General features: G+C 34.6%; 24 protein-coding genes across 35 annotated transcripts; 16 read left to right on the top strand and 8 right to left on the bottom strand.

Moving 5' to 3' along the window:
- Positions 1-6,214: 6,214 nt before the first annotated feature.
- Positions 6,215-46,812, top strand: LOC120771741. Its single transcript, XM_040099913.1, has 2 exons — positions 6,215-9,136; positions 46,601-46,812. Exons 1-2 carry the CDS (start codon positions 6,230-6,232, stop codon positions 46,802-46,804), a joined length of 3,111 nt encoding a protein of 1,036 aa, XP_039955847.1. The 5' UTR covers positions 6,215-6,229; the 3' UTR covers positions 46,805-46,812.
- A 2,466-nt stretch (positions 46,813-49,278) lies between these two features.
- LOC120773089 lies at positions 49,279-50,434 on the top strand. Its single transcript, XM_040102058.1, has 3 exons — positions 49,279-49,370; positions 49,432-49,910; positions 49,985-50,434. Exons 2-3 carry the CDS (start codon positions 49,441-49,443, stop codon positions 50,139-50,141), a joined length of 627 nt encoding a protein of 208 aa, XP_039957992.1. The 5' UTR covers positions 49,279-49,370; positions 49,432-49,440; the 3' UTR covers positions 50,142-50,434.
- A 386-nt stretch (positions 50,435-50,820) lies between these two features.
- LOC120773087 (cullin homolog 1) lies at positions 50,821-55,112 on the top strand. 4 transcript variants are annotated; one of them, XM_040102053.1, is made up of 4 exons: positions 50,821-51,011; positions 52,230-53,231; positions 53,305-54,339; positions 54,404-55,112. In XM_040102053.1, the coding sequence occupies exons 2-4, from the start codon at positions 52,377-52,379 to the stop codon at positions 54,803-54,805; spliced, it is 2,292 nt and encodes a 763-aa protein (XP_039957987.1). In that variant the 5' UTR covers positions 50,821-51,011; positions 52,230-52,376; the 3' UTR covers positions 54,806-55,112. The 4 variants fall into 4 exon arrangements, with proteins under 4 accessions (XP_039957987.1, XP_039957989.1, XP_039957986.1 ...); XM_040102055.1 differs by lacking the exon at positions 50,821-51,011 and adding an exon at positions 51,153-51,245; XM_040102052.1 differs by lacking the exon at positions 50,821-51,011 and adding an exon at positions 51,814-51,895.
- Positions 55,113-56,320: 1,208 nt separating this feature from the next.
- LOC120773088 (probable lysine-specific demethylase 4A) lies at positions 56,321-59,066 on the bottom strand. 2 transcript variants are annotated; one of them, XM_040102057.1, is made up of 4 exons: positions 58,589-59,066; positions 57,661-58,522; positions 57,346-57,596; positions 56,321-57,186 (listed from the first exon to the last, which is right to left on the bottom strand). In XM_040102057.1, the coding sequence occupies exons 1-4, from the start codon at positions 58,833-58,835 to the stop codon at positions 57,140-57,142; spliced, it is 1,407 nt and encodes a 468-aa protein (XP_039957991.1). In that variant the 5' UTR covers positions 58,836-59,066; the 3' UTR covers positions 56,321-57,139. The 2 variants fall into 2 exon arrangements, with proteins under 2 accessions (XP_039957991.1, XP_039957990.1); XM_040102056.1 differs by having other exon boundaries at positions 56,321-57,596; positions 58,589-59,065.
- A 2,423-nt stretch (positions 59,067-61,489) lies between these two features.
- Positions 61,490-75,890, top strand: LOC120772425 (putative inorganic phosphate cotransporter). The gene is made up of 4 exons (XM_040101036.1): positions 61,490-61,822; positions 71,234-71,904; positions 75,088-75,615; positions 75,693-75,890. Exons 1-4 carry the CDS (start codon positions 61,768-61,770, stop codon positions 75,888-75,890), a joined length of 1,452 nt encoding a protein of 483 aa, XP_039956970.1. The 5' UTR covers positions 61,490-61,767.
- Positions 75,891-78,120: 2,230 nt separating this feature from the next.
- LOC120772316 lies at positions 78,121-79,388 on the bottom strand. Its single transcript, XM_040100833.1, has 4 exons — positions 79,184-79,388; positions 78,995-79,127; positions 78,780-78,931; positions 78,121-78,719 (listed from the first exon to the last, which is right to left on the bottom strand). The coding sequence occupies exons 1-4, from the start codon at positions 79,303-79,305 to the stop codon at positions 78,299-78,301; spliced, it is 828 nt and encodes a 275-aa protein (XP_039956767.1). The 5' UTR covers positions 79,306-79,388; the 3' UTR covers positions 78,121-78,298.
- A 255-nt stretch (positions 79,389-79,643) lies between these two features.
- LOC120772314 (ribonuclease H1) lies at positions 79,644-89,800 on the bottom strand. Of its 2 annotated transcripts, none has more exons than XM_040100832.1 (5): positions 89,653-89,800; positions 80,499-80,691; positions 80,176-80,435; positions 79,843-80,113; positions 79,644-79,777 (listed from the first exon to the last, which is right to left on the bottom strand). In XM_040100832.1, exons 1-5 carry the CDS (start codon positions 89,691-89,693, stop codon positions 79,673-79,675), a joined length of 870 nt encoding a protein of 289 aa, XP_039956766.1. In that variant the 5' UTR covers positions 89,694-89,800; the 3' UTR covers positions 79,644-79,672. The 2 variants fall into 2 exon arrangements, with proteins under 2 accessions (XP_039956766.1, XP_039956765.1); XM_040100831.1 differs by lacking the exon at positions 89,653-89,800 and adding an exon at positions 80,752-80,923.
- LOC120772313 (ribonuclease H1-like) lies at positions 81,378-82,865 on the top strand. Its single transcript, XM_040100830.1, has 4 exons — positions 81,378-81,819; positions 81,878-82,119; positions 82,175-82,445; positions 82,510-82,865. The coding sequence occupies exons 1-4, from the start codon at positions 81,469-81,471 to the stop codon at positions 82,651-82,653; spliced, it is 1,008 nt and encodes a 335-aa protein (XP_039956764.1). The 5' UTR covers positions 81,378-81,468; the 3' UTR covers positions 82,654-82,865.
- Positions 89,801-89,861: 61 nt separating the features above from the next.
- On the top strand, positions 89,862-112,815 carry LOC120772312. 3 transcript variants are annotated; one of them, XM_040100828.1, is made up of 9 exons: positions 89,929-89,941; positions 90,297-90,777; positions 104,008-105,422; positions 105,498-107,016; positions 107,091-107,229; positions 108,354-108,811; positions 108,899-108,995; positions 109,664-111,309; positions 111,377-112,815. In XM_040100828.1, exons 2-9 carry the CDS (start codon positions 90,739-90,741, stop codon positions 112,295-112,297), a joined length of 6,234 nt encoding a protein of 2,077 aa, XP_039956762.1. In that variant the 5' UTR covers positions 89,929-89,941; positions 90,297-90,738; the 3' UTR covers positions 112,298-112,815. The 3 variants fall into 3 exon arrangements, with proteins under 3 accessions (XP_039956763.1, XP_039956761.1, XP_039956762.1); XM_040100829.1 differs by having other exon boundaries at positions 89,862-90,777; positions 107,091-107,223; XM_040100827.1 differs by having other exon boundaries at positions 89,862-90,777.
- Positions 112,816-116,782: 3,967 nt separating this feature from the next.
- Positions 116,783-118,981, top strand: LOC120772828 (transketolase-like protein 2). The gene is made up of 3 exons (XM_040101634.1): positions 116,783-116,994; positions 117,059-117,394; positions 117,454-118,981. Exons 1-3 carry the CDS (start codon positions 116,834-116,836, stop codon positions 118,922-118,924), a joined length of 1,968 nt encoding a protein of 655 aa, XP_039957568.1. The 5' UTR covers positions 116,783-116,833; the 3' UTR covers positions 118,925-118,981.
- A 413-nt stretch (positions 118,982-119,394) lies between these two features.
- LOC120771114 (transmembrane protein 208) lies at positions 119,395-120,344 on the top strand. Its single transcript, XM_040098963.1, has 4 exons — positions 119,395-119,542; positions 119,621-119,776; positions 119,849-119,985; positions 120,052-120,344. The coding sequence occupies exons 1-4, from the start codon at positions 119,537-119,539 to the stop codon at positions 120,275-120,277; spliced, it is 525 nt and encodes a 174-aa protein (XP_039954897.1). The 5' UTR covers positions 119,395-119,536; the 3' UTR covers positions 120,278-120,344.
- A 533-nt stretch (positions 120,345-120,877) lies between these two features.
- On the bottom strand, positions 120,878-137,532 carry LOC120770158 (ATP-citrate synthase). 5 transcript variants are annotated; one of them, XM_040097356.1, is made up of 10 exons: positions 137,409-137,532; positions 136,014-136,092; positions 129,566-129,783; positions 126,912-127,097; positions 126,399-126,851; positions 125,746-126,334; positions 124,008-124,200; positions 122,709-123,942; positions 122,291-122,631; positions 120,878-122,133 (listed from the first exon to the last, which is right to left on the bottom strand). In XM_040097356.1, exons 3-10 carry the CDS (start codon positions 129,725-129,727, stop codon positions 121,965-121,967), a joined length of 3,327 nt encoding a protein of 1,108 aa, XP_039953290.1. In that variant the 5' UTR covers positions 129,728-129,783; positions 136,014-136,092; positions 137,409-137,532; the 3' UTR covers positions 120,878-121,964. The 5 variants fall into 5 exon arrangements, with proteins under 5 accessions (XP_039953290.1, XP_039953289.1, XP_039953288.1 ...); XM_040097355.1 differs by lacking the exon at positions 136,014-136,092; XM_040097354.1 differs by lacking the exons at positions 136,014-136,092; positions 137,409-137,532 and adding an exon at positions 130,625-130,784.
- Positions 137,533-137,863: 331 nt separating this feature from the next.
- On the top strand, positions 137,864-139,081 carry LOC120771251 (probable methylthioribulose-1-phosphate dehydratase). Its single transcript, XM_040099166.1, has 7 exons — positions 137,864-137,984; positions 138,040-138,092; positions 138,150-138,191; positions 138,247-138,360; positions 138,423-138,576; positions 138,633-138,835; positions 138,900-139,081. Exons 1-7 carry the CDS (start codon positions 137,958-137,960, stop codon positions 138,976-138,978), a joined length of 672 nt encoding a protein of 223 aa, XP_039955100.1. The 5' UTR covers positions 137,864-137,957; the 3' UTR covers positions 138,979-139,081.
- Positions 139,082-139,793: 712 nt separating this feature from the next.
- Positions 139,794-159,548, top strand: LOC120770037 (myotubularin-related protein 14). Its single transcript, XM_040097152.1, has 7 exons — positions 139,794-140,292; positions 153,286-154,079; positions 156,102-156,656; positions 157,981-158,058; positions 158,122-158,295; positions 158,367-158,816; positions 158,880-159,548. Exons 1-7 carry the CDS (start codon positions 140,173-140,175, stop codon positions 159,001-159,003), a joined length of 2,295 nt encoding a protein of 764 aa, XP_039953086.1. The 5' UTR covers positions 139,794-140,172; the 3' UTR covers positions 159,004-159,548.
- A 509-nt stretch (positions 159,549-160,057) lies between these two features.
- LOC120770038 lies at positions 160,058-161,321 on the bottom strand. Its single transcript, XM_040097154.1, has one exon. The coding sequence runs from the start codon at positions 161,200-161,202 to the stop codon at positions 160,177-160,179; it is 1,026 nt and encodes a 341-aa protein (XP_039953088.1). The 5' UTR covers positions 161,203-161,321; the 3' UTR covers positions 160,058-160,176.
- A 356-nt stretch (positions 161,322-161,677) lies between these two features.
- On the top strand, positions 161,678-162,965 carry LOC120770567 (tRNA N(3)-methylcytidine methyltransferase METTL6). The gene has a single exon (XM_040098146.1). It carries the CDS (start codon positions 161,727-161,729, stop codon positions 162,615-162,617), a length of 891 nt encoding a protein of 296 aa, XP_039954080.1. The 5' UTR covers positions 161,678-161,726; the 3' UTR covers positions 162,618-162,965.
- Positions 162,945-165,764, bottom strand: LOC120770565 (hyccin). Its single transcript, XM_040098143.1, has 2 exons — positions 164,916-165,764; positions 162,945-164,853 (listed from the first exon to the last, which is right to left on the bottom strand). Exons 1-2 carry the CDS (start codon positions 165,584-165,586, stop codon positions 163,809-163,811), a joined length of 1,716 nt encoding a protein of 571 aa, XP_039954077.1. The 5' UTR covers positions 165,587-165,764; the 3' UTR covers positions 162,945-163,808.
- A 241-nt stretch (positions 165,765-166,005) lies between these two features.
- Positions 166,006-167,320, top strand: LOC120770566 (transmembrane protein 183). The gene is made up of 2 exons (XM_040098144.1): positions 166,006-166,204; positions 166,269-167,320. Exons 1-2 carry the CDS (start codon positions 166,123-166,125, stop codon positions 167,213-167,215), a joined length of 1,029 nt encoding a protein of 342 aa, XP_039954078.1. The 5' UTR covers positions 166,006-166,122; the 3' UTR covers positions 167,216-167,320.
- A 218-nt stretch (positions 167,321-167,538) lies between these two features.
- LOC120772300 (CDK5RAP3-like protein) lies at positions 167,539-169,388 on the top strand. The gene is made up of 4 exons (XM_040100809.1): positions 167,539-167,590; positions 167,652-167,826; positions 167,901-168,752; positions 168,815-169,388. The coding sequence occupies exons 1-4, from the start codon at positions 167,585-167,587 to the stop codon at positions 169,318-169,320; spliced, it is 1,539 nt and encodes a 512-aa protein (XP_039956743.1). The 5' UTR covers positions 167,539-167,584; the 3' UTR covers positions 169,321-169,388.
- Positions 169,389-169,841: 453 nt separating this feature from the next.
- On the top strand, positions 169,842-174,646 carry LOC120771101 (serine-threonine kinase receptor-associated protein). The gene is made up of 3 exons (XM_040098942.1): positions 169,842-170,487; positions 173,302-173,967; positions 174,042-174,646. The coding sequence occupies exons 1-3, from the start codon at positions 170,370-170,372 to the stop codon at positions 174,239-174,241; spliced, it is 984 nt and encodes a 327-aa protein (XP_039954876.1). The 5' UTR covers positions 169,842-170,369; the 3' UTR covers positions 174,242-174,646.
- On the bottom strand, positions 174,527-175,536 carry LOC120771102 (eukaryotic translation elongation factor 1 epsilon-1). The gene is made up of 3 exons (XM_040098944.1): positions 175,367-175,536; positions 174,999-175,301; positions 174,527-174,885 (listed from the first exon to the last, which is right to left on the bottom strand). Exons 1-3 carry the CDS (start codon positions 175,445-175,447, stop codon positions 174,733-174,735), a joined length of 537 nt encoding a protein of 178 aa, XP_039954878.1. The 5' UTR covers positions 175,448-175,536; the 3' UTR covers positions 174,527-174,732.
- A 91-nt stretch (positions 175,537-175,627) lies between these two features.
- On the bottom strand, positions 175,628-177,962 carry LOC120773121 (putative gustatory receptor 59f). Its single transcript, XM_040102117.1, has 4 exons — positions 176,955-177,962; positions 176,059-176,121; positions 175,903-175,992; positions 175,628-175,821 (listed from the first exon to the last, which is right to left on the bottom strand). The coding sequence occupies exons 1-4, from the start codon at positions 177,960-177,962 to the stop codon at positions 175,726-175,728; spliced, it is 1,257 nt and encodes a 418-aa protein (XP_039958051.1). The 3' UTR covers positions 175,628-175,725.
- Positions 177,963-178,369: 407 nt separating this feature from the next.
- LOC120772928 lies at positions 178,370-193,345 on the top strand. The gene is made up of 12 exons (XM_040101828.1): positions 178,370-178,637; positions 186,353-187,436; positions 187,488-187,640; positions 189,256-189,410; positions 189,475-189,966; positions 190,028-190,124; positions 190,193-190,296; positions 190,349-190,427; positions 190,505-190,595; positions 191,844-191,982; positions 192,059-192,183; positions 192,247-193,345. Exons 1-12 carry the CDS (start codon positions 178,558-178,560, stop codon positions 192,585-192,587), a joined length of 2,940 nt encoding a protein of 979 aa, XP_039957762.1. The 5' UTR covers positions 178,370-178,557; the 3' UTR covers positions 192,588-193,345.
- A 515-nt stretch (positions 193,346-193,860) lies between these two features.
- On the top strand, positions 193,861-199,236 carry LOC120772690 (protein brown). Its single transcript, XM_040101429.1, has 8 exons — positions 193,861-194,823; positions 195,974-196,206; positions 196,359-196,511; positions 196,592-197,022; positions 197,120-197,314; positions 198,198-198,303; positions 198,368-198,926; positions 199,000-199,236. The coding sequence occupies exons 1-8, from the start codon at positions 194,691-194,693 to the stop codon at positions 199,185-199,187; spliced, it is 1,998 nt and encodes a 665-aa protein (XP_039957363.1). The 5' UTR covers positions 193,861-194,690; the 3' UTR covers positions 199,188-199,236.
- Positions 199,237-219,468: the final 20,232 nt, after the last annotated feature.

Genomic DNA, 219,468 nt, shown 5'->3' with positions numbered 1-219,468 from the left:
GTAATATTTTTTGATTAATTAATTTCTTCCATTACTTTCAATTGGGATTTAGTTTTATTGCTTTATGTTTTTTAAGAATAAAACATATTTCTAGATCATTTTTAATATTGCTTTGTCTCGGTAAAATATTTATATAAAAATGTTTCTTTATTTTATTTTTATTAAATTAATTATTTGATTTTACTTAATTTTGATATTTTAATTTTTTTATTAATTTTTCTTTTTAGTCGCATATTAAGAAGCTTTTAGTTTTACATAATTGTCATATTTGAAATTTTTTACTCATTTCTCTTGTCAAGTCGCCTATTTAAAGGCTTAAAATTTCATATAATTGAAAACGTAGCCTACATTTGGGCGCATCACTATAGTTTTCATATTTGGCATTTTTAGTCATTTCTCTCGTCAAAACATCTATTTGCAGACTTTATTTTTACATGTGAAATTGTATTTAATTGAAAAAGATGCCTACATTTAGGCGCATGAGTCAATTTAATATTTTATGTTATGATTTCAAATCTTAAGTATATTGCAACGACATACTTATTCCTTTCAAAAATAATACATTCCTAGGAAAATCTCTTTGGAAAGTACTCATTACCAGTACTAACTACTAATTAACTGAACCTATGGAAATACAGCAAAGTAGATTATTGTAAGCATTACGTTGTACTAAAGTAATGTTTTCAATTTTATTGTACAATATTTTTTTTTAATATTTTGTAAACAGGTGGCAACTTTAAATGAAAAAATTATTTTTAAAAATAACCGCATTTTATAATATGTTCATTTATTAGTTTTGCTTAAGTTAATTTTGAAACAGGTGGCAACTCTCAAAATATTATAACATAAGAAGTATTTTCAACTCTAAGCTTTACTTAAACCTCTTTGGAGACATTTTGAGATATTAGAATGCTAATGGCAAAAATAAAAATAAAAATATATTTTTTTTAATATTTTGGAACAGTTGGCAACTCTCAACATATCATAACATAAGAAATATTTTCAACTCTAAGCTTTACTTAAACTTCTTTGGAGACATTTTGAGATATTAGAATGCTAATGGCAAAATCAAACTCATCATTTATTTACATACATATCTATGAAATGATAATTCAAATATTCGAAAACGTTATTTTTTAAGTCTTTTACATAAAAGTCATGTGTTTCATATTAAAAAAGTTTCAAAATTTTTGTTAAGTATTTTTTAACATTTCTCTTCAATGTCATTATATCTTTCAAAATCCGCCTATTTGCTTTATAAATGCGCCAAAATGTAGGCAACGATTGCCTAATTTTTAACTATTTAAATAATTTTTAAGAATTAAAACATATTATAACAAATAAATTAATTTCTCAAGCTTTTGGGATAGGTTGTTTGGTCAATACGCCGTAATGTAGGCAACTGAACTCAAAGCAATCAAAATCCAAGCAATTATTGTATAAATGTGCCGAAATGTAGGCAATAGTTGCTTAATATTTAAATATTAAAAAAAATTTCAATATTAAAACACATTATAAAAGAAATGAATGTCACAAGCTTTTGGAACAGGTTATTTCGTCAATGCGCCAGAATATAGGCAACAGAACTCTTGAAAATTGTCTGTATGGTCATAATTTAACTTTTTGAAAGACGTTTAAGGTATCTACTATAATTGAATAAACATTTATATTAAAAAAGTATCTTTCGTTAACAGTTTTGGCACTTAATAAGAAATATCACCACAAAATCTTCAAATTTATTGCACGTAAGGTAGTTATCATTAGCACAACTAAGATTTCTCCATAATAATTTATTTGAAAATATTTCATTTAATAACTGACCGCCTTAGACGCGACCCTGAGTCATGCATACATGTCTATATGTACTTCCACAGAAATCGAGTTCAGTTAGCTCAACCTTGCCGCCAGCAAGCACATGCTAATTAGCTAATCTGCCAATGCAGAACACGGGGGTGCAAGGCAAATGCTGAAGAGCATAACGAAATAACGTCGAATAAGCCTATATTGGCGGTCGCTGGGGATGCGCTCGAATGCACACCTATGCCATTTCGACTAAATAACACCAGACTTTTGCATGCATGGGTAGTAAATAAAATTAGAAAACAACAACAAACGTAAATATCAGTTACAACATTTTTATTATTACTTTGTAATAATTTTATTGCTTCTATCAATGTTATTTGTGTTAGCAATTTGCGCAATGCTAATAGTCTTGCAACACAGCGTCACATGAGAGTTCACGCGCTTGCGCTACATGCAAAAGAAGCAACACAACCACCAACTCAATGACAAGGGAGGGGCGTGGTATGTATGACTTAAGTGGTGCTACTATACATTCATATAAAAGTGGACGGAAAACAAGAATTGCATAGAAGACCACATTTCCTCGGCAACAAACCATTCTGGCTGCATACTATATTTACACATGTGTATTCTACAGCTAGCCGGTGCTGCCGCACGGATGTGGCATGACAAAATGCCAAAGCCATAAGAAGGCATGTCAAACCACTTTCATTGCTGACAGCAAACGCTGCCTCCGCCACTGCTGACGTCGCTGCGTCGCAATTTGACGTGCCGCGCCGGTGCACGCGCTGTTTTTGTTGTTATTTTCGCATTAGATTTTCTTGACGCTCTTTTTTTGTATTTGAAGCAAACTTGCGCGGCCAACCGGGCACGCGGCAGCCTAACGCTGGCCGCTGGCCACTTAGCGCACAGACCAGTCAAGAGTCGTAGACTAATTGTGGCATTTGCCTCTTGACTTACTTACATACTTGTGCTAACTATGGCGCGCGGTTACTTAAGTTTTCATACCAAAAACCGTTATTTACGCCACAATCCTGTTTGACTTAGAACGAGTTTAGTGCGAATGTCGCAATCGAATGCAGTTAACTTCTGTTACTATTTTTTTGTATTTGCTTTATTAGCGCTTTTGGTTTTGGGACTATAAGTGTGTGTGTTTGTATGTGTTTCAACGATTAACGGAATTTTCTCAAAGGTTCCAAAACGCTCATTCGTTCGCGCATAAATCGTGCATGGCGCAGGCGCAGCCCCGCTATTTACTTGTTACTTTTTAAGTGCATATCCGAAATTCTCTGTTTTGAAATTTTCAATTTTTGTTGTTGTTGTTTGTTGTGGATGGCACGCTCTTGCCGCTACGGTCGACGCTTGCGCGCTTAAGATGATGCAAAAGCAAAAGCGAAAGTGAAACTTTGCTACGTTGTATGTCTCGAGGTTGTGTGTTGTGCAGAGTTTAAGCGTGTTTGAAAACGATTTTTCTTGAAAAAAAATTTAAAAACGATTTGGAATAAAAAAAACAGGTAACCTTTTGTTACTTAGTATTAAATATAATATTTAAAAACGTTTAATATTTTTTTTTTAATACTGATGTTTAATGTGAGACATTTTTAAGAGTTACCCAAAATCACCAGTTACCCAAAACCAATACTCACCAGACCAAAAAACCTAAGATTTGGTAATCATAACCCAACTTTGTTATTATCAAATTCTGGGAATTATATAACCACATCAATATCATCTTTCGTTTCTACTCGCTTGCTACGGCCAGCTTAAAATATATTAAGCATCCCAGTATCTGTTAATCAGACGCCAACTTTGTTGTTATCAAATTTTATTAGCTTGCCAATATACACTTCTTATTTCAAAAATTTTCAAGAGAGCCTTTTAAAACCCATAATCCTCTAATTATGATCTATGTCTAGTGTCTTGTGTTTAGTGTCTACGATGTGTCAGAAGAGCAATTGTAAACTGTTTATCTTCCCTTCTGGACACAAAAACCGTATGCCTTTCCATCAAAATGATATACCATATATGTATAAAAAAAAGACCTATACTTTTTGCAGTATACGATTCTTCAGACCTGAAAACATCGTTCCTTCTCAGTAGTCTAAATGAACAGTATTTTGTTTCTCTTTTCGACGATTTCTCATATTTTGAACGCTTCGAGTTCCTATAATTCTTATATATATTTTTCTTTATTCTTCTAAATGAAGCAGCATTTCGACACTTGACAAGTAATCTTACCGTTTTAGGTTAATCATATACGTAAGCGGTAAGCTCTGGCAGCTAGTGCTTCTTACTCTGTACATAAAGCAATAATTGTATTATTATTTTTCATTTAATAAATAAATAAATAAATAAAGTTAACCATACATATAAGACACTTTCTGAAAACAATTGACCCATCCAACATCAATTTCTAACCTAAAACTCCTACACTGAGGTAAAGTAGTTAGAAGGGAAGAGTGGCTGTCTGACGGCGCACCTTAGTCAGTGATACAATATTCCATCGCTCTTTTGTCTCCTCTCTGACCCACCCCACCCCAGTACGTAAAGCTTTATTTGTGCAACTTATGAAAAGGTATTCAGAAACCCTCAGGGACTGACTGCACCGGGATTCAGCAAAATGTATCATATTTATGTCGATTATGTATCTAAAAGTCTAATTGTAGGATTTTGCCTGCTTTGGCTAGTTCATCTGTTTCACAGTTACCGTGATATCCCAGGAAACCAATGCAGGTTTATCTTGAAAAAGGGTCAACTCAGTGATCAAGGCATTCTTTACTATCTTTAACAAAACTTTAAGAGACTTCAATGATCGTAAAATTGTATGTTAGATTCACTAAGGGATCGAGGCATTCTTTAACAAACTTTTACGAAACCCTAAGAAACTTCAAAGCTTTCAAAATTATTGGATATCCGTATATATAAATATATTCCTTGTTGTGAGCACACACCTTGTCATAACAATATGACTTTCTTTAATTGATCTCCGTCTGGAAGACACTGTAGTAACTGGTCTGGTAAGTTCAAATGTAGAACATTTTCTTTACAGACAAGGATTGCATGACACTTGGTTTCAAGCTCATTTTCTAAGCTATGTTTCACGAGTATAATAGTAGTGGGGAAGTTGCAAATTATTTCCTAGTACTTAATAACCTGTTAACGTTGCTTATAAAGTCTACCAATCTCGTAATGCTCCGAGTATATGGTTCTCATATAGTCAACAACAATTTTAAGTTAGAAGTGAAGACTTTTAGAGGTAATTGAAATTCATGGGAGGTAAAGTAGTATTCTTTCTTTACTTGGCCCCTAAGAAACAATGGCTGAGAGTTTAGATGACTCGTTTGTGGGGAGTACTATCATTTGCTGATTCTTCAGGCATTTCAAAATATTGCTTTAAAAAAGATATGACTAGTGGGCCTGTGGAAACTAAAGCCAAACCTAGCATCACTATATCAGCAGCAATAGGTGCAGATTGATGGAAAAATTACTCAAAATTACCTTAAGTGCAAAACAGCGTACGATCAAAAAAATCGAAATTTAGTTTTTAATTGCTTACGATTCACTACATCATATTATATATGTAATATCGTAAAATTTCAAGCTTCCACTCTTAGATATTATCAACATATAACCATTTTATAACCAAAATCAAAATTTTCTTTCAATATGAGTGCTTACATTATATCGTTTTTCTTCGCCTGTAAGTCTATGAAAAGTGATGTTACGTTATTTTGCATTTTAAGGGACGATATATTATAATACAACAACGATATGTAATTATTTTTTATTATTTTTCCCAAAGAATAATGACCAACCAGGGCATCCTTTGTGGCTATTACCTACATTAAATGCGCATGAAGACCACAGTGAAGGTGAAAATAAAATCAAAACCATATTTGTTGCAAACTTAATGAGCTCTCACTTGTGCCAAACGGTTTTTGCTGGCGCTAAAACTTATTTTCTCACAAAAAACTTATCAATCGCCAATGTTTTTTAGTCAATATTACAAATGACCAACACTAAATGCCTGTCACTTTCTATTTTTATCCAGTGGGCAAACGAGGCAGTTTCAATGGCAATGGAGCAGACGGCTAAATGCAGCCAGAATGTCCATTTGACAGCCTCGAAGACACATGTGGTTTGGCCCACTTTTCATGTTGCCACACAGCTATTGCCACATGCGGTGTGAATTTAGTAGCCAACTCGATAGCGTGTGTTTTTGAAAGCAGATAAAAAAAAATTGCAAGTGTGTGCGTGTGTGAATCGAAATTGAAAATAGTCAAGCGCACACACACAATTGTGAGCTACTAACTTGGCTAAAATAAATTTCCCTTTTCAACATTTTCACTTCATTTTACGTTTGTTTTTTTCTTGTTTTTCATTTATTTGTTGTTGTTTATTTTCCAGTGTTGGCAATGCGAATTCAATGCCATTGGCAGTCAACAGCAGTGGACGCGCGGACAAATTGCTGCAAAATGGCCATAACCACCAACAGCTGAGCGGCAACAACGAAAGCGGCTATAATAATAATAATAACAGCAACAACAACAACAACAACAGTGCCAACTACAATAAATACAATAATAGCAACAACAGCAGCAGCAGTAAGACAGTGATGATGACCACCAATGCCATTAGCAACAAACACAGTAACAGCAACAACAATAATAGTAACAACCACAGCAACAGCAGTAATAGTCTTTGCAGTAACAAAAGTAACGCTACTGCGAACATAGCCAGCGCCAAGCCGATAAATAACAGCAATAGCAAAAGCAACAACAACAACAACAACACCACCACCAATAGCCATATAGCTACTAAAAACGGACTAAACTATGCGAACAGCAATGATGGTTACGCCAGTTTACTAGTCGCCAGCGACGTTACTAGCACAGCGCCTTTCAGAGTGGTAACGGCCGCGAAGACGCCAACAGCTGCAACAGCAAAGGCTAAGCCGACAACAGCCGTGCCAAAAGCAACCGCCACGGCACCGGGTGCAGCCGTGCGCGTCAAGAAACAGTCTACCAGTTCAACAATTACAACAACAACAACCTCGTCCAGTATAAGCGCTACCGAACACAACGAAACGACCACGCCGGCGACGACTGCGACGGCAGCGGTGACGACGCCGACACGGGGCAACGGTAACGGCAAAGTCAGCCAAACGTCAAAAAGTGGCGATACCAAGTCGGCACAGAGTGGTAGCGTCGAGCGTCGCGGACGCACCAGTTCACATCAGTCGCACTATTCGACGGACAAAAGCGGCTCGTCCGGTTACTACAGTTCGAACGTTTGCTCTACATATTCACTAGACGAGCATATCTACTGCGAACCGGTTATAGATATCCTAGACGTGAGTCGCACGAATACTGGTGCTAACGGGGGCGCTGGTAAGGCTAGTAAAAGTGCACGCTCCGAGTGTACGAATACAAAAGCCAACGTCAATAGTGGTGATAATAGCAAAAGTAATCAAACAACAACAGAAATGAGCAGTAAAGGTGGTGGCGCAACAAAACGTTGTTACGGACGACGCAACGCGACAGCGGTGGCAAGTCGCAATGGCGAAAGTGGTATTGCGGGTTGTAGTGACCTGGACGGTGAGGATGATTGTGATGGCGATGCAGAGGATGAGTCTGCGGCGGCCGTGGTGGCGCGGCGTGGCAACAGCAAGGCTGGACGCAAGAATCAAGCAGTCGCAGAGACCGCCTTCGGCGCGGATAAAATACCCGCTAGCTTACAGTTCTTATTACAACGACAAACCTCCGATGAGTATGCCAACTCACAGCACTTCAGCGAGAATCTGCGCATACTTGAGACGAGCATAGAGAATCTCGATCGTCATTTAAAGAATTTTCCAAGTCTGAGTTCCCACGAACACATCGCTGCATTTGTACAGGCACATCATCATCACCATCATCATCATCTTGCGTACCTGCAAACGCCAACGTCCGTAGACACGGGCGAGAAGTTGGCTACGCGCGTGCCACCGCATGTGACGCAACATCAATTGCCCACCATTATGGAAGGTTACGATCCCGCCAATCAACCACGTCGTTCATGGCCCGATGACATGGTGGATGATTCGCTGCTCGACATTGACCTCGACTCATTTCTGCTAGTCAACGAACGTAAAGCCGGCGGTATTGGCAAGACGACACGTAAGTTGTCGCTGCATGCTGTTGGCGGCATCGATAATCCCACTTTTCTCACCGAGGAGCAGGAAGAGGAGAATAATTATAAGTGTGCGAAATACATCAATTCCTGCCCGGATGATGCGTATCATGTCGAAAGTGATATAGTTGCTGGTACTGGCACCGTCTCGGAGAAGTCCGTCTCGGTGGCCGACCACTATATGAAACGTTACGAGGATCAGCTGCACTTTCAGAGCACACGTGAACTGCTCGAAGATGTGCGCGATAAAATACGTTTACTCTCGCAGGCGAGCGGCAACACCAGCCGCAGTGGCAGCGCCAAAACGCATAGTCCTGAAATGTCATTGAGTGTGACCACACCCACCGAGCAATTGCCGCGCGAATTGGAGGGCATGATCAAGACGCTGAAAACCGAACTAGAAAACTATTTAGATCGCATGAATCAGCATAGTGAATTGGAGATACGTCAACTGTGTAGCGGTCTTGTGCGCAATCACAATATCGTCAAAATGACGAAGGCCTTCGAACGTCGTCGCTCAACGCACAGTCTCGGTACAATTGAATCGGATTACGGTTATGTCGGTGGTAACTACGAAGCAATTCGCGATGGCGTGCCATCAAGTATACGCGAACAAATCGTTTCCATACGCTGCGCGAGTGATCCGAATTTCAAAATGAAACGCAAATCGCTTACCGAAGTCTTTCCTGTCGCCGATTGTTATGCAGAGTCGGAAAAGTTGCAAACGCCCACGACTCAGATAGCACAACAGCAACTACGTCCTTCGTTACCGCGTCGCGATCGTGTGGAGCAACGACAACGCGAGCTCGATCAAAACGTGATCACTTTACATGTGCCTACCACACAATTGCAGCGTAATTTGTCCTTCCAACAGCCGGTACTGAACAAATTAGATGCGAAGTCATTGCAAACGCCGCCGACCGACGCCGAAATCAGCGGTAAGGGTGGCAACGCGAATGGCGCCGGTGCTGCGAGCGGTAACGGTAACGGTAGTGGCGCTGAATCCGGCGAATCGGGTGATAAGGACTCCATTCTGGAATGGCATCGAAAGAAGCCGAGTATTTGGGAAATGTACTACGGCACGAATCGCATGAATCAATCGTTGCTGGGCAAGCGCAACGGCATGGTCACAAACAACAACAATCAGGTTCCGATGTCCTATGTAAGTAATTGAATTATTGTTCACTTAATAATTTTATATTACCTTTGAATTCGTAGTAACTTGGAGACACGTTTTCATATATTTAAAATTGACAATTGTGGCAACCCTTGAACATTTTTTTATTATGGAAAGTAGCTTTTATCATGGAAATTACTTCGAAAAATTTTAAAAATTAAGTTTTTTTTAATTAAGTACGTTGTCATGAGACTGGTGGTAACCCTGTTCAAAAATATTTGGTATCTGAAATATGCACAAGGCTGATTTTTTCTTATGTAACATTTATCAGATATTTTGTTCTTAAAATAACTTAAAATGTTGAGTTATATGGCAACCATATTGCTGATAAAAGGTCAACTATGTTTATTTCCATGAAAAATCTTCATACCTATTTTTTCATCATACTTTCCAGATGTTACTTCTTTCCGATAGTTATTCTCAAAAAAATGTTTTCTTAACTTTTTCCATGTTCTGAGATTAAAAGCTTAAAATCTTTGTCTTTTGATACCAGAGGGAGGTCAAAAATATGTCTTAGGTTATAGACGAAATGATATGCTTGTATGTACTTGTTACATAGATAGGTGATATTATTTGAATGAATGCTGCCGAGTTGACAGTTCTTGACCGGAAAAAACCTGAGGCCATTCCGGTTAAGTAAGCCCGAATATTAAGGGAACGCACAAAACCAGTCAAGCGCTGAATTTGAAAAAGGTTTTGTTGCGAGGTCCGACCGGTGCTGCTATCACGGTGAGCAGTAAGCTTATTTGATTCGCGACTTTTATGATGGCTGTGGTTTAAACACGAATCCGATAAGAGCTGGAACTTATCTCAGTTAAACGGGGAGTCACACTGCAGCTGCTTGCTAGACCCAAAGCAAGACAAAGGTTTTATATAGGCATCGAACCCTTTCAGGGTGTAGAAGGTGTTCATTACAACTTAACAGTTCGTAGTAAACAAAGCTTTGCATTTTTTGGGACCATTATTCTAATCCGCTGGTATTCATGGTTCTGAGCACCGTTGGGTTAGGCTTCAATATAAAAATATGGTTCTGATCAATACTGTCTTACTTCAATCCGTTGCAACAGTTGACAGAAAGCTTTTGTAGCGTATTTTGGAAAGTTCAACGGGTTGTGAAAATCTACTGCAATTGAGGTATTCAAAATATTTCGGCAATTTCGAAGACTATTCGAAATCAATCACAACCCAAACCCACCAAAAATCAAAAACCAGTCATCCTATCTTCCGGGAATGAATTAAAGTCTTCCGCTAAATCTTAACTTGCTTGTAGTATACGCTTTCCTTTGTGTACTGTGACTAAACATTTAGTTGACGGATGCACGCATTGAGTGATCGCCTCATTATTCAAATATTAATTAATGTAAATCACCAAGGCTTGTCAAAATCACTGTCATAATAACAAAATTAAAAATATCTGCATTCTTAAATTCCACAAAAAATGCAAAAATTTCCTGTACTCAAAATCGTTTTCGCCGAAAAATGCCACGGCATTTGTAAAATGACAGCGTGCTTACAACAAAATCGCCCAGTTGCAACATAATATATTCTTAATTAATGACATTGCGTATATTGCGCTACACACGCGCATTTATCACTTCGCACTCGCAGAGTGTTATTTGTGTAAGTACTTAATATAATATAATAGAAGCAATTAATTCTTATGAATTTGTCAGCTGAATAATGCAAAAGCGCCTGAGGGGCAAAAAATGCGACTGACGCGTGGATTTACTAATTGAATGCTGTAGTAAATTAACTACAATGCAACAAATTTATATACGACTATATAATATTAAGGTGCGGTGATGCTATTCATATGAATTTTGTAAAAAAAAAATGTTTTTATTTGTTTTTATTAAACAATTTTTTTTTTACATTTTTTTTTATTATTTAAAAGTTTCAATAATTTAAAAAATTGAAAAAAATAATATTTTTCATTTATTCTTACATTAAAACCCTTTATTTTTAATATTTCTTATTTTTAAGTTTGAAAAAACTTTCTTATAATTTTGAATAGAATTTTAAATTTCCAAAAAACAACTTTTTTCAAAAAAAATTTAAAACAGCTATTTTTAAAATTATGAATTATTATTTTATTTTTTGTTGTTATTTATTTTTTTATCTTTATTTATTTATTTTTCTTTCCATTTCAAACAAAAATTTTCTTAATTATTTTTCATTTTTTAATAATTTTTAAATATAAAACTTTTTTCAAAAAAAAACTTGAAAACCACTATTTTTAAAAATTGTTTTTAATTAATTTTATTTTTTGTTCTGTTTTCTCAATTTTTTTATTTTGTTTATTTTTTTATTTCAATAAAAAATGTAAAGCAACTATCATTTTTTAATATTTTTTTCCAAACGAAATTGAGAATATTTTTCAAAAATTATTTTTATTATTTTTTTTCTTATGTTTTTAGATTTTTTTATTTCATTTATTTTTATTTATTTCTGTTTAATATAAAAAAGCTTTTTCAAAAAAAAACATTAATTACTTTTCATATTTTCTAATCATTTTTTAAATCAAAAAAAACAAAAACAAATAGAAAACCAAAATTTTTTAAAAATTATTTTCATCATTTTATTTTTTTGTTGTTTTTACAATTTTTTTTTTTTAATTTCAAAAAAATTTTAATTTTCAAAAAAATTTAAAAAATTATTTTCATCATTTTATTTTTTTGTTGTTTTTAAATTTTTTTTAAATTTTTTTTTTATTTCAAAAAAATTTTAATTTTCAAAAAAATTTAAAAAAACTATTTTTCATTTTTCAATATTTTTCAAATTTCAAAAAAAAAAGTTTCTTTCAAAAAAAAATTAAAACAACTATTTTTCAAAATTTATTTTTTTCTAAATATTTTTGTGCATTTTTATACCACTTACATTTTAATACTTTATAAATCATAAAAAAACTTTAACAACTCAATTTAGTTGTCACATTCAAGTATTTGCAGCATGTCAATAGTCTCATAAGCCAAGTCAATTTGCATAGTTTTAGTTTATATGCAATTTATTATGCCAAATGACTCACTTGCATTGCTTTTGTTGCAGTTTTAAATTTTCCGTTTTTTTTTATTTTTTTTGCATTCGACCCAAAGTCATACAAATAATTGTCAAATAGCAATATGTAATTACTTTAGGCATTTGTAATTTTTGTAATTGATATCTCAATTGGCAGGCCGCACTTACACACACTCATACACACGTGCATGTAGTAGATCATAAATACAGCAATTTGTTTGTTTGTATGTGTAACTTCAATGTTTGTCGCTGTTTTGTGGCCAGGTAATGACTTCAATTATTTTAATTCGTTTACAGTTAGTTGTTCTTAACAAGCAAACGATCACACACACATACACATGCAGACTCATAAATACTTACAATTACTTGCTGTGCAGTTTGAATTGGTCGGTTATTGCAGTAATTAAAATTTGAGTTAGAAAATTGCATTGGGTCAGGGGCGCCTATTTTCAACTCCACCCTCTTACCCGCGCACACATACAAACATACAGTAGTGGTAGACAGAGGTATACACATACATATATTTCTGCGGCTGCTTGGCAACCGATAATACAGTATATTGCTGTGCTGTACTTCAAAATATTGAATAATAATAATAAAATAACAACAACTACAACAACAATAAATTGAGCAGTACAGCAAACCAAAACTTACACTTTTACATATGCAATTCACTAATACACTCTTATATTTGCATTTGCCTACATTAACAACTGCATCGCGTGGGATTTCACCAAAAACCAAAATTACAACAAAAACTTAATAAAAGAAAAGAAAAAATAAAAACCGTTATCTTTGGCTGCTACGAAATTTTAATACCCTTCATAGACGCTTTTCTTTTAGCATAAAAGGGTATAAAAAGATATATCTTAATTTTTATCGGTCACTTTGTATGACAGCTATATGCTATAGTGTTTCGATCCAACACTTTCTGAAGAGATTGTGGTCCTGCCTCGGATAAAACCCAATGCCAGATTTCAGGAAGAATTCTTGTCAAACAAAAAAGTTTTTCATACGAGAACTTGCTTTATATCGGTCAGTTTGTATGCCAGCTACAAGCTGTAGTGATCCAATCCGAACAATTTCTGCAGAGTTTGCATTATTATCTCAAACAATAAAGTATACTAAATTTCGTGAAGATATCTTGTCAAATATAAAAGTTCTTCATACAAGGAAGTTATTTTGATCAATCACTTTATATGACAGTTTTATGGTGTAATAATCCGTGTAGACGGTTTCTACAAAAGAAACGCTTCTTAGAAAAAAAAGCACGTTTGAAAATGTCAGATCAATATCTCAAAATCTAAGAGACTTCAGGTATATATATTTATATAAGTATGTACATATTTTAAACAGTCTTCAAGGCAACCTTAATACACCTTGTTCAGGGCATAAACACATTCTAAACACTTAATTTTACCGTCTAAAAACCAAATATGTTGTGCTGTCTAAAAATATGGAAGTGCAAGCAAATTATTTTGAAGCCTATTATGAAAATATTTTAATTACAAGCAACTACAAGCTAACGTACACGCTCGCACTCAAACTGGTACCCACACCAACCGATAATATTCACTTATCTATTGTAGGCACGTCATTCGCAAATTGCTTGTTTGTGCTTTGGAGGTAAACGATTTTCCAAAATTTGCCAAACTTGTTTAAAATGAGCGAACAATTTTGTTCATTAAAATATCAACAAACGTAAAAGATCTCAAAAATGAAAAATTAATGCAAAATAATGTTGAAAATCTTTGCGAATTCATTAAAGGCGCCAGCTTTTGTAGAGCAAGTTTCTGGTGGCGATTTTTGGCTTGTACTTGTATAGATTGTATTAGATTGGTTTTAGATATATTTTATGTGAGTTTTCAAAGACCAGACATCATTACTTATTAATACTCTGAGGTGCAGAAATTTCCTTCTCATCTTTTCCTATGGTTTTACTGCTCTGTCTTCTCTGTAAACTCTATTAAGCGGACCTTCGAACGAAAATATTCCTCTTCCTTTTAAAACCAAGAATATTCCCTTTAACACCTTAATGAACAGGTCGATATCTTAATCTCGTTGGAGTAAATAAATAAATGAGGATTACACCGTGATTTAAGGTCTATTGTGCATTCTCCTAATTCACAACGCCTGATAAATTTCAATATACTGCTAGGTGCTATTGAGGCGATGTGATTCCTATTCGTCTTTTGATGCAGTGTGTGTTTGACTACCTGACCGATTACTAGGTGAAGAGGTGTGACTTCTAGCATGACTTAAAGTGCTGCCGTCGGGCTTGTACGCATGGCACCCGACACGCAGTTGCAGGCGAGTCGTTGTAGCTTCGATAGTTGAAGTCCTACCAAAGTCTGCGATGCTTTCGAGGCCCAAGTCAACGCAACATTTGTGATAATTATTCGCACGATCATGTACAACCATCTGACAATCCTTGACTTGCAGCACCAGGATTCAACAGCTAGTAGATTGCACAGGATTACTGCTTTAGTAGCTATAATAATGGTCAGGTCAACATACTACTTCCACCGCAGAGTGGAATCCAGCTTGAGACCAAGGTATTTGACCATATTAATCATCTCTATCTCCCTGCCCCAAGGGTTAGGTTCCTGGGGTCGGACAGGGACCTACGTCTCGTAAACGGCACGCTGGTCGTCTTCGAGGGTTGATGTTCAGTCCAATCCCAATGCACCATCGCCTAGCCAGGCCTAATCTCCTTTGAACGATATCGCAGAGAGTGTCCTCGAAATTTCCTCTAGCTATAATTAGAATAATACGAATGTCGTTCTTCTTTCTCCGAACAGCAGATGGTGACAATGTCAATCCATTTTCCCTCTCTACACAACCTAACTAAAACCTAGTTGCAATACCAGAACTAGCCCTCTACATTCATTTAAATTATGGGCTGTTTTAGGTTCTAGCATATGTTTAACATATTATAGTGGATTGGATCATTGTTTTCTATGTGAAATCTACCATCTGATCTACTTTATATAGATACAACAAGTTATTCCAATATCGACTCGTAAAAACTACCCAAAAGCATATATGGAGGAAATTTTTAAAGCAATTAATATACCCAATAACGACCTGAGAAGCCTTAAATCGGAAACTCACAAAGTTTAGTTCTGATTCCATTTTAGGGATTTACATCAAAATCTTATAAATATCAACAAATTTTTCATGAGAACGTAATATGAGGTTTTGGTGGATACACTATCACCTAAATTCAGTACAATTTGAGGTATTTTATACATAATATATGCATTTACTTATAAATAGGAATTTAACCAACTCAAATTTAAATTTTTTACACTGTATTCAACTTCAATTCTTTGACAGTGTAATAAATTCAAAACTGTTGGCATATTTTCAACTAAACTAACAACTTTATTGATGAGTCGAAATTTTGTCAGCTTAAGGCTAACAACCTTATTGGCGCCAACTTACTAATCACTAGAACTTTTAAAAACAAATAAATGCCCATAGCTGAAATATGATTTCACAAATACAATATATTTTTATATACATAAATGCCATGACAGCTTAGTTTAGTCATAAAAAATTGCTGGAAAATTATACCAATCACTATTCATTACTACCGCAGCTACTATTCAGCACCATGCCACTAAGCCGCTTGATAATGCACAAAAGCTAATCAGCAGCTATCTAATTAGCATAGATTAAATTCAACATCAAGTACAATATAAATATATCAACGGAGGCATATGACAAGTGTGGTGACCACTTCCGTTTTATGCTAATTGCCTAGCGTCTTTATGCCGAACCTGTTTTCAAACATTCTCGTTTCTTTGTTAACGTAATATTTTTAAATATGTATAATCATATAACACATTTAATAGGCGTTTAACTGCAGATAACCACATTGTTGACGTTAGTTGGTATGTAAGAGCTGACCTTGATGAGGGTAACAACCACTTAAGGTTGCTTTAGTGACACAGAATTTTTAGTGGAATTAAAGAATTTTTTTTTATTTATTTATTATTATTATTTTTTTTTTTGATAACTAAATTCCATACATTTGTAAATTTAGTATGCATTACATTTTAGAATATTTCTCTTCATAATTTATACAAAATTATAACCTTCATATACAACATATATATGTAGTTTAATATCTAGCTACATTTAAAAAAGTTTAATGAAAGCTTAAGTTTTGAGCTAAATTAATACAGTTGTACCATGAATAGGGTATATTAAGGCTTTAGCACGAATTTTATAGATCAGATACCTTATAAAGATATGAGACCCTATATGATATAGATGATCAGCGTGAGTCATTTTAGCCATATAAAGATGTCCATTTGTCTCTCAGTCTGTCTGTATACATGAGAACTAGTCCCTCAGTTTTGGGGTTTCAATCTGAAATTTCGTTAATTTCTTTTTCCCTACAAGAAACCGCTCTTTTTTCAGTACCGCCGATATCGGATTTCTACAATATAAACTGGCCAATCAAAATCTGGTTCTTGTATTGAAAGCTTCTTTATTTGACAATATATCGTCACAAAATTTTGCATAAATTATTGTCCAAAACAATGTGGACGATCTCCGAATAAATTGTTCTGATCTCACTACTATAACATATAGCTGTCAAACAGATTGATCTGTCAAATTCAAGATCCTTTATCAAAACTGTTTTGTTTGACAAGATATCTTCACCAAAGCTGTCACGGAGTATTGTCCAGGACAGGGTTACAATCCACGAACAAATTGTTTACTTCGGACCATATAACTGATATACAAACTGAGCGATCAAAATCAAATCTTTGTATGGAAAACTTTTTTATTTGACGATATATTTTTACCAAATTTGGCAAAGATTACGCTATGATATCCGATGCAATTGCTTAGATCGGGCAACTATAACACATATGTATGTAGCTGCCATACAAACTAGTCGATCGATCGATCAAAATCAAAATTTCAACTCAACACAAAGCTGTCATACAAACTATTTTATCGATCGATCAAAATCAAAATTTTTTATGGCAACTTTTTTATTCATGAAGGGTATTTTAGCTTCGAAGCAACCGAAGTAAATACTTTTTCTTTTTTTATGCTCTGGGAATACCAAATTTAACACAATAAAATCAGAACATTCTCATGACTCACGTATTATGTTTCATGAGTACTGTTATTTCTTTGTATAAGCTTTTATACGTGCATTAATGAAGTAAATTGACTGAAATGAATCACAATAGAACATAATAATGAAACAAAATAAAAATAAGGAAATACGAAAACAAAGCAAAAACTACAATAAGAAACGCACGATCTTGAAAGAATCAAGAATTAAATAATAGAAACTGAAAAAATAAAGAAGAGACTTACAAAAATCGCACAATGTCAGCTGAGCTTTAAAGTAAATCACACAAAACGATTCGTAATAAAATTGAAGTATGCATGTAGTAGTGTAGTAGTAACGAGTCTTGACTGTAAAGAACAGCGGCTTCGCATTGACAAAATCACAGTCAATGTCCGTCAAATGCAAATGTCGCAACACTAAAATGACAATGCTGCATGCATATATTATAAAATAGCAAAAACAATGTTTACGCATATATTTCAAAACATCTGGATCCAACACGAACAAAAACATACAAATGCGAAGTGCACTTAGCTGGCCAACTCGGTTGGTTGATTTGCTCATCAGTCAAGTGCAGTAGCGCAATAATAAATTATAAACGCCAATTACACACACACACATATGCAATTACAATTAAGCAGACAAAATGAAATGTAAAAAAATGCAAATACAACAAAAGCAGCGAGCAGTAAAAACAGGCTGTGCAAAATAATCATTGGCAATCGCCACTGCATACTAAATGTCTGTAAGGGGTCAAAATATAAAAAAATAAAAAAATATTAAAACCCATAAAAATACAAAAAATGGGGTACAAAACAATTAAAAAATACCGAAAAACTGCATTAAAAATTGCAACCGCATTTACACCATTACAACAATAAAAACATAAATTTATGCGCAAAAGTCGCAAGTTCCGACAATCAGTAACTGTGGCAGCACTCGGCATTGTTCGAGCGTATGCAAACGCTTGTATGCAAATACAAATGCGTATTTTTTTGCGAAACGCACACACACACACATATGTAAAATGTATGCAGTTATTTTATTTTGTTGAATTTGTTGCATTTGCGCACGCGCACAGCTGGTGGGTGGGTGTTAAAAACAACGTCAGAATGCCGCATGACGCCACACGTTGGGCTGCTCCTGCATGTATATGTATGTATTGATTGTAGTTCACTGTTTACAGTATTGCACAAAAGTGTGGGGACAATGATATAATTCAAAATTAAAACAATTTTTTCTTCATTTGTAATTTTTTTTGAGGTAATAAATTAGAGACTTTTTTAACTACACATGTCATAGAATGTAAAGCAAATGTTGACTTCGACTGCACCGCAGCTATAACACCATTCAACAAACTATAACATTATTATAACATAAAAGAACATAAAAAGCTCTTTACTTTGATTTCGATGGGTTGGTTTGTATGGCAGCTAAATGCTATAGTGATTCGATCTGAATAACTTCTCCAGAGATTGTGGTGCTGCCTTGAACAAAACGCTGTGCCGCACTTCAGGAGGATTTCTTGTAAATTAAAAAAGTTTTCCTTACAAGAGCTTGATTTTAAGTGGTCACTTTGTATGGCAGCATGATCTAATCTTAACTACATATGTATTCGAATATTGTAGAGTTGTTTCTAATAATAATCTGCGCCGTGCTTCTAGAAGATATTTTATAAAACAAAAAAGTTTTTTATACAAGAACTTATTTTTGACACTTCAGTTCATATTACAACTATGTGCTATTGTAGTCTAATATCCGCGATTTTCACAAAAAAGCAGCATCTTGGTAAAAAGAATACGTGTGCAAAAGCTGTATTTCAAAAACTGTAATAATTTCATCCAAAATTTAAAATATATTTTAATAAAAAAAAAACAAATTTCGTGTCCATAAATTTTTTCTACTCAAATTAATTCTTAAAAGGTAGGTGTACTCTTATAGGAGAAAGAGATCTTGATTTACGATTTCACGATAAATTAAATCTCTGTCTTAAGCGTTCTTTACTTTTGTGCAGCACTGTAGACTCATACATTTCCTATACAAAACATCTGCTTACGATTGCACTTATGTACATACATATGTATGTATACTATATATTTTGCAAATAAAACTACTACTCCATTGGTGACGACTAAAATCGTTCACAAACGCGGCCAAGGATGTCACACGATATTGAAATGCGCACACAAACCTATTTATATACTATTGACTTCCAATTTGCATGCACAATGAATCGGTCGAGTACGACACAGGCAATTACATTTACAACGCAAATTTTACTGCAAAAAATTAACAAAAAAACGATGTTAAAAATTTTAGTAAACAAAAGCAAGCGAAAATAAAAAAAAAAAAATAAGTAAGGAAGGGTTAAGTTAAGGTGCAACCGAACATATCATACTATTGTAAATTGCAAGAATCAAAGCCCGGGAAATACCTCAAAGTTCAAAACGTCAACCAGATCAAATCATACGATGTCGTGTGTAAATAAAAATTTAATGTCTCTGGCGTATTTAGTTGTGACTTATCGCGCTTTTGGTAGTTTTTAACCGTACCGTCATATGGAGAGATAATGAAAATAAATTAATTTTCAATCACACTTAATATTAAAATAATTTTTAAAACTGTTAGTCCCGAAAAATTTTCGGGATCGAACTTCAATTAAAATGAATAGATTTTTTAAACTAAAAATTTCAATCAAATTAATTTTTTTAAAATTTAAGTCCCGAAAAGTTTTCGGGATCCCGATATGGACATTTGAAAACCAATTCATTTTCATTCCATCTTTATATTAGAATAATTTTTTAAAACTGTCAGTACCGAAATTTTTTCGGGATTGGACTTTAATTAAAATAAATTGGTTTCTTTTTCAAATTTTCAATCAAGTTAATTTTTTTTAAATTTTAGTACCCAAAATTTTTCGGGATCCCGACCCTGACATTCGAAAATCCCGACATTTACAAAAATAACAAATCTTGATATTCATGGAATTATCGTTTATTGGGCTAACATACTTTTGTCACACAAATTTTGAAAATAAAATAAAGAATCTAAACTAAAGAGTTCAATTACCTGTTAACCCACCATTATTCAAGCATTATTGTGACTCAGTTCCTTAATTACTTCTCAAGTAACGAAATTGTCATTGCATGCAAAAGTATTGAACTTCAATTGGAGCACTAACCCAAAAAATCGTTCAACTCTATTTCCCTTGACTGATAATGGCGTCTGAATTTCAAAAGCAAAAACAAAAACTTTGTTTATTGTGGACAAAGAAAATTAGCGAAAAATTGTTGAACCGACGAAAAGTGCAAATGTTTTAATAATATTAGCAAAAATAATAAATAATGCGAACGAGTGGCTGGCAAACAAGTATTTCGATATTTTGCCTTTTCATTCGTTAATACTACAACAAAGTGCAAACGAAACTTCAAGCAAGCAAGCATACACTTATGAATATATGAGATATGCGCTTCTACGTAGGCGCTAGTGGGTGCATAACTTCCTTGACCGACTGCGGTCAGTCAACCATTTGACGCTGAGTTGACTGCGGCTACAAAAACAAATGCGAAAATCAAATAGAAAATAAAATAGAAACGAAAAGCAAACAAACGCAAAATAGCTGTACAGCAGCAGGTGCATGCATATTGTTGCTAAATGCTGTTAACTAACAGAGGTGACAACCTGTCAACATTTCACTTTTCCATAAAGTGACTTGTAATTAAGATGCGATCGTAGGGTGAAAAGTAAACGCTAAAGTTAACTGCAAAATGCAAAATTGTGTGTAACAGTTGTAAGTTGTGTGTATGTAAGTGCGTTAATCTTAAAAGCAAATAGTCAAAAAGTAAAAAAATAAAAAAATAAATAGAAATAGTAAAAAAGCGCCAAGCGAAATACTCATAAAAATAGCATAAGAGACAGCAGTGTTGTGCTTGCCTATTAGCGAATACACGATTAAGGCATGTACATATATAATAATATATTACAACTCATATATTACTTAACATCTGTTAATTAACTGCCTATTATGTTAAAAATGATGCGCACATTTTCTCTTTAACGAGCGTCAAACTTTAAAAGCAAAACAGACTTGCCTTTACAGCTTTCCACACATAAGCTGGCATATAGACAAAAGCTAACAATCAATATATGGGCCTACCGATGACACATGCATTTGTGTCGTGTACTTTGACTTTTTTTCTGAGTGTTATAAGTTTGAATCCAACTTCGAGTTGGTGATGGTCATAATAATGTGGCAGGAATATGCTGTGGGACTTGCCACTTCTTTTTCTTCTTTATTGCGTACAACAACCAATATTATTAGAAAATACTCTATTTTCATTAGTCTAGATTCGAATTTTTAGACATTAAAAATGAAATTCACTTATTTTTTCGATTATCATATTCTTGGAAATACATACACATGTTTGAATTAATGTAACTGTGTATAATAGATATTTCGCAGAAATATCTACATTGAAAATCGGTGTTGAACACGGTAATACATATTTTGAAATATTTCAATAATTTCTGCTGTTAAATTGTTTATTTCTTGAATTATATGAGATTATTTTTTTATAACAGATTGCAACGCTTTTTCAAAAATTTTCGCAATATTTCAATAATTTCACTACTTTAATTTTTTACTTTTTGAATTAAATTAAATTATTTTTTGTTATAACAGGTGGCAACGCTTTTTCAAAAATATTCCCAACTTTAATAATAAAACCTCTTTAGTTTACTTAAATTTAATTATTTTATTTTATTACGCGTTTCAAAATAATATTTTTATACACACGGCAGCTCTTTTCCAAAAATATAATGCCTTTTATTCTAATCTTTAATAATAAAACCTCTTTAGCTTACTTAATTTTTATAATTTTATTTTAATACACTTTTCAAAGTAATGTTTTTATACACATGGCAACTCTTTTCCAAAAATATTTTCAACAAAATTTTTTGGAAAATATTTCTCAGTTTACTGCCTATGCTGTAATACCTTTTATTTTTAATTATATTCATTAATTTCATAAGTTAAATTATTATTTCTATAACATGTGGCAACTCTTTTTCGAAATATATTTTCTCAACTTTATTATTAAATCTTCTTTAGTTTATTTAAATGTAACAATTTTATTTTAAAACACTTTTTTAAATAATGTTTCTACACAAATGGCCACTCTTTTCCAAAAATTTGTTCAGCTACACACATATATATTTTTTTAAATATTTCTCAGTTTAGTACCCATGCTGTAGTGCTTTTTATTTTTAATTTTATTGATTAATTTTATAATTAATTTTTTCGACTACAAATTTTGAAACAGCTGGCAACTCCCACAATTTTTTATAGTTTGATTTATGCCATTAAGTCCATCATTTTCTAAATTTCCTACTATGAAAAATATACATATATTCGTCAAAGTTGAAAATTTATGAACTAGTGAATATTCGACTACTTTTGGACTAGTAATTTTTTCACCTTTCGATATATTAAATGTAAAAGGTGTGTAAAAGGTTTTCCCAAAAACACTAGTTTGTCTGTTTGATATCAGCAAATATGCTTTCATAGTATTTTTATTGGTGGTACACCAAATTACTCGATCACGATTGGCCATTTAAAGATATTGCATGTAGTAGGCATGAACAATTTAGTGTCAGACAAAATTGATGGTAGGCAATCAATGAAATATACGCTAAACAAAACTAAATTCAATAAAATAAAAATGAAATAAGATGGAATAAAAAAAATATATTAAAATTAAATTAAAAATTACATGGAAGCTAATTAAATTAAATTAAATTAAATCAAATTAAATTACATTAAATTAAATTAAATTAAATTAAATTAAGTTAAAAAGTTAAAAAATAAAATATAATTCGTAAAAGTACTTGAAATTAAAAGATTAAATAAAATTATATTTAATAAAAAATGTTCCTGGGGGAAATGCAGGAAATGTTGATATTTAATAAAAGAAATTAAATAAAAATTAATTGGAAATAAATATTATTGGCTATGTAATCTTAAATCAATGAAACGAAAAACTAAATAAGAAAAAATGTTTGGCAATAAAATACAAAAACTTATTGCTTTAGACACTTCCAAAGCAATTACCATAAAATAGCTGTCCATTACGTATACGCCTCACCACACCTGGCCTTTAAATAGGCTTCAATCCCATTATAAATTTTCATATTTTCCACATGATTAGCGGTATCATAAACATTTAATTAATGGGCACTCCAAAAACTTTTCGAATACGAGCTTTTGTTTCCTTTTTGCAACATCACGTACCGGTACTCGGTTGCATAAATGTGCCAAATTGTTGACTTCCGCGACTTTTGGCACACAAGAAAACACTCGTAGGCATAGTTCACAGCTCACAACCCGCTTAAGCTTGCAACATGCAGGCATATGTATATGTACATATGTATATACTTGTACATCTCTATAGATGTGAGTAAGCGTGCTAATACACACTTGCGCCTGAGCAATGACGTAAATTTGCTTGATCGCATGTAGCTATTTATTGTAGAGTGCAAAAGTCTTGCGAAGATTTGCTCACAAAATTTTTGAAATTTTCACTTGATGCGGTAAAAAGTTATTGTGCAACTTTATTGCTTCGTTGGAGTGTTGTATAGTTTACAGTTAATACGAGTTCGACACGAATAAAATAAAAGGATTCACGGTAATGATACTTGCCGTTATCTGGCAATTTTTTATTGACTGAACAACGTTGTGCAGTTACATGCACATAAAACAAAAACAATGAAAAATGTAATGGTTTGGGTTTATTTTTATCTTAAATTCAAATAAAAAATATATAAAAATTTGTTTATGCTCTAAACATTTATTTTCTTTTAACTTATGCAATAAGTTATAATGTTAAAAACAAATTATTAGAAATAAATATTAAATGTATCTTAATAATTTTTCAACCCATTGTTATTTATTTGCATATAGTATTATATTTTATATTTATTTATTTTAGTTTTATTATTGGTTTAACAGAACATTTTTATTTTATTTTTTTTTATTTTTTTAATGTTAGACTTTCTGGAATATTATTTTGGCAGAACATACTTAAACTTTTTTATTTAATTTTTTTTGTTTTTTTTTTATTTAATTTAAAAGATAAAAAATTAATTTGTGAAAACATTTTATTTTATCATTTACTATACTTTCATTTAATATAAACTTAATCTTATTTTATATATATATATATTTTTTTTAATTAATAGATACATTACTTTTTTAGAAACATTATTAAAAATCTTCTTATTAATTTGCGACTTTATTTTAATTTATTTTTCTTTAATTACATGTTGTCATAATTTATTTATTTTAATTTATACATTTATTTTTTTAAATGCAAAATAAATTATTGTTTTAATTTTTTTATTTTATTTCAATAAACTTACTCTTATGTTAAATATTTAAATTTCGCAATAAATTTAACAGTTTAAAAAAACTATTAAATCCATTACTTTTTTTTTAATTATTAAAAATCTTCTTATTAATTTTGTTTCGTTATTTTAGTTTATTTTTCTCTAATTAAATTTTTTCATTTTTATTTATAACGCAATATTAATTTTTTTTTTAATTTTTTGTCGTTTTAAAAATTACACTTAATAATATAAATTCAATCTTAGATAAATTGGAACAAATGCCACTGTTAACTACTGTTGGTTTTATTACATTTTTTTTCTAAAAAAAAATTAATTTTTTTGTTTATTTCATATTTTATTTATTGTCTTCATTAAAATGAAATTTATTTTATTTTACTACATTATATTTTATTTTTCTATTTTTTTTATTTTATTTTACTTTGTTTTTTTTTTGTTTCATGTTATATTTATTTTACATTAAACTTTAATTTTCCAAAAATTTAATTTTAACGTTATTTTATTATTCAATTTATTTTTCAGATTTTCAATATTTTTGAAATATATTTTATTAAATATTTTATGAAAAAATTATTTTTTTATTTATTTCATATTTTATTTATTGTTTTATTTTATTTTATTTTATTTTTATTATTATTTTTTATTTTATTTTATTTTTTTTTTTTTTTTTATTTATTTTTTTTTTATTTATTTTTTTTATTTTATATTAAAATTTAATTTTCCAACATTGTTTTTTTGCCTTATTTCTGAATTTACCTTTTTTCCCAATTTTTCAATATTTTTTACTTGTATATTTTTTAATCTCAAAATTTTCGCCAATTTATATTTATTTTTTTTTATTCTACATATAAAAAAGTACATTAAACTTATTTAATTTTTTCCAAATCTTAAACTTTTTTAATTTAAAAAAAATATTTTTAAATCAAAAATTTTTTTCTACATTTAAATTTGTATTCGGACCACACAAATCCAGGCAAATGCTTTACTGCTTTCAAAAATTTATTTCACTGCATTGTTCTACCCGAAATTAGACTTTCCAGGTAAACCGCACCCAACTGCCTAACACTTTAAATGAACATTCTACAACTCCAATGCAAACTTATGCAATCCATTTGTCAGTTAAAGCACTAAGCTTTTTTTGTTGTTATTTTTTTATGATTTTTGGAAACGCTGGGCTCGCCTCAATTTAAAGCTGCCTAAAAATGTTTTTGTTTTTTTTGCAACAGCACAATTCATAAACATGCCAAAGCAACAAAAGGCCAGTCAAATACTCACACACATACAAACGTTCATACAATTGTTATTATAAATGTATTTCTGTGTGCATACAAAAATAGGCGTAGTGACCCACAATATGAATAATAGAAAAAATATGCGCAAAAATAATCGAAATGAAATATGAAAATCCGCTGTACGCGCCCGTGGCAGCAAAAATGCGCAAATCCATATGCATAAAATGCAGCGCAAATAAAATAAAATTTCAAAAAAATATAAAAAATTTGATTTTCTGATTACCACGTATAACTAACGGTTATTGGCCACTCTTTCAGCTATGATTGCACTAATATTTAATTGCCAATTTATTGACCCCTATTGACCAATTTATTTCTGGCAGCGCCTAACTGCAAGCACGACAATGAATATTTAACAAATCACCACCGCGGGCGGTGAAATACGCAGTTTTGTTGTAAACTTTGAAAGTTCTGCGAATTGTTGAATTTTATTAGACTAATTGGGTGCATATTTAGTGGCATAAATTAATTACAACAAAAGATGTGATAAAAATAATGGCATATACAAATGCAAAAAATATATGTATGTATATAAATGAAGTTAGAAACATCTTTAAAATTGCCTTTTTATAAATTACACTTAATAATTATATCATTTACTTACATATATACCAATTTTTTCGTTCTCAAATCGTCCCATCTGCGTCACGCTTCCATATTGGGCAACAACATCCGCCGGCACCGAAAATTATTTGTCTAAGTGGCCGATCTCGCTCCATAGAACGGCTTCTTCAATTTGCATGTCAGCACCTTAAAGCGTTTTTTATTATTTTTCTGTTTTCTGCTTTTTGTTACTTGTTTCTTCAAACAATATCCTAATCAAAATTCAATTATTAGCACGTTACCGTCATGCAAATGCTGTGTAACACCCGCCCGCCTGCCACATGCCACTTAGCGCCGCTACCGAAAACTGACTTGCGTAGCAAATGAAATGATTGTTACAAAGAGCCAACAACAACAACAACTGAAAAACAAAATGCTTGAAATGCGCGCGCTCGCCACTTTTTTGTAGCGATCGCCCCCGAATCGCGGCGCTAATCCGATTTTTGATCTCGATTGTTTGCGGTTAGACCGCCCGCGTTTCATTCTGGTACCGCCGAAAGCAAGCAACAAACCGTATAAAAAATTATGAGTTGTGTTTTTTTTTCTCTTTTTATTTTGACATATTCTGTATTAATCTTCGTTTATTCGGTTGTTGAAAACAACGTTGATATGATCAACGCAAGTTCTCGCCTTTAAATATTATTTTCTATTATGTCTTCATTTGTCACGCATGTTGTTTTTCGCGTTATTTTATAGTAGATTGCGTGAGAAATACAAATAGGTGTTATCAAAAGTGTGCCATTTACAATTTAATTTATATTTTCTATGAATATTATTTTTTTCGGCTCTCAAAAATATCGTATGTACAATAAGTTATGTTATGTAATAATGTTAACTGACCGTAAAACCTTAAGGAAATTATTAGACTTCGTGTTTCAAACTACCAAATTTTCAAATTTTACAAAGTAATAATGCTGTACAGTAAAGCAGGAGGTTCAATTTAATTTAAGCTGAAGTATTTGTCATATAAGAAGACTTTTTGCAAACCTTAAGAGCCATTTGATATCTTATTTTAAGTAACTTGAACTTTAAAGGACCTAGATTTCTATGAGGAAGAAGAGTTCTAGATAATGCTGAATAAAGGCATGGAAAGCATAGGTGGTGTTCAAGCGGCTTTCTGATGCCTACTTGCCTGCACTTTTTGCGTGCATCGTCGTTACTTATGCCCATTTGGCTCGCATATGATGCCAATAGGTTTTAACCTATCATTGGACTAACAACCGTGCTGCAGTCCTGCCGAGACCATGTGATTAGAAAACATGTGTGTTTTTCTTCGGAACTTTCTATATGGTCTTGGCGATTCTGCATGTCCTTAAGTCATTCTATCTTACCTTGTTCCATCTCTCAGATGACACTTTTGGCAATCTCATCAGCTATTTCTTTTCCCGGAATTCCTTTTTGGTCTGGAACCTACATGCAGCTGCGTTCCGGAAGCATGTACAATAGATTACGGCTCCCATTCCATTAGCCATTTTTTATCCGTTTGTAAAAATATTATAAGTACCACTGGCGAGTCGCATTCTCCTAGTTCTAGCAAGCAAAATTCATTATTTTTCCAAAACATGACTTTAGTAATCTATATCTCGCGTTGTAAAAAAAAAACTTGTAAGATCGTTTTGTGATTGATCAGCTAAGTATTAAAAAAATATGTTTCAAATATGGACACCAGAACAAAGAGAATAAGCCAAATTGTATATTTTTCTTCTAAAAACTTCTGAGAATGTGAAAAGTGTTTACGTGAATAGTCGCACAGAAGCGGCCAACTTTAGCCGATACTAAAGGTATTGCGTTCCATTAGAACACCACCAATCCACATACATCTATACTGCCTCACTTATATCCTGAGAGCTTAGTTGGTAGTTCTTACACTTTCTCCTTATATTCAAGACTTCGCATGAAGTAACTGCAGCTGCTCCAGTATACTGCGAATATTTTGTAATAATTTTCAGAAGAAGCTTAGGAAATGTCCCAAATTTTGCCAGTAAGGACAGGAGTTGCTATAAAAGTGGAATTACCTTCAAATTGCCAAGAATTTATCGATTAAAACGATACACATTTCATCTAAATCTGATCATTTTAACTAAGTTAAATAAAACCTTCAGTTAAATGCAAAAATAGTGGATTTCTTTTTATCATACCTTTTATACTAAAGGATGATCCATTTTGAGATTCTCTACTTTTTTAAAGAAGAAACACAAAAATTTCAAATTTATGGGGGAATGTTAATAATAATTCGAAAGAATATTCCTTGGCAATTATTTTTTGAAAATCATCTCTTTCAAATGTTGGTCGCGGCTACGTTTCAGATGATCCATCCATTGAGTCCAATTTTCGATGGATCGTTCGAGCATTTCGACCGGTAACTGGCGAATCACAAGCGTGATGTTTTGCTCCAAGGCCTGAATTGAAGTGGAATTGTCCGCATAGACTTTAGATTTTATATATCTTCACAGAAGAAAGTCTAACGGTGTGATATCAAACGAGCTTAGGGGCCAATCCACCGGCCCACAACGTGAAATTATCTGCTCACCGAAGTGTTCTCTCAATAATTCCATTGATTAATGCAATGTGTGGAAGTGACGCCGTCTTGTTGAAACCAAATATCACCGAGATCCCGAGCTTTAATTTTAGGCATCAAATAGTCAGTTATCATGGCTGGGTCGGCAACGGTCGCCCTTGACGGTTACGTTCTCACCGGCATCATTTTCGAAGAAATGTGGACCGGTAATTCCACTAGCCCACAAATCATACCAAACCATTGTTTTTTCTGGATGAAATGGCAGCTCTTTAAATCTCTTCAGGCTGCTCTTCGTTCAAAATGCGGCAAGTTTACTTGTTCACATACCCATTGAGCCAAAAATGGGCTCCATCGCTGAACAAAATTTGGCATGAAAAGGTCGGATCTTCTTGAACCTTTTCAAGTGCCCATAGAGCGAAACGATGTCGCTTGAGAATTCGAGCGACTACAGTTCTTGCACAAGCTCTATTTTGTACGCTTTCAATTTAAGATCTCGACGTGAAATGATCCTGAAAAAGTTCCACTACTTGGATCACCCGTTTTGGCATTACTGTTAATTTGCATTTCATTATCTTTGAAGTGTTCGCTTCTTCTCTCGTCAATAAAAACAAGAATAAGCTTCTGATTACGCTTAAATAAGTTAAAAAATAAATGAGTTTCTTTAACATTTTAATTTCTATGCTTGATTAGACGCATTGTACAGTTTTGAAATTGAATTTATTTCCTCTATTACTGAACGTTTTCGACTTAATACTAAGACTATTTTGGCTGCGAAGAGTTCTTTGGCTCTTTAATTTGCACAGACCAAATAGCAGATCTAATTAGAGTCACTAACTTTTAATGTGTTTTCATTTATTTATTGAGCTTGGTCAGTAACCTCCACTTAATGTCCAAGGAATTTGTTGTTGTGCTGGTGTTTTTATGACTTGCATAGCAGATGATCTTCCGCAATTAATTTTAAACGCTCACTAAACACTGAAGCGCAGCAGACACACACTCGCGTCCTCAGCCACAATTCGGAAACGTTGGCAGTTTATAACTAAGTTAGTGTTGGTTGCAATTGATATAAATAATTAGTAGTTTTTATTTTGTCCAATTTGTTGTTACTTTAGTCTAAAGCAAAAAAAAAACAACAAGAAATAATTACATAAGAAGACCTTGTTGGCGTGTCTTGGCGTAAGTTAATTGTAAACACTTTTAATGAGGCTTTAATTTTCCCAAACTACTTAATCACAGCATAAACCCTCAAACACACACACACACACATTTTTGTTAAGAAAATTCAGCGCCTACTTGTAATGAACGCTGGCGCTGTGACCTTCTTGCGTGTCAAGCGCAATTAATTTTCGAATGCACAGGTCATTTACGGGCATACACACACGCACGCGTACAAAGCTTTTTTTAGCGCAGGGTCAAGACTACATTACAAGCGTAGCAAATCAGGCGTCTAAACGTATTGACCGTAAGAAAGAGAGCATTTAAATTCAATTTCATTTCGAAAAAAAATGTAATGTGGAAAAGTGCCGCAGCGCAATTACAACTACATTTACTGGCCAACCTGTTTACAAGTGGACTGTCGGCTGCGCCTGCGCAATGCACGAATGCGTTGCACTTACACACAAATGTATGCCGTGTATTTATGTGTGAGTGTGTTACCGATAACAATCAGGTCAATCAGTTAGTTGGTCAATTGGTCAAAGACATAGCCTATTGCACGTTGTGCGTTGAACAATTGTACACCGGCGCAACAACAACAATGGTTACAAGCACCACTTAGTGGTGTTGTGCTTCTTAATTTGGTTGCAATTGTTTTTAGTTCGGTTCAGCAATTTTATTATTTAATTTTCATTGAATTTCATCAGCCGGTGGTAAGGCAATTTTCTGCGCTGATTGCAGCAAATGCAATTACAAGCTTGACAGCAGCGAAAATTTATGACACCTGCCCAAAAATTAGTTTTTGTCTCCAACTGTTGCGCGCTGTTGGTGTTGACCTACTCTTTGAAAACCTTTTCCAGCGCACAAAAAAATTAAAAAAATGAAGGCAAAGCAATTTTGACACCAAAACTCATAGAATTTAATTAAATTTTAATTAAAATTTGTGTATTACCGACAGAAGGTTGCATGTCTTTATGAAACTTATATAATTTTAATTTTTTTTTAGTTTTTTATGTATGTACATACATATGTATATTAATTTATTTTTATAATAAAAAAAAACTTTTAAAAGTTAGAATTATAAAAGTTTTAAGTGTAACAAATATTTTTCAACATTTGGCATAAAAAATTTCTAAAATAAGAAATTTCAAGAGAATACCTCTGTAAATTATTTTGAAATCATTTTAAAAATATTTTTTTATATTTATTAGAAACCGTACTGAAGACTCCCCGTGTTATAAATATTTTATTTAACAACAAGAGAAATAATATTGGGTAATTCCCATTTTCAATTAGTAGCATTTACTCATTCTTTACGATTATTACGTTATTTGAGTTAAATTTTTCACACTACATGTGGCAACCCTCTTCAATTATAACTCTGTGAAAATATTTTTAAAACCTGTGTAACTTGATAGCGGTATTGAAACAATTCGTTCATGCTGTCAATTTTATTGTAAAATATTTTTTTTAATGTTTTGTAAACAGGTGGCAACTCTTAATTGAAAAACAATTAAAAGCCTTCTTTTTAAATATATTTAGTTTCCTAATCGCATTTTTAATGAGTTAATTTATCAGTTTTGCTGAAATAAATTTTTAAACAGGTGGTTACTCTCAACATATTATAATATAAAAACTATTTTCAAGTGGATAATTTCAGATTTCAATTTGTTAGACATCAATAGAAATTACTCATTATTTACGATTATCACGTTTATTTGAGTTAAATTTTTCAAACATATGGCAGCCCTATTCAATTAATAATATTTTTAAAACCCGTGTAATTTGATAACGGTATTCAAATATTTCGTTCGTGTTGTCAATTTTATTGTACAATATATTTTTTCAATATTTTGTCAAGAGGTGGCGACTCTTAATGAAAAAAATAATTAAAAGCATTCTTCATAGATAGTTAGTTTCTTAATCGCATTTCTTAATGCATTCAATTCAATTATATTGATAAGATTGGTTAGTAATCCCGAAAAATATTATTGAAAACATATTTGTAGACGTTTTGAGATATTAAAATGCCAATGGCAAAATCATAAAAAACTTTTTCCTAATTGGGTTAGATCACGCTTTCGCGGTTATAGTAGAGTTGATAGAAGTGCGCCATTCGTTCTTTCTTTTCGCTGTTTGGCGCCAATTGAAGATTCCAAGTGTATCCAGCACTTTCTCCACCTGGTCTTTTTAACGGAGTGAAGTCTTCCTAAGTCGAAATTAGATGGAGCCATGTATAGAAGTTCATGCAAGTGAGGACAGTTCTCTGAGCGCCATTCACTTGGGAGTGGCAAAAACTTTTACATATGTCTCAAGCAGCTCACGACTTCTGGTCTTAGACCGAGTTTCCTCTAGGTAGGCAAAACATCCGTTTGAAGGCGATCTAAAGTGAGAAGGCGAATCATCTCTCCCCAGGTTTGTGCACCGGACTTGGGACCCGCCACGTAAAAAACACTCTTAATGAAAATACAAGAACGGCCTCACAATACACTTGAGCATGGCTAAATCCACTCAACTCATCATGGTCAACTTTTATATACATATATATTTTATAAGGCCACCGTCGTTTTCTTCTGGATGTTAGAAACTTTTTAAACCCTTTTATGATATAAGAGTTGCACCTGTGAAAGATATTCCAGCTTCAGTTAAGCCATTTTTTTTTTTTTTTTTTTTTTTTGATAGTTTTTAGATTTAACTATACTATATCACACTTCTCATACGCTAAACTTCAACCTTGAGATATAATATTACGTTATGTCCTGATTTTTGCGACGTTCTTATAATATCTATTCTTACAAAAAATTAAAAATTAGAAAAAGCACTTTTATTTCAAATTTCTATGCAGATATTAAAAGTAAAAGTATTTTAATTTTATAAAAAGTTGCATTTACATTTTAAAACAAATAACAGACTTCAAAATTTTTAATTTTCACCAAAATATTGCCGAACTAACTATTTGTAAAAACTTGTTGTTGTTTAATATTTCTTGTCATAAATTCTTGAGCTTATATTTCAACATCTTCTCAACACTCAACTTATCAAAAAGTATTTTTTCTTTCGAATTCTTTTAAGAATTGCAAGATTCTTTGATTTCTGCATAAAGCCGCCAATTAAAGAACAGCCTGACTCACGATTACTGCCACAATGAGCTGCCAACGTTCTAAAAAAAATATTTTGCAATGCAGCGCATTAAATTCTCTTTAATTAGTTACAGAGAACTTTCAAACTTAAACGCTAGGCAATCACCATAAATAACATTAACTGGAAAAGCGCACAAACGCAGCCACCAGCAAGCGCTTCAACTTGCCTACCCGCATATGAGCCGCAAAGATGAGACTTTGGCAATCATAAATGCATATTATACATACATACATACAAACATATATGCATACATAATTACTTATAAACCACATATAAGTTGCAACAATGGCACAAAGACTCCGTAGATTACCATATATAAATATGAAAGAAAAACGATACCAAAGCAGCTGAAATAATGTAAAGAACAAAGAATCTGTGAGCTTAATACCACTCTGCATTCTAGTACGCACACAGTGGCAGCCGCAGCAGTGCTTAAGGAAGCAAATAACGCCAAAACAAAGAATAAGAGGCAGAAATAAATGCGCTGAATTGGTTTGAGAAGCCAATCAAGATGTGGCGTAAAAGGAAGAGGTAAACAACACGTTGACCTTTAAATTCCGTTACCACAGTAAGTTAAGAAGAAACAAGTCGCACACACACACAACGGCACATATGCGAGCCTAGAATTATGTATGCGGTAACGAAAGCGAATCATAACTGCATTGCGGTGTGGAGCCAACACGAAAAAACGACAACAACAATAACAATAAAAAACGACAACAACAACAAAAATTACAAAAACAAATCAAACTGCAACAGCGCACGCAAGAATGCAACAAAACCATCAAAGCATCGCAGCAACCAGTTGTTGTGGTTGCTGCTGTTGGCAATCTGCACTTAATGCCTACACAACGAAGCTGCTACACCTTCTTCCTCAACTGCTGCTACTTGCACTCTTCAATCTTCTCCATGCTAAGCAATCACTATAATTTTTTCTTCACTTAAGAGTTGTTATTGTTGTTGTTATTTTATAAGACTTGCCTTCAAAGGAGGAACAACAATTTTGCTCTTTATGCTCGCTTTTGGCGTACCAGTGAATAGTGCAACTTGAAGAGTATCGCAAGAAAAAATTCAAAATATACAACAACAAAAATAATAATGCACTACAACAGCGTGTCTTTGCCCTTCTCAGTCAGCCCACGCTGCGTTGCACTTCGCGCGCTTTATGCCAAAATACCGTACAACAACAATAAAATAGCAACAAAATGCAGATGGTGTTGGCGATAAGAATGCAAAGTGCTGCCATCACGATGCGATTGTGCAGCGCCACTCACTGGCAGGCGGCAGCCACAGTGCAGCGGCATTTACAACAACAACAGAAGTGATTTATATATAATTTAATATTTTTTTTGTGCATACATATATATGCCATTTAGTCACACTGACTTGGGTAAATTCCATTCTTTTCCACACGCCAACAACAACAACGCGACTGTTGCAAGTAGCTCAGGCGCTTTATTGCAGCATAGTAAGCGCTTATGTAGTATGAAAACCGGTGTGACGTGCTGCGCCCACATACAAACATACATATACATATAGCCAGATATTGCCTGCCACACTCACAGCCCAGTTTGCTGTTGAAATGACCTTTAAGGACGTTCGATTACATTGCAAATATTTGTGCGTAAATTGTTGGCGAACTCGTTCATGTTGTGTGTAAAAGTAGGAGTCTAAGCAGCAGCACTGACGACCAGTGCAACCGCATTTTGGCCAACTTCATATGTTAATATCTACTTATATGCACACATATATAATTGCGTCTAAATACAAATATATATATATATATGTGTATATATAAATTGTTGCTCATCGGCGCATTCCGCACACATATGTAAGACTGTGTATGCGTGCCTCAAACAGGTCTTCCCAAAATATTAGCACTATAACTGCTATGGCAACGGGATAAATAATCGCCACATGAAAGTGCCACTGCAAAAGCACGCCAGTTTGAACGACCTTAACCAACGTGCCGCCGACTAGTTTCAAGTCGAACGCAACGAAAATGAAATTTCTCACCCATACTTGCGAGCATAGTGGTAAAAATATAGTAACCAGTAGGAAAAATTTTGGAACTACGCCGTTTTAAAATAACAATAAATTAAGTCTTAACAAAATGGGTCCCAAACCCAGCGCACAACTCTGGGGAGGGATAGTTTGCTTCCTCACTTTAGCTCGACTTCAAACGGATGTTCTTTGGCTACCCAGAGGATACTTGGTCTAGAACCGGAAGTCGTGAGCTGCTTGAGCCATATGTAAAAGAATCGTTTCTGGTCACTCTCAAGTGAATGGCAATCAGAGAACATTCCTCACTTGCGTGAACTTCTACACATGACTCCATCCTCTTTTAGTACTTAAAAAAAATAAAAAATAAGGGAGGGTATAACCAAACACTTTTCACTCTCGAAAATTTCGAAGCTCAAGGTCGTGGCCATACTTTGGGTTGTTTCGGTAGTCAACCGCAACTCTCTGAATTTCACTAATTTATACCACAGATTGAGCGACATTTTCAGTATAAAGTCAAACATAAGCACTGCGGTCCACATAATCTGTATATGAGGCATGAAAATTTTTTGGTCTGATTACGACTATTTCTGGATAAGAGATGGCATACATACGAGTACCTTGAAAGCAATTTTTAGTTCAAAGATTCGTTCCGATGTTTTCATAGGTGCTTGATTTATATATTGTAAAATGAAAGAAGTCAGATGAAATGAAAATTGTGGCATAGGTACTCATAAGTATGTAGACGTGTTTGATGGAATAGTTTCTGAGATTTTAAATGTAAACAAGAGTGGGTGATGCCAAGCCCATTGTCTAATTTTTAAACTGATGCTTATACCGACCTTTCATACAATCTTGGTTGTGAAATTATCTAATAATTAAATTATCTTCCCATTTCATCCAATTTCACAAAATATGAGGAAATTCTGGAAGAACTTGTTCCTAGCAACTTTGGCCAATTTAGTTTAAGTGGTTTGTGAGATATTTTAATATATATATATTTGTGTTCTGAACGTCATTTTCATCCTTTCATATCTGTGCAAAATATGCCTAAATGTAGGCAATACATATCACATAAAAACTGTTGCCTGCATTTAGGATCACTTTGAACTAGTTTAAAGCTAGAAGTACAAAAGGTTGGACTTTTAGTGCTTAAAATAAACTGCTAAGAATTTATATTCACTTTCAAATTATTTTTAAAATTCGAATAGAAAAGTCTAGACAGCTCTTGAACTCTTTAGGCAGTGAAAATGGTGATATTTTTCTCAAATCAGTACCTTATACCGTTTCACAGAATATGAGGAAATGCTGAAAGGACTTGTGCTGAGCAAATTTGGTCGATTGAGCTTAGTACAAAAGGTCAGACTTTTAGTGCTCCAATCTCAATAAAATGCTTGTAACATTGAATGAATAAACTACTGAGAATATATATATATTTTAAAATTCAAATTAATAAGTCCAGACAGCTCTTCAACTCTTTAGGCAGCAGAAATGGTTATGTTTTCTCACCTTTCTAAAATTATGCTGAATTGTTTTCTAACCACTACGCTATTAAGTTCTGCCTAAGGCAGTTTTAAATACATGTCTATGTATATGAGTATATTAATATATAATGATTTTAAAACAGAAGAAGCAAAGAACTTTCAAAAACAATTTTTTTTTAATATTTAAATTATATAGAGATTTCCCTATTAAGACGATGATACGAGAATGAAATGATATAACTTTATAATTTAATTTATATAATTAAAGAAGTTTAATAAGTACAAAAAAAATTTCATAAAATAATTATAAAGAATGAATTCAGTCAACTCAGCCAAAATAGATCTCACCTCGTTACCACTTTCCTGTTGGTTACATAGAAATATAAATATAAATTTATTTTAAGATATTACGTGCGTGTGCATTGGCACTTTGCAGTGATGCTTATTTTCAAATGTCAGCAGCATGCCAAAAAGAAGCAGAGCAGCCTGTGCCAATAGCAAATATTTGATTTTTGTGCATTTTTTTGCTCCAAACGTGGTTATCAGCTGCAACGATTGCTATAACTCGTTGTTTGCTTTGGTATTTCGCACTTGCCAAACACACTGACCGCTGTGCCGTAGTTGCCACTGTTCAGTTCACTTTGGCGCTGCTTCGTGCAAAATAAACTTCGATTTTGTGTAGTAAAAATAAATAGTTGGAATAAAATCAAAATCGATGAACAAAAATAGCTTATTAAATAATTAAACCGGTTCATTAGCCATATCATCGGGATACTTTTCAGTGTGACAATAAAAATAACTCTAATCAGAGTACAAAGGTTTATTAACTTTGAATTTAAACAAAACGGGAAAATTTACAAGAATCAGTAAAATAATACATAAATACATATTTTGTATTTGTTAGTTGGGTTTGGAGATGGGTGATGAACGTGATTTTGACCAAAGTTATCAAGTAATATGTCGTCACCAAAAATGCAAAATAACATCACTTTTCATAAGTTTACAGGCAAAGGAAAAACGATATTAAAAACTAATAATATTGAAACAAAATTTAAGTTTTGGTTATATATTGGTTATAATATACTCATAAATTGGTATTTCTTTTATTGATCGTTGTTTTGGATTTTCGGTGGCGATATACCCACTTTTTATACTCTGAACAGGATATGTTATGTTTACCATAAAGGAAACTTTGGAGACCCCATAGAATATGTATATATTAGTATATAGCCATGTTTTCCTATCCGCCTGTCTGTATATATAGTACGTGAACTAATCACTTTATAATTCAGATATCGATCTGAATTTTTGGATACGTCTTATCTCCCAAAGAAGCTGTTCATTTGTAGGGACCGACTATAGCATGTAGCTTCTAAAGAAACAGAACAATCAAAATCAATTCTTTGTACAGAAAACTTCTTTACTTGACGAGATATCTTCCTGAAATTTGGCACTGAATGTCCAAGTCAACGGAAGAATCTCTAAAGAAATAATTCAATTCGGACGAATATAGCATATAACTGCCATACAGACAGGCCAATCAAAATCAAGATAAAAATCTTTTTAAAGCCTTTTGTGCTATAAGAAATTCACCTATGTGAATGTCTGATTTTTATAATATCATATTACCTTTCTTCAGAAGTTCTTTCAACTACCCCTTAGTCCTCTGCCAACTACCAGTACACTTTTATGGTATTATAAAAATTCCACTTCAGTATCGAATTGCCAAAAATCAAAACTAGGTTGCATTGTGGCTAAGACCGTTACAGCTACATACATTTGTCTGGCCTAGCGTCTATGCGCACTGCTGTGCCGTTAGTTTAGCTTTAGTTGGCATTACTGCTATTTATGACGTGGCATTGCAACTCCAGCAGCCGCATTTATCGGTCAAAGCTTGCAATGCCGTGCAAAGCAGTGCAAATATTAGTAACCGCAGCTGCAGTGAATATATGTATATACAACCGTTTCACCATCAAATGATCATATTTAGTTGCTAAGCGAATACTGAAACCTACACAGCCGCACGTGTAAATGTGTGCTTGGAGGCATTGAGTCACATTATGAGTAGGACAAATAAAGGCAACTCATTCTTCGGCGCACTCGTATTGATTTATTTGTATATGCAAGTATGTGTGTGGGTGTGTAGATAAGTGCTACTGGAAAATTTCTTAGTTGCGATAACTAAAAGTGGCTTTGAGAACTTGCTGAAACTATTTGTCTTCTCTGCACTTGTGTTTGTATGTGTATGCGTTTGCATATGAAATTTGTTTTGAATTAATTTAGTTGCTTATAATTAAAACATAATTAGAATTAAGTAAAATTACCTTAATTGCCTCAAAGTAACTCGAAATTAATTAAATTTTAACTAGTATGTCACTAGTTATTTTCGGACTAGTTTAGAATTTTTTCGCGCAATCGGAATTTAAGTCAAGTTACCATAATAGCAACAAAGTAAACCAAAATTAATTAAATTTTAACTGGTATGTCATTAGTTATTTTCGGACTAGTTTCAAATTTTTTGCGCAATCGGAATTTAAGTCAAGTTACCTTAATAGCAACAAAGTAAACCAAAATTAATTAAAGTTTAACTATTATGTCACTAGTTATTTTCGGACTAGTTTCGAATTTTTGCATCTTTTCAAAACTAAACAAACATTATGTTTCACAAACTCTGATTTACCTTACAAAGATACCACAAATGTATCTATGTACGCATACGTTAGTGTGCTTATTAAGCTACCCGCTGGTTACACTGTTTCGCCGTAACGTTACGGTCGTAATTTGCAAATATTTGCCAAATGATCTTCAAGCTCGCTGCTGCTGATTACTAAGCTGTACAGTTTGGTGCTGACGCTCAATGCTTTGGCTTTCGGTCAGCCAATTTGCGTTGACAATCTACACTACGTACACTCATACATATGCATATATACAAAGCTATGGTTATGTAGAGCTTTGCCATAAGCAAAATATTGCAATTGCAGCTGCTGCAGTGTCTTACCACGGCAGCTTGTTCGCAATTCAGTGATGCATTACAAATCAGGCTTTGGGCTATCTGTGTCTTACAGCCCTCCTCCCTTGCTTCACTTGACGCTGGCAACATGGATTATTCATGCATTGCATTGGCGCATAACTTGATTTGTGTTCTACCCGAAATGGATATTTATAATATGGTAATTTAATACGTACTTCGGTTGGCATTTTCAACCGATTTGTAATAAAATGCGAACATTTTGGCCAAATATGGCATTTCCATAACGATCACACGAGTTAGTCATTTAGGCAAATGGGAAGTACGCATAAAATAATTTTGACTAAATAAACTATATATGTATGTATGTAGATATATTAAGCTGCAGGCGTGGGCTTAGACGACTATAGCGTTTAATGTATTTTTGAATAATTGCAATTTAAACTTTTAAGGGGTTACATGGATTTTCTCTGGTAAAGAACAGCCTTTTTCACATAAAAAATTAAATATCTCACTAGATTTTTTTATATTAATAAACATACATAAATTCTGAAATTTTACAAAAAATATTTTAAACTCAGCAATTGCGACGCCATTTCCGTTGACGTCTCGGAAAAAGATGCGCCCGCGTTGGCAGGATAACTCCTTTCAAGATGATCTAAAGTGAAACAAGAAAAAACGTTAACTTCGGCTGCACCGAAGCTAATATACCCTTCACAAGTGCATTTCTTTTAGTAACTATGTATTCAGTTTATATGGAAGCTATATGCTTTAGTAATCCGATCTGAACAATTTTTTCGGAGATTACATTATTACCTTAAGCAGTAATCCATGTAAAATTTCGTGAAGATACCACGTCAAATGTGAAAGTTTTCTATACAAGAACTTGATTCCGATCGTTCAGTTTATATGGCAGCCATATGTTATAGTGGTCCGATATTGGCAGTTCCGACAAATGATCAGATTTTTGAAGAGAAAATGACGTTTGCAAAATTTCAAAACGATATCTTAAAAACTGAGGGACTAGTTCGTATATATACAGACAGACAGACAGTCAGACGGACATGGCTAAATCGACTCAGCTCAACACACTGATCATTTATATACATACTTATAGTGTCTCCGACGCTTCCTTCTGGGTATTACAAACTTCGTGGCAAATTTAATATACCCTGTTCAGGGTATAATTAAAATTTTTCTAATTTAATTAAACCATAAACTTAGAACTTGGATGAAGGAAAAAAACTGATAGTTGGATTTTTGGCAGACATTTTTACAAAAAATTAAAATTTCAGTGAAAATTTCGCGATATTTTTTTTTCAAATCGTTGTAATCGAAGAAAAATTCTTTCGTATTTAAGAATTGTATCTCAAAAGCTTGTGTAAAATTTCATGAAGATCGGTTTGGTAGTTCTCGAGAAATCTTGGCAGCCGACTTCAAAAACACAATTTCGAAAAAACGCGTTTAAATACGGCGCACTTAGCCTGGCTAACCTCGAGCACACAAGTTCTCCAAGGTTGTATCTCCGAAAGTATTACTCGGATGAACTTGAAAATTTAGGACAATATTTTAGAATTTATTAAGACAATAAAAAAATCGATTTCTTGAAATCCGTAAACCCATGTAACCCCTATATTTCTGCATCTGGAAAAGTGATTAGATCAAAATTGACCCGGACTGAACAGATTTTAACGTATTTTAATACAAATCTTTACTCGACGCCCTTTTTGCAAAAGAATCAGTTTCTTTTGTCTATTTGAACATAAATATACCTTATTTTTAATTCAAATATTTTACCAATTGTTATAATTAATGTAATAATAATATGGTAATGATAATAATAATAATAGTATTTAAAACTGGTATCTCCTTATTACAAAAATATCAGATATGATTCAATATATATTACATAACACATTTATTTATGCCAACAAACTAATTGCCGACAACTTCTATATATGCCTACATACATTTGTGTATAACAAATTGCCGTAACAGGAAGCTAACCAAAATTACCCAGTAATTACCCGATTCTTAAGAATCAATTGAGACGTGCAAACGGAAGTTCCAGCGCAAAGCTAAGTACACGGCTTGTAGAAAACAGCACATATCTCTGCGTAACGCGCACAATTTGCTTTAAATTATTTAACACAGTACTGTAAGTAGGCGAAGGGCAATGTCATTGTCACAGGCAAATACTCACATGCATAAAAACCAACTTTTATTAGCATAGCTTCTAAATTAGTAATAATAACAACAAACACGCTAGTGAATGTGGGTAATACCTTACATTGTTGCTAAAAATATAAAAATATAAATATACACAACAACAAGCACATTCATAATTATGTGCTGACAGCCGGCCAGTCAGCCAAGCTCCTTGTAGCTCAACAATGTACGCGTGCGCGTCTTGCATACGAAAAAATCAGCGTCTGATGGCGTCATCGACAACAGCTAGCAACTAATAGCCAATAGCTACTGGTATTTCAGTGCTGATGACGCGCTGGAATTTCTACCAACTTACCAAGTGCCGCCGTGAGTGCTTATGTGTGGATGTACATATGTACTCATAGCAAGTAATCAAAATAATAAATAACAGAAAAAGTTGATGAAAAGCGATAAACATAAACATTTCAGTTAAACATCGACAGTGTGAACTTCAAATTTTAAACAATTTGATTATTTTATGGCTTAGCGCGATTGAAGACAATGTGAATTCGCCATAAAAATGCCAATGTCAGCTTTTGTACGATTATGCAAGAATGGCTAGCTGCCTGTTAGCGGTCATAGAAAATGTTTGTTGTTGTGCTGTCTTTCTATTTTTTTGTGTTAACATTTATTTTTGTCACATTTTTTTTGTTTTCATTTTTTTTTTAATTTTGATATTTTTTGTTTGCCTTCGCCAAACCGCATTGCTGCGAAAAGTGCGACGCCTGTCGAGACTGAGATGATTACTTGACTTCTACGCCTCTTAACACCTCCTTACAACATTTTTCAAATAAATTTTGCCACCAACAAACATCTTGAGAGCAAATAAATAAATGGCAATAGGAATATTTGTTTGTACACATGTATGTATGAGTATGTGTGTGTGTGGGACGGCTACCAAGCTTGTGCACTTGCACACAGTAGCTATTTTATGTTTGCACTTGCACGCCTACAAATACACAAACGTACATATACATATGTACATAATAATACATACATACATACATATGTACATAATAATACATGCATACATATATTTATATGCACATTTTTTCGCACATCCAATGAAGGTCAAAAATAGAGGTTGCTTGTCGTTGTTATCGGCCAGCGTTGGCTTTTACCCATACTCACATACATACTGGTCATATATCGCTATAAATAGTTATTTGCATTTAATTGGCCACTTTGTTGTTGCAGTTGCTGTCGTTGAACGCATGCTAATCGCTTTTAATTTCCATCAGTTAGCTAGCTATGTGGCTGCACTTGTCAATACGTGAGTGACCACAATAACCACAATGACGGCTGTTGAACTTTATTGCTATTTGTTGTTCTTAGTGTTGTTATGAATCTATTATCACAAGTACACCGCGCGAGAAAAATAAAAGCTAACATTTTTTTATATAATTTCTTTATTTTTGTTTAATATAAAAGCTTAGAGTTTTTTGTGAAAAAAGCTTAAATGTAGTGAAGTAGTTTTAGATTAGTTTTTTTTAGATTATTTCATATTACATATATTCCACTTAAATAGCTTTTAACGTTTATTTGGCTAAACCGGTTTTTTTTCTTCTTTGAAAATTATATGTTTTACTTCTGGTCTATTACTATTAAAAATCTTTTTACTTACATATACTTTTACTTTTAAATAAATATTGTACCTGATCTTAGCACCAGTTCAAATTAATATTAAAAAAACTAGTCCAAAATCAGTGTCAAAGTAAGTAGTTTAAAACCAGTTATAAATTTTTTAATTCAACATTTTTTAATTCAACAAGATAAATTAAAATTTATAAAAAAATAAAAGAAAAGTTACAAAAATTATTTTATTATTTTAAATTGAAAAAATATTTCCAAATTATGAATAGAAAAATTATTTCATAATTTAAAAAAAAATAAAAATATAGTTTATAAAATATTAAAACTTATTATTAAAAAAATAAAATAATATTAAAAATTATTCACAATAAATAATTATTTAAAAATATTAAAAATATATAAAAGATAATTTTATACAAAAATTTTAGAAATAATTTATATAAAAATTATTTTATTATTTGAAACATATAAAAATATAATTCATTACATATTTAAGACGTATTAATAAAAATTATTTCATGACTTAAAATATAAAATAATAAGAAAAAATTAAAATATTTAATAATATTCAAAAAAAATGATTTTACTATATACATACATATGTACACAAAATACTATATATCAGTTCATAAAATTATTTAAAAAAATTAAATTACAAATTGTTTTATTATAAAAATATCTAAACACAATTAAAAAAGGTTTCATAAATTTTTTGAATAATTATTTTATAAATTAAAATTGAAAAATATTTCAAAATTATTAATACAAAAACTATTTTATGTTTAAAATATATAAAATAAAAAAATATATATACTTAAAATATTCAAAAGTTATTAATAAAAGATTATTTCATCATTTAGAATATAAAATTGAAAAAATTAAATTCATAAAAATATTTCAAAATTTTAATAATAAATTGTTTTCATTATAAAAATATCTAAAAAATTAAAAATAGTTAATATAAAATTATTTAAATAAAAATTAATTACTATATAAAAAAATTAAAATAAAATTAATAAAAACATTTGAGAATTCTTTTTCCAGAATTATTTGAAATCCATATTATGAATTATAAAAAATTAACACTGACAAATCATGTTAGCAATCATTCCTACAGGGTTGGCTTATGTCGATATGTCACACACGGCGTATACGTAACAAATTTCCATTAAACTCTTAAACGGTCACTCTTTGTAGCATTTGTTAATTGCTTTTAATTGCAGTATTTAAGCAATTTGTTGTATATTATTGCTGCTACTTTGCATTATAAATTAATTAGTAGATATATATTTTTTTTTTGCATTTCCGTTTCTATGTTTATAACAGCGCACTGATAGTGTTAATTGTTTAAGTGGTTTTACTGATTTGTGCGATGACTTTTAATAGACAGGGTAACAATAACTAAAAAATTAATGAAAAAATTAAAATTTATTAAAAACGCAAGAAAAAACGTTCACAAATAAAGAAGTTTCCATACAAGAATTTCATTGTGATCGTTCAGTTTGTATGACAGCTAAATGCTAGAGTCGTTCGATATTGTCCATGTCGACAAATGAGTAGCTTCTTGAGGAAGAAACGATGTGTGCAAAATTTCATAATCAATTCGCATATATACATACATACAGATAGACGTCCACACGAACCGTTCCCACAACAGTCGGTTCTAATTAATACAAACGGACCCGTATTTTTATCCTGCAAAGGTCTGTCAACTCGGCACCATTTCCCGAAATTACTTCAGAAACGTTTTCTACCCCTACAACAACAGCAACAATCAATCGGAAATGGCTAAATCAACTCAGCTCATATATATTTTAGCATTAAGCTACATACATTATAGACTTTAGTCACAGAAACATCATTCAAATTGTTGAGATTTGAAAGAAATTGATAAAATCACTTTGCTACTCACATTAAACATACTTACATGTATGTAAATATATATGACAATTTCATAAAACAACCAAAAGTTAGTCTACCGGCGACTAATCAGCACAAAATCACTTCATTCAACGCGTGCGCGCGAACACAGTTAACCTTACGCAAGCGTCAGTCAATCAGCGCGGCTCCAAGCTCCAAGCCCACATTTACATATGTATGTACATACATATGTGTAACTATTTATGCATGCATACAAACATATATGCGAATATATGAGCAAAAGAGCGTGTCGTCCCAGTTTGCGAATATTTTTTTCTTTTTTTGTGGGTTTAATAATGTCTTGTGATCAAAGGGTGCGTATTAGGCGACATTTATTGCATGAAAACTGGTTTCATATAGGTTTAAGTATCAGCATATTACTCTTTTGATTTAATATGAATTAATAATCATATTTCTGACTTTTTTTGTAAATTTTGATTGTTTTTGTAATTCACTAAAATTTGCAACGTTTTTTGGTTATATTAAAATTCAAGTTGAAATGCGGAAAATCCAAAAAATAACACTAATGCTGCATCGCAAAACAAAATTATAACAAATATGTGCACAATTTTGTATTTGTTGTAATAAGTAAACAAACTATATTTCAGTTAATACGAAATTTATTATTAATCACTGTTACTGATACTGTCACTCCTACTGCTACTCTTGCTGTTGCTGTGGCTGTTACTGCTACACTTGCTGTTACTGTTGCTGTTACGGTTACTGTTACTGCTTCACTTGCTGTTGCTGTTGCTGTTACTGCTAGTGTTACTGTGACTGATACTGTCACTACTACTGTCACTCCTGCTGTAAATGTTTGTAAACAAACACTCGGCTTTATAACGGTTTTAGTAACAAATAATGATAAACAACATCAAAGCATTAGCATTTTTGGTTGAAAAAACTAGTAATTTTATTAATTAATTATCAATCCACTGAATTTAAACATTTTTGGGGGTTAGGGCCAGTACTGTGTCTCTTATTCCTTACACCCTAAGCACTGAACATTTTATTAATTTCAAATATTTCTTCTCACATCATTACAGCCATCATCACGTCCTGAGTCCGACTTCACTTTGGACCTGCCACGTGCCGAGCAGCTACGCATCAAAATGGAAAAGGAAAAGAAATTCCGCCAAAGATGTCGCTACATCACAACATTTCTGAGTCTGGTCTTCTTCTTGCTCACCGTTATGGTGGTCAGTTTGGTGTTGACGCGCGGCAAGCGCATGTTTGGCAGCATGATTTAAAGCAAAAGTGAAGAAAAATAAGAAATTACAGAAAAATACAAAATTTAGCTTATTGTAAGAAAAGGAATAGAAATAGAGAGAGCTAAATGGGAGACAAAATAAAAAGCGCGAAGTAAGCGAAACTGAAATAAAATTCAAAAATGCATAGACTTCAGCATAACATTATATAAAAGCAGTTTGCATATGACATTTGAGCATTTTTTATTAATTTTTGTTTTCGAAATTTTGTTTATGCGAACTTTTATTAGATCTGGTAATTATGGTACATGAGTTTCATTATTATTAGTTAGCATTTTTATTTGAAATTTTTATTGAAACCAGTTTCGATTTTGAGCTTGATTTCAAATTGTTTATTAGAAAAATATTTTTAATTAATTTTGGTTTTGGAATAGTTTTTTTTGTGTGTTTAAAAAAAATCGTTCTAAATATGAAAAGCACGCTGAAATTATATACGAAAGAGTCAAAGAACGCTGGAAATTGTGAAAAATATGTGTTTTGTAAGTCTGTTAACCTTGTAATAATTATGTAAATATTTGTAGCTTTCCTATTTAAATATTTCTATGCTTGACTTAATTTAATTTTTTTTTTGCATTCCTTGTTATTTCATATTTTTTTTGACTTTTCTTTTGCTATGTTCTTAATAATTTTTTTTTTTAATTTTTCTTTTGCTATATCCTTCATAAAAATTATATATAAACACGAAAATATGTTTAATACAAATAATTAAAAATCGAGAAAAATATTTTTAGTTAATTATATATAATGTAAGCAATTTAATGTAATGTTATGGAGTACAACGAAAGCTTAAAAATAATTAAATAAAAAACAAAAACATTAAATATAAAATATGAAATAATAATAAAATTATGCTTATGAAAAATATCGAATAAGTTAATTATATAGAAAACATAAAAAATAAATAAATAATAAAAAAAAAATATTTGTTATGTTTAATGGGCATTAACACAACGTCAGAAAAGAAAATATGCATATGTATATAATTTTTTGCAAAAACAGTTATACATATGTACATAAAGCCGAAATCCAGTTTAATAATATATGCATACATATGTACATAAATGAAAATCAACGATTTTTGAATTAATGTTTTAAACTAAAAAAAAAAATTAAAAATAAATGAAACAAAATTATTGCAAATATGCCAACGCATGTAAAAATCGTTTTTACATGCAGCTAAATCACAGATATTTTAATTTAGTGAAAAATATATTACGTATAATATAATATATATAAGTATGTACATATTATACAAATATATGTACATATATTCAATAGTTATGTTTTAGCATTAAAAACACACATACATACATGCATATATACCACAAATATGAAATTAATTAAAAATTGAAAATACAAATCGATCAAAATGTTAACAAACATACTTACATGAAACCTCTATATATGTTTGTAAATAAAATGTTATGAATTTTCGCTATTTTCTTAAACGAAATGCATGTATGGCAACAGTATTGTTAATAAATTATTCTCTATGTGATGCTAGTTGTTAGGCTGTACAATAGTCGCATTTTTGTTTGCTTTGTACGCTCTTAAGTAAACGTTTACACACGCGGTATACATATGTATGTGGTAAGCTCGTTTCAATAATAAAATATTTTTAATATAATTCCCACATGTACATAAATACATATACATACATGCATAAATATAAATAAATAACAATATATACATACATGTACATAAAAACTAATGAATATTCTTACGAATAATATTGCTATTATATACTAGTAAACAAGTGTATATGTACACACGTATGTATATTAGTTGTCGTTCTTTTGGCAAGTCGCAAGAGACATGCAAATATATAAATGTGCACGCATTATAAACATTTAATTTCCATATATGTATAATATTTAGTTAAAAAGTCTAGACCATACATAATTAAACAATATAAACTTTAATAATCTACAATTAAACACGGTGTTTTATTTCAAATAATGGTATTTTAAATTTGCTAAGGTGAGTTTGAGGACAATACGGAAAATTATTGGTATTTTTAAAGGCGCTCAGAAAATGCTTTACATAATATATTTCTTTTAAAATATATTTATTATTAAAAAATATTATCTTCAATTGAAATATTTGTTTCAACCTTTAAAAAAAATCCAACTAGAAGCACATATATTTTAAATAAAATCCACCACAGTGTAACTGGTAAATATATGCGTACTTCCAAAACAATTACCACAAAACAATTGCATACACTACGGCGCTAGTAAATGTAAACAAGAGTCAGCTGTTCGGTGTAGCCAGTCACTGCGATGAAAATAATTATGGAATATAACTCAAGTTAATAAACGCAAAAAAATACAAAATCTTTAAAAAATTAAGATGCATCAACAATTTTAAAAATAACAGAAAAAAACAGCTTAAGCTATAAAAAAAGGCAACTACATTGTATACTGTCAAGCTTGACAAATTCATCAAATGCACATAGGCATACGACATCTGGCCACACTGCTTTAGGCTTAAAAACATACAATTCACTACAGGCGAGTATGTTGTGTGAACTGTGCAATTTTGTTGGGTAAATAAACAATCAATTAAATATTTCTCAAATGAAGCAAATAAAACTCAACTTTTTACAGAAGCATAGAATGGCTAAACTGAAATTAATGGATTGCTTTACACTACTGATTATGTGCTTATATTTGCTAACTGTAAACGTCTCTGCCGGGAATCAAACATTGAAAAAAGATTTGCATGATGATAAGATACCTGTGGATGAAGTAATAAAACTTCCCGAGAATGAATTGCATCATGTTGTCCCCGATAAGAACGCTAAAGAAGAACCGGCAGCAGCACATGAACAAATAACAACAATTAAAAATGACCAACAAAGTTTCGCGGTAGAAAAACAACAAAAACTGTCACCTGTACCACAGGAACCTACGATATCACCTAAAGAGCGTTTTAGTCACGTAGTTGAAGAAACGAAATACAAAACCAAAGATGCAAATCTCGATTATGAAGATGATGATTTGCCCGGTTCGTATATAACCGGGTTCTATATATTTATTGGCCTTAGTATGTGCGCAATGCTCTTTATTGTTGTACGGGTTTATAGGTAAGTGCTTTTTTGCTTTATAACAAACCACCCGCCAGCACACGTGTGTGAAATTGTCTTTTATTCTACCGAAGATTGCGTTTGTCGAGAGCTGAACGCAGGTACGGTGTACAAGGTGATCGCAGTACGCATGAGCTGGTACCTCTACCCGTTTCTATTGAGGATGATAATAGTGAGGATGAAGATCATACTTTATTCGAAGTGAATCGCCAACAAATTCGAATATTATGAGTATGAATTGCATTGAAATATTACTTACATAATGGAACAGAAAAATCGTTTGGATACAATCCTATAACTTTCTATGTTCTGTTTTTGAATTGTATTTATTTATGTTTTTGAGATCCATTTATAATAAGTTAGATTTGGGGAGCATACAGTACTCTCCATTTTCCGTGGTATATTATAACTCTCTACTCGAAACAAATTTGTGATACTAATAAAATATTTATGAATGTACATATGTACTTGAAGAAGATCCAACTATAAGTGGGCTTAAATATAAATACGTTTTTAATTTAAAAGTTTCAAGCTTATATATATGTAGATATTTTTTATTTGTCTTCAATCATTATTGGAAGTATTAAGTTGTAAACAATATATAAATCTGATATTTTTTTTTGAAACAACAATAGTAACGGCTTTTTGACAACCAACGTTAAAAAATGTTAAATAATAAATATTAAATTTACCCATAACACCCTTTTTTTGACGAAACTCTTAAGATACAATATAATTAAGCAACATTGGTAACAACGTATAGTCTTGCCAAATCATATTTGATTATAAATATTTTATGAATAATCTGCATTTTTGGATAAATATTGTTTCTTTAAATTCTATTAAAATTTAAAATATATTTCAATTCTTGTGGATCATATGTTAAAACTAAATTATTTACTAATAACAACTTCAATTATTGCTACGAAAAGTAAAAGTATGGCAACTCACAAAAGCATTCCAGTGCTTGGAAGCAACTTGGTGCTGTCCCATCCAAGAAAAGCTAAACATTAAATAATGATAATTTCTATTAGTTAAAGTTGCTAGAAGTGAGCTGTTGTATTTTTAATAACATACACAATTTAACATTGTTTTGCAAGTGTAAGTGATTTATAGGAAGTAAATAAATGAGAAATAGCTATCATGTTGTTTCATGTAATGAATATGCCCTAAACAATAATTCACTGTATTTTGATTTCGATGATCGTGTGTCATCGTGTTTTGAGATAGTCATTTAATTTTTGTATACAAAGAGAATTATGCGTGAATTATTAACAATAGAAATTTTTAAAATATTGGAAATAAATTAACGAAACTAAATTAATAGTGTTAAAGGTAACAAATAAACACGGAAAACATAAATTAAAGAAATATATAATAAGCGTGCAATGTGAGATTACTACAGAAAAAAATTTTTTTGTTGGTGCCTGTTTGTGCATGTAAGCAGCTCGTGTGTATGTATGTACATACTTATCTGGCTTTGGCTCATGATTTTCAGTAAATTTCATTGGATTGGCATAAATCATGAAGTAAGCATAAGGTTTAGAGGAGAAAATGTGATATTGAGCAATGACGAAGCCAAGCAACTGCACCGAGGTCACAAAATTGTTGACCCCAGCAAAAGTTGCGAACCTTTTATAAATTAAATAGGAAAAAAATTAATACCAATTTGATGCGAAGAGTGCTGTTGAAAAATCATTTTGTTTCTCTTTCTTATCATATTACTTCCTCATTCCATACGGAGTTATTTGATATACATATGTGAGTGCAAGTGAGGAAACTATACTTGTATCAAGTAGCATTAATTGAATTGGAAAGTTGGAAGGCTGTTGCCATATGTTTTTGTGTACACCACAAAGAAGGAAAATCAATCTTTTTCTGCAATAATAAAACAGTTTCTAAATGTGTAATAACTTGTGGAGCTAGTAAATATAACAAAACATTAATTTAGTATCAATATTTCAAGACAACCCTAAAAAATAATGGTAACAGTTAGGAAGGTGTATTCCACGCATATATATTTAATTTTACGTGCTACGGTATTTTGTTTCAATACATTTTATTTATAAATGCCTGAAACAACACAATTGGTTGCATTTTGCGTTTAAAATGTTATCCCATTTCAGTTAGAACGGTTTAAGCTCACAAGTTTATCCTGGTTTCATGCACAAAAAACACACAAATTTAAACAAAGAATATTTAATTGGAAAAATTGGGAAAGCGACTTTTCAGTGACCTTAAAAAACGAACACTAGTTCAAATAAACTATTTTTTTTTTTATTTAATATTTAATTTTTTTTCATATATTTTATAATGCAGAGATTTTCCATCATAAATCCATTAAAAATAAAGCGTAATAGAGCCTCAAAAAGACAAGTGCACGAGCAGCAACTAGCAACGTTAACGTCTCAAACTGCGACTTCTCCACGCAACGCTTCTTGCGCATTTGCACCCGTAGCCAAGAAAATGCAGCGTCCCAATGCGGTAGTGAAGCCAACAAGTCTCGATGATATCTGGAATGAATTGGAAGATGGCATTAAACAAGTGTTTCAACCAGAAAAGTCTAATCTATCGACTGATCGTTATATGCACCTGTACACATTTGTATATAACTATTGTACAAGTGTGAATACTGTGCAACGTTCCATGGTCCGTGCAGGTGGCGCACAACTCGTTGGCAAAAAATTATATGACCGTCTAAAGGAGTTCCTTAAAAATTATTTAACTAGATTACAGAAAGCCTTTGAATATATTCAGGGTGAAGAAATTAGGCTGACGCACTACACCAAGCAATGGGAATCATATCAATTCTCAAGTAAAGTGCTCAACGGTATATGCAGTTATTTAAATCGGCATTGGGTGAAGCGAGAATGCGAGGAGGGTCAAAAGGGTATATATGACGTATATCGACTTGCATTGGTTACGTGGAAAGAAAATTTATTTGAAAATCTAAATGAATCCGTTACAAATGCAGTACTGCGCTCCATTGAAGAGGAACGTAATTCTCAAACTATAAATCGTCACCTCATTAAGAGTGTCATAAATTCTTATGTGGAATTAGGCTTTAATGAAGAAGATACAGATTCGGATAATTCCAAAAAATTATCTGTATATAGAGATCACTTTGAGAATAAGTTTATACTGAAAACTGCTGAGTTTTATAAAAAGGAATCGGAAGTATATCTGAATAACTCTTCAGTGTCTGATTATTTAAAGCACGTTGAAGATCGCCTTGACGAAGAAAGCAAACGAGTGAATCGTGACGAGTTTTCATATTTACATGAGAGTACACATAATATATTGATCAAGACGTGTGAACAGGTATTATTTAATCTATCATTATTTGTATTGTATTCATTAAAAACAAGCGAAATTTGTTTATATCTTCCTACAGGCTTTGATTGAGAAGCATTTAGTTAGATTGCGCGCTGAATTTCAGAAATTTCTTAATGATGATAAGAATGATGACTTGAAACGCATGTACAGTTTAGTAGCACGTAATCCCGAAAATTTAACCGATCTAAAGCTACTACTTGGCGAGCACATATTAGAGCAAGGTACTGAGGCCATAAAGAAAGCCGGCGCTGAAGCAGCAAACGATCCGAAATTGTATGTGCAAACCATATTAGAAGTACATAAGAAATATCATGGTCTCGTGGTCATGGCCTTCAACAATGATAACGGTTTTGTGGCTGCACTTGACAAAGCATGTGAGAAATTCATCAACTTGAATGAAGTGACACAGGTGAATAGCGCTAATAAGTCGCCAGAATTGCTTGCCAAATACTGCGATTTATTGCTGAAGAAATCTTCCAAGAATCCCGAAGATAAAGAGCTCGAGGACAATTTGAACCAAGTTATGGTTGTCTTTAAATATATTGAAGACAAGGACGTTTTCCAAAAGTTCTACTCAAAAATGCTTGCCAAACGTTTAGTGTATCATACATCGGCTTCAGATGATGCGGAGGCGATAATGATTTCGAAATTGAAGCAAACTTGTGGTTACGAATACACAATCAAATTGCAAAGGATGTTCCAAGATATTGGTCTTTCCAAGGATTTGAATGCTAGCTTCAAGCAGCACTTAGTGAACGCAAGAATACCACAAGAAATTGATTTTAGCATTGAAGTATTGTCATCCGGTTCATGGCCATTTAATCAGAGTACCACATTTTTGCTGCCCTCCGAATTGGAACGTTCCGTACAGCAGTTCAATGAATTCTATGCAAATCGGCATTCAGGCCGCAAACTGAATTGGTTATATAATCTGTGCAAAGGTGATTTGGTGACCAATTGTTTCCGCAATCGGTATACATTGCAAGCAAGCACGTTTCAAATGGCTGTGCTGCTGCAGTTCAACGATCAAACTAAGTTCACTTTACAACAATTGCAGGAAAATACGCAAATTAGCTTAGAAAATCTAAAACAGGTAATATTTTCATATTTCATTTATCCCAGACATCAAATTACAATATTTACATACTTTTAAACAGGTGCTGCAGATTTTGATGAAAGCCAAACTGCTTGTGTGTGCGGACGATGAGAATTCACTCAATCCCAATTCTGTGATGGAGCTATTCTTGGATTATAAAAACAAGAAACTTCGCATTAACATCAATCAACCGCTTAAGACTGAGCTCAAAGTGGAGCAAGAAGCCGTACATAAACATATTGAAGAGGATCGCAAACTGCTCATACAGGCCGCCATTGTGCGCATTATGAAGATGCGTAAGAAGCTCAATCACACCCAGCTTATTACCGAAGTACTCAATCAGTTGGCGTCTCGCTTCAAACCTAAGGTGCAAGTGATCAAAAAATGCATTGATATTCTAATCGAAAAGGAGTATCTAGAGCGTATGGAAGGACAAAAGGATACTTATAGTTATTTGGCTTAAATGTTTTACTCAAATCACTGAAATCAGTGCGTACACTCAATCAGCAGTTGCACATAAACAACTCGTGCAGGGGCGTTGAGAATTATTTCATATTTTTAATATTTTTTTTTTTTGTTAAATTAGCATTTTAACCAATTTCAAACTTCACGCAACGCATGTTACATTCAAAAATAAATACGAATAAGTTAACTAATTGAACGCATGACATTTGCAATTATTGGAAAACAATAATTCTATTTTGACTTTTCAATAATATTCCAAACAAACAAAAATCATGTCATTCAGTTTATTTCGAAGCATCATTTCTTTTGGGCTTACTATTTGTTTTTAATCATAAAATCCATTGGATATGTAATGCAAATAATAAAATATAAAAAATTAGCAATTTTACATTCATTTTTATTGTGTAGTAGGGTGCCCAGAATTTTCAATGACTTCGGTCGGCGTCGCTTTCGGTTTCCGCTGCTTTGTAATCCGAGTTCTGCACACCAGGCGAACATAAATGCAATGTAAGGGTCCGCATATGTACGTCTGGAAATTACTTCCAATGAATAGTTGAATTATTGTTGTTAAACGCCTGACTAGGGAATATTCGACACCTTCCTACTTTTCATGATCGCCTGTACGCAGTTGAGAGAACCACAAAGCAACGCAATCAATCAACTCGGCAGCGCCCGCTGTTTGTACGAGAAACGGTAGAAAAATGTATTCTGATTACCAGGCGAACATAAATGCACAGCGAGTAACGAAAAATTGCCCGATATGCACTTCCAGGAATTTATTTCCAACATGCGATCATGAGGCGAAGCAGAATAAGGATAAAAACAATGGGAATCAGTGTTGGTAAACGCTTAATCGATTCAGTTATATTAAAAAGCCATTAATCGAAACTGTTGATCAATTTCTCAAAATTTTAAATAAATTGTAATAAAATTGATTACGATTTCCAAATATTACCTGCGACAACATGAATATTATAATATACGTAGACATCAATTACAGCTCCAAGTCTGAGCACAGTATTTTATTTTATTTTATTTTTTTTTTTTTTTGTGTGTTTTTATTTTACAATATTATTTTATATATACTTATGTATATATATATAATACATATGTATTCTTCTCGAACCAAACACAAGTTTAGTTGTGAGTATTAATTTATTAGAAATACACAACCTAATGTCTTTTTTTGTATGCAAAATTTATATATAAAAATGTTTAAACTGAATAGTTAGGAGGATAACGACACTCTTCGTTTGAGCAAATCTCTTGCAATTTTTTTGGTGGGGAAAAAAACTCAGAGATGTAGAAGCCATAATCCATGGCGGCCGAGCACCTTGAATTTCTTTATCGGGCAGGATTCTATGCGTAGCCTTAGAACACCATCAATTCAGTACATACTTATGTGTACTACTCTTAATAGCTAAATAAACCAAACATATGGTTATGATACAATTTGACATTCCTTTTACTTCAATATAGGCTCATAAGAATAATTACAAAAAAAAATTGTCAATTGGTGTTTGTATGTTTTACTCAATCAATTAATGATTTGAGAAGGACCCTTAATAATATATGATTTTGTTTGACCAAATAGTCGTTCTAAGCTAGGTAAGAATTTTAAATGATAAGAAATATAATTTGTTTTGGCTTTCATTAAATAAACAAATGGTCACAAGAATTAAGTAACATTACATAAATTTTAAACATAGTCGTTATATACACACACATTTAGACGCACTGTATGTACATAATACTAATGTTCACATCTGGAACTGATTTTTTTTGTTTTGTTTTGTCACATCATGTGATTCCTGCTTGAAAGTCTTAAATTTAAATATACATTTGTTAAAACATATATATTTTTATTAAATCTAAATACAACTTTTAAACAATAACTCGTACAAAATTCACAGAGTCCAAAAAATCAAAAAAGTGTATGTTATTTAATATTAGAAAATATAAAATATTGCTCAAAATGGAAAATTTTGTATGGCCATCGATTGCGAAAAGTAATGCCAAGACTAGACTATGTGAACATCCTTTTAAAAATAAATTATATTTTGCCCGCAATTGCAGATTTGTTTAACAAATGGAATAAAATAAAAGAAAATTGACAATTACATATAAACGTAAAATTAATTAGTGTTAATTTTAGTGCTACAAATCTCTAACCATTATGGATAAATGTCAGCAGTTTCATATAGCATTACAAACAAACACAAAATATATTAATATTATATGAAGGAGCTCGATTAATGTAAAGGCTTTTGTAGTATTTACAGCATTTTTCACCGTTACAGATGCGGCTTTGTTAAAACTGCTGTCATTTTTACTAATCCAATCGAGGTGACGTCAGTCGAATGTCATAGCAAATCATTCCTTATGCATATAGGTATAAAAAAATAAATAATCAAAGTAATGTTAAATAAAATAAAAATCTAACTTGAGACTAGTCCTCATCATCTAGCTTTATAGTTTTCGTTTGAAAACGCATCCTTTTGGTATTTTTGATTATGCCATTGGTTAGCAGATTCTTACCTTCCTTTTCACATGGTATGTCATTCCAAAGTTTTTTGAGGCGCACCACTGCTATGGCATTAAAATCTAGATTTTTGCTGCTAGCACTATCTATTTTCGTTAATATAATTTTCGGCACTTTGGCAAAACACGCATTGGTGGCGGGGTCTTCTGGCACAGCAAGTGAGGTGCAACCACGCTTTTGTTTGGAATCCTTAGCTTTTGACGTTGAACTTTGTGACGCCACCGACTCCATTGATTCAGACTGTCTTCTGCATATAGTAAGAATAGGTTACATTTATTAAAATAAAAATATAAATTGCAAAAACTTCTTACCTCTTAGAATAATAATATTTATTGATTGTGGGTGGTGGTGCAGCGCAAATTTTTCCAGGTTCTTCTGGATGACAACCATAGTCGATACCTTTTAGCCAGTTTTCGTAACGTTCTGGCTGGAATCGCTGCACAAATGTTTCCATTGATATTTTCACCATATCCTTCCGACAATTACAAATGCTGGCACGCTTGCCATACTCAATCCATCGCTTAGAACCGAAATTAGTTGACTCTGCGCCATTAAAACCATGATTGAAACCAGCATGGTAGCCAAAAGGAAATGTTATCATAATTTCTCCAGCTTCTTGTGTTACTTTATTGAACGGTATTTTATTCTGTCGCAATACTTGTGGGCTTATCAGTGTCATTTTGTGACGCAGAAATGCGTTACAATTTTGATAGTTTTCATAGAAAAGTCTATTCGCCAACTTTTCTAATCTCCGACCATATGCGGGTGGTATTGCATACCAAGTCTTTGGTGCACCAAAATGGAGGTAGTTTATTGAATATAAATCCATATCTTCTGTATGCCAAGCAAAAGAGCTCTTCCACATACCAAAATACAGATAAGCCGTATTTACGCCGTCAATTTCAATACCGTAATCCTTGTTCACGTAATTCAGTATTGTGTCTAAACAATTTATATTCCAAATTCGCAAATCCGGATCACTTAAGGAACCTTTTACATCAGCCGCATAAAATGGTGCTATATATGTTACATTTTTCCAATATTTTCGTTCCAAATCATCGTAGTCAAAATGTCGTGGCGTTTGATAACGTTCCGACTCAGCCATTTCTTTAAATTGTCGCAAAGTCATAGAACGTTTCTGCACATTGATTTGCTGATATTCACCTTGTTTACCTGTAAAATTAAGGTATGCGAAAATGAAAAACAAAAGGTGCAAATTTGTGGTTGCATTTTGTTTACCTGATACTACTTGACAAATTGGTGCGGGTATTGTCATATTTATATTGTCTATATTATAACCGGATTTCCGTGGCACCCATTCTGGTGGTGGTATAATCTTTGCTAGTCCGGCTAAGTTTGCACCACGACTTTCCATGTATTCGACATAACTTGAGAAATTCTTGAATTCCTCGTAGCTGGGACGGAACGTCATGATCCTTGGTATCTTATTACGCTCATTTTCAGTGCAGCCCGAATTAAGGGACATTTTATGACAACACAATCAAATTTTCTTCTTTCAAATTTTATAATTATGATATTTGAAAAATTTTATTATTATGTACAACAAGTAATAGATGTATATTTATAGATGAGCTTAATGTTTTCACTAGTTTTTCTGAAAATTATCAATGCAGAATATGCAATGCCAGCTGTTATACACAGAGTCGCATTTAGTGTTGCTCAATAAACTTTGTGAAAATATACTATCTTTATAGCAAATTATTAATTACTTACTAATGGTTAAAATAAAGGCATTTATTTAGTTTTTGTTTTATAAATATAACTTACATTTGTTATAGGTCTTAAATTTAAATCTAAAATAGTAAAATAATTAAAAGTATCGCATTCATACCATGTATTATTGAAAAAAGTAACATCTCTGGTATAGCTTTATAACTCAATTTGAGTAAGATACTAATTTAGTCGACTCGACTGAGAAACTTTTAAGCCATCTTCGAACGTCTGAAAATTTTTCAACCCCCGAAATGGTAAAATTTTCTCGAATATTCTTTATTGAACTCCCATTATATCGTTCGTTTTGTTATAGCATCTACGAAAATTCCTCTTAATACGCTAATTTACAGTAATTTTGCGACTGTAATGTTAGAGGGATTTTCTTGCTAATTTTGGTTTACTAAATAATAATAAATATTAAAAAGATAGTATCCCACAGTCCTCTTGGCACATCAGTGGCAATTTTTTCCTTCATTTTTGTTGAGTAGTGTAATTATTTTTAAAAAGGAAGTCGGTATTTAATTAATTTTAAATTAATTGAGTAGAGAATAACTGTTATATGGAGAGTACAATATCCACACTTCTTCTATCGATTTCACCCATTTTCATATATACATACTTATACATATACATATGTATGTATGTTTATGGGGGTACACCAATATTTACTCCTTAGCAAGTTTATATGAATTGTGAGAAATGTACACTTTTTAAAATGTTTCAACTCGTAGATGTCATTCACTGATCATCGTTTGTACTAAATTACAGTGTTGTGACCTAATATGTATGTTGCTTAGTTATAGCCCATTTGAAATACCAACCTCTATTGGGTGGCAAGGAGCACGTAAACCTAGTTTCATCAAGATATCTCAATTTGTACTCAAGTTTATGCTTGTACGGATGGACGGACGGACATACAGACAGTCACCCGGATTTCAACTCGTCTCATCATTCTGATTATGTCGAAAATGGGCCATAGTTAAGCACTTATGAACTACTTGGTTCGTACAGACCTAGATGCAAAACCTTTTCTTTGACAAATTTTTACTTTCTTCAATATTTTTATCAGTAGAATATACGGACTGACTGTTTATCCCATTTGGCATTTTCAGCTTTATTATAAGACTTAATTTCATTTTAGTCGTTAAATTGAACGTAAAATAATTTGATCCAAACACAAGCAGAGCTGGCAAAATCTTTAGGATTCTCAGACACCCAAGTTGTCATTTTAAAACGTTGAAAAGCAGGCGAATATAATTGGGCGCCATATAAATTGAAGCCAAGAAGTGTTGAAAGATGATTTTGAAGACAGTGTACAACTATGAGTATCACCGAAGCTAATATACAGGTGCATTTCTCTTAGTAACTATGTGTTCAGTTTGTATGTAAGCTATATGCTATAGTAATCCGATCTGAACAATTTTTGTCGGAGATTATATTGTTGCCTTAGAAAATAATATATACCAAATTTGGTGAAGATACATTGTCAAATGTGAAAGTTTTCCATACAAGAACTTGATTCCGATCGTTCAGTTTGTATGGTAGCTATATGCTATAGTTGACCGATCTGATCAATTTCTTCGGAGATTACATTGTTGCCTTAGAAAATAATATATACCAAATTTGGTGAAGATACATTGTCAAATGTGAAAGTTTTCTATACAAAAACTTGATTCCGATCGTTCAGTTTGTATGGTAGCTATATGCTATAGTTGACCGATCTGATCAATTTCTTCGGAGATTACATTGTTGCCTTAGAAAATAACATATACCAAATTTCGTGAATATATCTTGTCAAATGTGAAAGTTGTCCATACAAGAACTTGTTTCCGAAAAATTAGCTCGATTCATTATTGGTCGTCAAAACGGTGGAAGAAATTCTTACATTGCTTGAAGGATTGAAAAATGTTGTAGTTTTAGAAGGACAATAATTTTCATGAAAACAGTTATGGATCCAATACATAGATATCATGACTTACATTGGAATGTTACACGAAATATTTTAAATTAGAATCCACATGCACCACGAAATTCAAAAAACACCTTACTTTTTGAACACACCTAGTAAGTTAAACCTCCGACCAAATTGAGCGTGAGGCGGCTTACATATACTAAAATTGATCTTCCATTTGGAAGAAGCAGGCCTCTAACCTTCTATGGGCAGAAGTGCCAATTATGTATTCATACATCATTTTTTTAGCTGAATATGCACATCCGAAATATGTGAGAGTCAACGCAATCTGGCTGTACTATGATTGCAACGATCCCCTTTAAAATATGACAAAGTTATAACTTAATCGCTATGTTTTGATATGCCTAAGATAAACAAACGAGTATAAGTACTAAATGCATGTACACATGTATGTACCGATCTAACTACAGACCTGTTATCGTTATAAATTAAGTCAAGTGCACGGTTAGGGTTTTAGTCGCTCAGTGACGCCCTCCAAAGATGTGGTGAGTTTGAAATTTGCTCCCGAAGTATTATACTCGTACATATAGTATATAAAGTGCGGTTGAATAACTGTGATCTCAACTGCCAGTCGCGTCGAAGTTTGTTTTAGCGTGAGATTGAAGTATTTAAAGCCACGGTGATAAAACACAATTAAGCAATAAAATTTTATATAGTGGCAAACATAGACAGTGTGTGTATTACCAGCATAAAAGAGACTAACGTGAAGATAATGGGCTTTAAAAAATCCATGAATGTGCAGGGATCCCTGGCTGAGAATGAAAAACGTAAGAATTTTACTTACACATCTACTAACATACCATACATACATATGTATATAATAATAAAAAAATACATACTAAATGCTTAGCAGATATACAAAGCCATAATTAAAAAATGTGCAAATACGAGTTTTTATGAGAATTTAAATATACCTTATATAAAGTGTTCATTAGAAAATTTTATGGAAATGCGTGATAGCCATTAAAATTCTTCAACTAGATAAAGTGGTTATTTTCTTTTAGAGAGCTTTTTATTGGCCACGGAGAGGGAGAAAACATTAAAAATATTAGAAGAATACAACAAATCTTTGCTAAGTAAAAGAAAACAAGAAAAAACGTTAACTTTAACTACAAAAAAATCCCTTCCAAGAACTTTTTTTATCTGTCTGTTTGTATAGCAGCTATATGCTATAGTGAATCGATGTGAAAATTTTTTTCCGGAAATTTCACCATTGTTTTAAGCAATAAAACATGCCAAAGATATCTCGTCAAATGAAAAAGTTTTCCATACAAGCGCTTGATTCCGATTGTTCAGTTTTTATAACAGCTATATGCTATAGTGTTTCGATATCGTCGGTTCCGACAAATGAGCAACTACTTGAGAGAAAGGAACACTTGGAAAATTTCAGATCGATATCTCAAAAGCTGTGTTTGTGTACAAGTATGTACAGACAGACGGTCATGGCTAAATCAACTCAGCTCGTCACTTTGGTCATTTATTTATAAAGGGCTTGTCAATAAAAGCGCTACAAACGTTTTTTTAATAAAACAAAAACGGCTTAGGACATCTATGAAGTTCTTTATTCTTGGGAAAGTACATTTGATGCCATTATATATGGAACTCGACTTCTTTTGCATGGCCATCACGGGAACGCTTACAGAAGTCCAGTCGCTGAACACAATTTTCAACAGTTTTCAAGCATAAATCGGCCGATACTACTGCTGCAATTTCACATTCGATAAGTACAAAGTTCGTCAATCGTTGCTGGCTTGTTGGCATAGACCATAGCCTTCACATAGCCCCACAGGAAATAGTCTAACGGCGTCAAATCGCACGACCGAGGCGGCCAATTGATTGGGCCATTTCGTGAGATAACACAAATTGTCAAAGTGCATTTATTCCAATTTGGGTCAAAAATATTCGGTTATCATTGAGCGGTAGCGATTCCGATTGCCAGTAACGCGCCGGTCTTGATCATCACAGAAGAAGTACACCCAATGACGCCGCCGGCCCATAAACCGCACCAAATCGTAATTTTATCGGGATGCAACGGTGACACATGGAGCATGTGTGGATTGCTGCCTGACCAATAACGCATATTTTGCTTGTTGATGAAGCCATTTAGCCAGAAATGAGCCTCATCGCTGAAGATAATTTTTCGATGAAAATCCTGATCATTTTCAGTCCAATTCACGAACATACGACGATTCTGGTAATCAAGCGGCTTAAGTTCTTGCGTCAGTTTGATCTTGTAAGGATGTAGGCCAGATTGTTTACACAAAACTCGCCACAACGTCATAGAGATGCCCAACGCTGGAGAATGACGTGTGAGAGAATGATTTGGGTTTTCCTCAATTGATGCGCTAGGGACAGCAATATTCTCGATACTACGGGCACTTCTTTGCCTCACTGGCATGGGAACATTTTGTACTGTGCCTGAGGATTCAAATTTTTCCACTAGACACTCAATTATTGATCTGACAGGACGCCCTTAAAGTTGAGGCCACTGACGCCGAATTTCGGTAGTAAATTTTTATAATTTCAACTCGTTGTTGGATCGTATATCTTTCCATGATAAAATGGCAAACCTTACAAAGAAAAATGTCAAAAGAGCGGGAAAAAATATAGCGTCGTTTGCTGTTCATATCGGTCTAATTTTGTAGCATCCCTATTGAAAAACTCGTGACCATATGTAGATTTGATCGATTTCTGGCGTTAACGAGGTGCCACTGAACCTAACATAACCTGCTTATCAGTCTCTTGAACGATATCAATTATCAATCATGAATTTACTCATAGATTTTGGTAAAGTATACAGTTGTAAAACTAAGTAGTAAGCAGTAGAAAAAAAAAGATCAATAAAATTCCGAAAAAACTATATAGATTTTTTTTCAAAACTATAGAACTTGTTTCGAGATAGAAAAATTCCGCATTAACTGCTTGTATTCGATTGAATACCCAGACAATAAACAAATAGTTTTAAGTGTATTATAAGTGCAATTTTAATATCTTAATTAGATAGAGAAGTAGTAAAAAGCGTGACATACTGATGCTATGACGACTAGCGCGTTCGATGATAATAGAAATAAGAATGAATTGTGTTTAATATTTATATTCTAAATCGATTATGCACAAGTACTCATTTACAAGTATGCAAATTAATTATATAAGTATGTGCGTTTTAATTTAATTTATTATATATGTATATAAGTGCATATAAGTATGTGAGAGCAAATATATTGGTCAACTAGATATTCTTATCTTATTCAACAAACAAATTTTGGTTTCAAGCGTGTACTTTGATTGCCACTTATTACCTTGATTATAGAAGTGTGAGTCCAATGAAAATTAATTGTTGTGCGTTCATAAAAAAATGTCTCTCTAAAGGTGCAGTGACTCGATATATTAATAGTGTGATAATAAAAAATAAATTTTTTTCAAAATTTTTCTTTAATTTCACAATATTTTATCAGAAGCTTAACAATCGTGGTAATGTCCTTTATTAACTTCAAAAAAATCAGAACTACCTAGTTATACTTTAAACCTTAACAATAAAATAAAAAGCATGACCGATTTGCATTTTGATAATTCTCATCAAAATATTCCCAACCTTATCGTTTGCGATAATAAAATTTAAAAATTCAGTTATACTGTTTACGCCGTTTTAAACGTTAGATAGTGCTGTACGTAATTGACTTTCAATTTATAATTTTATTTATATGTACTTCAATTTAGATTTGCTGCATATCATGCAGCAATGTTCGGCTTTTAATGAAGAGTTCATGAAAGGGCGGTTACTCATACGCCACGTAAGACTGCTGAAAAATTTTTACACGCGGTCAAATTGTTGTTGATAAATGTATAAATTTTTACCTATTACTTCCGGCAAAACATTAAATATTTCAGACAGGTAAATGGTTCCCCATACATTGGATGTGGGCAAGCATTACACACTTTAGCAATTTGTATAAGAATAGTTCACGGCATCTGCCAAACTCTGACCGATTTATTCATAAAATAACCAACGAAAGGCACAAAAAACAAAGTATTATTTAATATATAGTGTCTGCCAGAATAAGTGGAGCGATTTCATCCGCTTTAGGTATCAAATCAAAGTACTATCATCAATATATCTGGTAGTATAACCTAAAAGTACCTTATACATATATGTACCCTATAACATATATGTATATAGAGAAATGTTAACCAATAAATTTATTATATGAGATCTAGAGAAAGATATGTGCTATAGACATAGGGCTTTTCAATAGGTAGCGACAAAAGTAGACCGATAGGGAGAGCAAACGAAGCCATATTTTTCCCGCTCTTTTGACATTTCTCTTCAGTAAGTTTTCCATTTCATCATGGAAAGATATACGATCCAAGAACGAGTAGAAAATATTAAAAGTTACAACCGAAATTCGGAGTCAAGTGTCTTAACATTAAGAGCGTTACGTCCAATTTATGGTCGTCATAATCGTCCTGTCAGATCAACATTGAGCGTCTAGCGGAAAAATTTGAATCCACAGGCTCAATACAAAATGTTAACGTGCCAATGAGACAAAGAAGTGCCCGTATTGTCGAGAGTATTGCTGCCACTAGCGCATCAATTGAGGAGGACCCATATCAGTCTCCCACACGTCGTTCTCATGCGTGGGGCATCTCTGTGACGTCGTTGTGGTGAATTTTGCGAAAAGATCTTGGCCTACATCCATTGCATCCCGAAAAACTTACGGTTTGGTGCGGTTTATGCGTCGGTGGCGTCATTGGGCCCTGCTTCTTCCGTGCTAATCAAGACCGGCACGTTATTGTCAATGGGAATCGCTACCGCTCAATGATAACCGAATATTTTTGGCCCGAATTGGATGATCTAGATTTGGACAATATGTGGTTTCAACAGGACCAAGTTTCGTGAATGCGTTATCTCAATTCCCAGTCAATTGGTCGCAAAAGAAATTGAGTTCAATAGGAATAAAAACTGATGGCATTCAAAGCACAGTTATATTGGAAGTGGGCATGGTCGAGGTACGTTATTACCGGGTTTCGAACAATATCAAAAGTAACTGAAAGTGCTATAAGTTAGATAACGTGAAATATTAAAAACTTGTTCCCACTAATTCTTATTGACGCAGCTTTTGTGGTTTGTACGCTACTTTACATTTCACCTGTAAAAGGGTAAGGTAAGGCTGTACCTTACAAATTATACTATATATTGAATCTAGCATCTAAAATATGTCTCATCGTCTACTGAGATATCTAAATTAATGATATTGCTAATGGAGTGAATTAGATGATTATCAGGTCTTTAAAAATTTTGTTTAGAGTGTCTCAATGAGGTAGGTCAGGTACTTTTGTTTAAGTGAGCACTCTAATGGGTTTATATATGTATCTCATAAGCGATTAGAGTTTTGTAGCAATAATGAAGATAAGAAAAATGGAAGAATAATCACACCACATTCGCATAAACTAAAATTGCTTTAAACTATCGAAAGTGAAACTGTCTAAGTCAAAACGGCAGAAACGTAAAATTACCGTAAAGTTATGAAGATAATTTTCCAGTCATAAACATGGGAGCATTGTAATATGGCCGTCGTTAACTAGTTGAATTATTTAAAGTAAATTTAAAACATTACATTCCAACGATGCCTTCTTTATAGGGTTTGAAAATGGACAAAATAGAACTAGCAGCTCTCCACGCATAATTCCATTTTATGTCTTTAAAATGGTTAACACAAATTTTAGTAGGCGCAAAATGCGGCGTCTCTCTTTCAAAAATGCTATAAATCTAATAATACCTTTTCCTAGCTCCTTAACTGATTTTAGAGGGCCAGGAAGTCAAACTTTCTCACCTCAACTAACTCATTTTCATGAATAATTAAAATTATTAAAAGCCTTTCCTCATTACCGACCACAACTCCACCTCAAAAAGGTCTACGTTATTTGGGTTTGATTCCTGTTATTCACGGAACTGAACTATGGCGTTGATGACTCGAGCAAACATTGTCTCCAGACAAAGAATTTAATCAAAACTGTAACAATTATATAAAAGCATGAAAGAATAATTTCAGGTCCCTCAATATAGTATATGAATTGCCTTTGGTGAGTAGGCACACGTGTACGTTCACACACACAGATTTGTTAATTGACGTAATACTATACAATCATATATAGAAATGAGGAAATGTGCAATGAGTCTGCGATGAGTAAAGTTATAAAACTTACAAACACCTAGCGTGTCTGCTGAGCTGAAGCCACAGATGAGTGATGCACCAATGTCATTGACCTTGATAGTATTAAATAAAAAAAGAATTATGGCAGTTTCGAGTTTACACTTACTAATGAAGTAATCACTGTTATCAATTGAGACATAATTAAGGACATGTTACTTGGGTAATCTACAATCTCAGCTATAAAATACTGCACTAACAAATAGTATAAGCGTGCAGTTAAACAAACATAACAAAGATATGGACATATAGATTCACATTATATATAACAAGTAAGGAAGGGATATGTTCGGGTGCAACCAAACAAATTATACTCTTGCAACTTGCAAAACGCAAAGCCAGGGAATTACCTTAAGGTCAAAACGCACAATAAAATATGCCATGAGATTCATTAAGGTACCTCACATACCATCACCACTCATGTGGAGTAAAGTCACCCGGATGTTATATGGTGGCTAGGTCAAGTTTTCGCCCAATTTTATCCATTTTAGGCACAAAGATATACTGTTATCAGTAAAACACGCTATCTCATTTTCATTGAGATAACTCACATGTTGGCTGATATAATCACAATAAAGTCACCCAGAAGTTCGAGAATCTTTATATTGAGTATATAGCCCCCATGGAACTATTAACCCGATTCAACCTATTTTTGACTTACGGACTATCATTATAAGGGAAGGATTATCTCTGTATTTCTATTATATAATATATCTCGCACTTGGACCGATATTGTTCTACAACTATGTTCGGTACCTAGGGGCTTGATTCCATACTTTAAAGACCTTATTCGTATAAAGTTTTATTCCGCTGCATTAATTGCTTTTTGATTTCTGCACTGAAAAGGAAAGAGTCAGATGGAATTTAGGAACATTGTGACATAAGAATGTTACGTACCAATCTTGGTTGAAATCCGTCGGGTAGGTCTCGAGATATGTGATTTTACCTAAAAGTGCCACGCTCATCGTCCAATTTTTATACCGGCTCGTATAAAGCCTTCTCATACCATCTCTGGCGTATTTAGTTATCGTGCTTTTAGTAGAGTAGGCGAGGTTATCATCCGATTTTATCCACTCTCAGTAATAGTTCTTATAGGAAATATCCTAAACGAATTCGGCTATTGTAGCTTTGGTGGTCTAGGAGATGTGTACATTAAACCTATTAGAAGGCGGGGCGACGCCCACTTTTTCACGAACCGACAGACAGACAGACAGTCACGGATTTCAACTCGTTTCATCACCCTTATCATTTATAAATATATAACACCACATCTATTTCGCTTAGTTTTAGGTGATACATACTTGTACAATCGTTAGGTGAACAAAACTATCATACTCTGTAGCAGCATGTTCCAAGAGTATAAAAACACATACATATGTTGCAAGTAACTATATGAGTCAATTAGCGATAATTTAACAATTAATATTTTATTGTGCAGTGCAGTATATACCCACAGTATATGAACATATATTATATATACATATGTAGTACAGTGGTTGAAAACTCCTCTGATCCACTAGAGTTTCATGGGAGAGTTTAGCAATTAGCTAGAACAAACAACGAGCGCTACTTTGAAAGTTTAGATTCAGCCGGGTTTTCATGAAAACTATTTATTAAATTAGTGTAAAAGTATATTGGTATTCTTCATGTACTCAAATACCGCAAAGGATGAAAAATTCATATCGTTTCTAAGAGGAGGCTCCATTGAAGTGTGATGCGTACCTTGATATAGGAAATTTACCCGGACTATATTCTCTGGACTTGTACTTCACAACCTTCAGTGAATACTCTATTACACTCAAATAGTTGTGTTCATGACGCCCCAAAACAATACAGCAACATTTTCAACGATTTAATAGCCGTGAACATAAAAAGGTTGTACCAATCTTCGAAAACAAAACTTATCGGATCGGTTTGCACAGTTTAAATGGACCAGGCCAGAGTTAATAAGATGATACTTCTGATAAGATATCTACTACAAAACTTAAACCGCCTCCAAAATTCTGAAGTACTTGGAGACGACCGTCGTTGATAATTTTTTTTCTATTACGACATTCCGGGCAGTACAAAGCCAGTTAGCCTATAAAAAACAAAATTTTTGGCAAAATGCTCAAGATAGTTTCATTTCAGATTAATACACTATAATCTCTGATACACCACTTCTTTAACCCGTCTCAAAATTACGTTATAGGTTGCTTCTTAAGTAAGTACCTGGCCAAACCTAGAGAATATGGTAGAGTCGGCAACAACTCTTAGACTTCTTCTTCTTTATTGGCGTAGACACCGCGGTTATAGCCGAGTTTACAACAGCGCGCCAGTCATTCCTCCTTTTCGCTGCTTTTCGCCAATTGAAGACTCCAAGCGAGGCCAGGTCATTCTCTACTTGGTTTTTCCAAAGGAGTGGAGGTGGGAGAATGAAATCATGTGTAGAAGTGCACGCAAGTCAGGAAAGCCAGTAGCGATTCTTTTACATTTGGCTCAAGCAGCTCAACGACTTCCGGTCTTAGACCAAGTATGTTCTGTGTTAGAAGGCGAACCATCCCTCCCCAGGGTTGTGCGCTCGGTTTGGGACCCGGAAACAAAAGCCTCGAACAACTCCAACTTCAGCCAATTTGACCGTAGCGATATCGACGGTACAAGCTGGTACTTAGCTTGTAACAAGCTGGTGCTTAGTTATAGTGGAAAATCACTTTTTTTTGCCAAACACTGTTACTGGTTTCTATGATTCGGCGTTTATTCGGTTTAATAACTAGGCTTAGTAGTCCTGTGACCCTTCTCCAGGGCATGGGTACATGCTTTGAACCCCATATAACAGTGCCCATGATATGCGGTATAGAGTAGTTCATCGAAAACCGGCGTGATCGCTTTCAACGGCAAGAGTCACCGTAAATAGCATCCAATCCATCCTTGGCTTCACAGCGCAATTCTTCTTTCAAAAACAAGTAATTTACCGATATTATTTATTCTCCATTTTTCTAAGATTCGCTTCCCCAATCAGTCAATGAGTAAACGAGAACCGGATTTTGACTGTAATCGTAATACAGAAAGGAAAGTAAATTTTTTCTTGCGATAATGACGCTGAGGCTAAGTACTTATCGAGAAGTAATGCTATATTGTTTGGTAATCAAACAATGTCTTTCATTCTGGGGGACGATGCTATAACTCATCGGTTGTTTAACAAGTTTTCCTTGAAAAGGCTATCCATCATTATCGAAAAGTTGAAGCCTACATTAACCGCATGAGATGCTCTTTGCAATATTTATAACCTTTTGTGTATTACTGAAGGTGAAAACGATGGCGGGGTGGAAGAGTAAACATATTCTGGCAGGGATCAGATGGTAAAAAATGTTAATTTAATTATTATTGTCACAATTTTCATACTAACTTCGAGTAGAACTCAAATAGTGCCTCACTTAAGTTGAAACAACTGTTGCTATATGCATAGGTGCAGCGTGTACCCTACGGAATGTACTTAATCTTTAGTATTTTCAATTCCATGAAATTGAAAACAAACTATTTAGCACATAAACATATTAATTAACGCACATTATCTCTAATATATGTACGATTAATTCTGTAAAATTGAAAGTAGAAACCTTGTGACATCAATAAAAACTGAAAATGAATTTGAACAACGTCAGATCACAGACGGTAGCAGGATCGAGCTCAGCTGCGATCGTTAATAAATAGAAATTATTGTGCTTTTATACATCCAACAAACATACATATATACACAAACGATCTTGCGAATAAACAACCGAGTGTCATTGAATTTCATTTGCCGCGAGGACAATGGTTTATATCCTCGTCACGGAGCGCACACCGTTGCTACTCAAAAACGGTTTTGTGCGCTTAAAGGGGAATATAAAGCTTCGCCGAAAGAAAGATTGTTAGCAAATCGATATTTTAAGTTATTTCTTAAATTTAACGCTTAAAACTAAAAAAAAAAAAATATTTTTTTACTTGCAGCAAATGCATTCGGCGTTCGCCATGTACAGGCGTTCCTAATGTTCTTCGGCATGGCGTTCGGCTACTTTCTGCGTGTTAATATTTCTGCTGCCATTGTTCCAATGACGAAGCCTCAAATCACAGGCGACGATTACTATGACTGGGATTCCTCGACAAAATCGTTAATACTGAGCAGCTTTTTTTGGGGTTATGTGGTGGCACAAGTACCTGCTGGTTTACTGGCCAAACGTTTCGGTGGCAAACTAGTACTTGGCAGTGCCACTGTGCTGGCTTCGATTATAACAATGTTACACCCTTGGGCAGCATCTGGCGGCAGTTGGCAAGTAATATGCTTTCTGCGTGTATTAATTGGACTGACGCAAGGCGTTCTTTATCCATCGGTGCATACGTTGTTGGCCAAATGGGCGCCACGTACGGAGCGTAGCTTTTTGGCTACTTCGGTGTATTCGGGTGCACAATTTGGCACGGTGATTATTTTGGCTACAAGTGGTTTCATTTTCGACTCCAGCATGGGTTGGCCGGGTATTTTTTATATTTCCGGTGCTGTGGCGTTGGCTTGGTCGATTTTGTTTTTAGTTTTTGGTGCGGATTCGCCAAAGGACTCAAAGGTGATATCCAAACAGGAGCGTGAATATATTGAGCATCTTACAGGCAGCGGTTCGGAGAGTACGGTAAGTTAGAGAGTTTGATTGATTTCTAGTGTGCTAAGCCTTTTTGAGAGGTGGTTTTAATACAAGATATATTCTGAAAGATTACCTAACTCCGTTATGGAGTATTATGCATGTTGGTTTCTTCTCCAATAAAAAAATTAATATTGAACAAGTAAGGAAAGGCTAAGTTCGGATGCAACCGAACATTTTATATTCAACTTGCAAGAATCAAAACCTGGGAGACCTTAAGTTGTAAAACGTCAACCAGAGGATCAAAATCCAAGAAATTTTATACTATATACTATATATCTCATACATTGACCGACATATTCGACATAAGGTTTGTTAGAAAAACGAAAATGATACTACATATAATGGGAATTTGGGTAGTATTAAATACATAAAAAATTTTCCCTCGGTTTCATTAAGGGATCGTCTCAGTGTGATCGCCCGAAAAATCACTGATTTTCGCGATTTTTTTTTTATTGTTGAAATTAACTAATCGAACCGGTTTTTCTTTTTATAAATAAATACATTCATGACGAATACAAAATTATTTTTTTATGTTTATTTATAGGATATATAATAGTTAAATAAATTGTTGAAATGACACGTAAAAAAGAGGTTCTGTACGATGTCCACGATTGCGGCCGAAATTTTGATCTAAAACAAAAATTTCAAAAAGATTATTAATCTGTAGGAAAGTCGCTATCGCGCTATGGAAACTTTTTTGTTTTTTGAAATTTGACAAAATGGCGGCGGTTTAAACAAAAAGTATCAAATTTGACCATTTTCAATAGTTTTTCGTAGAGAAAAAATAGGAAGATTAAAAAAAAATAAAAGCTCCATAGCGCGAAAACGAATGACGCTAAAAATGTTCTCTCCAAATTGGAACTAGATATCTTCAAAACTGTTCCTTTGAGAGTAAACACCTTTTTGAAAAACATCATTCTGAGAAAAACGCGTTTAAAGATTGGAGTTGCTGCGTTCCCCACTGTGTTCCCTTTCTACAGGAAACGCTGTAGCGACCGTAATAATTTCAATTTCGATTTAAAAATTTGAGAAAATGTTTATTATATATATTTATTAGATAAAATCCGATAATGCAACAAAAATAAAATCGATTTTTCGAAAATTTCACACTGAGACGATGCCTCACATACAATCACTAATAATAGGGAGAGAAATCATCTGATTGTTCGATAATCTTTACATTTATTAGGTATATGGGGGCTCAGGGTTTTTGCTACGCAGAGTAACTATAGTCAGGAAAGGTTTCTCTCTGAATTTCAATTGTATAACCCATACATTGACCGATATTTCCAGTCAAAAGTCAACTGTAGGTATTAGGGTCTACTTTTATCCCGTTATATTAATTACTGCATTATTTGTGTACTGGAAAGTGAAGGAATCAAATGGAAATTAAAATTGTCCTAAATTTCCCATTTAACAATTTTCATACTGTGACATAGAAATATGAGAAGAGGACCACGAAAGTCGAAATTTTAGATAATGTGATTTCATCGTCCAACTTTTGCACCGGCTAGTATAAAGCCTTTTCATACCGGCTAGTATAAAGCCTTTCATACTATCATCAATATCAGTAGGAGTTCTTATAATATTTGTGCTGGCAAAATTTGGTTGTTGTATCTTTAGTGGTTTAGGAGCTACAAGTATATACATTAAACTTATTAGAGGACGGAGCCACGTCAACTTTCTTTTACCCACATGTATCTCTTGCCACTGCGTCCCTCTGTGGCAAATTAGAGTATTATATGTCATTTTAGTAGTCAGTTATAGCTAATGGCGTTCTGTGGGCGTGGCAGTGGTCCAATTACGCCCATCTATGAACTCGTATATTTTTTATACTAAGGAACTCGTATACCAAGTTTGATCAATACTCGGGTTTCAAACCGTCTCGTCATCCTGATCATTTATATCTACATATCTCGATTAGTATTAGGTGATACAAACAACCGTTAGGTGAACAACTAGTATACTCTGGAACAACATGTTGTAAAAGTATAAAAATAATGAAGGACTAAGATTAGCTACCTTGTAGTGCATTTTCGTAGATGACTACCACCACAATTTCAATCAAAACGGATTTTGCGCGTCTTAAAATGATAGTGTCTTCGCAGTGAAAAATAAGCAATACCAGTGGGAATTCGATATTGGTTTTGGAAGGTTTGGAAATAGTGCAGTGAAATCAAAGCCCGCTGGGATGCTGAATTTGGTGATATTTCTTCTTCAACAGTGACAATCAAAATTGATTTACATATTTTCAATCTGAACAAACGACGGTTTTTTATGACGCCCAGGTCTGAAAAGAAAACGAATAACACAAAGGATCGTATTGGCAAACTACCTATTGAAGCTGTGAAAGATAGCTATAACAGATATCATGAGAGATAGCGCTTGGGTCACATCTTGCGTGAGATATTAGAAATGAGAAAGCAAACAATGAGATGGTAGCTCCCATTTATCTAATTTTTTTTGGAGACTTGGGTAGTAGGGACGGGGCTAAGTCTGGAGAACATGGCAGCAGATCCTAGAGTAACTCGATCGTGGTGATGGTGGAGACGTGAGTCGGTTCTTTCATGATAAAAGAACACTTTTTTCTTCTTCACATGGGCCTAATATTTCTAAATTCGTCTGACCGTTTTGCCATCCGATGTAGATCTCACTTGCACAAACGTGATACTACGTTTAAACTTGTTAAGCCAACTTTCGTCGTCAAAGCAGCCGAAAACTGCTTTATCAGATGGAAAGGTTGTCTACATTGTCATAATGGAGGAGAGAAAAACGGTTAAAGTGCTGTACTACGTCGAATTATTGAACCCACTCGACGTCAAATTACTGAAGAAATTGTTTTTTTTTTTTTTAATTGACAATGCGCCGGTTCGCACCCTCCCGTTCCCACAGCTAAATCGGTCGACCCATCATATTCTCCAGATTTCGGCCCGTGTGACTTCTTTTTGTTTCCAAACATGAAAAAGTAACTTATCAGTCAGAACCTCCAGAAAACGCTTTTTACAGACGAGTTGAACTAATTGAAATATCGCTGAGCCCAGAGAATAGAGCAAAAAGCAATCAATGAGTCAAAATTTTTAAAACAAAAAATATATTTTTTTAAGCTAAGTACGTTTTTTGTAAATATATGTAAAATTTTTAATTGTCATCTTTTATTTTTCATTTGTCTAGTCTTTGCCCGTACCGTGGAAGTCCTTATTCACATCAGCTCCATTTTATGGTCTTATCGCAGCTCAAACGGGTTTCACTTGGGGCTTTTACACACTCCTCACCGAAATACCAACCTATATGGATTCGGTACTGAAGTTAAATGTCGCTTCGAATGCGCTTTTATCGGCTTTGCCATACTTCGTAATGTGGCTGTTATGCTTGATCGTTAGCCCGATATCCGATATGCTGATCAATAGAAATATACTGAGTACCACAGTTGGGAGAAAGCTATTCAACACCATTGGTCAATGGATACCTATGGCTTGCCTAATTGGTATGAGCTATATGACGAGTGAAGAGAGTGTAGCGGCTATAACGTTGCTTACGATCGGTGTGGGTTTCAATGCGGCTGCGTTTTGTGGATATTTAGTCAATCACATGGATCTTTCGCCGAATTTCGCTGGACCAATGATGTCCATTTCGAATGGTTTTGGCAATTTGTTGTCATTATTTGCGCCATTAGTTGTTGGCGCTGTCGTAGTAAATGAGGTTAGTATAGATAAGTATTCTCGGAGTCTTCTTTTTCTTTCTATTAATAATATTTTCTTTAAAATTTCTTGTCACAGGAGGAACCCAGCGAGTGGCGGATCGTTTTCTATATAACCGCTGGCGTTTATTTAGTGTGTAACGCTTTATTCATCATATTTGGTCAGGCAACAATACAACCATGGAATGATCCAACGAATTTGCCCACAAGCACAAAGCCGCAGTCAATTGAAAGGATAGGGGAAGTTACAGAGGCTACGGTTACTAAATTCGAGTAAATTGGGATTCGATAACTTTAAAGCAACATTATTAAGAACTGATAGCATATAAGAAATATATAATAAATAGATTACATAAATCCTATGGTATATATGTATGCCTTAATATCTCTAAAGAACAAGAAAAAACGTTAACTTCGGTTGCACCGAAGTTAAAATACCCTTCACAAATAAACAAGTTTCCATACAAAGTTTTGATTGGTCTAGAACCTAGGTGAGATCTACAACATAAACTCTCACAGACAACGAACTGGTTGCATCTCATAAATTGCTAAAAATGCTCGATAGCAACAAATCGGCATTAATGGTGTTGCGTCGGAGTCCCTTTTCCGTTTGTTTATACGCGAACTAGATCCTCACAAGCGCATATCACTGCAGCTGCCCCCTAAAGACTCTCAGTACTCAGTTCAAAGGTACGTAAGCTCTTCAAAGAATGGGACTTAAGAGGAGCGACCTAACTGCGTACAATAAGGAAATTAGGTCTGCAAAGCAGGTAAATTTTAGAAACTTCTATGAAAACGTCTCCACAATACCAGACGCAGCAAGACTGTACAGGACTTTGGCTAAGGGCAACACTGACACAGTACTAGCCATTAAAAGATGTGACGGAACTTATACGACCAGTGCGGAGAAGAGAGTTACGGCCCTCCTGCGTGCGCTTTTCGCGGAGATAATTAAGGATGACAAATAAGGGGACACCTGTCGACGAACATAAGCCATCTCGCCTAGATTGGGTAGCCGCAAGACAACTGTTTACTGCAGACTCAGTCAGGTGGGCTACAGCTTCGTTCTCAAAATTCAAGGACGGCATCTTCCCAGCACTTCTGCAAAAGGAAGAGCGACATTGTTATCATAGCCAGAGGAAAATTAGAGGACGCTCTCTGCGATGTCGTGCAAAAGGGGACTAAGCCCAGAACACCTCCTAATTGACTGCACATCAGTCTGTAGGCGCAGGATAAAGGCCCTGGATCTATGTTTCCAAATAGCGATTACTGCACTTCAATAGCACCTAGCAGTATATTGGAATTTATCAATTTGCTGGGGCTAGTTGAGTCATTGTGATTTAGGAGACGGAACAATAGACCCCAGGTAGCGGTGCAATCCTCATTTACTTATCTAATATAATCTATTAAAATAAAGTCCTTAAAAGGAAAACTTTTCAATTTAACAAAATATATTCGCGAAATCTGTAATACAAACTGACAGATAAAGATCTTTTTTCCTTATTAAGTAACCTTAAGGGGCTATACCAGTGTGACATTTTCAAAAAAAATTTTTTTTTTTTTTTGCTTTTTCGATAGCTTATATATTCAGAAATATCCTGTGAAATCGGCGAGGTCGTATCTTCAATAGTTTTTGAATAGCAGCGTTCTAAATAGCGACCGCTCAGAGGTGCAAACATATATAAGTGAAACTTTAAACGCGTTTTTCTCGAAACGACATTTTTCAAAATTGCTGACATCATAACTCAACGAGAAATTGGCCGATCGACTTCAAATTAAAACTGGATATAGTTGAATACATTTGTTATACAATAGACTACGATCTTTTTGATTGGTTGAAAATTGTCAATTTGGCATTAAAAAAACCACCATTTTTTTCGTAAAAAAACGATTTTTTTTTTTTCAAAATTACGCCATTTTCTTAATTTTTGATATTTTTCAAAGATCGTAGTTCATTGTATAGAAAGTATATTTAAGTTTAATAAACATTTTGCATTTTTTTGATTCAGCTACTCATTCGATCGAAATCATGCCAGCAGTTGAGGCACTTTTTTTTCGGCACCTCCGCAGACAGCACATAACTCCGTTATTTTTCAATATTCTTGTAAAAAACAATTTTTTTCATATAGCTAAAAATATACTTTATTACGTCCATACAACGTTGAAACATTCAATCTAGTACTTTCTTTTAAAAAAATTCACGAAAATCGCCTCATTTTTCATGCGTCACACTGGTATAGCCCCTTAATTCGACTTAAAGGTTGTTTATATCAAAACGTTTTGCGTTGAATCTAAACAGTTGGTCAGTTTTGTTTTCAGATTATATATTTAGTTCCTATTATAGAATCACTTGTTAAGCTTTAATGCAGCCGAAATAAACATTTTGTACAAGAGGTGCTTCTTTTGAAAAAGTAAATTAGAAAATTGAGAAGCAAAGTCTTGTCCCGACAACAACAGCCATATTCGGACTATGCATTGGACGGAGACATGATTCAGAAAAAAAATGATTTTGTGTTAATTAATATGTAATGGTTTATTGTTTATTACTATTAGTTATCTTTGACTTGTAGATAAACTTATTATTAAATATATGTAATTGAAAAGCTTTGGAAAATTTTTTCAGAATGCTGTGCTGAAATTTAAAATAGAATAATACTTAACATACATATAACTGGTATATCATTGTTACTTCATTTTGTTTTGCAAAATTCGTTGTTCTTCTAATTTATAGTTAATGCGTCGAGGTATAGCATGTGTGCGAAACACTGTATATAACGATATAATCCAACTTATAATTATTGTAGCATATAAAATAGGAGGAAAAGCCTTTTCATTTCCTATAGGTATGTCAGCTCGTAAATCCGTTTTAAGTTGGAAATGAACGTCAACTAAATACCAGTCACAATTTTCGTATACAGCAAGATTTGATTTTGGAGATGAATTACTATTATTTTCATTAATTTTGGTTTCAAAACTTATGCTACGTTCATTTAGGCAATAATTATATTTAGATGCTGTCTCCAAAAATTCTTCAATAGAGTTGTCTTCAAGCGTTTTGCACTGTATATACAATTTCGGAATGGGTATCTCAACAGTGGCGAATTTACTAAAAAATAGTACTACTTTTAAGATAAGAAATTAAAAATAAATACTTGCATTTTCGTACTTTTGTTTTTTACTCGGAGCGTGGTAGCGATAATGTATGGGCAATTTAATGGCATCCGTTGATTGTGGCACACCGTTTAACATGATAGTAAAAGATTTAGATTTCTCTGTTGGCGCTTCAATATCAACGAATTCCGGAAAAATACCATTTATCTATTGAATACAAATATGTTGAAAATAATATTAATACGGACTTTATTTCAATTTAATATTTACCTTCTGTAATCGTTTTAAATCACCAATTTGATCAACACTAATGTAGACACCAGCAGGAAGGAGCTGCTCAAGAATGTATTCACAGCTTTTGTCATATAACGCATTAGTAAACTGAACAGTGTATATAAGATCGCTATAATCGTAAATAATGAATGAAAAGTAAAATACAAGTGTAATTATCCTTATTACCGATGCATTCCAGTATCGCTTAATTGCAAACCCACAATAGGTTTGGTAGGCGATTGGCTGCAACTGTGACCTTTAGGCAACAGAAGCAGTAATGAGAAAGTGTATATCGCAACAGGTATCATATCTTTATATTAAATATATTTATATTTATAAAATTCGACAAAAACCACAATCTTTACATACCGGCAAAATAGACTTAAAATTAGAACTAATCAGCTGGTCCATTTTATGTTAGTCACAAAGTTATCGATAATTTTTCGATAGAATATTTCTTAATCCATGGTGAAATAAATAAAACAACTATTGGAAGATTTATTTTTTAATCCACATGTTAATTTAAATACATTATTTATCACGCAATATTTGAAACATCGTCATATAAAAAAAAACCCCATTGCCAAAGATGTTTTCTATGCAATCATTTAAAACATGAAATTTTATCATTATTCTTCAACCAAAATTTTAATTAGTTTACTAATTTACTAACAACTACTCCTTTCGGTTATTCATACGTTTGTACGTGTCAGATCCTTCCCTTGCCAATTTATCCGCCATTTCATTCCCAACAATACGATGATGTCCTTTTACATAGTTCTAAAAGAAAAAAATAAATAAATTTAGCAAACACATTTATATACTTATTATCAAGTTTTGCTCACCCATTTCACCTGAATACTGTTGTCAGCAAGCAACTTATCTAGTTCCTTAAAATCAATAGAATTTTTTACCGGTTCCCCGTTTTGCTTTCGCCAATTTTTTTGTTTCCAGCCTTTGATCCAAATTGTTATCGAATTAATAAGAAACTGAGAATCCGTACTAACGCAGAGTTTTTCGATACCAAATGATTTTGCTGTATTAATAGCATGAATAGCGGCTTGAATTTCTCCTACATTGTTAGTAACACGGCCCGTGACTGGCTTCGAGGCATTTCTAAAACAAAATTAAAATATTTATATATAAATAATGAAAAAAAAAACGATTAAAATATTTACAATGGATGGTTTTCTCCGAAATATACACCAAAGCCCGCACAGGCATCAGGGCCACCATTGTTTATACATGAGCCATCAGTGTAGACAATTATGTATCCCTCGGAATCAATTTCAAAGGAATGTTCCTTAAATATCATTTTACCGACTGGTTTCCAAAAGTTCGAAACATGCTCAGGGTATTTTTTCTTCTTTGTCCCAAGTTCATCAGGCGCATCTCTCTTTCTTTTATTACTAGATTCCAGAGCACTAGCAGCAGCAAGCTAAGTAAATTTTTTAAATTAATTTAGTTTATACCATCATTTCATTTGACATTTAAAAGTTACCAGCTCTGAATCTTCCAGTGAATTTAACTCAAAAGTTTCATCATCAGGCCAAAAGTCTTTCGGCGTAGGACTTGTTATATTTGTAGCAACCAACCCGTTCAAATTTTTAACAAAATCTTCCGCTTCAGATTTTGACTTGAATTTCTTATACTTGGCACCTTTAAAGCCTCTTACCTGCTCCTCACACTTCGCCCTGATAAAGGAAATATGCCACTTCTGTATTAATTTTTAAAACATATCTTTCAAGATATACCAGCTGTCATATATCCCTACATTGTGACCACGGGCCACGGCGTAAAAAGACATAAATATGCCTTTTCCTGAATTTTGTAAAGTTTTAACTAAAAATTGCATCTAACATTAAAAAAACTTCTTTTGTTTCAATGGCAGCAATTGTTTTGATTTCTTGAAGCAAAATTTTAAACTGAAACATCAGCTGCTTGCAGGTATTTTGGGCGTAGGGTTGTTTTTATGTGTATCATGTTACAAAATTATTATATTATACGATATAATACGGTATACTACAGAGAACGTTTAATATTAATATTAATTCAAGTATTAAACGTTAAATATTAATATTAAACGTTCTCTGTAAATACCCTTCTATAGTGGAAGAAGCTTTTATATGTTTAAAAGAGCTATATATATTAAGTACTCTAATAATCTGCATAAATAAAATATTTTCCTCCTTCCATGCTTCATTGCACTCGCACTTTAGAATTATAGATGTTGTACAATTAAAATTTAAATCAGATATTGCTACTTTCAATATTTTATAAAGTGCGCAGCAATCCTTTTTATTTTATGTATGTATGTTTCTTATTTTAATACATATCTGTATATACATTTATAGTTGTCATAAGCTCTTGAGCTGGGTAATTTTTTGACGTTCCTATTCAGAATGCCAAAATTTCACTTTCACTTAGCAATTAAAGCAAAACTTGGCGCGTGATTTAAAATTTTCATAATAATGCCCTTTTACGCAGTAGCCAAAGGACGAAAGGAGGGTATATACACTACCTGGGCAGAATGTGAACAGCAAGTAAAAAAATTTAGTGGAGCAATTTTCAAAAAATTTCCCTCACTCTCTGAAGCTACTGATTTTTTAATCAAACATGAAGCAAATAATTTGCGTAGTGAATTGGAAAATAAAACCTGTGGAAAAGGATTTCAGCAGCTTTGCGTTTTGCAAAATACTTTAGCAAACACTGTTAAGCAGGAAAATCCTGTTTCGTCAGAATCTCCAATAACGCAAAATATAAAAGAAGAACCATTTTCTGGAAGTTTGTTGTTTAATGATAATGATGGAGATAAGGAATTGGTAAGATCCTTATATTCATATACTCTTGCTATTTATTTTAAACAAATGGTTTCTTAAGTTAACAGTACTACGCCAATTGGAAGAAGGCCAAGATGTTAACACAAGGATTCGAAAAGCAGATACAAAAGTAATGAAATTGGGTCTAACTGCTAACACGAAGCCCCTTCAAATCGGACATTACACTTTTGATGCGAGTGACGACGGTTATATAAATGTATATATTGGTGGGCATAGTGAAAATATTGGTAATTGGAACTGTATGGCGGGTTATGGTATATATTTTGGAGAAGGTCATCCTCTGTAAAGTTAAAAATATTGAATTGTAATATTAGTTATATATTTACTAATTTTTTAGCAATGTGTCTGAAGCAGCAACTGGTCGCATGACACGAAATGTTGGTGACATTGAAGCGGCTATCGAAGCTATTGAAATTGCTGTACGGGTTGGTATACCCAAGTTATGCTTGCACACTAAATCTGAGTTCTTACTAAATGCCGTAGCGTTTTGGATGAATATTTGGAAGCGTCACGAATGGCATAATAAGGCTGGTAAAGTTGTGCAAAACCGAAAGCAATTTGAGAAATTGTACACTCTTATCAATGAGAGTAATATCCATATTAATTGGGTAAGGCTTATTAAAATCATATTTTATATTGTTCTATTTTCCATGTATTGAAAAATTAAAATAGGCTGATGGTCGTAATGATTCGGGTATTTCGAATTGGAAGCAAGTGGAAAAACTAGCTGAATTTGGAACGGAAGATTATCTTGACCGTCATCCCAGTAAGGAAGACAGCTCCTCGATGGAATACTTTGACGACTTTGCGTATTAAGTTTTGCTCGAATATTTTACACATACTTTGCCAATATTTATAAAAGAAATTCGCAATGTTTGACCATTTCCGTGTATGTTCGAAAGTATTTGCATACTTTTCAAATATTGGCTATGTAAACATTTTTTTAAAGCAACTGTTTTATCAGCGCAAAACCCGAAAAAACATTTCTTGAAAATAAATAAACAATTTTATGGTTATATAAAGACGAAGATTCGACGGTATTCATGTAGTCATTATCAAAATGAGGTTTTATCTAGTTTCATTTTGCCTTCTAATTGTTGGCGTATGCTTCGTTAAATACTCGAACGCTCAAAACACGACAACGTCACTTAGTAACTCAACATCTCCTACTAGTACTTCCTTAACCACACCTACACAAACTGGTAGCCGAAAGAGGGTACGCATATCTAATTTGAAGTTTACCGTTGTCCGCCACATAAGGCGCACTAAAAATAAGAATGGACGTAAAACCGTTAACAGCAGCCGTACAAATAGGCGAAGACGAAATGGAACAAATAATACGCGCAATAAGAACAGAAGACGCAATGGAAACACAAATCGTAATCGTGTTTCGGCAAATCGAAATAGACGCAGTAATCGAGTAAAAAATCGTAATCTCAGAAGGCGGGGATAATTTAATATAAAAAATTATAAATTTATATGTACATACATACATATATACTTCTTTGGTTTAACGAAATAATAATAATTATAATACAATGTTCTCTTTGACTTCAATTTTTCATAATTATAGCATGAAAACAATTGAAAAAATAAGGTTGGTTTTTATATCACTGTTGTTGTACCGGTTATGCAGACATTATTTGGGTAGCAAGGCGCAAGTTAATTGCCATCAAAATTGTTTAGCGGAATTCTGAGAAACCCTGCTGTTTCAACGGGGTCGGACACAGGGAAAAAGGTGTTGGATCACAGTCTGGTTAGAGTTATTCGCAGCTCATTACATGCAAAACGTAGATTTGGTATATTGTGGTCGATTTTGGTTAAGTTAGAGTTCAACTGCACTCAGCTAGATGATCCAGAAGGATATTGGGCAAGATTTACTCTAGATTCGCTAGATAACTCTAGCTCCTCTGCTATGGGTGGGTGTTTGAGTCTAAGTATCTAAGTAGAGCACAGTTACGACTCCTTGCAGAAAAGAAACGAGTAACGTTGGTGAGATAGTCGGTTCCCTTTATTCCTTTATCCGACGTCAATATCATCAGTGATGATGATTTCGAGATATTAAAATTAAACAGTATCATGTAGAGGACAGCCTTAGCGTTGCGTGGTTAAACGTATTAAAAGTTTTTGACTAGTTCAAAGTAGACGAACCCTCCCTCATAAAATGATGTTTAGTTATGCAATGAATTATCTAGGCCTTTATGATGTTAAAATCTTTGGTGGTGCTGTGCACTTTAAAGCAAGTGGAAAAACTGGCTGAATTTGGAACGGAGGATCATCTTGACCGCCATCTCAGTAAAGAAGACGGCTCCTCGGTGGAATATTTTGACCATTTTGCGTATTAAGTTTTAGGAGAATATTTTACACATACTTTGCAAATATTTATAAAAAAAATTCGCAATGTTTGCTCATTTCCTTATATGTATGTTCTGTTGCATACTTTGCAAATATTGGCTATGGAAACATTTTTTTAAAACAACTTTCATCAGGGCTAAACCCGTAAATTATTTCTTGAAAATAAGTAAACAATTTTATGGTTATACGAGTATAAAGGCGAAGATTCGACGGTATTCATGTAGTCATTATCAAAATGAGGTTTTATCTAGTTTCATTTTGCCTTCTAATTGTTGGCGTATGTGTCGTTAATTACTCGAACGCTCAAAACACAACCACATCAGCCAGTAACTCTACAACTCCTACTAGTACTTCCGTAACCACACCTGTGAGGCAAACTGGTAGCCGAAAGAGAGTACGCATATCTAATTTGAAGTTCTCCGTTGTCCGCCATATAAGGCGCACTAAAAATAAGAAAGGACGTAAAACCGTTAACAGCAGAGCTGGGACAAAATAATACCCGCAATTAGGACAGAAGACGTAATGGAAACACAAATCGTAATCGTGTTTTGGCAAATCGAAACAGGCGCAGTATTTGAGTAAGAAATCGTAATCTCAAAAGGCAGGGATATAATGTGCTGTTTAACTGCAATTTATCATAATAATAGCGTGAAAACAATTGAAAAATTAAGGTGTGTTTTTATATCGCTGTTGTTGTTGTAACGGTTATGCAGTCATTGTTTGGGTGGCAAGGTGCAAGTTAATTGCCATCAAAATTGTGTAATGGTATTCCCAAGAACGGGGTCGGACATATGGGAAAGGGTGTTAGATTAGGGTCTGGTTGGAGGTAGGTTACATACAAAACATAGATTTGGTATATTGTGGTGGATTCTGGATAAGTTGAAGTTCAACCTGTTTTAGGATCCAGAGGGACATTGGGCAAAATTTACTATATATTCGCTAGGCAACTCTAGCTGTCCTGCTATCAGTATGTTTGAATCTAAGGATCCAAGTAGAGCAGAATGTACGATTCCGTGCATAAAAGAAGCGAGTAACGTTGGCGAGATAGTCGGTTCCATTTCCATTATCCGACGTCAATATCATCAGCGTCATCAATTCCCTTCGATGGTTAGAGGAATTCCAAGATATTAAAACTAAACAGTATCATGTAGAGGACACCATCAGCGTTGCGTGGTTGACTGTATCAAAATTTTTTTGACAATTTTCAAATTTAGTTAATGCCACGAGTTATCTGGGTGTTTACAATGCTAAATTCTGTGCTCTTTTCTGAAGCCATGTTGATGGTCTGCTAAGCTCAGATGGCGAGGGAATAACAAAGCCTGAAGTGCCTTCAATACTAGGGAAAGGGTATAATCGGACGATAAGATAACCTTGGTAAGATATTTTACTTCCGTCGAACATAGGTGCTTTGACTTCAACATGTTTAAGCCGCCTTGCCTAATAGATTTGAACGATTTGAAAGTAAGTGCCGCGCACTTTTCTAGTATTTGCGCAATTGTCTGATAACATGTCTTTTAGCAGTGGTCACTGCACTCAATAGTGCTGGCATTGAGTCCAACTTCCGACCACAGCAGCTACCGGTCGCTTCATCCCGGCTGGAAGAATCGCGGAACTCCGAAAAAGACTGCGCACCACTTATTTTCATTGATGAGGAGGTTCAGAGTGTCATCAATAAGTCGAAATAGTTGGAATCAACATGCCTCTCCCCGCTATGATTTAACTCCCACAACCACCAGAGGAAGTTTCTAACACATCGTACCCTGATGATTGCATTTAATTGACGTTGAGCAATAGGATCGATGGCATGTGTTTAAAAGTAAACAAAGAAAGAAACGTTGTCTTCTTACAAGGCAATCGGCCGGTCGGTCCTTAACTACGCCGCCGCCATATGGTCGCCTGTATGCTCCAAACTTGTCAGAACATGATGTCTCATATTGAACACCTACATAGTGAGGCCCATACGTTCCCAGTTAAGGAGCATAAGGGACTCATCTCCAAGCAGTTCCTGCTGGTGTGCTTTCAGTGAATGGCGTACTTGGAGTCGAAACACCACCCATTCCAGACGAAGAGCTTGAGTTGCCGCGAGAAAGGAGAGTGACCCTTGCGCAGTTTCGTTCTGGATACTGTTGCAGGTTAAACTCCTATTTCTTCAGAATAGACCCCATCATATTCAGTATACATACATATGTCCTGCCTGCAATGAGTCTCTGGGACCCATCCCACTCATCTGACACCCCTTTGGTCCGAGCCCGCCGAAACATCACGTTTTTTGGGCCTACAGTTGGTTGACGCCGACAACTTAGCTAATCCTTACCATACAAGCGGGGATTAGGTACCCGTTACAACAACAGCAAAAACCTTCATCCCAGTAAAAAACACGGCTCCTCGGTGGAATATTTTGACGACTTTGCGTATTAAGTTTTGCTGGAGTATTTTACGCATATGTATTTACTTTGCGAATATTTATAAAAGAAATTCGCAATGTTTGATCATTTCCGTGTATGTACGAAAGTATTTGCATATTTTTCAAATATTGGCTATGTAAACATTTTTTTAAAGCAACTGTTTTATCAGCGCAAACCCCGAAAAACATTTCTTGAAAATAAGTAAACAATTTTTTGGTTATATAAAGGCGAAGATTCGACGGTATTCATGTAGTCATTATCAAAATGAGGTTTTATCTAGTTTCATTTTGCCTTCTAATTGTTGGCGTATGCTTCGTTAAATTCTCGAACGCTCAAAACACGACAACGTCACTTAGTAACTCAACATCTCCTACTAGTACTTCCTTAACCACACCTACACAAACTGGTAGCCGAAAGAGGGTACGCATATCTAATTTGAAGTTTACCGTTGTCCGCCACATAAGGCGCACTAAAAATAAGAATGGACGTAAAACCGTTAACAGCAGCCGTACAAATAGGCGAAGACTAAATGGAACAAATAATACCCGCAATAAGAACAGAAGACGCAATGGAAACACAAATCGTAATCGTGTTTCGGCAAATCGAAATAGACGCAGTAATCGAGTAAAAAATCGTAATCTCAAAAGGCGGGGATAACTTAATATAAAAAATTATAAATTTATATGTACATATATACTTCTTTGGTTTAACATAATAATAATAATAATATAATGTCTGTTTGACTTCAATTTATCATAATTATAGCATGAAAACAATAGAAACAAGAAAAAACGTTAACTTCGGCTGCACCGAAGCTAATATACCCTTCACAGGTGCATTTCTTTTAGTAACTACATATGTGTTCAGTTTGTATGGAAACTATATGCTATAGTAATCCGATCTGAACATTTTTGTCGGAGATTACATTGTTGCCTTAGAAAATAATCTATACCAAATTTGGTGAAGATACATTGTGAAATGTGAAAGTTTTCCATACAAGAACTTGATTCCGATCGTTCAGTTTGTACGGTAATTATATGGTATAGTTAACCGATCTGATCAATTTTTTCGCATATCATATTGTTGCCTTAGAAAATAATATATACCAAATTTGGTGAAGATACATTGTCAAATGTGAAAGTTTTCAATACAAGAATAGATTGATTCCGATCGTTCAGTTTATATGGCAGCCATATGTTATAGTGGTCTTGAAGAGAAAATGACGTTTGCAAAATTTCAAAAGGATATCTTAAAAACTGAGGGACTAGTTCGTATATATACAGACGGACGGACGGACAGACAGACAGGCGGACATGGTTAAATCGACTCAGCTCAACGTACTGATAGTTAATATATCTACTTTATAGGGTCTCCGACGCTTCTTTCATGGTGTTACAAACATCGTGACAAACTTAATATACCCTGTTCAGGGTATAAAAATAAGGTTCGTTTTTATATCACTTTTGTTGTTGTACCGGTTGTGCAGACATTATTTGGGTAGGACGGCGCAAGTTAATTGCCATCAAAATTGTTAAGCGGAATTCTGAGGAATCCTGCTGTTTCAACGGGGTCGGACAAAGGGAAAAGGGTGTTAGACCAGAGTTTGATTAGAGTTATTCGCAGCTCATTACCTGCAAAACATAGATTTGGTATATTGTGGTCGATTTTGGTTAAGTTAGAGTTCAACTGCACTCAGCTAAAGGATCCGGAAGGATATTGGGCAAGGGTGGTGTTTCGAGTCTAAGGATCTAAGTAAAGCAGAGTGTACGACTCCTTGCAGAAAAGAAACGATTAACGTTGGTGAGATAGTCGGTTCCATTTATTCCTTTTTCCGACGTCAATATCAGGGAGCGTCATCAGTTCCCTTCGGTGGGGAGAAATTTCGAGATATTAAAATTAAACAGTATCATGTAGAGGACACCACCCTCAGCGTTGCGTGGTTGAATGTAACAAAAGTTTTTGACTAGTTCAAAGCAGACGGATTCTCCCTCATAAAATGATTTTGAATTAATGCCATGAGTTATCTGGACTTTTATGACGTTAAAAGCTTTGGTAGTACTGTGCACTTTGCTAAAGCCATGTTGATGGCCTGCTAAGCTCAGATGGTGAGTGAGTAACAAAGCCTCAAGTGTCTTCAATACTGCGGAAAGAGTTTAATCGGACGATAAAAGAACCTTCTGGAGATATTTTACTTCCGTCGAACATAAATAGGTGCTTTGACTTCAACATGTCAAACTAGATCCGCCTTGCCCAATAGGTTTGAACGATTTGAAAGTACCGCAAATTCTTCTAGTATATGTGTAATCGTTTGATAATATGTCTTTTAGCCTTGTTTTTCGAAGAGTGCAAAGTGTATTGCCGACTAAAATAACACGCTCACTTCTACGCGTCCGAGGCGGCATGTTGATGTAACCCAGTTTGGATCAGTTGATATTATATAATCTATTGGTTGCCTCCTGTACCTCGTTTTTTAATTTGTCAGTTAGAAACAAGTCATATTTGATAGCTATAAATGTACATTATATGTCTAAATTAGCGAGCAAAATATTAACAGCCGGTTAAATTATATAGGCGTTGTAGGTTTGCTTAGAAAGCAGCCTTTAACTGCAAATTTAAGAAAATAATTATAACTGAGTTTGCTTTTCAAACGTACGGTGTGGGCTGATGAATGTATGAAAATGAAATGTTTCAGAATTAGGCTTTTATTACTGGTTTTGGTATCTGCGGAAGTTTCTTCTCGATTCAGTCTTCTTGTTTTACGTTCATTCTTCCGCCTAAGATAATTCTTGAGTAGATCCTCTCCCTTTTTATCCGGTCTGATGGGTTGCATGGAATACAAATATTTGAAAATTTAGTGGATACAAACAGCTTTTTTTTTAAATAAAACAATTAAATTTGCAACATATTATTGACACTTCTACAGAGTTTTTGAGAAAAATGTAGCATTGGGAAAACTTCCTTTATTGTACAATTATTATTAACAATACAATAGTTTTAGTGGCATCACTGCGTCATAAGTCATATTGCCAAGTTCACATAATTTTTAAATACCTACACACACAATCTTTTAACGCCAAACCTCACCAACACAATCATGTTAAAATCTCACACAGATGCACACATATGCTCTAACACTACTAAAAGTCACCACCACAGCTCACACATATAGTGTGCTGCGCACCATTTTCAATTTTCCACTGTCAAATTTACTACGGAACGAAAGAGAAACGACGACGACGATGAATACGATGTAGAAAAACGCAAGAAATTGAAATTGTGAAGCGCGTACGAGCGAAAATTTGTGAAAAAATTGTGGAAAAGACGTATTTTTACGGTTAAAAAATGTATAAAATTATAAGAGTTATTGTGAAGTTTTGATAAGTTATAATAATTTGTAGTTAGTGAGTTAATTTATAGCCACGATTAAAAAGTTTGATTTTTGTTCGCTGCCGTCGTCGATGTCGCAGTCGCTGTTGCGCTCGAAGCCGCAGCGAGGACGTCGCGCCCGTCATCAACGTTGCTATACCTAGTGCGACCCGAGACGAGAAGAAGCCGCCGCTGCTTCTATTTGTATTGTGTAGCCGACGTATTTGCGGCGCGAATGGACGAATGTTGTGTGAATGAGTGCGTGTGCCACAGAAGTGGCAGTGGCAAAACGCGCAGAAATATAAAAGAAATAAATTGATTAAATATACACAGGCAATTAATAGAATTGAATCGTAGTTCTGGTTCGATTTTGTAAATAATATCTAATTGAAATGTGCTCTAAAATTGATTTAAAGATGAATGTAGTGGAATTATACTGAAAATTTTTAGTGGATGTGGAAGGAGCAAAAGTAAAAAAAAGTGTAAAACAAAGATAAGAGGTTAAGCAGAAGAAGTAACATTTTTTCTGTTTCTATTGGGATATCAATGTCATGTGTGCGAAAGAGAGCAATACTGGATCTAGTTTGACAGCAACAAACCAATATAAATCATAAAAAAGGAAATGGTGTAATGAAGAAACGCGAACAAAGTGTATGATAAAAAGGAGATTCAAAAGAGGAGTGCAGTGAAGTGTGTGAGTGGGAGAAGTGGAACAAACGGAATTGGGAAAGAAAACATAAAAATAACTATTCCAAATGCAGGAAGCATCAACAAAATGGATAATAAAACAATACAATTGGATTTCAAATTACTGGTAATTAAGATTGTATTCAAAGAAACAATGAATTTAATTAAACGTCTATTTAATATAAAAGGGTATATTAATATGCACATAGTTAAACAATGTATGTACATATATATTATACACAGATCACTGTAGCGCGCTAGTAATAATTGAGAGCGAAATAATTAAGCTTTTATAAAAGACTTTTATGATATTTCTTTTAGGAAAGAATAGGATTAATGCATGTATATCAAGGCGAATATCTATATTATTTCTTTTTTGGGAAACAGTTAAAATCTCTCATTAACCTATGGTTCATTATCGTAGAACATTTAAAGAAAATTATCTTAAATTTTCATTGAGAAATATTAAAAAATACGGCAATGGCTGGGAAAAGTTGAATTGCGGTGTCCTTCATAACTTGAAGCTAAATCAAGTCAAATCAAAAATTTAAATTATGTCGTTATATAATCGCTTTTCCCAGGTAACGCTTGGGTGTTTTTATGGTGACACCGGCTTCAAAAATGTAAGTTGTGGAGAAAAACTATTCAAAGTTTGGAAATCTCATTAAAAATGTTCATGAAACTGATACAAAAATGTCAATTATTATTATCAACAATATTTACTTCAATAATAATTGCTATACTTCGACATCTTACACAAACCATAAAATCACTTTAATTTAATTTAAAATTATAAAATCTTGCATGAGCAGAACATTTTCGCCCCAATGCATCATTATAAGAGTATTGATGCTTCGCCTGTGCAATTGATATTATATTTTTGTAATAATTCAAAATATATAATAATTTGTATACATTTTATACCAAAAATTTCTGTTGTTTTACATTGTACTGGCATGGCAGGCACTGTTCCCTGTTAACTGCTCGGTGCAATGTCTGCTGACGTTATTTCCTTGTCTTTACTGCGCTATCGTCCCACTTTAACCCCATTCATTCATCCTGATTGCATTAAGCTCACAACTGCGTGCTGGCCGCCTCTGTTGTTGTTCTGTTATTTTTCGATAACGTGTACTTAAAAATATATACGAAGTTGTTTTAACTCTCATTATTAATGTTGGGGCTGACTAAGAGTGTGGCAGAATTCAAATTCTCAGATCGAACAGAATAACCAAATAAATTGGCATCCATATTAGATAGCAGTCTCCCTGATCGCCGCTTCGCTGGTCGCTCGTTATGTTGTCTATTTGCCCACTTCTCAACTAGTTTGCTATATTTTCAGAAAATGTGTATGTACATGTATATTTTTATAGCTGTATTTCGCCGATATTGTTTATCATTTCGCTGTTTTCACCTTCCTGTTATGATATTCAAATATACATACATACATATGTATATGAACCGACCTACCAACATACCTGTATTGTTTTAAAAAAATAAGAAAACAAACATTATTTCGAAATATAATTAGTATATACCATCCCTATTTACGATAATAGATAACCCTATATGTTTACAGTTTATTGCTCAACAGTATAGTATCTACATGATATGGATACATCATGTTAATATAATAGGCTTGTACTTTAATTTTTAGGGTACTCATAAAAAATAAAAATATGGTAAAGAACGTAAATAAAGCGTATTTAAAGAACGTTCGCATCAGAAAAATTTAAAATATTTTGAGATATTACGAATAACTTCGTTTTATCGAAATATTTTCCCAAGCTGTCAGATAACAGTATTTTGAAAATTAGTTTGTGTACCATCCATATTCCTTTAATTATGTAAAAACACAATTTTATTGTATATCGACAATACAACTAGAACTAGAATTGGCTTTATGATTACCGATTTTTCTTACAATATTTGTTGAAAACAAAAGACTCAAGCGACAAACTATTCTTTATGGTGAATTTTATATCGTAGTATCAAGTTTATTTATAAAAAATAATTGCCAAATAATTTTTTTATCCCATATACATACATACATACATATGTACATAGTTAGTTTTTTTCAGACCGATTTATATACAGTGTTGCGAATTATTTTATACTAAAATTTTGGATTAAAAATTAGATTTTTGTGTTTCGATTCTAATTTTGAGGCTTAAATTATATGTTCAATTTTTAATTCTGATTTTGGGATTTTTATTAGTAAATTGAAAGGTATTAAACAAATAAAAAAAATGTGTTTAAAATTAAAAACTGAAATAAAAGAGGATTTTAACGAGGTACGCAAGCGCGAAAATATGTACATAAATTCTAAAGCCATTTCTTTTTTTAATTTTTAATTGTAAGCTTAGGAGTTTTTTTTCAATCGAATATTTTAGATTAAAAGTTAAAAATATATTTTATATATTTAAATACGATTTTGAGACAACATTTTTTTTTATTTTTCATTCCGGTATTTGGGATTAAATTATTTTTTTAGTTTTCAATCTGGTAGCATTGTATTTTTTTGCCAGAGAAACAATTTTTGACAAAAGTATAATACATCAGGCCTTGAATCTTTCGGGAACTTTTTCTTTATCAACAGTGAGTTGCTTTCTACAAATACCAATAAAAGATCAGTCAAATATGTATGTATGTACATCAGCATCACCGTCAGCTATATAAACATACTTATATACATACACACATATGTAGAAAATAATACAAAATAATTTTTATCTTTTTCACAATAAAATTAAATTGCAAAAAAAAAGTTCCTCACATATTAAAATGTGGAGCTTTCTCCACTGGCATTACTTTTAATTCAATATTTACATTTATAGCAACCATAGACATATGTACATACATACGTACATATACATACGTATACGGTTACAAAAACTATTTTGTTAATATGTAAGCTTACAGTCTAAACTTGTATTTATATTTATTTTTAAGTGAAGGTGGCGTAAAGTATGTACATAAGTACATATATACAGATAAATGTTTATGTACTCAAATACATTCTACAAATTAAACACAAGCATAGTATGTACATATTTAAATTGCATATTTAGACTTGTAGATAGATGCCACAACTGCGGCTATTTCTCTCTAAAACAGCAATAAAAAGCATGAACAACTACATACAAAATCCAAAACAACCACGCGGCACGACAGCTGAGATGACGAGGCTGCTGCCAGCACCAACGATAGCGTCAGCGTTAACGTTGCAGTCAGCTTGAACGCAGCTTTAACGTTAGCGCCGATATGATATCGTCGTCTATTACGAAAATTCACCGAAGTGGTGAAGGAGGCAGAACAGAACTAAACTTTTGCTGCCGCTGCGCTGACAGTGGCAGTGGCAGCAATTCGACCAGGCTAGTGAACCAGCTACAAAATATACAAAATATTTACATACAAAATAAATATACATCTGTACATACATACATATGTATAAGTGGCGGAAGGTGGTAGCAGTGTAGTGGTGACGTTGACTTTAGCAGCGAGTGAATACAAATTTCAGAATGAGAATAGAGTAGAGCAAAGTAGTAGAAAGAATAAACCGAATATTCTTGCATACATAAATATGTATATATTTATATATAGCACACATAAATATATTTATATACTTTTGTTAATAAATATGTATGTACATTTGTATAAGCAAATGCTAAAACATTCATACTAAATTTCTGGTATCTACATATGTATGTACTACATATGTATGTGTATATGTGCAATACATTAAAAATAATAAGAGAAGAGAAACCGAAATAGCATAGAAGAGGATATGAATGGAGCAAAAAGTAGAGTGAGGTGGAGCACATAGCCTGAATCCATGTAAACATTTACATACTTATGTATGTGTATACATACATACATACAAACCAAACATATAGTGAATGCAATTAAAGTGTTGTTATTATTTTGTTGTTGTTATTCTTTTTTATACATGTTTCTTTAGCTTTTCTCCACGCCGTTTTTGTTTCTTCTTGACTTAATTAAATCCCCTTTTAAGTTTCACAATTTAAATTTTTATCACTTCTAATTGAATTTATGTGTTTCGGGGTAGGCAAGAGTCAGACGAAACGAAAATTCATATTTGAGCTTGGAAGCATGGATGAGAATTCGCAACTTAAATGAGAATTTATGTACATGCCGTCTAGATATGTATAAATGTTTGTAGAAATATTCATGATTCAGATTGAAAAGGGTTATTAGTTTTGTGTTTTTAAAAGTATTGATTATTATACCCAAATTACAACCTATCGTTACATATGTCTCGCTAAAAAGGACCCATCCATATGTTCAAGAGACATGTCAGGCAATATGGGCAAGATAATATCTTCCCGAACGGTCAGACGAAGGCTTTAACGAGTTAATTTACCTAGCGGGATAGCGAGAAAAATACCTTTGATTCGTAAGATTATAAAACGCGGAAAATCATGGTGAAATGTCCGGCCCAAGTGACGGGGAAAAACTGCCGCAAGCGATGAAACAAAAAGTAATTTGTTCGGGAATGATGCCAGACGCAATGTTTACCCACCGATAGTATAATCTAATATTTACCGATCCAATCGAGATTAGTTCTCCGAAAGTACAGCCCTTGGCCGTAACCGGCTGTTGTGAAAATTGAACATAAGACCATATGCCTACCAGACTTCGGACGCAACTAACTTTAGACATGCACTGAACGACCACCATTCACAGTGGGACCATAAACACCTTTACCAACTCCCTCTAACTGAATGCGTTTGAGTGCACCGCCCATTTTTTAATTATCTACAGAAATTCAAATTCCTATTTCAATTTTTGCTATCACTATCTTTATTTCTTTTATTTAAATGATAAAAAAATGAATGTAATAGTCTTTCCCTCCAAATATGAAAGTGAATTTATTAGTTTATACTCTTTCTCGAAAGCCACACGCGTGTTTGAACTTATTATTTTTATTATATGTGTATTTATATAAATGATCAGCCTGACGTGCTGAGATTATTTAGCCATGCCTGTCTGTATATACGCGAACGAGTTACTCGAGTTTTGAAATATCAGACTTTATAGGACATAGCTGCCGGTTAAACCGACCAAACAAACTAAAGTCTTTATATGGAAAACTTTTTTATTTGGCAAAGTATCTCCACAAAATTTGGCATAGATTATTATCGAATCTCCGTACTTATTGTTGCTTGATAAAATCAAGTCCTTGTTTGCCTGTATGTTGCTCTTTATCCTCCTGATCCCTGCTGGCATTGAGTCTAACCTAGGCCCGAAGCAATTTTTCTGCTATGTTGAATCAGAAATCTTCATCCAAATTTCACCTAGATGCATTGATGGAGCCACTTTAAGATTAATTGTTTTCATGCCAATCAGGTCTACGAAACCCGGATGGGGCGGGATTATTATCTAACCAAAAACTGTCAATTCGACAGAATTCGATTAATTTATGAAGCTTCTATAACATCATAACAGCCGGAACTACCTATGTATGTATGTATATAAATAGTACGGATATGAACTGTTAAGATGAATTGAATATAAAGTCACATCATAGCTTATGAGAAAGATTTTTGAGATGAACAATTATACTATTGAACCCTTCTTAAGTAATTTCGGTCGGTAACTGGTACAAATGGATGTGTAACCTTTTCAGAATTTAAGTATATGTATATACATGTGTACATATGTATGTATATTTTCTTCGAAATTACATATGTACATGCATACATTCATACGAATCGGGTCATTTTGTACGGATGTTTTGCTACTAATACTACAACAACACAATAATAACTTGTCATTTAAGTCTGTAATATTCTAGAGACATCTGTACCCCGTTATAAGTGTGTTAAATTAATTATTATCTCCATTACAAATAAAACTCATTAATTTTAACTTTTAAAAATTATACATATGTACAGAATGTTTGCAAGTACATATGCATGATTATTGGCATCACCGAAATGCTGTGTGCCAATTTAACGATGCACTTGTTAAAAATATCCTCATTTTTGTTATTTGTCGAAAAGACTTGCGAAACACTTGTTCATCTATGTATATTTCTACAACTGGCTTGCTATCTGTTAGTAAGTACATATGTAGTTGTTAGATTGGTTAGCGCGCTGCGTTAAAGTAGTATGACCGCTTCTAAAAATGCACTGCCCCACTTCCCACTCAAATGAATAATAAACGAATAAAGCGAGATAAAATAACAACAAGAAGCTAGAACTAGAATAAACGAAAATCTTCAACTGCACAAATGCCACAACAGCTATCAGTGCATTGCTACATACATATGTACACACATACACTTACATAAATATTTATTTAGAATGCACTCAGTGAGAATACATAAATAAATATGTATATGTATGTATGTATGTGCATATGTGATACCGGTTAATTACGTAGATATATCAATGTTTTTATTAGGTGACCGTTCTTAGAATTTAACTGCAGTTAAGTATATTATTACTCTTCTCTTGGGATGAGAATGCATCCATAAATTTTGTTATTAATTTCTGGATCATATTTATTTAATTTTTAACTTTTCTTCATTCAAATAATATGAAACAAATTTCGAACCAATAATAGTTCCAATTCGAAAAAATATTTTTTATACCATCTATATTTCCCTCCGTTTCTGTATATTTTGGACCAGTATACATATGTATACACTTTATAATATTTCTCATCAGTTTAAATATTTTCAGCCTAAACAATATTTTTTTTAAAGTGATTATACCCATTTCGAAAAAAAAAAATGATTTAATGCTATTAGACAGTTATTTTGACCCAAGCGCCAACTATCGAAATACATACATATGTATGTATGTGCGTGTTCGGATAATAAATATATTTACTCGACTACAGCCTAACTTATTAGTAGTTAACCCGTAACTGGTATCGTAGAGTCTAAATGGACCCCAACACCTAAAAATATTGCTCTCATATCAAGCCAAAGACTGAAAGTAAAAAATAAATATGGAATGAAGTATTTATAATTAAATGAATAAAAGTTTGATTTGTCAAAAGAATTTATCAAAAAAAACACTATTTAAGCGTTTTTTCTCAATTGGGGTCCAAATGGTCCCACAACATCAACAATATAATTTGAAATATCGATACCAATTAAGGATTAATAGTTTTTTGACAAAATATAAATTTTCCTCCTCCCACTGAAGTCGCGGGAATATTTCCGTTATGAAAAGTTTTTTAACATGCTTGTTAAATTGTCATACATACATACATACTTACATAAGTAGATAGATAAGAGGGCGGTTCGATATTATTTTCGCCTATCCACCCGTTACTACCGAAAGCGAAATTTACTGTCAGGTATAACATTCTCGTATACGATTACTGTCGTCGTGATGTTGTTTGGATCGCTTGCCGAAAAATCAAAAAATAATCGAAAAATCAAAAAATATCGATATCTTGTGTTTTTTAGAAGGGAAATTTCGCAGTGACATCAACAGCTTGGATACTAGTTAATAGTGAATTTTCTCTGGTATACACTACAAACCAAGAAAGAGTATATACAGTTGACATTACTCGGTCATAGCCTCATTTGGGAAGAAGAAAAAAAGTTCTACTACTACGCCTATTCAAACAGCGTTAGACCGCCGATCTACTCTTGACCATATAAAACCATGGTCAATTACAGTAATTAAGAATCGACTGTTGAGAAAATTGGAAAGAAAAGTGCTGTTGTTCTTGTTGTGGCGGTAGAATTTTGCTGACTTGACAGTCCTTGGACGGAAAATAAACGTTTCCCTTACGGTTACATAGACCCGACTGTCGTGGAAACCGAAAAAAGTGCTCTTCCACCATGACAACATGTCGGAACACACCTCCGCCGTTATCACGGCAAAATTGTTCGTACTATTATACATTGTATTCTCCCGATTTGTCTCCATACGACTGATTTTTGTTTCCTAACGTGCAAAGTCACTCAGCGGTGAGAAATTTGATTTGAATTAGGCAGTTATCGCTCCTATGCACTTTAAAGACTTTAAGAAAACGTATTTTTCAGATAGTGAAAACAAGGTTGGAGTATTGAACTAAAAAGGCACTACGCTGAGAAGATAAATATAGAGAAATATATTTGCAGTTTTCCAAAATTTTGGTGTTCTTTTGTAAGCTAAATAATTATTGGACCACCCTCAAATTTATGTTCATATGTACATATATGAAAGCTCGCTTCAAAATTTGTTGAATAAAAATACAAAACAAATACTAAATTATTCTTATATACATAGACATGTTCATACATACGTACATACATATATGCAAATTTGTATTTATACTATATATTGTATGCACTTGTATTTATTATTGCATCCATACATATGTTTATTTGTATTTGAGTGCATAGCTCGTAAATTCTTTACATAAGTACCATATTTAAATACGATTTCTTATGGCAACACATCATGTGAGAGCCGCTCGTAAAAATAAATACAATTTATATTTATGCATACAGTAGTATGCATACATACATATTTATTTATGTATGTACAAATGACTATTTACATGCTTAGTTATATATTTCTACTGCAAATAAAACCTGAGCTCAGACAAAAGTGCGTGCATACATGCATAATAAAATACACATACATACATGCGTTATTACTCATTCATTAATTTTATTATAAAAAAAATTGTCGTTATTATTTTTGGAAATTTTTAAAATATATGTAAATATGTAGGGTGTATACTTTAATCGCCAACAAAAATAAATATATGTTCTTCAGCATTAAATATTCAAATACTTAATTAAACAAATAAGGAAAGGCTACGTTCGGGTGCAACCGAACATTTTTTAACCTTGCAACTTGCAAAAATCATAGCCGAAGAAATACCTTAAGGTGTAAAATGTCAACCAGACATTTGGTACAAGTGCGACCAACATATGAACGAGAATCTTGCAAAATTCTTGCACATCTCGATTCTCATGATGAAATGGTTTGCAAAACAACAAGCAAAGAACTTACTTATCACGACTGATATGCTCAAGGTAAAGGCCAAATTTTTCCATGCAAAAATACAGGAAAAGCCAGGTGACTTTCGTGCTAGCAATGGGTGGATCACAAATTTCAAAAACAGATATGAAATACGATCACTGAAAGTATGTGGCAAAAAACTTTCGAATTATACTCATTCAGTTAACCTATTTTTGCAAAACTTAAACAAAAAAATTACTGTATTTTCTTTCTCTCTTTTGGAAGCTTTTGCCTGATAGACCTCTTGTGCGCTCAAAAGAAACCTCGGCTCCGGGACATAAAATCAGTAAAGAAAGAACAACTTTTCTTGTTTGTAAGAATGCGTCTGGTAATCATAGAGCAAAATAAATGGTTATTGGCAAAGCATTAAATCCACGATCACTTAAAAATTTTAGGGATTTGCGGTTGTCTACAAAGGAAATAAAAGTCCTTGGATGACCTTGCCTTTATTTGAAGAATTGTTTCACAAACATTTGTTGTGTGTAGATGTTTTGCTTTAAAAAATGTATCTTAACAATTTAAAATTTCTTAAAACTGCAGGTAAAAGAGCTTCTCCGTGGCGAAAATTTTCCCGAAAAGGCTAAATAATAATAGATAATGCTCCCTGTCACCCCAAAGAAGGAGAGTTAAAGAGTACTGATAGTCAAATATTGGTAATTCCTCCGAATCGTACTGCTGTTATACAGCCCATGGACCAGAATGTCATAAGATTTCGAAAATGAACTACAAAACAAGCCTTTTAGGTCACATCGTTCGACGAGGAAAATCAGTAGACGAAGCTCTGAAAAGCATCAGCTTGAAAGACGCAATATGTTTTTTATCTAATCCATGGAATGCTGTTAGTGTGTCTTCCTTTCGGTCATCTTTTCAAAAATTGTTTGACATAACAACCGCATGACATCCCTCTTTCAGAGTTACGTTTACATTTCAAGTTTGCTTCAAGAAGTAGAACCATTGCAGAAAATATCCAATTCTGAAATTGAGCAATGGATTGTTGAACATACTTTGGAGTCTTTCGTACAAAATGAAGTTCACTGTGCCGATGATGATAACTCTACTGAAGGTGAAGAAACTAACGACGTGATCCTCGATACAAAGAAAGTTACGTCGGCGGAGACAATATCAGCATTCAATATTTGCCTAGAATGGGCGCAGCAAAACAACGCTTCCTTTAACGATGCTACGAGTATAACGCTTCAAAGGCTCAGAAGCAACTTGGTACTGAACAAGCGAGCTTGTACCAAACAATTAAAAATTTAAAATATTTTTAATTCCACATGCATGCATGTACGCATGTATCTATATTTATGTAAATATACTAACATATTTAACTTAAAAATTTTTGAATTGAAATACATACATACATATAAAAAATATAAAATATATGTTTTAAACAAAAGCATATATGTAAGATTCGTTTATTTTATATTAAAAAAGATACTCTGTACTTGCAACATCCTCAATACTTACACCGAGGTCGGTGTAATACGTGCGAGAATCGAGGTGCTACTGTGAATGAAAGAATGTTCATTCGAATGATAAATAACATTTCCCATTAAATATGCAGTTTTTTCTTTAAAAAAAGGAGAGAACCTCGAAATGTATAACCCTTTAATATGTAGCGATAAATCTTACATTTAAAATAACAGCAGATTACATATTATATTAGAAGACTGAAAACAAGAAAAAACTGACATCGGCTGCACCGAAGCTATAATACCCGTCACAAATTCATTTCTTATAGCAACTACTTGTATTAGCAAACGCAACCGGCCAACGGCTTGCATTTAACAGAATTTGTTTAGGAATATGTTTATTTTTATTGACATGTGTCATGAACTGAAAAATTTCTTCGGAGATTGTACAGTTGCCTTGGACATTAATCTATGTCATATTCCGTGAAGATATCTCCTCAAAAAACAAAAAGTTTTCCATATAAGTACTTGATTGAGAAGGCTCAGTTTGTGTGGAAGCTATATCCTATAGTGATCCGACCTGAATTTCTGTGCAGATTGTAAAATTGCCTTGAACATTAATAACAAATTTCGTTAAGATATGTTTAAAAAAAGTTCTCTTGACTTGATTTTGATCGACCAGTTTGTACGATAGCTATTCCTGTAGTGCTCCAATATCGATCTGAAAATTTCGAATCCCAGTTTGTTCGCTAATTGGCCAAGCTGAGGTCCATTGAGGCACAAGCAAATCCGAATAATTGCATCACTCAATTTTCCACAGCTAACTAATGCATTTTAAAACCAAGTAAGATAACGGATATTTACTAAATAAATGAATAAAATATATGTATGTATGTATGTAATAAATTCTCCAGCGCATTTTATGCATTTTCTATGAACCGTGTGCACCATAGGTATCTATAAAAAAGTTAGGAAAAAACGTAAACATTTCATGAAGTAGGCGGATGGGTAGGTGGTGGTGGTAATATAATATGTATGTATGTATGTGTATAGGCAATACAGAGGAGGTAAGCGAGAAGGGTGGAAAACATGTTAGCTAGAAAGCTTTGCGCAAGTTATACCTATGTATGTATGTATACATATATGTTTAAAGCAGAAGTTGTAGACAAACTAACTACATACATATCTCCGGTATATGAGAGCTGCCGAAAGAGGCGCAGAGTAAATGCGGATAGAACTTGATTATCGTGCTTTTCATTCATTTACTCAACTTTAGTATTTACGTATGTATGTATATATGTATTTATATAAACATGCGCGGGTATGTACATATACTCTTATGTAGTAAATATATGTACGTGTATTTATATTTTAATTTCGTGATGGCGCTTTATTTACAACTTGGTCTGGCATTCACACACACTCGTACATTTGTTTGGATCGATGTATTTACGTAGCTCTTTATGTTCGCATAGTATCCAAGTATTTCGTATATACAAGCTCTTTTTATTTTGACTGTTTTTCGCATAATAAATTGATTACATTTGCAAAATTAATTTGTTTTAGCTAGCTGTACTCTCAAAATCGATTTAGGTACCATCAAATAATGGATTTTACTTTAGATTTAAATAAGTTTGTTGTCCTAAATTTGCGATATATTTACACTAAAGCATAAGTAGCTGTACCTGTAAAACATTATTTCCTCGGTTTCCTGGGTTTTTATTGCTGTATCTATTTCATTTGCCAATTACTATTATTGGTATGTTTCATGTTTAAAAGTTAGAACCATCAATGCCTTCCAAATACAAACCACACAGAACTATAATCTGCTTTTTCGAGATTGCTCGTACTCCCACTACAGAAATTTTGTCTATTTAGAAAACATCTAAGGCAGGAACATATCTTATCCGTGACTCTTTCGTACAAAATACAAGTTTAGTAATAAATTTCTAGTATTCTTAAATCTGGTTGTAGAGGATTCCAGGTCACAAGGGTATTCCGTGAAATGAAATTATCAAAAGTGACATCCGTCTGGCCACCGAACCAGTACAGGAAATATGTAAATCGCTAAAAACGATACCTAATGAAATCGGATGGTCTAATAGATGGCGTGAGATGGAATTCTTTGAGAACATGCAGGATCCTAAAGATCATGTGCCAGAGCCACGAAGAACATTAAGTCCATTTTTTGCTCACATTGCTTCGAAAAAACGGCAGCGCATTTTTTGGCCTAATGACAGGTCAAACACAGGCCACTGGCATCATATGCGAGTCAAATAGGTATTAGACGCCACATGCAGAAACTGCAGAGAAGTACACATGAGAGAGACGCTGGAATATCACCTCTGTTTCTGTTTAGTCTTATCTAACGATCATTATAGATAGTTCAAGGGACTAGATGAAGTATCAAAATTAGATATCAAGTCCTTCTTAAGCTTCCCAAAAAGTGTTGACGTCTTGCACGATGAATACTTCAACCAGAATTAAACTGAACTTAAGTCTGGCATTACCAAAGCATAGGAGGTCTATGTATGACGACAGGCCAATACGACTATAACCTAACCTAATTCTGGTTCCAGACATATGCTAGTTTCATAGCTAATTTTAGGAAGTTATGCATCTCCAAAAGTCTCATATATGTATATATATGTACATACATACATATGTGCCATATTTTGGATTAATTTTTAGTTGTTTCTACCATGGGAGGGCTAAACTTACAGGTAAATTCTAAGGAGGACTACCTCTTCTCCCAATAGCTCTCAAAGTAGTGAAGTCAATTTTAAAAAATTAATATTATATTTAGAAAGTTTTTTTTTGTCACTCTTCAGTATCCTTTTGGACTGGAATATTTGCAGCATGGTAGAGAGATTTTATCTATTTTTCGAACTTCTCAGCGTAATTATAATCTAATTTATTAATTTTATTTTTCTTCTATTACAGGTTGGGCAGTCGCTAAATCTGCTCGATAGTCTTGACGCTGTATCACAATGCGATGCGCTTCATTATCTGCTAAGAACGCTGAAATGTAAATATCCCGAAGCTTGTGAACGGGTGACAAGGGCTCTTTTCCCCCATATCACCGATGAGTTTGCTAGTTCCACAAAAACCGCAAACAAAAAACAATTGCAGCTTCAATTGTTGCTCACTGCCAAAAAGGAAGAGATTAAAACAGAAGATGAAGGCTCAACAGATCTTAATCAGAACTTTGAGAAGATCCTTTGCAAGGAGGAGATCATGTGTCTCGACGAGGACGACGACGACATGGTTGGTGGCATGGACCTGCATGCCAATGTAGAAAATTCTTCTTCCAATAATAGACACTTGCATTATAACAGCACACATGCTCTAAAACAAGATCCGCTCGATTTGATACCCTCGTCTATTATAAATACGAGACACCTGACAAAAGCGAATTCTAGTGCCACCTTTGAGCATGCAATTGTGGGTAATAGTGTTGGCGCCATTACACGTTTAGCTGGCGATGACAGTTATAACAGTTGGGCTGAACTGGCGTCTTGTGATCAGGAGAAAAACATGACACGTCATAACACCAAAAACAATAAACACAATAATTATCCTAGATTGCTTAGTGAAAAACTCGTGCTCAGTATTGATGAGCGATGTAATCCAACTACGAAAGCGAAAGATGACTATTACTTCTATCCAGATAATGAATGGACCATACACTATCATCACAGTACGGGCGAATTTAATGTCCGAGCCTACAAACAGCTATTTCGATTTCGTCTACAAAAAGCGTTAAGCGAAGAACATAAACCCTTCTTGAAAAAATTCTACAAGAATTTCATTCTATCTGGACAGCTATTGGGCACGCGACCGCCATTACATGTCCTTGAAAAAGTGCGGGAACAGCGTTTGGAAGAATGGCAACAGTTACGTCTGCGCAAATTGGCAGCAGTTGCAGCGGCTGCAGCGTATACGCAGCAACAGCAAATTTTACCTGCGATCACATTTGATTCGGAACTGGAGTCCGAATCTGAGTCGCAAATGTCTACGTCGGTAGCCGCACCTGAAATGTTGAAATTCGAGGAGATTACCGAAGAAGATGCGGGCGCTGGCCGTCTGGTACATGGCATGAAAATGGAGCCGGATATCGAAGACGTGTTAGGCGGTGGTAGTAGCGCAAGCGGTAGTGGCCATAGCAATAGTAGTAATGGCGGTGCCACTACAGATTTGCAAACATTGGTTGCCACGACGCCAGAAAGTGTGTCGACGATGACGACAACGGTAAACAATACTAACACTGCTTCATTAGCGGGAGGTGAGAGCACGACCAGCGGTAGTTTGAGCAGCAATAGCAAACCTTTACTACATAATCAGCAGCAACAACAAGGGTAATATATTTATGCAATACAACTATTGCTGTATATCTGAAAAATAATAATATTTATTTCTACTTAACATTACAGAAACAGCAACCTTGTGATAAATGGCCTTACAGCAAGCAATAATATAAATAATCTTAGCTACAATAATCAGCAATTACCAAATATTGTTGGTGATCTTCCAAGTGTAGCTCCCAAGGAGCAGAATCAGAATCCACAATCTCTGCAGGGCATTAGTACGCAAATCGAGCGACAAAATAGACTGTTGGAACAACGACAAACGAATTTCTCCAATCAATATCTACAAGAACGAAATGAACAGCCGTTGAATTCTTTACATTTTCCGACGCTAAACGATGTCGCGCGAGAGAATGTTTTAGACAGCGCTACGCTGGATAATGGCAGTAACAGCAATATCAATATTAATAAAATCGAATCGATGCTCTTGCCAGGACTGAATAATTGTAGTAATAGTAGTGGTAGCGGTAGTGCTAACGGTCCTGGTAGCGATTCTACGGCGATGAAAAAAATGCCTGAAAGTCTACATAACAATATGCTCAATGCAAACCAGTCACATTTTCTGGGACTTCAGCAGCAGCAGCAACAACAACAACAACAGCAGCAAGAGCAACAGAGGCTAATAAAACAAAATCAAAAACAAGATACCCCGCAACTGCTGCAACAGCACCGAAACGTTAATGCAAACCTGCAGCATCCACAAACGCACCCGCTAACATTATTGGGTGGCATGGCTGAAAGTGCGCAGCATCAATTGCAACAGCAACAGCAGGAACAACTTCAGCTGCAACAACAGCGCATGCAGCAACAGAGCACAAATACAGCTGCGTTCATCAACAGCATTGACAATATACTCAATAACGGTAGTTTGCCCGCTGTGATGCAACAGAAGCATCCACAACAGCATTTTAGTGCAGAGCTGTTGGCGCAATCGCCAACACTACAACAGCAAGGTGCGCAGCAATCCCCACTATCCGCACATGCGCAAATGCAGCAGCAGCAACAACCACAACAACAAATGCAACACACGATACCAATGTTGCATATGCATCAGCAACATGTGGACACGCTACAACAACAACAACAGCAGCATTTGCTTTTGCAGCAGCAGCAACAACAACTCGCTGGCACGTCTTCCGCTTCCACCGCACCAACATCAGGAGCTTCTTCGTCAATGTCAAGCGCACTCTCAACGACGCCTAGCAACATTTTGTCCGGCATTTCTGCATCAGCATCAACTTCCGGTTCGATTTCGTCAGCTTCGTTGAACGTATCGTTAGGACTGGATGATAATGATTTATCGCACGATGAGGATGATGACATGGATGAACATGATTTGGACGACATGGAACCGAAGCAACAGCTTATTGATGGCGGTAGCAGCAGTAGCACTTCACTGCAAGCACCGCCAGGTAGTACCGGAGCCCAAGGCGCAGCCGGCACTGGTACGAAGAAAGCAAAACCCAGTTATCAATGTTTGCAGTGTCCAAAGTCGTATCGAAAACGAAAATCATTATTGGATCACTATAAAATACATCCAGGTTTTTGTCATGATTGTGGGCAACCAAATGGAACATCTTTGGAGGTATATATAATGGAATTTAAATCGTTAGATCAGTTTTATTTTTATATTGAAATTGTATTTTTTTGTCCTTCTAGGAAATAATTCATCACAATCGAACAGTGCATGCCAAGGAGTTTCCATTCGTTTGTGACACGTGTGGCGAATCCTACTCGCGTCGTCAACAATTTCATGCCCATGTTGAATCTCACAGCAAGAAAGAATTCAAAAGTGAGTGTGAGTGCCTGAAAATTGTCGAAATACTAACACAAACATGAGTATAGAGTGTACCTTAAGCGTAAATGAAGTGTAAATTTCTATAATTCATGTATATTTATACCATGTGTACATGGTCATCGACCTTTTGTGGCTTTATTTAACTTCAAATCGGTTTTCACGCTGTATTTTTTATACACTGCACTTTGTTTTTTATATTTACTTTTGTTTTTTATACCTTGCACAGGGTATATTTAGTTTGCCACAAAGTTTTTAACGCTCAGAAGGAAACGTTGTAGGCAAATCGATTTAGCTATGTCCGTCTGTGCGTCCGTTTGTCTGTATATACGCAAACTAGTACTTTAGTTTTTAACATTGTAATCTGAAATTTCGCACACGTCTTTTTCTCTCCAAGAAGCTGCCGGAACATCCGATATCGGACCACTATAGCATATAGCTATCATACAAACTGATCGATCAAAATCAAGTCTTTATATGAAAAACTTGTTTATGTGACAAGATATTTTCACGAGATTTGTCATGGATAATTTCCTAAGACAATGTTTCTATCTGCGAAAATAATGATCAGATCGGACCACTATACCGTAAAGCTTCACTTGTATAGAAATTTTTTTTATTTGCTAATATATCTTTACGAAAATTAGCATATATTATTGGCACAGGACAACGCTACAACTTACAAACCAATTTTTCAGATCGGGCTACTATAGCATGTATTTGTCATCCGATCACAACTTAGTCCACGTATGGAAAACTTTTTTATTTGACAAGATATCTGCATGAATTAGCATAGATGATTGTCTAAGGCAACTTTACAATCTACGAACAAATTGTTTAGATCGAACACTATAGCTTATAACGGCCATTCCAACTAACCAATCTAATGAAGATAAAGATTTTCATAGAGTATCTTTTTTTCCTTATTAAGTAAACTGAATTCCAATCGCAGTTGGAAAGAACTAGCAAAACGCTTGCTGCAAGAAATTTACCTGTGAAGGGTATTATAGTTTCGGTGCATCCGAACTTAACGTTTTCCCTTGTTTTTATGCATTTTTTACTAATCAAACACAATTGCATATTTTTATTTGTTAAAATTTTAATTTGTTTCGTTTTCTTTTCCTTAGCTTATTCGTGTATAGAATGCGGGCAAAAGTTTCCACACAAGAAACTGCATCAACAGCACTTAGACACGACGGGTCACAAGGCTGACGGTGCTATTTGCGAGGTGTGCGGTGCAGATTTCCCCTCAAAAAATGCACTTTATCAGCACATCATTCGTGTCCACAAAAAAGACAACTTTTTCGAGTGCCACATTTGTCAGAATCGTTTTACTTTGAAAGCGAATTTGGAACGCCATGTACAGCTGCATACGGAAGTGAAGCGAACATATGTTTGTGATATTTGTGGTTCATCGTATTTTACATATCCGGCACTGAAGGATCATTATAGCAATGCGCATACTGATGCATCGGAATGTAAGTGCACTTTGTGTGGCAAGCGATTTGGCTCAGTAAAATCACTGCAACGGCATCTGCCATCACACTCGGAAGAGCGACCACATTGCTGCTGTTATTGTGATCAGGTAAGTTAAAAATTCTATTTTCAACTATGACAAACTCATCTTTTTCATTTATATTTTTATTTTGAATTATTTGTTTCATGTAATTAGACCTTCAAGTGGAAAACTCATATGGTACGTCACAAGCAAACCGTACACGGCAATCAGCCATCACCGAAGAAAGTCAAACGTTTTGCCAAGGATGAAGGTTAGTAGTAAAGTGAATGCAAATACAAGGTGCGTTCCAAAGTAAACAGGACTTAAAAAAACAGAACAAATGGTTTTTTTGGCAAAATCAATTTATTTTATTCAAAATAGTCTCCTTCTGCTTCAATACAGCTTTTTGCACGGTCCAAAAGCATGTCGAACGTGTGTTTTAGCTCGTTGGCCGGTATGGCCACCAGTATGCCGGTGCAAGCCTTTTGAATGGCCTCTACGTCTGCATAACGCTTTCCCTTCATGGGCAAATGTATTTTTCCGAAAAGGAAGAAGTCGCACAGTGCCATATCAGATGAAAACGGGGAGTGGTTAATGGTTAAAATGTGATTTTTTAGTCAAATAATCGGTTACAAGCGTCCCTTGAATGTTGGATTCTGAGTAATCATCGCCATAAACTTGTTTCATCAATTGAGACGTTTCGGTAAAAGCTGTACCAGTTTTAAAACAAAATTTAATGTTGGCTCTTTGTTCGAAGCTCATTTTCGCACCGATAACACAGACATACTGACGCTTAAAACGCAATAACTTCACTTCCAATCGATGAAATGTTGTGAAATTCCCACTGGACAATCGAAAGTCCTGTTTACTTCGGAAGGCACCTTGTATATATATATTTTCAGAAATAAATTTTGTATTTTGTGTATTTTTTACACCCAGAAATGGTTCCCACGCCAGATATGCCGGGCCCTCCTCCCGCGAAAGTTGCGAAGAAGTCCACTACGAGTAAACCAAAGCAGCAGGCGCAGCAACAGAATCCGCAACAACAGCAGCTGCAGAGAGGGGTGAGCAATGTATCTACACCACCGCCACTCTCCACCACACCCGGTACATCTCAGCAGGATCCTTTTAATGCATCAATGATTAGCAACAGCAGCTCCCAATCATCCACTGCGTCAGCATCGGCGTCACAGCATTCACTGTCAACCAATGAATCCCAACAGAATTCCATGTATACTCAGAGTTTTAATGCTGAAAAATTGATTGGTCATCAGGCACAACAGCAACCGCAGCCGCAGCAACAGCAACAGCAACAACAACCACAACAGCACCAGCAACAACCACAATCGCAACAACAAACAGTGGCACAAGTCCCGCCACAACATTGCAACCCGGCAGCGGTGGCATCGGTACATCACACACAACAACAACAACTTCAACAGCCACAATTACAGCAACAACGGCCAACACCGCCACCCGCACAACAGCAACAACATCGTCGAACACCCAACACTCCGGATGGCAGCGTGAACAGTGGCCCCGCTGTACTAGGCGTGGTTGGTGGTAATGCCAATGTATCGGGCAATAATCTTATGTCACGGCTAAATAATTTCGGTTCTTCTGCGACTGGAGGTGTCGCCAATATAACTGGTGTGTCAGAATTCCACTTCGACCCTAATCATGGTGCGTCTGCAGGACAAAGTAATGCCAGTGCATATCAGCAACATCAGTTAATCAATCAATACCAACAGCAGCACCATCAACAACAACAAGCTGCATCATCAGCGACCGTGGTACAACAGCAGCAACATCTGCGTAGCCATACACCGCAAAGTCCGCACCAACCACATCCTCAACAACAACAACAACCACAGCAACAACATTTCACTTCACCGCATCATATGCCTGCGACACAGCAACAATTACATCATCAGCAAATGCTGCATCATCACCAACAAATGCAGCAGCAGCACCAACAACAACAACAACAGCATCGTCACAATCAACAACGTTCACCGTTGCATCATGCTACACCCGCTCAACAGTTGCAGCAGCAACATCATCAGCCATCACACTCGCCTCAACGGGGACGTTTGCAGTCGCCACAACCACAGCAATCGCCGCTTCAGCACCAACAGCAACAGCAACAACAACAGCAGCAGCAGCAATTGCAACAACAACAACAGCAGTACGCGCTGCAGCAACAAGCAAATGAAGCGCCTTGGGCTAATATTGGATTTGGCGCCAGTGCGGTAAGTGGTGTTAGTGCTCAACAACCTCAACCCCAGCAGCAGCAACAACCGCCCACTCAGCAACAACAGCAACAGGGTGTCGTTTCTGCCAGTGGCGAGCTGAAAGACAATCCCGCCAAATTTTATATTGTTGACACGCCTGATTTTCTTGGGCTTCCCATGAATGTCGGTTCAAATGGTGTTCCTTCCGGCACAACCACACCGAATTCACATACTCAACAACAACAACACCAGCAGCAGCAGCAACAACAACAGTCGACAGTTGGTCCAAGTGGTAGTGTGAGTAACAAGCAGCAAGAACCACAGATTGGAGGCGAACTTATGAGTTTTCAAGTATGTTGTGGAAATTACTGTTAGTTTAGGTTAAAATTTTTAACTAATTTCCCTTTTTTCTATGCAGAGTATGTGGCCATCCGCTGGATCTGCTGCCTCGCAAATGATGTTCAGTGGAGGAGCACAGCAGCAACAGCAACAACAACAGCAACAGCAACAAGCACAACAACAAGCGCAAAGTAATGCACCAAGCGGACAAGCTGGTGCCGGAAATGTTGGCGCGGCTGACCCGCACAATTACAACAATATTGGCAGTATCCTAACGAATCTCATTGACACTGCTCCAACTTCAATGGAGTATAATTTTGACATAATGCAACCAGGTGGCGGGCAAATGGGCGTTTCACAATCTCAAGCGCAGGCGCAGCAACAGCATCCACAAAATTCACTTACTGCCCACCAGCAGCAACAGCAACAGCAGCAACAACAACAATCGCAACCACAACATCCGCACTCTGCTCACCACCACCAGCCGCATTCACTTCAACAACAACACCATAGCGCCGCTGCTGCAGCTATTGGGAACTACGGCACAGCCGGATTGATGCGTCACACCAGCTTATATGGCTCTCCGAGTGGAGCTTCGCTGTATGACACTAGCGCTGCGGCGGCTGCAGCTGCACACCACCACCATCATTTGCCTTCCCATCATCCCGGTTTAGGGGATTTAACGGAACAACAAAAGAACAGTTTTCAACCCTATCATCCACATGCGGCATCACATTCACTTGGTGGTCATCATCCACTTGCGCCAACCGCACATCATCCACTCGCACCACATCTATTGCCGCCACCACCGCATGCAAGTATCTACGATCGCAGCGTAGGCAGTGGTTATCCTACAATGCTAATGGGTGGCGGTGGCGATGAGCAGAAAACTGTGCTGCCGCCAATCAGTGATTACATGCATCACATACAACAACAGCAACTGCAGTCACAACACCCGCAACAATCGGACCTAGTCTACTATCCAGTGAAAAATGATTGACACCTAAAATAGGGCGGGGCGTTGGGTGGGAGAGCAATGACAGGTGAACAACAGTGTTTAAGCGGCAATAGTAGCGGCATAAGCACTTATGGTGCACCAAATCGGTTGATGGCAGAACAATTGAAAGTAAGCATGAATAATCACACGCAGCATCAACAGCTGCAAACATTCAGACATTATCACAATCATAAAGCCGGAGATGCACATGCGCATGCGCAACTACCACTACATCACCATCTTCAAAACTATGCTTCTGCACATCATCAGTCACCGCACGCATGGTGGCATACAATGACAGCGCTTGGCGCCACGCCGCCCGCAATAACCGCACAAGCTGCAACAGCCACAGTTGCTGCGGGCGGTGTAGAAGGTGTATTGGGAGACGATGTTAGTGCAGCAACAGCTATATATGCATCAAACGCAACTAAGAGAGGCGAACATTTCTTGTAAGCATAAGTTAGATTTATAAGCTACAACAAACATAATATATAAATAAAACTATATTAAAAAAACTTTAACTATATATGTATATACATACATATAAAAATATTAAGTAGTTAGGGTTACGCAGGCTGCGATTTGATGCGTCAGAATATGAGCATATACATACATATATTCTTATGTATAGACCTTAAAACGCTAAAACGGACACTATTTAAAAACAACGCGAGCTCGCTATATAATTTCCAGCAAAAGCAAGTCACTTTCGCTTTCAACATTTCACATCACTTCTTTGTAATAAAGTCATAAGTCCTACTTCCAACTGCAATAACGTTCAGCTCAATACATATGAGTACAAAAATAATTTATATTTGTCATAATTGAAATTAAAAGTTTCCGAAAAAATCATTCGTGCTTAACAGTGTTGTGGAACGTAAGCGCCGTTCTTACAGTATGTAGCAGTGTGTATAACATATGAAATTATAGTGTATGCTTGCTTATGTAAACATACATATTGCAAGAGTAAAGCTTAGAATATTACATATTATCAATACAATATCACAAATTTTAGTTTAAACAAATATGTAAATACTTTTAAATACATCTAGAGTTAAAATACTTTATACATATGCACATACGTATGTATATACACGCGCCCACAGCTACAATAGAGAGGAAATATCTTATATATATGTATATATTTGAACCGATCAGCTACACAACAGGACATGCGTATAGACGATATATGCGCTAATTGTTGGCATTAATATGTATATAAATTTATACAAAGGAAGGTATGAGAAAAATAACAACAACAATAGTGGTATATACATACGCTTAGCATGTAAGTGGAAATATTTGACTACGCGCACATAAGAGACAGTTAAATATGTTTTACATACGTATATATTTACATTTAGAGTTCTATTGTACGTATATGTATATGGACATATAATTTTACTCATATACATATAATACAATATATTAATATGTATACATGGTTTATATTATTGATTGTACATACAAAGTTTATATATTATATGAAATCTCATAGAGCTACAAAAGAGGTCTTCATTCACACGCCCATAAACACATATTGCACATTATTGATTAATTTATCTGGTAACTCAATATCTCGAACAAAAGTTATCTAGCACATTAAAATTTTTATTTTCAAGTATTCTTTATTTTTTGTAAATCTAGCATTAATTTGCGCTGGCTCAACGTTATCTGTAAATTCATACTTTGTATGCGTTAAAGTATACAATTCCCTATCTATCATCCACATACAGCTGTCCTTGCAACTATTTATTATCCATTTGTCTTTAAGTCCTTATAGTAGTTGAAATTCAATTTTTTACTCTCAAAAATCCGATTTTTCTTATACAAAAATTGTATATATTGTACAATGAAATATATGTATAAAGAGATTTTCAGTATAAACATGTAGTCACCTAATGCATATTGATTGGCAAGTTTGGCGACAACAATATGCCTTGAATTAATATAATATATTAATTATATGTTTATATTGGATTTTTTTTTATAAAAATAGGTTCATAAATAACCAACTAATCATTCATCTCCACTTATAAACAAGCTCATGCAATTTCAAAAAATAAACTTGAAAATAAGAGAGTTTTAGAACTGCACGATTGAAAGTTTTTTCAACAAGCAAAAATTCACAAGTGTTTTGTAAACTACAACACAAATACAGTATTTGAAATCTCAGTTGAACAGCCTAACCATCTCATTATGATTGTTAAATATTTGTATGAATTTATCATATTTCATAGCTTACATCTTAGAGCGCCATTTAACCTAACCTCCATCCCATTTTCTTGAAATTTAAATACAACAAAAATTATAAACCAGCTTACAGTCGATAACTTATACTTTTAGATGTTTATGAAGCCATTAATAAATTTGAAAAAAAAGCATTAATTGTCTTAAATTGAGTTTATCAATCAATCGTCCAGCACTAAAACTTTTTATACGCAGAAAATATGGTGTTAAAAACCCCTATCAATACATATGTATGTATAAAATAAATCAAAGAATTATTTGTCTTGTTTATGTAGTTTCTAGAACACAGTTAACTTCTCTGGACTTATTTTCTTGCAAAAACATTCATAACCACTTTTCTGTCAGTCATAATTTCCTCTTCATTCGTTAGTAGCAATTTGGTACTGAATTTTCGTAGACAAAAACGATGAAATTGTAAAATTTTTAAATAAATATTTTAATTAAATATTAATTGAATTGTTCCAAACGCCACACTTGAATTCATATATGAAGCGAATTTCAGTATCAAATTGTTAATTAACAAATTATTTATTTATTCCCGCCCCATATGTTATTTTCACTAGGAAAAAATCTCAAACGTATACATATCCAAACTTACTAATACAAAATTATCCATTTCATTCCCGACACAAACAAAAAAGTAACAAAAAAAATTATGTAATTTGTATGTATTTACAAAAGTACGAGTGCCTAATTTTATTGGCACACACTTTTCTTATTCTTGTTTAATTATATACGATACTTGTTTTTAATTAAACAATTTATTATATGTATATACGTATGTGTATATATGTATTTATGTCAACGCTGTTAACATTTCTTAAAGAAACGACGGCAATACGATTTTCGTAGTAAAGAAACTAGAAATCTCCATTTTCCTATTTACCTACTATTCGTACTCTGTTTACAACATTATTAGCCCATTAGTCTAGCCTGTACGTAGTTTAAGCTAATCTCAAACAAATTTAAAACGAAAAACAAATCCATATGAATCTAATAATATTTAAAGCACTTAGTTGTGGAGTTCTGCTCTCATAGTCTCTTTTTGTTTTACACTTATCTCAGCTATTCCATCATCCGCTCACCACTCAACCTTCTGCTGCTATTTTTGTGTGTACTCATTTGCATATGACTTTAAAGTTATTTGAAAAAGAGTATACTTTACGCTCGAAATAAATAATCATTGTTCTTGTTAATATATAAAAATTTAAAATAGACAACCACATAAATTATGTATACATACTTACTATAATTAAAAATTGTTTTTTTTTTATTATTAATTTTTCTTGTAACTTATAAGCAATTTTATATACATAAAACATAAAGAACAAACACAAAAGAGATGTTTTTTTTTATTGAGAAATCAATAATATTCTACAAAATAACCATATGTTAATTTAAAGTACGTACGTAAATAGTAAAGCAAGATTAGTTTTATGATGAAAACAAAAGCAGATAAAAAATTATGAAAGAAAATACAAAAAATAATATTTTAAATAAAATTGTAGTACTTGTAAGAAGCAACAACACAAACTTACAAATTAAGTAAAAAAGAAAAAAAAAATAAAAACATCGTTAGAAATGGTAAAAAATGGTTGAATAGAAATGAGACGATTGAAGATTTGTATTGCATTACAAACAGCATATTTGTATATTTAATAAAAATCATAGTGAAATAAATGCGAACTTCGTTTTAAATGATTTGATTGTTATATTCTTTTATACCTGGTATGATTTATTCATTTAGTTATGAAGGTTGAGCAATCTACGCGAGCTAGTACCTCAGTTTTGGAGATAAAGGTCTGCACACGTTCCTTAATACCAAATAAGTTGGTCGTTAATATACAAACTGAACGATCAAAATCAAATTCTTGTAGAGAAATGTTAACTCGACTAGACATCTTCCTTCCAAAAAAAAAAAAAAATCACGTGGATTACTACCCAAGACAATAGTATAATCACTGCACAAATATTTCAGATCGGACCAATATAGCTTATGACTGTCATACAAACTGACCGATCAAAAGTAATTTAAAGATTTTTATACTCTTTATGCTATAAAAAAAAGAACCTGTAAAGGGTATTATAGCTTCGTTGCAGCGAAGTTAACGTTTTATTTTAATATTATTTATGCCATAAGAGAATTTTGTCACACAAAACCCTGCCTGACATTCAAATCAATCAAAACACCGAAAAAATTTACACTAAATTATTTTGTAAAAAAAGAAACATTTTGGTTTATCAAAGAAATTTATAATACAAATTTTAGCTTATAAAAAATAATCCGTCATGAGTGAAGATGCGCCAGAGACTGAAATAATACATGTACCAAAGGTTGCGCCTAAACAGCCTACAACAGTAGTTGATCCGGAACGACTACAAGAGCTTAAAGATATAGCGAATCGTTTGCGTTTACATGCAATTAGGTCAACACAGGCTTCCAAATCAGGGTATATGCAGAGGAAAATTCTGACAAAGAAAAAATGGACTATTGCTTATTATTAATCTTTACAGTCATCCGACTTCCTGCTCATCGATAGCCGATATACTTGCTGTGCTGTTTTTTAATGTAATGCGTTTAGACATGAAAGAACCACGCAATCCGGCTAGTGATCGACTGGTGCTATCGAAAGGGCATGCTGCACCCATACTCTATGCAGCATGGGCAGAGGCTGGACTCTTTCCTACCGATGAACTTCTAAATTTGCGTAAAATTGATTCGGATCTTGAAGGGCATCCCACACCTCGTTTAAATTTTATTGATGTTGGCACCGGATCTTTGGGTCAAGGTGTAGCAGTAGCGTCTGGTATGGCTTATATTGGAAAGAATATTGATAAAAGCGATTATAGGTATGTATATTGTGTGTATAAAATAGCTGTTTGGTTGCAATAATGATATATTATATTAGGACATACTGTATCGTTGGTGATGGTGAATCGGCAGAGGGTTCAATATGGGAGTCTTTAAATTTTGCCAGTTTTTATAATTTAGATAACCTTTGCGTAATATTTGACGTCAATCGTTTGGGACAATCTGATCCGACACAGCTGCAGCATAACATGGATGTGTATGAAAAACGTTTGGATGCATTCGGTTTCAATGCAATTGTTGTGGATGGTCACAATATTGAAGAACTGATGAATGCATTTGACAACGCAGCCAGTATGAAGGGCAAACCGACAGCCGTCATTGCGAAAACATTCAAAGGCAAAGGATTTCCCGGAATTGAGAATGAAGAAAATTGGCATGGTAAGCCTTTGGGTGATAAGGCATGCGAAGCTATAAGAAAATTAGAATATGCGATTGTCAATCGATCACCATGTCCAGTGGCGTTGACACCAAAATCGAATGATGGGATGACTGTACCTGAGGTCAATATAGAAAACGTTAAACTATCCACCCCACCATCGTACAAACTAGGGGAACAAGTGGCAACACGTGTCGCTTATGGCAAAGCGCTGGCCAAAATGGCAGAAGGATGTGATCGTGTTATAGCTCTTGATGGCGATACAAAGAACTCCACCTATTCTGAGAAACTGAAGCAACAATTTCCTGAACGTTTTATCGAATGTTACATTGCCGAACAGAATTTGGTTGGAGTAACCATTGGTGCCATGTGCCGTAATCGCACAATCGCTTTTGCCTCGACCTTTGCTGCTTTTCTAACACGTGCTTTCGATCAAGTTCGCATGGGTGCTATCTCTCAGACGAATGCCAATTTCTGCGGTTCACACTGTGGCATAAGTATCGGTGAGGATGGTCCCTCACAAATGGCTCTTGAGGATATTGCCATGTTTCGCGCAATACCAGGCAGCACTGTCTTCTATCCATCGGATGCTGTAAGCTGTGAACGTGCCGTAGAATTGGCAGCAAATACACCAGGTATATGCTTCATACGCACATCCAGGCCGAGCACAGCTGTGATTTACAAAAACGAGGAGGTATTCCAAGTGGGCATTGGTAAAGTGATAAAACAATCGCGCAAGGATAAAGTGCTTTTGGTAGGCGCAGGTATAACGTTATATGAATGTCTGTCGGCTGCCGCAGATCTGGAGAAAATTGGTATAAAAGTCCGTGTCGTTGATCCTTTCACAATCAAACCATTGGATGCCGGTCTGATTATGGCAAACGCCCGTGCATGTGGTGGTCGCATCATTGTGGTTGAGGATCACTACCAAGAAGGTGGTTTAGGGGAAGCTGTACTGAGTGCGCTTGCTTTGGAACGCGATGTGGAGGTGAAACATTTACATGTACCGCATGTACCACGCTCTGGACCGCCAACGGTACTCATAGATAAATTTGGCATATCAGCACGACATATTATAGAGGCTGTTTCCAATTATATGGAATGCAGGTGCACATCCAATCTTGAGGATTAGATTTTTTTTTACAAAAAGTTCGAATTTATTAATTTAAAATAATATATTTAATTAAGTTTGCAGCCTTAAATTAATAGAATACACAAATAAAAATGTAACAAAAAATGATAAAAATGAAAAACAAAAACTTCTTCGTAATTTTAACATTTTAAATTAAAAGTAAAAAACCCGTTAGCTTTGGTTGTACCGAAGTTATAAAACCGTTAATTTTGTCTGTACCGAAGTAACACAAATACAAAGGACTGCATATAGATCGATCACTTTGTATGGAAGCTATGCTATACTGGTCCGATATCGGTTCCGACAAATGAGCAGTTTATTGAGGAGAAAATTAAATTAATGTGCCCCGTTCAGGGTATAATTAACGGAATTCTTAGTAATATTAATCGATATTTCTTATCGATAAAATATATTTCCAACTAGAAGCAGCTGACAAGTAGCAGTTGTCATTTTTCGTCTATTTGTTGACGCGTCACAAACGCTCGTACGCGTTGAACGAATGACATTTTGTACTTAACCAATAAGAAAGAAGCAGAATTATTATTCAGCCAATTTTTAGTAGAAAGTATTTTAATTAAAAATTTAGGTTTACAGAATATAATTAAAAGAACAATGGCGGTAAGTCCCAGGTTAGATATAATTAACCAATATAATATATTAATACATAATTTTCGAAACCAAATTCTGGTTATTTAGCCACAACAAAAGGGTAAACAAGGCACAAAAGGAGCAAAGCAGATTGTGGAGGAAAATAAGGCCACACTGAAGTTCTACAGAAACATGGCTCTTGGTAGTACCGCAGCCATGGTGTTGTTAAACTTGGTATTTTTTGGACTCAGTAAAGTAACAGTGGTATGCATGTACTCACATTACATACATATGTATGTCATAAATTAACTTTTTCTCCATTGAATTCTGTTGAAGCTTATGGGCATCATAGCCGTACTAATCTTAGCGGGTGCCGTTCAATTCATGGTTTTCATGTCAAGACCAAAATACTCTGAAAATGGTAGCATTCTTGATTCTGGAAATGACTTGAATATGGAGGGCGGTATAGCTGAGTAAGTGTGTTTCAAATAAAATAATTTTATAGTACTTGTGAACTAATGTGATAAATTTATTCGCAGAAATGTAAAAGATCTGATAATATTAACATCTGGAACAATTCTCTTGTCCTTATTATCTAATTACTTTTGGTACCTTTTACTCTTGGCGCCGCTGCGTGGTCTTTGGATGTTGTGGGGCAGCGTTATACAGCCCTGGCTATCGCAGCGTAATGCCGCTGACCAAGAACCCGAATTAGATGAGAAAAAACAACGTAAACTTGAACGTAAAATGCGTCGTATGAGATGAAGACGCTAAAGTCGACTAAAATGGACATTTATTTACACAATGCCCATAGAGGCTCTCAAAGTCAAAATTATAATGTATGCAATTGCTGCGCAAACGGTTGTGCCCCAAGTGAGCCGTTTTTTACGATGGATAAAACGCTGTTACAACTTACAATAAGTCATTTTTTTGTGTTCTGGAATTAGTAGTTTAATTTACGTATGGAGTTAAAGTAATTGTGTTTTGTATTCTTGGCATTACCAATTAAATTTTTGCTCGTTACTTTTCGATTGTAGGTATTTGTAAGACATATGCATATACATTTTGTATACAATTAAGAAATAATAAAGAAACATAAAATATAAAACTATATGGTGTTTATATACTTCGTGGTTATAGTCAACTATCAACGATTTAAAGAGCACATCTGTTTATATTAAGGTGAATTATATTGAATAGTTGCGATACAAATGTAAAAAGTTTATGCAACCTAAAAGGTAATTCAAATAGTGATTGCTGTTGTGTTGACGAACCTGGAGCGGATCTTACTTACTTATTTTACCATTAAACAAAGAGGATATCAATAGAAGTAAAACGAGAACAATTTGTTATAAATACGATCGATATTATTAATTACGTATATTTACGCCCAAATCTCCATATTTATTTCTAAATGAATTTTTATATATTAGCTTCCATTCATTTTGAATAGCAATATTTTCTTTTATTAAAAAACCACGTGCATAAATTCAGTGCAAAGGAACCAATTTTGTTTACACCCGCGAGCGTTGCTGCAATACCACATCGAAATAACGTTATACGTTCCTCTTTTGACTAATTATTTGACCTTCGTATTGCAGCTGTCGCCAATCTGGATAAATTTCATCTCATAACATTTAATGAGAATACAAAAATACATAACTTTAACAAGTGCATGGTGCATTCAATACATACATACATTCAATAGTTCGTATAACATATGTATTTTATGATATACAACAGTTGGTTCAATAAATACCACTTTGGATATAATAATTCAATAAGCATATTTAATTAATTTACAATAAGTCATTTCATTGCTTTTATTTAACCTAAACAAATTATTTATTTATTTATTATTTTGTGGTTTACACAATTTCATTTCTTGTTTATAAAATTATTTTATAATCTGAAACAATGATACCAAAAGTTCCAAACAAATTTACATGTCACACATCTATGGTGTTATACCGATACTTCTTCATATATGAACCTAATTATAAGTATATTAATTATAAAAAAGGGTTATAACCAGGTGTGGAAAGTATTTTTAATCTAGTCACAAATTAATGAAGAAAACGTAGAAAAAATGCACTTGAAAGATGCTAAACCTAAAACAGTTTCAATATGGATTGTAAATTTTTTTTTGCCTTTACTAATCTTCATTAAATTTTAACAACTTTAAGTTAAACTTAGTGGAGTGTGTATGTGTGTTTATAAATGAGATTATAATTGCAATGCATATTCCCACCACGCATGTGTTGTTGATATAACTATATACATATTTTTAAGTATGTACATACACATGTACGAAATATGCTTTTATACATATTAAGGTACTTAAGCTTTCTTTTAATGTGGGATAATTATAATTTAAGTTCACAATTATAAAGCGATTACTTTTGAATATGTGTTATAGATCATTCAACTAAATCTCAAACGACTAAGTGATTTAATTGAATTGCTCGGGCATAACGTAAGAGATATCATCCCAAGGATGACGATATAGACCCTGCTTCAGACGCTTCTGGTCCATGTAGTGACCGATGAAGCCGATACTGCGACCGAGCACGAATAGAGAGTTAATTGCACCGATGTTGATGTATTCCTGCGCTTCCTCACTGCAAACAGAGAAGAAAAAAATATCAATATGTAAATAATAATTTAAGTATAAAATTTTATTGTTCAAAAAATGCTCATCATAATTAATTAAAACTATTTTTTGAAGCTTGCTTAAACCAGTTCCTACACATTTTGCTAACTTACTAATCAACTCACCTCGTAAACGAACCACAATTGCGCAACATATCCACAAAACTGGTGGCAATAACACCATCCACATTCAAAATCAAGTTTGGCTTCTTGTTTGTGGTAATTTTCTCAACTTCCAGCGCATATCGCAGTAGTGGTGCTGATGGGAAATTCTCCAAAACAAATTCTTTGATGATTTTAACACGCACATCGGGATTGTTTATGGATTTGACACGATGACCAATACCCATAATCAGTTTTCCATCTTTACGCATTTGATTGACAAATTCTATGGGATGTAAATTCGAGTCATAAGCCTCAGAAAATTGTCGTGCAGAGCCATCAAGAGCTCCACCGAAACGATCACCCTACCAAATACAGAAACAAACAGTTAGTAATATAAATAATTCCTTTGGATTTCTCCCGGTTAACGGCGTAAACTCACAATTGTTAACAAGCCACTGACTACTGAAGATACCAAGTCTTTGCCAGCACGTGCGCAAACAATAGTGTTGTGCGCACCCGAAACAGCGGGTCCATGATCAGCAGTCACCATTAGGCACATTTCGAAGAATTTACAAACGTATGGTGGTAGACAACGTTGGAACCACAATAGCGATACAACACCTCCGATACCCACGTCCTTATTGAGCACTTCACTAATGGGCATGCCGGCGTATAACAATTCTTGGCCACGTTCATCGCAGATGGATGTCATAAAGGAGGCAGGCTTACGAATTAATCCCAATTCACGTGCCCACGAGTAATCCATTGGCACTGTTGGTGGTGGTACTTCCTCTTTAGGAACGATACGTCCCGATTTCACCAATTCGGCGTATACTTGCTGAATCAGATCACCCAACGAGTCGAAAGAGTCGGGCACATAGGCACCAGCCTCACGCAATGCCTTGTTTTTAGCGGATGCAGTCTCGCGATCTGAGTTTGCACATGAACCTGCATGACCAAATTGTACCTCAGAAGTGAACATACTAGCACAAGTGCCGATACACCATGCAACCAGAGGTTTGTTTATGCGTCCGTCCTTGAGCGCAGCGCACACCTCATACTCCTCGGTGCCGCCCACCTCACCCAACAACACGATCAGCTTAGCCTCTGGATCGGCCTGATAGCGTAAGATGTGATCCATAAATGTGGAGCCCGGGTAGCGATCGCCACCAATTGCAATGCCTTCGAGCACACCATCGGTGGCTTTCGAAACAATATTGTTCAATTCGTTGGACATACCGCCGGAACGAGACACATACGCCACACTGCCGGGACGGTAGAGTTTTGAGTGCAAAATGTTGTCCAACATACCACCGGTGTTGCCGATTTTGAAGCAACCAGGCTTAACACCACCCACAGTAGCGGGTCCAATAATGGAAACGCCTTTCTTGTCGGCAGCCACAATTAATTTACGTGTCATATTTTCTGGTATACCCTCAGCAATGATGGCTACGGTACGTATTTGTGGGAATTCCAACACCTCCAATGTGGAGTCATAAGCCGAACGCAATGAGGCGAAATTCACCATTACGTCAACATCTTTGTGATTCTTAACAGCATCGGACATTTTCTTATAAACTGGAATAAGAATCTCTTTGTGGCCCCAGTAGTACTTTTGCTTATGATCACCTGTAAAGGGATATACCATAGCGACAACGGACGGTTCATCACGTCTAGAAGTGTACGTAAAAGGAAATTAGTGTTGACAATTCATTAGTTGTTCTTTACTTTTACTCACCTGCAAATGAAGTCGAAATCGAGCATCGATTGCACAGCGCGTTGCTGCATACCCCAGACGATAGCTTTCGTTTTGTCGCTGAAAAATCTGCGCGTATGCGCATTTACAGCATTGTTTGGCACAGAATCATTTGCGAAAGAGTCATCTGCCGAAATAGGTGGTAGTTTAATCGATTGTGGTGATGAACCTATACCTTAAATGTGTTCCCAAATGATTTTCGATTTTGGTTTTGATTTCGATAACAACGAATGTATTTTATTGCAGTTGATTTCGAGCAGGATATAGAACGTATCAGGACGTTTTTTGGGTTGTTTTTTTTTTTAGATATGAACGTGAGGCGAACGGGATAGATGCACAAGAACAGGCAAACATACACGAGCACAAACACATAGCATTGGATACGTTACATAATACCATATAACGGTTATGTCATTTACGTTTATGTTTCCAGCCACGTTTAAATAAATTTCGTGACATTTCATATAAAGAAACAACAACAATAGATATAATCATATGTTGTTTAATTGTTGACGTCAATATAATATTCAAAATACGTGAAATATATTTTTGGCCCAAATAACATATAATGTTTTTCAATCAAGGTATATTTTTTGGCATTAATGGTGGTGGTGGATTCGGAAATTGTGGTGGTGGTGATGTTGAGCAGGATAACCAATTACATACAAACATGAGGACGGACGTAGAGGATACATACAAAAATATAGAAAATATATTAGTTGGTAGGTTTACTTCTTACAGTTAGATAAAGGATAAATTGTATATGGTTAAAAATTGTTGGAAAAAATATAAAAATTTTTTTGATATAATACTAAATAAAATTTGTTGAAACAAAACTAAAAATAAAATGATTAAATAAAAAAACAAAATAAAACAAAATAACAATAAACAAAATATTTTTTTTAATAAAAAAAAACAATTTTGTTAAAATAAAACTAAAAGAAAAAATTTTTGGAACCAAATTAAAAAAAAATAGTTGAAATGAAATTAAAAAAAACTTTTCTACTGACTAAATAATATTTTTAATAAAACTAAATAATAATATTCAACTTTCGTCCGCTTTACAGTGAATTACACATAAACATATGTGTTTTTAGATAAAGTAACAGGTCGGCTGAAAAGCTCGTATGTTGATACATAGTTGACACTACTAGTATTAAATTCATATGCTTTTTGGTCAGCCCTAACCATCAAAGGATACGCGTTTAATTTACAAAAAACCGAATAAAAAGGAAATTCGTGTGTTAATAAAACATTAATTAAAACAAATTCGAATGGTTGTATCGCCCTCGAAGGTAACTATACTGCCTTGTATATATATGTATACTATGCAGTATATTGAATAATAAAATCAAATATATCAAAACATTTTTCTTTCCTATGTTAACTAACGAATTTCTCAGTCCACCGGTTATTTATTTTTATTTATTTTGAGTGTTAACAAATTTAATAATAAATAAAATGTCTCAATGGTATAAATCCATTTTAATGAAAAATATCATGGTCGGTGTTTTTAATGCAACAAAAAAATTAACTGGTATAATTTAAATGATTAGATCATGCCAAAAATAATATTTTTATGAAACAAAGTAAACAGAAAACATCAATGTCATTTTTTGAACCATGCAAAATCTTCCAAACGCACTTATTCACCCTCGAGTAATGCATTTTGAAAGATTTTTGTTCATTGAAGATGTTTAAAAATGAAAAGTTAACTTACCGCCATTATTGCTCACTGCAGTCTCTGACGTCTTCAACTCCGCTTGTGCTTGCTGACCGCCGGGTAGTAGAAAATTGGCCGTGGAGAATTCCGCTGCGGTAGTTTGTGGAATGGGTCGTTTACCCAACGCCATACCACAAATCGCCGTCATATGTGTTTCTGGACCAAACACATGCAATGGAATGCCAAGTGTGGAGCCGAATTCGCGCATCTTGCGCAAGCCTTCTTGATAATTGGGGCCGGCACGACGCACGAAAATCGACACATTGTGTTCGACCAGCTTAGGTTGGAATTCTCGCAGGGCCGTTATTATACCACGGAAGGTTGCAGCAACATTTGTAAAATTGGCAATACCACCACCAGTGATCAGCACTTTGCCTTCGGGATGTTTGGGTGATGATGTCATAAGTGTCAAGATTGTCTTGGCATATTCATATGTTTGTTGCTCAGAAGGTGCACCACTGTATTCACCATAGTTGGCCAACTCAGAAGCGCCGCCCAAATCACAAATTGTATCTGAGTAAATAACACTGGCGCCACCACCTGCTACCATAGTCCAAATACGACCATTACGATTCAATATTGTCAGCTGTTCAAATAAGAATTCATGTAAACACAATAATCTTATTTATATGATATACAAAAATGCTTGCCTTCAATGAAGCGCCACTCTTGGCATCCAAATCGGATATATATGCCTCTTCGGGATAAGCATCACGTCCGAATGGTGGTGGATACTCAACATCACCCCATTTTGGGCGGCATATGAAATCGGCCGTTGAGTCTAATTTGGCGGCCAAATCCAAAATGTACATACTGGTTTTAGTCACGACCAAAGGATTGATTTCCAAATAGGTAAAGTAAAGATCAACATAAGCTCTGTACAGTGCGTATATAAAAGTAGCGATACGCTTCTTTGTGGCCACGTCAGCGACGTGAACCAACAATTTTGTGGTGATTTCCTCAACGGACGTTTCTTTGTTAACCAACACATCCAGTTTCAGGGCTTTCGCGTCAACATCACCGATATCAACACCACCTTGATGGTAGAAGAGAATAGTGTCAGCGCTGCGGTGCGAATAAATGCAGACATACATCTCTTCGGACTGTAGTAAAGAAATTTAAAATTTAATATTTTATCATTTTAACTTTGTGATTTTTCTTACCTCATCGTGCGGCAGAAAAGGTTCAATTATGAAGTTACGTAGTTTGCCCACAGCATTACCAATTTTTTGATCCTTATTAATACGTTCACCAATCCATTCTTTGACTTGCTCGTAATTTTTCTTAACACCGATTAAACCCAATTTGCCACGGCGCTTTATCAATTGATCCGGTTTCACAACTAGTGGCTGCAATAAAAATTATATATGTAAGTTTAACATACATATATGGTATATGTAGTATACATATATATGCAAATGTGTACTACAAGTTAGCATGAGCATACTACACGTGCCCTTCCAATAACGGAAGGCAACATAGTAGAGAAATACATATGTACATAAGAGAAAGTGAATGAAAGTATTGTCGTTTGTGAATGTGAAGTATTGAATTCATATGTAAGCATGTATGTACAAAAGTGTCGTGTTGTATAGTATGTAAAAGCTTATGTCCAATGGGAAACAAAGGTTACTTACTGTAAAGCAATTCAAATATTTACTCGAATGGCCTTTGAACTTGTTTAAACATTTAAAATGAGAAGCACAGATGGAGGAATTACTTGCTGAAATGCAAATGTGACAAGCCGCATATTCATATTCATAAGGAAGTGAAAAAATATTCCATCCAAAATATCATATTTGATTTTATAAGCAGTTCAAATTGCTGTGAACTTATAGAAGCTATTTTTTATAAAAAATAATATATATTTTATAATAAAAAAAGTGTATTGCAGAAGTGGTTTGGAATTTTCTTAAAAATGAAGGACGGCATTTTATTTACATACGTGTGTAAAAAAAAAACAATAAATAAAATTGACCAAAAGGCTACATTTCCAAGGAATAAGGAGTCTGCAAAACAACCTTCTACTTGTCCAGAATGGAGCTTTACATACAAAGCTTATGTCCTACAAGCATTGAGTCCTTGAGGGACCCTAACCAAATTTTTGCATACCCCATTAGACCAAGCTAAACCTTACACGCCTCTTCCTTTTGTACGACCCCATCGAAATAGCTCGGATGCACTTGAAGTTAGGTAACTTCGATGACAGTTAATGATACCCTTTTCCCCCAAACGGGATGAGATTGGATATTCCGCTACAACAACAACAACATAACAGTCACCACCGTTTTGGATAGATTTTTAATAATTTTGAAGTCACCGATTAAAATAATTTTTGTTTTTAAACAAAATATAATAATAATGGGGATTTGACAAACTAATTCCCAAAACTAAACCAAAAAAATAACAATAAATCCCTTCAGGATAACTGTAAATACTTTTCATCATTTAGCGGGAAGCCGGTTTCGCGCACTCAATTGTGAATACAATCGATTCTTTACTTGTTGTGCTATTCACCTGACGTCACAAGTAAACAACATCAGGCCACCTCGACGCACACAAACTAAAATAAAAAATAATAAAAATGTATAATTCATATACATATGTGACATATGTATGTATGTACTAACGCTAGCAACCTTATCCCTATGCAGTTATTGTTCAGCATAAAAACGTGAAAATATTAAATTAATACAGAGAAAGAGAACTTTGAAGTCATTACGCGCACGTTAAAGTAAATATAAACAAAAACGAAAACCTTTACATTGCATGATGAGTGACGTATGCATATATACTATATACATATGTAAATACCACAAGCAAATATGTACATTTAACAGTTTATTCTATTAATTTGTGTACACCAATAACACACAAACTATATTGAGTAATTAGTGGGAGCGCTGTCATCGAATCGCCCCAAAGCGTTAACTTGCCGCCTTATCGTCAGTACTTATATATCAAAAAATATATTATGAAAAAAGTAGGAAAACGAAAATAGGCCACTTAAAATTTATTATTTATTTTAATTAACGGAAATGTTGAATAAAGTCCTAACGCATTGAGTTTTAATAGCGTTGATTAAGTGCAAAATCATCGCGCGATTTCTAAAAATTATTTAAAATTTCAAATCTATGACTAAGAGGTGCACATACGATAACAGTTTGCTTATAATAATATAATTGTTTTCGCGTCGTACATAAATGCTCAACAATCAAGTGTGTCAATCGTGCTGCTATCAACAGTACGAACATATGTATGTCACCTCCAAAAATATTAACAGTTATATTGATAGCAGATAATGAAAGGACCATTAATAAAAAACAAAAAATCGTAGTACAGTACTGCTGTTTGTACACGTAGTAGTCATTATCAACAGATCAGCCAATTAAAAACCTCTTAATCAGTGCAGTAACAAGTTTCAATAAAAATCTAATTCTCTCTTACTATCAATTATCTTATCAGTATAACGGTAGCACAATATTTTTTCCACGCAACCATGTGATGCGATGAACATGTTCTCACATATATATGTATATAGAAACAGTTCTCTATGAGTATTTTAAGTTAGAATTGGTTAATGCCTATTGCGAATAGATGACACATTAACATTTTAGCCGGTAGAGTTCAAGTTCAAAAACGAATATGTGTATAATAAAAAAAATGTATATGTGACGTTTAATGAATATGTTTATCAGATTTTCGCCCATTTTTTTATGTATATGTATGTAGTTCGATGAAAGTGCTATGAAAAATAAGCAGTGTTATTAATTTAGCAATAAATAGTAGATCAATACTAATTTAATGGAGTACTTACAGTATCCAAAAGCCAAGGATTTTTTACGGTCAACTGTGACCAATCCGTTTCTGTGTTGACTGTTGCGAAACGACATTGTGCTGCTCCAGATGCTCCATTCACGTTCAAAAAACGATTCAATATATCTTTGCCAGTGGCTTCGGAAATGGCTTTGGCTGACATGCTTGTGACTTTGTTATCAGGAAAGTTTTCTTTTTAATATACAATACTTTCGTTGGCTAGAATATGAAAAAAAAATATTTGAAATTAAAGGTATTATTTGTTATTTATAGACATATGTTGGTGTGGAAGCAGCGACATTTTGTAGATAATCGCATTTACGGCAATTTTTATAAACGGAATGAGATAGGTCAGTGTTTCAGTTCGATTATAATACATGCATGTGTTATGTTTACTTTGAAACACATATGAACAACTTCTTTAAATTTCTTAATTTATAATGTATATTTCTTATTATTTTGGAATACACAAATTTTTGGTTTTAGAACATAATTATTAAAAAAAATACTGTTTTCTTTTGAAATATTTTTATTTATAAAAAGTTAGTTATTTATAAAAAGTTAAAGTTAAAGTTAATGTGCTTTTAAAGATTATTACAGACAAAAATTACCTTTTCTTTTAGAAAATTATTGCTTTTAACAAATTATTATTAATAAAAATAAAAAATAGGAATGTGCTTTTGAAGATTATTACGGACAAAAAATTACATTTTCTTTTGGAAAATTATTGTTTTTTTTTAATTATAATTAATAATATTAACTACTATATACTACTATACTGAAAATACAGCTATTTTAAGAAGATTATTATTTATTAAAAATTACTGTTATAAAATTTAAAGTCTTTTTAAATAACTTTTGTTTCAAAAATAGTAATAATTTTTAAATAGAAATTATATGAAAAACTCGTAGTTATTTAATTAAATAAATATGTATATTTAAAAATATCCTTGCGTCTACTACACATTCACGTGTACTGCGATCATTGAAAAAATATACCAATTTATTTAAAATATTAAATGGTCAAGAACAAAAGCGCCATTAACATCGCGCCACATACTTTGCTTATAATTTAGTGTTTTTATATTAATATTGAAGAACGAAGCCGGTGCCGTTTTATAGCAATGACAACTAGCTCACTATGGCACAATAGAATCACAAATATGTGTATATTTTGCTAAAGCCAGCAATCAACCGTTTCACGAGCGCGTCAGGCGAGAACTAAAATCAACTGAAAGTAACAGGTACAATGAAGACAACTGTTGCTGCTGTTACTACGGTTTTGAGAGCGAATGTCCACGAAATAGCTGTCCGCACGCCGTCGTAATGATCGCCGCTGATCATTCTGATCGCATTGTGCATTGATACTAGTCTACATACATACATACGTGTTTGTTTGTAAGCATATAAACTGTATATAAGTATGTATGTATGTGAATATATACGTTCACAGATTTAATTCCAATTTGATTAGATCGCATCGAATAGCAATATATATCGACAGTTTATTACACATTTATATACATATGTACACATAATAATGCCATAGACGCTTGTCATTTTATTGTTAATTGGCTCAGCTTATAAAATTGTGTTTTAAATTATTCACAAATATACATATGTATGTATGTATATACATAGACTCTCGCATGTTATTAGCAATATGAATTCTCAAAACGTGTACATGCATATGGCGTGATATTTTTTGTCAAAGATGCTGGCGCGCTCTTAAATAGCGAAATATCTGAGCCGGCGTATATGAGTATGAAGTTATGTTCAAGTCACAAGTGATGGCGTGGTGCCAAACTTAAATGTTTTTTAGTTTATGAGCAAGCGCTAAGCAAAAGTGTGATCGATTTGCCCTCATGAACTTCCCAACCGGCTCTATACCGGCAGCAATCTGATATGACAATCAAAGTACTTCCAGTTTATCTGTCAAGAATTTTCTTAGAAATTTACGAAATTTATTACTTTTATAGAAATTTTTCTATAAAGACCCATTATTCTAAAAGTTTTAAGGGTGTTAAGCTGATTCCGAAAGAATTAAAATTGGTTTTACATTTTATTTTCTTGACAATACATTTTCTTTTTTACTCTACTACTACTACTACTACTGTAGATAATATTTGAAGGTCATCATAATGCTTTGTTTGATACAAAATGTATTCGCAAGACACTTGTGAAAGCTGAAGAAGGTTAACATGCACTATACAATGTTAAGGGGCTTGACACCTGGTTGAACAATCTCAGAATCTAAGTCTATTTTTATTTCCCTATGCATATTTGCACAAAATTTATGTACATAAATATGTATAATATACAAGTATATAAGTAGAGCAGTAGGAATAGAATGTATAACAAGGAAAAATGTTAGGTCCGGTTGCACCAAAGCTATAATACCCTTCAAATACAAAAAAGTTTGTATACAAGCTATAGTGCTCCGATCTGAAATATTTGTTCGGTGATTCTAGCGTTGGCTTCGTGAAGATATCTCGTGAAATTAAAAAGTTTCCGCACAAGAACTTGATTATGATCGTTGTAAACATATAAACAGCTTCTTTAAGATAAAAACTCTTCTCAAAAACTGAAGTATTGGTTTGCGAATTTGACTCATCAGTGTCTCCACCGTTTCCTTCTTGGTGTTACAAATTTTGTGTGTTAAACTTAATATACCCCATTTAGGGTATAAAAATATGTTCAACTACTCATTCTTTGTACAACCTTCAAATGTTCCAGGTTCGCATTGCGCTACGTTATCAACACCTTATTGTTTGTATACATGTGTGCGTATTTAAATTTCCATAAAAATGCTTATAGAAGATTGCAAACATTGCTTATTTTTTAAATACACATTCAAAATATATTCTTAAAATTGATTTACTCTCGGCTATTAAGAAAAGTTGAAATATTTCAAATACAACAACAATTTGTAAAGGGTGAATAGAGGAGATATGTATGAAATACGAAATACAAGCTATAAACTTAACACCAAACTATTTCCGAAACAAAATTGCAGTAAGAGTGTTGTCAATTTTAATGTATAGATAATGAGACCCAATTATACTAATAAACTACTGAGAGAATTAAGACAGATTTTAAATGCGAAACGAATTTATTTCAGATTTTCCCTTAAGTTGGAAAATAAAAATAACTATATACACTTTTTATTTGCAGATTTATATTTAATAACATATTACCTGATGCTATATACATACATACATTTAGAAAATATTAGTACCTGCAGTTTCTAATCAACTACTTGAATATTTAATTTTCACATCTTATTGCAGAAAAATTGTTGATTCACTTTCAATCGTAAGTGAAACATTATAATTAAAAGTACTATGAATATATTTCCTTATTTTTTAATTTTATTTAGTTTTAAATTTTATTTATTGTGTCATTTTTTATATTTTTTTCATTTAATTTCTATAGAAGTATTGTAACAATATTCTTGGCAGAAGATATTATAAATTCAATAAGGTTTTTACTTGTATAAAAAAAGGTTCAGATCTTTTGAAAGAACTCTGGCTTAAAACAACAAACACCGTCCATTAATATAAAATTATAGTATATTTTACTGATAGTAAAACAATGATAAATAAAACAAGTAAGGAAGTGCTAAGTTCGGGTGTAAGGGAACATTAACTACAACTACAAAAGGCCTGAAGATATTTACCTGGCTTCACTCTTTGCAAGTTGCAAGAGTATAAAACTTGCAGAGTGAAGCCAGGTAAATATCTTCAGGCCTTTTGTAGTTATATGGGATGTAGGGCGGGTGAAAACCCGGTTTTATACATTCTAAGCATAAATATGCACCGCTATAAGAAAAACATGCTTTCTTAATTTTATTAAGGTAACTCACTTATTGACCGACATATGCGATATTAGGTCACCCGGAAGTTCGAAAATCTTATTAGTTATATAGGGGCTAGGGTAGTGCACAAACATATTATCACTAGGAAAGTATTCTCTGAATTTCAAATATTGCCAGATTTATATTAACCAATATTTTCGGTAAAAAGTCAATTGTACGTACTGGGGTCGAAGTATTCGGTACTCATTGGCTTGAACAGTTTTTGTTGGATTTGGATAATTTTTAGCCACAACGTGACATACCCTAACGAAAAGGAATTATTCGCCATAGTATGGGCATTAAAAACATTAAATTATCTTTATGAAGTAAAGGATTTGGAAATCCATGCAGATCATCAGCCATTGGCATTCGCAATGTCTGAAAAAAATCCAAACGTAAAAATTGAAAGATGGAGAGCTTTCATTGAAGAATTTTCACCAAAAATAATTTATAAACCCGGAGCAACGAATGTGGTTGCTGACGCATTGTCAAGGCAATTTTTAAATAATTTAACAGATTCAGGCGAAGTAAGTCACTCAGACAATTCTATTATAGAAACCCAACATTCTCAGAAAGCAGCGATGAATACCAAATTCACGAAACAAAAAAGTCTTTAAATCATTTCAAGCAACAAATAGTTTAGAAGAAAAAAAATCCATTAAAAGACGGTACTATAATAATTTCCGGAAAACATATTGTGAATAATCATACAACAGACGGAGTATATTTGCTAACTTTTGAAGATAATGTAATAATTGAAGATATAAAATATGAAAATCCCACTGGACATTTTTTTAAATATTAGAAGAAGGTAAATATAAGCCATTTTTGTAAAATAATATATTAAGGGGGTATTCTGGTCTAGAATTTTTTTTTATATTTTCAAAGTTTAACTATTCAAGAATATGTGTACAAGAGGATTTTTCAAAATTCAAATTATTTTCGGAGATATACATAGGTATTTTTCTGACCCGGCATCCAAACTGATTCGGCCGGAACTAATCGAACAAAAGACTTTACGCGAAACTTTAAACGCGTTTTTCTCAAAACTGTCTTTTTCGGAACGATACCCACGATTTCTCAGGTTCTACTGGACCGATTTACTTGAAATTTTTATAGAGTCGTCTTTATAGGCTTGTCTATGGTTGGAAGTCGCCATTCAGATAACTAGGAGGGTTGAAATCAGGAGGAGGAGGGTCACGTGGAAATTTTTAGAGACCTCCCACTTCGTCAGCTCATAATTTTTGAAATTTTTTACTTTTTTTAGTTTTTAATTTTTTTCTGTATTCTTCTAAAATTAACAAATAACTAATAAAAAAATGGATGGTAAAAATATTAATTGCCTATTTTTTACGACGTGTAAGACAAAAATTACCTGAAATTCATGCTTCTAGACCAGAATACCCCCTTAAAACTACAAATATTGATTTCAGATTGACATGTTAAATAATAAACATACTAATTGTACTAAGATATTTGCGGAAAGAAACCAGGTGCACCTAATTTGGGTGCCAGGTCACAAAGGAATAGCTGGTAACGAACTGGCAGATGAGCTCGCCCGCTCCGCAGCCTCCACCAAAATATTGGTCCTGAACCCTTTACAGGGGTGGGTCCCCATACCATAAAGGAGCAACTCCGCAAAGAAGAGGGAGTGGGCAGAAAAGAGCATTGGCAACGAACTCACGGCATGCGGCATGCCAAGTTGCTAATGGGAGGGTATAACATGAGCAGGTTCAAAATTGTAATCAACCTCCCCAGCAATAAACTGAGGCTGCTGGTCGCATTTTATACTGGCCACTGCAAGCTAAATAGGCATTTGTATAATATGGGCCTATCTTCTTGCACTAACTGCCGGTTCTGCGACATGGAGCCTGAGACACCGGAACACCTGCTGATCGACTGCACAGCAGTTTGTAGACGCAGGATTAAGGCCCTCGGATCCATGTTTCCGGACAGGGATTGCATCGACTCACTAGCACCCGGTAGAATATTGGACTTCGTCAATGTGCTGGGGCTAAGTGAGTCCATGTGATTTAGGAGAGGGCCCAATAGACCTAAGGTCGCGGTGCATTCCTCATCAATAAATCTAATCTAATCTAAGAAATTTTTGTAAAAGAATATATTAAAACAACAAATATTGATTTAAGATTGGCAATAAATATTGATTTAAGATTGGCATGTTAAATAATAAACATACTAATTGTACTAAGATAAATGAAGCAAAAAAAGTAATAAATATTGTAAAAGACGGAGGTATAATAATTTCCGGAAAGCATAATCATACAATAAACGGAATATATTTGATAATTGATAATATAAAATATGAAAATCCCCCTGGGAAAATTTTTAAATATTTAAAAGAAGGAAAATTTAAGCCATTTTGTAAAAGATAATATTGAAACAACAAATATTGATTTAAGATTGGAAAACTTTAACATGTTAACACCAATAAAACAAGAAATAAAAAGAAATACTATTTGGTGGACATTTGATACTTTATTATTGATAATTATGATTATTAGGTTATTTTATTATAAAAGAAATAAGAAAAAAAAGAGAAAATTTTAACTATCGACTCAAATTAACAACTTACAGAATATATATTCGAAGACGGGACGATTCGATTTAGATGTGGGGGAGTTAACGCCACCAATAGCTAACGGCACTTATATCTAAAATAAACAATAATCATATAAATTCTTTCTTAAACGAATGTGTCAAATATGTCATTTACACATCGCCAATTAGGTATCGATCATCAATTATAACTTATGGCACGCTTTAAGTGGAATTAGACAGCACAAAATCTAACACCTAAGCTGTGCATTTCTTAGAATGTAAAATGAAACTTTCTATCTAAACCTAAGAACATTTCAGTTTAGGATGTTAAATAAACTCAATAGATTCACTTCATTAGTGATCTTTTAAAAAAAAATCCCACGTTCGCGCAAAACATAATTTATACGCCGTAGTGAGCTTGATAAATTATAAGGAATATATATATTTAAATTATTTCGAGTTTTTCGAATACCAAACCCTGTGAGCTGTACAGCAATATTGACTTTATTGTCTTTATCTATGCATTCAGATTGCAGGCCAAGGATTAACAATAGTTGAGGTCACACGTAACATTAATAAATGTTTATATAGGTATATGTATGTATGCCAGTACAACACATGCACAAAAGTTTGTATACTAGTTTACATATGTATATTGGTATAGTACCTGTTTATGAAGTAATAAATGCAAAACATTGTCGAAGTATAAAAAAATTTCTCTTAATTTGCTTTGGAGCCAATAACGGTTTGTGGCACTGCACTGGAGAAGAGAAAGTGGGTAAAATCAATAACAAAAGCAGCTGCAAAGCGAGTTTTGGTTAAAGCGTAATGTAACGCAACTATGTCGTAATCGTTACATATCAAAATATTAATGAGCGGTTCGGTTGAAATCGAAAGTGATCTTAAATTCCCGTTGGAAGGGTGTCACCATAAACATTTATATTTTTATAAATTTCGGAGTCATTGTAATCATAACGATAACGTAAATCTAGTAAATCAATTGTATATTTTTTGAAATTTCCTATATGTATATTGTTAATTCCACTGTATTATTCGACGCAATGTATTTATATCATTTGGTGCACCCGTTCAACCAACTTTAATGAATTAGGCATTAGTTAACTGAACTTTGTTTTTTGTTGCTGACCATTTTAACATTGCCTAATTTCATGATGATATTACTTTGACTTTTCACTTCGAAAGCACTCGCCATACCAACAATATTAAGCAAAATTTATCGCACTCACGAGAGACACCTTTGCTAAACGGCAATTTTATAAATCCTCCTCCCCTTTGCAATCATCAACCAAATACCTTATATCTACGTCATACAAATTGTCCCCCGGCAAACTATTTCATCTAACTTTATGCAATTATTTCAATCCACCATTATTAGGTATTTACTTTCTTTAAAAAAATATGCACTTACTGCTTGAATTTCAGTAAAGAAGTAATATCCAGTGCAAATTGATTTCTATTATTTTATTTTATAAATGTAATCCACTGAAATAATACAGATTTTATTGAAAACACGTCTGCGTTAAATGAACGCAAGCGAATACGAATATCGAATTAAAATGATTTTATTCGTTTGCCAGCCTGTCCCATACAATAGAGTTACCAACTGTATTGCCACTAAGAAATGATCAATATTATTAACTTATAGATCTGTTAATGTTGCATTAACAAATTTTTGCTTACCCACGGTAGTCATTATTATTAATAAGTGAGATATATGGAATTTAGGAATAACAAATTTGATAATATTTTCTAATACTTTCTCTCAAATTGAATTAATCATTTTTTAGTGGCAATGCTTTTTAGGGCTACTAATAGTTTGTCAGCACTGCATGATAATAAAATCCACAACCAACAATTTTCTTGTTTACTTTCTTGCAACGATTTCTTATCGCCGCCTCCAATGTCTTATCAGAATCCGTCGGAATCATTATAGAACAAATAAAGTAGTCAAAGAAATATGTCTCTATATAAAGATCTTCCAGAGGTATTTTTAAACTTTATTGTATTCACTAAACACAATTCTCACTGTCTTGTTATAGGAGCATCCTAGAAAACTAATACCAGAATTATGTCGGCAATTTTATCATCTTGGGTAAGGATTAAATATAAATTTTTAAAAATATTAACTTACAAGTATTGTTAATTATAGTTGGGTAACTGGCACAGGTGGAGGCATGAGTATTAAATTTAAGTAAGTAAGAATAATAAATTAAAGAGTTTTCAGTTAAAAAAAAAAATGTGCATAGCAACGAAATTTATATAGCCCCATCGGGAGTACAAAAGGAACGTATGCAACCAGATGATTTATTCGTACAGGATGAGGAAGGAAAAGATATTATGTTACCACCAGATTACAAAAAGTAATGTTTTGTAAAATGTGTAAAGTTATGTATGTAACATTTGTGATTTGTTTTTTAATTAGACTAACGAAAAGTCAATGTACACCTTTATTTATGCTCGCTTATCGCCATAGAGGAGCGGAAGCTGTGATACACACACATTCGCAACATGCAGTAATGGCAACTTTATTATGGCCTGGGGAAGTCTTCCGCTGCACACATTTGGAGATGATTAAAGTGCGCACTAAAATTATATTATTATTATTATATTAATTATGTTTCGTTCTCTACAGGGCGTTTACGATGACGACTTAAAACGTTATCTGCGATACGATGAGGAGCTGGTCGTACCAATTATTGAGAACACTCCATTTGAACGAGATTTAGCAGATAGCATGTATGCTGCTATGCTTAAGTATCCCGGTTGTAGTGCGGTGCTAGTTCGACGTCATGGCGTATATGTTTGGGGTAAAAGTTGGGAAAAAGCTAAAACAATGTAAGAGTATTTGTTTAAACATTTATTTATGTATTGTTGATTGTGTAATTTATGATGATTTTAGGTCTGAGTGTTATGATTATCTCTTTTCCATATGCGTGGAGATGAAGAAGAGTGGGTTAAATCCTGAAATGTTCACCTAATAATACAATTGAAGCAAGAAAAGTGTGCATTTTATTATTTCTAAAAGTGAATAAACAAAGAAATAATAAATTTTAAGTCTTGCCTTTTAAAGGCTAACGATAAGGACGTTTTATATTAATACCTTAAATTTTTTTATCAGAAATAAAAATTAATTATTCTTTTCATTATTGAAGGTTAAACCACATTGCGTTCGTTTAAAGTAATATAGAGAAAGTTATAACTAACCGAAATCGATAGGTCCGGATGTTAGTTAAAACTTTGGAAAAAATAATATTTCATCACCGCATATGTTACAGTGTATTCAAACACATAGATCCCACAAATGTGAAGGGCATCACTTTTTATGGTTTTTGTTTTCGTATGACATTCGCGTATGTGTCAGAAAAATTTTCGAACCGCCCCTGTGGATTATCTTTGACTTGTTTCCCCTACTTCATTTGCTGTCATTCTCGTTTATGCTTTTGCCAACGAAATACCAATTCGAACACGCTTACCCCTGGTTGTCTTTAATTAGAAACGCAAAAAACAAATTGGAATTAAGTACAATTTTTGTATCCGCAATAATTTTGTGTTAATCGAATAAATACGGTGTCAGTGATATAAAACGTGCGATCTTTTGAAATATATCAGGAAAATTATTTCATAGAGTTGGTAATGTGCTACGCTCCACTTGTGAAAAACGCGAGTCTACCGAAATTAGTGTTGTGCGGGGCATATGAATACAAAATGAAATACTTTATTCCTAATTACGTCAACAAAAAAAGCAAATATACAAATATATACCTACAAATATAAATAAACATAAATGTGCAAAAAATATATTTGAAACGAAATATAAAACTAACGGTGCCAAAAAAACATCCAATACAGTAAAAAAAAAGTTATTGAGTTAAATGTATACATGTACAACAAGAAAAATAAAAAACAGTTTAATATTTTGCATACCGCAGTACAGTCTTGTACGGTATTTGTTAGCTCTATTTGACATCAAACATTAGAGAATGGTCTCTGAATGTAGCAGACGCTTCCCAGATTGCTAAAATATATTCTTGTTTAGATTGAGTTTTTAAGTTACAAAAATAATTCTTAGTAGCTGGAATTTGTGTTAAAATTTAAAATTAAGCCTGACAATTTCCGCAGGCAAGGTATAACAAGTGACGGTGGATGAAGCAAAGGAAAAGTGTGGAGTTAAAATGGCAAAAGAGTCGGGTTTAAAAGTTAAAGTGGGCATTGTTGAATCGGATTTGGTTGATTTGCTGTCGGTTTTCTCAAAAAAAGCATTCGATGCTTCTACAACTGAGCCTGGATCATTAGTGAGTCTACTTTTATTTACCATAGTTAAACATTGATTTATCGAATTGTAGGTTATAATACTACCTAATTAGAATATATTCTGGTTAAATTAAAATATGTGTACCCATAGTTATAATGTTATTTGTAAATACGTATTAAAGTTATGTTTTTAAATCTTTTATGTGCGATTATTACATGAGATGCGTTTATCTACCGTGTGGCATGGCGGCAATTGTTAAGAAATCATAAAGAACAGCGTGGCACGCTTTTAGGCGTAAAAGCCACATACTTGCATAAGTACCACGAATACGTCATTCAAGAGTCACGTTTTTGCGTTCTTACACACGATTTCATCGTTTCATGCTCGGCTACCGGCATATCACACATCGTATACGGTCGTGTTGGCGCCGCTATGTCGCAAACGTCATAAATGCCGCCTAAACAACCCACTTTTGCCAATCACATACATTTGCACTTATTTACAGTATGTATGCATGTGCGACTATATATGTATTTACATAGTATGAATTGATGAGCATGTGCAATGCAGTTAAAGTGTGTTCTAAGAAATCAGACATGAATATTTTGAAAAATGTGTGCTAATGGTTCTAGACCAGCAAATGTACATTAATTTCTTAAAATAATACAAAATAAGGTTATGTTCGTTTAGAACCAATACTCCAAAGATTCCGCTATTATATTTACATTAAATTAATTTGGAGGGTCTACTCGGAGTACATATGTATGTATGTATATCTTGTATAAACTAATGCTTTACTGATTAGTTCGATTTCCAACATTTTCAACGATTTTTAGATCTAGTTGTAATACCTATGGGGTTGTCTAGTGTCGGTTATTCACATGCACTTGTGCATACAGATGCACGCAGTATGTAATAAACACATTCATACATATGCATGTATGTATGTATGTGTGCGGTGAACACTTGTTTAAAATGTATTGTAGATAAGCGAATTAAATCTTGCGGTACAACAGTTACATTTTTTATTTTTTTTATTTTATACTGAAAATTAACAGATGTAAAATTTCACGTTATGGCGCCTACTAACTGTTTCATCATTTGCTGTCGTCATGCAAAAGCCAATAAAAACAAAAAACCTTAAAAAGCAAATACACAACAAGTGTAAATATGTATGTATGTAAAAGTTTCATATACTAGATATGTACATATGCATGAATAATGTGCAGGAATATGAAATTGCATATTTATATAGGTATTTAGCAACAACTCACGCGGTGAAATGCCAACAGTAACTTTTGAGCGAATGGGCAGAAGGTTATCAGCGGCGCTTATTGTGTTCAGCAGGCATTAAATTTGAATATTTAAATACATATGTTGCTAATTAAAATTAATTACATTAACTGTTGTATATACTGTACATACATGTGTATGTATGTATGTATGCGAATAACTTATGCATAATGCAAAATCAATGCGGTAATTTTGCTTGAGGTTGTTATAAATTTTGTAGGTTTTAAGCTTTTGATATTATGAAAAAAGTTTTAATCAAATTTTTCACCTAGTCTACATTTCTGAGGTAAATACGTCAGATGAAGTACATACAAGGTGCGTTCCAAAGTAAAAAGGACTTAAAAAAAAACAGAACAAATGGGTTTTTCGGCAAACCCACTTTTTTTTTAGTCAACATAGTCTCCTTCTGCTTCAATACAGCTTTTTGCGCGGTCCAAGAGCATGTAGAAAGAGTGTTTTAGCTCGTTGGCCGGTATGGCCGCCAATATGCCGGTGCAAGCCTTTTGAATAGCCTCTACGTCTGCATAACGCTTTCCTTTCATGGGCAAATGCATTTTTCCGAAAAGGAAGAAGTCGCACGGTGCCATATCCGGTGAATACGGAGAGTGGTTAATGGTTAAAATCTGATTTTTGGTCAAATAATCGGTCACAAGCGTCGATCGATGAGACGGCGCATTATCGTCATCAGTCAATGTGTGCACACACCTTTCGTAAGCCCAAATGTTTGGTCAAAATGCGATAAATCGATGTTTTGGAGATATTCAATCCCATTTCCATGAATTTCAATGATGATTTCGGCTGATTTTCGATGAATTCACGCACAGTTTCGATCACCGGTGATCACGGATTTTGTTTGGTACACATGTTGATCGTAATTTGTGTCCTCACGACCACTTTGAAAACGTTGAAACTACTCGCGCACTCTGCTCCGGGATAGGATGCCATCGCCATAAACTTGTTTCATCAATTGAAACGTTTCAGTAAAAGTTTTAGCAATTTTAAAACACAATTTAATTTTGGCTCTTTGTTCGAAGATCATTTTCACACCGATAAAACAAACATACTGAAACTTAAAACGCAATAACTTCATTTCCAAACGATGAAATGTCATGAAGATAGCATATTCTAAGCTAGATTCAAAAAGTCTTGTTTACTTTGGAATGCACCTTGTAGTACAAGAAAAGTGTGTCTATCTGATAATATTTTACTCGGACTGACAAAAAACAACATTATCTATATTATAATACAAATCTCTTTTATAAATAGGCGCCTAATATTCTATTAGTTCCATACCCTTGTTAAAAGCCTATTCATAAACCCTCGACTTCACAAAACATTCCAGCAACATTTTCAACGATTCCGCGGCTGTAATTCAATTGGAAACACAAAATTTCATGCAAACTCATTGTTAAATTCTTTTCTTTAACAAAAATTGGTAAACAAACTCTTTGCGTCGGAAACAAACAGCTGTCAAACATAATTGAAATATTTGGATCAAACTTCACACGAACGTAATGAAGGAGACAATCTTAAAAGAAAAATTATCGAAATTATTTTACACACGCAGTTTAAAGGCATCAGTCGGTGTCAAATTTAATCTAATGTTATTCTAATTTTTATTTTATTTTCGTAATTTTTGAATTTACATAAGATCTTAATAAATAAAATTCAAGCAATAATTATCGTTGCTATTTCATTTTTTGGTAATAAATACATTTTTGAAAAAAAAAAAATGATTTCAGAAATACATATTTGAAAATGTTTTATAACATTGCAATATATAACTGCGCTATATTGGCTTATTTTATTAAACAATGCAAAATGCGTATTTTACCAACAACAAAATTGACAAAGCTTAACTTATCGCATTCCAAAGCACGTGTGTGCATATGTATGCAGGTATTTTTATCGCTACCACTTTCACTATTCAAGGGCAGCTGTTTCACAATCAAATAAAAAAAATATACACAAATATTTAAATGCATGTATTACATTTAGTCGCAAAAGTAAAGGTTTCGTTTTTTAAAAAATAATCAAAAATTAATTTATGCGTATGCAAAGTTTAGAACGATAAACATATTTAGGTAATATAATTCTTGATCAGATTAGGTGATCTTACTTTCATATATTAGAGGTATGATGGCATTTTAGCTAATCGTTCCAATACTTTAATGTTTTGGTGTAGCTACACATGTATGTATGTATGTATATATACTTGCACATGCTCATATAGTATACATTGCTATTTATAAATATATACAGTATTGTGTAAAACAAATGCAGCTTTTCTATTTTTAAATGTTTTTCGTGGGATTTCGAGGCTATGTCTGCTTTTAAATGTGACCTCGTGCGTACGTTGCATATGATTTCCACAAGACAGTACCCCTGCGCTGTACGAAGGCAAAAGTCCGCTAGGCGGGCGAGTCCTATCTGGTCGCTAACAGAGTTATAAATAGGTGGCAGCAAAAGACCATATATTCGCAAAGCTCTGCGGTTGGCTGGTGATGTGGTTAGTACGTTGTTGATGCGGCGGGCTGGTTCGTTTAATTGTTGATAAAATTTCAAAAATCACAAAGCAATTGCACAAATTCAAAATACATGTACTTATGTGTATGTATGTACATACTATATATGTATATGATATAAGTACTTGTGATTTGTGACTACATATACTCATACACACATATTCACGAGTATATCAATTAAAATTTTTATCTTGCCTATGGTATTTTCTTCAACCTGGTTCACTTGATATTTACAAAGAAGTGAAAATAAAAAAAAAATTGTATATGCACATATATATGTATGTACATATGTACACAGATATCTCTATTCTAGCGGAAATCACTCAACACCCAATAAAACTTGCATACATATATAAGGACGTAAATTTCACTTTCAATTTGTTCGAGTCCACCTGTTTGAGCGAATGCATCGAATAACGGTTACGTGGCTGCCAGAATACGTGACATGCCGCTGTGGACGTTAATACAATTTCCCTACGCTTTCAATATACATATTTATACTATTCTGTCATTTCTAGTATTGAATGCCACGTTTCTGGGTTACATTGTAAACATATTTATGTTCTTATTTATGTATATTTTTCGGATTTGAGCTAGCTGATGCACGAACGTTTGACATTTTCTAATTTTCAAATTTTCGGATTTTTTACCTTATAACCTCTGATTGCGAATGTGTTTAACAATTACACTAGTTAACAGCCATTTTGCGACTGTGATGTTAGTAGATGTTTCTTGCTAATTTTGGGTTGCTGAAACCAGAAATGATAGTTAAAATTTCTTAACAAATTTTTAACCACCACACTTTTACAAAAATGACATGAAATTGGTGAACGTGATGGCAAATTTTTGAATTCAAATTCGTAATCAGGACACTTCAAATACCTCGCAACCCTCTTAGCACATCAGTCGCAAAATTTTTCTTTTTGTTTGGGATTTTCTGTAACTACAACAACAACGTAGAATATAATAGTTTTTGAATTATTTTGCAATAAAAATTAGCAATTTGAAAATTTTTCTACGAAAGATTAATTTTGTGCCTTTTTATACCATGAACAGGGTTATACAGTTTGTAACACCTTGAAGAAGGCATCGGAGACCCTATAATAAATATATACTATATATACGCGAACTAGTTCCTCCGTTTTTGAGATATCAATCTGGAGTATTGCACACGTCATTCTCCCCTTGAAGCTGTTTATTTGTCGGAACCACCAATATCGGACCACTATAGCATATTGCTAAAATTATTCAATATATTTTCGGTTTGGCCATTCGATATAATAAAGTTGCCCTATAGGCGATAAAGGCAGTATATATTATATACACAAAGATATGTTTGTATGTACAGATACCGCGTACAACTATCTATTGTCAACAACATTGCGTTCCACTTTCTTTATCAATTTATGTGGGCTTAATAAATATAAATACATCATATGTGTGTATGCATGTAATAACATTTACATAAAGGTATTTATTTACAAGCATTTCTGGGCCACTTCTTGATTGCATTATGCTGAGAACTTGTGTTTGAAGACATTATGCCCCTTATTTACATATACATATTGTGTATGTATGTATACATATATGTACATACATATGTTTTTTTTGTTTTTAATTTCTTACATGCTAACGTGTACGTGCGTTCACGCACGTATTCGGAAAATTAATTTCAATGAATTTTTCACTACACATTCCAATTAATTTGGATGCCCTAATTGATAACTATTGCAATCCAACCAAAAATCAGATAAAATTAACCTTTTAACTATAATTTGGGCTTGGCGGTATTGAGTGAATATTTACTTCAATCCTATTTAATGGAAGCGTTAAGTCATTCAATATCTAGAACGGCACAGCGGCGGTTATTTACGTTGAACAAATTTTACTCATGTGACAAGGTGCTTTTGGGTGCGTAGAGATGAATAGGAAGGAAATGCACCGCGACAATAAGACTACTGTGCTCTCTAAATCTTTCATATTATTTCATTCAACCCTAAAGTTCTAAGAAAATCTAGGATCTTTGAGAGATTGAAGCATTTGATATGACCTTGCTTCGACTGCATGAGTCCTAGCTGCGTCAGCGTTCTTCTAGTCACCCCATTCCTTTCCAACAATATGTGCGCCGGCGTTTCGGGCTTTAGCTCTGAGAACCGACAAGTTTCCTTAGAACTCAGCCCTATTTTGGGCATATGTTTACTCAGTCTGCGGTGTCCTGTAAAAAAATCACAAGCTTGACTGCTATCTCGTTTCCTTCAATACCTGTATGTCTCGGAACCCAAAGTAGCCGAACTCTTTTCCGTACGCTTACGACACTTAATTTCTTGACACATTCCCATACCATCTGCAATTTGATGTACATGATGATATTGCCTTCAGTGCCGTCTGGCGAACGCCGTAAATTACTATATGTTGATTAATAGGTATTTTCCTAAGTATGATGGCGAATACTTCTATTTGAAAATTGCTGGAGTATTTGCCCATGGGCATTGCCAGCTTTGTTCTTGGGCTCATAATCCCCATGCCGATTCTGTGGTATTGAGTCAGGTGTCTATATAAACATCACATAAGTGTTGAATGAATAGAGAATACCACGACAAGATTAACTCGGTTTATTCTAGTTGAGATCTTCAAGTTGTGCATATTTCTCTTTGCATCAGGAACTTTCGCCAGTTTTATTAAATATTTTATTCATATTTGCTTTAGGCTAGGAATGTGACCCATGACGGCTGGGTCTTCGGACCTGGATGTTTATGCGCCCAAGGTCAGTTGACTCGGCAACATTTCTCTAAATGAAATCAAGGATGTTCTACCTACCTACCTGTTCTATAATACCTACGACAGCCGGATCTCCGTTACCTGATTTGACCCGGAGTTCATCTGGCCAAGAACTACAACAACTACGAATATGACATCAAAATTTTGTGAGATCTGTTGAACAAAATTTGATTGAAGTATTTGTTTTTAAAATTATAACTATCCAAATCACTAACCAACCGCTTGAATGCATTCCACGTCAGTGCATCGACCTCTGCAGGCTAAAAAATACTTTTTTAATTAAATCTTTTTTTACGGTCAAATCAGAGTTTTAGCAACTGTTCGCTTAAACTTTATTTGCATTATTGCAAGTATGTGCATGTCTACTATATTTATTTAAATTTTTGATTATTGTAATTAATCGTCTAAAAATTAGCACATTTACAATGGCACTGCCTTAAGTGCAGCAAATACAAATACTCGCATTAAACCGGTTTTTTGCATAACAAATTTGGCCATCAATAGCTTTGCTTGTACTCTTACTCACGATACACATACCGACTGATTTGTCTTTCATTCATGGCTACCAAGAGTGAGGAAACAAAAATAAAACCGACCGACAATGACTTCAAATTCACCGCATTGTTGCATAGTATTTTTCTCAAAAAGTGTGTCGCCATTCAACTCCGACAAACTCTCAACGCCAAAGAAATGAATTAAACTCAGCAACTAGACAACACGCTTTGCATTGCGACTGTGAACGGCATCACAGTCGCAAATAGTAGCTCCATTGTAGCAGCTAGTAGCTGCAGCTTCAAATAACGCCTTGTAAACGAGACACATAGAGTACCTAGATGGCGGCTGGCCGGGTGGGTGTAGGTCGCACAGTCAATGGCATTTAGCCATAATAGCTGGCAGTTACGAGCCCAAACAAAACGCGAAGTTTTAGCAAAGCTACATACAACGCTGGCCAACCCAGTCTTGTGTGTTGTGTAGCGAGCGCATGCGTCTGCTGCTGCTGTTTACCCAGCAGTTGAAAAGTCTTTAAAATCCGGGTTTCGCGCAACTCACGACTTGCCGTAACCGATGCGGCTACGCCTCGAACTGATTTTTGATCACACAACCTACATATGTATATGTACTATATATATTTTGTATAGTTTATTCCACGTTTTACTACATTGCATTTCTGTTGCTGTGTCGATGAACGCCGGCTGTCGGTAACCGCGGCATGGTATTTATGTCACAAAAAGAGGCACGAAGAACTCGAGCGATAATCGGGCAAATAGTCAGCTAGCGCAGCCACCGACCTGCGTTCGCAAAACTATTGAAACTACTTGCACTCGTCGGCAGCAGCAGCAGTAGTAGTGCAGTGCTGTGAGGCGACCATACACCCATGGCAAAGTAGTGCGCGAACATTGCTGCAGACTATCGCTGAAACGCAGTAACAGGCACACAGAAGCGTTTGTAGTTTGCCCGTTGCGATTGGAGCGTGGCACTGCTGCATTAAATGGCAATACACGAGAACGACAACAGCGATTGCATTGTTGTTCACTTAAGGCGAGGCAATGCAGCTAAACACTCACTCATTCGTGCCTTTGCATAATGCATATACTCTTAAACAGTTGTCTTGGCTGTTTTGCATTGAGCGTACATAAACAAGCTTGTGCTGGGCATCAGTCGGCTTATTAGTGGTTTGTTGATGCTTTTCATTTGCTTTTGTGCTTTTGCAGCGTTGTGGTTTTCTGTCACTGATGACGTGTCAGTGTATGACGTTTATAAACTTTGGTTGCCCACAATGTGTTTCGCATATACATATGTATGTAGTATGTATAAAGACGCCAGCACATTCAGTTTTATTAGGTAGTGTTATTAAACGGCATACACAAAGAGCACAGTGGGCTCAGTTATATCCAAACAATAAAATATCATTGAATATATCTCAAAAACAAAAAAATATTTCATGTAACAATGATCATCGAGGATCACTGCCAAGTGGTTCTATTTTGCTGTTAAATTTTTTTTTATGACGATCTATTATTCATTCAACATTATACATTCAACTTTAATGTTGAGCTGTTTTGTCGAACCGAAACCCATATCGTCGTCTTCTTCTGACTGCTGCTTTGTCGATCCAATGTATGAACAGTTGTTTCAGGTTACGAAAATCGTGGACCACTTAGTTTGTTCTTGGTGTAAAGGAATCTGGTCTAATTAGGATCTACCTGATTTGGCTTGTGATTGATTGATTTGCTTTTGTGTTTACCATCTGATTCGATCCCGATTCCTGAACCAATACCAGCATCCCAACATTTAATTAAATTTTCCATACACTGGTTTTATAAACCCCGGCTGGGATGGCCTTATTGGATCATTATTGGAGCCACATTCACTAGAATGGACTGTTTCGACGGCAACTCCCGCATCAAAATGTGTTGAGTCGATTCATAGTCCATAAGAGATGTCTCTGCTATCTCTCATCTAACATGACGATTTTCAACTAAAAGATTTTAGCTTTTTCGAAGTTACCGCCATTACCAGAGTTGGCTGGATGACTCACTTGCGGCAAATTTTCGATGACTTCAGGGCCTACATTGAATGATTTGTGCCACTCAAATACTTGTAAATAATGTGGATATCCCAAAATATTTAGCCGTGATTCCAAATACTTGTAGATAATGTAGACTCCCTGAAATATATAGCCGTGATTCCAATGGAAGCATAAAATTTCAAGCAATCGTTAAATTTGTTTTCCTTGGGTAAAAATCGGTGCCAAACACATACATACTTATTTACTTATGAAGTTAAAACTTTACACGAAAAGGAAAAAATCAAGGAAACCAATATTTAATGAGGTTTGAGGGTATCTAATGCACCAGTCCGGTTCAAATTTGTTCAGATTTTTATATACAGTGAACAACAAAGGACTGTTGTCTGTACCACTGTCTCGTGGGCTTGCTCGCACTGCCAAATGCATTCGACTATTTTCTTCACGTGCTTTTAATGCATTCTTTTTAATTTTGTTTACTACTTATTCGTGTTTATTTTATTGCATTACTTTTCGCACATTTAACGTTACGCCAGCGGCGGCGTCATTTAGTCGTTGTCGTGCTACACAAAAAATAAAAACGAACAGAAAATTGCCACCACACTTTCGAACTGGTTGCCGCAGCCAACCTCGTCAACCAAGGGTTTTGCGCTGTTGCTGACTTATCAACAAAGTTGTTTGTTGTTCGCTAAACGAGTGTACGGCAGAGTTCATCGTGTGATGGCTATCATTGCATTTGTGTACTTGTATAAGTGAGCACGAGTCGATCGGTATATCACACTTTTGTTATTTTTAGCCTTTTAGACTTGAGACAGCGGCCTTAATAATGCAACAACACCAACAACAACAAGTGCATCCAAATACATGCACTATGTATGCAAGCCACAGGGCAGGGTGTGGCATTGATTACTGTTGTGATTTTTGTTGCATTCGATGGGCGTATGTACATATGTATGCAGCGAATAGTTCTTTTTGATTGTAGTCGTCTGCTAGTTTTCGTTGTTTTTTCTTAGCTTTTAGTAGAACATTGTTGTAAAAGCACTGTAATTGCAAATTGTTAAAATGTCTACTCTTCTTTTTATCGAATAATGCAACACGTGTCAGCCGCTGTCATTGTTCGCCGGTGTCTGCCTGCCTCGTACTTTTGACGATTTTTACGTTCACTGCGTACGGCAGCTGACAGCTATAAATGTACATATGTATGTACATATGTATCTACATACAAAAACGCACATATAACAATGTAATAAAACCGGTTAATCCGGAATTTTGCCGGCGCTATAGTGATTTATCTCTATAGACCTACAAATATAACTATATATAAATTACGAAAGTACAGTTTTACGTGCATTAAATTAAACCGTATGTATATTTTATACAAAATGTGTACGAAATGTGTGCAAAATGCGAATTCGCAAATCTTTTAGTTGTTGGCGTTTTATATAGTGCGGCTTTCAAGCACAGAAGGCTCGCCGAATGCTTTCAAAGCAACTGTACTTAAAAAAACATAATAAATGCGCGTCGACTCTGACACCAAGAAAATGTAAGTATGACTATGTATTCGCAAAATCTTTTCCTGTTTTATAAAAATGAATTTGTTTATTATTATTAGAGCTTGTTTCCTTATTTCGTCTAGTATTCCAAGAAATATGCAAGCTGATTTGCCAAGCGTTTTATGAATACGCGCTTGTAATTGTAAAATATGCAACCCAACACGCTTCAGACTTTCTGATTTTAATGCGTTATGTACCTTTTTATACTCCGGAATGTTGTCGCATCTCAAAGTCAACAACATTTCATTGACCTCGTGGATAGCGTTGTAGTATTTCTGGTTTATATATGATATCGGTTGTTGTTCCTAATATGCATATGGATGCACAAACGCACATACATACATATATACATGCATATAGATATGTGGGATAATGTACTTTGCGTATTATGGCTGATTTGTTAAATACATGTATATTGCGTGTGTATTTCAGACTACTTGCCTCTTGGCGCAAATGCAAAATTGGAACCTTTGCTAAGTCCTACAAGGTTTGTTCCAAAGTAAAAAGGACTTAAAACAAAACAGAGCAAATGGCTTTTTCGGCAAAATCAACTTATTTTATTCAAAATAGTCTCCTTCTGCTTCAATATAGCTTTCTGCAGGGTCCAAAAGCATGTCGAACGAGTGTTTTAGCTCGTTGGCCGGTATGGCCACCAGTATGCCGGTGCAAGCCTTTTGAATGGCCTCTACGTCTGTATAACGCTTTTCTTTTATGGGCAAATGCATTTTTCCGAAAAGGAAGAAGTCGCACGGTGCCATATCAGATGAATACGGGGAGTGGTTAATGGTTAAAATCTGATTTCTAGTGAAATAATCGGTCACAAGCGTCCTTCGAATGTTGGATTCTGAGCAATTTTTGGTCGTCAGTCAATTTGTGCGGAACAAACCGTGCACACACCTTTTGGAAGCCCAAATGTTCGGCCAAAATGCGATAAATCGATGTTTTGGAGATGTTGAATTCCATTTCCATGAATTTCGGCTGATTTTTGGTGAATTCACGCACAGTTTCGATGGAGCTTCCGGTGATCACGGATTTTGATTGGTCCACTTGTTGATCGTCATACCCATTGTCCTGTTGGAACCACATATTGTTCAAGTCCATATCATCCAATTAAGGCCAAAAATATTCGGTTATTATTGAGCGGTAGCGATTGTCATTTACAGTAACATGACGGTTTTGATCATCATGGAAGAAGTACAGCCCAATGACGCCGCCGGCCCATTAACCACACCATATCGTAATTTTTTCGGGTTTCAATGGTGCCTCATGGTGTACGTGTGACTTGCTGCCTGACCAATAACGCATATTTTGCTAATTGACGAAGCCATTCAGCCAGAAATGAGCGTCATTGCTAAAGATTTAAATCCGGATAATTTTCAAGTTGTTGCTCAGCTCAATTCACGAACATACGACGATTCTGGTGGTCAAGTGGCTTGAGTTCTTGCGTCAGTTTGATCTTGTAAAGATGTAGGCCAAGATCTTATCGCAAAATTCACCACAACGACGTCACAGAGATGCCCAACGTTGTAGAACGACGTGTGAGAGACTGATATGGGTTTTCCTCAATTGATGCGCTAGGTACAGCAATATTCTCGACACTATGTCCACTTCTTTGTCTCACTGGCACGAGAACATTTTGTACTGTGTCTGTGGATTAAAATTTTTCCACTTTACGCTCAACTGTTGATCTGACAGACTATTATTAGTCCAATCATTATAGTAAGTTCACCTCGGATTTCGATATACCCATTTATATGTCAATATACAAGTATTTACAGACATATGTATAAATGGGTATATCGAATTCCGAGATTCTTACCTAATTTAAGCTTAAATGACTGGACTATATGACGATCACAAATTGGACGTAGCGCTCTTAAAGTTGAGGCCACTGATTCCGAATATCGGTTGTAAATTTTAATAATTTTGACTTGTTTTATCGCACATCTTTCCATGATGAAATGGAAAACTTACTGAAGAGAAATGTCAAAAGAGCGGGAAAAATATGGCGTCGTTTGCTGTCGCTATTGGTATACTTTTATAGCGTCGTTTTGAAAAAACACTTTATTTTATATATGTTATGTAAATACATACATACACACAGTATTTCTGAAATGGGAAAGTTTATAGAAATATATCCAACAAAAGAACAGTAAATGAAGTTTCGAGTACTGTGGTTCTGAGTATTTTAGTTAAGATTGAATTGAAGATAAGAAAGGTTAAGCTAATGCAATTATCTTACGCTTATTAAATGATAGGCCCCTTAAACACTTTTTTAATTATATAGAAATAAAAATATCTAGCAAAAATAAACATACATACATATCTATACATATGTACATTCTTTTCTTCCGTAGGACGAGCTTATCCTACATAATTGCGAGTATCTGATGAGCCTTGACTACAATACATTTCAAATAGATAATACTGGTGGCGTACTTACTGACTGCTACCCGCCAACCATTTTTGTGCCCGAATCTGAACATGACCACGTGGCAACAACCGTGGATAGTACGCCGAACACCACGAGTAATTCAAACGGCGCAAACGGTTTCGAAAGTCCTAATGGCAGTGACTGCAATGCTAAAAGTCGAAAACCCTACCGTCATTCCAATGGAAGCATCCCGCGCAGCATTACTCCGACACTTGAAAATGATAATAGCAATGGTTGTGATAACTCCACAGGGAATGGGAGTGATAGCGATAGCAGTATTCACTCGTTTGTTACCGTCTCACGACCACAACGTCCGCCAAAACAGCGTACCATCTATGAAGAAATGTATGATGCCAATAGAATACGTGACCTTATAATTCGTGCCAGATATGCACGATGTCGTCAACGCTTCGTTGCGCCTGTTATATATTTTCGTGGCCAGTACATTTGTCGATCAGCTACAGTATCTGTGGTGCAGGAAACTTATTCTCGTTACGCTTATGATTACATAACATCGGGTACTACCAACGAAACACAACAACGAACGCATCCCGAAGAAAATCCTGATTCTTCGGATGATTCATTAGTAAATGATTCGCCATCACCATTTTCCTACAGCGAATCGATCAAAAGTGACATTGCCCTACTAAATACGCTCAATATCAAAACTATCGCCGATTTGATGGTTGAACAAAGGAAGATCAAATTCTTTGTAACGTAAGTATTTCAGTTGTAGGTATTCATAGAATTATAGCAAATGTTATATGTATTGATATGAGAGGTCTTTATGGGAGCCGTGGTAAAAATTGCGCGATGGGCGTGGCACCGCCCGACTGATTACAACCACATTTGGTACATAACATTCCTATCACATTCACAGTGCGGAAATGACAGAATCGGACTAACCACACCAACTTCACATATAACTCAATTTTAAATTCCTTCCGACTATTTCACTTTCCCGTGTACAAATCAAGAAGCAATTAATAGAAACGGGATGAAACTATGCACGAATAATTCCTATCAATGTGTGAGCTATATAATTGAAATTCAGAAATAATCATTTCCTTACAATGGTATGTCTGTGTGTCAAAAATGGTTTGAATCGGGTCAAACCATCCTCCATTCACCATATAACTAATATAAGGATTTTCGAACGTCCGGGTGGCTTTATACCGAAAATGAAAATGAGAGAACGTGTTTTACCAATAACAGTGTATCTTTGTGGTCGAAAACTTAACTTAGCCCCCATATAACTAATAAAAAAAATTTTATTAATATGTGGCAAGTTAATAGTATGTGGTTTTGGAAAAATAGATAAAATCGGAATCTAATTTCTTGTGCCGAAACGTTTAGAATATTGGAAAAAATCTTCGGTGGTAATTGTTTATCGCGAGCAAGTGTTTTTGATTTGTAGAAATTATTCAAAAAGGGTCGCGTTGACGACGAACCACGTCCAGGACGGCCATCGACATCAGCTGATGATAAACACGCCAATAAAATAAAGGAATTGGTGCTTGAGAATCGAAGCTTAGCAGTCATAGATCTTACTAGCATCGTTGAAATATCGGAAGGATCAGTAAAAACCATTTTGAAAAATCATTTAGGCCTAAGAAAAAGCTCGATTGGTTCCAGAATCACTTAATTTTTTTCCAAAAACAGCGACGTTAACGTCTGTGAAACAATACTTTCCGACTATCAGGATGTCTTGAAACCATGTTACCACCTGGACACAGACAACTTCTATTGAACATAGTAAGCGAAATGCACTGAAAACGGTGTTGTCTTGTTGAAAAGAGAAAGCGGGTGACTGTGGCTGGGTAGTAAATTTGCCTTTAATACTTCCTGGTATTCGGAACTATTCATTCGCAAGAAGGGAATTGGAAGAGTACTGTCCAGAACTTGATAATGCGCCCAATATCATAAGTGATTCACTTTTATACTAATGAAACACCGTTTTCAGTGCATTCCCGCAAAAGTACCGTTAAAAAAACAGGACAAACATTTTCGCGCGTCGTGTTTCTGTGAGTGGTGCAAGCCGAAAATGCAGCGGTCGTTAGAACATAGACTCAAACGAAGAGTCAATCGGGTCCGACAAGACATCGCAGCCGATTGGAAGTTGCACCACGACAACCCTCACACCGCCTTTCTTGTGAACAGATACCTAACCAAGGCCGGCATCCCAACGCTTCCTCAGATGTGGCCCACGGACTTTTCCTTGTTTCCTTGCCTGAAAGCAGCATGCACCTCGGCTCTCAAGGCTTTTCCGGAGAATGCTTTCTGTGACGCCTTCAATGCGTGAAAATCGCGTTGGCAGGGCTGCATCGACGCAGAAGGAGCCTATTTTGAAAGTTTTTATAAAATTGTACAATTGGTTCAATATTTTTTTAAATCGACTCAGTCCTATTAATTTTCGGGCAAACTTAACTGTATAACTTAATAAAATACCAAATTTGATTTAACACTATTTCGTCGAATAATAAATGTTTAATTCTGTCACAGCTTTTTTTTTATATAAAGTTTGGCAACACATATAAGTATTTCGCCGGCTTTGATCCTTGCAAGTTGCAAGAGTATGAAATGTTCGGTTACACTCGAACTTAGCACTAACTTACTTCTTAAGAGTTAATGTTGGGGGTTATCGAATCTATTTTTTGTCCTAATAAGTATGTATATATGTACATATGTATATGTATATTATATGCAAATTGATTTTTAACAATATTTCTTTAATTGTAGCATATCCTCATCGGAGAAAGCCGATCCTGAGCATAACTATAAAAATTTCAATTTACTCGCCCTGCCATATCCCGGTTGTGAGTTCTTTAAGACATTTCGTGAATATGATTATACTGCACCTAATTTGCATTACAATTGGAAAAGTTCATTTAACAATGCCGACATAAGTATACCGAAAATCGGACCCGCAATGGATCTTGACATAAACTGGGAAGAATACCGCAATTGGGATGTGGTGGTGATCACACAAAATTATCTTAAGGCAATGCTTAAATATGTGCAGGAAGAGAATAGTGGCCTTTTGGTACATTGTATAAGCGGTTGGGATCGCACTCCACTGTTCATCTCTTTGATACGCTTATCGCTTTGGGCGGACGGTCTTATACATCAATCACTAGATATTACACAGATTACTTACTTCACATTGGCCTACGATTGGTATTTATTTGGTCATCAACTTCCAAGTCGCGAGAAACGTGGCGAAGATATTATAGTCTTTTGTTTTCACATGCTGAAATATATCGCCAGCGAAGAATTCAGTTTAGGCGAGCACAGGTAAGTTGGATTATTTGAGAATTTTTTTCCTACTACCTAGTAACTAAATAAAAAACAGGTTAAATAGAATATTATACATTAGAATATCAACAGCCCATCCAGAAAGAAACGTCGGAGACCCTATAATATACATATATGTATGTACTAGTATGTATGCAAATAAATGATCAGCAGGACCAGCTTAGTCGAGTACGGATATGGCTACCGTTTATATGTCCAGTTGTTTGTATATACATATCGTCACCTGAAATGCAAAATAACGTAACAACATTTTCGGAAATTTACAGAGGAGGGAATGAACCACGTAATAAAATGAAACATAAGTGAAACAAAATTTAAATATTGGTTAAAACAGGGTTATATCTGATAGCCGAACCTTAAAATGTTGGACATATGTACTTATATGTACTATGTAATTTGAAGTAGTGGATCGTAATCAATGAAGCACTCCATTTCGAATTTTTTGCTGATACGTTATTTTGCATTTTAGGTGACGATATACTCTAACTAGTCCATAAGTTTAATAGATATCGATCTGAAATGTTGCACACGTCATTATCCCTAATTGCTTATTTGTCGGAACCGCCGATATGGAACCACTTTAGTTGCCACACAAACTGAACGATGAAATAAATGGCTATCTCTCCGACTTTTCTCATTTCTTCTCTGCAAGGAACCTAACACTCCCCCACTAAATCCACAGCGACCATATAGACAGAGACTATACCTTAACTTTGCAGTCTATGATGTTAAAATTCCGATTCTTAATAAGTCAAGATTTTTTGCGTAACGCTAGACAGCCTGGGGAAAATACAAAGAAAAGTTGTTGGCAACTATGTACATTGCAATCGGTCGGCCGTTCATAAACTTCGCAGCACCGATATGGTCCGGATGCAGTGAAACGCAGACGAAGAAGCTTCAGCCATGCAGAACACTGCACTCCGGATTATAGGCTTGCTGATGTCTCCGGTCGAATATTTACATACGATGCCCATATGTTTCCGGTTAAGAAACATAACGAACTCCTCTTCAAGCAGTTTTGACATTTTCAATTGACATGACTTCTTAACGAATTTCGTCGTGAATTATTTTCCAAAGCAACGGTACAATCTCCGAAGAAGTTGTTTAATTCGTATCACCTTAGCATATAGCTGTCATACAAACTGACCTATCAAAATCAAGTTCGTGTATGGAATCTTTTGTATTTTTGAGAAATATTATAGCTTCGGTATAACTGAAGTTACCTTCTTTCTTTTCTTTTTTTATTTTTGTTTAGTAATTTAACCATTTTCTTAATGTTTTTTTTCCGTTTCTTGTTTCATAGAAAACGTACAAAAACAACCAGCAGTAGTGGTAGTTGTGGGCTCGGACTAAAAATGGAAGATGATGCCGCTTTAAGAGAGTAAAATGCATATTAAAACAGACCTAGTTTTTCTCTATTTTAATTTTGTTCACTTCTTTTCAGAGAACTATTTTTAGCCGCCTGCGATCATGATAGTAATGATAGTTTTTCAAATATTTCCAACTGTGATCTGCAAGTAACTGATACATTAAACGCTATGACAATACCCAACACATCGCCACAAGCAACAACGACCAATAATACTACAATTCCTAATCGTTCGCCTAATTCTAAACGGTATGTTCAACTATATCTACACATTTGTGTAAACATCTTTTAGTTCGTAATATATGATCTTACCAATATAGTACACGCACAAGTCCTATGCCGGTGCCAGGTGCAAATTCGGCGCGTCAACGGCAAGAATCCGTATCATCCAACAGCAGTTGGCACTTAGTGACAGAAACTGGCTCCATAGATTCCGTTGCAGCTGGTAGTTATATGCGTAATCATGCTGCCACACGTTCAGAGAGCGGTTCAGTGAATTCAAACAGCAGTACTCAATCTAGTAGACGCTCCAATGGCAGCACTACAAAGAATAGTGGGAGCGATACCGTAGATAGCAGTCCAAGTGCTTATAATCCAAGCGGTGACAGCAATATAAGTGGCACTAGTTTTAGTAGTGCTGCAAGCAGTCATGGCTCTGACACAAGTAATACTACACTGCCAACTACAATGAAAGACACCGCGACTGCTAGTAATGGCGAACAAGAGAAATCATTGACACCGAAACCAACTGAACATCGATACAAGACTGAGTAAGTTAAATCTTATAACAATTTTATTTTATAAAAGTGAATCTTAATCTATTTTTATAATAGACGCGAAAAACGTTTAAATCTTGTTCGTGCCCTCTTCGTTCGTTGTTATGGTAAAGGTGTGGGCCTCAAATTGAGGGAAGGTTACAGCGGAAATATTGGAGCAGTCATTTCAACTCTATTCTGAAGTGCTGGATACAACATAACTTAAATGAGCGACGTAAACTAAGTGAACACAAACATACATACATACACACATGGAAACACATTTTTAATTTTACCAAATCTGTTTTTAAATTAATTTAGTTTCTCGTTTTTGTCAAGTTTTAATAATTTTAAGGAAATGTGAAAGTAAATGTCTGCCATAATCGGTTGTATCAGGCTATTATGTCCTTCTTGCTGTTTGTTAGAAAAATTTACATACATTGTACCCTAATTAAAATTCAAAAAACGGTTGTCGTACGAAAAATTGTATTATTTGTCAAAAACAAATTTTATATATACAAAATCAGGCATGCATGCACATTAATGAAGTCGATAAATAATATTTAGTTTTAATTTTTCCATAGTGCACCGTTAAGTATTTCATACAAAAACAATTATTACCCCCTTTATGCTTATGGCGTACGATAACTGTGGAATTAAAAAAAAAAACATTTTGATTATTAATTAAGTTTTCTTTACAACAAAAGCTAGAATAAAGATATGATGCGTTTCATTCAGAGTTCTTAATTTAGCATTGCCTTTAGACTGGTCATTGCTTTAATTGTTTTACATTTTATGTACATGCATACAAAGAAACATATGTATGTATAGCATATATTCAAATGGAAAACAACTCTAACTTGCTATTTTTCGCATTTCACATTTAAATTTCATACATTACACAAGTTCTGTTTTTGTGTACAAAGAATGTGTAACTTTATGAACTATAAATACATATATATATTTTTCTCTGGGCTATATGTGTTCCCCAAAGATGTATGTATATTGAACGGTACGCATTTTAATTTACTGCTTACGTATTTTTTGTTTTCAATGAGAAATCGCTGCCGCCACACTCTTTTGTAATTTTGATATGAAATTTTGATATTAAAAAGTGTACTTGTGTGTGCATTTTCTTCCTTTTTAATTTTTCTCTTTATATACATATAAGCCTCACTAAAAAGATAATTCACTAATTTAATATTAAGCAAACGTAATTTCAAAAAAATCGAATGAAAATAAAGAAAAATTCAAAAGACGATACAAAAAATTAAATTTATTTATCAGATGTAAGTATATAATTGTAATTACTGTTATTATAAATAATTTACGTTTTCCTTAAATTAACTTATTACGCTTATATAACTATATGAGACTAAGTGCTTTTGCGTTGTCGTTTTATGCGTGACAGTGGTATGTAGTCTTCCATATTTGTTCGTTTTAATCTTATAATGCAACGTCTAACATGTTTGGAAGCATCCTTTAACGGAACACATTGAAACTTTGTAGCAGTATCAGTTTTAGTCATTTCTTTTTTAACTTGACAAGAAGGTTTATATATTTGGGAGCCACTTCCCATTTCAGCTTCGAAATCTATGATGTTCAATGATTCATATTTCGTATCTGAGCTGCTATCGCTACCTATACAAATTTCGGACGTTCCATTCGACGTTGTACTAGTTACAATTTGCTCCTGTGAGCTATCAGTTTTTTCGTTTAAGAGAATTGTATCTGTGGATTTTAAAACGATTATTTCTTTAAGATTCATCAAATTGAGCAATTCCTCATATTCATCTTCAATAGTTTTTAAATGCGTGTATGTTAATTTAACGGTAGCTTTTGATTCCAGTTCGGCGTTTAATATCAGGTCCATCATTTCAGCTTCCAACTGCAGACGTCTATTTAATGGTAACTGCGATACCATTTTCATATTGTCATATATGACTTGTTGAGCACTGGACAAGTTATTCACGCGCACATCTGTCACTTGATCTTCAAGTTGTATGCTTATTTTCACTATAATTTGACGTAATGGCTCCGGAATAGCTGTTAGATCCAACATTTTCGCCATTTTCTTTATAATAGGTTGTAATTTGTTCCAGCGCCGTTTTAAGTCATCCTTGGTAAAATATACTGCTGGCAGGAATCCCGTATAGTTCACATTAAATGCATTCGTAATGCGATTCCATGCCCAATCGTCATAGTCCGGATCTTGAAATGGTCGCACTCGTGGGTTGTATAAAAACGGATACAATTGTATTAATTCCAAAAGTTTTTCATCATTTAACACTACACCTCCGCCGGAGTCAACATTATTAACATTAAGCACTTCAACATTTGAATATCCCTTGGAATCCGTAGGATAACATAAAATTGTACTTGATGGTTGCTCTGACTCCATAGTAATTTGTTTATATTAAACCTTGCTAATTACTTCCATATACAAATAAATTTATTAAAACACAAACAATATGAAAATTCGGTACACGATTATTTCTTTCACTTTCGATAGGGGCTGTTTAATCGATGCCATGTAAATGACATTACTATCAAAGGCAATTTAAATTAGGACGATTTAAAATTGCTAAAAATCTGGATTGCTGGCAATATTGCCAATGGAACTGCACATTGCTAATGTTTAGCAATTAATTTTCTAAAAAAATTCATGCTTTTATTGCTACGAATGTGCTGTAATTTTGCCTGTTTGACCTGGGAACATAAAACAATGTTCTCCGATCAAATGTCCACACAAGAACATTGCCAACCTCATGGCAATTATTCGCCAGATTGCTGGCAATGTACATGCCTAGTCGAGATGCTCCGACATAATTCACTTTTGAAGCAGCATTCACAATAAACATTTGTTGTCAATTAAATGAGAACAGCTGAAATGTAAATAAGTAAATAATTGATAAGTGGATAAATATGGAATGTGCAGATCGGGAAGCAGACAGCCTTGTCAAGGACATTTTTACCACGGTTGATAAATGCCTTACCGATGAAGAAAAAAGTCGTTTGAAGGCACAAGACAATCGTCTGGTGCCGGAATTTAAAGCAAAGAAACTTGAAGAACAAGCTCAACGCCATTGGGATATATTTTACAAAAGAAATGAGACTCACTTTTTTAAAGACCGCCGTTGGACAACACGTGAATTTGAGGAATTGTTGGGGTTTGAAGGCGAAACCCGTAATGAAAAAATTGGATGCAGTAATAAGCAGCGACGTTTGTTTGAAGTCGGTTGTGGGGTAGGGAATTTAATATTTCCATTAATAGAGGAACAACTAGAGAAAAAGCAGGAAGGAAAGAGTTCCTGGTTTTATTATGCTTGTGACTTTTCGCCTCGTGCTATTGATTTTGTGCGTTCAAATCCACTGTACGATGAGCAGCGTATACACGCTTTTCAATGTGACATTACCACTGAACAAATATACGCACATATCCCGGAGAGCTCCTTGGATATTGTTACTATGATATTTGTATTATCTGCAATACATCCGAATAAATTTGGTATTGTTATAGAAAATATTTACCGCTTACTGAAACCTGGTGGTATTGTGCTTTTTAGAGATTATGGACGTTACGATATGGCACAATTGCGTTTCAAACCAGGCAACAAAATTGCAGAGAATTTTTACATGCGACAAGATGGAACAAGAAGTTACTTTTTTGCAGAGGGTGAATTGGCATCATTATTTTCAGACTCTGAAAGGTTTGAAGCTGTTGAAAATTCTTATGTTCACAGACGTACGTTAAATATTAAAGAAGGTATAGATGTGCCTCGTATTTTCTTACAATCCAAGTTTCGTAAGAGATAATTGTATATACTACATTACCATGGATATTTGTTTCAATCATTGGGAGTCATTTATTAGTTGTATTATTTTAATTTAATATTAGATAACACCTTTTTGATAACATGGAATAAATACATTTAAATGTAATATATATATAATTGCTTTTTTTGTGAATCAAAAGGAATAATTCTAATAAGATTACAATTTTTTGCAAGTGGCTTACTGACTAGTTCATTCTATTAACAGAAACTTTCAAAGAAAATAGTGGTATATGTTATTTACATTGGAAGTAAATTGAGCTAATGTTTGTATTCAACTAACTAAAGGAAGTAACAAGATAAAATAAAATATTTTAATAACATAACTTTACATTTTATTCGTTTAGCAAATCAATTTACAATTGGTGATGTATAGTCCCTGTGCTTATAACCATTTTCCACCCATTATAATTTATATTGTATATCAATCGATTCTTTTATTGTACTATACAAATCGGTGTTGTGTAATAAATTTCAAAAATACTAATTTTACTGCGAATATATTAAATAAATTAAAATTCGATTGTTTGTCATATTGTTTCTACACTATAACAATGCTAGATAATACAAAATTCACACATATGGATATTACATTCATGCATTTTCATTTCGTTATTGATAGTTTTTATTAAATGTAAGCAATTCCCAAACCGTATGTATGCTATTTAGACTAAAAGCAGTTTTTTAAAGAAAAAATGAACAAATGTGTAATTTGCAATGAATTTCCCCCCAACTGATTTTAAGTACACATTTACTGAAGTACACAATAATACCATAATTTTTGCTTTTCCGTTCCATGTGTATTTTAAATGTTCGTGCACAAAATAATATAACTATGAATGTGTGGTAATAATTTCGATTTTCGTGGTAAATTACTAAATTCTATTAAATTTGTGTTTGTTTTGCCTTAGCCCTATTAACACCGAATCACCAGTATTCATTCATTCTATTTATACCTAGCAACAATTATTTATATATATATATATATGTATTAATTATTCTTACGTTAAAATTGAAGTGGTATTGAAATAGGTATTGTAATATTTAACAGTTTTAAGCATAATTGTCGCTCAATAAAATTAAATGTTGGAAGCTTTCCCCAACATTTGGCACACACGCAACAATCGTTTGATTGCTTTCAAACACAACTTCAATTCCTGGAAGCATTATAGCACTAATCTATACCCACATCACCCACTTTAGTGCTGCTTCCAACACCGGCAGGGCCCACAAGTTGTGGCATTTCAATGCTTGAATCAAAACTTTTTGTTATCAAGTCGCTGCTCGTGATTGAATTAGTATTGCTAGCTACGCTACTGTTGTTCAACATATTGCTGCTTCCACCGCCCCCATTTATTTCACTGTCAATACTAAAGCTACCACTGCCATTTTCATTAGCAAGTAGCGTTTGCATGGGTAACATTTCCGTAGTATCAATTGAGTCGTAGGGTTTTCCTTTCACGCCCATTGAAGACGGACTTTTCTCGAAATCAGTTAACGCTATATTATTGCCCTCAGCTTGTAGTTGTAGCAAAGAGTTTCGCTGAGTGTGTTTTTCAAATTTCCGAAGCGGCGGCTTTGGGGGCTCGCCCGCCGCTCCAGCTCCAATTATTTTTCCATCCTTTTCCTTCTCTTTCTCTTTGTCTTTATCCTTTTCTTTGTCTTTAGACTTTTTGAAACCAGCAATTAACGCTTTATGTGCCTGAGCTTTTATGCCTTCCATGCTAGGGCGAATGATAGAATTTCGCGATGACGTATTTTGTGTTTGTTGCTGGTCTTTAGGATCGACTTCTTCAGTAACACTAGCCAACATCGGAGGAGCTTGTGGCATTGTGAGATCCTGTACTTGTATAGGGATATCATCAGGTAACTTTTTAGTACGGAATGACGCATTCGTGATCATCGATTTGGAAATGGCTGTGGTCACAGTATTCGTGGCAGGTGTAAGGGCTACGCTAAGTCCCATCGGTCCATCACTTGGCTGGCCGGAGGGGTTTGCGTGTAATGAATTTCTCACAGCACTTGTCACAAGTATAAGCTCCGTGTACATTTCAAAACATGCACGATGATGAATATCGTCCAATGTTTGTATCGCCACTGTTCCAAAACCATTAAACATTGCAAAGTATATAGCGTGTACCAACTCTACCAGGAATGATGAGGAAAGAGGAATGCGCGGTGTTATTGACTTTGGGACAAGTGCGCCACTCGAATCAGAACTTAGGAAATTCATATTAGCGTTATAAAAACAAGTCAAATTAGGAGTGTTTCATATACTTACCCATAAGAGATTCGATGTGCATGTTGTTTTGAAAACCCTTGATTAACTAGCTGCGATGCCACACGACAAAGATGTATCAAAGCGGATTTTTGCGTAAGGCTAACTTGCTGATTATAACAAAACATTAGTGCAGTCATAATACGTAACCTATTCTGAGCGGTAATCGCTTCAATCTGAGTATGTGGACCCCACTTAATTTCTCGATTACAGTTTTCTTCCCAACGCCGCAAATCTGTCATTGGTAAATTTTTTTCTTCATGGTATACTGACGCTTGTGCTAATATCGGCATACGGAAAGTGACTACATGTTGACCGCCGTCTTCAGTGGATATCTCCGCATTGTAAATGCATATTAGTAATGTCTCTACACTACGGGCACCTTTTTTGTCACCAGCTGCGACGGCATGCAGATAAGTATAGATCAATACTGGAATGAACTGTAAAGGAAATTTTCGGAGCGAATCTTCAGAAGCACGATAAAATGACAGAAACTGCTGACAAATTTCATGAACCAAAGTTTCGTGTCGTTGTCGTTCACTGAATATGGTATAAATGGCTTCAGCGATTTCAGGGTCGGTTTCATGCTCCACAGCGAAGGTTGTCACTTCAGCTGGCTGGCCTTGTATACGGCGGTAATCTGCCAGCCAGTCTTGTACAATTGATTCCGCCATAGTATTTTTCACAGAATGGTTTAATTCCTACCACAATTCCCTTCAGATTAATAGATTTTTCCACGTTACATACACTTTTAGTTTTTTTTAGATTTTAATAAGATTAATTAATGAATAAATGAAAACTTATTTTTGACGTAACTTTTTACTGAATCAATTTATCAATTCGTCATACAGGTGCTTCTTCACAACGTACTTACTAGTACACAATAAGAGTTTCAAGGTGAAGTTAAAAGTCGATGATGACAAATTAATAAATATGCTAAAAAACTATTTATGAAATTCGCTGCAAATACAAGTATGGCCTTTTGCAAATTCCTTTTAACAAAAATACAAATTATTGGAAAAAGATGTAATTTTAGAAGTATACAAGAATTACACATTAGGAAACATAAAATAATGGCATCCCTTAGTTTATCAACAACCGTTATTACAGCTGATCTGACGCCAGAAATTTAAGTAATATTAGTAATGCATAACAATAAATAAAAACAAATCGGACAAAGTTATACAAAAATTTAACTTGCAAATGAAAAATGATTGCTGACGACATTGCAGATAACGAAGAAGAAACAATTGTTATTCAAGAAAAGTTTATCAGAACAAAAGGGAAATGTAGTATGTATTTATACTTGTGTCTACTAAACGATTGTATTTTAATCACACTAATTTATACTTGCAGAAACACATTTACGTCCGAATGACATATACCTTGAATTAAAATTAAGAGATCGTGCCGGTAAATGTAGGGGAGCAGGACGGTTGGAGTGGAGACCTGAAAGTGTTATGGAACGAAGCGACAATGATAAACCACAAATGATTTACAACATAGTACATGGCGATATATGGTACCATATTGCGGATCATATTCCTCCTGAATACGTTCAAACCTTTGCTTTAATATGCCGTCAAACGGCAGCACTTGTTAATACACAAAGATTTTGGAAAAAAATTTACAGAAGTTATTGCCAGAAATCAAGTGCTGAAACTAATTGGATACTTACACTGCCTGAATACTTGCAGTCGCATAACGTACTTAACTGCGAGTTGGCCACAATGCGTGCGCGTGTAGTGGAATCACTATTCCAAACCTATTCACCATTGTCAGATCGTATGGCGAAAGGGTATTCTTTAGATAAGTTAATTGGATATTCTTATGTATCTTCATGGCATGAACAAGAGGAGTGTGTATGGATAGCATGCTATAAGTTTTGCAACAAACAGCAAAACAAAACAGAAGTGAAAAAAGGACGTGATTTAAATGAATTCCTGTCAAATGGTTGCGAAACCGACGACTGGGAGACATTGGCGGAAGACAATAAATTGTGTATGAAATCAAAATATATTCCTGCTAAAAACCACACAAATGAAGGTGTGTGTTTGCTAGTAATACGCTGTGACCGTTTTATACCTTTTCCCACTCATCTGTTTTACGATAGTGGAAGATCGCGCGTATTGTTGTTAGGGACGCGACAAATGCTTGCTAAAGACATGCGCGCCATAAACTTAGAATTAGATTTTGGAGACTCTTCTAGTAAAATTATTACTACTGTGAAATATCCCAAAGTTGCAAGCGTTAAAGCTTTTCCTTGGTGGCACCCCGATTTCCGAAAATATAGTATATGGTAAATCTTGTTTAATTGATTGAGTAAAGTGTACCAGTATGCATGGCAGTTATGATTTTTTTTAATAAAAATGGTATCTTTATTTTTTCATAGAAACGCACAAGGCCTTAATAAATTTTATTTATGTGTTAAATATTGTTAATATTATTATTGTTTCAAATACTTACATACATGTGACGAGAAATCAAAAATATATAATTTTTGCATAAGAAATAACTTTGAAGTTTATTGATTTATAAATATCGATAACCAGATTTTCGATAATAAACAAATTATTTTGACTGAATGAATGAAAGAAGCAGAGCAGAAAATATTTTGTTTGCGTGGACAAGTACAATAAAATATTTTTGTTTGATACATTAAACTAATTAAAATGAATGTAAGTTAACTTGTTAGTTATTTTGTTTGCATTGATATTTTACTTATTACAAATGATGTAGGAAGCAGATATTCCGATTGACATCCACACTCTGAAGCTGCAGGATTGGTTGGTAAGCAGAAGGATTGTGCCCAAAACTATTCAAAAGAATATCAAAGAGATACGCACAAAGATTTCAAATGCTCTTCAAGATATGCCAGCCAATGATCAACTGATTAAATTATTGTCAGGGACCAGTAAGTGAAATAAATAACAAATTGCTATACTGGAAACCATTAAAATTATTTATTTTTTCTCTTTTTGGTTACAGACATAAACTACTATCACTGTAAAGAAATTGTTGAGATTCTGAAACAAACGGAAAAGGAAACAAAAAGCGTATTTGGAACGTATGGAAGTCAGAGAATGAAGGACTGGCAGGAAATACTACGTCTGTACGAAAAAGATAACGTCTATCTTGCAGAGTCCGCCCAAATATATGTGCGCAATGTGAATTATGAAGTGCCTGGTATTCGAAAGCAAATGACAAAATTAGAGCAGCAAAGCGATGAATGTTTAAAAAGGGTTCAAGATCTTGGCAAACCAGAATCACAATTACTGGCCGAACATGCTTCACTTTTGCAACAATTGGGGGTTAAAGGTGAAAATTTGCGAGAAGAATTCCTACAAGTTTTGTCTAAGTTACCAGACATGTATGCCAATTCAATAGGTGATATTGGCAAATTAGAAGAAGCAATTAACTTATTCTCTGAAGGAAGTAACAAACAAATTTTACCCATACTACGCCACCTTATCGAATTTGGCAACACAACCGTTTATCAATATGTGCACAAAGAAGAACCTTTAACTATTGAAGAACCCACAATTAAATTAAATTTAAATGATGACACTTTGACTGGTAGTGCAGATGATAATGAAATCGATTTTGGTGGCGATGATAATGGAGGCACCTCATCTACAATATCGGCAGAAATTATTGATTTCGGAGAACTCAATTTAGATAGTAACAACTGCGCTATAGATTCGGATGGAAATGGTGGTGACATTGATTGGGGCATTGAAAGTGGTCCGAGTGAGGCTGTAGAGATAAATTTTGACATTCCTATTGAAGAATACGGTATAGTTATTGAGGGGACTGGCATGGATGGTGGCATTGCTAAAGGTGAAATAAATTTTATTTTATTTTTATTAATATATATTAATATATTTCGTCTTTTAATACAGGAGAACAAGCTTACTCAATTCTTGATTCACCCAGTTATCGGGATAGATTTCTCGATGAAATTTACGAACTTGATGCATTTTTACGTATGCGACTTTATGAACTTAACCAATTGGAAGCTTCTAGCAATATTATGTTTTCGCTGATGGATAGCATTTCCACATATGATGCAGAGAGTATACGAAAAATGTTAAAGAATATTGATCAAATTTTGGGTGAGGTATGTAACGAGCAAACTCGCCACCTTTTCCAATTAAAACATTCGCCTAAATATGCTGATTTGTTGGCAAATAAGTTGCGACAAATGACAAAGGCAGTTGATAAAATACGTGAGACGAAAGAAGTTCTTAAAAAACGTTCTTTGGAGTTAAAACAACAGCGCGTAGATTTGAACCCAGTTTTAGCGGAGCTAATATCACAAACGAAGAAGCTCCAAATACATATTGAGAATGATATTTCCAAACGTTACAAAAATCGTGTAGTAAACCTGATGGGAGGAGTAAACTAATGGTTTGTTGGAAAATTTAGGTGATTTTGTTATGTAATAATATGCAATTATTAAAATTATGTAAAACATGTACTGTGTTTGATGATGTTCTAATATTTGATAATATTAATAATAATAATTATTATAAAAACATCGGAAAATAAAGAATTCAGCATTTTCACAAAATACAATTTTAATGTTGCTCTTTTGTTATTAAGAAAAACTTGAATTTAAGTTTCAAGCTAAAACAATCTCTTGTGTAAGCCCGTTGTAAGGCATGCTGCCATATACTCGTGCAATTATTTAAAATGCAGATAATATTTTATGGTAAAGAGTAAGATTTAGTTAGTAGAATTTCTCGTAAAATTTCTGTTTTTTGCAGTAAAGAGATAGGTAAATAAATTTTAAATGCCGGCTATGTCAGTTATATTAACCCATTTTTTCCAATAACTTTACTTACGTTTGTAGAAAGTGGCAGCTCTATTGTAGACTACCAAAAGAAAATAACATAAAACAGTTGTCAGATATTTTTCGTTCATTCATTCAGTCTTTGTTTTTCATTGCATCTCGCTAAATATAAAAATCTAATAATTCCGATCAAAAGGAAACTAAATTTTTCTAGTAACAAGTAAAGGAGAAAAAAGCCAAATCGACGCGAATTTTAATTCTATGCAAATAATTAAATAATCTCATTCATCCAAGTTGTGTTCGTGCTGAAAATTGAAGTTCACAAAAAATCCAGAAACCAAAATACATACTTATAAAAACCAAAATTGTCCAGCAATTGCTCAAAAGTATAGATAAACTGAACAGGAAAAAGCTAATTAACAAAAAATAAATATATTTTATAAAATATCAAAAACGGAGGAACTGAAGTTACGGCAGCAAGCCGAAAGAAATAGCAACGGCGGCGTAGAAAACTTTAACGTTTAGCTAAGTTTGCACATTTTTGGCAGCGCCGCCAGCGTCAAGTTGAAGGATAAAAATTATTTCAATATATCTACAATTATAATACAAATTAGTTAATAACAATATAAGGCGTTGAACACGACAACCACAAAGTTGAAAGGATGACCTCTAATTTGCGTCAAATCCCATTGACCTGCAGTGGTCATACCCGTCCCGTAGTGCATTTGGATTTTAGTGACGTTTGCGAGAGCGGTTACTTTCTCATTTCAGCGTGCAAAGGTAATTATAATTTTACACAACTAAATTTTGTAGGGATTTATTATTTGAAGCTGCAATATATTTCTTCGATACCTCTACAGAGATACAAATATTTAATTGAAATTTTTTTTTCGTCGGTTGTGTGGGATCTTTTAGAAAGTGATGTAGTTTACCAAACATAAAAAATATTCGATAAATCGTACGTATATAATTTAAGTAAGAAATCATACTAGCAGAAAATTATATACATTTTCGGTAAATGCTACATAATTCGTAACTTATGTAGATATATACAATACCTTCATGCGTATAGTACTTCTACAAGTACACTTTTTCGTCGATTTCATTGCCCAAGGCAAGCCTTGACCTACATTCTCTGATGACGTTTCAAGTGATCACCACGGATCACGAAAATAGTATGCAAAATTAGTTGAGGCGAATGTGTACTGCTCCAAACGAAACCAGTTTTACACCTTTGTTCTATCCTATCTGTGCTAATTGCTTGTGTTCACCCAGCCGGTAGTTGATTGGTGAGCAGTTGTTTAAAATTGAGTTCTACGCGTTGTAAAACACACAAATAAATTGAAAAATATCTCGCTGTTCGTGGCCTCCGACGATCCTCTGACTTCCCTAGTTTGCAAAGTACATATTTTACGAAATTGTTTCCATTGCTCGCTGTATAAGCTTTGCTGCACAGCATTACGCTGCAACTTGTTTCGTTTGCCGTTGATAGTTGGTGTATTTCGCCGCTAGCTGTGTGTTTTGCTCATACGGGAAGCACCTTGAAGCTGTCGCATGCGTTTTTACTTTGCCTTTTTTGTTGCTATTCACTTGTTTGTTTTGTGCAATTTTTTCTTTTTTATTTTATATGTAATCAATTATATTATTGTTGGAGCATACTACTTTGTCTACGCTTTGTTTTTCCATTTATTTGTTTAAATTGATAAAGACACTCTATGCGTTATTATAAAAAAAATAAAGAAAACATATTTATTTAGGAAGTTTGTTGGTGAATAAGAAAAGCTACTAGAGGTGGACAAATATTTAATATTATTAATATTACATAAATCACAACCTTAGAATGCAATCGACATACATATGTGTATTTTTACTATGTAGAACAATAAATTTAAACGCATTTCTATTTCTAATCTGAAGTTAATTCCAAATTAGTTTTCTGTTTGCATTTCCTATTGTGTTTATCATGATTTGTGCGTGTAATCTATAAAACTTGTTCCTTTGTTATGCGTAACAGTTATGCTCTCTATGCAGCAGCTAAATGCATATAATATTGCAATTAAATAGCCGACAATCAAGCAGCTAGTCACATCAATAAATAAAGATAATTTATTATAAAAACGCCTGTTCACCTTGATTTAGAATGTCTACACGATTAACAAAGTGCGCGAAATTTTCAGTGCGACTGCCAACGGCACTCTATTAAAATAACAACAAATGACGAATGCGCAGCTGCAAAAACTTTTTCAAAGGCAATTGCTTTTATATAAAACACGAAAATACGAAAGTATAGCAATGAACCATGGGGCGTGTAAACAGGGCGTTTATTTATTTCTTGCACATATGTATGTATTTATTAAACATTACGATTATTAATTATCATATATTGTTTTGTTCAACATTTAACAGATCTTACTGTAACAAAACCATTTCACTTATATTTGCAAGAGTTAAAAAAAAACTGCATTTATTATGAAAAAATGTTTCTGCCTACTCTGAAGAAGCGTTTCGAGAGAACGTATTTAAAGTTTTCGAAGCCGATTACTAAGTCCAAAAATTCTTACAAATATGCTGTTATCTCTGGAAGTCAATTTCAAATATTCGATGCACATATACGCAAAACAAAGAATCGATGTATGGAAATTGATAAATATATGTATATGAAATATGTCATGCAGATTCTGTTCAACGTAACGTACTAATTATTCTATGACAGCATCAGCATTAAAAAACATTGTTTTTTCTTGTATGAACAACAACAGTTCCGCTTTTTAAAGTTTACCTTTCACTGACGTAGCCCACATTCTTCATACCTTCAATTAATTTAATTTATTATTTTTTTCTAAAAAATATGTACATATATATTTGTACTTTCATAAAGTGCATATTTCCGAAGTCGACATGGTAAGTGATTACATTAGGAACTCCAGTCGAGAAAGGCAGTTGCGTTTGCAATTTTACATAGTCTGCCTACACTCCACATGCATACATATCCATACATACATACATATATGAATGTACAAATGCATGTTTGGCATAACAGTCGTGTAATCGACTCACTAGCCAGTGAGTCGCAAACAGGTCGTTGGCATTGATGTAGTCATTGAGTCAAGGTTGCTTCCGCTTTTTTTGTTTTTGCTTGTCGTCGCTTGTTTGTTGTACATTTTGCTGTAGTTTACATTGTCTGCTGCTTTGCGGCTTGCTGCATTTTATTTGTATATTACCACTTTTGCAATGCAGCATATGTATTTATAAATTGCAAATACACATACACGCATATTTATACTTTTCGTAATATTTATATTAACATTTTTTGTGACGTGTTTTGCTGGACAGGATTTCAACGATATGGTTGGCCTTGCTGCGTTTTCCTTTGTAGATTATAAAGAGAGCAATGTTCAAGGTGTTTCGTCGGATATTCTTTATATTTTGGTATAGAGAAATTTGTAGTATTTAAAATTTTAGTTTATTTATTTTTTATTCTAAAAATTACAACGTTAGTGCAAATTTTAATAGCAGTAATTAATTTTTCTACATAAGTTAATAAAACACCTTTAATGAAATATAATTTTTTAAATATAATTTTAATTCCTGCAGATGGGAGCCCAATGTTGCGGCAAGGAGACACCGGTGATTGGGTGGGCACATTCGAAGGTCACAAAGGTGCCGTCTGGGGTGTGGCGTTGAATAAGAATGCCACATTGGCCGCTTCTGGTGCTGCTGATTTTACTGGAAAAGTTTGGAATGCCGTTACGGGCGGTGAAATTCACAGTTTCCAACATAAGCATATTGTGAAATCAGTTGCATTCGATACAAACTCAGAGAATATTGTCACCGGCAGCAATGAGAAATTGGTGCGTGTATTCAATTTGGAGCAACCGAATGCCGAACCAGAACTATACGCTGGTCATGCAGGTGCTTTGAAACGTGCACTCTTTTGTCGTGACGATAAATGTATACTGTCTGCAGCTGAAGATAAAACCGTGCGCTTGTGGGATCGCTTAACTGGCAATGAGATACAACGACTGCAGTTTCCCCACAACCCAAATAGCTTAGAAATATCGGCTGATAATCACATTCTAACCATAACACATGGTTCGACCATCAGCTTCTGGGAAGTGGACACGTTGAAAAAGCTGAAAGAGGTGAAAGTGCCGACTAATGTGTCGTCGGCTAGTTTACATCCCGACAAACATGTGTTTGTATGTGGTGGTGAAGATTTTAAGATGTACAAATTTGATTATATAACCGGTAATGAAATTGGTGAGTACTTATTGCAAAAATGTGCACAAAATTAATAAATATCTAGTTTTTATGCGCCTTTTCTGCCTTCACAGAATCCTTTAAAGGTCATTTTGGTCCAGTGCATTCTGTGAAGTTTAGCCCGGATGGTGAGCTGTATGCCAGTGGCTCTGAAGATGGTACATTGCGACTCTGGCAGACAACTGTGGGTAAAACTTATGGACTCTGGAAGTGTACCGAACCGGGGGAATTGAATAATTCTATGAATTCACCACGCGAAGTACATGCCAATTAGAGAGACGTATTCGTTCGTTGATGTGTAAAGATGAATGTAGGTGAAATTCTAAACAAAAAAATCGAAGCCCTTTTCGGCATCAGGAGTGAAATGATTTTAATGCTGTTTAAAATTTATTTTCTTCAATTTTTGAACTACAAATATTTTGCAAACCTATTATACGAATTTGAGAGTAAATGATTTGTAATAAATTTGGACATTTTTAAGAACTTGAAATTTTTTGAAGAACGTAAGAACTTGTAATAGCATTTACTTCACGGAATTATTAAATAGCTGGCAAAGTACTGAATTTTATTCCAAATTGCTTTTTACTTAAGAAAGAATAATGAACAGAAATGATGATTGAGCATATTTTAGTATGTAATACATTAAGTGATTTCAAATAAATACGTACACTTTTTCCTACTTAGTATTTTTCATATACTATTATATGTTGTTATTGTTATTCACGGGGGAAAATAAATAGTTCGTTAACATGACGTGTGGGAGATTTACATATGTGTGCCTTTCGCCCAACCATGCAAGTAAATTGTGGTGAAGTTGAGCACTTGACCACCTTGACGTATTTCTGGTCTCTGTTGCAGATGGTCAAACCAGCGGGAGAGATTTAAATAATTTTCTTTTTCGACCGGTGAAAGAGATTTCTGCAAAATTAAATATTAAAACAAATTGTATATGTTTATTTGAAAACTAGCAAGGGATATTTTTAAAACTTTAATAAGATTGGAATATCTCGGTTAAAAACAAAAAAACTTACCACTAAATTGTAGATGGCATAAAATATAGCTAAGTCCGCTAATGTAATGAAATATCCTACTAAGTAGGATTTAGTAGCGAATAGTTTATTAAAATCACGTAGTAGTTGATGCGATATATGTTTGTCTTTGGAACCAGGTGCCACATACAATACAGCAAATTCAATCCATTGGTAGACGTCCGCGGCAATTTCCCTGGTCGCTGTACTGTTGCGGGCAATCTCTGATTTAGATTCTTGTGCAAGTGCGTTAAGAATAGTGGCAAAACCAGATACTGTGTTGTTGTTGTTCGTGCGAGTAATGATCTAAAAATTATTATTTTTGTATAGAATTTCTTTTCATTGCAAAATAGACGCCTGAAGTTGTATACCTTCTCAGAATTGAGCTTCACTTCGCCAGCTGGAACACCAAGAGTTTTGGCGATTTTTGTAATAGTTTCGACTTCACACATTCTTAACTAATTTCTTTTTTAAGTGTATTTATTTGGTTTATTTATACAAAATTAATTATTTGCAAGATAATTATCCACGTGAAATACTTTTTGTTAAATTGCAATGTTTATTAAACAGCTGATTAAGTGTTGCCAGATCATCAATTTACTATTATCAAGAATATGCTTCGGACAATTTATTAATTAGAAAGTTGTCGCGAATATATTTTCGTTCGTTACGTTCGCTTGTCTTCAGCGAACGAACAATTGTTCTTTATTACATTCGTTCAAACTTTGGTCTAGGGACTCCCCGAGTTATGTGTTAACTTAAGCGCCTCGTAAGTTATGTCATATTGCAGTAAAAATATAAATACGGTGGACATGGCTGTTAAAAGCTACATTAAAAAAATTATTGTCTATTACATATGTATGTATGTATGTAAGGTAAATATTCTTGTCTTAAATGAGATTCTTACTGTTGTAATAAATTTGAGATTCAATTCTGCAACTCCACAGACAACATTTGTTCGGGTGTTTATAATTAATTGCAATACAAAATGGGTGACCTGCAAATAAAAAGAAGACAACAAAAATATACATATTTAGAAAAGAAATAAATAAGAAAAACAAACTGTATCCTCCATTTCCGTGTTTTGGCCACCAATTTCGTTCATTATAAAGATTGTATTGCTGTTCTGAAAAAAATAAAGAAATATAATTAAAATCTCGTTTTTAATATCAAGAAAAGATTTCCGGTAAATAGTCTAATTAAGTCTAAATTGGACATATGAATTGAAGCTCACAGACGTTGAAATTCAATATAGCTTGTCAGAAATGATGCTTGAACACTACAAAAAGAAATATTTTTTTGTCCAGATTGTGAAAAAAAAAATCATATCTGAAACCTGGCCAACCAGCCGAATGCTCTTTGTTTGATGGAGTCATAAGAGCGTGAGCTTTTAAAACCGGTTGAAACTGTTAATGGGTAATGCTACCAACAATAACTTCTGATATCCACACGAATATAGTCATAAATAGAGGCAGTAGTTCTAAATTCTTTCGCTTCTCTTTTCGATTTTACTTTATCTATGTTCGTGTATATGCTAAGTCTTGCTACTACGACATCTAGCGGAAGCGAGTTTTATCAATTTTTGGTCCGAAGAAAAGGAAGAGCAGGCAACTATCAAATGTTATGCGGCGGAAACTGAAGCAATGAAAGCCAGTGAGGCGGACTTTGTATTTTAAATTGAAACCTGTCGGCGTAAATAGAGAAAATAGCCGAACTGTTTATTCATGACAGCATCTTAAAGACATCGCCGAATTTCATCCGAGGAACGAAGGGGGTGGCTATTAATTCGTTCATCCCGATTTACTTCAAGAAACTAACTTGATGTAACTATCGTAACCTATATTTTTAACACTTCTGGTATTATTTTGTAATGGATGATATCTTTCTTATCACATATAATCAAAGTGAAAGCGTTTTCTATTTATTACCTTAAAACTTAAACTCCATTTATATTTTTACCTGATTCTGGATGCTCTGATTATAGTAAAGTATCAGAAGCATCTTAGCAATGTGCATGATTGTCCAAACCAACGAGTAGAAAACCGCCGGCAGTGCTGACGTATTCCACTCGTCCACATATTTGTAGATCAAAAAAATATTCACCGCCAAATTTGTGAAGGATCCAATGTATACCAAGACCACCGAAAATGCAAAACTATTATTCACATCCTTCGTAAATACTTGTAAAGCTGAATAGAGCAGTCGGATGCGTTGTAGTCTTTCATTTAAAAATCCTGGACTATTCTTTTGCGAAAGCTTTGCGAGTAGTATTTCGTTTAAACGTCTCGAGCGTTGGGCGATAGCATACAACAGCGTGTAGTATTGTATGAGTGAGATGGACAATATTAAGTTCGGCAACAGATAGACGACGAGACTTCGTATGTAGTTAAGGAAAATGCCATTACTGTAAAAGTAATTGAGGCTGGCAGTCCAAAAGACAAAGAAAATTACCAAAGCCACATGAGCTTTCAAGAAGTACGTTAAACGTTCGTAGTTCGGTAGTCTCTCAAAATTAACTAAAGTGTAATCGAATTCAGCGATGTTATGTAAAAGTCGACGACATTTGTGACGGCTCCAATAACTGCTTGTTATAATCAGGAATATATGCAATATGTATATTAGATATTCGCCAAAATATAACGGCTTATGTATTGTCGGCAAGTAGATGTTGATCTTCGTGAACTCGCTGTATATGGCCACGATGAGACTGGCATAAATAATAATGCACCAAACGATGTGCAATATAAGCCATATACTATGCTTATTATTGTTGTCGGTCGGTATATGTTGATGTGCGTCATATGGTAGGCTTACAAAAATCTCAGAAAGCAATAAAAAATATTGAACTGCGCGATATAACTGCGTTTCCAAATCATCGACACTGGTCTGCTTAGCAGCCGGTGAGAATTGTGAACGGTGCTGTAATTTTCTTTTGTTTGAACTTCCGTGTACTATCGTCGGCAACATTCCGCGAACAATACACAACTAACTAACTCGAAACGCACTCGTCGCAGGAGCTATAACGAAGCAGCTCGAAGTGTCTGCGTTAAATGTTTTCAATTAATCGTGTAGAACACCGTTTGATTAATGAATACATATGTACATGTCGCTAATTTCATTACGGTATTTAACTTATCAGCTTTATATTTATATAGGTCATAGAAGGGTTGTACTTAACCTCAATGTCAGACGAGCGAATAAGTCATTGTCAGTAGGTTATAAAATTCAAGAATATGAATAAATGCTTCTGGCAACTACCCAACTTAGTTCCAAACTATCCATATATTTCTTGTTTATTCTAAATTGATGTGCTTGACTTTTCCAGTTTTACAGAATTTTTTTTATCCATTTTGGTTTTTGTAGAAGACTGGTCGTTCATGGTTGGATTTACATATACGCTCGACTGGGAACGAAAAGTTACGTTTATTAGCTCTAAAAACACTGCAAGGACTGCAGAACTGATTTGGAGGACTTTAAATTAACGGCATTACTATTTACTCACTGACACGTCAACCATCAAATTTGACCCGGATTCATTCATTTGTTAAGAGCCTCGGCTGGGATGGCCTTCTACGAATTTTGTGTTTTTGATTTCGACTCATACTTGGAGCTACATTCGCCCGATTTTTGGATAGTTTCGAGGTAATATTCATAAATTTTTATATCGTCCCCAGTAATGATGTGTTTCATGTATGTATATAGAGTCTGCGGCTATGTGGTATCTTTTTTGCGACCTTACTCAACATCGTTTTTGCAAAAGATTTAGGTATTTCGATGCGAGTTTAGCATTCTCACGTTTCATACCCAAAACATTGACCAAAATGTGTTGAGTCGATTTATGAAATATATTGAGATCCTCTGCAATCTTACTGATACCAATACGTCGGTTTTATCGCGAACATAAAGTACGATATGGTTCTACTAATTTAGAATTTTTTTTTTCAATTCGGTTGTGTGCAAAGTTTAAACGAACTATTTCGAGTAGAATTCGATAAGATGGTAGGTTACACTCAATTTACAAATGATGTAATTCTTGATTTCAATCGGAATGAGTTCTACATGGTTTAAACCATCGTTAAATATTTGGTAGTTTTTTAACAAACTTTTCCGTAATAGAGGCACACTTGAAGATTTGCAACGGGATTTTCAATAAGGACGCTAAAAAAATAGAGCGATAGGGACGGCAAATGACGCCATACCGAAATTCGGAGTCAGTGGCCAAAGAAGCGCCCGTAGTTTCGAGAATATTGCTGCCGCTAGCGCATCAATTGAGGAAGTCTCTCACACGTCGTTCTCAAGCGTTGGCCATCTCTGCGACGTCGTTGTGGCGAATTTTGCGAAAAGATCTTGGCCTACATCCTTACAAGATCAAACTGACGCAAGAACTCAAGCCGCTTGACCACCAGAATCGTCGTATGTTCGTGAATTAGGCTAAACAACAACTTAAAAATGATCCTGATTTTCATCGAAAAATCATCTTCAGTGATGAGGCTAATTTCTGACTGAATGGTTTCGTCAATAAGCAAAATATACGTTATTGGTCAGGCAGCAATCCACACGTACTCCATGAGTCAACATTGCATCTCGAAAAAAATTACGGTTTGGTGCGGTTTATGGGCCGTTGGCGTCATTGGGCCCTACTTCTTCCGTGATGATTAAGACTGGCACGTTACTGTGAATGCTAATCGCTACCGCTCAATGATAACCGAATATTGTTGGCCCAAATTGGATGACATGTACTTGGGCGATTTGTGGCCCAACAGAACGGTGCCAAAAGCCTAACGGCGAATGTCACAATCGATTTATTGAAAACCAAGTTTGGTGAATGTTTGATCTCACGAAATCTCCTTCCTGTGTCTATTTCCTGTAGTGCTACGTCAAGTCTAAGGGTTATGCCAACAAGCCAGCGACAATTGGTGAACTTCGTAAGAATATCGAACGAGAAATTGCAACAGTATTGGCTGATTTATGCTTGAAAACCGTCAAAAATTGGGTTTAGCGTCTGTACTTCTGCAAGCGTTCCCGTGGTGGCCAAACCGTTTTTGTTTCATTTGCAGCTCTCTTTTTGCAAAACCCGTTATATTTGCCGAAAAAGTGGAATCCAATGATAGAATATATGTAACAAGGATAACAAGGATATAGTTATAAAAAACAAGTTGGTCTTGATTTTTTCTGCTAATGTAATGTAACGGAAAGAGCCATATAAAAAGCTTATAACTTGCCAACTTTAACCTTGATATATCAAAACAACATTCACTTCGAATATATATTTGAAAGCATCCGAAAAGCGATCAATATGTAGATACCATAAATAGTTTTTTAGGTTATAGTGTTTAATACACTTTAATATAGTACTATATAAGTATTATGCACTTAGATGCTATTAACCGTAAGCAGTATAAAAATTATAATTCCCACTACAGTGTCCATGAAAACTTCAAATTATTATGCAATAAAAACATTACCTTTTCATATTAACTGTATATTCAGTTCTTCAATACTGTAAGATTATAGCACAGTAACGCATCTGAGGTGACGTGAGTATCACGCTTTTAAAAGTTTCGGTACTCTATTAAAAAATTGATGAAATATTAAATCGGTGAGTCCGATTTTTTTTTTTAAAGAAGCACAAGTTTAACTAAAAGGTGTTTTTTTGTTTTTGTTAATAAACTCCAGTGAAGTGATGGGGCGATTATTATAACTGTCTACTTAAGGGATTTGAAGTAAAAAACAAACGCCCAGAAACCCTATATTAAACGATGAAGTTTTAGTTATGCACCTGTAATTTAATCTGGCTAGTAAAATTGTCAAATAATGAAGCTGTGGTTGTTCCCAAATTTTTCCAGCAGCTTCATTTTCAATTTATAGTTCTTAAAATGGGAAGGTGTTGGACTGAAAGGCTTCCACGACTTGAAGTTTTCATATTAACTACAAACTGAGGTTCTAAAAAACATATTTTAGTCGATGGGGCTAAGAAATTAAAAACAATTTACAAGTAGTATGAAGAACCCAGTTTGGGAATACACAGTACACAATTATTGTTGCTAATCAACGTAGAGGCAGGTCTTATTTGGGTAAGAACAGAAAAGAATTTGGTTTCTCTTAGTGTTGCCCGCTGAAAAGAGCCTCTGGAAAGACGTAACGCTTTGACTGGAGTCTGGAACACAAAATGGTTGGTAGTTATTAGAAGAGAAAGGAATAGTAGGAGATCAAGACTCGCACGATACGAATACGAATACTTATCCAATGATTCGATTTAATAAAACCTATCCGAGGCTGTTTGCATTATTTAACATTATTTTATGCATATTGTTATCTTCTATATTCTTTGCAGCTTTGTGATAATTCCCACAAAAAAATCTCTAGAAAGTTTCAAACACCACCTCAAAATGCTTACGCTTACTTTGGAGCGCTTAATACGCGCTCTCACTGTGACCTGCCAGCTATTCTGCATAGCACCGATACCAAAAACGAGACAACGAAAATTGAATCGACTACGCCACCTCCATTACGTCCACGCTTCAATTATACTAATATACGTTTACGTTTTCAGCTGGAATTTTATTGCAAACATTGACCCATCGCATATAACACTTCATACAATATTTCGCTCGAGCGAAATCGTCGTGGATAATCTCATATGTACATTTTGTGTGTTCAACACCTTTTATTCGGCATCTAGTTATCGTGAGATAATCCAAAAGTTTTTACAAATCTTCAAGGATTTAAAAGCGCTTGAACTGCAGCAGCAGCCTCCTAAGTATAATATTTTGTCAGTGCTTTACAAGGAATTGTGCCTTTTCACTGCGGTTATTTCAGTTCTGATCATAATCCCTCCAGGTTATATTTTCGTTAAAATGGATTATAAACTAAATATATTTTTGCGCTTCTTTGGTTCTTACCATCTACCGAATATCTTAGTATTCCTTAAATTGGGTCAATATTGGTTAGCTCTACGTTTCACATATCTACTTTATAAACGTATAAACGAAACGCTCCTACAACGCATAAATCATCTAGATTTGCATAGCTCACCGGGAAGGCATGAAGTCATCATGAATGCCGGATCGTATTCTTGGTATAAGCGCGAGTTTCCTAGAACACATTGGGATAATTGTGAGATTTTGGAGCGGCTACGTCGGTTATACTCAGATTTGGATAAGCTTTTGGTGCAAGTGGTCAATTTTTTTGATGCAATTCTGTTGCTCAACTTTCTAGGATCGGTGTTTGGGTTTACAATGAATTTATTTGAACTATATAAAAACCTTGAAGCACCACAATGGGACAGACTGCTATGGCATTTTCTCTATGTCGTACGGGTGCTCATCATTCTGTTGGTAAATAATGCGGTTACAAATGAGGTAGTTCGTGTGAAATTCATTACATGGAAACTTGCAAGTTTTTTCCCTTTTCACATAGAAATCTCGTACAGCATTTGTGCTTAATGGGCTCTATATTACATCGAAAGAGATGGAGCATGCGGTAAAACGTTTTCTTCTACATCTGATGATACGTAAGCCCGTAGAAAAAGTCTGTGGAATAGTTGAATTGAACTTAATGCTATTTACAGGGGTAAGTAGTCGTAGTCGTAAAAATAATATGCCTTATAGAATCTGATGAAATTCGGCCTGGACTGACAACAAAGTGCATATTTTCATACAATTCTTTATAATCGCCTTCAAAAATGATTTTTTATGTGCCAATACGAGTATAGAAATTAATTAAATTTTCCGTATACAGCCTATAATACTCGGCTGGGGTGGCCTTCAGTGCCTTCGCGAATTTTAGTGCTTTCGGTTTCGCCTAGGTTTTGGAGTGGCATTCGTTAGATTGTTGGACAGCTTCGAAGGTTGGACCAATCGTGGAAAATTCTTTTTATCGATTCGGTTTGCGCGCAGTTTAAATTGTTCAGCCCGACATATTTGATAGGCTGGTAAATCAGGAATATAGGAAATGCTTTCTCAAAGTAAGTTCTTCTTCTTCTTTATTGGCGTAGATACAGCTTGCGCGGTTATAGCCGAGTTTACAACAGCACGCCTTCCTTCATTTTCTCTGTTTGGCGCCAATTCTAGATTCCAAGTGTAGCCAGGTCCTTTTCCACCTGGTCTTTCCAACGGATTGAAGATCTTCCTCTTCCTCTACTTCTCCCGGGGGGTTTTGCATCAAATACTTTCAGAGCTGGATTGTTTTCGTTCATTCGGACGACATGACCAGCGTAGCCGCCGTCTCTTAATTCGCTGAACTATGTCAATGTCGTCGTATATCTCATACAGCTCATCGTACTATAAATCATTCGCAGAACTTTTCTCTCGAAAACTCGTAACGCCGACTCATCAGATGTTGCCATCGTCCATGCCTTTGCACCATACATATAGCAGGACGGGGATGATGAGTGACTTGTAGAGTTAGGTCGAGAAAGGTCTTTACTTTTCAATTGCCTACTCAGTACGAAGTGGCCCCTGTGGGCAAGAGTTATTCTTTGTTAAATTTCAAGGCTGACGTTGTTGTTGGTGTTAATGCTGGTTCAAAGATAGACGAAACTATTTACGACTTCGAAGTTATGACTATTAACAGTGATGTGGGAGCCAAGACGCCAGCACGACCACTGTTTGTTTGATGACAGAATATGTTTTGTCTTGCCCTCGTTCACTACCAGACCCATTTGCTTCACTTCCTTCTCCAGTCTAGAGAGAGCAGGACTGAGGCTAACTTAAGCTATGGCACTCTTTCACCACATAAACAATAATATATTTTATTTTTACGATGACCTGGCAGCTTTTAGGTAGAAAAAGTATTTTGGTTTTAATCTAGAATTGTGTAGTTCTTTGAAGAAGGCAGATGACTGTCGCCAGCCATGATTCGCTCTATTGATTTAAAATTACTCATACCACACGTATTGCGCTATATTGGTGTACAAGTATAACACGTATTTTACTACTTTATATTAAATAAAGCCGAATATATATGTGCATATATAATTACATAAAAAACTGAAATCTTACATTTATTTCAGATTTTAAACATCGTAAGCCAATATATTACATTTCTCATACAAATTGATTTGAGCAAGGATCCATCGAAGTTACAAAAGATGATCGGCAAAAAGAATTAAAATAAATATTTTACCAATCCAAAAAATATTTATGAATACTTCAGTATAATTAAATACAATTGAGTACCTAATTGCCCAACATTTAATTATACATTACGGCTTCTAATTAGCAATTTTCTGAATATACTATATAAGTGCTTTTGTATGTGCGCACATCTGTATTAAAATTAATGTGTTTTGCTCGAAAGTGCTTGGCGTACTACATTTACTAGTAAATCATTTTGCCTTAAGTCGTCCTCAAAGGTATTTAATTGGCTATCAACAGCCAAGCGTCACGGTTCAACAGTAAACTATAGAAGTGATTAAAAAAATTGTAAAGAAAACGTAGTCAGTGTCAAAAAATTTTGAAGTGCTTATGTTAGGTACTAAATTTTTTTCAAATATTTCTATAATATATAAATAGTGGACACGTTATTAATATTCCTGTCGGGGATCAACGACTTTTTCCGAACTCAACTGTTATACAATTTTTCACATTTTCACTATACAGAGTAGTTTCTTCATCCATCGACTACATGTAACTTCAAAACTAAGAGAGGTATTTCTATATAAAAAGTTAAAACCATAGTGATAGTTCTGCCGGTGTACAACGACTTATACTCGAGCATACATTGTACTTTTTAAATTCTTCAATATACAAAGTAGTTTTTTCATCCAACGCTTACCAGTAAAACAAAGAGATATATTAAGTGTGTTATACGAAGCTGGTCCGATAAGTACTTAGCCGCACCGCTCGATGGCGCCAGTATCGCGGCCTGTTATATGTACATTCTCATAGTCAAAAAATCCAACCGGACCGCGGTTTTTTCTGATAGCACGGATTTTAGGAAAAAATAAGAGCTATGCCGATAGGCGATTCGATACTTCTTTTAGAAAGGAAAGAGCGCTCAGATGCTGTACTCGTTGACTCTTCTTTTTCTATGCTTATCAGCGACAAAGAAACTGTGGAGTTCACCCGAGAAACATGCTCCATAGAAGGCGAAGACTGCCTTAGAGTTTGGAAATATGTTGGCCATCGCTTTCTACATCGAATAGCTGGAGAAGTACAAATCGGTTATAGAAATTGCAGAAAAAATAGTAGCATTTTGCGAAGAATAAAGTTTGTTTTCATGATAACGCAGCGCACATTCGCCGTCACCGTGGTCAAATAAGTTTCAAAGTTCTACACAATCTCCCGTGTTCTTCAGAGTTGGTGACTTCTTTTTCTTTCTAAACATGTAACAGTTTGAAGGCCTCCAGAAAAAGTTGTTTTCAAAGGTCTTTAAGAAATTTGAGCATTGATGGGTTAAGTGAGTTGGGATAAAACGAAACTAAGTTGAGAAAAAAATCGACGTTTTTCCAAAATTTTCATTATTTAACGGACTTTTCAATAAGGGCGCTACAAAACAAAACGGTTTGGGATATCAGTTAAATTCTTTATTCCTGTACTGGGCCATTTCGTGAGATAACACGTTCACCAAACTTGGTTATCAATAAATCGGTTGTGACATTCGCTGTGTCGCTTGTGACGCTGTCCTGTTGGAGCCACATATCGTCCAAGTCCAAATCATTCCCATTACAGTAACATGCCGGTCTTAATCATCACGGAAGAAGTACGGCCCAATGACGCCGCCGGCCCATAAACCGCACTAAACGGTAATTTTTTCGGGATGCAATGGTGACGCATGGAGTTCGTGTGGATTGCTGTCTGACCAATAACGCATATTTTGCTTATTGACGAAGCCATTCAGCCAGATATGAGGCTCATCGCTGAATATGATTTTTCGATGAAAACTCGGATCATTTTCAAGTTGTTGCTCAAGTTGTGGTTGGGTCAAGCGGCTTCAGTTCTTGCATCAATTTGATCTTATATTATTATTTCGCAGAATTTGCCACAACGACGGCACAGAGATGCCCAACGTTTGAGAACGTTTTGGGTCTTCCTCAATTGATGCGCTAGCGACAGCTATATTCTCGACACTACGGGCACTTCTTTATCGCTCTGGCGAGTGAACATTTTGTACTTTGCCTGTGGATTCATATTTTTCAATTAGACGCTCAATTGTTGTTCTGACTGGACGATTACTAAAGATAAATGTCAAAAGAGCGGGAAAAATATGACGTCGTTTGCTGTCCCTATCGGTCTACTTTTATAGCGTTTCTATCGAAAAATCCGTTATTTGTAGGCTAAGTACTTATTGAAACACTGCCTTTAATGGTTTGTGTAACAAATTCTCCTCGTATTATACCCTCTTATTCTCTTTAGCGTCATGTCAACAACAGTTGGTTTGAAGAAACGCCTAATTAAACAGCACAACGGGCTCTTAACCTGCTTCGAGGAGCCATTTTTTGGTCTCATCTGTAAACTCTACATTCTTTGTCAATTATTTGCTGCAGCACCGATATTGGATACTCCACACCGTAACCGTCGTGCATTACGTTGCGTACATTACGTTTGGTGTTCCGTTGTCTTACTGTACATTTCTGTGGTGAATTTTCACTTTATAAATCGGATATATGAACCATTGGTTACCATCGTTAAAATATTTTTCTCAACTGAACTCATTAACAATCCATTAATCGTTGCCTCAATCGTATTGAGTATGTATTATAACAGGGAAGAATACCGTAACATACCATATGAGCTGCTCCGAATATTTAAGGTCTACAGAAACTTGCAACCAAAGCTAAGCACTAGAAGCGCAATTTTTCGTGTGCTCCATAAGGAACTGCTGATAATGGTGGGTGCTGTAAGCAGTGTTATATTATTTTGCTTCCTAGTGGATTACCTACGCTCGGAACCGTTTTTCATTGAATACATACTCATTGCAAGCGTATTCAGTTTATCCAATATACTCATCACTTTCAATATCACGCAATTTTGGTTGGCACTTCGTGTTGTATACCAACTCTATCGGGGTTTCAATGAGATTATAGAGCAACGCCTAAAACGTTTTAGTTTTATAAATACAGAAACATGTGAGCTAAACAGTAAAGAGGTCTATTATGTCTATACCACTGAGATCTTATGGTATCAGCGTGAATTTCTAAGCTTACGCAAGGAAGCAGTAAACGGTTATGAAATTTTAGATACGATACGTAGTATATACTTCGATTTGGACACCATAATGACACGATTGACTAAAGTATTTGGAATTACGATGTTGCTGAATTTTTTCGGCTCAGTGCTGAGTCTTTCCGTCCAATCCTTTGCTGTGTTTAAGTTTTTTGATACGGAAAATTTTTTGGGAGATATTTTAGTAGAGGTACAGAATCGAGTGCTGTGGTTTTTCATACATCTTGCGCGCATACTGCTGATTTTAGTAACTAATAATGCCATCATAGAAGCGGTGAGACCATATTTTGTGTATTATTTAGTCTAAATGTCTTTGTTTTAATAGAAGTGTCGTACGTCATTTGTACTAAATCAACTACATATAACCTCGAAAGAAATGGAACGTGCAATCAATCGCTTTTTACTGAAGCTAATGGTTCATCAGTCTCCGGCGCTACTCTGTGGAATTGTGGAACTTGATTTATTGGTGCTTTGTGGTGTAAGTATATATGTATATAGTAATTACTATATGTTAAAATATTACCATAACTTGAAAGAAACTATAGTAATACAAATCGTCTTCAAAATAGACACTTTTTGAGTCTTTATTTTATCTATTTTTTGATTCAGTTGTTATAGGCTTCGGCAGGGATGAACTTCGGTGCCTTTAGCAAAAGATTTTTAATGGCTTTGAGGACACATTACGTGTTCCTTGACACGGTTTTTTTTTAGTTGCGAAAACAGAAAAAAAATCTTTCTATCGAAAACTCGTAACGCCGACACATCAGATGTTGTCATCGTCTACGCTTCTGCACCAAATAGCAGGATGGGAATAATGAGTGACTTATAGAGTTTGGCCTTTGTTCGTCGAAGTAGGACTTTACTTCTCAATTTCATACTTAGCCCGAAATAGCATCTGTTGGCAAGAGCTATTCTGCGTTGAGTTTTGAGGCTGACGTTGTTGTTAATATCTACGCTCGGGCTGGTCCTTCTCGATCCCGACGAAGCTTTTGGTCTCTACTCAACGTAATTTGTGAACCTAAAACATTAATCAAAATGTATTGAGCCGCTATCTTTCTAACGATTTCTCGATCTGAATACTTTGTGCCACTCAAATTCTTGTATTCCTGATAAAGTTGGCTTTGCTCCAACATTGGTTGGATCCATCTATTTTCCAATCATATACTATGCTTCCGATCTGTTTAAATAAGCAATCCGACCACAGCCCAGCTTTTTAACAGACGCTGTTGTGCATATTTTTTATGGTTAGCGACATAAACGTTTTGTTTCAAAAAAGTGGTCAATATCTCTATATAAAACTTATGCGTTTTTGTAAATTTGGTGGACTTTCTTTTCTACTTCTCTGCATGCATTGGTAAAAATATTAAATATCTTAATAATATCATGTGGTAGTATTACATTCTGCAAAAGGAGATATAACTGAGAAGTCCGAAACCTCAATTAAGGCGAGGGATCAGAGTAATTCAAAGTTTACTTCCGGTTTACTGGTTTCCACCCGAATTCCTCTAATTTCTCCTTACTAATATTACGTTAATAAATAAAATTGATGTATAAAAGATTTAATCTTGATCTTAATATCTCAATTTTGAACAGATTGTTGGCGCTGTGACCAACTACTTCATATTTCTCGTACAAATTGATTTGGGCACTACAACAATATCGGATCTCAATATCACAGATACACCAAAAAACAGTATATAAATCATAATATTTAATGCAAATAAAAAAATAATATATATAATATATTTTATGCTCTTGTATATAAAATGTATATAGTATCTAAGTATAACATTAAAAATAATGCCTTCACCAGACTATCTTAATGTAATCTAAATGTAAAAGCTTTCATTACACAAAGAGATTTCAATTACATTGTAATGGAAGGCTCTGCAAAACAAAGGAAAAAATATATGCGAGTGGTCCGCATACTATTTGTATAAATACGACATGAGCTCATTCTCGCTTAGTTGGTGGACTCCAACGAATAAACGTAGCATTTATAGTTCTGCGGTCATTCATTACATATCATGTTGCGCCGTTGCACATTGTCACGTAAATCTGTTTACCAAATATTAAAGTTTTCCTTTGTAAAGTGCTGGCATGGATTGGTTAACTGCTATTTGTATTCGCGCAAAGCAGGTGCCTGTATCGCAGAGAGGATGCACGATTTCGGCACCGATCTCGGTGAAGAAACCGGTATACTGGCTATAAGTTTGATAGCAAATCGTAGACTACATGCACTTGAGCGGTAAGTAATTAATGCTCGAATCGTAACTCCTGATTATATTCGGTACTATAGAGCTTTTCTGCAGTTTTCTCTGGGTTGCCATAGTGCTCGCATCCATATTCGCCGCCTTACGTTTAAGTGGCGTTCAAGTGAGACGTTACTTACATTCGCCGACTGTCATCTCAGTGGATCGAGATTATCGCGGTTGGCATGGTCCATTGCCAGCGGTAACGCTTTGCTATTACGATCATATAGATTCATTCAAAGCGAATGAGTATATACAGGATAACTGGAATATTTCCATTGTGGATAATGATTATTTCTACTTCATGGATTTTCTCTATGCAGTGGTTAATGCGACGGCTAGCAATTATGCTGATCTAGCGCGTTTCGCCGAAGACGAACGTTTCGATAATGTGGATCTGGCGGAGGTGGTGCATGCGATCGATAAACCTTTCGAACAAACTTTGACTAGCTTTGATAAGAAGAATTCAACAATACAAATACGACCAGTTATGACAGAGCGTGGTTACTGTTATGCAATAAACTCACCTATGTCGGAAATCTTAGCTGGGAGGTAAGCTACAATTAAAGTTAAAAAATGTTTTAATTCGTAAATTATTTGTTCGCAAATTTAGAAATATTGAGTATAAAGACGTTGTACAACCGCTTACCTGTGAGTATGGCAAGCAGTCGTGCTTCATCAAAATGGACTTGTACGAAAGTACGGGCACGGTATGTACTCGTATAACATATAGCTTTGTTCATTTGAAGCCTTGATTTTTTTGTTTTCTTTGTACAAGGTCGATATCCATTCACCTTTTGAGGTTTCCGCAAGCGATGCGAACATCATAGCCTTACACAAATCGGATGAGATTACCGCTTCCTTCAAAGTGCTAGAAACGGTGTAAGTAAACTGTACCAAATTTTCGAAAAGTTGACTTAAACTCTACTTGTAGCGCATCGAATAATTTGCGTGATCTACAAGTGGATCAAAGAAAGTGTGTGTTTTACGACGAAGAGACATCGCAACTAAAGGTGATCTCATAAATCGATTATAAACTATATACGTTCAGATATCACTTCAATTTTTGGGCTTAAAACAATATTTACAGGTTTATAGCAAAACTCTATGTTTAGTGCGTTGTCGCGCTGTTATGGCTCTGGAAATGTGTAACTGTGTACCGTTCTTCTATGCTTTTGTGGGTATGTTATATATTATAAAGATATATCGCGGACGTGGCTGTGGATGAGGGGTGGCTGCAGTTGATTAACCACAATGTGTTTTAAAATGATCTAGCTTTTGCAATCCCTATCAAATTAATCTATATAAAGAGAATGTTTAAAACTCGAAGTATTAAAGATGTAAAGCCCAACCATTCTTATTAATATATTCGCAATAGAGTATCGGTGTAAAATTATATATTATATAATTATATATATGTATACATAACTGCACTCCGGACTACATCACTGCCTGTTGAGGTCTCCCATCGAACACCTGTATAGTTAGACCCGTATGCTCCCAGTTAAGGAGCATAATGAACACCTCTCCAAGCAATTTCCGCTGGGGTGCTTTCGCAGAAATTATCGCTACAATCACCTGCTTGTAGCGAAACTATGTCCTAGGAGCATCAAGTGGTCTTTCCTCAATTACGTTGACGACATAAAACTATACGCAGGCCAGACTTCGGACGCAACAAACTTCAGACATGCACTGACCACCATTCCAGCGGAGCACCTTAACACTTTCACCGACTCCCTCTCAGTAAATGACGTACTTGGAGTCAAACCACCATTCATTGAAGACGAAGAGCTTGAGTTGCCGCGAGAACCGAGAGTGACCCTTGCGCAACTTCATTCTGGAAACTGTAGCAGGTTAAACTCCTACTTATCCAGGATCGACCCTGACATATCAAACATATGCCCAGTGTGTAACGAGTCCCCGCATGACACTAACCACCTCTTTACATGCCCTGCTAACCCATCACATTTGACACCCCTCTCCCTATGATCGGACCTCGACGGAACAACAAGTTTCCTGGGCCTACCATTGGATGACCTCGATGATAATTTATCTAATCCTTACCATCCTAACGAAAATTAGGTAACCTTTACAACAACAACAGCAAAATTATATATTATTAACAAACCAATAGGTTTTACATCTCTTAGGAGCGGGAATTTCACTCGACCAACCAGTCCAGAAATTTTGTGTCTATAAGAGTCAAAATTCGAGATGATTGTATATTTCTATGCAGTTTCCAATTATGTCTTTAGTCTTCGGAATTGACCTTTTGTGACATTCGAGCATATGTAGCCGAGGAGATGGGTTGCTTCGTAGTCATTATATCAGTTCTGTGATCGGTTTGAAAGAGTGCAACTTTATAATGTGTCAATAGCGTATTTACGAAAAAAAGATTTAATAAGTTATACATATATTCTATTTTCTAGAGGGTCCCAGTTGTAATCCTGCCGGCTTCGAGTGTCTGCTCGATTTCAAATGGCCCATTTGGGCTTTGCATATTTGCAAGTGTCCAAGTACATGTACAGAAATCGAATACACTGTGCAGACAGTGAAAAAGAGCTATTGGTAAGTCTAAAATATAGTAAGTGTTCTTATAAATCTTGTAGATTTTTAAAACCTATTTACAACTATATACATAAAGGGGCGTTAAAATGAATGATGAAATCGCCACTACAGATGTGGCTACATCCAGCTTCCGTTGGGATGTGATACCACCGAAAGTGCGTATGAGGCGTGATGTCGTCTTTAGTTTTGAAGACTTACTAGGTGCGTGTGAATTAATATTTTTCGTAAAAATTAAATATGAATATTTTATTTATAATTTTTTAGTCTCATTTGGCGGCACTTTGGCGCTGTTCTTCGGTTTTAGTCAAATATCTGTCGTTCGTATTGGCTATGTGCTCACCTATCACGTGATTTTGGCAGTTGTGGAGTTATTACGTAGCTTAAAAAATGTCTGTGGAAAAAGTTTACACAATTTTAAACGGAAGCGAAATGGAAATCAAATTTTACTGGTACAGGAAAAGTCAAAGCCTTCTTTTCGTCTTTTTAAAAAGCATCCGCAGTTGATCGCGATGCATGAGACCTTGTCAAAAGATGATAATGCTAGTGATTATAATGGCCCAACTGATGTTAGTATTGATAAACCCGAATTCGAGTATGTAAACTGAGAGGATATGAAAAGTTGGAGCTCGATCTCGAAGGAAGTTCTTTTGCTTTCGGCGTTGTTATCAAATTCTTGTTATCTTAATTTGTAGTGTTTGTTGCTTCAAGGGCTTTTGAAATTTATGTAACAAATTTTTTACACATAATTGTAGCATCTACGTTATATTTACGTCACAATACTTATTAATAATGGATTATATTTCATTTATTGAGTTCAAAACCACAAATATGTTAAGGCTGCAAATACACTGTGTTTAGCTGCTTTGCTCGCAAATGATACTTATCTATGGTACATTATCTACAAATATATACTATATTATTTATACACTGATTGAAATATTAAACAATTTCATCATAGTTTCTCGATATTTGTTTGTCAATTAAGGCAGGGAAACACCAGTTTACTCCCATTTTGATTCTGAGAAGTACATCTGCTTTCACCTTCATGACTGCCATTTCTGCTTGAAGGACACAATAGCGATGTGGCTGTCTGAGGCAAGAGTTGATTGAGAGCCTCGGACAGAAAACTCCCCCTCCAACCTACCCCTTGAATTTCGATCCATCCTTGAAAAAAGCTTACTGTGTCCGGTTTCTCGCAGTTTGTTAGCTATCTTCGCAGCAATGTCCACAGGTGCTCTATGTAGAATGCTGTGAAGTACTATAGTTGGAGTTGTACGTAGTACATTACTGATGCTAAAGGGAGCATGTTCTAGCTGTTTAGCGATCAAGTGCCTTTCACTAAACAAATGCATCATAGAACAATATTAGCTTAACCACGGTTTCGTAAAGCGAAACTTTCGATTGCATAGACTCGATTATCTTATGGATGGTCCCATTGACCGGCTGTTTTATGTTCTAGAAACATTAGGAGATTATTTTATCTGTTAATTTGATCACAATAATTAACAAATAATATCTACTCTTCCACTTTTAAGAAAATAGAATTAAATTTGACTTCAACAACTAAAATAAAGTGAAAATACTCTCCATATCAAAGTTAGAACTTAACTGATTGTTGTCACTTAAAAGCTCATTTAGTGGTATACCGAAAATTTTTCTTTATAATATTTTGAAGAGTGACATTAAAACCTCTTTTTTCTAATATACATATATTGAGCTGAAATTAAATAGATAGTACTAAGTCGTCTATATTTCCAGTGAAGTGAACGTTTCTGGCTTCATTTAGAGGCACCTTTGCAAATCAAGTATATATAAATAACTGTGAAATGAATTTGATTAATAAGATCTGTTGCTTAGATATGGAAAGTTGGTTTCCCACTGGTTACTAAGGCTCCTGATTTCCTTGTCAGAAATAAGAAAGAAACTTTAACTTTGCACGCTGAAAACTCAAATCATCAACCACTCAATACTTGACTCCCACTCAACGCATTCGTCGCCAGCCGCTTTAATTAAGACACCCACTAACAGCTGACTACCGGCACTAACTTACCAACATTGTGGGCTTGCATAGGTTAGCAGCTAAATCTAAATATTCTGTTAGCACTTACTCATAGATTATAACCTAGATACATTTTCATACGCCACTCACAACCTCATTCCTGCTGACAATCAGTTGTTGGCTGACGTTCGCGGCAAGAAGTCGCAATTAAGTTTACGGCGCGCATCCAAAACTTCACATTTGATAAAATTAAATATTTAAATAGCTTTAATTACAGTGCTTCATATAAAACAATAGTAGTCCTAAAAGTCATCTACAAGTACAAATAACTTCATAGCACTCTTGTGATATTTACATCAAAAGAAAAAACACTTTTCACATCCATCAAAATCCATTCAAGTTGTTAGGCAATCTGTGATGCTGCAGGTGTGAGCTAAGCTGTCCAAAGTGTCTGCAGTCTTTTGTGGAGACTTCTAAATTGAGTTCAAAGATAAGAAAGTGCAGCTGATAAGCAACTGTTTTGATATAAGTTTAGTCTTTAGTGAGACAAATTCTTTAGATAAATAAGTTGTTTATGCAAGCATATGTAAATATTTGAAAAGTGAGCATCGTAGACTAAAACACGTTTCTTCCATAAAGTGTCGAACGCTTTGAGTTAAATATATATTTTTGATTGTGTAACAAAGAAGAAGGTGCTTGAACTTCTAGAATGTATGAAATTCCAAGTAATTTGTGTTTGGAGTGGAAGAATCTTAATTATCATGTGCCATCGAATGAACAAAGCAATTATACATTTTGGCAAGAGTGCCGGAAGGTTAAGGAACTGCGCATACTCAAAGACGGTGAGTTGAAAGCAAATAGTATGTATATTAATAGCTTAAATTTATATTCTATCTAACAAAGTGTTTTGTAAAATATATAAAGCAGTAGCAATCTCAAATTTGTATATATTTTTTTAATACAGGCTCAAGTGCTTAAGTACCCAAAAGCTTTATGCAAAGTATTAAATAATCCAGTAATCTATTTATGGAATTAAAATTATAATCACTTCTTTTGTACACTGCCCAACATTTTTTTCAGAAAATTGTATTGTTATCAAAATATTATACACATACTTGAATTCAGGTGATGTTTTATCAAATGGTAGCATTTTTGTAGCATACGTTTAGGGCTGCAAGTTTTGGCTTAGAATTTATAGTATCAGGTATAGGCCAGTTGGCTTAGCAGAAGTGTAAAGTGCCCACAATGTTGAATTATTGACTTATAGAAAATAGCTTATGGCGTTTCTTGGGTTTCCTCGGATAAAAACTAGCCCTTTTTCAATAAATTTTTTCTCATGTAAAAAAAAATAAATATTTTATTAGAATTTTTTATTGCTACAACCAAAAATTTTGAAATTTTCGGCAAAAATATTTTTAACTCGGCCATTGCGACGCCATTTCCTGTAACCGCTCGGAAAAAAGATGCGCCCGCTTTGGCAGGATAACTCCTTAAAGGATCATCTAAAGTGAAAAAATACGTGTTTTAGTTAAAACTTTAACTTAGAACTTAGACGAAAGAAAAAAAATGAAAAGCGGATTTTTGGCAGACTTTTTCAGAAAAAAATGAAAATTTCATTGAAAATTTCGCGACAATTTTTTATTTTTTCAAATAGTTATAATCGAAAAAAATCATTCTTCGAAGTCTTTAGGAATTGTATTTCAAAGCCCTGTGTAAAATTTCATGTAGATCGGTTGAGTTGTTCTCGAGAAATCTTGCCAACCGACTTCAAAAACAAAGTTTCGAAAAAACGCGTTTAAAGACGTCGCACTTAGCCTAGCTAGCCTCAAGCGCGCAAGTTCTCAAGCTCAAGTATTTGTGAAACCATTTTTCCGGTTTAATAACTGTATTGAATTATGTATATAAACAATTTTTATTTAAGAGTATAAAATTCAATAATATTTACGAAACTCAGTGCTAATTTATTTAACTGTTTACATTATCTCAATATAGTCAGTGGCCATATGAAAACTGGCAATTTAGTTGCCATATTGGGTTGCAGCGGTGCCGGCAAGACCACACTACTTGCCGCCATATCGCAACGTTTGCGAGGTAATTTAACCGGTGAAGTCGTATTGAATGGCGTGGCCATGGGGCGAGATGAAATGACGCGCATATCGAGCTTTTTACCGCAATTCGAAATCAATGTGAAAACATTTACGGCCTACGAGCATTTATATTTTATGGTAAGCACCTGGGGGTGAAACTGTACACATACATATGTATGTACATACCATACACCTCTATATTTGGTGAAAAGCTCACCGCATACTAATTGGATTGTGAATACCTGTTGCTATTGTTCTCTCACACAAACATGCTCTCTCCACCCCTACAGTCGCACTTCAAAATGCATCGTAAAACGACGAAAGCGCAGAAACGTCAGCGTGTCAACGACCTATTACTCGCTTGTGGCCTACGAGATGCGACCCATACGCGTATACAATCGCTGTCGGGTGGCGAACGCAAACGGTTGAGTCTGGCCGAAGAGGTACGCATACTATTTACATAGACAGCTTACGAATCAGAGGTGAAGTACAAAAATAAACAATAATATTTACGCACTTGTAGCTTATCACCGATCCACCATTCATATTCTGTGATGAACCCACCACCGGTTTGGATAGCTACAGCGCTTACACGGTGATTAAAACGCTACGTCATCTATGTACACGTCATCGCGTTACGAAACATTCACTCACGTCGGTCTATGGCGAGGACTCGTTTATTACGCCGCCCAGCAGCAGTGAGCAAAGCACGAGTAATTCCATTGAAATGGAAGTGCTGCAATCGGATGAGAATATTTTCGACTCGATTAAGGAGATACCCACACTAGGTGTGCTCAACAATAGTCCCAATGGGCGACACAAGAAAGCTATCATCTGTTCCATACACCAGCCGAGTTCGGCTGTCTTTGAACTCTTCACACACATTATACTAATGGATGCGGGACGCGTTGTATATCAAGGTAGCACTGATCGTGCTTTTCAGTTTTTTACGAAGTAAGTGAGCATTTGCGGCGGGGATAGGTTGACAATTTGAATGTCATAACTAATATTTTGTACATATGTATGTACCTATGTGTTCTTCGTTTCTCAGTTTAGGTTACGTGTTACCGCAAAATTGCAATCCAGCCGATTTTTATTTGAAAACAATCTCCGATGCGCACACACAAGGCAAGGACGGTGAATTGATCAAAACGAAATATGAGAATGAGACATGGGGTCGTTATTCGGGAAGTTGGTTGTTGGCGCGCTCCTACAGTGGCGATTATTTGTACAACATTAAAAATTTGTGAGTATGACAGTTGATTTAAAAATACAATGACAATTTAATGGTTCTAATTGAGAGGTTACATGAGTTTCCTTAGGTAAGAGCATCCTTTTTTCAACAATTTTTGTCTCATACGACAAATGATATACATATGTTATTAGGATTTTTTAGTATTACAAACATACAGCAAAGAAATTTTTGGAAAAAAATATTTGAAACTCAGCCATTGCGACGCCATTACCGATGACCTATTGGGAAAAGGGTGCCTCCGCGTAGTTCAAGTATCTCCAAAATGACCTGTTTACGGAACTCTTTTTGAGAAAAAAAAAATTAGCTTATCGGGACGAGTCGAGCAAGAACGCGTTTCATACCCAAAATATCTACCAAAATCATTTCAACGGATTTGCGAGAGATGTCGAGTTCTCTTGCCATTTCTCTAACACTTGCCTGACGGTTTTTGAAGCACCATATCCTTCACTTTTTTAACATTTTCAGAGAAGAGAGAGAGAAATAAAAATTATTTTAAGCATGTAAATGTACGGTTTAGACAAAGGAAGTTAAGCATGGCTTGGGAAATCATAAATTTATTTGTCGTTACTTGAGACACTATCCCTAACCACAATACTGATCTAAAGAAAATATAGGTCTTAATGATCGGCAGATGACTGTCGAAATTTTCATGCGAAGTCAATTTTTATCTCTACATATATTTTAGTCCTTTCGAGTACAATAAATGATTAGAAATTAAATTTGATGGACTTGGTATAATTTCTTTATTTTCTCTTTGTTCGAATCTTTTAAAACTTTTCCGGACCTTCCATATATTTTAAAATTAATATATCTACTTATATAGTGCAACTTTTGCTTTGTCATCGCATTACTTAATATTTTGTTTAAATTCCAGCAAAAAGATTCGTTGGATCTACCAAGTTTACTTGCTTCTAATTCGATTCATAACAGATGATAGTCGAAATATAAAGCGCGGCTTTATTTCACTGGGACTCTTCATGGTATTTCAAAATATATAGTACTTTGCTTTACAAAAAGTTCTGTATTAATCAAATCTCTTTTTAGATAACCTCAGTGACTTTGGCCATCATGTACTCCGGCGTGAGTGGTCTGACTCAGACATCAGTGCAAGATATTGGTGGCTCCATATTTATGTTGTCCAGCGAAATGATATTCACTTTCTCGTATGGCGTGACCTATGTCTTTCCCAGCGCACTGCCGATTATGCGACGTGAAGTGGGCGAAGGCACCTACAGCCTTTCCGCTTACTATGTGGCAGTCGTATTGTCCTTCATACCAATGGCTTTCTTTAAAGGTTATGTCTTCTTCTCGGTTATTTATGGCACCGTATATTATGCAAGAGGATTTATGTTATTTTTGACAATGGGGCTGGTGTTGGGTCTCTCCGCTGTTACGGCTACCGCATATGGTCTTTTTCTGTCGAGCTTCTTTGAGACCGATACCATGGCTACGGAGTGTGCCGCACCTTTTGATTTGATATTCCTAATTTTTGGTGGCGCTTACTATAATGTGGATTCCATACCATATCTAAAATATTTTTCGTTATTCTTCTATTCCAATGAAGCTTTAATGTACAACTTTTGGATAAATGTGGATGAGATTGGTAGGAGCGTATTAATAGACTGTATTCGTTATACTGTGGGAGTTGAAGTTTAAAATTTATCTTTCTTTTTTAGTTTGTCCAGAAAATCTGGATCATCCTTGCGTACAAAATGGTGTTGAAGTCTTAAAGCGTGGTTCTTTCAAAACGGCCGAGTACACTTACTGGGTGGATTGCTTGGGTCTTCTGGGTTTGGCTGTCGCTTTTAATGTAGTGGCTTATTATTTTATAAGAAAGTATGTAAAGAGAAGTGGTTACTATTAGAAAAAGTAGTAAATTTTATAGAGACATTTGTTGGACAATAATTTTGTAATGTAAGTAACTAAATAAAATAAAATTTTTATTGGAAATATATACCTATATGTATGTATATGGCATATTGGCTCTTTACAATACATAACATTGTTGCTCATATACATTTGTATAAGCTTTTTTTGAGGTTAAGGGCTATTGCCCTAAAGTGAGTAAAGTCATTGTTCTTACCATCGTATACTTCACCACTAAACTTCATTATCCACAAACTTCTGGAAACTAAAATGCTCGCTGCTACAAGGAGCAAAATTTAATTCGATTGCCACTCCTCAGCTCCGCAACTATTCATCTGCCTCGAAACTAGGGGTCGTGGTGCAAGCTGAACTTTCAGTTCAAATCAAATAAGTGTTTGAGTTGCAACAGTGTGACTAACTAAGTTTTTAGTGGAGCTGTATGATTGCGTCTATGAAGAATAGTTAGTTGATGAAAAAAGTATACAAAAAAGAAAATTCATATTTCTAATGAATGTGGTTAGTGTTGTTATTACCCATTTGCAGAGAGCTGAAAAGTCAGCGTGAACAAAGTTTGCAGACGTTATCGATTCTTTGTGCGTCTGAATGAAAACAAACGAAACAATGAAACGCTTTAGAATACGAAAATTGCATAAATTTCTAGCTCAGCAAGTAGCATTGAATTCTTAATATGTACGTATATATATATGGATGTAACTAAAGAATAGGATGCACCATGTAGGGAAATCTACAGTTTGTGTACGCCGAGGCGATGAGTAAGTCGAGTGTCAATAACCTTAGAGATTACGAATCCTTGTTCGAAGATGCAGAGTAGATTCTTGATTATCATATTTCTTAGAAAAGAATTAATCTAGATCTAAGTTTTTTTGTTTTAGTATAGTTGGTACTGATTTTGGAACCAATACCCCAAGATTCTAAAAATTTAATAGTTGAGAACAAAGTGTCTAGATGATTCCAACTCGATTTTCATACTACTTTGGTAATTTGCGTTCGACAAGATATATAACCCCTTGCGCTCCACTTTCGGCCAGCAGGGCCTTGTAGCCACAGAAGTTTTGATTTTTGACCAGCCTTTGTCAAGCTTGGAGGTCGAAATACCCACTCGTTGCCAATTTGATGAAATTAGGGTAAGAGTCCCTTTCTAAGAAGCTATCCGTTTCAGAGATTCCGCTTTTACCGCACTGTTTTGGGGGTGATAGTTTTTATTCATCAACTATTGTTAACTTCATATCTAAGCCGTCCCCATTTCAATGTTCGTTATGTTTGAGCTTTATCCCCTTTTCAATAAACTTACATCCGAAAACAATTACAAAACTTTATAGAGATTCCCTTGTTCCTCTAGCTGATCACCAGGATAACCTCAGAAGACAGGTTGTCCAGACGCTGAGCCCAATTTCCTGCTGGAAACCCGAAAAGCAACCCATGTACGTAAATATAATAGAATACATTTATTACTTATGCTCTTACATTTACATATGTATATATGCATGTACTCACTTTAGTTTCCAAATACATATACATACTTAGCACAATATGCTTTCACCAATAAAAGTACAAATGCAAGCGACTAAACTTTTCCTTGTGTCAATGAGCAATCCAACTGCTGCCATTCGAATTCAAACTAACATAACTCAAAGAGTGTCTCTATGCTAAGGAGCATACTGCCATCGAGAAGAAATCATCTTAACCAAGAAGCTGCAACTAAAAATTACTAATACCAGTGAGCTCACAGCATCATCGACAGCGCACAGCAATACGAGTAGCCTTGGAACGTAAGGATAACAAACTGGGTGGCAAAATGCTTCGTTTACATGGCTGAGTCGCTTAGAGAATCGAAATCTGCACAAAAAGTCCTTCAACCGTACATATGCTCATATATAATATACAGAGAATAAATGAACTTTCGTCTGTATGATTGTTATTGTGCGAAAAGTTTGTGACCTCTCCGACGCCTTGCTAGTGCTTGTTAGGCAACTAGTAGTGAAGACTAGCAGAGTATAAGCAGAAATATGTATCGGTTTCGTAGATACATTAGACTGGTGGGGAAATAAATAAAATTTCCAATGTTTTAGAGTTTCATAAGATGAAATATTCAAGTTTCTAGAAAGCTGAAGGTCATTTGTGCAGGATAAGAATGAAGCTCAAACAATTTTTAGCTCTGAAACTTAAATATTAGTCAAATATTGGTATGAAATTGAGGCCATATAGATACTTACATTCTTGCTTAAAAGAGAGAAGATGAAAAAAATGGTATAAGAAGGTTATAATATAGTAGTATAGGCAGTTCGGGTCATTTTAGAGTTATTGTTTTATCGTGAGCTTATTTGAATGCCCGGTAATAGTGGAATTGCTGGTACTTGCAAAGTTGATCAACTAGGTAGAGGGAGTACCCGCACCTGTGCGACTGCAAGATTCTTTTGCACTAGACTAGAACGCAAGAGATCTACTTTAAGCAGAGTTTATTTTGCCGCAATCGTACGAACCCTTACTGATCATAGCCCAATAGGCATTTTTACTTGTATAGGGGAGAGTGTGTGAGTCTAGTCTTTGGAAGATTGTGGTTAAAACACCTCGGCACTATTACCTTCGGCCAGTCCGAATACATAGCCGAAACTGACATTAGCCATCTCAACAAATTTTTGATAAGCTCAAAACGCTTTGTCGAGTTGTGAGGGTCATGATTTCGGAGATTTATGTACCACAATGAATCGGCGTTTTAAGCTGTCCAAGTGAGATCCCGATTAAAATCGACAGTTTTCTTAATACTTTGTAATAATTTAATTGTTTTAGTTTTGAAATTTCATAAACATTTATCAAACAGATAATCTTTGTTTTCTGGTATCAAAAATTAGGGTAAGAAATTTAAAATTGACAAGCATCGTAAGGACTTCCGATCACCCTAATACCCCATAGTTCTAAATGCAGGATCTTATAAGTTTGTATGTATATATGTAAGTATATATGTAAGTGTGTTCATCAACAAATAAAGATAAATGAAATACGAATATTTCGAATTGTTCTGTTCACATTCTGTGTTGTTTTGAAACTGAACTCAGTTTTTCAATTATAACTTTGATCGAAAAAGGACAAAAGTACATACTACAAGTATAGTATAGTGGTGATTCTTATGCAATGTGATTACACATAGTAGCACATGTTAGTCAAACGAATAACTGCTTGCCATACTTACTTGACTCAATGTTTAAGAGGCTGGATGGTCGAGGTGTGTAATTGTTGTAGTAAGCTGTGAAAGTTATTTTTCATATTTTGTTGAATTTTGTGTAATTATTTCATAAATTTTGTAATAAATTAGTAGATCGGAAGAATTATTCAAATAGAGTGGCTAGTTGGGTGAATAATGTGGCAAATTGTGAGCTTATGAGATAATACATTTAAAAATAAGAAGTAGCCTGAGGTTATATCCGTATGATATGCTGATATCAATATTATGATGTATAATTATAGATTATCGTGAAATACTCAATAGAATGGACGACTTAGTAATGAGTATTTTTGATATGGACATTTCTAATAAAACCTTCAGATTTGGCCATGACTTAAAATGCTTCATTTTACAAAATTTTCGAAGATATCTACGATTGTCCACCATATTTTAACAACCTGATTCACAAAAGTCGTTGCCGATGGAGCAGGCGTTCCAATGCTCGACCATGAAGAAGTTCGAATAGCAATTACCCGTCTAAAGAACAACAAAGCGGCGAGGTCGATAGATTGCAGGCCGAGCTATTCAAACGCGGCGGCGAAGATATGATAAGGAGCATGCATCAGCTTCTTTGTAAAATATGCCCAACGATTGGAATTTAAGTGTGCTCTGCCCATTCCACAAAAAGGGAGACTGCATAATTTGCGCCAACTACCGTGGGATAAGCCTCCTCAACATCGCATATAAGGTTCTATCGAGCGCATTATGTGTAAGATTAAAGCCCACAGGCAAAAAACTGATTAGACCTTATCAGTGCGGCTTTAGGCCTGGAAAATTTACTATCGACCAGATTTTCACGATGCACCAAATCTTGGAAAAGACCCTTGAAAAGAGAATCGACACACACCATCTCTTCGTCGATTTTAACGCTGCTTTTGATAGCATGAAGAGGAGCTGCCTTTATGTCGCTATGTTTGAATTTGGTAATACCGTAAAATTAATAAGGCTGTGTAAACTGACGTTGAGCAACACCAAAAGTTCCGTCAGGAACGGAAAGGACCTCTCCAAGCCGTTCGATACCAAAAGAGGTTTCATACAAGGCGACTCCCTACGAGCGACTTCTTCCATCTACTCCTGGAGAAAATAATACGAGGAGGTACCATCTTCTATAAGAGTGTACAGCTGCTGTCGTACGCCGATGATATTGATATCATTGGCCTCACGACTACGCTCTCTCGTCGCTGTTGACAGTCATAACTTCGAAGTCGTTGATAATTTCCTCTATCTTGGAACTAGCATTAGCAGCAACAACAATGTCAGCCTCGAAATCCTACGCAGAATAACTCTTGCGAAGTAAAGTCTTCTCTCGACGAACAAAGACCCCGCCCTGCTACATGATGCAGAGGTATAGACGATGACAACATATACATACATATGTAGTTCAGCGAATTAAGAGACTGCGGCTAAGCTAGCTAAGTCATGTCGTCCGAATGGATGAAAACACTCCAGCTCTGAGAGTATTAGACGCAGTACCCGCCGGGGGAAGCAGTGGAAGATGAAGGTCTCCACTTCATTGGAAAGACTAGGTGGAAAAGGACCTATTTATCCTTGAAATTTCCAATTGGCGCCAAACAGCGAAAAGGAAGAACGATATCACAAAAAGTGCTAACAATATGAAATATCTGCTAGTACCTTGGATAGTGCTACGGCTGTAAGGTCTAAAGGAGAAAGCACGGCTAAAGTTGAACTGAGAAACCGAATCGGTAAAATCAAGAGAGACAAAATCTTCGAATTTCAAGAGAAACTTGCAGTTAGAGATGTCGAAAGTTTTTCTTTGAGATACCCAATCAATAAGCTCGAAGAAGGATAAATCTTCGGACTTTATGGAAATTCTTAGCTTAGAGCTGTCGAAAGTTGTTTAATGAAATCACAAATTAGTAAACTTGCATTTTAGGGAAATCTTGAGTTTTGAGTTTCAAAAACTTCTCTGTAAAATATATATTAAATCAGTAAAATCGGAAGAATACCAACTTAGGACTTTGAGAGAATTTCATGTGCAGAGCTTTCAAAGAATCCTCCCACTCTAGACAATCTCATGATATAATGTCAAGTGGGCGAACTTTAAGCGAAAATTGTTTTGCCATACATTTTGTTCTTTTTTTGCCTTGTCATAAAAGTATAAAGTGGGGAAGTCGAACTAGGTTAGAAAATATCAATTCGGAGTCCGCTAAATTAGGTTATAGGAGCTTCATATAAATTAAATTAGATCGGGCAGGCTTACATTAATTCGAAACATGGATCAATTTTTCTTAAAAAATTTTTCAAATCAAAGCTCAGTAATCAAGCTTTCATAGCACCTTCATTCAAGCGATCAGTATAATATAAAATATTGGCAGATTTGCACATTAGCATTCATTCTCTTGTCATACCTTTGACAAACGAGCACGACCTACAATCCACATACATACTTACATACGAACATACATATATACATGCGTACATATTTACACAGTTGCTACAATTCCATTTTGTGCATTGTGTGGTAGACAGAATGTTGCTAGTTTACAGCTGCATAAATTGCCAGCAACATGCCGCGCAACAAATGCAACAAAAATATGTAGGCTAACAAATGCACATACAAACATGTGTACATACTATATACGTATGTATATAGTTCAAATGCATTGAAGCATACATATGTCAGTAATAACATTGAACACGTGCTGCTGCTCCAATCGCGAACGATGTTGTTCTTGCTGTTGTTGTTGGTCAAATCGCGTTCAGCGCATTCGTAAGAATTTCGGAATTTCGTCTAGTTGATTATTGTTATGTCATGTTTTTGTTTTTGCATTTGCTCCCATGTCTACCGGTGGGCCTCTATATTGTTGGAACCAGTTTGTTGTTGCGCCTGCACTGTTGGGGCATGCATGCGCTGACGGTGTGTGGGTGTGCGTGCTGAGTCATTGTCGCGTTGCGAATTTTTCAATTCGTTGATTTTTATTTTGCCGGTCTTTTGGTTATATAATATAACTGTGTGTTTGTACGTCTATTTGTAATTGTTCATATGTATTTGGTGCAAAATGCGTTTTTTGACTTCTTTCGCATTTTCAATGTTCTTCCAGGTAGTATACATAGAGAATATGTTATGTGTATTATGAAAGGGAAAATGCTAATTTTACTTTATATAAAATATTAGTTTCTTTTTTCGGGAATAAGTATTTGCGTCTCCCTATAAAGTAATCTCAGTTAGTATCAATACTTATAGATGAAAATACCAATTAAGAAACTAAATAGGCAGAGAAGAATTGGTGGTTTTTTGGGAAAAGAAAATTTATTATACATTTCCGTATTCAGATCCATGGAATGACCATCTGTGCAGATTGCAGAAACAGGTATTTGTAGGTAATAATTTTTAACTAAATTTATTAGACGCCTTCGTAAATGGTTTTGGTTTTTTCCTCATAATCCATCCTGATTTCCATAATTCTTTTTGGCCTTACATTGTAACTTAGACAACAGGAATGATCATTTACATATACCAACCCGGATTCGGTAGAGGGCGTTCCTGTCTAACGAACGAGCAGCTGGTCAGTTGTCTCCGAGCACCTGGAGAGTCAGGACAAACATTTTCGCGCGACATGTTTCTGTGAGTGGTGCAAGCCGAAAATGCAGCGTTCGTTTGACCAGAGGTACGCGAATACATTCTGCGGGAAACTCGGTAAATATGCGACAGAGTCGTTTGATATGAGCAAGCAGGATTACCCAGATGTGGCTTTAGCAAGAAGTGGTGTGTTTCGGTGGCGCCAGGCCTTTTTGAAGAGCCAGAGATCTGCGACTTCGACAAACACCGACAATGTGACTCTTGTGTGCAAAGTTTTGAATTCAGACCGTCGACTAAGTGTTCGTTTAATTGCCCATATGTAAAATTGATCAAAATCTGTGGTTCATGTCATCAAACGAAGGGTTAATCGGGTCCAACAAGACATGGCAGCCGATTGGAAGCTGCACAACGGCAACGCCACTGCTTACACCATCTCTCTTGTGAACAGTTACCTAACAAAGGCCGGAGTCCCAACGCTTTTGTAGCCGCCCTAATGCTAAGATGTGAGCCCCCGGACTATTTAAAGTTTCCTTGCCTGAAAAGGCCGATTAAAGGGGATTCAAGCAGCATGCACCGAGGCTCTCAAGGCTATTCCGGAGAATGCCTTCCGTGACGCCTTCAATGCTTGGAAATCGCGCTGGCAGCGCTGGAACGACGCAGAAGGAGCATATTTTGAAAGTTTTTAAAGAATTGTAAGGATTGGTTTAATAAATTGTTTCAAATCGACTCAATCCTATTGCTTTCCGTGAAAAACCCTGTATATGCTGTATATATAGATATTCTATCGTCTCGATGTTATTACAATCGATTTGTTTGTCAAACAGTTAGATAACTTCATGAAGCTATGAAATCGAATAATATTTGACGGGCAGTGATTTATAAACCTATAACAAATTGTGTTTCGACAGATTTTTCGTGAGTTGTAGTTTGATACCATAAATGAAGATACGTAGGTCCAACATCCAGCACGTAGTGTAGAATATATAGCAGCCGTAGTTGAGAGTGTACACCAAGACCATGGAGACTCGATTCGGCGCCGTACGCAGCAATTCAGGCTAAAACATATGTTGAAAACAGTTTCTGTAAGAACTGAAGCTACTCGACCTTTCTAAGCGGCATCGCTTCGTTCTAGGGGCTCTTGAAAAGATTCAAGAAGATCCGACGTTTTCGAGCCAAATTTTTTCGCTGATGAGTCCCATTTCTTGCTCAATGGGTATGCAAACAAGAAAAATGTCCACATACGGGACGAAAATCAACCTGAATAAATTTAAGGGCTTCCATTTCATTCAGAAAAAACATAGGTTTAGTGTGGTTTGTGGGCCTGTGTTACATCGGCCCATATTTTTTCAGAACTGATGTCGGTGAGAACGTAAACGTCAATGGCGACCATTATCGTGCCATGATAACCTCACATACCATCCTTCCCACACATCGCATCATTCAATGGATTTATTGAGAGAATACTTCGGATAATAGTATGCAGATAATTTCATGTTTTGGTCCGGTCAATTGACCACCAAGATCATGTGATATCTCACCGCTAGACTTTTTCCTGTGAGGATATGCGAAGTCTAAAAGTCTATGCTGATAATCTCGCTTCTACTCTGGCTTACCAGTCGAAATGCTCGAACGAGTTATCAAAAATTGGGCTCAATGGATGGATCATCTCAGAAGTAGCCACGGCCAACATTTGAAAGAGATTATTAAAAAATAAATGCGGAACATACTACAGTGATCAAATTGAAAAGTGAATTTTTAATTTATACTTCGCGTGTTTTTCGAATCAGTGATGTTTTTTCTGTTAGTTGGTAGTACTGTTAGTGATATCTATGCTAAATTTCACGTCCAAATATTCATTAGTATTTGAGATGGGCGTCGTTTTGTGAGGCTCTGAAAGTGAATTATTCGATTTTTGCTATGTCTGATTTTATTGAACAAAGTAGTGCGATAATGCACCATCTCATACTGCATTGGTTACGCGGGAGGGAACTACTTTGAAGGAAATGAAATAGACAAAATTCACCTTTCAATTTGATCACAGTAGTATGTCGAAAATATCGATAAAATAATCGAAATCGTCGTACTCGATCATCATGAATGTTTCGATTGCTAAAGAGCTAAACGGTGCTTAAAAAATCGTTTGGAAACAAATAAGGCTGGATTCAAAAAAAGATCGGTGTATGGGTGCCACAAGAGTCAACACAAAAAGCCCCACGGGCAGCTGAGTTGCAAGAATATTAATTTAAGGCTGATGATTACAGGTAATGAAAAGTGGGTCTTTTACGGCAATGTCAAGCAATAACGGTGATCAAAAGTTCAACCGTCAGAAGGAAGCAATCGCCCACAAGAAACCAGCTTTGGTCAATAGGAGAAGAATTGTGTTCCACCAATGCCAGGCCACATACATCGATAGTGACTTGCCAGAAGTTTCGGGAGCTGATTTAGAAGGTGTATCGGCCTTAAAGTCCGGACCTCACACCAAGTGATTGTGTTCCTGTCTATGATGAATGATTTTGAGGTTAAAAAAATGCTTCTCTAGTGCGGACCGAACGTCCCAGTTTATAGCCAATAGAGACGAGGGTATCTAAGAGAATGGTATTATGAAATTCCTTTCGAAGTGGTAACAAGCAATCGGACATCATATTATTCTAACTATTCCAAATAAAATCCACTACCTCCTCTAAAAATTGGGGATATATGGTAATATTATTGCAAAAACAAATAAAAGAAAAATTTGTGTTCAAAACTATTTTTTATAATTTCGAACTAGAACCTTGATCAACAACTATGTACATTTGGTGACGCACTACAATTATTTATTGAAACTCTAATATGTGCATTCTGCTTCGTAATATCTAGCAAATGTGCAGTGCTATGCTAAATTAAATAAGTTTTTCCTTTTAATTTGCTGCCATTCGTTTCGTATGACTCAAGTTACGCCTTTTTTCACAGTCAACCAATTTGATCGCCAGAGCTAATTACTCACTTTAATAATAAACTGCCATAACAAAAAATACAATAAAGCAACAATAAAACAAAACGAAGAAGTAGTAAGAGAGAAAACTAAACAAAGTAAGTAAGTGAATAGTAAGAACGGCTTCAAACAGCAAAGCAAAAGTCTCAAGTTGCAATGCCGCAGCGCGATTGAGTAAGGAGAAAAATTAGTTATAAAAAAAGTTGTTGCTTATTTATTGTTGTTGGAAAGCTATTAGTCCATATTTAGCATGCCTAGTCGTAAGTTTACTTGCGAATATACGTACAAGTATTCGCTAAGATATACATATGTATGTGTGTCGGTACATGCAATCTGTTATTGCTAGTACTGGCTGATTGGACCAAGTATGGGCGGCTTGTAATGCAATCATATGGCGTTGGCACCGTTATTTTCACATTACTGCCATTATTCAGCGATCAAAATATACTTACAAATGCTGAAAAGCTCTCAATTTTTCATCCATAAGTATTCTACAAGGGTTGGTATATGTTAAAAAGGGTGATCCATTTCGAGGTTTCATTCTTTGGCATTTATTTTTTGAAAATTATGTATCTCTTTTAAATGTTGACCGCGGCTACGTCTCAGATAGTCCATCCGTTGAGTCCAATTTTCGATGACTCGATCCAGCATTTCGGCTGGTAACTGGCGAATGACACGGGCGATGTTTTGTTTTAAGGTCTGAATCGAAGCCGGATTGTCCGCATAGACTTTAGACTTTACATATCCTCACAATAAAAGGTTTAATGGTGTGATATCACACGATCTTGGTGGCAAATCGACCCGCCCAAATCGTATTATCGTATCGTATCTTTTCTTTCTGTTCTTTCAAAAAATCCATTGATTGATGCGATATGTGGGAAGTGGCGTAGTCTTGTTGAAATCAAATGTCGCCGAGATCACGAGCTTCTATTTCAGACATCAAATAGTCGGTTATCATTGTGCGATAACGGTCGCCATTGACGGTTACGTTCTCACCGGTATCATTTTTGAAGATATAAAAGTATGGATCAATGTTTCCACCGGCCTATAAACCATGCCAAACCGTCGTTTTTTTGGATGAAATGGCAGCTCTTGAATCTCTTCAGTTTGCTCTTCGTCCCCAATGCAGCAATTTTGCTTGTTTACTAACCCTTTGAGCCAGAAACGGTACTCATCGTTGAACAAAATTTGGCTCGAAAACGTCGTATCTTGTTGGAACTCATTGAGCGAAGCAATGTCGATTTGGAAGGTTCAGTTCTTCGACAAGCTGTATTTTGTACGCTTTTAATTTAACCTGTAAAGGACTACCACAAAATTGAGGTAAATTAACCGCATGATTTGATTTATGATGAGCTTAAGATTTTTTATTGATAAATGAGAGACTTGATCCATCCATCAGAGTTTTGGTGGTATCGGTACCAATATACCCAACCGAATCGATAAATAACAAGATTTGCTCCTATGAAATTTGACCTCCATATTTGAATTGGTGTGTGCGGGGGAGCTCTTTATTTACGACGCGAAAAGTTCGTTTGGCGGGTTTTTCCTCGGGAAAGAAATAGAAGCAGATTTAATTAAATTATGTTTCCAATAAAATCACGGCTACGGATTCGCTTAATAAATATCTATACTAAAATACGAACAAATGCAGTTTTTAGTGTCAGTACGGGTCAAATCTGATCAGAAGTAAAACCATTCTAGTGTGATTGCTGAGAGAAAAAAGAGAGAGCGAAAGAGAAAGGTGACAAGTGTCAGATGGAAGAAATTCCAATTATTTAGTTCCAGTACTATTAATCATTTTGAAGGCATGAACTTTAATTTTCTATATTTAAATACATATGTATATATGTATATGTATGACTAAGTAAATCAACATAAGTACGTGCAAAATGGATAAATAATGTAAATTTACACAGTAAAAAATCTTTTCCTTTTTCCCCTTTACTATATTATATCTTATATATGTATATATGTATAAATTCGTCACTTGTTTGCAAATTGTAATTAGATCTTTTGCCGTTAAACCGACTTTAGCGCTGCCATAACTGCAAATCGACACCAACCGTCGGCGAATTGACGCCCTAGTAATAGTGATTAGTGTTGGAATTCGTGGGTGCGGCAGTCGGTGATCGCTGTTTACACGAAAGCTACTAAGTGTTAATGAGGATGTGTTCACGCCTACAAGTGCACCGACATTCATATTATAAATACATATATACATATAAGAGTGTATAGAAACTTGTCGGTATTTACTTAGTGTCAAGTTCGTCTTAATTTAAGCCACTTAGATATCGGCTTGTTTACCTAATACAAACGTTCATTCTTCACACGTAAACACATTTCATTCTATATGAAATTCTAGTCATAGCTTTTCTGCGGCTACTCACAATGCAATTGATCTCGAGTGTGAAGTTTGTATTTATATCGTAGCTATAAGGTATACTATACTATATGCATTTGACAAGACTTTATACATTTCCATACTAAACAATAATATTGTAATGTCTAAATAAAAAATATATATGAATATTATGTAATGATGTCTAAAATACATTAGTGAAATCTAAGTAGCAGAGTGCAATAATTTGTGAGTCAAGATTTCCTATGGAATTTCTTCCCAAACTTTGAAATTATATCTCCTTGGAACCCTATTTTAATTTTTTTGATTCCCTAAATATTTTATTTTCTTAGTTCGAGGAGCAAAAGTTCTGGGTTCTGAGGCATTTCACTAAACAACTTGAAACATTCCTACAAATTACCTGGTTAAGCCTAAAAAATTAGTAGACATACGATAGCGAGATTCCTCTGCCCATAATTTGATAACGAATAACAATTTTTTTGGAACCGTGCTTGACTAATAATGCAGTACTCCCAATTTCGTTTCAATAAATACATATGAAATATTTCATGCGTAGCGATTCACGTTTAATGTCTTCAATTGACTCAAAACGATTTCCACGGAGCAGTGGTTTAAGCTTGCTGAAGTCACACAGAGCTAAATCAGGCGAATACGGTGATACGGCACGATATTGGTTGAAAATTTGGCGAAAAACTAACAAATCAATGCGTTATGCTATCGGTGCATTATCGTGGTGCCAAAACCCATGAGTTGTAGGCCCTTAATTCCGGCCTCTTTTTAGGAATATTAGCTTCACGCAAATGACGCATAACACTTAAATAGTACTCCTCGTTGGCAGTTTGATCGGTCAGATTGAATGCACTCCGAATTCTTTCCACACCTCGTTAATCGAAGAAAACTGTAAACATAACCTTTATTTTTAACCTGCTTTGACGTGGTTTATGCCTGTTTCCGAGTTATTAGCATAGATCAAAGACTCATCGTCATTAATAATACATTTCATAACATCCTGGTATTCGGAAAGCATTGTTTCATAGACATTCGGAACCGATCGCGTTTTCACTTTTGTTGGGCCCAAATGAAATTTCAAAATGGATTTCCCTGATTCTTCCCATATTCCAACGATGCCAGTAAAATATCTGACTATCAAACGTCGATTCTTCAGCACCAATCCCTTTATTTTTTTGTCCTGTTGATCATGAATTGATATTGATGGCCGTCCTGGATGTGGTTCGTCGTCAACGCTTTCTCGACTCTCTCTGAATAGTTTCTACCAATAAAAAACACTTGCTCGCGACAAACAATTATCACCTAAGGCCATAATGGTTATTTTGATGGTCATACGAAGCTAGAAAAAATATTAGATGAATGGGTTTTCGCGCGAAGTTTAAATTAAAAAGTCTTATTTTTGCTTACAGTAGTGCTGCGTCTGTGAACATGTCTTGATATACGTGTACATTATTGTACTATAAACTAATCAAAAAACTGAAATCTTTATTTTTTTTTATTAAAAAGTTTGTTGCCCTTATATTATATCTATTTACGTAATCGCTGTAGAAAGTAATGTAATCGATTTTTTTTAACTTCCCTATAGATTATTTTACTCTCTGAGTTTTTTAGTCTTAACCTTCAAGTTCCTTTGGAGTTCTAAATTTATTCTTTCACCAAAACTATGAAGCTTATCTTTTCGAATCAGTGTGGGTTAATACTTCTTACTACATACTACTTAGAGTAGTACCGTGTGCACCTTTTTCTTTATCGATCCGAGTGGATTAATGATTTTGGCTAGTTCATACGTTCACATTGTTTGCTTCTATCGGGTGGTCTTAAGTGAAGAGCAACCTAATGTTTTTGGTAAGCTGTCGGTATGAAACCAATAAGATATTATGTAGTTTTTTCTTTAAAATTTTTCTTTAATAAATTTGACTTTAAAGTAGAAAATTTTAAGATATTTCGTGTCTATTTACTCACTTTCAATTTTGCCTTCGAATTTAATTAAAAGGTATTCTCATTGCAATATTTAATTATAAATACAATTTATAATAACGTAAAGACGTTTTTTTCAAAAAAGCTTCGCTTTAAACTTCAACAGTTAATAAAACCATTTGAAAAATAATTTAGCTAATTAAAAATTGAATAAATTGCATTTGAATTTTTGGAAGCGTTAAACGCTTAATTTACTAAAGTATGTATTTCTTCGTCTCTTTTTAGTTAAAATCACAAATATTTAAATTTTTTCTGCGTTCAATTGTCTCGAAACGTGATCGAAATTCGAAAATGCTAATTTGAACGACACCAAAGCAATGACCAAACTGAGTCTCCATGAGCAAACACAAACAGATCTTTTCATATACATACATATGTACATACAAGTATGTAAGTAGATATGTTTGCATATTATGCATATTTACGTACATATGTATGTTTGCTTGTATAAAAGTTATGAGAAAAATATTTATCAAATAATCATTTTATTTATACGTAAGTGACATTTTATTATTATTAAATGAAATTAAGGTGAATCCAAGTGATTGCGATGTGATTCTCGGTTATTGCTCGGACACGTCGCCGCCAAAAGGATTTTGAACTGTTGTCAAACTGAATACAATTACTGCGAATTATTGTATTTCGTGGGTGCCGAAATAATTATGCATTTATGCATATATGTATGTATGTATATATATATACATGTGTGTATGTAAGTATAAAAGAGTATGTTTGTATAACATAAATTTATACATACATTTGTGTATATTTGAGTTTACTGCTTTTATATCGAAGTAACAGATATGAAGAAGTATTTCACTGAAAGCTTTTAGGTTTTTTGTATACTGCTGGATATACTTAAATCATCAGCAACAGTAGTCTTAATTAAACAGAAACTGCCACATGGTTTTGATGAAAGAAAATTACTATTTTATATGAAGTCTATCTGATTTGCATTTCAACTATGCCCTATCCTTATATATAAGTACATATATATGTACATATGTATGTATATGTATGTAGTCATAAATAAAGTACTACAAATCGCTGAATTTTATTTTTAATATACATATGGTAACGACAAGCTTTCATTTAGACTTATAACTTTAATACGGTGAAATTAAACACTAAATATCGTATATACACTACTATCGAGAGATTATGAAAAAAATTGACTGCATTTAAAATAATATGGATTTGTATTATGATGCGGTATCTATTTGTGTGCCTCCATAAAGTGTATACTGCAGAAAAATCCTTGGCCTGTTCAACAGCTTAGTCGCAAAAAAAGTTTTATCTTTGGCTTACAGTATCAACCATAATTAGAATACTCTCAAGTTTTTCTTTCTCTGTTAGAATTGAAAAAAAAAATATTAATTTCGCTGGATAGGCGACGCGCCAATCTTTTAATAAGAAAATGCTTTGGATCCTTAAACTTGTGATATAGAGGTAATTACGACATTAGATTTGACCTCAGCGACTATTACCTATTTCCTAGACTCAAAAAGTGGTTTGCTGGAATAGGATTATATTCAAACATGGAACTGGAAGCAATCGAGACGTGCCTCATTCTGGATAACCTCCGACTCTTCAACGGTTAAAAATATTAAAAAAGTGAAGGATATTGTGCTTGAAAATCATCAGGCAAGTGTTAGAGAAATGGCAAAAGCGCTTGACATCTCACGCGAGTCCGTTTGAATGATTTTGGTGGATATGTGGAAGAAAAATTTATGGATATTACATATTCACCAGAATTGACTTAGTGTGATTTTTTTTAAGTCGGTCGAAGAAGTCGGCTGAAGGAGCTGAAGGTCATCCCAAAAAATGCTTATGAAAAGTGTTTCGAGGACCAGAAAAATCGTTGGCATAAGTGTATTATATCTGGTGTGAATAACTTTGAAGTGGTCAAAATAACAATTAATGAATAATTAAATATTATGCGTTTCATTTACAGTTACCGGGTACTTTTTGTCACAATGTACATAGTTACATATGTATGTATGTACGACTTCAGTACGAAATGAAGTTTGATTTATAAAGTTCGAGTTCGAGGAAGTATTACGTTAAATTTTAAGGTTCCACAATGCATTATACATATTTAAGGACCAAATAACTCAACAAAAATCAATACATAGAAAATTTTTGGAGAAACAATTAAATATTTTTCGAGTTACATGCGGCGCAAAATAAAAGCGCTCCTTCTCCGTAGATGATACTTAAAATAATTCGCTACTAGATCAAAGAATCAAAAATTAACAAAATTGCGGCGTTAATAAAAGTTGGATTTTATCCATTTCTTTAATTTTTAGGCTGACAAAATTTGATTTTTATTAAGATCCAAAAATTGGTGGGTCATAGTATGGAGTACTAAATATTGAACATGCATAAAAATATGATATTTATCGGAATCATTTTCGCTGAGTGATGACTAAAGCAATTTCGAAAAATGTAGTATCGAAAAAAAACGTTTAAAGATAAATTGATAAGCGCGGTCAGTTCAACAGAACACTGTACCCAAAAACTCTTATAGCAAATTAATTCTAAAGGTATAAAATACTTGAAAAATTCGACATTTATTTATTTTTTTAATTTGCCAAGGTCACACTTAGCTCTTGAAATAATAATACTAACTATTTAACTGTATTTTGATTTTAATTGTCTACTTCATTGTCCATTATATCAAAATATTCTAATTGATTTCTGTGATAATAAAATAAACAAAAAACTGTCAGCAAAATTAGTATTTATGCAATTCGAATTAAGCTTTGCTTCCACGAAACGACTGTTACAATAAAAAAATACAAAATCAAAAATATGAAACAATTCCATTTGGCTACGCAGTACCTACATCCATTATACCAACGTATAACTAAACATATAAACGATTTTAATTATCATTTATCATTTTTAAAGTGACAAATGTTTATACCGAAATGTAAATATACGAACACGCACACACAGGCTAACGTGCATACAGAAACTATACTATATAGAGAACCGAAAAGAATTCAGGCGGCGTTCGCTTTGTCTTTAGCGCTAATATTATTTAAAAGCGATTCTGCTTAAGCTCCACCCAATTCTTAAACATTCGTACGCGCATTCATGCAAACATACATACATACATATTTATTTATTATTCATTTAACTGAAATAAAGCACACGAGTGTATGTGTGTGATTTTGTGTCGCAGCCATGTTTTTAATACCAACACCCATACATGCATATATACACAAGTATGTATATTATGTATTGCTTTTTGTTGTTAGCGGTGGCTGCACAGCCGCCGATTTCTGATTGCTGTTTTAATAACATTAAGCGATTAAGTATAGCAAAAACAAATATAATAAAATGGAAACGCTTACCTTGCCTCTAAGATATACAGTATATGTATATACATACATACATGTTTACATATGTAGGAATGCGCGTATTTCTTGCTTTGTGGCTTATAATTTGCTACTATTTTTTCTGTCCGATTTTATTAGCATCTATGGCGGCGAATAACAGCGCCACCAAACTGGCTTTGGCCACAGCAACAATAACAAAATGAGAAAACAACAGTTTTAATTAAATGCGATATATAAATATTTAATAAATATTTAGTAGCGTGTGTGAGTGTGAGTGAATGCGTAAATTTGTAAGACAGTGGGCTTTTACGAACATACATACGTACATATGTATCTGTATACATACGTACATTAAGGCGGAGGAATTAAATTAAATAACGAGAATAATAAATACTTATTAACATAGTTATGTATGTATGTACATACATATATATACGAATATGAGTGATAAAGGCAAATGAAACTGTAAAAATTAATTCAACTTATGCCGCGCCTTTTACACGCCATATGCCAATGACTGAGTATAATCACACTCACACAAGCTGCCTTTACACATTCCGCCATACATACTTATGTATGTACCGTGTGTCGGTTTTAAGTGGTCTGCATTTTGGTACGATGCTCGGATATATGTACATATGTATGTATGTATGTATGTACATAATTAATGCATGAATCTTAAATACATTTGAGTTAATAATTTGGCGGTTTGTCTGCTTTGGCTAAGACATCAGCAACCAGTCGGCCAACCCGCCTTTGACGACCATTGGCTGCCATGAAAATGCTGAATATTAATTCTACAAGGAGACGTTTTTCTTATTGGGAAAAGATGGTAGAGTTTAAAGATGGCTACTAAGATTTTTTCTCTCGAAATCGGAGTGATACTATATATTTATTTGGTTTAAGGGGGTATTCTGGTCTAGACGTATGAATATTAGGTATTTTTTAAACTAAGATAAAAAAAAATGAAAAACACTTTTACTATCTTTCTTTTTATATGTTTTCTATTGACACTGCAATAATATAAAAAAAAAAATGCAAGAAAAAAACCAAAATTCGTCGAGATACGGTCCGGTGGAGTGGGGTCTTCAAAAAAACGGTGCGTCCTGGTTGACGTGATTTCATCAAACCTTGTAGAGATCTAAAACAAAAAAAAAACAAAAAGATTCTTCATTAGTAAGGATGTCGTTATCGGGTTGACCGTTTTCAAAAAAAAAAAAAATAACAAAATGACGTCGTGTTGAAAAAAAAAATTTTTTTGATCCGATGTTTTCGACATTTTCGAATTTTTTTATAATACTTCAAATCAAAATTTTTGGAAATCCAAGGCAGACACGATAGCGCATTGTATAAAGAAGATATATACAATATATATGGAATATATATATATTTCAAAGGAATCGGTTCAGTAGAACTTGAGATATTATGTCAACCACCTAAAAAAAGTAGAAAAACGCGTTTAAAGTTTAGGAGACAATTCTAGTGAACACGGACGCCACGTCACAAAATCGGATGTATCTCCGAAAATAAGTCGAATTTTGAAAAATCCTTCCAAGGTCATATTTTTGAAAGTCTAAACTTTCAAAATATGCAAAAAAAATCGATTTTTTTCAAAATCCTAGACCAGAATACCCCCTTGAGTGAGTAGTAGAACAAGGTTAAGAACTTGCTCTCTAGAATTTCTCATTGACTTAATATAAGGCTAGGGATTCTGAATATTTATAAGATAGTAAAAACTATTTCTATATTTATCTTCTTCTTCTTCTTTTTTGACGTAGACACTGCTTATGCGGCTCTAGCCGAGCTTACAATAGCGCATCAGTCGTTTAGTCAAGCTTCATTTTCGCTGTTTGGCGCCAATTGCAGATTCCAAGTGTCGTCAGGTCCTTTTTTACCTGGTCTTCCTCTGCTTACCTCGGCGGACACTGCGTTGAATACCCTCAAAACTGGAGTGTTTTGATCAATTCGCTTTATAATCTATCTATTAATTCACTGAACTAAATCAATGTCGTCGTATATCTCGTAGCTCATATTTTCATCGACTGCCGTATTCACAGTTGCCAATACGCAAAATACTATAAACCTTTCGTAGAACCTTTATCTCGAGAACTCGTAACACGAATCATTAGATGTTGTCATCGTCCATGCCTCGCACCATATAACAAGATGGGGATGATGAGTGGCTTGTAGAATTTGGCCTTTGTTCCAGAGCGAGAGGACTTTGCCTACTCAGTCCGAAGTAGCACCTGTTTGCAAGAGTTATTATGCGCAGGATTTCGAAGTGGACGTTGTTGTTGGTGTTAATTCTAGTTCCAAGATAGAAGAAATTTCTATCGAAGTTATAACTCTCAACAGTGACGTGGAAGCCAAGTTGCGGGTGCGACGACTGTTTGTTTGATGACAGGAGATATTTCGTCTTGCCCTAATTCACTACCAGAACCATTTACTTGGCTTCCTTATATAGTCTGGAGAAAGCACAACTAAGGGCGCGGTTGTTGAGGCCAATTTTATCAATATCGTCGGCGTACGCCAGCGGCTGTACAATCTTATAAAATATGGTACCTTCTTTATTTAGTTATGCAGCTCGATTTATCCTCAGCAGCAGATTGAAGAAGTCGCTCGTAGAGAGTCGCCTTGTCTGAAACTACGTTTGGTCACGTCAGTTCATACAACCGTGTTAGTTTTGCGGGAACATGTGGGCAAAAAGGCAGTTCCTTTTCATGCTGTCAGAAGCAGCTTTGAAACCGTCGCAGAGGTGATGTCTGTCGATTCTCTTTTCACGGATCTTTCCCAGGATTTGGCGCTAGAAGAATATCTATCTAAAGCCCCAC

The sequence above is a fragment of the Bactrocera tryoni genome, chromosome 3 (genome assembly GCF_016617805.1).
Source record: "Bactrocera tryoni isolate S06 chromosome 3, CSIRO_BtryS06_freeze2, whole genome shotgun sequence".
NCBI lineage: Eukaryota > Metazoa > Arthropoda > Insecta > Diptera > Tephritidae > Bactrocera > Bactrocera tryoni.
Note: the sequence above shows the minus strand (reverse complement) of the source record. Positions and strands in the feature narration are given on the sequence as shown.

Coding starts and splice junctions, on each gene's coding strand:
- LOC120771741 (XM_040099913.1), top strand. CDS start 6,230: ATGCCATTGGCAGTCAACAGCAGTGGACGCGCGGACAAATTGCTGCAA. Junction 9,137..46,600: donor ATCAGGTTCCGATGTCCTAT/GTAAGTAATTGA, acceptor ACATCATTACAG/CCATCATCACGTCCTGAGTC.
- LOC120773089 (XM_040102058.1), top strand. CDS start 49,441: ATGGCTAAACTGAAATTAATGGATTGCTTTACACTACTGATTATGTGC. Junction 49,911..49,984: donor ATTGTTGTACGGGTTTATAG/GTAAGTGCTTTT, acceptor ATTCTACCGAAG/ATTGCGTTTGTCGAGAGCTG.
- LOC120773087 (XM_040102051.1), top strand. CDS start 52,224: ATGCAGAGATTTTCCATCATAAATCCATTAAAAATAAAGCGTAATAGA. Junction 53,232..53,304: donor TGATCAAGACGTGTGAACAG/GTATTATTTAAT, acceptor ATCTTCCTACAG/GCTTTGATTGAGAAGCATTT. Junction 54,340..54,403: donor GCTTAGAAAATCTAAAACAG/GTAATATTTTCA, acceptor ACTTTTAAACAG/GTGCTGCAGATTTTGATGAA.
- LOC120773088 (XM_040102056.1), bottom strand. CDS start 58,835: ATGTCCCTTAATTCGGGCTGCACTGAAAATGAGCGTAATAAGATACCA. Junction 58,523..58,588: donor AATTTGTCAAGTAGTATCAG/GTAAACAAAATG, acceptor TTAATTTTACAG/GTAAACAAGGTGAATATCAG. Junction 57,597..57,660: donor AAATATTATTATTCTAAGAG/GTAAGAAGTTTT, acceptor TACTATATGCAG/AAGACAGTCTGAATCAATGG.
- LOC120772425 (XM_040101036.1), top strand. CDS start 61,768: ATGGGCTTTAAAAAATCCATGAATGTGCAGGGATCCCTGGCTGAGAAT. Junction 61,823..71,233: donor CCTGGCTGAGAATGAAAAAC/GTAAGAATTTTA, acceptor TTTTACTTGCAG/CAAATGCATTCGGCGTTCGC. Junction 71,905..75,087: donor GCAGCGGTTCGGAGAGTACG/GTAAGTTAGAGA, acceptor TCATTTGTCTAG/TCTTTGCCCGTACCGTGGAA.
- LOC120772316 (XM_040100833.1), bottom strand. CDS start 79,305: ATGATACCTGTTGCGATATACACTTTCTCATTACTGCTTCTGTTGCCT. Junction 79,128..79,183: donor AGCGATACTGGAATGCATCG/GTAATAAGGATA, acceptor TTACGATTATAG/CGATCTTATATACACTGTTC. Junction 78,932..78,994: donor ATTTAAAACGATTACAGAAG/GTAAATATTAAA, acceptor TGTATTCAATAG/ATAAATGGTATTTTTCCGGA.
- LOC120772314 (XM_040100831.1), bottom strand. CDS start 80,852: ATGCAATTTTTAGTTAAAACTTTACAAAATTCAGGAAAAGGCATATTT. Junction 80,114..80,175: donor TTCGGAGAAAACCATCCATT/GTAAATATTTTA, acceptor ATTTTGTTTTAG/AAATGCCTCGAAGCCAGTCA. Junction 79,778..79,842: donor ACAGTATTCAGGTGAAATGG/GTGAGCAAAACT, acceptor TTTTTCTTTTAG/AACTATGTAAAAGGACATCA.
- LOC120772313 (XM_040100830.1), top strand. CDS start 81,469: ATGCCCTTTTACGCAGTAGCCAAAGGACGAAAGGAGGGTATATACACT. Junction 81,820..81,877: donor ATGATGGAGATAAGGAATTG/GTAAGATCCTTA, acceptor TGGTTTCTTAAG/TTAACAGTACTACGCCAATT. Junction 82,120..82,174: donor TTTGGAGAAGGTCATCCTCT/GTAAAGTTAAAA, acceptor CTAATTTTTTAG/CAATGTGTCTGAAGCAGCAA.
- LOC120772312 (XM_040100827.1), top strand. CDS start 90,739: ATGGATAATAAAACAATACAATTGGATTTCAAATTACTG. Junction 90,778..104,007: donor AATTGGATTTCAAATTACTG/GTAATTAAGATT, acceptor CTTCTATTACAG/GTTGGGCAGTCGCTAAATCT. Junction 105,423..105,497: donor AATCAGCAGCAACAACAAGG/GTAATATATTTA, acceptor TTAACATTACAG/AAACAGCAACCTTGTGATAA.
- LOC120772828 (XM_040101634.1), top strand. CDS start 116,834: ATGAGTGAAGATGCGCCAGAGACTGAAATAATACATGTACCAAAGGTT. Junction 116,995..117,058: donor ACACAGGCTTCCAAATCAGG/GTATATGCAGAG, acceptor TAATCTTTACAG/TCATCCGACTTCCTGCTCAT. Junction 117,395..117,453: donor ATTGATAAAAGCGATTATAG/GTATGTATATTG, acceptor ATATTATATTAG/GACATACTGTATCGTTGGTG.
- LOC120771114 (XM_040098963.1), top strand. Junction 119,777..119,848: donor GACTCAGTAAAGTAACAGTG/GTATGCATGTAC, acceptor ATTCTGTTGAAG/CTTATGGGCATCATAGCCGT. Junction 119,986..120,051: donor ATGGAGGGCGGTATAGCTGA/GTAAGTGTGTTT, acceptor ATTTATTCGCAG/AAATGTAAAAGATCTGATAA.
- LOC120770158 (XM_040097356.1), bottom strand. CDS start 129,727: ATGTCAGCCAAAGCCATTTCCGAAGCCACTGGCAAAGATATATTGAAT. Junction 126,852..126,911: donor CTTTTCTGCCGCACGATGAG/GTAAGAAAAATC, acceptor TCTTTACTACAG/TCCGAAGAGATGTATGTCTG. Junction 122,632..122,708: donor TCAGTGGCTTGTTAACAATT/GTGAGTTTACGC, acceptor TGTATTTGGTAG/GGTGATCGTTTCGGTGGAGC.
- LOC120771251 (XM_040099166.1), top strand. CDS start 137,958: ATGTCTCTATATAAAGATCTTCCAGAG. Junction 138,093..138,149: donor CGGCAATTTTATCATCTTGG/GTAAGGATTAAA, acceptor TGTTAATTATAG/TTGGGTAACTGGCACAGGTG. Junction 138,192..138,246: donor GGCATGAGTATTAAATTTAA/GTAAGTAAGAAT, acceptor AAATGTGCATAG/CAACGAAATTTATATAGCCC.
- LOC120770037 (XM_040097152.1), top strand. CDS start 140,173: ATGGCAAAAGAGTCGGGTTTAAAAGTTAAAGTGGGCATTGTTGAATCG. Junction 140,293..153,285: donor CAACTGAGCCTGGATCATTA/GTGAGTCTACTT, acceptor TTTCTTCCGTAG/GACGAGCTTATCCTACATAA. Junction 158,817..158,879: donor GAACATCGATACAAGACTGA/GTAAGTTAAATC, acceptor TTTTTATAATAG/ACGCGAAAAACGTTTAAATC.
- LOC120770038 (XM_040097154.1), bottom strand. CDS start 161,202: ATGGAGTCAGAGCAACCATCAAGTACAATTTTATGTTATCCTACGGAT.
- LOC120770567 (XM_040098146.1), top strand. CDS start 161,727: ATGGAATGTGCAGATCGGGAAGCAGACAGCCTTGTCAAGGACATTTTT.
- LOC120770565 (XM_040098143.1), bottom strand. CDS start 165,586: ATGGCGGAATCAATTGTACAAGACTGGCTGGCAGATTACCGCCGTATA. Junction 164,854..164,915: donor GCACATCGAATCTCTTATGG/GTAAGTATATGA, acceptor GAATTTCCTAAG/TTCTGATTCGAGTGGCGCAC.
- LOC120770566 (XM_040098144.1), top strand. CDS start 166,123: ATGATTGCTGACGACATTGCAGATAACGAAGAAGAAACAATTGTTATT. Junction 166,205..166,268: donor CAGAACAAAAGGGAAATGTA/GTATGTATTTAT, acceptor TTATACTTGCAG/AAACACATTTACGTCCGAAT.
- LOC120772300 (XM_040100809.1), top strand. Junction 167,827..167,900: donor TAAATTATTGTCAGGGACCA/GTAAGTGAAATA, acceptor TTTTGGTTACAG/ACATAAACTACTATCACTGT. Junction 168,753..168,814: donor GGATGGTGGCATTGCTAAAG/GTGAAATAAATT, acceptor CTTTTAATACAG/GAGAACAAGCTTACTCAATT.
- LOC120771101 (XM_040098942.1), top strand. CDS start 170,370: ATGACCTCTAATTTGCGTCAAATCCCATTGACCTGCAGTGGTCATACC. Junction 170,488..173,301: donor TCTCATTTCAGCGTGCAAAG/GTAATTATAATT, acceptor TAATTCCTGCAG/ATGGGAGCCCAATGTTGCGG. Junction 173,968..174,041: donor TATAACCGGTAATGAAATTG/GTGAGTACTTAT, acceptor CTGCCTTCACAG/AATCCTTTAAAGGTCATTTT.
- LOC120771102 (XM_040098944.1), bottom strand. CDS start 175,447: ATGTGTGAAGTCGAAACTATTACAAAAATCGCCAAAACTCTTGGTGTT. Junction 175,302..175,366: donor TGAAGCTCAATTCTGAGAAG/GTATACAACTTC, acceptor AATAATTTTTAG/ATCATTACTCGCACGAACAA. Junction 174,886..174,998: donor ATGCCATCTACAATTTAGTG/GTAAGTTTTTTT, acceptor TTAATTTTGCAG/AAATCTCTTTCACCGGTCGA.
- LOC120773121 (XM_040102117.1), bottom strand. CDS start 177,962: ATGTTGCCGACGATAGTACACGGAAGTTCAAACAAAAGAAAATTACAG. Junction 176,122..176,954: donor ATCAGAGCATCCAGAATCAG/GTAAAAATATAA, acceptor TATTTTTTTCAG/AACAGCAATACAATCTTTAT. Junction 175,822..175,902: donor ATCTCAAATTTATTACAACA/GTAAGAATCTCA, acceptor TTTTTAATGTAG/CTTTTAACAGCCATGTCCAC.
- LOC120772928 (XM_040101828.1), top strand. CDS start 178,558: ATGGCCTTCTACGAATTTTGTGTTTTTGATTTCGACTCATACTTGGAG. Junction 190,596..191,843: donor GTTCTTCTATGCTTTTGTGG/GTATGTTATATA, acceptor TCTATTTTCTAG/AGGGTCCCAGTTGTAATCCT. Junction 192,184..192,246: donor TAGTTTTGAAGACTTACTAG/GTGCGTGTGAAT, acceptor ATAATTTTTTAG/TCTCATTTGGCGGCACTTTG.
- LOC120772690 (XM_040101429.1), top strand. CDS start 194,691: ATGTATGAAATTCCAAGTAATTTGTGTTTGGAGTGGAAGAATCTTAAT. Junction 194,824..195,973: donor ACTGCGCATACTCAAAGACG/GTGAGTTGAAAG, acceptor ATCTCAATATAG/TCAGTGGCCATATGAAAACT. Junction 196,207..196,358: donor ACGAGCATTTATATTTTATG/GTAAGCACCTGG, acceptor CCACCCCTACAG/TCGCACTTCAAAATGCATCG.